Consider the following 227,439-nt stretch of genomic DNA (forward strand, 5'->3'; position numbering starts at 1 on the left):
TTGCAATTCCTCCTTCACTCCTGCCCGAGAGCTTCTCTGTTGTCTTTTTGTCCGCCCAGTGAAGTCCCATTCTGCTCTCTGTGACAGCTCACGTTCCTTCCTTGAATCCCATGTGGTGGCCCGCCCGCCCCTGCCTCCATTCTCATCTCAGCATCTCATCTTTGCGTCTGGGGGGGGCCACTGTTTACAATCGCTGGCCTCTCGATGAAATCCTCCTTCCTCGTGGGATGCCAGAGGGAACCTTTTCGATGAACCTCGGATTGCTGCTACGACTGAGAAGTTGATATGCAAGCCCATAGACATGCACACCTGACCCCCCCCCCCTGAACCCCATGTCAGCACGACTAAATATTTGTGTGTCACCGTCACGCCTGTGGCTGAAGTTCTCCAACACTTGACACAGATCCAAGAGACTCTTTGTGTCAAACACAGCCATCAATTTTCTCCTCAGTCAGTTCCTCCGTCTTACAAATTGTGACTCAGAATAGAACATAATCGAATCCTGTACGGGTCAGAATGTGGCGAGATGATGAAATCGTTTAGAAAAACCTTTCTTTGGGTGTACAATGTCATTCATCACCTCGGCACCGGTTAGGCATACTTTGTTTAACGTGACCTCATCACGTCTGAAGGCTAATCGTGCATTTAGCGGCACTCTGACGGGAGGCTTTGCAACCCTCCGTGAAGCAAATGTTTTTGGATGAATTTGGATGGTGCTCAGATGTTTTGCGTGACTCCATCCCAGACGCCCGGCAGATCATGCGGGTAAAGAACCTACGTCGGTATCTCAGCCGATGGATCGGAATTCAAAGTTTCAATCATATGCTCTGTGTTGTTGCCTGGCAACAGGGCTTCCATCGCCGAGCTCGTCCGGCAGCAACAGAGAGGCGAAGATGAGCATATAACCTGCACAGCGTCTGGTCACTGTGCTGATGTCCAAGTAAATATATTCCAAATGTATATCTAAAAGGAGGAGACATTTAATAAGCCACAAAAAAAGCAAAGTACATTTCGAAATATGCTGCTGAGCATGTTTGCATGCTGGAGTGCAGACGTAATGCGCGTGACCTTTGCGAAAGCTTTTTTCAACAAGCTGCTGTCAGTTCTTCTCTTACTGCGAAGAATTCATTTTAAGTGGAAAGAGTTGCCCATTCTTTGCTGAAACGTATAAAAACATCAAATCCCGTTCACAATAACGAATGCGTGGAGCCTTATCAACATATTCTAAAACAAGGACCCTAAAAACAAGGAGGGAAAAAAAAGCGCCGAGACATTATTTGTATGATTTTGGTGTGCCAACTTGATTTCGTGCTTGGTCGATGAATCTCGTCTCTCCCCATGTGCTGATATTTCCTCTGCATGAGGAGGTGCAGCTTCTTTCCAAATCTGTTGATGTGTTGCTGAAATTGAAAACTGATTTCATGTGACTGTCATGCTCCATGCGGAGGATTTCGCCACCAAGTTGCGTTCGATATGCTGCCAGATCTCAATTTTGAAATCCATTACGCACTTCATCATCCACGTTTTTTATATATATATATATATACCTGAAGCCTTACTGATGCTCCTCACATGTTTGATGACTCATCTTGATCACCCGTACTGTCCAGAAATTCCTCCATCTTGCAGAAGAGCAGACACGCAATCAGTAAAAGTGCAAATGCGACAATTTGAAGTCATTTCAACTCGTTCTCCCGGCCCACTTGATTGCAGCGGTCAGGGAAGAGGCTTCGGAATTGTACTCCAGCTCACCGTGTCTCACTTTGATGTTGCGAATGATGCGAGGGCTCTTTTTTAACTTAGTTTCACATACACATTTGGAAAACTTTGGAACATCCGAAAATCCTGCGGTCGTACAAACTGAAAGCTTTCACTTTTATTTTCCGCTTTGGATAAGTTCAAAAAAAATTGCAAATCTTTGTCTATGTTGGCTTTTGTCGGACGGGACTCGAGTCTCAGGTATTCGTGTATGAGTGTGTGTGAGTGGATGCCATGCCAAATAGACTATGTTACAAAATAACATTGTTAAAATGTGGCTCCCGCAAGCATTAAATCAAATCTATTCTCCCGCCCCCTCAGACAAACATGCTTTGTCCTTCGTGTTGCTTTGGGTCACAGACGCCATATAATCCGCGACTAGCTGAACACTCAGCCAGCGCTATTCATCATTGTAATTAGTGTCGAGTATACGACCCCGCCGCTCTGGACATGGCTACCTGCGTTGCTGACAGTCTCGTTCCCTGCCTCCCCATTTCCCTCACTTCCGCTCCTGTCACAGCCGATCCACAGTGATGGTGTTCTTAAGTTTTGGAATGCCCCCGCATGTGAGGTGAAAACCCTTCTGACGGCAGGTCCCGGTTTTGTGGCATTTGTTAGTTTGTCATTTTGTACTGAATGATGAGAGTGAAAGAGGGAGGTCAATCAAAAAGGGAGCGTTAGCTTGTTGAATTGATGCCTAGGCGGACGTGTAGGTACAGCCGTCTTCTTTTTCGTGTCGTATGGCACATCTTTGCATTTCGGTTGTCTTTCTGGCTACGAGGGTTGAGGAGAAGAGGGCAAGTGAGGCACTGCTCCATGGTTTGGGTTGCTTCATTTGATTGGAGCGACCCTGGATCATCCCGTTTCTGATCACAGATCGCATGCTATCTGTGATGGCTCTTCTGGTGGGACAATGCTTGTGCCCGAGTTCACCACTCAACAGTTCCTCTACATCTGCCATCGTCACGGTAACCCCGCCTCTTGCCTCCTGAGATAGTCGGTGCCAGATTCTAGCCCGGCAAATAACTGGGGCCAGTTTAAGAGGACCAGAGCTAGCGCAAGAGCCAATTTGGGCGGTGGAAAAAGAAAGATCCTGTGCTAACCCGGGCACCGGTCAGGAACACGAGCGCGGTGCCATCTTCTCATTGTGTACTGTTTTGGAATGTTACATAATACAGTGATCAACTTCCTCCCACATTGCCATCCATTAGCCCGTGTACACTCCACTCATAAGTAGGTGCTGGTTAATTCCCAGGTCTTGGTTGAAGAGCTTACGAGAGATGTCCCGAGTGTCGACGAGCGAGTGAGTGGGCCTTGTTGACTGCAGCCTCTCAGCAAGCTGTGCTCAGAATAGCAGAAGGCCAAGTCTATTAAAGTCAGAAGGGTTCATTTGTCACCGCTTCCATTGGTGTTGTTGTAATGACCAGGTATGTGGCTGATGAATTGCCTGACCTTTTCCTTCCTCTTTATAATCAAGTGTTCTCGTAGGATTCCCAAACTTAATTTGTCGATGTTGTAGATGTCAAGGTGGTCTACACATATGAACTTTGAGTCAATGTGGAAAAAAAAAAAAAATATATATATATATATATGAACCTACACGCTCCAAGTCCACGTTTATGTTTTTGTAGCTATGCCGGTCAATGTCAATGATTGAGCACAGACGCAGTCACAACCAGGAACTTACAGGCTTTCATAATATGTCTTTCTTTTCCAAATGTGGCAAAGCAAACAGCAGTTTGGATCTTGCTTCGAATCGCCGCAGGACAATGACCGCGTGGTGACCTCGGTTACCAACTGTCCACAGATTCATTTGGCACCCCGCACACAAGCTCGCCTCGGAGAGGGAAGAGGTCAATGTTTTGGCAAGGCAGATGAATTGGAGGGGTTGAGGTCTGATCCATCGCTTTGTCCATCTGCTCTGTGAAAACCGAAATGTAAATGTGACATTGTTGGTCTCTGAGTTTCTAAATTAGGCAAAATATTGTCCGGTCTTTTACGATATGTGCCAAAATGCACAAAATATGCGTACCGCACTCCTAAACTTTGTGGACAGCCTCTTCGAAAGAGCTGAGGTGGTTCTCGCGGGAAACAATTGTAGTCATATTAAACCTGACAGATTCATTTGGAGTACAAAACCAATGCATCCAAAGTAATAATTGTGCTCTTAAAAGAATTATTATTGCTGCACAGACCTTATTCGCTATTCTGTTGATGTACAAATGTGTGTGGGGGGGTGGACGTTTGGGTGTGTGTTGTGTAGAGTGAAAACAAGCTAATCAAACTGCAGACAGCTATTTGCCCCGGCGTCGGTTTTAACGTGACATTTTTGGAAGACCTTCAGGCATATGATAAAGGCCAAGGATTATACTCAGTGACTGAAATACACACAAAAACATGCACCATTGTGTGTGTGTGTGTGTGTCACATGACTAATATTTGTGTTGTGCTACCGTCCAGAGAGTTGAGGCAAATTTAACAAGCTAAACCGCTCTGAAGGGGCTTTTTTTTCTGTCATTGACAAGCTTTTGCAATTTGATTGAAATTGTTTGATTGAAGGTGAATGGCAATGCCGCATTAGCACCAAAAAAAAATTGCCTTTCAATTGCCAATTATATTGTCGACATCGTGTCGTTGATCATTATGACGGACGCTCAAATGGCTTTGACAGACACTGTTTAACGTCTCCGTCCATTCATTTTCCAATCCGCTTCTTCTCACGAGAGTCGCGGGGGTGCTGGAGCCCCCTACCCCAGCCATCTTTGGGCAGGAGGCGCAGCAGACCCTGAAACGGTCGCCAACAACCATTCCAACTCACAATCTGTGGGAACCGCTGCAAAATGTTGTCCAGTTTGCACCACATCATGTCTTTCAAGCATTTTTATCCTTTCGAGGTGTGACTCTAAACCCTGAGGCGTTCGGTGTTTGGAGATGTTAGCCGCATTGATTTCCTTTGAGTCTTTTTTGCATTCAATCGCTCACTCCTCATCCCTGCCACTCGCCCCACCCATTGTTAAGATTTTAACGATGACAGACTTATGCGTCGGCCAGGCTCATGTAGTGTAATTATGAGGAAATGAACCTGGAGGATGCACAGACCATTGATCAGCCTATTGAGTTTGACTGCCACCACAAGCAATTAACCTTAAAGCTCTTCAGCATCCTCTGAAGGCTGCACCTTTCTTTATTACCACTTGCACAACTACCACCAAGCACATCCAAAACAGATGCAAGGTCATTAGCGAAAAGTTAGTCAGCCTTTTTCCCCCCAATCGACTCTTAATAGCACCGAGGTTGATGTGATCTTGGCCCCTCCCACTGTGGACTTCTTAGTCCAGAAAATGATGCGCATACACACGCCGATCACACACTCCTGCCTATTACATGCAGTGAAGTGGGCAACTGGGATATAATCCATCTGTCGAGTCATTTCTCTCATCCGGTTTGGTGGTCATGCTTGTTTTTTTTTGTTTTTTTTTGTTTTTAAGACTTCAGTCAATCCAGCAAAACGAGGCTTTAACAACCCAAAGTCGTGCCCTGTAGCGTGATTTTTTTTTTTTTTTACCGATTATTATTTTTTTTTGTCAAACTAAATTGCCACGTCCTTTAGCTGTACAGCGACACGGCGTTCGACTGGTTAGCGCGTCGGCCTCACGGTGCCGAGGTGCAGACTTGGTATTCGGCTTCAGCTTTCCTGCGTAAAGTTTGCACGTTCTCCCCATTCCTGTGTGGCTTTGGCCTGCTGACCAAAGGCTGCTGGGATCGGCCCCAGCACACCCGCGACACTTGTGAGAATAAACGGATTAAAAAATATATATGCACGGATGGATTTAGCTGTACATAGCCCGCGGGGCACCTGCTGAGACTCTGTTAATGTACGGTAGTTAGATGGATATGGAGACATCGATGACATCCCCACTATTAATACAATATCCAAATCACGAGCATGAAAACGCTAATTTGGCTTGAGTTTGAACTCCTGCCCGAATAGGCCAGCAATGTGAAATGTGCAAATATGATATCGACATAGTCTTGGGCGGGAGGTCGCAACTGAGAGAATAATCACATTCGCAGAGTAATTAAAGTTGGTGCCTTCCCCAAAGAGCTCTTAATTGATTGATTACCCTTGATTCTCTGTAGGTCATATTCTTGGCCTAAAATGAGCTCTGTTAGTCTCTGGCGTACTATTTATATTATCTTACATTTCACCAATATTCCAGAGGCAGTGATGGCCGAGATGAAATTGGCCTGTTGTACTCGCCAACAGAGTAGCAGTGCCACACTTCCCAGAAGCAGTTTTTTGGGGTACACTTACCCAAAAAGGCCAAGGCCTGGCCCAGTGACTCTCAATTTGGTTCTGAATATGCACGTGAACGGCGTCTACGAGTATACCGCTAAGTAGGACGAGCGGCGGATGGCTTTAATTTGGGGAGTGGCGGAATCGGGAGACATCGGTGGCCTGATTTGCAGCTGAAGGAGCTGGCGCGAGAGGAACGGAAGCAAACCGGACATTACGAATGAGATTTGGATGTGCCAACTTGGCTTCTCTGCTGAGGCTTGTCATTTGGGATGACATACATCAAACTGATCCAAACATAGCCAAACTGTTTTTCCAAGTCTCACAACCAATCCCATCAAGTCACTTTTCCCCTGTCTTGCAGAATCTGCCTCTCCCTCTAACTTTTTTTTTTTAATCGAGCCCAGTGTGGAGAGCAGTCAGTCGTGGAAGCCAAATAAAGCCATGAGAATGAGAAGATGGAGGGGTGTAAGCCAGGTGTGTGGGGAACACGATGGGCCCCGGGGTTGCGCTCAAGAGTGAGAGACACAAACCGGGTTGTGTAACAAAAGGATGAGCTTCACTGCTAATGACTCCCGCGGGGTGGACCAGCTGCTTCGTTAACTATGGCTTGCCGACACACCGCTGCCATTGGACGGACACAGACCTGGCAGGCTCAGACATGCGATAACACGGCTCTGTACACAGCTCGGTGACGATATGCTTGTCTCCGCAAGTACAAATCCAAATCGTGATTGTATTTCATCTTTCTGCAAATGAGTTTTTCCTCTTCACACCGGGATCTTTCGGAACAAGTAGCCGTTCGCCAAATTACAACGTCCGAGATCCCGATTGTCAAAATTGTGGCCAAAGCCTGTAGCGTTAAGAGCGGTCGTGCCCGAATCAAACTTTCCTGCTCCGAGGCAGTATAAGTTGCCGTGCGTGTGGGCTGCCAGCACAAGGTTGAATCGCAACCTATACCGCGGATGAGGGAACCCACCCGAACCTGATCATTCATCATTTTGTACAAAAATGCGTGGATGTGCCTGAAAGGACGATGCGCCGTGTGCTCAGAGTTCCCCGACGGTGTCGCCCATCCTGCATTCTGTACAGTATAAATGAGTTTGAGATGACAAAAATGGTGGCGTTATTGATGAATTGGACAAAAGGTCACAATACAAGGGCACTGTGGACCTGTCTGGTGAAAGATCATTTCACCTCAGTACGTCTCTGCCACTGACACGCCATTTGTCACGTTGACTTCATTTTAAAATAGAACACCCGATGAATGTTGTCCCGGATGAGTACAGCAAATAGTTTTTCATATTTTGCCATTGTCTTGGCAATAAATTAGAAAAAAAATGTTTTGCATGACATATGCTATTTTGCAGAAAAGTGACTTTTTTTTCCCCTCTAACTCCTCCTGAATTTTGTCATGTTCCCCTCCATCAGGGACATAATGGTGCGATCTGTTCGCTGGTAATAGCGGACTGATCCGTAGGTCATCCGGCTCCAAGCCAGAGCAAAACAGCCTCTCTCATGGCCCATTACGGTCTGCTTAATGACCACGCTGATGACCCAAAGTCTGCGGCAAGCGCTCAGTTTGAAATAACATTTCACCGGGCTTGCCAAAGCCCAACACTCATCAATCTGCTGCATTCAAATTCCAGAAATGATTATTCTTCATCAAAGATATTTAGACTATGAGTCCCTGGCAGGGCATTATTATTGTTTGTATCGGCGACTAATGTGTTCATTCTTTAGAACTGAGCATTGTTTTGATAAAAGGCAATCCTGTTTTTTCATTTTTTAAAACACATTTCACTTGATTTCAGCAGCTGTGCCTAATTTTGTCCACGGGGGCGTGGATATGGAATTTCCGTGTCTCTCTCTGCCGTTGATATGCGGCCATGTTTCGCAGTGACTCGAAATGACAGATGATGCACAAGAATGAGTAATACAATCACAGCTGAGGGGCGCCGGGGAGTTGACGGATGAGAAAATGCTAGCAGGAGACTGTGAGTGGAATCCATCAACTAGAGACACGACACTGAATGTGGCTACCATAATTCAGTCAGCCATAATTAAAAGTCTGTTTGCTACCCCCCGCCCCCATTCCACCTTGCTGCATAACGGTTTCACTTTCCCCCTGATTATTGATGATGGAATCACCTGCCTCAAAATGTCGCGAAAATAACAAACGGCAAATCATAGCGCATGTTGGTGCGGTATGATTTGCCAGCCATCCTCGAATACTGCGTGCGACTCCGCCTGTCGCGGGCGAGCAAGCAACTATCGAAGCCACCCTTGTAATTTGATGACTGCAATTCTACTGTTATTCCGATTCAAACCGCTCTTCATCCAATTTGCATATTTAAACTGAAATCCATAGCAGGTTTTTTTTTCCCGGCGTGCTTTCCCCAATAATTTGATTGCAATTTAACTGCAGATAAGAGTTTCTGGTCCTGAGAGGATACGCCAAACTGTGTTTGTGGCTCTCTGACTTTCCCTTTGGAAATGTTAAATGTTCGCATTATCTTTTCAATGACATAAGCCCGAGGCAATTTTCAGAATTACCGCGGAAGTTGCCATTAGCATCACTTCTCCAGAAGGGATGTGACCTCATTAACTTATCATCCTACCTTCATCCTGAACTCACTTTTTGTGCTTACCACAATATCGACAATCTGTGCTGATTCTGATTTGTACAAACGGAAAAAAAAAAAACCCAACCTAAAAATACATTGTTATTATTGGTTTGGCTTACTTTGGCTTTATTTTCCGCGACCAAACAGCGGCCAATCTATTGGAAGAAATAAAAGGTCGTCGTGACTTGAATGATGTTACTCAGGATGACACTCTTCGTAATACTTCTTTTACAGCGGCAGTGATCTGTCTCTCCAAGCACACTTGTCCCCAGCAGCGCATGAAAAGGAGCATATTTTCTTGTCTCCCCTCAATCACGGAAAGTGAAAAGAAAAAAATGCTCAAGCGTCAGGGAACTCAGACAGGATCTAAAATTGATGCCCTTTGCATTTGGTAGGCTGGCTAAATTGCTCCAAATGTTTGCATTTGTAGAAAACAGACCCAAGACATCATTTGGTAAAGACGACCGTTATCATTTCCTGCCAGTCATTGGGAATACCAAATTCTTTGTTACTCACTTTGCAGTAAAGGATATTTATTGTGACAGTCCGAGACCATTTATGAAACGAAGGATGAGATTTTTTTTTTTTTTAAAGGACGGACTAAGCAAGGACGGAAGTGTGTTTTCATCCGTCCCTTCAATCGTCCCCAAACGGGTTAAGTAGGTGTTCGGTGGGGAGGCAAAACAACAAAGCCACAGTGTAGCCGTAACACCGTATTTTCATAACGGGCCATTTCATCTCAACAGTATTTTTGTATAGCAACACCGCCACCTAGTGTGCAGGCATAGAATAGAGCAATGTGATTATTATATGAATAAGGACCGAGGGATGGTGTGGGAAAGGTACCCGGATAGCGGGCGGAGGACGGCCCGGCAAAATAGATGCCCATCTCTGGTCGTACATGACTCTCACCAAAGCTGTTACACTTACAAGAACCTGTGGCTTCAGGCAAAAAAAAAAAAAAAACTTATCTTAATCCATGGTGAGCTCAGACTGCTCCTATGGTCAGCGTTTTGAGAAATCCAATTAAAGCCCCCAGTCCACTCTCATCACATTTCCCTCCTTTTGCACATATTCCACTAAAGGGAATACTTGGCAAGAGCTTCGAGCTCCACACGATGATTCCTCTGATCACTCTGAACACAAAGACAGCATGTGCGCTACTCATCCCCGCGTAGTGCCAGCTTTTTAAAAGTAACCTGAAAATGTATTCAAATGATTTGCATCTGTGAAGATCGCATCAGTTCGGTCTGATAATTCCCACGATGATAGCAGGTGACATTTTCTGAGGGGTAAGATGCATTATTCAGGCTTGGAGACTTATGTTTCATTAAAAAAATAATAATAATAATAAAATGTACGAACTCTAGCTAAGGGAGGGATGTGCGGAGATGAGGAGACTGGGCGAAGCCACCAAATTATTATGACCGATACTAATTGCAGAGAAGTGAAGCGCCAGCAAGCGTAATGAAAGTGAGGTGCGAAAACGGAGTTTGATTAACCGGAAGAAGGTTTTGAGATTGAGGATCGAAATGGTAAAAGTAAGTCAGGAATGTAGCACGACGTTATTTCATCTCTATCCCGGACTACAATATTTAAGCTACAGTTTGTTGCATTGCTGTGCCAACACGAGAAACGCACAGTCCCCTGACAACGAGAGGCAGCATCCTGAATTAGATATGGAGGATTAATAATGGATGCAGCCCGAGCCCCTTAGACACACACATACAAACTCATATCTTATGTGCAAAATAATCAGACAAGAGTGCAGCGTAACGGCTAAATGCCTTCACCTCGTTTACTTTGAAACCCGGGCTGCAGACCGCCGCGCAATATTGGCTTTATATTCAATTAGAACTTAGAATTTGAAGTATTCCCTACCGAGACCACTCACCTATTTATTAACCGGTCGCAGAATTCTAACATCTATTCTCCAGCTAACTTTGGAGCATGTGTAAAGTCTTTGAGACTGGAGACATTTGTTCGGATCTGTGATATATTCTGAAAGCGATGTTTATCACCGATTGTAGGCCGCTGGGTCAAATCTCTTTTCGCAATGCAACCAGCCACCATCATTTCAAATACAGCTTCTTCGACGCGCTATTTCAGCAAACTGCAAATTCACTCCTATCACTCTTCCAGATCATGTGAAGTACAGTGAAATGGTTGGGGCTGGTGCGCCACGTGTATTACAGATGGACGTGATCGGCCTGAGAGAAAGTCGTCGGTCGGAGAGAGGAGGAGTTGTAGGTTCAATGCCTTGTGGATCAGTGAGGTGAGAAATTGCTGGCGGTACAGATGGTGCACTCTCACCTTCGTTCTCACTTCATCAGTCTTCTTTTGCTGGCACTCTTGCTATATGGCAAGGACTAAGAGAACGTGTTCTTGATGTCAACATCGATAGTCGTTTCCGTAAAGAGCGATTACAACAGTTCATTGGAGAGCCAAAACGGAGTGAATGGTGTGCTTATTGCTAACCGACCCCAACATACCACCACGGCGAGATTCCAACATGTTACGTTTATACTTTGCAGGGTGAACAGAAGGCTGATTTTTATTTCCTCAGCACGTTTATTCTGGGCTCAGGATCTAAATTGCAGTTTGACGTGTGGGCCGAGGCGTCCGACAACAAGGCTGTAATTCAACTTTTACCATGTCTTGCTCCGAGAGAAAAACAGATGCGCGGGCCGCGCGGCAAAGTAGCAGCTGATTGTATTTGGGATGTTTATCACTTCATTGGCCGGTGAAGATTTACAACGAACATTTCGTTTATTGCAAACACTGAGCTCTGCGTTTTACACCGCTGCACCAGTCTCCCCCGGTACGGCGGACCACCGACAAATGGCCCGCGATACAGCCTGTAACGTTTACCTCACTCCATCAGCTGAAATTTATGGAAAATGTAAAAAGTTCACGATACGGTGATATCATATGATGAAAGTCGGGTGCACTGGCGAAACCATTCGGTTGGGTACGCCGTGACCAAAAAATATCTCAATAACTCGTCACGTGCCCTTGAGCATCAATTACGGCTTGACGACGACGTCTCGCGCTGTTCAAGAGTCGACTTCTTGCCTGCTGAGACGCGGCCTCCCTCTCTTCTTGAAGGACATACCCTCAGGTCGTTGGGACTCCGGGGGTCAATCAGCGTTTTAATTTCGAGGTTTGTGTAGCCGCAGTCTTGTCATGTGAGTCTGCTCAGAGCGGAAGAGAAGCGATTAGTTTTGTTGAGGGAGCGACGGACTGATTAAGAGATGCAGGAAAGGATGTGATGGAACGGGAGTGGGGGAGGCGCAACTGAAGTCGGGGTCAACTGCTGAACTCTTAAAGAACCCATTTGATCATTACTTGTCAAGGATGTGGACAGACGGAGAGGGAGTGATGCGAGCTGGAAAGAAAATGTGCTCAACAATGAATGCCCGTTATTGGCACTTGATGGAACGGTCGGTTTTGTGCATGCGTTTGTCCAAGTGCACGCGTCCCTCGCTCTGACGCGTCCACTGTCCTTCCCGGTGCGTAGGCGTGGCTTTGATGAGGCCAGACGCCACAATGGTGAGATCAACCGATCCGGGAGGTTTCGTAGGAGGTGTGTTTGCGTGGGGGTCTTGGTTGGCCATTTGAATGTCGCAGACGGAGCGAGAGTAGACGGTATCGTGCCATCTCACAAGCCGGGACCCTGGCGTGAAGGAAGAGGTCCGGGTCTGTCCATCTTTCGCATTACTCTAAGCCTGGGTGGACATTAAGCCGGAGGGATAAGAGTGTGTCTGGGAGTCTTTAGAGCTGCGCCTGCTTATCTCTTTGCAGGAACCGCAAGACGAAGGGCCAGAATTCCAAACGCAGGCAGACGGACTTTCATTGTGCTCTGAAGTCGGTCAACTGTTCGGTTCTGTTCTATCAGGATGCGATTGTATCACTTGTTTTTGCAAAATCCCGCCTGCAACGAAATTACGAAAGATTCTCGAAAGTCCTGCGCCTTTCATAGAAACTTACTTTGTCGTTCTGTAGCTAGATGCTGACTATGTTTACATCCTGCCAAAATTCGGGTGTAGGTCAAAACTGCGGTTTCTAAAACATTGGCAATAACCCCTTTCCACATTACCTCTTGCAGTTATTTTGTCAACAACGAAAGTATAGCATGATTCACGATGACAGTACCTGTGTCGATCTAGACGCACGGATGAGTACGATTGAAAGCAGAGGTCGGTCACCTTGGTGGCCTGATATCAACATGATGTGATGTCAGTGGAGGCAGACCGGTTTCAAATGCGCTTTTGAAAGGGGAATCGACGACGATGGGTTGATAGGATCCTCAATTTTACGAAAAGGCCCGCTGCAGTTCTTTGAGCCTTCTCTGCGGATTTAATACGACGATTCACATTTGAACTGGACCGTGAGTACAGCTCCGGCATAAAACCTGCGTGACAAGTTTCACTATTATTGGATCCATATATTGGAAAATATTTGACGGCAATCTTAGACTGAGCGTCAGATTTTATAGTGGCTCCCCCGTGGCACAGGGAAGACTCGCAAATGGAGTTGTTATTCAGCTGACGTCTTCATAAATGCATGGAGATACAATGTTACGGAAAGTCTGTCAGTGGAAAACACATCTCTACTTTTTTTATGAAACGTGTCTCGTGGGACTGATGAGGAAAGCTTTAGTAAGACATCATATGTGACCAAAACCGTTGATTGTTGAGATTTTGCCCATAGTTTGTTGTTTTACTGACTGGAGCAAATGTTACACTGGGGAAGGGGAAAAGGATTGAGGCATTGAAATTGGCAACGTCATGGTGGAGGAATCCCAACGCGGTTTTGCGAATTCACACGCATGCCATGTTTCCATAGCAACCTACTTCCATCTGCGCCAGACCACAAGTGTCGTCGTCATCTTTTTGGGTGCTAATTTTGAATGTATTCTGTGGCTGAAAACTTCCTGAAATGACTTTTGGAACAACGCTTCACGTATTTGTCTTAAATCGACTTGTCAAGGCTCGCCACACATCGTGTAGGGAAAATTTTCCTCCGAGATGTCAAATGTCACCCGCCGGCGCTTTTGCCGCATGCAAATCATTTCACGGCACCATTGTAGCTGTGTTGTAGAGTCGCTGCGCCACGCCAGTCAAGGATGAGGCGCTTTGCGACTTCAAAGTGGGGGAAAGTAAGTCACCGGCATCCTCACTCATCACCTGTAAAAGCCTCTGAAGCACTTAAGTCGGTTAATTCACAATGTAAATCTGCTTGCGCATTTCTCCTCAACAACTTCTCCGAGTTTGTCTGCAAACGCCAAGTTGGGAAATGTCCTCACTTCACCTTGACTTGACGGTGGTGGAGTTGGGCACGTTGATTTCCGTCGAGGGTTAGCGTTAAGGTATTCTCATTGAGGTCGGTGCAACAACGGAAGCAGTGGCAAAATTGCGGGGCTGCAGTCATCCCGTGCCCTCCATCCTTACACCGCCTGCGTTTGTGAGCTCTGATTCTCTCCGCAATGCGCAATGAAAATATTTAGCGCCGCCTAAATTGAATTGTCCCCCGAGGGATCGTAATCAGTTTGAAAAAATATAAAAATAAGTCAATAAGCCAGCAGTTTTCAAAGAGCAAAGGCGTGCATGTCCCCCGTGGGGCGCCGGAGGACTTCAGGCAAAGCGCGGCTGCGGTTAAATCCGAGCTAACGTCATGTTTAAAGTTAGACTGAACAAAAATACAAGCGCGACACTCGTTTCGTTTTTGCTGTCAGTTTTTATGAGCTCAAGGGGTAATCACTTAGTTGCTAATTCAATTGCCTTTTGTGGAAACTAACTAACGCTATTATGATTAGTATAATTTTTTTTTAATAAATTTGCCCTGCAGTGGTCTGAGCTACTCCCAATTGCTATCCCTATTTCCTGTCCCACATCAAAGCTGTCCCCCACCACGAGTTATGACACTCTGTTTCATTGAAGCACTCTGATGTAGTTATGAGTGAGCCAAGGACAAAGTTACCTCTCCTCTTGCCAGCAGAAACGCGCTCTCTATTAGCCTTCACAGCAAGCACCGCACCCATGTTCTCCATGTTGCTTGCACTCCAACCTTCCACCGGCAGATCGCACAGCAGCGTGAGACGGGCCGAGGAAGCGAGAGAAATGAAAAGATGAAAGTCCAATCCATTACGTTGCCGCTTTGATTCGCGAAGCACATACGATGTTATTCATCTCGGCGCTTGTTCGGCTCAAAATAGCCCTATTTACGGAGCTCTATTACGGCCGGTGAGGGAGATGCTGTGAGCTGCAGGTGTGTGCGTGAGCTGCGTGAATGTTTCACGGGGACTGGGTTTCACAACATTTTTAATGAAATCACTGCAGTGACATGGTGTCCACCCCTGCGATGATCTCCCATGAAAAGAAGGGCAGAGAGTCATTGCGGAAGAACCTTGTCGAGAAGCCCGAGTCTGATTGAGAATAAAGTGCCTGCTGAGCTACAATTGTATTTGATTGAACGGCAAATGTGCCTGCTCTTAAATGACCGTATTTATCCCACAAGTATTTGAGATGCGGTATTGTCGGCTATTACTTTTCACGTTTGTTTGTTTTTACAGGATGGAAAGATTTATTCTCATGTCATGTACGAGTTGATCAGTAGCATTGCTAAGCAACGGAGGGGAATCCCACGCTGCACATTTCGTTCAAGGCAAGATCGCGGCGGCAGTTAGCTTCCCGCGGTTCGTTGTCACTAAGGCCTTTTCACTATTTTGCAGGGGGGGGGGGGGGAAATCTGGTCATTATAAGGGTGTGTGCGTTGCCAAGGTGTTTGTTGTAAGCAACTTGAATCACGTGAAATCGGGACTTTGAAATGTGAATGTTATGGGGGGGTGGCCCGGTAGTCCAGTGGTTAGCACGTGGGCTTCACAGTGCAGAGGTACCGGGTTCGATTCCAGCTCCGGCCTCCCTGTGTGGAGTTTGCATGTTCTCCCCGGGCCTGCGTGGGTTTTCTCCGGGTGCTCCGGTTTCCTTCCACATTCCAAAAACATGCGTGGCAGGCTGATTGAACACTCTAAATTGTCCCTAGGTGTGCGTGTGGATGGTTGTTCGTTTCTGTGTGCCCTGCGATTGGCTGGCAACCGATTCAGGGTGTCCCCCGCCGACTGCCCGAAGACAGCTGGGATAGGCTCCAGCAACCCCCGCGACCCTAGTGAGGATCAAGCGGCTCGGAAGATGAATGAATGAAATGTTATAGGGGTGAAAACGTCTTCAATGGTGTCCGTTAAAAAGAGAATGGACTGTATTAACTTTTGGAAATCTATCTTTTTAAGCAAAGCAAGAATGGAATACATTTCAAAACACCGTTGTTAGTTTGAGGTTGCCTGGCATCCTGATCGCAGCGGAGACAGTGGTCCGACCCAGACTTCTTGTTTCTACTCAACCGTAGTCTTTGTATTTCCTCTTTGTTGTATGAAATACTCAAACACATTCCAAGAACCAGGGTGCGATCATTCCTTTGTGGATATTTTCCCCTGATGAGGCTCGTCGAGAAATTCTGAAGAGGTATAGTCGCGAATGGCGCAATTGGCTGGGCTGCATATGCAGCCACTTGACAGAAGTGATCCGGATTTGTCGGTAGCTCCGCTGCAACCCTAATAAGACAAGCGCCACAGAAAACGGATGGCTATTCAGCAATGTACACGCTTTTGTATACATGTTCCACTTTCTCTGGCTTTCCCTCTTTTTCACTTACACACGCGCGCACGCGCTGTCCTCTGGTGTCGTTTTATGAAGTCATCCGTTTGCCGCTGACAGTCTGGAAATGAGCTCATTTATAGTGCGTCGCGGGATGGCCACATACTGGACGCAATTAATCTGCTGTCTAATTTTCCCCCGGTGCTCCTGGCGCATGGTGTCATTTCATAACATGTCATAAAAAATAAAAAAAAAACAGCTCCCCGAGAGCTTCATTTTTAACTTTTCACATTCTCAATATTTGTCCGGTGCTGATCTCTGGATTGGACACGTCTCAACCCTCTGGTGTGAGAAGTGCAAACGAGAAAAATGTGACGAGATCACAGCAGAAAATAAGCAGATCTTTTTTTTCTTTTTTTTTTTTTTGCAAGATCGTGATGGAGAAGTAGATTTGCGTTGGTCTGCCCATGTGTAGCTGTGAATGGTCAGCAGACTCCGCCCACAGAAAGCTCGACTTGTCACCCTGCCGACAGCCTGGGATCAATAATGCATCAGCCAACAGATGGCTGACTCTGCTCTCATTTATTATATACCCTACACAGAGAATATAGGAAGAGCCACTTGAAGACTTATCAGGAGCGTTGTTGCCTTTTCATATCCTTTTTTTATAACCTCTCCATTGTGCGAAACACTTGCCATCAATGGGAATAGCGAGTGTCATCTTCAAACAACTCACAATCCCCAGTCGGTGATGTTGCAGATGTTCTCAAACCTTTGAAAGAGCAAAAGCAGAATATCGCCCTGGGGGAAAAAATAAAGATTCGCCGGAACGACTCCCGAGATTGTTCTTTCACCTGACTTGTTTTTGTTTGTTATTAAAGAATTGAGAATCCAGAAAGTCATGCTGAAGAGAAGCCTAACACAGATGTTTGGGGTTTTTTTAACTCATTATGAATGTCAAAATGCAACCCCCCCCCCCCAAAAAAATAGCATCAAAGTGAATTCTGCGCTTGAAATGCATCATTTCCATAATCAAGAGTTGAACATTGTAAATTGCCCTTGAGCTGTATACGTTGCATACAGACGAACTCTAAACATTCGATTTGACTAAAAGCAAATGGTTTCCCGACGGAGTGACAGAACGAGCTCCCGGTTCTTAACGCAGATGCGGAAAGTCACGGTGAAATAGTTGACGAGTCCACTGAAATAAATAACAAACTAACTCGAGTCATATTTTACAAAGTTAAGGTGCTGAGAAGGACGGCAATGCACCCATTTCGATGACTCCGCCTATGCCCCCAAATGTGCTTGCCGCAGGCGCCGACAGCCTTATAGGTGTGATTGAGTAGATGCGCATGTCGAGCGCCCCCGACGTCTTCGTCTCATCGGTTTTTCCTCTTCTGATACCCGCCTGACTCCATCTTGATCTCCCTTCCTTTCCTCCCACTCGTCGTGCCTGTGTTCATTAGTCTCTCCTCCTTCGTTCACTCCCGACAAGGCAAAGTTAATGCAATTCAATTGCCGCCGCCGCCCGTCGGTTCGTCGCAGCGCTTTAACATCTCAAAAGGTGCCGCGCGGGTAAAAAAGCGCCTCGTTATCCCGACGGAAGACATGGAGCTTTGGCGCTTTGCAAAATGGCAAGGGACGATGGGGCCCACAGTCAACACACGCAATTAGCGTACTGTAAAGCCGTTTGAAGGGGATTCGCTGAAAGGGGCCCGCAGGAGGCATTTGTCATCAGGGTCCCGTTCCGCACCCTTCCGTCGACGCTGAGCGATGGCTGGATGGTGTGGTTCATTTTCTGCGGAGGAATACGACGTGATTTTATCCGATGCCACGGGGCACGTCATGCATGGTAAACAAGTGACTTGTCTGGTAACGCGCCGCGAAACCCGATTTGCTTGGACGTGATGCATTCGCTGCTCCAAGCTCCATCTGACCGCCCCGGTAGATGGATGGTGGAAATAGAAGGGGACGGCAACGGAAAGTACGGCGTGAAATGACTTGTTGACTGTTTTTCCTTTTAAAACGATGGCTTACGTTCATCGTGCTGCGAGGGGAAGATGTGTTTCTTGCCAACGTTCTCGAAATGATTGCTCCGTGTGGCGTCACTTAGCCACTGCCTGCATCTGCTGGCTGGGCTCCGCAACCGGTTCTTAGTCGCACGGACGTCAGCCAAGCAACGGTAGCGCCCCTCAAGGGGTTGGATGTTAAGTCAATAAGATGAGTCCTAATTAAAGGCTGCTCAATTTGCTCTCGCGTCTTGCGTTTCCGCCACACTGGCTCCGTTTGTCTTTTTGTCGGTCCTATTTTCACTCGTGCCCGAATCTCGATTGCTCGTTTGCAAATCCCCCGTTCAAAATGTTGCCAATCGTTGTCATTTATAGTACTTCCACACTTGTCAAGGATCTTGCGGGTATGCAGCTGGGATTCGGGTATTTGCATTGTCGCCGTCTGCGTTCCTAAATGTTGTACGTGCCGAGGAGCGAACGGAGCAGCGTGACAAAGGCAGCGAGCAGCCTCTTGCATTTGCATTTGTTGCTTTTCTCTGAGTTGTCACCTCGCCTTCAGAGGTCAGGAGAAAACTTTTTGATGCATGGATCAGACCTGCAAGTGATGTCACCTGTCGGCGCCTTGCAGGAGGTTCGAAATGAATTGTTTCAATTCCCCCTGCAGCTCTCTCTGCCACTGAAAGACCTTTTCGGAAGCATTTGGAATCGGGTCGGGGGGGCTAGAATGAACCTGGTAAATTCTGCAAACAAATACCCCGATATCAGAAATGATTGAAGAATAAGTCTTGGAGAAGACAAGCAGCTATTCGGTGAATCTTGAGAGGGGGTCCATTCCTTTTTCTGTCACAATCAAATTAACCCGGCAGCCCCCGCGCAATCTCGTCGCGCGACACCGCTCGTCCATCACGTGTCCCCTTGCTGTGTGTCACAACAAAGTCGACGGCGAAAAGAAACACATTGCGTCGGAGCGCGGGAGGACCTTTGCTTCCGGGCGGGCCGAGTGCGACTTGAGCGAGAGAGATGTAGCGCTTAGCGCGGCGGATCTGTCTTTTCGCTTGTGTTTTTGCAACACTCGCCGAACAATGGCAGACAACAGAGCGCAGCCGCGCCAAAGGTTCCGAGCGAAGCATCGTGGGCCCTTTAATGATTTACGATGCATCTCCTGAAATATTATTAGACGTTTGCACCTTGCAGTCAGCGCGGCTTAGAAGTGGGTCACATTTTGCCGTTCCTGAATTATTCCCCGGCACATTCTGGAATGTCTCGTCTGCAGTTCACAAGAGGCGGGGAGCTCAGTGACGCTGCGCAAGCCGCTGTGCGGATGGTCTCGTTTGCTTTTAGGTTTGGAATGTTAATCGCGTGGACTTGCTTGTAAAGCACAACTGTTAACCAGTGAGCTGGGGGGGGGGGGGTTCTCTCCAGTCCCACCCCCATGTACAGTCGTCGTCTTTAGCATCAGTGGCCCCGAGTGGAGTTCGCGTCTTCATGAAAACCGCGGCGCAAGCAGCTCTTGAAACTCAATCTCTCAAAGTGGAATGATCAGATATGCATTTCTGAGATGCGTAGTGTCGAAAAGAGGGCGGGGGAAGAGGTCAAATGAGTGCCGTCGACAGGGGGGAGGTTGATGAAGGGCTTGGTGTACCCTGACAACTAATTTTCTCCAGGTTTATCCATCAAGCGCGTTGATTTTGTTGCGGCTGTCGGCGCTCTGAGCTGGCGCACTCGTGGGATGAAGAAAAAGGGGCTGCGACCGAGGGAGGCCAAATGACTTTTTCCATTTTACTCCTTCTTCAAAAAAGCCATCCCCTAAACCTGACGTACATTGTCAGAAGGGTCTGGCTGCTTTTGAAATGCAGCAAACATCCACGGGATCCACAGCCTAATAATAGAGGATCTAAATTTAACCACGGACGTGACGATAATGCCACTGAGAGTGAAGTTGACAGTGGCAATAATGGGAGTATTAAGAGAGCGGCGGCCGCGCATCATTGTGGCTCGGCTTCAAGTGGGTCAAAGCCTTAATGCGCTCTTTGTGAATGTGACAAAATGTCCCGCTGCCCCTCTGCCTCTGCGCAGCGCCATAACTCCTCTCCTCCTTTGCTACTACTTCAACTCAGTTCCCCAGAAACCGGTTTGAAAATACCCCTTACAGCACAACACTGTTATCGGTTTTAGGCGACAGCCATTCCCGTTTGCATTGAGCTGAAGATTTCTGGGGTCAGGACACGAGGGGGGAGGGTAAAGCGGTCGCACTTAATCTCACGCCGAAAGGTCATATTTCCATCCTTTTGTGTCTCTGTGGGTTCCTCCAGAATTGTCGTGGATAACATCGTATCGCTTCCTGATGATGGAAGTCCGAACAAAACAAGGCCATGAGTCCACATAATCGGCAAAATGAGTGTGAACACTGAAGCATTAATCCTTCGGCGGGGGTAACGAATTTGAACATGATGGAAAAAGTCCCTTTGACACCCGACTTCACACCCAAACAATTGAAGCGGGCTCAAAGTGAGCATTGACAGAACAATTTGCGTCGTTCTTTGGAACTCATTCGCTTCAGGAAGCTAATTGAAGCGATCTGAGCGGTTGCTTGACCTGTGGAATGCGTAGGCTTGGCAACGGAGAAAGAAAAAAGTAGGAATCTTGAAGTAAAACTCACCAGTAGCTTACGACTGAAATTGATGACTAAAAGTCAGGCGAAATTGTCGGGGTTTCATATTCTAAGCGCTGATTGATTCTTCCGGCGTCTGAAGCAGTTCATCTGAAAACGTTGTTTCACTGATGATGTCAGGAAAGGCCAAAGCGATCCAAGACGGCCCAATCTAGCAACGTTGGACACTTTGAGCCAGACCAGTGAAGGGTTTTCCTGCTAAAATACCTGAAAAACATGCCAGTCAGCAACCGATTCAGAACTGGCAAGACAGCAAAAAAAAACGTACCCCCGGAAAAAAGTGGTATCCTCTGTCCATACTGATATGAATGATGCCTTGTTGGAATCTGTTGGTGATAAAAGATCATTTTCAAATGCCTTCCCTCCCCGCAGTCGTTTATGAAAGCGCAGTGTGACACAAACAGAATGTCCAAGTCGAGAAAGAGAGACCAATCATGGGGAAACGTGCATCCGGGTAAAACCAAACACCAAGTGTGGAATAATGGCTTGGCATGTGCGATAATGACCACGCTGATTGGGATTAATGACCTTGCGGGATCCTAAAGTGGCTATCATGAGATGGAAAAGGAATATTCCAGACAAAACCAGCACAACGGCAATGGAACAAACTGCTGAGATGAAGGTACGGGGAGACTGATGGTGCTAAATTGAAGCCTGACCGATTTGATTTCCGTACACCTTTGGATGACGAAGAACCCGCTTCTTGCATTTGACCCAACCTCGCCTTGAGCAATTATCTTGGTCAGTACAAATCACAAATTGCGTTTGGGATAAACGTGTCGGATTTTATTTCCTTTTCTCACTACTTGCAGATATTTAGCGGTTTGGAAAATGAATTGAGGCATGTATGCGAGAAACCTCAATTAACCCTTTCAGGGACAGCGGTTACCACAGTGGACATCATGTGATCAGGTTACAGGGTGCATGAAAGGGTTCAAATGTCACGGTTGCTGTTAGCTTCTTATTCACCCATCCAGCCTTTCTCTACCGCTTATCCAGGGTCGGGTCGCGGGGGGCCGATAGCTTTAGCCCGGGAAGCCCGGACTTGCCTCTCCCCGGCCACTTCTTCCCACTCCTCCTGGGGGGGATCCCAAGGCAAAAAAGGTGTCCCAAAACTTCCAGAGCCTTGAGGAACTTGAACATGAATGTGTTTAGTAAATGGAAGACATGGCTGCACGATAGACTGGACAATGCAATTCCCTCTGGTTACTTTGTTTAAAAGTTGAAGAAGTTAGTCTCAGTCGAACTTACTGTCGCCAGATGCCGTCTTTGATTAGTTTGGTCCTTTCCTCTGTTTGCGCTTACGGCTTTTGGGACAGATGTCTTTGGTGGTCAGGAACACATTGACGCTGTGGAAGTTTAGCCATGTGGAGGAGAAAAGCAGCTGTGGAATCGCAGGAAGTGAAGGGTGTAAAAGTGGCCCTGTGGTGGCTTTACCTGCTTGCCGTGGTGTGCTACTTGGGCTAAAGTGGAATGAAGATGGGGGGGGGGCCAAGTGAAATCAAGGATGAGGAGGATGAAATGAAGCAAAGAAGGGCCGTTCTGCGGAATATGTGTCATGCACAGCTGCTGAGGTCATACCCCCCTACTCCTGACCCACCCTCGCGGCCTCAACCGTGGACAGAGTTCGGTCCGCAGAGGGTCGGTCAAGAAATGCTGAGAAGAAAGTTATTTTACACTGAATGCACAACAGCGTCAAGAGAGCTGGAGACGTAACGTGAATGAATTCTTCCGATCCATCCGGGAACGACGCCTTCCAATGTGGACGTGCAGTTCGGTACATTGAAAGGAAAAGAGTCAACATTTGAAGGATTTATGTCGACGAGCTCGATTAGGATTCACTGTGGATGTTCATCTCCTCATGGTTTGGCGATCCAAGTCAAACGCGCGGAGTGTGTTTTGGTCTCTCTGGTGATTTGTTTGGGCTCTGGGCAAACGCCACCATTCCGGACGACGTGCTTGATCCTCAGCCTGCGGATGAGTTGAGCTGAGACTTTTGGGTAGTCTGTATGTGTTGCTGACCCACTTTTGCACAGTGCAAGAGAGCTTTCAAAGTTACATTGCCCCCCCCCCCCCCCCAACCCGCCATCCCCTGCACACTCACTCTGCCTACTCTACCCTTGTGCTTTGGCTGTGGCTATGGCAACACTGCGATTCTTGCCTGGCTTTGTTTTTGTTTTCATCTCAAGGCTGTTTGCTCCTTCATTTTTCTTCAACTCTAACATCAAATGAACATGCTTCTATTTGTTCACTGGCGTGTGCCAATGTGCTTTGTGGTCAGCAGACATTTTTCAGGACAGTGTCGGGGCCAAGGGCCGACTCCGCATTCATTTGGCATGACTTTTCCGAGCAATCGAAGACGAGCCGCAAAGCTCTTTGGAAAACCGCGCCGCTAAGTACTGATGTTTTTGTGCTGTCGACTCCCGATTCCAAGATAAGAACATCCTCTGGCCGTCTTCCTTTTGAATGCACGTGTGCGATTGCCTACTATCTCTTTGGCACAGTCCCACAGCTCCTACCCCCCGGCCGTTTCGAACCGAGCACTCCTGGCAAACACGGAAGGGCTTTTGGGACCTGCAGCCGTATGAATTTTTCATTCACTTCCCTTCCGCCAGCTCTCCTTCAGTAGTCCTCTCCCGCTCTGGCTGACACATATTGTCTGTACACCTTTTACCTTCACGGGCAGACGGCAGCAAAGCAAACACCCACACACAAACAAACACGCATGCATGTAGCCCAAAGACGGATTAAAAAGTTCCTCGCCAGTGATTCCTGGCATTGTACTTTCCAGTGTTTGTGTGTTTGTTTGTTTGTTCCTCCAGCCTGCCTTGGGTCCCCTCGGGTCTGGTTTTGTTGAGAAAGGGCAAATGAATGCCTTCCACGGGGGAACGTTAGCAAAGAACGGTTTCTATTATTCAACTAAGAGACAAAGGATGAGCTGGAAAAATCAACTTCCTGCCACCTTGCGCATCACTTTTGCATCCTCAGAAAGGGGGAACTCCGATTGACCGAGACGACGTGACGCGTCCTTTTCACGGGCCGCAAAACCCAGTTGTCAATCGGCAACGGCGCGCTCGTTGAACCCCCCGGCAGATTTCTCCGGTAAAATTGCTCATCGGAGAGCAGCGCTTGAAGGCCTTGGGGCGGTGACATTTTCAAGCTCAGCTCTTGAGACATTTTAGATCTCGGGAGATGGCAGGTTACCCCGGCCCGTTGTTTGCTTGGATGTGCAGAATCTGGCAGGTCTTACGGCTGTATCGGGCATCCAGACGATTTTATCCCCGTGCGTTATCTTGGCGTACGCTCATTGGACACAACACTCGTGAGCTCTCATGACATCCCGACAGAAGTGGTGTAGCAAGCGTATCTACTGCGTGACATGATTCACACGGACCAAATGACATCGGGGCCCGCGGGCCTTGAACTTGACACCTTGTCCTGTCGGAGTTCAGTGTCTTTGCCGAAGCAGAGTCCTTGACAATGTTTTTGTGCGGGTGTACTTTGTGTCGCGGCCAGCTAGTTTGTCTTCTCCTTTGCACGAAAATTATCGACGGCACGTAGATTCTTCACGTGACACCACAGGAATGCTTCTGAAGTATTCCTTTGATCGCATATCGACGAAGGGCATCGCGTAGCTCGGAGCGCGGTACGCCTCGTTATTAACGAGGCCGTGGGCAAGGGCAAGACGAGGGAGACAATAAAGTGAGACGTGTTCAAATGAACCGAGCGAATCCATCTGAATGATCTATTTTAAGCTTTTTGTTCTTTCTGCTCACTGAAACACTTTGTTTTGTTAGAAGCGGAACAGATCTATGCTAATCGCATTCCTATTGTCAAGATGTGCTGTCATTGTAGTTACTTTTTGTCATGATTTGTGTCATGAGTAATAACGGTAATTGTTTCAAACAAAGTGCTCCAGTTTGAAAAGGATGACGCTGGTTGAATGATGGACCTGAAATGCAGCGCTGTGGATTTGACCAATCAGGCCCAATTACAACATTTGTCGTTTGACTGGTTGTCATTCAAAAAAAATCTTCCACTTGGATCGGACAGGAGGTGGACTCATTTGCCATGAATATTTTTGTTTGGGGCCCTCTGGCTCTTGCTAAAAATACATTTTTAAAAAAATCACGCGTGAAGGAAAATAACACGGACAATCAACAAATACAAGTTGCAAGTCAAATGAAAGACGCCCGTGCTTAAGATTAAACGGAAATGAGTAATCGCAGTCGAATGATTGGCAGCTCGCGTATCTGACCTGCCACCTTCCAACCTGAGAGAGCACAAAACTCCAACAACGGGTTGCAGAGCAAGACGGAATCGGCAGACTAAGCCGTTTCCCCCTAAAATGACCCCAGCCGGCTCCCTTCGAGTACCGATTCAACTTCCCCCAAGGGGATGTTGGCCCATTCTGACTTTCATAGCAGCGCACAGTTCCTGCAAATATTAACTTGGCTATTAATGTATTTGAGGGACGATTATCCCGCTGGGTGCATCCATACAAAATGCCAGACTGTGATGAGAACCGCTTTGACTGTGGAATTATGTGCCGCTCGATTATTTGATGGGGATTTGTTGTGCACGGCGACATTTTATTGTTGCCAATTTCATTACTGATACTTGTTGAACTGACAGTGACGTCTCTCAGCGGAATCTTTCAGATGCCAAGTTGTCACCTTTCATCACATCTACGGTGACGGCTTTTGTCGGGGTTACATATATGCATTCGGCACCGCCAGAAATGCTAATGTCTGGGTATTTGGTTATCTCTCGAACAGGGGTGGGGGGATGAAACTTGCACGCCCGTGGTGATCCTACCGCATCCAGAGTGACTTAAATCTCACGTCGCCCTTGTTCCGACATGGAGTTGTACATCAAGCGAGCCTCTCAGCGCCGTCTGGCTGCTTTACATCTTGTTCACAAGCCACTTAGGGAGGGTAAACTGTACACATCAACATGATGTATGAATCGGCGGCTGGCGGCTCAAGCCAGCTGCGATGACGGCAGAATTGCTGACAGACATTTCAACCGGACATTCAACAGCCGGAGTAAAGAAAGGGAAACTTTTTCAACCTTCTTCCTTAATTTTTTTTTTTTCCATTAGACAACCGATGAGCACTTCAGCTTTTATTTGCATGTTATTTACATCTGCATCCGAACCTGGTATAAGATGAGATCTTCTATTTGAAGATACCTTATATTCATTCGGAGGTGTAGGGCTGTCCGTACTCCAAACTATTCTGATCGGAGCCATTTCATAACCGCAACGGCAAATGTGGTTTTTATTCTTTGGGAGAGCTGCTAATGAGAGCATCTGGTACTCACCCAATGCCGACGCTGTCATCTTGTTTCATGTCCTGCTCTTTGTTTACCACGTTGAAATTGAAAAAAGAGCATAAGGAGGGAGGCGTTCCTGTGGTGGTCTTCCGAACGGATTCTCTGCGCGCCGGCGCCCCCAAGTGACGGCACGTTTGGCGCCCGCTTTATTCAGCACTGGGGCAGAGTGCCGCTTCGCTTTTTGTCTCAAGAAGAAACAGTAGCTGATGTATTACAAGTGGCAGGCTGATCTATGGCCGCCGTTGCTTTTTCGATGACCGCAGGTAAACGCTCTGCATGCTGACACGGTAAACCGCCGCGGTGCGCATGACGAGGACAAATCAGTCCCGAGCGCCTTTTGCGCGACTGCCAAACGCATACCCGGGCCTAGCCCCGGCCATCCGCGGCACCCGTTATGAATCAAAGACGCTGACGCAAAAGAGGAGAGCGACAAAGACTTATGAGCACGTGGCACCATTTCTCAGTCAAGCCTAAACTGGATAAACAAGCAACGGTAGATGAATTCGCCTACAAGCTCATTTCTCTCGGGCTCTGTCAATTATGTTTTTACTTTTTTGCTAACTTTGCATGAAATAGCAAGCGTTAGATATTTGTCATGCTCCCCAAAGCTGATTCCTGCTTTGTCTTGGTCCATCGTCTAAAATGAAGTCAATCGACTCGGGCGTTCCATACATGGTCGCAGCTAATGTGCACCATTTTGCTGGATCAGTAAATCACACATCAGAAATAATTTGGTGCGCTCCTAAAAAGTGTTGAGGTGAGTGTCCTGGTACGTCAAATTCAATTAACTAACGGGCCCCTGCCATTGAGCGTGATTCCAATCGGACCTGGAAATGAACAGCCCTTTGAATGTTGCTCTTCAGCCCCCTGTCAGAAAACAGCGACTTGCGCAAAAAGTATTGAAACATTGAACAGCTGCAGTATCGCGACGGTCAAATTCAGTTCATCTCTTAATCTCATCACATATTTAGGGTGCGCCTTGAAGCCGAATGCCGAGCGCAGTGCCACTTCCAGCAGTGGCTTTGCGAGACCGCTCTTGAAGATCTTTGCCATATCCGTTGTGGCCGCCCTTGTGTTCCACATCATGACCAAAGATTGTTTGACATTTGCGACGCGCCGCTTGCTCCACTTCTGCCTCTCCTTCAAATCTGATAAACGGCCACCGGGGAAAAGTCGGGAGTTTTGGTCTTCTTCGCTGGACCCGAACGTAAACCTTTCATCTGTTGAGCCAGTCGGCCAAATCCCGACTTTATTAAAGTCGCTTTGATGGATTCATTCCCGCCATTGCCCCGTTGTGATCTATAGCCTGTCCAGTCCCTTGGAGGCTCTAATAAACTAACAAAGCAACGGCGTGACTTGGTCTTAGCGCCGCGTACGTGGCGGTTGTGTATGTGTGTTGTCACCGTCGTGTCATGTGATGATGTGCGCCACATCCATTTTTCGATATAACGGTGTGATTTTATCGGACATTTTATGCTCATGTCGTATGTTAGACGCTGTGCCAAATGGACGATGGACGATTGGATCGATTTTGGTGACTTTGACATTTTGGCTCCACAACCATGACTCAAAATCATTTGCCATACTTCTTTTTTCTAGTGCCGTATGGGAGGGAACATTAAAAAAAATGTTTTTTTTTAGTCTACAGACCAATTTTACATCTTACAGTCATTTTCATTTTGTGTGGTTGTGTGTGTCACTGGCGCTTTGAAGGGTGCACATGTCTGGCTTGGCTTGGTTCTCATTAGCACAGGACTCCTCCTGAGTTATGTGGTTGAAAGCATAGCAACAGCAACCCGCCTGCAAGGGAAGAACGCTCCTCCTGCGGTGGTCGTTTGAGCAAGATATGACGGGGCGATAGTCACAAATGACTCGAGAACGGTCAGTCGGTTAAAACTCATCCGTCTTGCAGAACAGAACAAAATTCCTCAAGGTGCCATCAATACGTGACGCGGGGGGCTTTATTTTCAATTTTTTTTTTAATCCGCACATGCTTTTTACTGCGCTGATTACGCGGAACAAACTGAACTCAATGGAATTCTATGCGCCGCCGCAGATCTCGGGAAATGCACACCCACGTTTGATTATGACTTGTCATTTCATCTCCGCGGGCGGTCCGAGACACATGGCTTTGAAATTGATGTGAAGCATAAATGTTGCGATTTGGGCGTTCCGACGTCAGCTCGGAAGGAATCGCAGAACTCCCACCCTCCGTCTTGTTAGTCGGTTGAGCCGCTGTTAGCGTTGCGCTTGCCACCGTCTGTGTGTGCGTGCCCGGCTCGGGGATGACGATCGAATTTTTTTTTTTGCAACGGCAATTAAGTTGGAATATCGGTTACCATTTGGAACGATTTGAGCTTTCACCTCAGGAAATGTAACTCATTAAAAATCAAGAGGGATGGTTGGTTCTACATCCAAACAAAGAGCGCATGAAAGAAAGAAACGGCGTGTTTGTTTGCCACGGGCCGCTTGAGTCTGACGGTCCCACAAGAGATTGCTCTGAGGCAAGAATGGAGTGGCTTAGGTACGAGCCCACTTTCATTTCTCATGTGACCCGCAGACCCGGCCACAACAGTTTAGTGATATTGATTGCAGTCGGTGGGATTAGGAGCGGGGACCTGGATCAAATAATATATGTTATCTGCCACCAACAGGGCCCCTGTGCTCCCATGCCTCAACTGAAGCCAAATGTTTACCATCCACTGGGGGAAAAATGATAGATATACTGTTCTTGAAGTATTTTCACGTTTGTTTGTTTGTTTGGTTGGTTTTTCTCTCTCTCACTCAATTCTTCTCCGTCTCCGGAGGGTCTTCCCCTGTCGGAGTTTTTTTTTTCCCGCCTCTAATTTCAGCCGGAGCTGTGGCAATTAAGAAATGAATTGCTTCTGTTGTCATTCAAAACTCTACGCGAGACTCATTCAGTCAACAGATCAGTCATCTGACATCTGAATCCTGACCGAATGATCCACCCTACGCTCGGATAAACGCACCAATTTGTACTCCTTCCATCCGCGATGGAAATCGACGGAGCCATTTCTGCGATGTTGGAACACGGTCCATCCTCCACCTCTGGTCTGCGTGTCACGGAAAACCTCAAGAAATGAAATGAGGATTTTAGACGTAAAACTGCAGCCCATGTTAAGGCGACCGGTTTGGATTTATCTGCAAAGATAATTCCCAACTATTGACGTACCCAGTGAAAACCCACGCAGGCCCGGAGAAAACCTGCAAACTCCACACAGGGAGGCAGGAAGTTCTCTGCACGTTTTTTTGCCCCCCTTTTTTACATTTTGTTTACCTGTAATGATTGCATATGTACAGCAGAGGTCGCTATTGAGTGACCAACATATTGTCCACACGGTTTGTGGCAATACGCTCCTTGAGCTATCATCTGCCATCAGCAGTGTCTAGAATTGGTAGATAAGTACTGTTTTCTAAGCACTGGCAATCAACAAAGGAGAACGTGAAAGGCACACTTTGGGATGCGATGGAATCAGAACCTTTTTTACCTCGTCGTACGTCATCAGCGAATGTGGGCTCCTTTTCCCTGTTCACGTGACCACCTGAACAAACTCGGCAAGCTGACAACAAACACACATTTTGACGGAACTGAATTTATGATCTCTTTACAGCTTTCCAACAATGGAAATTGCCCCATGTTTCTGAAAATAGTGTGTTGTGACTCTTGTGGCTTAACTATTCTGTCACTTTTCGAAAAAGTCATTGCTTACTAGAGGTCAAGAAAATTGTCACCGACCGTTGTTTGTGGGCCCAGTCCAGCTACCACATACGGTATAACATGCAGGCCTGTAAAACATACAATATGACAAAAATGGACTTTTAGGACAGCCACTCGCAACTTTTCTGACTGAGGAGAGGACAACACTGCATTTCAATTGTGTCTTCTATCACAGAGGAAACACATAACAGCACACAGTGTAACGGACGATTTAAAGTCCCTCTGCAAATAGCAAAAAAGTACCATTTAAAACTTTGCAAGTTGGCTGTTTAAAGATGGAGGTGATCAAGTGATGTGTTTGAAGAGCGCAATGTGTCCTTAGTCCCCAGTTGAGGCTCAGGCTGAAATATGTTGGCGTTGCTGTCATCTAGTGGATGTTGAAGGAACTTCATGTTATTTTGTCTAACAACTGTAGGGGTCACTATTAGCTCATTTTGACATTGCAACTTGTTTGCTCAGGTTCCGAGGAATATTTCTCTCAGGACTAACTGTAATTGGAGAAATGACCACTTGGTTTTAGTGTGTTTGGTTTATCGAAATGCAAAAACAATCATTTCATTTAGCGGTTGAAATCTGAACATTGAATGGTTCAAAGTCTGAATTTCACCTCGAGTTCCGTTTTCAGTCGTCCAGCTCCTGAGGATTTGCTTTGAGAAAAACGTGCATGCTTTCAAATAAGCAATCACGGCAGAAGATGCAATGTGCGTTTCCTTGCTTCCTTCCTTCTCGATCTGGGATGTCATTACACCTCTGCCTCCCTCACTCACTCCCCTCCCCTCCCTCGTCCACTCCTTTGTAACCTATCCTCCCGAGTTGGATTTTTTTTTCTTGAGTGTGCACATACCCGCCACCCCCACCCCCACACTTTCTTGAAGTTAGTTTTTACCCCATCACTCACTCACTGCATTGGCCTGGAAAGGAATAGGGGAGCGAGAAGAGAGGATTTGTTGAACCGAGGAGAGAGACCGACGGGGGAGAAGGACCATGGCTTCTCTCTCGGTCTTGCTGAAGTCCTGGGTAATACTGCAGACACTCTGCCTGGTTCTGGCCCAAGTGGTAAGTGGACATGGGGGTGGGGGGGACACCTGCTCTAAGCAACTACTTTATGCTGAGCCGGGTGCCATTTGGTAGTGGGATTTTCTTAGGTTGGTGCTTGAAGTCCAAATGATTTGCCGCTATCGTATGTGATGTGGGGGGTAGTCACCTGACTCCAGTCGAAAAGAAAGAGTTGAGCAGGAAATGGACTTTCTACTTTTCTACAAAGGACTTCATTTTTGTTGGGATTCTGGTCTCGGGCTCGAAATGGAGACCGTGATGGATTCGGGGCTTCCTGGTGATGTTTTTCGACAAGATGTTCATTTTTCAAACCAAGAAGCAAAATGCAATTTGCACTTTTTTTTTGCACCCCCCTACAAATGAAAATCATGTGGCTGTGGAGGATGGGAATCTCTGGGCAGTGGCACAGAGAAACAAAACAAACTTTGACTGCAAAGTGTTTAAAATGACACCCACATGCCATTTCTGTTGATGGGGTTTTTTGTTTGTTTTTTGTTTGTTTTGTTTTTTATAACAGTGGAGGAATATGGAAATGTTTTTTGTCTATTTTTCTTTTGGAATCCCTTCACTATCGGAATTTCAGATTAAAAGAAATTCTCACCTGGAATGCATGCCCGTGGGTTCGTGTGCCGTTTGAGTGACCCCTCCTCCCACATTACACTTTCGGTGCTTTGTACTGCGGCATTATTAATAATATTTCATCTTTATTGTGTTTCATGTATGAAAGGAATTGCTACCAACGGCATGAAACTTTCACAAAATGTATTCCTGTGTGTTTCTCGTATGCATTGTATCACCATTCTTATTAAAATTGTATTTGATTATAGGATCATGTAATTGCAATTTATACTTTAACATGCATCACCTAAATGAGATTTAAATATACAACAGTACCACATTTTTATCGTGGTACTTTTCCATTTCTGCTCTCCTTTTTAAAGGAATAGTTCTTTTTTTTTTTTATTCCATGAACATATTTTTTTTCTTTACCAAGAAATTAATTGGGTTGGTCAAAATGGAGAGAATACTCTTAATATACATATGGTTCCTTTTAGAGAGAAAAAAAATGAATTCATCCAGATGTATCTAATCTATTTGTTCTCCTTTTATTCACCTTCAGAGGGGTCCACCTGGTCCTCAGGGCCAGGCAGGCCCACCAGGACCTTCTGGCACTCCTGGGTCGGACGGCATTGATGTGAGTATCTCTACCCCGCTTTGCCCACCAGCCTTGCGACAAAGAGCATCATTGTGCTGGGGAAATACCAACCCAGTACATGTGTGCAGTCCTCTAATTTAGCCAGTAGAGGGCTCTGCGAATGCAAACATTCCGAGCTATAAAGGAGCTCTGTTCCCAAGCAGAGAGGCGTCTTTGAGAAGGGCCCCTCGGCAGACCTGAGGGAAGGAGTCTGCAGTTGTGTCACAGTCATGTGATACATTTTGGGATTTGTCAGGTTGGGAAAGCAATCGCTGTAGACTGCCCCCCCCCAAAAAAAACCTGGTTAAACTTAAATGTAACATATATGTGTGGGACAAGTAAAGAATATCTTATCTTATATCCATATACACAGGCACATATATACGTCTATATGTATATGGCTCCTTTTATTGTTCATCACCTTTGCATTCCTTAATGATCAATACTCTTCTTTTTCAAGGGAGACAAAGGTCCACCTGGTCCTCCTGGTCCACCAGTAAGCACTCTCTCTCATTTTTACATTATGAATACATGTAGAATTATGACTTCCATTTATTTTAAGTTGCCGTGTGTGTTTTTTGTTTCGTTTTGGGTTTTTTTTAGGGACAAAAGGGGGAGCCAGGAGAGCCAGGTCCTGATGGTGCTCCGGGGGAGAACGGCATTGATGTGAGAACATGGCAAAGCGGACCGTTTCGAACCTTTTGGACTTTTGGTGGGGAGTCACATGATGAGGCCAACGGGTTGCACTTATGACGTCTTGTCAGAAGTGCGGAGTCAAGTTTGAATGGATGGTTTTATTTGTTGTGGACCTCAGTGAAAGATTTTAAGCGAGAGAGCAGTCACATATGAATGCCAATGTTGTTGTTGTGTTTTATATCGAATTTAACGTTGAATGGCGAGTCTGCATGATTCATTTGCAACTAGGTTTGAGTAAAGTTGGTGGAAGCGCCTTGTTTATCTGCATGTGTCACATGGTCACTTGCGAACCGAAGTGCGTTCGCACACATGCGCAAAGTCTTTTGAGCGTTTGCCCCTAATCCTCTTTGGAATCCGAAATCTCCCGTTTGTTTCCTAATTACCTCCTGGACTCGTGTCAAGTTGAATCAAATGTCTGATGATTGCAATGTGAATTCACGCCTCATGCAGCATACCGAGTGGCTGACCTGCGTGCGCATTTTCTTCATCTTTTTCTCTCTATCCGCAGGGTTTGATTGGCGCAAAGGGCGACCGAGGTGCCGTGGGAAGCCCCGGCCCCAAGGCAAGTTTTGCCATTCACTGCTGTTGGATGGATGAAAATCTAAAAAAAAAAAAAAAAACCAAAACATTCCTTTAAATCTTTCATAACTTTGAAATTCAGTCGTGACTCCAGAAAAGGTGTCCCCATTGGAGTATTTGATGAGAACTGCTGATTCTGATTTACTGGCGCTACATTTAATGATGCTCGTTAAGGCATTTCAAACTTTGGCTGCTGCCGGGCTATGGGATTTATAGCAGCTCATATCCATATATAACACCAATCTGCAAAGTAACCCGAATAGCTGACACATTAATCAGTTGAAGTACATTGTGAAACATAAAAAAAAAAGCATCCGAAATGTAATGGAGTGGAAGTATAAATAGGCAGTAAAGTGAAATACCGGGTGCGGCGTTGGACTTCAGTAATTCACGACGGCACGGAAATTGGAAAATGGTCATTGCTGCTGTTAATTTTCAACAGGATGAGATTACGATATGCGCCTCGGCTGTGGCCTTGCATCTCATACGGTCACGTCACATTTGAATGATACAGACCGTTTGCTGCACATTTGACAATTTTTAATTGTGTTACTTTTTCTTGTCGCCTTCTCATCTGTAGGGTCAGCCTGGGTTAAGTGGTGAGCCTGGCAGACCTGTAAGTATGCGTTGATTATGCGGGCATTGCTAATGACTAAGCAGTTGTAGCCAACAAACAACAAATATGGTCTGGTTTCTCTTCGAATTACAAATAGGCCAAGCGTGAAGAGAGAGGACGGAATCACAGACGATTTCAAGAGAAACTTGAGACTGAATTTTCTTGCTCTATTTGGGAGCAGAGAGGCATGCCGAGATCACAATTGTGTTTATTTTCTGAAGAACCGTTCATGTGTTATGAATATGTTATGAATAGAAGATTGGATGAGTTGTCCTTTTTTTTAAAAACACTTGAACCCGTTTTTGAGGATTAGCTGATGTGACCCAGACTCTCCCAGCCTGCACATAAATTGAGTATGAGACCCTTGCGTTTCCTCTGGTTGAACTGTAACACGGTTTATAACCTGTAGAGGGGGCTGCGTCTCCATCGAGCTGACACTTATTAGCACAGCCCAAATCTCAGTTCCGGAGTCATTCAATGTCACGGTCGAACAAAGAGGGGGTGGGTAGTGAGTGGTGCAAGGCAGAGAGACACAAAATGTTGTGCCATGGGCACAGCCTGCAAGAAGGCTCACATACTTAATTGCATCGTCTATAATTAAAATAAACATAAAATAAAATAAACAGCAAATGTAAACCGACCGAATGTTTATCTTTCATGCCGGAAATTCAGCAGGCATTACTGATTTATTAGACGACAGCGGTCTTCCTTCCTTTGAAAGCTATGAGGGTGTGTAGAGAATCAATAAAATAGGAGCGGTAGAAATTTGGTGTCAATGGTCGGAAAACTCTTTGACCACTTGTGCTTCTTGTTCTCACACAGGGACCGGGCCTCCCAGGACTCGCAGTACGTTTCTTGTTTACTAGATTGACTTTTGGCATCGTTTTATGCCTGTGGATATTGTTGTTGTTTTTGTTTTGTGGGCTGAAAAGATTTGATTGTGTCAATGAATTATTCAGGGGGCTCCGGGGCCAATCGGGCTTCCTGGTGAAATCGGACCAACCGGACCAAAGGTCAGCGTTAAGAGCCCAAAACATCTTCATGCTTTTTGAAGTGAACAAACACCAAGCTTTGGTATTGTCCACCCCCCCCCCCCCTTCTTCTTTTTCCTTCATAGGGTTTAATGGGACCGCCTGGGCCTCCAGGGCTTCCTGGGCCACCAGGCAGGCCAGTAAGTCTTGAGTCCTTGTTTTGTGCTTCTCGCTATTTTAAATTGTCAAAGTGGATTTTTGTAAAATGTGTAATCCAAGTCGAGGTGCTAATTGTAAATTATCCAAGACCTCAACGTTGGAGATTTGTTTGAGGGCAAGATGGGAAATTCATCAGAGCCATTGCACAAACATTGGAATGTCCTGAAGAAGAAACCGCTTTTGTCCTGGGTAACAAGAGGCCAAATGGGTAAAATAGCAACAGTTGATGACAGAAACAAATTTGTGTGAGCTGGAAACGAAAACCCCCAAGAATGGAGGAGTACAAGTCTCACAATCGACTTCATGAACTAAGAGGCATACACCAGCAGATGCAAACCACTCATTAACAAAAGCAACTCCAAAGGCCAAGCTGGAACTTGTACAGAAATGTACAGAGACAACACTCAAACGTTCTCAGAGAAAGCTTTATTGAGGAAAAGATGAGTCTTTTGTCCAATTCAAATGGAGCATCAAAGCTCCACACGTTGACTTGCACGGTTTCGTCTGAGACGGGCAAACCACCGCGGTTGACGGATGTGTTTAGCACACTCACTGCTGTGTAAAAAAAAAAAACGGCCCGTACGGGCACAACGCCGTGAATCTTGCATGTGTCCCTGCAGAGAAAGCGCTGAAATATCAAGAGTGTGGAGTGGGAGGCTTTCAAGTGTATTTTCTACGGGTAGATGGACTCTCCCGTATGCATTCGGGGGAGTGGAGGGGGGTTGTCTTCAATGAGAGTGATGTTTGCGGCTCAGGGGAGTGAGCGTATTTGTTGAGCTTGAGTGCTATCTTCGGGTAAATACCCCCACCTTCCATGAAATCAGCAGGCTGTCTCTCCTGACTGTAGCAAAAAATACACAGTTTTTCGTAAGGACTTGCTAAGCACCAAGTAAGAAGAACAGCGCTGGCCCTTGCGCCCAACCGGCGCCCAGTTTGTTTTGCTGGAAAAGGGCTAACAGTCCATTTGTCCGTCTGTGACTTATCTATCTAGGGCCCACCAGGGAAGTTCATTGGTGGAGAAGAAGGAAGTGCCGACTTCCAGGTAGGACCCAGAAGCTCCAAGATGTCTCGACGGAGTAGGAATGACACATGTCCCTCTCTCCACAACAGTGTCCTCTTAACTGTCCGGCAGGACCTAAGGGCCCGCAGGGACTTCAGGGAGTCAAAGTGAGTGTCCCGCTTTCAGGACCCTGCCATGTGTCGGTCTAACATTTAAGGCCATGGTGCAACATTCAAGTCCAACCTCATCTGTTGGATACCTTAGCTTAGCTCCAATGGCATTGGACTTTGACTGCCGGAAAAAAAAAACACGAAACATCTCATCTGTCATATTTACCCCCTTGATCGGATGTCTTTTGCGATTTCTCGATAGGGTCACAAAGGGCGACCCGGTGTTCTTGGAGACCCCGGCAGTATTGGAAAACAGGTAGGCCACACAATCTCCCATGTTCATCTTGGACAGTTTCACATTCTCCCCCAACATTCAGAACCAGCAGAGGCAAGGATTAGTTGGCATGAAGCCACCCCGAGGCACATGACTGGCGCTAACCTGGCCGTGCAGTTAGCGGGAGCGGGAATAAAGGGCGGCGAGGATCCAGACGCTCGAATGGGAGGATGAGTTGGTCAGGGTTCATCTGCTCACCGCACCTTTGCCGAATGAAAGCAGATCTAACGAGCACACTGCGGAATCTTGGGGGAGAAGCAAGTCAGAACCCAGGAATTAGTCTGGGAGAAGTCTGCTGGCGACAAATACTGTCAATGATGAACTTGTTCATGGAGCTAACCGCAAGCTAGTGTCATAGACTCCTGGACATACTGTGATGTCGCTCCGTCTTCAAAAAGATGCTTGTCAGGATTTAGACTCGATTGAAGTTTAGACTCCATTTATTGGACAGAAATAGCTTGCATAAAGTTTCGGCGAGCTCAACTTAGCATAAACAGCCAGTCCGCAGTCTCTTTTCAGAGCTAGTCATGTGTCCCACCCCAAGAGCATTCAGGTTGCGTTTATAAGTTGGAATTGGAGTTGATTTGGGGGACCTTCCTAATGCCCGGCGTGTGTCTTTTCGATCTTGCCAGCCAGCTAACGCTTGACAAGACCAACTTTTATTTTTTTTCTTCAATAAGGCTCGAGCCTGTTTGTTGTTCTTCTATGCGTACTCAAGAAAAACAATTCAATCGTTTCTCTCCTACTCCAGGGAATCAAAGGAGAAGTGGGCCTCTCTGGAGAGCAAGGCATTCCGGGACCTTCGGTATGACAATCATAGTTTGTGTCACATCCTCGTTTTTTCCAACTGAAGTGATCGATTCGAGTGGCTGCCTTTGTTCTGGGTCGACGGTCAACTTTGTTCTTACTTGTGTTTTTTTTGCACAGGGTCCAATGGGTGTGAGAGGTTATCCAGGAATGATGGGTCCCAAAGGAGAGGCGGTGAGAAATCAAACTTGTCTCACGTTCACGCAACTTTGTTGTCCACTTTATCTTTTGAGGCGAGGCTGTTCGCATTTTAGTTTTAGTTTTAGTTTTTTTTTGAAGAGTTCCAAGTAGCTGTAGTACAGTTGGACTTGCTGTGCAAACATCATCCATTACCAGCAATGGGGACATATGGAAATGATGCCACTCACTGCGCATCCCTCGCCTCCTCTAATGAGTCGGGGTTATCTGGGTCCGCCGTGTCTCCATATGTAGTTAATGATCCTCCGTAGCAATCTGTCTTAGCGTTAACATTCGCTGTGCTAGCCAAGTTAGCGCCAAAGCCAAAACGGCCCCTCATTTTCTTTGCGACTGCCATTAGTGGATTGAGCTCAGCACTAATTGCCCCTTCATCATGATGAAGAGGAGGCGGCCATGATCTGGAGCCATGAAGAGCACTTTTTGTGCTTTTTTCCGTAGGGACCTCGTGGTTACAAGGGCATCGGCGGACCTGTAGGGATACCCGGACCTCCGGTAAGAACCCACACAGGCACAGGTATGTGTTGACATCCAAAAAGATGATGCACTCTTTTTAGGTAACCCGTTTGACTTTCAGGGCGAGGAGGGTCCTCGGGGTTCACCCGGAGAGGCGGGAGACAAGGGGGATAAAGTGAGTGACCTTCCGCTTGATTTTCAGTGAATATTGTCCTTTAAAAAAAAAAAAAAGTGTGATCCTGAGGTCTGATTTGAATATGTTAATATTCATTTGCATTTCTCCTGCAGGGCAGCCGCGGGATCCAGGGCCCGCAGGGTGCAGTTGGCAAAAAAGGAGACAATGTGAGTTGAGTTGGGTTTTTTTTTTTTTGGTGTTTTTTGAACCTGAGTCAGTTGAAACAATGTCATGCTGTGCTAAATGAAGTCCACTCTCATCATTTTCAGGGCCTGCCTGGCATTGATGGAAAAGACGGCACACCGGGCATTCCGGGAATCAAAGTAAGGCTTCCGCGCGCTTGTCATGATAGGAAGCTCGACGGTGCAGGGAGCCATTTATTGATTTCTTGATTTTATTTTCCGTTCCCATTTTCATCTTTTGGCAGGGTGGGCCCGGCCAAGCTGGGATGCCAGGTCCTCCTGGGCCTCAGGGAACAGCGGTGAGTGATTCATGGCGGCAAAGTCATGAAAGGCACATCCAAAAGGAGATTGTCCGCAAACGTTCATTGTCATGCGAGCCACGTAGGCGACGGCGGCAACGTTTCCTTCCCAAATCAACAACGGCAGAACACAAGCAGGGGGATGCCAGCAGGAGGCGGCTGGCATATTTTCATATTTTGCTATTTCTTTTCGGGCTCTCCTCCAGGGTAAGAGTGACCCTTGGACCCGAGTTGTTCTAGAATCTAAACTCCCCCGAGACAGCACCCCCCCCCCCCACACCCCCTCCTCCCGTGACATTGTGATTTATCACAATAAAAGCGGTAGCTAGTCGCGTGTGCGTGCGTGCGTGCCGCTCTGACTCGGGGGTAATGGAGCTTGAGATGCAAGCTTTTGCTGTGTGGTCATTGCAGTCACACCGCTGCAAACACCGTAATGTGATGCCGCCATGCATATCGCAATAATAAACTGCACCGGAATACGCGGCAGAGTCACTGGCAGGAACCCGCTCCAAGGTTTACGCTAAACCTACGAGTTGACGAGGGCAATTCATTTCCCTGACGTGATGATCGTCACACCCGTCACATCGTTTTGAATTAACTGCGTGTTGCGACAAAGGCATGAGTTCACCTTCGATTGACTGTATATTGTTGCATTTTCTCATTTGCGTCCATAGGGATTGCCCGGTAGTCCCGGTGCCAAGGGTGGCCCTGGAGTTAAGGTAAGATTCCGATTTCACACGGAACCCTGTGTGAAATGGTTCATTTTGTGCGGCCAACATCTCCTTCTCTGTCTCTTGTTAGGGCGAGCCTGGACCCAGGGGTCTCGCAGGCTTACCCGGCGCTCCCGGACCTCTGGTAACACATGAGACAAAACAGCATCTTTGAATACATTCCGACGGTGGTCTTATGCTGTCCACCTAATATGATTTGTTGCTAGGGCGAGCCTGGCATTCCCGGTGAAGCTGGTATGGCGGGAGTTCCGGGTCCCAAGGTAACGATCCCAATTTATTGTGCATGGGCAATGCAGACGCCTGTCACCATACTCACCTTTATCTGCAACTCCAGGGAGACAGAGGTCAGCGCGGACCAGTGGGCCCTCAAGGAATCGTCGGCAAGTCTGTAAGCTGCCCGTTTGCTTTGCCTTCAGTTTAGATTTTATTCTCTTTTTTTGTTTTGTTTTTTAAATCAAGTCACATTTCATGTGTGATATACGATTGACAGGGAGGCAAAGGAGAGAGAGGGCCAATGGGTGTTCCAGGTGCTCAGGGCCTGAGCGGAACCACAGGAGACAAGGTGTGTTGGGAAGGATCTGCCTCACATAACAGACGTGTCCTTTAGGGGGCAGTGTTTATCCGTGAGTAAAGTCACGGCTCAGAGTTTTAAAAAAAACGAGAACATGAGGCAGCACGATTTGTCACCTTCACATCCTTATCATCCTTTTGTTCACCAGGAGGTCACGTCTTCCGACCTCGTCTCACTTTATCTGCGTTCATCATTTGCTTGAATCGATCCTTACATTTGATAAGACGCGTATTCAAACCTTGAAACATCTCATTTCAGGGATTCCAAGGGAAAGGCGGGCCGAAGGGAGACATCGTGAGTAGCAGCAATGCTGACTTTGAGCTCAGAAAGTAAACGGTGTCAACATGCAGATGAGAAGGCATCCATATTTGCTGTGGTCTAACATTCCCTCACGCTCTTTTGATTCAAGGGTGACCCAGGTGTTGAGGGATTAGCCGGCGAGAAAGGCGAAAAGGTAAGGAAGCCATTAGAGCGAACGTTGAACGAAGCTGAAAAGAGGGGGACACGTTCCCAAGTAACACCTGTAGGAACTTGATCTTAAAGGTCAGCCATGTCTCGAGGTAGCCTTGAGAAGAACAGAAATCGCGACAATGCTCCCAACGTTAGAATGAAGAATAAAACTACTTTTTTTCTATACATCAATGCTCCTTTTTGCTTTGGCAGGGTTTGTCTGGAGAACCTGGACCTAAAGGACAGGTCAGCATTGTTTCAGAAATATCTCTAGAATATGAATGATGATGTGCTATCGTTGCTCCTTTTTGCGTCACTTCACTGGTTGCACGTACCCGACGCCAATTCACTCAACTTTGGGGGTCTTCTTGCAGCAAGGAGTGAGGGGCGACCCTGGACACAACGGTCCGACGGGAAACCCCGGGAAACCGGGTGACCAGGGACCTGCCGGACTACCTGGTCCCAGAGGACTGAACGGAGTGCGAGGTGTGCCTGGCATGCGGGGCATTCAGGGGTCGCCGGTGAGTCCGCTTCAAATTTCTTGGCACTGAACGCCAACACTTGCGATATAAAGACACGCGTTCGGATCTTCTTCTCCTCAGGGACGGGACGCATCCGACCAGCACATTATTGAAGTCGTGCTGAAGATGTTGCAAGGTAGGCCAGCTACACGTTTGTCATTGAAATGACTTTCAGCGCAAATGCCCGACATCAATAAACTGAACAAGCGTGTTTTGGGGTAGAGAGACTAGCGGCGGTGGCCATGAGTGCCAAGAGGGCTGTGCTCGGTGGAGCTGGTGTTATGGGCCCCCCGGGCCCTCCTGGACCTCCGGGACCACCCGGTCCCCAGGGAGCTCACGGTCTACCTGGTTCGAGGGGCATTCCTGGCATGATCGGAGCCCCCGGGCAGATTGGAAACACAGGCCTTAAAGGTAAAAATAAATCAATAACGAGCCGACAATTGATTATTTTCCAGGGCACATCCGAGTCCATTTTCTTTCTTGTCATTGCCAGGAAAGAGAGGGGCGCAGGGTGACAGAGGAGATCCTGGCAAACCCCATCAAGGACCACCGGGGCCCCCAGGAATTCAAGGTAAGTTACTTGAGCTCACCTGAAACGCTGCTGTGAAACTGGGAACATGAAATTGTCACGCTGATTGTTTTTTATTTTCTTTGTGTGGTGGTGGGGTGGTGGGTTGGTCTGGTCTTGCCACCAGAGAGTCTACTTAAGGGCATTTCAAAAACATAATTCACTTCAGTCATTGACCAGATGCTCTGGAGCGATAGTGTAGTTGGAGGAAATTAGCCAATGAGGGATCGTGCTATCCCAAGCGGCCATGAACAATGCGGTAAACGACCGACGCTTGCCTGTTGCCCGCTCAGGTCCTCCCGGTGTTGACGGCGTGGCTCGAAACGGCAAGCCTGGCGAGAGAGGCCCTCAGGGAGCAGCCGGTGAAGCCGGCCGTCCCGGTAAGGCGGGTCCGCCGGGCCTCCCGGGCTTTTGCGAGGCCGCCATGTGCCTGGCCGCGTCGGCCTACACCTCTCCGAGACTACAGGAGGCGGGAACCATCAAAGGACCCAACATTTAGAATGTTCTAACTCCGTTCACCAAGTTCATGACAATGGGGAGGGAGAGAAGGACAGAGACCACTCTTCTCACTTGAACACCATGAGCAAAGGGGTGGGGGGGGGGGTACGTTGACAGGATGTACACCCTCCCCCCCCTCCCCTTCCCCTTTTTGAGAAAGACAACCCGATGGGACGTTCTCTCTCCTTAATCCCTGACATCACAATGACAACAGCAGGTCACGGCCCCCCACGTTCATCTGAATTCTTCTCCGCTCTTTGGGGAACGCGCACGTGCGTCTCCGTGAGATGAGAGGACTTGACGGCAAAGTAGGAAGTACGTTTGCTCCACCGTTTTATCGATGTAATATGTTGTGATTAGTTAGTTAAAACATCCTGCCTCTCATGCGAAATCGCAACTGGCAAATAAATGCCTCGGAGGGGAGGGGGGGGCGCGGGCGAGAAAAACGACGCAAAGGACTCATGAATCCGAAATGTAGTCTCAGTACAATACCTTTGTCACCTGTATTATTGCCAATTGTAAGCTTGAGCGAAATCCCTCATTCCACCCCCCCCCCCGCCCCCTACGTGCGCCCGCTTCTATCCTTTCTCCATTACCCGCTTGCTGCCCAAGTCTCATTTTAGAAACTAACGACTACTTTATCTCTTCCTCTTGTTGCCTGGCAACGGCATATCCCAACGGGCACTCCCATCTCCCACAATGCAGTGCTGTAAATCTTTGTAAATGTGTGTTGATTATTATGTAGCGAAAAAGGAATGGCTTACGATATGCGCCGATCAAGAATCCAGAGATTAATCGCATTTTCAGAAATAATTCTCATTTGGAGTCTGAATGCGCTTCCTGTGCCACTGTCAACCTTCAGCGGGGTGTCAGCCATGATAAGAGAAGTTATTTATTGTTCTGAACGTAATCGACTGTAAAATCTTTTTTTTTTTTTGGCTGTTCAAGTCAACCCAAATCAATAAAAAGGAACCTTTTATAAAATTCACTCATCTTTATTATTATGTAAAAAAAATCCTCTACTCCTATTATCATTCATATCAATTCAGTCCTTTTTTAGGGGGTGGGGCGGAGGGTCAGGGGTGGTGGTTGCTGCAACTTGAAATTTGTTTGGCAAGTTTCAACATGAGTGCTCATACATACTGTAAATCCTGTCATTTCTACACATGGGACGTACCGATTGCACAAATATAACGCAAATGAAAACAACGACCATTGCTTTGCATGTTATTATTATTTTTTTGTCACTCAAATGAATTATAAAACAACCTCAGGAAAGAAACACGAGTTGCACAGCAATGTCTTGAAACAACATATACACAGCAAGCATGTAGAGTGGCATGCTACAGCCATTCAAAACACAGTTGAATTCTGTTTCTGAGAGAAAACACAATTTTCTTTTTCAAGGCTTGGCTATTCTGAACAATCAGTGAGATACGAAAGCCTAAAAATGCCCCCCACCCCCCCAGGGAGTAGAATAGCATTTTGCTAGCTTGTGAATCCTAAGCTATTAACTTCCATTTAATAAGACGAACGGCCGCAAATGTTTCAAGAAAGCCGTATCGGCATCAAAGCGTGTCCAAAATGTTGCTTGAATGTGAAAAATTGCCAGCGTACTTTTGAGTCCTGAATTCAATTCTTCACCTGAAATAGGGTGACAAGCTCTCCGCACGTTCGGTGGACAGTATTTCCATATGACGTCGCTCATCAAATGTTTCAAAATGTCTAAAAAGCTGCTATATATAAATACAAATATATACAAAACGGTAAAGCCCTCGAAAAGGGTGCGTACGCATCCATTCTCTTCGAAACCCAATTCAACTACGGAGAACACCACGAGCGCTGAAGCCGTTGTGAAGTGTTTGTGAGGCACTGTGATATCAGAGGCGCAAGCAAAGTGCTACAGTACACGTGGCTGCGTTCTAAACGTGACAAAGAAAATTGAAAAAAAAAAACCCCAAAGAAAAACGGATGCTTTCAACTTCCCGCGGTTGGTTTGAAGGAGTGAAACGTGGTGAAGAGAAGGCAAAACAACAACAACAAAGAATGATACGAGAAGGAAGTGGAATTCATAAGGAATGAATGATGGAGTTGAGATTCACCGCTTGGGTCAAAGTAGAGGGAAGAGGAATGTGGATTTTTGCACAAACAAACAAACATGGGCGCTGTTCAATAACAAAGGAAGTTGCCATCTTTAAGTTTGCGGTCAGAATTCCCGGCTTTGTGTCCTTTGGTTTGCCCGACCTCTCCCCTCCTTGCCCTCCACACGTTTACCAGGGGCCCTTGACAGACGGGCCCTTGGGGCTATATTCCACTTGACGGCTCATGCAGTCTGAAGGGTTACACCGGCCGTCGATTCCCTTTGAACCAGCCGGTCCGGGCGGACCTGGGATACCGGGAACTCCTTGCTGGCCAACGGAACCTGGGGGTCCCATCTTGCCATACCCTGGGGAACCCGGGATACCTGAAAGGTCAAACGCAACCAAATAAAGCACATTCTGGATGAGCCAATGTTACAAAGTGTAATCATGAATGTTGCCGTTTCACTTTGCTGGAAATGGATAAGACCACCCAAACCTGTGATGACAGATGGCTACTTGTAAATGGCGCTATGTGAAGTAGCCCAGATGTTGATTCCTGACTTAATTACGATGGTAATTATAACTGTTTGAAGATGATGACGAGCATAATCATGTTGGAAATTTCTAATCAATGACTGATAAAACATTTGCAGAATGAACATACTCAAGTGTCAGGAGTGGAGGGTTTTTTTTTTCGTGATCTCAAAAACATGCAGTGTGAGGACCAGTTCTATACATCACCTGGTGCTCCCGGCGGTCCGACATCTCCCATTTCACCTACACCTTTATCTCCTTTTGCACCTACTGGGCCCCTTGGTCCTAAAAAGAATGAATTATTTGAAGCTCGCGAAACTTTTAAATGACCGATGACAAGTCGGTTGCCGGTTGCTCCTCTCACCAGCCGGGCCTTGGGGTCCGGGCCGACCTAATCGGCCGATCTGGCCCGGGATGCCAGGTGCGCCGGGGGCTCCGGGATTACCGGGAATGCCATCTTTCCCCGGGGGGCCGGGCCGACCGGGAGATGATACCATTTCGACAGGCATCTGCATACGAGACATGTAGTAGGCCATTCTCTCTGGGGAGATGAGATTCATTGAATGATTGCACATGAACGATAAATATTCATTGTCAATAATTATCGATAATAATAATTTAAAAATAAAAAGGTCTGCTGTTCTGTAAATGCGAGCGTATCGGGAATTGTCGCCTTTCCTCACCATCAAAAATCTTGATGACCTGCTGGCGGATGAAGCTCTTGATTTCATCGTAATTGACAACAGCCTGTGAAATGATGGCGCAAAGCATTGGTCAAAAGTTTCAAAGGACTGGAAGTATTTTAATAATGCGAACGTGAGTGAAACGGGTGTGACGGTACTTTCACTCACATCATTTCCCGGTGAGCCTGGAGTTCCAGGTAGTCCGGAGGGGCCGGCTGGGCCGGGGTTTCCCCTCTCCCCTCTGGGCCCGACCGGGCCAATCATTGGCTGTGCATCTTTGGAGTGATATCCCAAGCCTCCACCAGGGGGCCCTGGTCTGCCTCTCTCCCCCGGTTGGCCTCTTTCCCCAGTGGCCCCAGGTTCACCCTTTCCAGAGATGGAGAGACAGCCATTCAATTTGTTCCGCTAATGTTCTCCGTATTTGTACGAAAAGCTGAAAAAAAAACTTTCCCCAGCGAGGGAACACAACTGTTTGGATGGTATGTAATAATAAAACAAAACAAATAGCTACAACCATATCAATTTCCTCTCCGTAGCACCCTTCGCTTTGATTGTATAAAGACACTGACTTGCCACATTAGGGATAGTGATTTATCGAGGACAAAGGCGCCCGTAATGGACGAGCGATGTTTACGTGTCACAGGAAGACAGGCATCTCTTGAAATAGAGTGTGGAGAAGAATTGAGGAGTCCGTTTTTGTCTTTCTCCTCTGTGCAGCTCAAACCCTGACAATGTCGTCCTGTCAGCGTGACAAATAGCCTCATCTAGCATCTCCCTCTCATGCTTAATAGCATTATCCCCGAGGCGGCCAATAGCTATATCACTACACACAGACTGGAATCCCGTGTCTAAAGAAGAGATTGTTGGACGTAGGTGGCCGACCGCCAGTGTGAAGAAGGGTAAACTGAGGTCAGGATTGAAGGTGATTTCGCGAGGAGGATTTGAGAGCGAAAGTATGGCTATGTTCGGGATGGGTGCAGAGTGGGCGGAAATGCATGTTCAGCAGTGCAGTACATTGGTCCCAGCGCCAGTATAAGCTAAAGTAGTTAAAAAAAAGGAGCATCGCCCTGATTTTTTAGATGCTCTGCGGAGCTGATGGAGAGCACTTGCTGAGATGGCGCTTACCTTTTGACCTGTTTTCCCGTTCTCACCAGGAAGGCCTGCCGAGCCCTGAGGAGGAGGAAAAACAAACCAAAAAAACGCATGACATTGCCACAGAGAAACTGAACACAAGAACTTCAATGGTGGTCGTTACTCACGTCTTTACCAGCGGAACCATCATTTCCTGGCTCGCCCTAAAGAGCAACAGCCAAGGTAGGAAGAAAACATGTTATATGTCATATATGTATGGACGTGGATTCCAACAAGTACATTGTGGGCTTGTTGGACCGTGCTTACCATTAATCCTGGGTGACCAGGAGGACCTGGGGTTCCAGGCATTCCCGGGAGACCTCTCTCTCCAATCTGACCTTTATCTCCCTTCAAACCCTACAAAACCACAAAATGCATACGAATTCCTGGAGTATTTCAATCATGTTTTGCTACATTCCCTTTGACTCGCCCTCTCCCAAACAAACAAACAAAAAAAGCAATTAAATGAGTCATCCAGGTCACCATGATAACACGCTTGTGAGAATCTCACCAATCCAGATGGACCGGGAGGTCCTGGGGGTCCAGCTGGACCTGGTGAACCCTGTTGGATAAAATCAAACAGTATAACAGCAGCACCGCATACATTTGAAGCGCGCCCCCTCTCCCCTGCCTTTAAAGAGAAAAAAGCGTCAAAAATAAAAATGAACCCACAATGTGACCAGATGGTCCCGGTCGTCCCTGAGCTCCTGGCGTGCCGGGATCACCCTGGAAAGGTCACAGATTGAGATCACAGTCGTTACTATGGGGCTTTGTCTGCATAGATAATGGAGCTTCTCTTTTAAGAAGAAGGAAACACTCACCTCGTGCCCTGGTCTGCCTGGTGGTCCAGGTGGGCCTGAAATCCCAGCTTCCCCCTGGAAGTGCGAGAGTGTTATAAAAAGTGTCAGCAAGGCCGGAATTCACCACTTGGATACTAATCAAACTAGAGTTCAATAATCAAATGTTCATTTCCAATTTGCAAATGTAAGAGAAAAAAAATGACAAAAGTAATAATCGGCCAACCTTTGGTCCTGGAAATCCAGTGTGGCCAGTTTTCCCTTTGAATCCCTGAAGAGAGATGGCAGCAAAGACAGAATTAGGATCAAAACAAAATCAATAAATGACACAAAAAATCTCTGCAAGTTGAAATCAAACATACGATCGGTTGATTTCCGTTAGGAAGACAATCAACTTTATTGCCTTGCACAGGGACGACGGTGACTGTACATGTGTGACCGTCAGGGAAAATACGGTAAAATGAGCTCATCACAAATTGCCAAAAGCACTTATGTTACTATCCCTGTAATGGTCATACAATCCAACTATTCACATGAATATAGATATGATCATGGCGGATAATGGTCCACATGATGATGTCGTAATTGTGTTTGCGCGTTTTCAATTGCTCGTAAAACGGGATACCTTGCAGCTGTGGCTGATGGAAATCTCATTAGGGTGGAAAATATTTGGTGATAAAACATTGACTACGACAAAAACAGGATTAGCTTGTTTGCGGACTAAATCATTTTGCCCAAAAGTGAAGGACTCAAACACGTTAGGTTTCTGTCAGTGAAGTCAAGAGCAAGGTTTAGGGAGGGCTCGCTTGAAAAAAAAAATGAACAAAAAGACAAAGAAAATGCCAGAGAAAAATAGACAGCAAGATGGCCTTATTAGACAATGAAGAACTGATGAAGGTGCTACCCACTGGCATTCCTCGTGGGCCGGCTGGTCCCGGTGGGCCCAGCTCTCCCTGGCAAGAAAACAAACAGTCACACAACAAATAAAGATAAAATGAAGAAAGCCTGCCCAGAACAGCTGAAAACAGGAAACTGGCCCCGATCCCCACGCCCTTATCTACATATAAACATACCCGAAGCCCTGGTTTTCCGTCTTTTCCGTGAATTCCCTCGATGCCAGGAGGACCCTTAAATTGCAAACACCAGCCGCCGAGATCTCATCATGGAATAATATGGCTCAAATGTAAAACATGTTGAGTTATTAATATTGTTTCTACCATTAGTCCTGGGGAGCCTGATGAGCCTGGGGGTCCGGTCGATCCTTGAGAACCTTGCGCACCATCATTGCCCTGTGAAAGAGAGAACAGAATAAATTTGTATCTTGGTACGATACATCATTGAATGCATACTAGATACTCACCTTTTCACCCTTGAGTCCTGGGGGTCCTTCCCTTCCAATTTTGCCGGGAAGGCCAGGTGGGCCCTGAATATACATGAATGATTTCAGAGTTATACAGAAAGGAATAAAGCGTACGCGTATAGTGAAGCGGTAAAGCATAAAATCGTACCGGCGTTCCAGGGAATCCGGGTTGTCCTTGAAAGCCCTTCAAACGTAACAGAACATAAATATCACGCAATTGAGTTTTGTATGCCATAATGTTGCTCACGTCTACCTGATCACCCTTTGGTCCAACAGGTCCTGCTGGTCCGGTGTCTCCTTTACCTCCCTAAGACCAAAGACGGGATTTATGATCGATGTCTGCCGATAAGCTATTGAATGCTCGAGCCAGAGCCAGTTTCCAAAAACAAGGCATCATGAAACACTGACCGGTGCGCCCGCCTGTCCTTGGTACCCGGGGAGACCCGAAGGACCCTACAGCAGAAGGTAATGTGAAACACTCGCGGAAAGACTCATTGTGTAGATGAGAAGGCTGGCATTGCGGTTCCTGTACCGATTCTCCTTTCTGACCGCTCGTCCCTGGGCTCCCGCGTTCACCCTTCAGTCCCTGAGAAAAAATGGAGGCCAGTCAATCGATTCTGGGTCACATCGCAGAGTCAACCCCGACCGACACTTTGTACCCAACCAAGCGGTCAGATCTCTGTCAGTGTTATTCTTCGGAGGATTTCGCTTACTGGCATTCCCGGAGGCCCCATGGATCCAGGATAGCCTGGCGTCCCTGAAGGGCCCTGAGGTAGTAGAGATTGCCCAAATCATGATTTCATTTCCACACAACATCATTGGAAGGCATTGGTAGGCAGATACTTTCCTGTTCACCCTTGATTCCGGCCATGCCAGCTGAACCTTGTTCACCTTGCGGACCCTGACGATATATGTTTGTAAAAGGGAGATGCAAGGGTGAGGAGCATCAATGTAAAAAAACCCAAAACAAAACAGGAAGCATGTAAGCGGTTTTTAGCTGTATGCTGGAACATTGCCCGAGGTGGAACATAGTGCGCTATGATTGTTCTCAGTAAATCCATGACTGAAAAACATTTCAACCAGCGTTGTGATGTTCATCTTGTCTACTTATGGTTAAATTAGGTTGAAGGTTCCTTTTTAACCAGACCCCAGATCCCATCAACAGGAACGCCGGACCTTACATGCTCCCATACACCTGGAGCACACTGCTTAAACCTTAAACCTCATTTAACCACATTTCCACCACCTGAGAAAAAAAGCATACTCTGAGTAGTTTTGAATTATAAGTTGGTTTCGCTTTTTATAATTGCCTTCATCACATTGTGATTACAGATGCTCCAAAATTAGTGATGACGAAATGATTGTGGACAAGAAATACTAATTGGCAGCTGGCCATTGTTGCAATTTCCACAGCAATGATGCTGACTAATATATTCAAGGGCTGCTTTTCGGCGCAGGAGAAGTTAAGGCCTGCTGTTCAGTGCGGTACATCTCTGTGAAGAGAGGAGGGTATCGCACACATCCACATTTTGAGTAGGATGCTCGATGAACATATATAGAATTGATGTAGGTAATATCCCTCAAGGACTTTCAACAAAAGTCGGATAAAAACGAAATTAACGGTGCAAATTAAACCTACAGGTGAGCCAGATGGGCCCGGAGGACCTGGGAAACCTGGAGGGCCCTGTGAACAAATGGCAAGACGCAAATCAATACATACATAGGCTGAACATAAACACAGGTTTGAAATTGTTACAATGCCTAATGTCAAATAAACATATTCGACGCATAAATTGTCGCAATTGTCTTGGACAAGATTTTTAGCGAGTCCACCCGGTGACAGTGTGCACCCCATGGCCTTGAATGATTGGATTTGCTAATGAATACTTTCAATGAGTCAATTCTGTACTGCGCGAAATCTTCACCATGTTTCCTGGAAGTCCAGCTTGTCCTCTGTCCCCTTGTGTACCCTGTAGAAAAGATTAAGAAAGAAAAATTCTTCACGTGAAAAAGGACACGCACGGTAGCGCGGCAAATGCCGACTCACGGGCTCCCCGCGTATTCCCTGTGATCCGGGCACCCCTGGAACGCCGGGTGATCCTGTACAGGTGCAGGGATCCTACAACGGCCAAGTTATAAATATCAAGAAACCTACACACAATTTCGCTGCGCTCAATCTCACATGTCTGTCCCTCGGATCTGTTGCCTGTAGTTTCTCCAGACACTGCAAGCAGACAAGATAGATGTGCAATAAGTTACGGTTTACCCATCAATAACAACAAAAAAGTATATGATGCCAAAATAACGGGTTTTTTTTTTGTTTAGGTTTTTTACAAGCTAAAATAAGATATTTTGTATTGATTTTTTTTTCTTACGCTATCACAGTTATCCAAGGGTGTGACGCCAGGCTTGCCCTGGTCTCCCTTTTCGCCTTTGGCCCCAGCCATACCCGGCACCCCTGGCATCCCTTGGGAACAGTCCCCAACACAGGCTTTCTGCATTTTGGTGTAAATAAGAAGAAGAAGAATCAATGTTGAAAACAATTTCTCAGCATGAACAGAAGGGCATATCAAATCAACTCACATCTTGAGCTTCGTCAGAAGCATCTTGAGGCAGCAGCTGCAAGTCAGGCCTCTGCAAAAATTGACTTTCAATGAGTTTTCATTTTGGAATTTCAATGCATAAGAGACCACAGCGACTCGTGCGGTATGAGGCTCGTTCACTTTTTGGTACATTGTGGGGTGCATACTGGAGTGGCACAACTAAAATGAATCAGTTGTGTTGCATTTTCATAAACGTGCATGATAAAAATGAACTGTCACCAAAAGGAGTCTTGCTATTAATTTACTTTAATTAATTTAATTTTAAAAAACATCAAAAGCAAAAAAAAAAGTATTTATTCTTTAAAAAAATATGAACTGTCTCGTTGCAAATAAATGGGGATTTTATGGGGTGAAACAATGTGAAATTGTGGGGGAAATGTCAATGTTTGGAATGAGGATCAGCCCACATTCACGTTCATTCACACAAAAGGCAAACATATCGCGACAGGGTCTTCTCTTGTAAAGGGACAGTCATGTGATCACTGTTCTTGGGGTGTTCATTGCACAGTTTAATGCCACCTCAACTCCTTTTCTCTCTAATTTTACTTACAACGTATCCAGGCAAACCCGGTTTCCCTGGTATCCCGTCGTTTCCAGGGATACCCTGAAAGAAGGAACTGAGGTTGAACTGATTTGTTGCCAATCGAGGGATAACCACTCCCATCTCCACGAGAGGTCAAAGTAGAGTCAAAGGGTGAGGATCAAAAACGATTGGAACCTGTTCCTTCTCGTATGGCTTACGGATATAATGTACGCAGAGCCCAAAGGCATGGATATATAATGAGTCCCATTCAAAAAGAATAATAATGAGAATTTGCATCACAAAGGAGTGAATACTTCTCAATTGTTTATGGAAAAAAAGCCATTAGTGACTAACGACTGCGCTTCCGTTCCTCCCCCATCACCACATTTTTTTAAAACACCTTTGACTCTTGAAGCACAGACCCCAGTAACACTCTTTGAAGGCATATCAGACATAAATCAAACAATGCATTTACAGCTGATATGGAACGGAAGACCTTCAAATAAGAGTTTATGTCTAGACCGACATTACCCAAAGTTGGCTCGGTTGCGCTTCAAGGCGCATCGAAGCATGAAGCATTAGCGCATTTTTATCGTCGCATGTTGATGACTCGGGTTGCACACCTGCCATTCCCTGAGCTAATTCCAGCATGCCTTTTATGAGCCATCAATTGTCGAAGCGTGTCAATTCCTCACTTAAGGACCCCAACCCAGCAAGCTGAAAGCGTCAACTGGAAGCGGCGTGATGTTCAATTCAGGGCAAAACATCCAGCGCTGAATTGAACTGGAGAGAGAAACCCCCGCCTGGCTGATCCCATGTCTCTTACCTGAGGTCCTTGAAGTCCGTTGGCACCGTGAGGCCCAGGTGGGCCCGGTGGGCCCGGTGGTCCCGGGGGTCCCTGCAACACATAGTATAACGCAAGCAAAACATAACATTGCACACTCACAATCCAATAAAATGAACGCTACTGGCGCACTGATCAAACCTGAGGGCCAGGCTGCCAAGTGCCGGTCACAGCCCCGGGGGCTCCCTGGAGGGAGAGACGCATCGAAATCAAACAGGATGCATATAGCACTCACAAGTCGAAAAGTGAAAAACTCGCCTCTCAACTCAACTGCATTTCAAGAGCACTTCAAAACAACCAGCGCGGTCATCAAAATCCCGAACACGGCGCAAGAATAATTCATACGACAACAAGCAATAAATGTTAGGAAGCAAAACAAAAACAGTCAAACTAAAAATCAAGTCTCGCGCCAAAAGAATAAAAATACAGTGGGAGCCAGTGAAGGGAGGCCAGAGCAGGAGTGATGCGCTCCCTCTTACGAATACCAGCCAAGAGATGAGCGGCAGCGTTCTGGACCAACTGGAGACGCTTAATGGAGGATTAGCTGACTGCAAAGTAAAGTGCATGACAGTAATCCGGCCAGGACGTGACGAATGGGAATGACTGTTTGCAAAGTGCTCTTGACAAAGCAGAGCCTTGACTTTGGCCAGCTGCACTAGCGCAAAATGTTCAAGTGACATTTCCGTAAAAATCGATTGTTTGTGTTTGTACTCACAGGTCCTCCTGCACCTGACTGCATTGGCATGATGCAGTTACACTCTCCCGGGTCACCCTAAAAAGAACAAGAATGTAAGGATTGAAGTGCAAGATTGAAACCCTGCGCATATTGTTAATGTGGCTCCGTGCGTCCATTCGGTATACATCAAGTACACGTTTCCCCCCCCAAAAAACATTAGCGTCATCTCCTTTGAATGCGGTTGACTGAACCGCATCCTCTCACTTTTTCCAACAGCTCCTATTCTTCACACCAAAGCCATGTAACTTTTGAAAGTACAACATCACGACTATTTTCTCCCATCGCACATGACCCCTTCGGCTGGGGAATCTGATGAATATGCTAAGCAATCGTCCGAGGCAACTGCTAACAAAAGACTCCAAAACTACTCTTGTTTACCAACCACAATACACTTGTCACCTCGACTGCTTCTCTGTCGATCGCCCCAAAGCCAGTGTGTGTGTGTGTGTGTGTGTGTGTGTGTAATTACCATCTGTTCCACCCTCTCATATTCTAAGCCCTCAGAGATCACTTCATCCAAAGAAAATGGTAGACTTACCTTGTCCCCCTTAGCTCCATCAAGTCCCTGCAAGAGAAGACAAACACAGCACACACACGCACACACTGGTTTGTTAATCAAGAAGAAAGCTCGGGGCCGTGAGCCGGGCACAGATCAGAGGACCGCGGTTCTGATGGCAGGAGACAATGCCTCTGTTTGAGATAGAGGCACACATCCTTGGTTATCAGTGTTGCCTAAAATCAAGGGCAATTCTAAAACGGGCGAAAAGAACATGACGCTCGTTGGCAGACATTAACACAAGGAGGCAACAAAAGATTTTTAACCTTCCCAAACATTGTGTTTTTTTTCTTGTTGTCGTGTGTGTGTGTGTGTGTGTGTTTTTTTTTTTTAGACAATACATGAACAAAACAACTCACAGGTCTGCCATCAGCTCCGGGAGTTCCGCTGGCGCCCGGGGCACCGTCTCTACCCTGTGGGCGTAAACATTGGGCGTTGACGTCAATAAGTGTGAAGTGAATAGCTCTGGAAATGACGCTGTCATACCGGCGGCCCAGTTACTCCGAAGCCCAGTGGCCCTTGCGGTCCCGGAAGTCCAGCATCTCCTCTCATGCCCTGTGGATAGGAAAACCCCAACCGTGTTCGACGGTATGACTACACATAGAACACGTTGGGGATAGCGGCCCAGAGTAATAATGACGAGTTGACCTTTTCTCCAACGGGACCTGCGGGGCCGGGTGTTCCTCTGGATCCTGGAGGTCCCTGAACAAAGCATCAACGTTGAGATTTTACTCGAATGAATCCAAAAGTCCAACTTAAGCAATGAAGTTGAAACTTACAACAATACCCGGCAGTCCTCTGGGTCCTTCGACGCCCTTTGAAGTACATTGAGAAAAATGATGGTCAAAGAGTGCTTTCCCTCCACGATGTTCATGGTCAAATAAGTAATCAAAGTCTTTTCTGAATCCATCCTTGGATTTTCAGAGCATTATTGTATGAAATCTGGCAGACGTGGAATATGTAAACACAGACCGCACGGGGGAAAAAAATGAATTCATAATAAAAATAAATAAAATAAAAACATTTAATATCTGTAGGATTAACGCTAACCCGAACCCAGACCCGTGGCCGATGGCGGACCGGCTCTTACTTGCACACGAAGAGTTACTTGGAATTAAGAAAATAAAAGCTAAATTACTGTCAAAATGTTGGATACTGCGTTTTTTTTTTCTGGGCTGCGAAATATTGCTTGGAAAGAATGAAATACTGTACAACCGACTTTCCAAAGTTTTCATAGTGCGTGGACTCACACGGCACAACTTTTACTTTGAAATCTGTTTACGTCGTGCGCGCGTCGATTACGTCCAGGTACAGGTGAGACGAATTGTTTGCGGCGAGCCCGTCGCCGTCGAGGATCGCCACGCCAGTCGGTCGGAATTACGCGACGAAGCATGCAGAAAAATGCCCACATTTGACCGCAGTTGGGAGTTTGCAGAAATCCGAAGACTTGCATGCGAAGTTCGAAAAACGAGGATATTTTTCCAAGCGACGCGCAACCGGGGAAGCGGCAACCAGGACCGGCGTCGTGATCGCCCACAACATCGCGAAGAGCACCAAACCGTTTTCGGAGAGGAAATTCGTTCAAGAGTGCTTGGTGGGTGGACTCTGCGGCGCTCATATGCCCGGAGCAACAAAAGAAGCTCAACAAATCCAGGTACAGACACCCCCCCCCCCCCTCTCTTACTCACGAGCATCTGTCATGTGCACTTTTCATCTGCACCTCAAGCTTTCAACCTCCTTTGATGCATTGTACAAGCTCAACTCATGCTCGATTTATCTCAATGAACGACCAAAAAAAAAAAAAAACTGAACGCTGAAACACGCTTGCTTGGATTTTTCCGCAATGTTTGGCAGTTGGGAGAAAAATGTTGTGATTTGTTGCATGATTAGTGGCATACGAAGACACTGTGCTATCTTCATGGAAAGTTCAAATCGGAAGGCGTTGTGGTCTTCATGTTATGGAAAAAGAGGTTGCACAATTGCAATTGCTTTGCAGAATTTCACTTGATAGTTTTGTTTTGGTCAAGGTACTGCCCTCTTGCTATCTAACAATAACACATACTTTACTCTCATTAGCGTTTGTAAACAATGCCATTGACTTATTTAAGATTAAGAAAACCTTTATTAGTCTCGCAATGGAGAAATTCCAGATTCACAGCAGCAAAGTTATGAAAGGAAGAAGTAGAACAACAAAAAAATAGGAGCTGCTGGAAAGGCAGCCACTCTCGCGGCGCCATTTTGAAGTCAAAATAACAAAAATAACACAAGACAACACATAGGACAGAGACAGTCGTGCAATCTTCACCACATTTCTGCATACACTTTGTTGTCTGAAGCAGTTATAGATGAAAGAGGAGAGGATCAAAGTGTCCTTTCACCAGTGGATCAGAGACATCATGCTGAAAATGTGCACACGTCTGCTACAAGCAAAGTTTTGAAAGCAAACACGAAGCTGTAGCGTCCATTGACGAAAAGAGATTAGTTCACTTCTCCTGTCCCACATAATCCGCTTCAAACTCCAAGCCGCGACTCCCAGCTCCAAATCCGCATCGGCACTCCGCGCCAACACTCAACAACGTTATTTCAACATAGAATCGATAACCGGAGTAGATTTCAAACTTTAGGCCCAGTCCTCCGGGGAAAAATAATTGCTCACCCTTGCCCTAAGTCAGATTTAGAAGTCTTTCCTTCGGAGGCCAATGAGCTATTTGTTTCTTGGTTGTTAATTGGACCGTTGATCTTTTTCTAATTGGCTGTAACGATTGGGTGGAGGTTATTGTCATCTTTGGCTTTCTTTGTTGTTGTTGTTGTTATTCTCTCTGTACATATTCTTGTTTTGGGTGATATGACCCACATGTGCTCCAGATGGGGGTTGCAGTTGATACAAAGAAAGAAATCATTTGTTTGTTTGTCCATATTTTATGGCAACTGATTGTGCCTTACCTGCGCGCCTGGTTGGCCAACTCCTGCGGGTCCAGGTTCTCCCTGCGTAGGGCACAGCAACATAGTCCTTTACATCCATCACAGCAAAAGCCCAGTAAATGGAATCATACCCTGCTGCCTTTAAGACCGGGAGGACCTTGTATGCCTGGCAAGCCTGGTTGACCCTATTTAAAAAAAAAAAGGCAGAGGTATGTGATGTAATTTGTCAAGTCAAAACTCCAAACATGATTTGCGCACATTTTTGCCCGTTTTCCCCTTTCCCGGCGGGCCGGGCTCTCCCCTCTCTCCTTTTGGTCCAGGCACAGCCACACCGTCACCCACTGCAGTGCCTGGAGATGAACAGCTGGTACAAGCTTCACCCTGGCAAAACACATTCAATCAAAGTTGGACGCAGAAATCTTGACCGACAACCCGTCGTTAGCAAGTCCATCAAGAGTATCGAGGATCGGCTTCTAAGCAGCAATCCTTGAACTACGTTACACTTAAGTCATACCTTCAGTGGCACCCTCATGGCAGATTGCTCAGTACCTTTTCTCCCTTGAGGCCCGTTTGTCCATCTCGTCCTGGCTCTCCAGGCAGTCCTGGGACTCCGGGAGCACCATTGTCTCCCGCGTCCCCTTTGTCACCTTGGTCACCCTGATAAGATACACATGCGTGCACATCCAAGTATTGTTTGTCCATCCATCCATTCTCCACCGCTTATCGCTTATCGGGTCGTGGGCGCTACAGACTGAGCACTGAAGCCCAGAGCCCAGACTCTCCTCTCCACAGCCACTTCATTCATAATGTGATCCCAGGCCAGCCGGGAGACATAATCTCTCCGGCGTGGCGTGGGTCATCCCCAGGGCCGCCCTCCTGCTGGCGGGGCAGCCCCGGAACACCTCACTAGGGAGGCATCCTAATCAGATGCCCGAGCCACCTCATCTGTATTCAGGATTTCCGTCCATCGGTCACGACAGTAGTGCATTGCTCTCTCTCTCTCGATCGAGTATGTATTACTGTGTATATTTTTCATAGTTTTGTATTAGTGGTTAAAATGCTCATGTATCAATTGGGGGTACCGACGACTTGAAATTTCACACAGAGTTTTGAAGTAGAATTGACAGATAATTTGAAGCAGTCTAGCTCGGTCGTTAGCTGAAATGTATCCAGCATTTGGAAGGTCGATTAAAGAGAAAGACCTGATCATAATTTTGGGTCAGACTTGATCCTTTCATGGCATCTAATCAGTTACGATGGTCGAACGACCTACTGAGGCATTTGGAGCCTGTTTTATGACGCTTGGGGAAAAAAATAAAAAGCAGCTTTATTTATGTACTTTCCGTTTTCGGCTGAGACGAGGCCTGCTTAATGTTGTGTGAAATAGTTGATGTGGGTATCGCAGTGTACGCGGCGCAGCCTTTCCGAATCTTACCTTATCACCTCTCTCTCCAGCAGCACCCGGGGGGCCCTGGGTGGGTGTAACACAGTCATGTGAGCGCGCACTAAGACACATTCTGAAATCGCCCCGATTTCTTTTTGCAATCTATTTGGCTTGAGCTGAGTCGTTCCTATCGGCACCTGTTTGCCTTGCGCTCCAAGGCCCGGAATTCCGGGGATGCCCGGAGGACCCGGTTCGCCCGGGTTGCCTCTTGCTCCCTCAGGTAATTTGATGCTGGCAGGTCCGCTGCCAACCTCGTACGGCTGGCACAAGCCACACACGCCCTTTAGAAAGGGCAGAGGTGAAAGTAGGTTCGTTCGATGCACACAAAGACTCGGTCCCTATGTCTTTTCTTACCGGTTCCCCTTTCTGGCCAGGAAGACTCAGACCAGGCAGTCCGATCCCTCCCTGTAAATAGAACAAAAGAAATTGGAAATGTTTGCATGATTCTTTGTTGATGTTAATTTGGCGTACTGGTGGTAAGTTAACGGATATATCGGAATGCATTTTTTGTCGAAAGCAGCACATCCTTTTTGTACCTTTTCGCCCTTGACTCCATCCTTGCCGGCAAATCCTTTTGCGCCAAGTCTTCCCTGTTTTTTTTTGAGACAATAATCTTTTCACGTTTTGGCAGGATCACGCATTCTGTTTCAAAGAGCTTAATCCAAACTCACCGGTTTACCATCAGCTCCTCTTCTCCCTGCGTTACCCTGCAGACAAGCCCCCCCCCACAGTCCCCCAAAACATGTTTCAAATTAATAAAAGGAGATGTGTCTTTTGAATTGGTAATTCGCGGTTCATACTCTGATGCACTTCGGAGACCAGCGTGTCAAATGCATTTATGTCATCTTTTCACCAACAGCAACTCAAATTTCTTTAAAAAAAAAAAAGGTAGAATCAAAACAGCCCAGTGATTATATTAGTCCTGCAGTTAATTAAAAGAGCCGTTGAAAAATAAATGAATTCCCTGCATAAAAGTTTTAAGCGTAGCCTCCGATTGAGGTCACCTAGCCTGAGCGCCGTTTCTTATTCCTGTTACTTACCTTCTCTCCTCTTGGGCCAGGTGGTCCTACATTTCCAGCGTGTCCCTGCGGGGGGGGGGGGGGGGAAGTGAAACAATGCATCATTTTAATGAAGGTCCTTATCGCAGCTCGCACACATGCAAGGAAAACTACCGATGCAAACAAAAACAAAAATGCACCCATCGTCAAAGAAAGACAATGAGCCAATCCATTTCATGCTAGCTTTTGTGGAAAGTTCCAGAAACAAGCAAGAACAAAATCTCTGCCGAGACCTACTTGTTCTCCTTTTTGGCCTTTGACTTGCAGAGTTTGAGTCCCGAGGTTTGGGGCTAATTCACTCAAGGTGGGGCACACGGAACAGGGCTCACCCTGAACAACATGAACAAACGCGTCATGGTTTTCAATCAGTGTTCAAATATCGTATCGACACCGACACGTCAAACTGACCTTTTCCCCTTTAACACCATCTGATCCTGCTTCTCCCTTTAAAAAAACAAAATAAAATCATAATTCATCATTGGATTATTCGGCCCTCGTGGCGAATAGAAAAGAGACCAAAGTAGAAAACGAAGAAGCGGGAGTCCTGTACCTTCTGTCCGCCCGTTCCAGCCGCACCTTGAAGACCCTGGCGAATATGGAAAGAAGGCAGATGCGTTATTTGTCAGTCGTCAAAGAGTGCAGCCCTATCCCAATTTGTCGCTCTCTGCCGCTCCAGCTTAATGATCTTCAAGAACCGACTGCAGGTGGCAGATTGTACTTGCAATATTGAAATCCGTTGCAGATTCCCTCACACCTATCATTTCGGATACCTTTTGAAAAGATACTAAATGAGCAGAATGACAAAGTGCTTTCTTTCCTTTCGAGCCTCTGCAATACTTTGGGTAAGTTACAGCGACAGGTACCGATCCCGGGGCCACTGTCGTTCTGTGGAATCGCGAGAAAAAAATGCATTGCGTACGCCGCAGGGGCGGCTTTCCAAGGACTCGGTTAGTGGGCTCACGCGCCATGAAAAGTGTAGCAGAGGCTGTAAAAATGTCAAGGGTATCAGAAAAGGGCAGGTTGAACGTACGGGCGGTCCTCTCTCTCCAACTCCTGGCAATCCGGGCTCTCCTTTCGAGCCCCTCATCCCTTGCAAAGCCACCGTGTTGCCCAGATCGACGGGCAGCGCGGGGCACACTTCGCATGGGTCGCCCTGAAAATGAAAGTCAACCCCTCATTGTAGCAAAGTGAAATCCCACGGACATGCAAATGAGGAATGGACCATGGAATGAATACCTTTTCTCCTTTGTGCCCCGCTGGTCCTCTTGGCCCCTAAGAGTTGATTGAGCAAGCATATAGGGAATAGTTTATGCGCAATTTTTGGCATGTAAATGTGCCAGACTGTGCAAAAGTTTGGGCCGCGACGAATGTTAATTTAGTGACCTTTTTCACAGCTGCCAATTCGATGGTATCGGAACAAAATATGGAAGGTCAGACTTGTCGGAGGATTTAGTAAAATGCTTTGCAGGGTTCCACAAAAACGTCGGTGCATATGTACAAAGTATCTGAATCTCCCTCCAAGAACCGAAAACTATCAAGCAGATGGGCCAACAACAATTTCAATGACAGTTTCCCGTTAGTTAACTTTGGTCTACAGACTGGAAAACCCGTTTAATGGCTCCTAAGACCTGTGGCACATTACTGCAGTTCTTAAACGTGTCTCACGGGATCTCCAGGAAATCCGTCGGCACCCTGAGGTCCAGGTTCACCCTGTTTAGTACACAGGATGATGGAGTCAAAAACAAAGTGGACAAAAAGCTGGAGCCCAATATCCACGAGTGTGAGCCTACCATGTCGCCTTTTGCACCACCGGGCTGACCAGGAGGGCCCTCAAGAAGAAGATGATCATTTTCTTAAAATCTCAGTTCAATCCATCTACCATCTATTTCAGTCATGCGCTAATCAGGAATATGACACCTGCAGAGGAGTGCATTTAGCGGCGTTACTTACAGCTGGACCTGGCTTTCCGACTCCAGGTGGTCCTGGAGGTCCCGGCGAGCCCGGCTCCCCAGCCAAGCCTTCAGGACCCACAAATCCTGAGGTACCCTATGAAAAGGTCAACCCGGATCTGGATTATACTGATGCGACAGTGGAGATGTGACTCACACGGGTTGATAGAAAGGTAGCCGGGTTTGATTGCGCACGGACCTTCTGTCCCTTGGGGCCGACGACACAGATGGAGCCCGCTCGACCCTGGAAAGACAGAAAAAAATGTGACGCCGTCAGTCCAGGTCGGCGACATCATCAACGTCAGCCCGAGTGACGGAACGACTTCACCGGCCCCCCCGCAAAACTGAGCAACACCTACATCCTTTCCTGGAGTGCCCGTGAGACCCTGTGGGCCGATGTCACCCTTCTGGCCTTTCAGTTCCTGGCAAGAGGCAGTTAAAAAGATGAGAAACGCACCAAAACGAGAAGGGGGAATTAAGGAGCCCCGAATTAGCAGGCTGGTCGGAGCAAACTCGGATCCTCCCTCCTTTCTTAAAACCTTTCACCTTGAACGCAACCGCTTCGCCCCAGTTGGCAGGCGGCGCCTGTGGAGGGAAGAAATGGCTCAAATCAATGAGCCGATTCTAGAAAAAAATAAAATTAAGTGCAGATCGTACACACACACACACACACACACACACACAAAGAAAAACGCAACCGCAACTGGTCAGCCGTCCAAGACGCGACGAGCAGTACGAAACACACCCGCACAGACAAACACCTGAGTGGATGCATGCATAATGTAGACCAAAACACCGGCATGACACTGAACTATGACCATTTTGACGCGGTAAAATCTTACTCAAGCCTAACCGGACTGACACTTGCGGTGCGGACACTCTTGACTCACCAGTGAAACAAGCACATGAAGCGTATCATCGAATAGAAAAAAAAGGTTTGGAGACAAGTAGGTTGAAGGGTTTGTCGTTTTTCGATGCAGTGACCCGTAGCGGAGGATGGGCACCCACGGCACTCACCGTATCTCCTTTCTCTCCCTTCTCTCCCTTGGTCCCCGCCGCACACTGAGGTTAGAGACACACGGTTGAGACCGCTTTGGGACAGATTTCAAATAATGGCCGACGCTCGTTGCAGCAAAACGACGTAGTTGCCTACCGGACTTGAATGAACGGCAGAACAGTCATCACCCTAGGAGAGAAACGCTGTGTCAAATGCCAACTTAAAAGCTTTTTTTTTTTTTTTCCTTTGTGGTTCCATGTAGCTTTTCCAGCACAAGGCATGTCAGGGCATTGTAAAGACTTGAAACATTCCGCTGATATTAATTCTTTTTGTACGCACAAAGTGTGACTCACCCGGTTGCCTTTTTCCCCTTTGATCCCAGAAACTCGGGCAAGATTTATAAGCTGCAACAAACACACACACACACACACATGAATACCACCTACCGTGGTTACACAGTTAAGCTAAATGGTCAAGCGTTCTTCGATTGATTAGCTACGCATGCATCACTGAGGGACAAGAATATTGACGCAAAAGATTTGCACGTTGAATCCTCCAGCACGAATGTACGTCTGCGTCCCAGACGTATCGCAGTTTCGTTTCTGGGGCTGCTCACCCGAACGCTTCCACACGAGGATGTTTCAGTATCTGCTGTTACCAGGTGGTGGCACTATTTCATAAAAATAAACAGCCTGACACTGCTTCAGTTTACAGCTAAAAAAAAACAAAAAAATAAAGATGATGTGAGGTGAACTCGTGCACTCAGACATTACCGCATAGCTACTACGGGAGACGAGGATCAGTAGGAATGTTTGATTCCCTCGGCACGCGACTGAGTGGAGCAGATGCTCTGCGATACCCCACACGCACACCCTAAACTTGATCGCCTTTCAAAAAAAAAAGAGCTCAAGTCTTTTGTCTCCTAATCGGTGACGACATCAGAGTCCACCTGCCATCTGTGAGCTTTCGCACGGCATAAAGTAGCGAGCGTCTTGATGCCGCAACCGTCTCTCTGCGTGCGGGCCAGTGCGCGCACACCCATCACGCCGCTTGCCTCCTCCCGCGTCCGATGTTTTGAAAGCTAAACCCAAAGATGACTCACCGTTTCCAAGCTCTGGTCTCCGATAGCGGACTTAGTCAGGCCCCTTGCAGTTAAAAGCTTTGAGGCTTTCCCTGTGCTGTTTACAAGGAGGAGTAGCGATGCCACTTTGGCTGCATGTCATACAAATTGCCAAACGGGCCCTTTCTGTTGGCCGTCTTCAAAGGGTGGCCATTTTTATTTTAGTTCCTTTTTTTTTGTTGTTGAAATTTTACAGTGTTTTTTTTTTTAATTGACTCACGCTTATATTATTAAATAAAATATAAATGTGGCCTGGACATGTCGTACAAATTTTATAACGGCAACATGATGTACCCGAAAGAAAATTCATTATTTCCTAAGGGAAAAGCCGTTATTGAATTGGACGTTTAAACGTCAACCGGTATCACGATGTGAAGTGGGCTTGCCTTTATCAGGTTCCTCGCTCTCTTTCTCTGTCTGTCACAACACCAATTTTTAATGAAGACAACTGTCTCTATTTCCGTATTAGACTCATTTTCAAGCAGATTTAATGTGTGGCAAATTCCACTCTCGTTTTTGCTTCACGTAATGAAGTCGGTGATTCTATTAAAAGTTTGCAGAACAATAACACTGTGATGGAAATTGTTTTCAGGCGTAGCTCGAGGATAAGGCGGCTAGGCACAAGCCAAAACAACCCTTAGCTTTCCATCCATCTCTCTATTCATCCATTGTCTGATTCGCTTCAGACAAGTTTTTGAAAACTACAGGACAGGAAGTAGAGTTTTGGCCCCCAAAAACATGGAAATTCAATGCTTTTGAATAACAACCAGACTTACTTTCTGTGTCAGGTCTTTGGATGAGAAGATTTCCTTGGTGAAGTAGACAAGTAGAGGTTAGTCGCAAAAACGAGATGGCGGCCTCGTGTTGTCAGTGTGGAAAGTTCAAAGTTCAAGTCAATGGAAATGCCAGGACCGCAAAGGGAATAAATCTTGATTTTCAAATTTGAGTCCTGAATGTAGCTGAAATTTACAACAACAAAAATATTCCAATGGTGGCAACAAAGGTCTATAATATCACACAAGGTTCAGGAAACTAACGAATAAACGTACTCGCAATTAGCATGTATAAAATTAACCTTTAGGTGACAAAAGGCACTTCTTGCGCTATTTTGACATGCGGGGACTGAACACTTGCCACTTGCAATTTAAATCCAATCAGACTTTCTGAGAATCGTTTCAAGCGACAAAAGCCAGTGGTGGAGTATATGTGCAAGCCCTTCAAAGCATTACTTGTTACCTGGCTAAAAGTGTTTTCCAAGTCATTCTCTGCGGCTCGTCGACTCTTGGAGGCATCCGGTGGGCACTGTAACCGCGTAAGAAAATATTGAACACAAGCCGAAAAGGTGACGTGCGCAGAACCCCCCCCCCCATTAAGGTCCTTGGAAGTTTCATCGTTTTGTGTTGAAAGTAGTCCGAACTCCTTTAATCAAACGTTGCCAGGCTCATATACAGCCATGCTACATTATTACTCTTGGCGTATTTATTTTAGTGCACCTGGAACCAATCTCGAGACCAGACTTTTGGTACACTGTGTGACAATATCAAGTTAAGTCTTGATATACGGTGAGAAAATGTCAAGGTATTTTGAGCAGGTCCCCGACTTGTCTTGTCGGGAAGGACAATAACTGTAGGGTGATTGATATCGGAGGCACCAAAAGGTGACAAATCTTACTTGAGCTCCTGGTATTTCACAGCAGGTCTCCTGGTCGGCTAGGGATGCGTCGCAATAGAGCGCCACCTGTTGAATGTCCATCTGAGAGAGACAGAGGGAGGAAGATAAACAACGTGCGCGTCAATGAAGGCGGTAAACAAAGCTGAGAGCCAATTAAGCGCTCGTTTATATGAAGCGTTAGCAAAGCGCTTTGTCAGGAGGTTTTTGTGCGCCCGTGTGTATGAATACCCATTTCCCGCGTTAACCAAATATGCTTTCGGACTAATGAAGTTAATTGATCTTTAAACTAATATAAATGCCGGGACCGCTGGATCTATTCACCATTAATAGGGCCGCTCACGGCGCACTCATTCTCCCCGGCAGTTTGCTGCTTTTTAATCATGACTGAACAAGCTCGCCTCACCCGGGGAACATCAGATAGGGTCCAGAAAACACACACTCCAATATGAATACGCAGACGTGCAAAGAGAGAGAAAGACTCTTCGGAACAAAGGGATTGGAGTGCAAACAATGTTGTCTCAGTGGAGGGTCTTCAAATCGGCGGATATGCGAGCAAAAAGGCTTCTCGGACCTTGGCTATGCAGAACATGCTCTGAAATGATCCGAAGCAGTTTGTCAAAAGAAAACACAATCATGAAAATGAAATGCCCGATCCGAGAATAAAGTTCAAGATCACCGTATATCTTAATGACGGTCGTTTCAGAAGCTTGTAAAACCGTCGCCGTTTAACGACTCGCGCCGAAGCCCGAGCTCAATCAAAAGGTGTCCCAAGAATCAAAAATAAAAAGCTATTAAAACACGGCAGTCACACGCCGCACTCCAATACGAGCGTACCTGTACAGGCCCGGCGTCCGTAGCTCGAATGGCCAGTAGCGTGTGCCCATCAGTAGACATTTTGCCACGGGGCTCCAGGGGCTGCGTCTCCATGGCGTTGCAGTCCACGAGGAGCGAGACGGAATCCCGCCGTACGCTCAGGGCCAACTTGTGCCAGCCTAAGTCCAGCAGAGTTTCCACAGCCTCGTTAGCGAATGCGCAGCTCACCAGGTCGTCCGGGACGTCCGCCCGTCTCGCTCTCAGCGACAGGGTGCCGTCTTGGCCGTTGAGGTCTACCGAGAGCTGCAGATGGGGGGGCAGAGATGGCATCAGAACGGGACGTGTGGGCATCAACGCACAGAATTCGGAATGTAGAAAAATACATTTAAAAACAAACAAACAAAAAATAAAAAGACTTGAGGCTACTTCATGTGAAAGCGACAGGAATGGGTGTCAACAAAGATTAATACGTACAGGCGGCACGCAGGGAGGATTTAAAAAAGGAAGACATTAATTACGCACACGAGCAGTGGAGCCAATAAATCATTCCTAATGAGGGAACCAGGCCTCCATTCATCATGCATATTGAGTATTTAAATCTGGCTGCTAGTGATGATAGGTACCCCAAGGAATCCCCGCGTTTCGTCATGCAACACTCCCGCGCGGGTGAATAGCAACGAAGGGCGACACCGTAATATACGGAACATCGTTGAATTGGATCAGCACGGCAAAGAAGTCAAGAGAGACGATTCGAAGGAGGGTTAGGGTGGGTTAAGGCGCCTGCAATGAAACCGGGAAAAATTGTCAAGGGTTTGGAAAGTGACGATGCCATCGATAGTTTGCAGCCAAAAAATAGTGAAGAATGGTGGCTGTATCGGAAGTGATGATCCTGAAAGGGAAAGGATGCTTAGAGAGATCAGACGGCTGAAGCAAGGTGGAGGGACAAGGAGAATCTGGAGGTAGGGCTGCTTAGGGAAAGGTGACTACAAAGATGGTACTCTCAGAAAGAAAAACAAAACCTGAGGGTATCCCTGCTCATCAGATATCTGGAGGAGGTAGGTGGTGTCCCTCAGGGCAGCCTTTTTTAATGTCAAGGTGAATATGAGAGTGAACTCCTCAGGAAGGCCATCAGGAAACACCTCACTGGAAACACAGAAAAGTCAAGAATGCTTCATGACGGGCGAAATGAAAGAAATTGCCACAGATTCATTTTCAGTGCGGCTATATTTGCTCTTCCTTTGACAAAACACACTCCCTCACTCCCGCACTCATTTGCTATGCGAGACTGGACGCATTGAAACCTTTATTCCGGCGGTGGGGCAGTTGTTTTGAAGCAATGTGTGTCCTGCAGAAGGTCTAAATTTATTGTTGAAAATGCTTTTGTTTTTTTGTAAAATCAAAAACGGTAGGTTTCAACGTATTTTCATCCGGGCGTGATCATTTTTTTGTTGTTGTTGCCAATTTAAAGGATTGGTCGCTTAGACATTTCCTCTGATGTGTCGGAGGGAGAGATGACACCGAGTAGGTGAGCTTCCGCTGGCTTTGTGATCCCTGTTTACTTCCCCACCACCTTTGGAAGATAGCGGCTGCATTACAATGCGAAGCGCACGATGAGTCAGTAACCCTTTGGCATTCATTTTCCTCGCAGATACGGCCCAGCGAGCTGCAGCTCTGCTGTTCGGTCAAGGGCATCTCAACACCCAGACAATTATGAATGAAAGTGCATTGAGGGATGAAGGGTTTACCAACATCCCCGGTGAAACGCGGGCTCAGTGAGATGGCAAATACTTTGAAATGTTCCGTGATGCTTCCTTTGCCCACGTGCGCAGTGACTGGTAGCTGGCGGCTGCGTTCCCACCTCATGAAATGATTTATGACTGGAGGAGGTGGCGAAGGATGTAGAACGGAAAGGCGAGAAGGAGAAAAGAACGAAGTGTTTTTGTAAAAAGCTCTGGAAACTGGTAGCGCGTTTCAATAGGGCCAAAAAAAAAATAATAATACAGTAAGTACGATATGATATCTACAATGTAAGATATGCTCGTAATGTTTTTGTTGGGGGGGTGGCGGTGGTTCGGAGCCACATCCATTTCACAAACGCCATCGTAACGCTTGTCGCAAACGCATGGCAAAAGCGCAAAGCGATAAGGAATTTCATTTTCATAGATCATTTTGAATGTGATCGGCGGGGAGGGCCTAGCAAATAATTCCTTGCCGTTGCACTCCCGCCCTTGGTGAAACGAAAAGTGGCTGAGGTGCAGGCCTTTTTTTTTAATACAGAAGAGAGACGGTATGTCATGCGTCGTTTACTTTTGTGGTTGAGACCGTGTCGCAAAAATGTATACTGCGGTTCGACCTGCAGACGGACGCTGCAATCGGCCTCACAAACGCATTTAATGCACGAGCAAATCGTCATGCAAGGCAGGTGATAATGTTTTAGATTTCTTTGGATTTTTAGCCTCGATATTTTATTTTTTTCTCCCTATTGTGAAATGTGCTTTGGACTGTATATTGCAGGACCAAAAGACGTGAGATTCATTGATCGCGATCTGGGTTGCGTGCCGCAATATTAGAAAATGGCTTTGCCCTCTTTTGATCCCCTCCACAGACATAAAAAAAATGAAACAGGCCGAAAGCAATCAAATCCGACTTTGCTGAGCGGTGGCCATTTTGCTGGCAACAGACAAATGAAACAATTGGCTTCATTTGGCTGTCACTCATTTGTGAGTCGATTAGTCTCTAATACAAAGCCAACCATTAGCCTCCAATCACTCGACACACACGCATCTCAGTCTCATTGCGGATAAATTAAAAAGCCGCTTGATTGACAGCACGCCACGTTTTTATATGCTTTGCCCACACTGAGCCGGAATGATCACATTAGCACGAAAGCATTGCGATCACTTTCATGGAGTGAAAGCCTGAGAACAAGCCTTAGGGTTGGTTTGAAATGCGCTTAGATTGGAATCAGTCAGTCCAGGCCAAAAAGACTCTTCTTTACACCACCACGTGAAAAAAAACACACGAATGTCTAGGATTGGACGCCTGGATACTCATCCAGCCGTCAATTTCGCTTTTTTTTAATCTTGCGTTCTTCTCTTTTTACAATGCGGCGTCCCCAGTGGCGGGGGAGAGGAAGTTGTCTATCTGGAAATGCAATCAGGCATTCCAAGTCTCCGCGTTGTACGAGATCGAAAGAAGCTTCCGAGTTGACTGTCAGTCATTTTGGTCGGTAATGGCTCGCCGTGTAAATCTCCCTCGGTTGTGAGCTGAGCGAGCGCAAGGAGATGCACGTTCAACTTACTCGGTGGGACGGATGAGAGGAGTCTTGCCCAAGCGGAGGATGACGGGCCCGCGAGGGTTGCGGATCTTCTTGACATCTTGATTCTTGAGGAGGGAGAACCGCCTCACCAAATCAAAGCCTGCGAATGGCATTGATCTTGGTCGACATCCTCACCAGAACCAGAGGAAAGAAACTCGAAAGAGACCTGACGTCACCTGTGATGTTATCCCGAGGCGAATGTGGAAACTTCCATTCCTCCACTTGTAAAGCCGGGCACGGAGCATCTGGGGAGACAAATAGTAGGCCGGCGGCCATTCATAGCTTTGTCGGTTGACGAGATGGGAACATGACGCATCGCAACAGTGCTGGTTGTTGACTGCGCACTCCAGACGTACAAACAAAATTGATCCAAAATGTAGTCCGAAACTGAGCGGAACACGCTGAGCTAGATGAAACGAGGTCAATGATGAACGTGGCTCCATCGGACTGCACTTGATGGACATGTTCGCACCTTGTCAAAATGGGTGGGGTGGGGGTGGGGGGGTTAGAAGATTACTGATGGTGCTTGACAGACTAAAAAGAGGCTGGGGTGGGAGGTTATGTGAGATGTGTGGAAAAACGGGGCTGTTAGAGTGAATCAACGTCATTGATCTTTTAAGGGCAGAGGACTGAGCAAGGCATTATACCAGGCCCACTTTCATTTTGCTGGAGGGGAGAAATTGTCTTTTGTCATTCTTTAACAATCTTATGATGGGGCAAATTCACCTCAAAAAGCAACGTTTCCATCAAAAGAAATCCAAATTAAAAATGGAGTCCAATCTTGCTGTAGTTAAAGCTGCTAACAAATTGCCGTTCAGTCCTTAATTGAACTGAATCCAAGTATCTTTGGGATGCTAAATCAAACGTAAGAGACCGAGGCGTATTATTGAGAGACCTATAAACAAAAGAAGAAGAAATAAACCCCCTTTATTAAGGGCCGTGAAGAAGAAATGCTTTTTTCATTTGCATTTGCCTTCCTGTTCTTCCATTTTAATGGAATTGAATGCAAATGAGAATTGGGGACGTAGTAGCGAATGCAGGCCATGGCTGCTCTCAAGCACGTCATGCCTCATGTCAGTCCTGTCAGGAGCTAAAATTACGACCGAAATGAGAGCATAATTACGATTGAGAGAGTCATTTAAGTTCAGAGAGGCCCGCTGGAAAATCGAATAAGTCATCACCTATTCATCTTGATGCCCCCGGAGCATCTGCTCGACACGGCGCCAAGCCGTGCCGACAAAGCAATGCGCACGTTGCGGCTTGTCTGTATGCGGCGCGTGTTGTGCTGTCGCCGTTGAGGTCGACTTGCACAAATCAAGGCGTTACCGGTCACGTAAGGATGGATTGGTTAGCAGAGGGAGGGAAAAGAAAATCAAAACACTGTCTTTTTAACTTGGCCCTGCACTGATATTGGCTTCTGCAAAGTCAGCGCCAACTGAAATCTCTTGCAGCCTTTCAAAAACTGCCTGTCAAAAAACAAAAACAAGAAAAAGAAACGTAAACACTGAGCCTATCTCTTCATTGCTGGGATTTTTTTTTATGTCAAGAAAAAAAAAGCTCTTTGCCGCTTGGCCTTTTTTTAAATTCTTTTGGTTTTCATCACCGGCTTCCCCCCGACCCATCCCAGAGTCAAGATGAAAGGCATGTCGGCTGTAGAGAGCCCGTGACTAGAGGCGAGGAAAGCAGAGGGAACCGCAAAAAGCTGAATAACAACACATGAGCTGACAAGGTGGAGGGAAGATGATCAGTGCTTGTGATCAAAAGTAGAGGAGGGGTGAAGACTTTTGCCACTTTTGTCCTGCCTTTCGTCCTGCCTTTCAGTGTTGTCATGTCTTGAAACTCATTTTTATTTGTTGGCTTTTGACTCAGCATGAGACTTGATTTTTCGTTTGACTGTTTTTGTGAAATGAATGCAGTGCTCCATTTCAAAAAAATATATTTTTTGCCGATTTTCGAGCTGTTGACACGTTTGTCAAAACAAGAGAGTTTTAAGGAAACGAGCGCTCCGAGCATTTTTTTTTCTCTTTTTAGGAAAACAATGCAAGCACCCGGATTACAAGAGCATCTGCCAAAAAGCTCAACTCAAACGCGCATTTTGTAACCGCCGAAGGCGTAAAAGTGGTCTTGTCTTCTTTCTTTCTTCTACATGTGGCAAAGGTCGCTGCAACCCATTAGGATCTGTGAGCTTCCCTTAGATAATACACTTGAAGCAGGTGTTCATTAGGGAGAGGAGGTCAAAAGTCCGCTCACACGGTGTGGTTCTTAATATCGAGCGTGCTTTACAGTGTGCCTTTCACAGATAATTGGACTGGATTGCTGATCAGCCCAGAATGTTTCTCTCTCAGAGCTTCGCAGTACGCCGGGCCATTAAAGTCACCCAAGGCATGCGCAGGGCGACGCGCGATGTCGTTGATTTCATACAATGGACTCCATTGTGTAGATTGGGCTCAAATAAGGGAGCGGAAACCGCAGACTAAGAAGGTAATAGATATGGCGGGAGGATCTAAGGTGGGCGTCTCGCACGCTTCTGCTTCGAGGCAAATGAGTGAACATTCCTGGTTGTTTTCCCAGAGACAAAACTGCAGCACAGATGAGTGGAAAGACATAAAACAGCACTCTTGGATGGCTAAGCTTTCCCCCCCCCGTTTGGGCCCCCTGGCCTAATTTTATGATACGGCTGTTATTAGGGCAGACAAACATTAGCCTTGAGAGCTTTGTAAACTGCGATGTGACACGTGGAGCGGTTGGTCTGCATTTGCATAGATACAGGGACGGGGGTCGAGATTGGAAATGGCACAAATGGCTGACTTTGTGAGAAACAAACTGACAAACTGAGAAGCGAGTTATTTGTGCACTCTGTATCGGTAGTTCTTGAATACACTGCAATCACTGCAAGACGGTGCTTTGTGGGGACGTATACTCTCAGTTCGCACAGCGAAGGGCATATTTCAAAAGTGATGATATTTGTATGCTTGAGCTCGACAACGTTTTGCGACGCAGAAGATGATCATAGTCACACAGTAGTTGCTATTTGCGTGAAGGCGAGTGGCAGACCGGATCGCTGGCTATTGGTGTCAACTTGTGCTGTGAAGAAGCTTCGACACAATTCAATCGGAACAGAAACGAGGTGTCGAAGGGATTCATATGCCGCAAAATAAAATTCCTTCCGGGTGCGTTCAACAATACACGAAAGGTTTGCGGAGGAATCAACCGATCGCAAGATCTAATTGAATGACTAAAATACCGACATTTTACCTCAAAGTACCGGTTAGCGGTCACGCTAGAGACCCCATTAGATTTGGCGTCATTTCCTTTCAAGCTATTCTTTTCTGTGGAAATCTAAAACCGTCATTACCACGCAGCAAAATGATAGGTGGAGAAGATTCTCGCGACCGACTTGGGCACGAGTGACTGCCGCAAGATAACTGTATTACAAATATTTATTGATGACGCAGATGTTACTTAGCACAGGAACGAATCGTGAAAGTGGCCCCAGTGGCCGACAAAAGAGATGATTCCAACTTAACTTTTGATCGCAGGGACTCTGCGGTGCACAAAAAAGAAAAAAAAAACATATCACCTTATCAAAGCAATTAGATTTGCCCGAGAGGACCGGTCTCCGAGGCCTTCTGCAGCACGATTCCTCCACGCCAGTTTTAATTCAGCCACTCCCCAGATGTCATGTCAGCAAATTAGCGGCAAATTGAGATTTGGCTGAATCAACAGTTGCGAGCATGTTTTTCGCCTCGCTGCCTGGCGCGAAAGGTTCGGGCTGCGCTTGCGACGTGGCTTGCTTTCTCTCAAAGCGCCGCGGCGGAGAGACTCAAGGGAAGGCGCAAGCTAGCGCGGTCTCTTCTTGACTCGCCGGTGATGAGCGGCTTCTCGAAGCTTCTTATGGAACTCCGTTGAGTGACACTGCACCCAAGTGGGGCCGATGGGACTATTTCAAACTTCATACATACAACGAGTAGCGTAAAGCGATTGAGACGTTTATTGTACGGAGGAAAGGAAAAAAAATGTCAGTCAATCAGCACGCCTGCTGGAATGATTGCCGGCTCCTGAAGAGAAACGTGACCGCGCATTTCAACCACACGCTGACCACCCCGCCGCTGAGGGCCAGCCGTTGAAACCAAGTAAGCCATAATTACGCCTCGTATAACGGCAAGCGTCGAGCCGCATCGGCTCTTCGTAGCCAAGGCCTTTTTGTGGGGAAAATCGGCAAAATCGGCAAATGGAAAGTCAATGACGTCAAATCGGGACTTGGAAATGCGATCGTTATAGGGATGAAAATGAATGAAAGGAGGTTCCACCGTATCAGTTTAAATCTTGCGCAATGCTAGCGTGACCTCGAGCAAGGCGCAACTTCTTGGCTTTCTCGTATCGTACTGTGATGCACCGGCGTCTCATGGCTTCATTCATTTCAATGTACCTTGTGGGGTACATATTTGCATTCTTTAAAGCCCGGAAAGGAACGGGAGCCTCACCTTGCTCTGATGGAAGTGTTGCGCACGAGCCGAGGCCGATGGCCAGCAGAGTCAGGCAGGAAGTAAGAAGCCGCATGCTTTCGTACACCTCGCCTCACCTCAGCCACCACCTGAAGGACGAATGGGCAGAAAACGTCAAACTCCTCCCCGGTGTTCGGCCTGCTCACCCTTCGGCTGTGTTTCCAGTGGCAAACTTATGCCGCCGTCAATCTCAAATAGATGCTGGTGTTTATTTTTGCATGCAAATATGACATAAACGTGCATCTGTTGAGCCACAACAAGCTTGAGGAAGCAAACAATTATGATGTGCACCTGACGGTCCGGTTTCAGAAACCTCACCATAAAAAAAAAACAACCAAAACCCGGAAGAGGGATGAAATAGTTGAAGCGGAATCTTGCTTGCGACTCAACAATCCCACAACCAATCATACGGTTTCTACAAAACCATTTATTGTCAGCATCTGCAGTCCCTTTCCTTTTTTCCTTGAGTTAAACATGACAATGCGCTCGCATAAACACGCCACGCAGCTACGCAGCCACGCTCCTCGCCGACTGACCCACATTTGCCCCCTCAGCTGGCGAGAGAGGCTCAGAGGGTCGCGGTGTTTACACGTAAGCCACTATTTACACGGCGTCCTCAAGGGAGGCGAGTGAGCAAACTGCCTCCTGTCGACACACTTGTCCTGCCTTCCTGGGGCGATGACCTCCACCCCCGTGCGCCCCCCCCCCCCCCCCCCCCCCCACGAGGACACAACGCAATAGCATTTAGCATTCCCACCATAGCATTCGATCAAGCCAACGAGCGTATAAAGCCATAATCCATCCTTGTTCAAAACCATTTGTGTGTGGGGGCGGGAGGGGGTGTGGGGGGGGGGGGGTTAAAATAAAACATCATGAAACTATATTCCCCCCTGCGGCTCCAATGGGCAGAAGGTTAATCAAAGCCTCGGATGGCTATTTGAGCGCTCTACACCTGCCGGCGGCCAGATATCACATCATCATTATAATCAGCAAATTCACACAATACATGACGCATCACGAAACGGCTGCATACAAAGTAGCTTGTTGCTATCGTTTTCTGGCCATAATCCCCATGAATTTTGTAAGCCTCCCGTGATGTGTTGCAAATCAATTTTTTTTCTTTCACTGCCGTAGCCACAGAGCTGGCCAGAGAAGATAAAGTTGGGACTTGGCCGACGCGCCGTCCCCAAGCACAGAAAGAAGGCAAACAAATGTTTAGGTCGCTGTAAATGGAGGGAGAGTAGAAGAAAATAGGGGCCTATTTGGAGGCCAAATCCAGAAGTCGCGGGAAGCTTATTGATCAATAATAAACCCAGCAGTGACATCTGTCTTTTGACCTAAGGCCAATTGTCTCCTTCCAATTCTCTAATCATTTCCACTCCCTACACATGGTGAGGTAAGTGCGCTCAGTGCTTTGTAAATCTTAGAAACGCAATTCGTCATTGTCCTTGTTTACGACGGGAGTGACGATCATAAAACTCAAGGATCACGTCAGGCAAAGGAGCTTTATTTATATAGTGTGGTTCATACACAAGATAACTCAATGTGCTTCGCAATTAAACGTTTGAGATTTCAAAGCGTTTCCCTTTTAGGATGTAGCACAGGTCTTTGCATGGCCCTGCAGAAGGATTGGACTTTATGGCTTTTTTTTTCTTTTTTCTTCAAGTCATTCTTTGAAAGTACTCATTTGAGGGTCTGACAAATAATGCCGGGCTGAATGCTAGCAGCCCAAGTTGCGCGCTTCCTTATTTGAATGCACCGGACTTTGAATGCAAAGATGCCATCGAGTTATGATAGATCTTCGGCCTAAGCAATCACTGGGAGCAATAGAAACTCGCTGAGGCAATATCCCAAAGTGTGCTGTGCGCAGGATAGGCTGAGGCAAGTTTTCATGAGTCTTACGTTCTGGCCAGTGTCCAAGAGCTTGAGTAGTCGGTAATGAGAAACAGGCCGGCGAAGTTGCAGAGGAAGAGGAAAGAAGGAAAAAAAAAAAAAAGGCAGGACAGTTAATGGCAAGCAATCCTCAGAGGGAGTCTACTCCACACTGTCTCAAGTTACCAGAGACATGGACGCTTTCAAAACGCTTACACTGTGAGAAAGGGGAGGGAAAAAAAAAAAAAAACATCTCACGACTTAAGCTGGTTGGCCCGGAGCCCATAAAATGCATTGCTGCTGATACCTCATGAAATATTCACGACTGATCCGAATAAACAGTCCACGGGGCTCATAGACTTTGCTGCAAGCCCCCACATAGAAGCTCCTGAAGCACTTTCCACATTTGCCCAAAGCTCGTGTAAGCTGCATGGAAGTCATTTGTAACGCGTCATGTTTCCGAGGTGTGTGCGTGGGGAGGAGAGGGTCAGCGCGGGCATTCATGTAAAAAAAACTGCAAAGGCAGAGGGGGCTGACTAATTCCGAAACAGATGTGACTTTGGTCTCCCCGCAAAGCAAGTCGATTGAATCCTGACATGACGCCTCGTTGACGGGCAAGCGCGAGCTACGATGCCGCGGCGCTCGCGTGACCTGATTGCAAGGCCATACGAACAGGCCGCATGCGTCTTGGCTCCATCAAATTTGGCTTTGGCGAAAGAGCGGCGGTAAAGCTTGCCACACACGTCACTCGACGCGGTAACTGGACAGTCGACAGCGTCAAAAGGTGATTCCCCGAATTGTTGCAAGAGTGCAAAAACGATTTTTTTGTGTCTCCCGCTATGATGTGGAGCTATTGCATCTGGAACTGTGCAATGAGTGTGGTTAGTTCGTATTAGTTACACAGCTGAGTCAGCGCCCCCCGCCCCCCTTGAAAAGACAAAAGCCAAGTTAATGTGAACTTTTTTTTCCCCCTTTACTTTGACCTTCTTTGACCCTCGCACTTGCTGAAAGAAATGAGTCCAGATTCGCCGCCGTTGCACATCGCGTCAGGCAATTAACAGCCCATTGAAAACATACCTTGAATTTGGGATTAAATCCACAAACTTGTTATGACATGAATCCGACGAGAAACGTTTGCATATCACGATGGGGATGTAAATCCAAAGTAATCCAGCGTTTGCTCGGATCCTTGAAGCGACTTTTCTTTTGTCTTGAGGCGTCCTCCACGGAGAAAGGGAAGAGGAGGAAAAGTCACGGCGAGAGTGGCTGTCCAACTTTTCCCCTCCCCTCTCATTCCCGAGTCTCTGCCTCTCTCCCCCCCCCCCCCTCTGTGTCTCAAAATCTTCCCCTGCGTGGCTCAGTTTCTTTTCTCCTCGTTTTTCAGGAGGGAGATCCCTTGATGACATCATCACGCCGAGTACAAGAAGGCCGGGGGGCCACGGGGGTGGGGTTGTCTCTAATATTTCAAGCGTCTTTCCTCTAAGGCCCGTCCGTGCCCTTTCCTTACCTCTCTTGTTTGCTCATTCGTTGCCTCACGGAGTTTGATTCATCCCGTTCATCAAGGCGTTGTTGCCATTCCGACTTGGGGTGGGGCCTTGCTGATCGTGACCTTGCGGCGGCTTTGTGATGAATGAAGAAGAATTCACCGCATTATAATGCCAAAAAAAAAAAAGTATCGTACGTGTACCCTGCTTGTTTCATTGTCGAACGCTGGCTTTTATTGAAGCAATCCATAGAGGCCCCAGTTGCAGCCCCCGGGAACAGAAGACATGATTGCTTACCTTCACAGCCACATCAGCGGCATCTCATAAATTGTTCAATAGGCAAACGTCAGCTTGCCGTTCTTCTTGCGAGTAGCCCACTGTTGCTTGTTGGCTTCTGAGTGATAAATGGCCATCTCATATTTCTGTGACGTGTGTCGAGAGGGCCTCCGTACTTTGACATTAGCTCGAAGCTTTAGCCTCTTAGATAGCCTCGGGCGTTTGCACCTTTTTTTTAACACTCCCGTTTACGAAAATAGGGCCCTCCATCTCATGATCTGATTGTAAGGATTTTGTGTTGCTCTGCAGTGGCAAAATACCGCAGAAGATATCCTTGATCCTTACAATGGTTTATCGTTATTTGGTCCATGTCCTTTCCTTCCCCCAAAGTTGAAGAAAAAGGTGTGCTAATGTTCCCCCTTTCAACTTGTGGCCTTTCCCAATCATCCGTCTCATTTGTCTCCATCATACCCTCCGCCGCACGGTCCGCCGTCCGTAGCATTCGTTATATCAACGGCCCCTTCTTCCTGAACCTGGCGTTGCTTACCAGCTCGTTTCAGGAGTAACTTTCCCAAGCGCGGGCAGTGGATGGATTCTGGCCCTGGTCTTTACTGGCTCACTTATTTCCACTCCATGCTCTGGTGCTCCTTTAAGGGGATGAGCGATGAGAGAGCAAGAGATCGCTGAAAGAGTGCAGGAGATCTTATCTGAAGGCCAAACCCTGCTGAGGGTTGCTGACAGGAGATTTGTGTTCCCCCCCCCCCCCTCAAAACAAAAGCATCATGTTTGTTATTTGCACTTCAACCGTAACCAAAAATGAATTGACGCCGGGCACCTGTGTTTTATTACCGCCTTGCGTCAAATATGTGCACCCAAATACATTGACTTCATTTTCCTCCATCAACCCTCGTTGACTGAGTGCAAGTGAGACTTGTAACAATAAAAAATGTGTTTGCGTGCCCGCTGCCGCTCCGCTTGCTGCTTTCCATTATTACGGCAATAAGACACGGAATAAAGTGAAAATGCCAAGCGGTGAGCTGCAGCAAAGCGCCATTAGAAGATAGAAGATGAGCGCGCGCGCATTGTGGATTTAAGACTGCGGAGGGACGCGGCGTATTATGGTACTCAAGTCTGGTTTGCTTGTTGTGACGTGAGGGTGGTGGGAGTGCAAAAAAAAAAAAGTAGAGCTCGATAAAATGGAAGGACAGCGTTCATAAAAAGAGGGGGAAAAATGGAGTTCATGTGGGCGAAAGGCAACAAAGACACAAAAAAAAAATTGGATTGGATGAAGACAAGTACACACCGCAGACCTCGGCCACGTGAACCCTATTTTGCCAACTGACACATATTCCCAAACACAGCATTAATGTCTCCCTCCCCTCATTCTTTCCAACCACGAGAAACATTTGAAAGAGAACGTGGGAGGCTGAACGGAATAAGCTGACTGCATAGGAGTAAGACGACAAAAGATGCAAAAGACGGAATGGAAATACAGTAGCCGGGGTTTTTTCCATTTCAAGACCAGAAAGCGTTGGTGTAGTTTTGGCCTTTTTTTTTTTTTTTTTTACTTGCCAGTGTGAATTAGAGAGAAGGTTGCTCTGCCTCCTCTAAATGTTTCATGATGTTTACCAGCCTGTTTGTTGTGAGAGCAGATCAAGGGCAGACCACTCCCACCGGCACGCACCGGAGGGGAGGGCTTGCACAAGAGGCGAGGGAAGGAAACATCGGCGGGATGAATGGCTCCATGCGGAGCCGGGAGGGGCGTTCGGTGATGGATGCTTGGCCAGATGCAAGCGGACGTTACGACGGCATCGCAAATCCGCCGCGCGTATAGGTCGCCTTATTGTATGCTGCTATTTCGCTGTCTGCTCAAATAACATGCGGGTACCAATCACGTTTGAGGCGCACGGAAGTGAGCGGCAATGAAAGAAGCATTACCATAAATAGATTTCAATCATCACAATTCTGTCCCCAGAGAATTAAAAGCCCAAATCGAGGCGGACTTGTATCTCAGTCGCTGTGACGTGTCGAGGCGACCTGGTGAACCTCGTTGAAGAGGAATGAAGATAGATTGAGGGTTGTCAATACAAGGGGCGCTCATTCCTTTGGACTAAATTGCGGTCCCCCCCCCCAAAAAAAATGTAGACACTAAGCAGCTGAACTGATTCAATAAATGTGCATGTATCCGCACTTGGCGGTCAACCAGTTCAAGGGTGTATCGCGCCTCGCATTGAAAGTCGCCCGGGATTAGCCCCAGCTCACCCGCAGCACCCGTGAGGATAAGCGGTAAAGAAAACGAACGGATAGGCTGCACGCATGCGCATCTCGATATGCATATATATATATATATATATATGTAATGTAGCATTGCGATATTTATATACATAGTATCTGTAGTATTGTTCAATGGAGTCTTGTGAAAGCAGTCTTAGAAGATGGTTGACTTTGCATACCCCCCCCCCCCCCCCCCCCACAGAAATCTCTTCTCAAGACTATTGGGTTGAGATGTGAAAGTGAAAAAGGAATGTGGAATTCTTTAGGCTTTGATCAGGGTTCCCGGAAGAGCCGCTGTCGGAAGGCAATTAGTGCAAAATTGCGTAAAGCTTGTATTGTGTTGTCTTGTTCATTCTTCAACTTGCAACTAGTGGGACCCGTGAGGTATTTTGTTATTTATTTGTTTTTACTCGTTGCCAGATAAAAGAAGAAGAAGAACACGGGGGGGGAACAAGAAGACAGCAAGAATCCTTACAGTAGACCCTCAAAAAAAAATACACAAAGAACTCGTATGCTAGATAAGGAAAAGAAAAATGCCGTGACAACACGACCATTTGTCTTTGTTTCAGAAAAAGTAGATGCGTGTTTTATGAAAGGGGGCCATTTGAAATGGAAAACAAAAATTATCCGTTATATTTGTCACATTGTGTGAGAAAAATAATCTTTGGGGAAACAAAAATCGTATTGAAGTATCAACTTTTGCAAACAGTTTGATTGATTGTGGGCAACATGAAATCCAACCTACAACTAACTATAAGGATCTTATAAGGATATATAAGGATGATCTTTTCAGGTTGGTTTGTGTTGGGGCTTAGCCGTAAGGTAACTTGCCATTTCGAAACATTCACGTGGCCTCGTGGCCCCCCATTTCTGCCTGACGAGCTGTAAGTTGATAATTGACGTTTTCACATGAGATCAGAGCTGACCTGCAAGCGAGCAGGGGGAGCGTTTAGGCGGCGGCGGCGGCAAAGCTCCTGATGCCGCCACGCCATTCCGCCAGGTAATTACACCCGAGCACACAAGCCCAGCCGCTGCTTATTGAATTCATATCAAATGAAGCTCGAGAGAAAGTGCCGGTGGAGATCCAACCTCCTCTTCCGAATCATTTCCGTGCCTTGTTTTGTTTTGCAGTGCTGCTTATTGAAAGCTTGCTCATCCGAGATTGTGTTTCACCTTCGCCAACAGCTTTTAGGTCCTCTAATCACCAAAAATGGGCCCTTAGAAACATCATCCATAGCACCCCAATCAATGACGCCCCCCCCCACCCCTCCCCGCCTCTTCTGTGTGTACCGCATGCCTATGTTGCATTTGTATCACGGCTCTCCTTGTCTTCTCGCCCTCACGCCACATTCTCCAGCTCATTTCTCCTATAATTGCCTCTTCAGCCAACATTCTCATGCCCTCTTTTTTTAAATTTATTATTTCTATGAGGTTTTTATGAATCCTCGCAAAGGTCACGTTTGAGCCAAGCCAAATGTAGATGACTCCACTTTGAAGATCCCCACGCATTCCGATGAGCTGCGATAACAAATGCTGTTTTCCTTTCTCCGATTGGCATTGCCGCAGTCTATCTCTGCTCTAATTGTTCATTAGCCTGCCACTTGGGGGCGTCCTGGCCATATGCTTCCATTCAGAGCCTTCCAAGCAACAACAAACGGATTCTTTTTTTTTCCCTTCACAATCTCCAGCATATCTCCATGAGTAGCATATCCTCCGTCACCCTCCCTTCATTCCGCCGTCCCTTCCGTTCTTTAAATCAGCTGCGATAAAACAGATGCCACGGTGAAATGTCACAAGCGTATCTCAAACCGCCAGAGCATTAACCCAGTCCACCTCGGGTGCCTTTCTTGCTTCTGCAAGGGCTGGAGCGCGGGTGGAGGCAGGCCTTGAATGGCCATAGATGAAGAGCCCCTAAGGTTTTCAGAGAGCAGGATGATAAACGGGCCAGGGAGAGAGAAAGTGCACATTTTTTTTCCCAGATGGACAGCATATGCTGGATAAAATATCGCATGAAGATGAGTAAAATAGTGAAAAGAGCGTTTCAGGTATGGCCGAATCAGACTGTGAACGGTGATGGCAGTGAGCATCCATCTGCAAAGGTCGGGGTGGGATCTGAGCCACATCTCGGTGGGGCCGATTTGGTTGATAATGGACTAATAAAGCAGCGCCTTGCTCCCAACGCCCGTCATAAATCTTTCATTGTTATTCTCGTCTCCTCCATCTCTCTTTCCCAGGCACCTCCTTCACTCCCCCAACCACCGACTATCATTTTCACCCGCATGGCCATCTCATGTGCCGTTAGCCGCACAATAGAAGGGTCCATTGATGCGTTTTTGAATAGATAGCGGTTCCAGGTTGGACAATGGATGCAGCTCGCGCAATATCCGAGCCCCGTGCTTTTCGTTGATAGAGTAACTGAAAAGGAACAGCGGGGGGAGTTTTAAAAGCTGTTGTAAATAGGTAATGGGTGGGGGGGGGGGGGCTCTGAATAGCTGCAGAGCGAGTGGCGTCATCCTCAAACCAACAGTTGCTTCATGATAGCCACTTTGCTAAGACTCTTTGTCCACCACGGCCAGCCTATGTGGCTCCTCTTCATTGACTTCAGCCTAATTCACCAGAACTGATTGGCTTTGAATCAGCAGAATAAAGTCAAAATGCGGCAGGGTTTTGCCCCTCCAGACTTGGTTAATCCACCTCTGGCAAAAATATTTGAAGCAGCTCTCACGTCTGCGATGCCGTTCTACACGACTGCAGTCTGCAACTGTAATAATTGGGACAAGTTGTTCAATGAGACGAGCAGCAGCATTCTGGAGCAACTGGATATGCTTGGTGGAGGTTTGGCTGACTCCAAAGTAAAGTGCATTCTAGTAATCCAGCCGGGATGTGACGAACCCATGAACGGTCAAATCAAAAAGATATGTTTTGTGTTGGTGGTTTCTGTTTTGTTTACTGTGATTCATTTTTACAGTACAGAAAAAAAAGGAAAGTAAAAATGCTGGGGTAGCCTCGGAGCCGAGTATTCTTTCATCGTACGTGATGCAAAAGTGCTTGAGATGAGCAATCACAGACCCGCCTTTGCCGTTCTTCAGGGCAAGTCGACAGGACCTCGCCATATGTATTGTAAAAAGAGCGCTTCCTATCCTTTCTAAATTTCTCTTCCCGTCTCATCGGCACAGCACTGCTCTCTCGGCGAAGGTATGCGCACATCCAGCTGGTGTGTGTCATGCTCGGCTGCTTGGTACTCCTCATTAATGGCCACAGTGGCCGGGAGAGCAGCTGGACACACACACACACACACACAAAATATTCATTCCGCTGATTACCATACTGCTTGTCTCTCAGAAAAAAAAAGCATGGACAGGTGGAAATGGAGTGGTTGGGTTGCTGTTGTTTCACCGCAGAGCACCATCGTAGCGCCGTGAAATGGCTTTCATGCTGATGGCCAAATGGCAGGCGTCCATTTCCGGCAAAGCAGAAAATGCCACAGGGGTAAACGTTCAAGGCTGCACTTAGAATTGCTGGAATTTTGCCTCAAGTGGGTGTCAACAAATGCATTCGTCATTGCAAGTGTCCCCCAAACTCATGACAAGCTGTTTAATGAATTGAAGAAGCAAAGCAACCGACAATAAGCCATGTTTATAGCGAGCATGTTTTTTTTTCCTTGTCCTCTAAGGGTTGCGTTCAGGGGATGTCGTGAATACTTAGCAACTGTGTGCATGTGAAGCCCTTTGAGTCTGTTTGTGATTTTCGGTCTTGAGGAATAAATGTGACTTGACTTGGCTTGCGCCAACCACAATGTCACAGAAGCGGGAGGGTGGAGCACAAGATTCAGTCCCGCAGGCCTGTAGTGGCTCCACAGAGATTCTTCATTTTGTGACGACCATTATTTGAAGTGGATTACGAAAAAGCCAGCTAACGCAGAAACTGTTTTGCTTCAGGCAAATGTCAGCGAGCGACGCTTGGCTAACCTGTAAATAAACATTTCGGAACAGCGTTAGCACGTGGCATGGATTATTAAATCTAAATCGCAGCATTGATTTTACTGTAGCGATTGTGAAAACCAAGAGATTTTGGGCAACGTTGTCTCGACTGGCTCAGTTTCTTTCCGGGGTCGTAAGTGTTTGGCAAGTGGGAAAAGGAAGCGCTCTAATGGCAGCATTTAGCTAATGCCGTCTAAGGCAGCAGTTTCGGGGCCATTGAGATTTCACGCAGCAACAGCTGCGCCAGTCAACAATCTCTCTCTTTTAATCCGTAGCTACCTAGTGGAAAGTATACGCCATTGCTGGTACTTTGGCTCGACTACATTCGTCCAAAGACAAAACGGGATACCCATAGCTGGTAGACTGACACTCGGAGATTTCAAAGAAGCCTGGCAAATATCGTGTGAAGTTTTTGGGTGATGTTGATATTCCAAAAGAAAATACACATGAGCACATCACCTGCCTGCAAGGCACATGCAAATTTGCGAAGAAGCGTCTGGATGTCTTTCTAAACGGGGGCTCGTGTAACATTTTATTTGCTGAGCCAAGACAACAGATCAAAACAGATCAGGGTTGAAAGCTCCGAATGGAAAACGGCACGATCCAAAGAGCCAGCAAATCGAGAACTGTGAGTTTTTTGCGTTCCGAGCTTTTTTTTTCTGCCACATAAAGAGCTTGGAATGTTCTCCTTCCGCCATCATTTCCTACCAACCCGTCTTTCCCGCTCGCCACGCTTGACAGTTTATCCCCCGTCCTTTTTTCCAATAAGTTTCTCCTGATATGACTTTGTCCCACTGTATTATTTTGTCGCTCTTTTCCTTTCTCCTTGCCGCTCCGCCTCCCCTTCTTCTTCCACTCCCTCCTTTCTTGTCCCCTCTCCCAGGCTGCGTATGAGGTGATGTATGGTCCCTGTCAGCGTTAGAATCAATGAGACGCCGGTTGTTTTAATTTAGCCGGGGAGCCCCGGCGGATCTGGATCCTCAGCATCGTGGCAGAGCGATGGCAGTGGGGCTTTCTCTCTCTTTTGGCCCCCACACCCCTCCGTCCTCCCACGCCGGCTCGTTGCATTGATCAACACTTGGCTCCGGCGGGACAAGGCTCCGCGTGTCCCACCAAGGATTTAGAGACCCAGTGAGCTCACCTGTTGCTCGGTTAAAGGCGCTCCGGAGTCACGCCGGCGCCGAGTGATGAGTCGGCCTCACGGCCCGCCGTGTCAGCAATCTTGAGCCTCGAGGACAGCCCGGGCAAAGTCAAAGACGGGTTTAAATCACAAGGCTGTCGGGGTGTTTTGCGGGCTGCCGCAACACTTTCATTGCATGTCGCTGTAACTCCGCCGCAGGGATCGAAATCACTCTTCGGAAATAAATGACCTAATTTGGGGTATTGATGGGGGACGACTGGGCTATCGCCAAACAAAGGTTGGGTGGCTTTCCTGACAACGCGGGCATATTATATCAACAAGGACCCGAGCTATTGAACAAACGTCGCAGATTTTTATTTCATGAAGGAAATGCCAATGGAATCTATGCCGAGTAGGGCTCGGCGCCCTGCAGGCATGCAAAAAATCCAGATGGGACAGCGAAACAATCGACATGGGCCCAAAATGGGAAAAGCTTGGACGTGCCTCATTTGAGCCACATGCCCCCCGAGATTCATCAGCCGCACCCCCCCTCCCCCTCCCAACGGCTCGACCTCTCCTTCCTTCTGCCCTTTCATCTTTTCATCTTGATCACCTCCTGTCATGATCACGATCACGATTCATCTCTGCGCATGTCCCCCCAATACGCTGTGATGAGTGAAAGGCGTAATGCCCAAGCTCACACACGATGGGCGAAAACAATTAACCGGGGCGCTTTGAAACAAGAGCGAGTGGCTGAGAAATATGAAAAGAACGTGCGGCGCGAGACGAGCGGGGCCAATCAGAAATCAAAGAGATGCTCCCTGCCGCGGTTGATGAGCTGAAATACTGCTGAGATAAAATCGTCTGATAAGAAAATGCAGTGTCATAGGCTCCACTGTGGCTTTGTTACAGCACATACTTAGCCCGCTTACGGACAATTTTTGAAAGAAAACTTTTCATCCTCCATCCTGGGTCCCAAGAATGGCCGTTTGTCCATCTGGGACGGATGGGCCGTTGGCTCCCAGGAAGGGAAAGCCCATCTCTGGCTTTTCTGAAATCCATTGCGAGGTGTTGGGTCCAAGATAATGTCAGCTGCTACTTTCTTCCTGTAATGCACATCGATGGACCTTACGCCCTACGGGTAGAATGAAATGTCACATGCGACCAGTCACTGAGTCAAAATCGAAATCGTATGGAACGGAAAGGCTCCTCTCGCAAAACTGTTCCACCGCGGCACACTGTATTGAGAGTAAAGCGGTGCCCCACTGACAAAAAATCATTACTGAGCACCGCGACAGGCCTTGAGCAGGCGCCTTCGATTGCATTAAAGCCCCACGCCACCACCCCCAGCTCTCAAATGCATCCTTCTGTCCTGTTTTTACTCCCTTGCTTGGAGGCACTGTGGGATTATCACAAAGAAATTGTACTTTGTGATTGCTGCTTGGCCAGAAAGAAAGCCTGCGCGTGTTTGGTTCAAGTGGAACTGACCTTCGAGTGTGATGATCAAGCAGAGAGAGAAAATCGTCCCCCCTCTTCTAGCCAGCTTTTAAGTTTCCCAATTGGGCAGATTGGTTGCAATTCCTGTCTGACTTTGTGCTTGGTTTGATCTTTCCCGCCGCCTGGCGCTTTTCTTGTGCTGCAAGCCCAGTGTGGGAAGACTTTGGTTTTCAATTGGAGTAAAATTGGAAGCCGTCTTGCCCTCAATAAGGGGGTCTCAAGTCGTACAGCGGCTGGGAAACCCGAATCCCCCAAAATTCATAACTTGTCCGTCCATAGCCTTTCCACAGTTGAACCTCTTCAACGCTTTAGGTGCAGACGAGACTTTTCCCTGATCGGGTATATCGGTGCTTCACAACCAACAGGAACAATCTGCCTTGCTTGCTGTTCAATCCGGCTAGTGAGGGACTACTGATTACAAGAGACTTTCCTTTGTTTCCGTCTCTCCCCATTCTTTTCACGGTTGTTCTCGTTGTGCTATTTGCTCTCATTTTGACTGTCATCCTTGTTCCCCGCTTGGCTATCTTGGGAGTCTCTAATCATGGCCTATAACGCTTGCTTACGCCCACATCGCCGTTGTCACCGCTGCCAGCTTTGTACTGAACACATTTCAGGTGCATCCGTATCGTGCTAATAATCTTTTTTTTTCTTCAATTAAGCTAATTGAGAAGGACTGTGAATTTTAATAAATGACATCAAGCCTCAATAACCCCTCACTGCCGCTGTTCCTTCCCCTTGTCAAGCCATTTCATCCATGGCTCCATCTTGGTCTTGCGACCATCTAGACTTCCCTGGCCAAATATATTCCCCAACAGCCCCCACCCCCTCACTTTCCCCTTCTGCGTGGCTGCTCACCACTTGCCCCCGGGGTTCTCCTCAATGTAAATGACTAGGCAGCACTCCACATGACAATCCCATTTGCAAGATGTGCCCCCTTCCCTTAGATGCAAAGGGGGAAAAAAACAGGCTTGGAGAACAAATAAGTCAGCCATACGCTAATAACTTGTTTCTTTTTTTTTTTTTTGAATGAAAAGGCAAGAATATATGTATAAATTAGGGTTGAAAGAAAAACAAAACAGCCACCCGCGAGGATGGGGGGTTTGACTCCTCAACCTCCTTCACTTGCGTTCTGAGGTTTTTAGAGCCTCGTAACATTCACAAGCGTTTATAGCTTTGTGACCTTGGGGACAGCTTATGCATTAATAGGCTGGAGTATAAGCAGTCTTCTTTTTTTTTGGGGGGGGGTAGTTTTTTAGTAGGCTCTAAAGGTTCGCCGCTGTACTGCATCTCGGAGATTTGCCATCGTTGTTGAACTGCGCTTGTGAAAAGGTGCACGCCAGACGTATGGACGTATATGCACGTAAATGTGTTATTTTCACTGCAGAGACAGAAAATAACACATGATACACACTACAATAGCACGAGGATTTCAGCTTCCCGGTTTCTGTAGTTGTGTTCGTTTGCCGTCCCGCTCCGAGTGAAGTCATGTCATGTTGAGTCTTATCACAGTGTTTGTTTGCAGCTTTGATTTTTGCTTTTGGGCTTTGTTATTTTGGTATTTTTGGATTTCCTTGGTCTTTGTTTGTTTTGTGCTGTTTTTTTTTTCTTTTTCTTTTTTTTTCCGTTTGAGATTAAATTCCGACATGCCTCCCTGATTCTCTGCACTTGGGTCCTTAGCCGTGTCAAATTGCGACAATGTTTGCTGATCCGATTGGGGTTTCTTTCCCATTATTTTTAAACGTTGATCGCGTCAGGCTGTTACTTTGCATCGAGAATGCTTGAAATGAAAGAGCCATTTGAAGTCAACTCAAAGGCAGCCAGCCTACGTTATATGGGGCTGAATCGCGCTTTATAAGGTGATTATTTTCATGCTGTTTTGCAGTAGCTAGGCTATTAAATCCATAAACTATATCAAAAGATGTCCCCTGGTTCAAGTAAAGGCTTACTATCCTCCGAATTGGTCAACACCTTGCATAGGTTCTCCTAATAGCAAAAATCTTTATGACAATGACACACTCGGGAGGGAAGGATCATTTGTGTCCCGATTCCCACCATTTTCTTTTGTCATGCATATTCATGAAATTTGTCCCCAGCATTGCCTTTTTAAAACATCGCACGAGGGATCACATTCAAGCGCATACTGGAGTGCAGGGCGATTTATGCTGTGTGGTGGTAATAACAAACAATAGATGAACAAAAACCGTTTCTGTAAACTGGAAGGGAAGAAGTTAACCTTTGGGAATTGAGCATCCCTCCTTTTAGAAAAATGATTGCCCAATTTTTTTTTCAATGGAATTATCTGTCGGGTTTTGTGCATATAAATAAGTAAGTAAATGAAGATGTTACATATCTTGCATACATTAATTTGTTGAGGGAAACGCATTGCACCGCATTGCGATCTCAAACTATTTTCCCAGTTGATGCGATTCGTGAGTAAGGATGCTTGAAAGGAAGACGGGAGAAGGAGATGAAGCAATCTATTCCCGTCTTGCCATAGGCTGTCTTGAGTTTGGCACGCAGAGGTTCTTTGAGTGGGATGAAATAATATTTCCATTCTCTCAGGAGTGAAATGGGGTCCCTGAACACATTCTCCTTTTGATCCGGAGACACACTTCAAGGCTTTCCGCGTCATCAGTGAGAAGAGGAAGATGACACAGCGATGGGGTGTCGGGGGGTCGGGGGGGTGATCAATTATTCTAGCTAGCAAGCTACATACAATAGTCCACTGCAGAAAAACATGCAAACCACTTCTTTCCATTTGACATTTATGTCCCAGAATAATAATACCTTCTTACCTGCAACGATTCAGCACTCCAAATATTCATCGCTCATCAACTTTCCCCCAATCGATACGTTTTTACACGATCTAGACAAAGTGTTTACAACCAGGATGCGCATCGTACTCGGCTCTTTTGTGGCTAACGTTAGCCGTGATCTAAATTACGGGTCAGGTTTGGATTTTCATGGAAGCGATGGCCGACCAGACAGTTGCTATTTGAAAAGAGCCGCTCGCTTGTTTTATCGCAAGCATCCGCAGTACGTGTGGGTGGTATCCTCACCTTCTTGACACTTCCAGTTTTATCTCCAACATGCTTCCCTCTTAACAAAATACCCCCAAGGTTTGAAGCCACCTGTGCATCCATGTCTTGTCACCTCCACTTAGTTCTCTCATGGTTTTGGTGAGTTTTTTTTCTGCTCAAACATTAGAAGGCTAAATATCTGTAAAGGAACCGGCAAGTCCCGAGGATTTCTGGGTCGCTTGGCATGTGAGAGAGCCCGTAGTGGATTGCATTAGCCGAAGCCTCCCACTAAATTATGCCAGCATTTCGAGAAGCCCCTCGGCGCTTTGGAGAGGCGATTCATCCTGACGGGAAGTAGGTTGCCATGATATGTGACGAGTGCTTTGTTGAGAGAGCTCGGTGGAGCCAAAAGGAGCCTCAATGAGGACTTTACCTCGTTTCGGACACTCCAGAAGGCAAATATGACATGGCGGTTTCCCTGTTTGTATGATACGGACGGTGACATTTAGCTGATTAGCTTGGCCAGCGCTTGGATGAGGGAGATGCATTTGGTGGGGGCTGACATCTCATGCTATCGTGGGAATGGATCCTTAGAGGACCGGCCCGGCTCTTCAAATAACGCTGGATTTGAAACGGAAATATCGGCAGCCAAAAATTCCAGACTCTCGAGCAGAGTGAATTAGGAGAGATGGATGAGATGTTTAAACGTGGCTTTGGCATTGATGCATTGTTTTGTAAGCTCAAAGGATCTCCTAATATGTATTCCGCTCCATTCCAGTCACAGGCATTGGCGTTCTCCATCTCTCATGCTGACAGAAAAGCTGTAAACAAGATTCAATATGTTTTACGTTGAAAAATCATTTCGCATATTGCCGCTGTCAGTCAAAACGGGGCATTGTTGGAATTGCTTTTCGACCTTCGATTGCTAATATCTCCCATTGTGCGTCAGCGCAACGCGACGCCCAAAAATGAATCATCTTCCGTCGCTTAGTCAAAAAGCTCGAGTTCTGCTGCCACTGATTAAAATGGAGGCACGTGTCAACGGCACGTCACTCAGGATGCGCTCAGACTCCGTATCTCAAAAAGCAAATGAGTGCTGGAACATGTAGAGAATTGTGAGTACACTGCAAATCATCTACAGATGACCTTGAGGCAGTGGACACTGGCGTACGAAATGCTCAGACCGTGTGGAGGAAAAAAAACGTTGACATTGATGTCTTCCAATTACAATGTGGTTTCTCAGATGTTGACGTTGTCATGGGAACAAGAAGCGTGCAAGGCTAGTGTCTTGATTTTATTGAATAATGTAAAATGTATTGATTTTTTTCCTCATGTGAAGGTTGAAGCCGCTTCACCTGCTCGGATGTTCTTTTCTGTTTGTCTCTACGCAGCTGAAAGAAATCTGTTTCGACAGCAAACCCGGGTCGCGGCCCTGGGCGAAGTTCAGAGGAATGTCACCTGAAGCATTGTCGACTTGGGGATGGATCTCTCGAGGAGGAGAAAACGCAAGAGTTGCCTCTGGAGCGCCTGGCTGGAAAGGTTAAAGGAGCTGCACTCTCGACCATCGGCGGGCTGACCGGCTCTGCCTCCAGCCCGAAAATGCAAATTTGCCTTTGGATCTTCTGCTGACGTGGCCTCGTTGTCAGAGGTGAGTGCACGAAACGCGTGTCTGGGTGAAACTGTCGGAAACTGTCCGTGTGTGTATATAGAACGTTACCTTGGTTGAAGGTAATCGAATAAAATGCGCTTAATGAGTGACTGTGTAAAAGTGTGAGTGGAGGTTTGCTACCTCATGAGAACAGGACATTTGTTGTGGCAACTGTCTGAGGAAGCAGATGCAAGAATTTCCCGCCACTTTGGTGGTAGAAGGTTGGAAATGACCTCAGTCGGAGAAATTGTCACCCTGTTCAAGGGTTCAAGTCAGCCTAGTTACCCTAGGTAAACCGCTGACTCTCAAATTTGCAAAACGGGGCTACTAAATGGTAAGACCGCGGATAAAATGAATCCTAAAATGAAGTTAACCTGTACGGACTGGAAATTCGTAGAGAGCCAATGTCCTTCAACGACAAAACATCTAAATGTAAAAAAAATAAAATAAAATTAAATTAAATTAAGTTAAATAAATAAGTAAATAAATATTTATTTTTTTATGTATTAAATATTTATTTATTTATTAAATATTTATTTATTTATGTAGGATAAATATAATTTTAAAAAAATAATAATTTCGCTGGCCGGCTGAACACACAAACATTACTGCACCTGCAGGATCATATTAGAACTATGTGCGAAAATGACAGATGGGTTCGAAGACGTTGACTTCTGGATGTTCTTGGCTGAAAAGAGGCAGAAAGTGAAAGAGGAAAAGTTGAAAGAAGGGAACCATCCCCTCCACCCTTGTTTCAATGACCTCAATCCTAGTTTTCTTTTGCTGTTGTTGTTGTTGTTGTTGTTCATCAAGTGTTTCAAACCATATGGGAGGACATTTCTTTAATCAAGCCATAGAAAATACAAAACCGTGGAATGCAACGTTAACACAGAGGATGCGTGTGGGCTGTCCAGGTGGGATTTTTCGAACTGGGACCTGAATAAGAGGTTGGCATGTATTTGTGAGCAGCTTGTTTTGTGCCCCCGCCCACCAAGTGATCCGAAAATAAAACAAAAATAGACACACCAAAAAAAAAAAAAAAAGAAAGAAAAAATACTGAGAAGAAGAATGTTTATCATTCATTAGAGGGGCAAAGGAAATAAACGAGAGCAGAGTGGCTGCGGGTTGTGAGAGATTTCCCCTCTCCCCTCGCTATAAAAAGAGCTGAGCGGTGCAGAAAGTCTTCATTTAGTTTTCTCTCCACTGAAAACCAACAACTTTTTCCTTTTTTTTTTCTTCTGTTTGTTCCTGTTGTTGGCAATAGACATCTTCTCTGAAATACATTTTCGTCGTTTCTTAGTCCAAAATGGTCTCCGGTCACAGACATGACAAGTTTCTGTTCTGTCTTTTGAATCGTCTCTGTGAAAATATAGATTAGACAGTTTTCTCTTCATGTCTGGCCACCACTGCAGCGGTAAACAAAGTGAGCTCGGAATCCAACAGAGCACGGTGCAGAACATGTTTGTGTGCGTTTGTGTGTGTGTGTGTGTATTTTTTTTATGTGTGCGTTGGAGCAAATGTCTTCTGAAGCTCGGTGTCTTGATGTCACACTTCGGTCTGGAAGTCACCCTCGGAAGAGTCCGGGGTGTTTGCCGAGGATGAGTCCCAGTTCTTATTGTGTAGCTCCATGCGGTCTTTCTGCTCCCCTGGCATGATGGTCAGCTCAGGGGTCATGGTCTTAAAACTGTCCCACGAGCTTCTGTCCTCGGGGGTTGACTTGTCCTGACGGGGATGGAGAGGACAAAAAACAAACGAGCCATGTAAGGTAACGGGAGGAAATCTTGTCTTACGGAAGCTGCTTCTTGTTTTTTCTCTGCGTTCGACAGCACTTTTATCCGCATTGTTTAAAGCAGTGACAACCCTCAAAAGTGGACCGATGAGAAGGGAACAGGAGCATTAAGTTGATCTCACGTTTTTGTTTTTTTTAAACAAACCATCTGTTTAGTCACATTTACTTGGAAAAGAAAATGAAGCAGGCAGCCTTTTTCGTCATTTAAAAACAACTTTGAACTGATATGGTGAATACAAACAAGGCACTTTCATCTGAAACTCCGTCCTAGTGGCTCCATGAGATGCTTGGACCTCACCGTCATGAAGTAATCAAAATATTTGTAGAAGCCCGACAGCAGGGGCGCCCAAAGTTTTTCGTTTGGGGGTTGCAAGGGCCACTTTAAAATTCCTCCACTTTAAAGATTTAAACGTGCTGAAATCAGTCAAGCAAGCGATGCTGTTGTGTGAACATCTTTGGAAAAGTGTCGCTCGGCAGCTTGATGCTCACGGTCATGAGGCAGATTGCTTGTTTTTGTGTGTGTGTGTGTGTGTGTGTGGCCAAGGGCCCTGTATCTCACTCGCCTGTGGGCCGCTTCAAATGTCACTTTGAATATATGCCGCGGGGCACTAAAAAATGGATGGCGGCCCGCAAATGGGTCTTCCTTTGGACATAACCTGCCTTACAGGATATGACAGATGGTATCGCACCACATTGTGATTACCCCTTGGTAAATGTGTGATGCTGAGCTTATATTTTCATTGCCATTTGTTGATCACGAGAGTGGCTAACTGGCTGACAGGCAGCAAAATGTTCCTCTTGTTAGACTTGGTGGAGGTCGGCACGCCGCATGCCCCTGGAGTTGTTTCAATCGGTTTCGCCGATTTCAAACTTGGCCCCAGCAACTTTTGGAAGCCGGTATGTTGCCCCTTCAAACATGGCCGACCGACGCTGCAAACAAACTAGACGCTCAGTCTTCTGTACCCTTCAAAATGAGATACTTTCATTTTCGGCAATCAAATGTGGCAAACCAGCAGGATGCGCAGTTGTTGTGAGGAGGCATCCGTCTATGTTGATATATTTCCCCACCGAGCTGCATTGCCTCCTACTCCGAAGCAGTCGGCTCCACTTCACATGGACTAATCATGGGATGAAACCCTGCGGGCTGGCGGTCTGTGATCGCTGCATGCGGTCCTCAGATGTACCCCCCACCCCAGCCCCCGCACATGTAAAATGCATGTTGGGGGGATTAACTACTCTATAGGCAGAATTAAGCACCGGCTAAGGATTATTATTCAAATGCCATTCTTGTGCTTGTGGAGATAATGATTTGCAGATTCATGCTGTGGCGACTTGGGGGGGGATGAGTCGCAAAGATGCTTCTTGCTAAAAATGTAAAATAGAAGCAAATGAGATGGATTACTTGTGAGGGCGGATCATCCAAGGGAAGATAATATGGGGCTGTGGACAATTCTTCAAAATGGGACAATGCGAACGGGCTTTTCTAGTTTTCTTCCATAGCCAAAGTCGTTTCTTCAGCATCCTTACACCTCCAAAATTCCTTTTATCCGGCCAATGGCGTAATCCGCACACTTAATCCCAAATCTATCCGGTCACTCGGGACTCACAAAATACAACTCAAGAGATCTGCAGTCGTACAGAGTGCCCTCTCCCTCTCCCTCCCCCCCAAGCCCCCGCCCGGCAGTACGATGATCATTGCCGGAGCCCCAGGGAGCAATATCTGCCTGATTATCATTCTTGCTGCGTCACATTCTGACAGTTGGCAAAAAAATGAATACAAAAAGCGTAATCGGGGAGCCAATTTGCATGCTAACTGCTGACGAAGGAGCATTTTGTAACGCGGGAGTGTGCGTAATGCAGCAGTTAAGCCCCGGCGCCATCCCCGCGAGAGCAAGGCTAACGCGATTGTGTTGCTTCTGCATGTCTATCCATTGCCTGTCGCCATCTACGCGGGCCTCTGTTCCTCCATGCCCAAAAGCGCCAGCTCATCCTGTTCAACACCCCCCCAACCCCCAACCCCCAATCTAGATCTCTGCCAGAAACCCCTCTACTTACACTGGATGAGTTCTTTTCACCTCCAGCAGACGAAATGCTCCATCGCTTTTCCCTCTGCGGCAGTGAAAAGGGAGGAGGCATGCACGAAGCGGCGACCAGAGACACCGACAGAGAGAGAGAGAAAAAAACAAGGGAGAAATGAGAGAAAAGGAGGAAATCAAAGTCACTCGCAACTCTGCTTTTACACAAACAGCATTGCTCTTGCCACTGGCGGGTGAACGGCTCGCTTTTGCTTTGTTGACATCATCGCTTCTCTCCCACTCTTTCTCTCTCTGCCCGTCACTCAAAAGCCCTCGTCAAGGTCCAAATGATCAATGATCATGGAAATGAGCTAGCGCGCAATCTTGGACTTGTTGTACAACTTTAAAAATAAAGCGTGGAAGATGGCATTAGTTTAGAGAACCTAAACTTTTGGTGAATCTCGATACAACGATGCTTTCTGACGCTATGGTCACCGTATTAAAATGACAGCGTTAAAATGCATCCTTTTTGCAATGGTGGGGTACATTAAAAAAATGCATTTTTCCTCCTCCTCATTGAACACAATCTATTTTAGTTGTGAACGTGATATAGAATGTGTGGTCCAATATGAAATGTGTAAACCTGATAAATCAATCAAAGATATTAACAATCGTCTCTTCTAATTCTTCTTACCGAGTCACAGTGTCACTGGCGGGCTATTTTTAGTGGGCTCCTCATGTTGTCCTCGGGGTTAACAATTACGCGCTGGCACCGTCGATTATTATTATTTTTTTTTCAAAAACATGTTCTTTATATTTCAGGACAATGAACATTATTAGTCAAAAGGCGTCCTTCCTACTGTCATCCAAGCTCCTTCGGCCCCACTCATTGTCCGTGAATAACTGCTCACCCCTCCCTTCTCTGCTCACAGAGAATGCTAACTCAAAGAAGTTAATTGGAGGCTATTCATTTCAAAGAGAAGGCTTGTTTGCTCAACTCTGCAAGGAGCCAATCAGTTTGCGCCGTGCGTCAAAGTCCCCTCAAACAAGAAAAGAGCTCATTATTGGTGACAGACGGTATTCGTGGCTACTGAAACCTTGACCTTTTTAAAACCACGGTGAACCGTCAAACTGGTAATTGGCCCTTGCTTCTTTGAATACAATTGAAAAAAAATGCTAATAATAACATGTACGACAAAGACAGAACTAAAAGCACCAGAAGGTATTTTTTTGAGAGGAAACTACAAGTGGCACAAAGCAAGCAAGGCAAGGAAAAGAATGCAGAACTTGTTCAGCAGCAACTAAGCACATTAGTGGCCCTGGCGCCGAACGAGCACCAAGTTTTCTGGGGTGGAAAAGGGCTATGAGAGGAGTGAGAGGGTGAGTGGGTACAACTTTACCTTTGTTGACTTGGTTGCCCATGGATCTGCAGCCTGTCTGGCTACACTCAAACTGAGACGTGACAATAAGCAACACAAAGACCCCCCCGTCAGCCAACAAAGCACATGAAACGGGGAGGGGGGGGGGGACAAAAGAACAATCAATATAGCAAATTAAAATACATATGGAGTATTAGGCTCACAGGGAAAAAAAAGTAAATGGCGTGACACATGGAAGAAAACAAATAACATTTAAAAATGCACAAGCAGACTGAGTGGATACCAGAAATGTTTTTTTTTTAAAGGTCTCCCCTTTCTGAGTTGTCATCTTAGTCAGCAAAAGCATGAGTAGCATCATTTGGCCTTCAGTTGGAATGAATGGGTTCTACAAACAACCAGGCCCTTCAAAGGAGCCAAATTAGGAGAATGTAGGGCGAATAAATTCCATTAGTACAACACATTGCAAACAAACGAGCAATCAGACGCGCGCTGTCTGGGCTGTAATGAGAAGCCATGTGATCCAGGCCAGCGCCGCCGCACTGAAAACAGTCCCCTCGCTAGTGAATCAGCTTTTTACGCCTTTCTTTAATTGGCCCAAGTGAGCCGAAACGGCACTACGCCGCTCGGCGCATGAAGCCGGGGCGAAGCTTGCTTGTTTTCAAAGCCACCGCGACACAAAGCAGGTCTGCCCGATGCTCGATTTCCTTGGGAAACGGTTGCGAGTACCCAAGCCAAGCCCGAACAGGATAATATTACAGTGAAACTCCTCTACATCGAAATCATGTTCACAGCAAGCAAATTTTCACAACAGAGGGTTTTTCACTGTAGCAAATTTCATCTCAGATGTACACACACACACAAACGTAGGTGTATTCTTTATATATTCCAATAGTGCATATGTATGAGCACACACTTATTTGACACTTCACATAGTCAGTGTACTGTTGTATACAGCATGTTAGTTGCTCCATGTACAGCACTTTGTATGCAGCGATGGCTGTTTGAAAGTGCTCTAGAAATACAGTGAGTTGAGTGTAGAAAGAAAAAAAAGGGAAAGAAATTGCAAAATTTACGACCAGCATTCACTCTCACTTCCATCAATTCCTTAAGATAAAAGATAAGATATCCTTTATTTGTCCCACACTGGGGAAATTCACAGCCTCCAGCAGCAAGAATGTAGGTTTCCCCTTGGATAATGTATTTTATTTTGCTTCCTCCGTCTTTCATTTAGATCACTTTTAACTCTCTCTTCCAGTGTCAGAATGCGAATGGTGTTAATGCATGAAGCTTTTTTTCCACATTAGGGGGTATTTTCGCCCATGTGGGTTTCATTGTTGAGGAGTTACACTGTAATTAGAAGCAAGCTGACGGGGGAAAATTCATCAATTGTAAGCCTCACATGGGTCAACAAGAGGGAAACGAGGGAGGCGGAGAGAGACGTGACGTCAAGCTGTGAGGACAAACGGAGGGGAATTAGATTAAGGGCGGTGGCGGGTGGGGGTGCAGACAAGCAGGCAGGCTTGTTTTACTGTCGGAATATAAAAGGCCCCTTTGCTTAACTCCATCAAATTGATTTTCGGGACCTCCCGGGTTTTAAGTGCAAGCAAATTGGCCACCTTCAATCAACAGGGGAAAAAAAAAGGCTGCCAGTACAAATGATCTATCTTCAATGTATGAGACATCACCAAAGTACACACATTACCTTCGCTAAACGTCCCTGCACTTGCCAAAAACCATCAATTACAGTTGTCACGGTTAACTATCGATTCATAAAACCACCACCCTGAGTCGGCCCTCTTCTTTTTATGATGCAGCCTCCTCTCTTTAAGATCCATGCCACCATACATGTCGGCACTGGAGGGGGCCTCCGCATTGGGCTTCCAGGTCACATCTTCATCATCGTCATCATCAGGCAGTATGAAACTGCAGAGAAAAGTTTCCCTGGTCTGTGCCATCTGCATTCAACGCAGACACGCGCTGTCTTGCTGCAAAGGGGAGCCGAGCACACCTCACTTAATCAAGAACGCAGCGGGCGACGGGAGGCCAATACTGTATCCGCCACAAAATGCCTCCGCCATGCCCATGATGTGGCACAAACTCTCCCTCTGCTCCACATTTGACACGCGCACACGCGTGCGGCAGCCGTCCTGCGCAAAGCACAAGTATGACATCATAAGCAGCGCGTGCAAATATGTGTTATGAGCCCCTCTGGACCTCGCCAAGAGAAAAAGGCGACCGTTCTGCTTTTGCCTGCCAAGAAGCGGCTTGAAATCGGAACAATGGAGCAGGCGCCAGTGCTGCGCGTACACTGCACACTGCCTCTTGCAAACATGAAAAATTTCTGCTAGCCATAACACCCCCCCCCTTCTACTGCAAGTATCTACGATGTTTAAAGCAATGCAATTTGGAGGTTTGTGAAGAAGTGTCTGCCTTCATACAGGTTCTTTTCATTTGTGCTAATTTGAGCATCGCGATGAGTCATTACTTCATGGCCCAAAGCTATCAATTTGGTAAACAGCGGCATGACCAACTAGAAGTGGAGTGATTGAAGATCTGTGACGGTTCTGTGAGGGGTCCGCATTTCGATCGTTGTCTCTTGGACATTTTCTGGTATCCACTCATCTCCTCGCCAAAGTCAGCACACGGATCCAAACTTAGCGGAGAGGGAAAACGGATCAAGCCTTCTTAAGCCCCACAAGCCTTTGTGATATTTCCGAGAGGCTCATCAGCACCTCCGCACGCACGGCGCGCAGTTTAGCCCGGTTTGCTCGCCAATGGCCGAGTTTATGGCGAGGATATCATGCTTTATGAGGTGATTATGAATCTCTTTGCATGGGTCATTGTCCTTAGGATTTATTCTGAAATTCTAGTGGCTAGAAGGCTTTAATTCGGGTTTGGGAAGGGACGCGATGGCTTCACGGTCGGACACTCCACATGACGTGACAGCAATAGAAGCACAACATGTCAAGCTTGTGATCATTTTTGTTTGTTTCAAAGGTAACTTATCCAGCATCCCGTCAAAGGAAAGCGAGTCTGCTCGGGATGAAAGGAGATCAAAGTGTAGCAAAGTGGCCAAATGCCAAACGTGGACACAAACTCACAAGGGCACACGATGCTGCGACACGCACGCCTTTGTCACACACTACACAAGACTGGGAAGGCGGACTGCGCACGTCCGTCCACCACTCACGGCCACGTTCGCGGCTTGGTGAAAGTGGGACAGACATTTGCACACCCGGTGGCAAACGATGACATTCACACGAGTGAACTGTTCCCCACCAAAAGTGGGGCTACTTTATTGGGAAGTGAGAGGGGGGGCTCTAGCGCACGAGGCTTACGTTGACTTTCTTTGTAAACCAAAGAAGCTCTGCGCACGAGCGTCGGTTCTGTGTTGTGCCTTGGCGGTGGGGTCGGGGGAACCTGTTTTAGAAGAAGTTAAAGGGTGTTTAGGACCTCGGTGACGGTGCTCTTTCGACACTTTGCAGTAGAGAGGGGGAGAGTCCTGCAGAGACTCTCTTTTGTCGTCGTTACCTGCAATAGGTCATGAATTATCAGCGCACAGACGGAGAAGTCCAGCATCTGACTTTAAGAATGAGTTTTACGACTTCTACGCTGCTTCGTGTTCAACTGCCGCTCACGTCGCCGACGTGATTATCGTTGACATTACCTGTCACGCGGCAAGGCGGAGAGCTTATGAGCGTTAATGGGAAATTATTAAAGCATTACTCGGGCTGTAATTGTCGATGAAATGGAGGTGACACCGGGCGGGCTCTGCGGAAAAAAACAAAAAAACAAACAAACACGCCAAACAGAAAGGAACAGAGGGGCACCAATCCCTACAAGTACACACGAGCTAATGTCTCTCTCTCTCACACACACACACATTTCATCTCCATAATTAGTGTATTGTCAGAGTGTCGGTGTCTGGGGGTGACTCTCAAAGTGAGTTGTTGACAACGGCACAGATAAATTGAAGCTGGGTCCCGTCAAAAGGCTGACACTGATAGCGTTAGCCGTGTCATTACTCACAGTTAAATGAACTGCCCACTTTCCTTTTTCATATAACGCATTCGGATGCCGTACGTATCGTCGGCCGCATTTTAATTCGAAGATGCACTCGGCGATTATTCGCACACCGATGAGCACGTAGCAGAGCGCCTGCTTATATTGCTCTTGCTGGCAGTGTGCCATTTGTCTTGCCCTTCATTCTCAATTTTATGAACAATACAGGTAACAAACGGGTACCCAACGTGAACTAGTCACAGTCTCCATGAAGATACTGAACAAATTTGCCAGATGAGGAAAAGGCAGGGTGTTTCCACGGCATGGCCAATATGAGCTGTGTCAGGCGCCATTCCTCCGCCAGTGATGTAAAATGGATGTGAAGCCACGTGGTGCCAACGCCCGGGGAAAGCACACCCATGGAGGCTGCCCGAGTCTCCCCGGCCGTCGTCCTCTGCGCAGATGAGGGAGAGTGTGAGCATGTGTTGCAATCTTAATGAAAGTGCCCCTCTGAAGGTGAGCGCCGAGTGCGCCGGGACTGGCTTTCATCTGCTGCTAATGGTCTTTTAATGAGTCAAAGACGCTGCAGTATTATACGCCCACCCGAGACGACGCACACACACACACACACACCCACACACACACACACACAGGTCTTGGTCAGACCAAGTCCACTAACTATGGATTCTAAAGACACTAAGAACTAATTGGACACAGAGCCAAAGCACTTTTGGCCAAAGAACATGTGTTGTCTTCACTAGCAGTATGGTGTGATCAGCTAATGGACTTGCACACGGGGGGTGAGCTGTCTTTGCAGTTTTTGGGAGTTTGCAGTTTCAATATTTGATGTACGTATACATGGATGTTTACTTTGCCGTGGCAGGGGGGGTGGGGGGGGGTGCGGCTGTGACAAATTGCAGGGCTTATTGAATTGGTGCAGGGAAGCTCCCAAGCTAAATTTGAGGCAGTTGGTCTTACCTTGAACGTGGACATGGCTGGGTCCCTGCTATACCTGTCTATGGTGTGGAACTTGGAGGAGTGGTTGAGCTCATGGTACAGCTCAGAGTGTCTTTTGCGAGTGTGCATCACTTTCTGGAAGGGAAGAAAGGAAGGGGACACCAAAAACAAAACAAAAAAATGAACCAAAGAGAAAACAAAATAAGTGGAAAGGGGAGCAAAGTGGGGTGGGCAAAATGGGGCCCGCGGTGGAGGTTTGGTGGAGGAGCGCGTGCGGACAAAGCGGAGGGAACGGCGGCGAGGATCTTCGTTGAAGGGATTGAAGATGGCTTGATGCCCTATTTCTTTGCTCTTTTTAGAGTTTGGCAATTAGAGGGCTGATTTGAATTGGTCATATGATTGTCTGCTGTGATTGTGTCATGTGGATGATGCTGCCATTTCCATAGGCGCAGTTCCCAGCTTGTTCTCTGACCGACATAAGCCCGGCGCTTGAAAATAATGTTACGGTACTCTAACTGCAAAATCAAACAAGCAAAGGGCTAAACGCTAAACTGCGGTCATGCAACAGCCAGGGACGAGCGAATCCAGTTCGATTGCCAGAAACAACAGTTAGTAGCTTGCCACAAGTCAAGACGGCACATACGCTCAAATCACGTTCTCCGATCAGGTCGGAAGTGAATGTCCAGTCTTTCAAAGAATCCCATTCCAACTAAAATCCCTCCCAGTATGGAAGGGAATTATCTTTGGATAAGAATGACAAGACTGGAAATTCCCAGGAAAGCTCGGTCGTCCTACAGAGACCGTGACTACCACGCAGACAAACTATGTTGTTCCAAAAACACCAGCCAGTCAACCAAATGCAATGACCCCAAAACTCAACTACAAGTAATTATGCAGACACATGGAAGACTCTACTTTGCTGTTTCTTTAACCAGAACCCCCGCAGCGACATTGCGGCGTGATCTCTCTTAATCGTACAAGACAGTGGGATGCGTGACCCATCAAGTTATAATTTATTGCCGCATTCATTTGGTGAGACAGAAAGAAGGGCATTTGTTGGAGAAACAGCAGACGACAAAAGTCTGTTCCGCACCCGCTATTTGCATTTCATGCAGGGGGAGGAGGGGGGGGGGGGTTATGCGATGCTCCGATGTACGCTAAATCAGGTCCTTGGCAGAAGCACAAACGGAAGCAAAGACAAGCAGCTACTGTATAAGGGGATGACGGTCCAAGACCTTACCTCAAAGTCCAGCTCAGAGTATCGTACTCTTTTCCTCTGCAAGAGGAGCGGGCCAAAGGGGAGAGAAGAAGGCGTCAATATCCACCCGCTAATATTGATCTGTAGCTATGACCCTCACCTTAGGGTCACTTACATTAAAAAAAAAAAAGAAGAGAGCTAATATGTTCTGGTTTCCCAACAGCAGACAAATATTCTTCGAGTCCGCAAGAAGCGCGGGCAAATTATTCTGTCCATTTCGACATAATTGGATCAGTAACGTGGAATAACCCAAAATTAGCGGGCGTTTTACACAGCCAACGATTCGTCTGCATGAATCGGTCTTGAACGTGTTTCCAATGAAATGACAGCAAGAAAAGAACGCTCGATCGAACATACGCCAAATGTTTCTCAACCTCAAATTGCTTTCAAGACCTTCCCCGCCGTACAATTCTGCAAAGGTCGTGGAGCCAGCGCATGTTTCCAGCTCATCCGCGGCCAAGGCACTGAGCGGCGCCGTGTTCTGTCTCGCACTCGGGGCACGTGTTGTCTGCCAAATCTGCATCTGGCACTGAGTTGAGCTTCTACCCACAGCGAGTTAAAAGCTGCGTTTCCCCTGCAAAAAGGTCGCGAAGGCAGCCAAGTCCACCACCTTCCCCCCAAAGTAAAGACATTCAAATGAGTTAATAACATCAACATCTCTTTCTTTAATAAAGAATCCGGCAATCAAGCGCACTTAGCAATGGCAATCATGCAACGTGCAAGGAAATTCCTTCGGTAGCGCTTACTGCGAAATGGGGTCTGGGTGCTCTACTGGTTTCCTGAGCTCGATGAACCACTAAGCTTTTAATTCGGGTTCCCAAGCTCAAACTCAACTGCTAGCTGAACCCTCTGTTGCCATGTTTGCACGGTGTTCCTGTTACATCATGATGATGTCATTTTCAAGAGACAGACCCCCTTCTACCTCCTACAACGTTTCCAGAGGATACAATCACAGAGTCCAAGTTTCTGTCCTGCCGGTTGTGCAACTCGTGGCGTCTTTATCGTCAACCCTGAAAGAAGCCTCTCCACTGATGTGGGAAAGTGTCCTTTTCCTCCTTTAAATCAACGTTGAGTCAATATGACCTCGATGCGTTTCTGCTGGTATAAATGTTCCCGATCTGACTCACCAGCTCGCTTGTACCACCAAAGAAAACTCAGTCATGTAAATACACCTCTCATGAGAGAGAGAGATGATCTTTAAACACCGCGATATCCTGTTCTGTCAGTGCCGAAAGAATAGTTGAACGGTGTGAAGGGTCATTTCTTTGACCGCCATTATCCCCTTCCAAGTCTTTTCAAGCATTTCCTTGAGCTACTGACTTACCTTTATTTACCTGGCGGATTGACCTTGAGCAGTGATCCGCACGTGAATGCAACATTCGGCCGTTAACATTTCAACACCGCACCTGCCTACAACTTTCGAACCTCAAGTGAAAAACCCAACACGGTTAACAAGCCGCGGCTCCCCGGGGAGCTCTCCTTTCAACTCTGAAAATGGTACCCACCTCGAGGGATCCCGCCGACAGGCTCACGTTGGCATTGTTGCTGCCCAGGTTGCGCGGCAGGGTTCTGGTTCTATCCGCCGTGGTCCCCGCCGTCAGAATTTGTCTGACCGAAGGCCTCTGGCCTGGCTTGAGCTGGAGTGAATGCCCGTGAGGATGCATGCGCACCCCGTGGGGGTGGACGAGACCGCCCGGGGCCATCAGGTGGCCGTGTCCGTGGGGCAGCGTTTTGATTGTCCCGTAAGAACGGTTCAGGTTCACGTTGATGTTCATGTCGCCCACACCGGGCGGCACAAAATCAGCCGGGTAGGCCTCGCTCTCGGCAGGATGGAGGGTCAAGGGAGACGGGGGAGGAGGGAACGGGGGGTCCTCCGCCGCGATGTTGAGAGGCTTGTCTTCGCCTCCCAGTCCCAGAGCTCCTCCTTGGGAGGACGGCGCCGGAGGTTTGATAGCGACCGTCCGTCGAGGTAAGACCATGTAGTCTCCCTCTCCGACACTGCCCCCGCTCCCGGCGCTTCCGTCCTGGGAGGTGTTGGAGGACCCGGGCGGTCTGGCCCAGCCCAGGCCGCCGTCGGTGCACAAGTAGATGGGAGCGCCGCAGCGCTGCTGCGCCTGTTGTCTCTGCTGGTCGACATTCATCTCCTTCTTCAATGAGATCTCGCTCAGCTCGTTGAGCCCTCCGAGCTGCGGAACCTTGCGGAAGTACAGTTAGTGCAGTTTGACGTGTATTCTTTTCAATGCAATTCCACCTGGAGCAGCGGTTCATATTTCATCCGGTGTTCATGCCGCCAGGCTTCCCTTAAGTGGGAGACAAATTTTCCCTTCCATGTATGAATGACTTGATTTGACTCAAACTTTTACAGCCTTGTCGGGTATCTTATTATTCTTTTTTTTAAGTGATGCTGGTGTTTCAGAAACTTATCTGATCTGGCATATTTTGCCAAAAGTTGTGTCTTGTGAAAAGTAAGCTTATCCGGAATGACAGTATTCCCGCAGGATGGAAGCGAATTGTCAAATATTTATCTGCGCAGGCTTTTAACGTTTGGTTTCGGGAGAACATTTGCGGATGCGATCGCCATACCTGCACAACAAGGTTGGGAGGGGGGATGTTCCCGGGGAGGGAGCTGAAGTTCACCCCGACTCCCCCGTCCTGATGGGCGGCGAGTTTGGGATCATCGTCATCATCCAGGGATATCCGGGACAAGGTGCCCGTGATGGTGGCTGGGTTGCAGGTGTTCACCTCCTTGAAAATGACTGAAGGGACGCAGTAGGTACAAATGGTTCCCATCGGGGGAGCAAAGGGGCAGAGGGTGGAGGAGAGTCGGGGGGGATTTGACTTATGTGAGCTCGACTCGTATCAGCCAGGAAAAGTCGATCGCAAGCATTTCACAAATCCCATCGATGCTCTTATATGGCTCTCACTGATACGGAGTTTTGTCTTTTGTGACCTTAAGCCTCTTCCCGGCGTATAATTGGCTCTCGGGGCACATTTTATTTGATTTCTTTTTTTAACAGCTCAGAGAATGAGCATCATCCCCAAAATGAAATCGAGCCAAATGCCTTTATTATCCCGTGGCCTCTGATCACGCAGGCATGCTGTATCAGCGAGCATCGACTACGTTTTTTTCTTTTTGCCAATTTACTGTGTTCAGCGACGGGAATTGAACCGGGAATTAGCGAGGGATATGAGAGAAATTCCAAGAGAAAAGAAAACAAAAAAAAAAAAATTTTTTTTTTTTTTTTTTTTTCCCTTCCCTCCATTCAATCTTTCCTCGGTCTAATTAAATCTCATTCTATTCTGAAGGAAAGACAAAAATAATCCAAGTTGGAATCGCCGTCCAAAAAAAATCGTCACCTTCTGAATAAAATCCAAAAATGATGAAAAAGCTGGAAAAGCGTATTCCAAAAAGGGAAAATTCAGGCAGGCATGCTGTATCAGCGAGCATCGACTACGTTTTTTTCTTTTTGCCAATTTACTGCAATGCTGTAAATGGAACAAAGCCTCCAGCGATAGTTGCTGGAGGTCAGTTGCCATGCATATTATTCAGAACAAAAAGGGTTTTAGCCCCATGCTGGCGGCAGAAAAACATCCAGGCTATCTCCACACACAAACAGGTTATTTTTAAGTTTTTTTTGTTTGTTTGTTTTTGCGCCCCCCCCCCCCAAAAAAAAACAATCTATGAGAAGGCTGTCAACACAGAGCACTAAAAACAAAGCAATGCTGTTAAATTCCCCAAATCCATACTTGTCGTCCCCATATCGCCTCTTTTTAAATTGTATCATTCCACACACGTCGTAAAACACGTCATGCTCGACCCCATGCTCATGAACCACCCGGCCCCAAACGCCTTTCTTGTCAAAATGCACCCAATGAAATCACAAAGCGCAAAGCGGATTCTACCCATCGGACGTCCTCCCCTATGCGGACAAATACAAAACGCAAGAAATGCATGGCTGATACAATCCAGCTTTGAAAGGATTGAAAAGTGGACGCCCTGAGAATAACCCGGGGGGGTTCATTCAAGTTCAACGTTGGGGATCAGGCAGGGTTAGTTCGGGTGGGCAACTTACATGGGTGTCCTCTTTCTGCAAGGTTGTAGGAGGAGGGGGGTGGGGAAAGTGACTCGGTGTTAATGTTTCAAATGTACAATTGTATACATCCGAAAACATCCAGACACACACCAACACACACTCTTGCCCAGCGTGAACCAACCAGCGCGGTGTCGAGGAGTGGCATTTTCACGCGCGATTAAAATGTCACACGAAAGCGCTCGCTTTCTCAACACGCAACGGGCCGACGGAGTGTGATTGATAAGCAAGAGTCGTTTGTTCGTGGGTGTTGCAGCACATAATCCGTCATGTACGGCAAAAGTCAAACGCTTGCAGCTCAACAGTTTTTTTACGTGTCTGCGACGCTAATCGCGTTGAATAAAAGAGGTCGTGACAAAGCGAGGCCGACTCACCTGTTTGGCACGCCAAGTCCACGTCCTTCTCAAAATCGGTCTGGGAAAAGGGAGGCAAGTTGAGTAGAGAAAAGAAAAAAAAAGTGACTGGCTACGATATGCACATTGACATGAGGAGCAGCTTGCGTCAGATGAGCGCCTCAGTGCACCCATTCACTAGCAAGGAAGTCTTTGTCTTGCAAAGTTTTTGTTGGGTTTTTGTTTGCGTGTTGGTTTCTTCTGACAAAAAGTCAAAAGTGAGCACAATCATCTTTACAAAGTTCTTTCCAAAACGAATCTTGCACAATCTGCCATTTGATAGTGAAGGAGTACCTAATAGCTTGTCTAGTCACTGCCATTTATTCCCGCACGACCACAGTTTGCCCGACTGGAACTGAAAGAAAGGTGCAATGCGTAAACAAAGCGCACAAAATGAATTTGATGTCCACAGGATCGCAGCAAAGAGCGGTTTGCCGAGCGCAGCAAAGAGCGGTGGAGGGAAACCGCTCGGCCAGGTTTCGTCCACATGGACGCGAAAACCGCTTGCGTGAATCAAGTCCGCTCGTATCTCTGAATGGCACGGCAACAGAGGAATTCATTTGACGCGTTCGTTCTTTCAGATCGGTATGGGTGGTGTTGCACTTTGCAACGCTGTCGCTTTGGATCTCAAATGAAAAACCATTTCAAGCTTCGCATCAATAAGATACGGCCCCATCTTAGCCCGAACAGTATCCATCCATCCATCCATCATCTACCGCTTATCCGGGGCCGGGTCGCGGGGGCAACAGCTTTAGCAGGGAAGCCCAGACTTCCCTCTCCCTAGCTACTTCTTCCAGCTCTCCCCGGGGGATCCCGAGTCGTTCCCAGGCAAGCTGGGTGACATAGTCTCTCCAGCATGTCCTGGGTCTTCCTCGGGGTCTCCTCCCGGTGGGACATGACCGGAACACCTCACCGGGGAGGCGCTCAGGAGGCATCCGAATCAGATGCCCAAGCCACCTCATCTGGCTCCTCTCGATGTGGAGGAGAAGCGGCTCGACTCTGAGCCCCTCCCGGATGACTGAGCTTCTCACCTTATCTCTAAGGGAGAGCCCGGACACCCTGCGGAGAAAACTCATTTCAGCCGCTTGTATCCGGGATCTCGTTCTTTCGGTCATGACCCATAGGCGCCCGAACAGTATGTGAACATGAATTCATTGAAATGCGCCTGAACCCTCTTTTTAAAAACTCCTTTTTTTTTTTTTTACAGATTGCACCGTTCCTCTCCTACCTATTTGACGGTCTTTTACTACTCGCGACATACTGTTTGGCCGGCAATGTGGTTGCAATTGCAGGCGTCGTTGGGCACGGCGCTTTGCTCATGCAGATAGCTGAGAACGTGTCCGCGGTCGAGCCCGCCGTGGTTGCGCGGCAGACTGCGGGAACAGGCCTGCTGCTGGCACGCCGGCAGGACCGACTGTGGGCGGCACCCGCTCACGCACTGGCCTGTGCCGTAATGGGCCACGTTTGGACCCTTCTGATGCTTGCGGGAGAGCACAAAGCCGTCAGAAGTGGCGATGAAGCCCAATTTGTGCAGCTTTAACAAGTGCTTAGCTTTTCACATCATGTTCCTTAAACGGGACATTTGATTCAACTTGAACAAGGTGGCGTTGGGGGACAATGTGCCAGGCAGGACATTTCAAGGGATTAACATTGTAATGAGATTTCCTGTGAACATCGCAGGGGGGGCACTGGGGGTGGGTTCTCGCTACTTTTGAATCAAAGACGTAGTCACTGCTGGTGGCGCCGCCAAAGTGTTCTTTGGAATACGATATTTTCATTTCGTACAGATGAAGCAAAGGGAACTGGGAGAACAGAGTGCCTTTCCTTCCCTAATTGGAGATTGATGAACGCACATTTGTACAGAAATGAATTGATCACCGTTTTCCTGGAAATGCTCCGCGAGGTTCTAGAAACTGAGGCTGATAAATGCCATAAAGGATTCCCTCAGCAGGCAGAGTGAGTAGCACTCCAAGGTTAATCCTCAGAGGGGCATTCGGAGACCCGCCATCATTGTTGCAAAAAGATTTGACGGCGAAAAAAATATATAATCAAAAATCGAAAGGTTAACGGAAAGATGAACCGGTGATGCAATCGGAGAGGACTCAAAGTCGGTGGAATATGATACAAAGAGTCTGCACTGGAGATGATGATGCCGTTGCTGGAATGGAACAAGGAACACGTTGCAACACGATCTCTTCCTAAATTCTTATAGCAAAGACAACAGCCCGATCAATTGCTACTTGGAGCTGAATCCATAGCGGGATGAAATGGATTGCTATTCACCATGATCTGCACCTGTCCGTTCTTGCAGGAGTCGGGGGAGTTCTCGCTGTCGTCTTTACAGCCGCCCATGCGACAGCGCATCGCGTCTTGCACCTGATGTGAGCGGCGGCGACAAAAGGGGGGAGGGGGATGGGCGGAGTGGAGAAAAAGGGAATGGGATACATGTCAGGAAGGTTCTTTGGTCATCGTTGCCATTTGCCTTCTTCTCATCATCTTGTGAAACCAGATGCAGTCTACACACACACACACACGTATCAGTTTTATATTTGGACCAAGTGGGAGCTTTCTGGATTCCTGTTCGGATCTTGCACCATGTACTGTATCCGTGTAAGCACACAGTGGTTCTTAACCTTGTTAGAGGTAGATCACACTTTTCTTTCTATTAAGCATCCTGGCAACACATCCTAATTATTTGTTTGAAGAACCAGTTCTCATAAATTGCATCGCACGGGCAGTTCCGGGCTTATTTTCCCTTCAGACTCCCTGGATATACGTCTCTGTCTCTCATTTGTCATCTTTTGCCACTGTCGAATCCCCCGAAGGGCGGGAAACAAGAGCCCTCAGATAGCAAGTGGCGCAAGAGCGAATGAGTACATCTCCGTTCTCACCGAGTGGCCTTATCTGAGCGTATGCGCCGCTACAAATGGATTGGATTGAATCAGCATCCGTGTCTGATTAATACTGCATGTCCGAGCTTATTGGCTCCACTGTTTCCTTCCATCCGTCTCTTTCTCTCTCTCTCGCCTATCATCAGCCCGTCGTACTGTTATGAATCTCGTTCCCCACTCTCTGTACAAATCTCAACATCCGTCATTTTGCCAGCCTCCGTTCGGGGTGCCCCTGGGCTAACCCTCCTCACTGGGAAACGGCATATTTGAATATTCACTCCTCGATGGCTCATCTCAGCGGGGCACGTGTGTCGCGGTGGTCTCTTCATTCCCTGCCGCGCTTGGCGAAACCCCGGCCACCGCCGCTGCGCTCCCACAATTCGCATTCCCTTTTTTTGTCCCCTTCCACCCTCTCCATCATGGCAGTCCCGCGTGTCTTTGACGACGCCGCGGAAGGATTTTCATACATCCAAAAAGACTAATGGCTCGATTTCACGTACTTTGTTCCCTACCGCTTTTCTGTATTGATTAAATGCAGCTTAACGTTTTAATATTCACTTACAATACGCAGGCAGGCAGCGATACTGGATATCAGGAAGTTACGCAGGCGTAGCAATGTTACCGTGCTGGAAAATCCGACAATCGCTCTCCGTGTGGGCGTTTCGACAACGTCGAAACATATATGTGCATAATAAGTTGCAAACGCGGCATACCCAGGGGGCACTGCAAAGCCTGTGGCAAATTCGCACTGGGGATGTATTAGTGAGCGACTTATCGTCTTCTTCCACACAACATCTTGCTAAGCTCCTTAAAGCGGGCTCGGCTCCGATGGACAATGCCGCACCGCCATCCGCCATTGTGAAGAAGACGCACACCGACATTGGACATAAGCAGCCAGTTAATCCCCCTCAAGTCTGATCTGCTTGTATTCCGATGCGACCTCAACCTGACGTGGAAATTAGCGTGAGCTCTTTGTATATTCACCCCACCCGTTGAAGTGCAGGGAACGGGGACTTACCTCTCTGCGCATGGCGCAGTGCACGGTGATGATCACGAAACCTTGGACCGAGTCGAAGACGGCAAAGAGGATCTGTTGGAAGTATTTGACACCCGCTTAGTTTTTGCACGCACAGTTCATCAATATCTACACGATTACTGGACCGCCCAGCACATTGCTCATATTACTGTCTTCATGAGATATTAGTAGCATAAATACACCGATTAGTCACAATATTGTGACAACAGCATTACAACGGAGAGCCGTGTCTATGTCGCAAACTGTCAAGTACGAAAAACAGCCGAATCTGATCATGTTGTGAAATGCAGTTATTCCGACACTGTCGCTAATTCGGCAAAATGGTCGTTGTCACTGCAAGATGGCAAATTGCCCCCCCCCCCCCCCCCAGAACACGGCTCGCGCGCATTTGTTTTTAGACGTGTGTTAGCGGATCACCTGGAAAAGTGTGGAGCGGCGATCGGTTATGGCCAACACCGCTGACATCCAAGTGAGGGCCAGCAACGGAAGGACCACACAGGAGCTCCACAGAGATGCCCTGTAGAAAGAGCGACCGTGGACAAAGAGGAATAAAGAAGGAAGGGGGCAGGCACTCGGCTTCAAAGCAGTCCGGCGAGGTCAATTCCCTGCCTCATGCATGCGCACACCCATCAGTCAAAGGTTCAGCAGCGGATGACCGCTCCACTAAGACCTAATATTCTAACTGTGAGTGGAATAATGATGTTCAATTGGGTAGATTGTGACCAGAATGACAACTCTTCACAGCGGCGTTAAGTGTTGCACTGCCCGACTGTGAGAAGACCGAGCCAATGCCATCGCTATCGCACACCCCAAGCGCGGTTACATCACAGCAGTCAATCGTGCGGAACACGCGTCTGTGCTCTGGGCAGGTTAGTTTTCCAGAATACTGTAAAACTCAAACAGGTCATCCAAGGACAAGGCTCTTTAGATGCGGAGAATCGCAGTACATTTGATTTAGCGCGAGCGGTCTGAGACTGCGGAACCAAGACGGCGGTTTACCACATGAGGTATGGCATACCAAAAGCTATAAAGCTTAAACTATGCAATAGGGTGCTTGACGGCAATAGACTTTGCACAAACTTGCCCGGCATCGCGCTGCCCTCAAGTCTCGGTAATATTGCACATTAAACATGTTAGAAGGCGAATTGCTCCCAAATATCACCTGACATGGGTCACTTTTATTCTGCATCACCTTGAGGACAATCCTCATTAAATGTGATCACTTGCAGTGCAAGTGTTGTTCCTTTCATCGTTATTTTTTTTTTTTACAATTTCTTTTTATTCAGCCAGGCGCGTCTAAATGTCATCCCGTATTATTATCAACAGCTGGAGATTAAAAGGATGGCGCCCAGAGTACGAATGGAGAAAGTCTAAATGGAGAGAGAGAGAGACTTGAAGAAATGAGACGGCGTGTAGCCCCCGCAAAGTGAAAGTCCATCTTTGTAGTTTTTTTTCTCTCGGTTGCTGCCCAAGATGGGAATAATCACTTTTTGTCATTGTCAGTTTCTTTTAAATAGGTGGCATTTTGATTTTGCGGCACACTGCCTCAAAATATGGATATAGTGGGCTGTGACGATCACTTTGTGGTCATTACAATTAAAAATAAAACCAAAAAAAAAAAGAAAGCAAGATGAAGATGGACTAACATGGCGCTGCTGGCAGTCGAGCTGGAGAGAGCGGTGCTCGAGATCACGCCGCACTTGGAGCATTTCAGTAGAAGTCGGCTACGCGCCTCCACCGGGACACTTTGGGGCACATTGTGCACATGCGTACACACAAACAGACACAAGTGACAGTGAAGGGAGGGGGTGGACGGGGATGTGTGGAAACCAATGTTCCATATGTTCAATGGACACAGGAAGTGCCAGGAAAACAATGAAAAGAAAAAAAAAGGATATCACAATGAGCGGGAGTGGTAGGGGAAGAAAGACAGAAGCAAATTAAGATCACATCTTAAAAAGCAGCGGCACAGAAAACAAAAATACAAGTAGTCATTTGGAGTGAGAGTGAGGGACAGACATCGGCATGTTGCAGCAGCGTCATGAGGATTAACAGATTACGATGACACAGACAGGAAATGTTCCAATCAGGGGATTGTGCTGCCAGCGACTGCATTTCTCAATTTGGGCCAAAACCAACAATTAAATGAAAATGACATTCGTTCCCTTCAACATTTTGATCAAATTTCATTCCAAATTTGATTGAAAAGAAAAGAACCCACAAGCTTTGTTTTGCACTTGCCCGTGATTTCTTGTTTACAGCTGAGAAAAAGATTTGTGTGTTGAAACCAATGAAGCCAGGCAGTGGCTCCGCTACATTAGGATCCCATCACAGCCCGTTGCCTTCATTCCGATGACTTTGTAAGAAAACACATTATACTAATGGTAGCCTATCTGTTTGACTCTTTTTAGGAAGCCGTTTTTTTTTTTGTTTTTGTTTTTTTACATAACCGTAAAAACAAGTCGGAGTGAGGTCATTTCACTGTTTGTCAGGGACACTGTAGTGGTCGGACGAACAACACTGGTGAGGCAGCACTGTGCCGAGTACGCAGGTGTGAAACCCCGTATAGATGTATGGATCGTATATCATGTGACCATGACAGGATGTGTATTGTTTGGATGTGCCGTGACAAGTTGTGTGTTTGTGATCAAGATAACTTGCGGTCACGCCATACAAAACTGGTTCTTGTCCTGACTGGCACCCGCATATTGTTGTGCATGTAATTAGCATTGCGTCCGGTGCTCATTTTCGTGTCCGCGAATCGCACGGCTGGACCGGAAAACACCAAAGTATCATAAAATGCCGGCAGAGCTCAAAGAAGCGCCATAAATAACAGTTGTTTTGTAGTTTGCGTCTTGCGGGGGTTGCGGGTGGGGGCGAGCAATTCAGACAAAGTGTAAAATATATTTGAAGCGGCAGAAACTCGGTTGTCTCCAAAGAAGCACGGGCACGCTTGAGTATGCCTTTGTGTGACTAAACTGCTTGAGTGTGAAGTACGTACCCCGCTCGCTGCTTTTTTGACTTGTCGGAGATGCCGTCTCGAGACATGAGCTTGTTAAACACCACGATTCCAATGAGCATATTCACCTGAGGGAGGCAGAGGAGGATGTTTGATGAAGATCACGCTAATGGCTTGCCAACAGGGACTCTCATCTACAATCGCATCTCAATGGCTTTGTGTTTTCAGATGAAGCGCAATCCCACATTGCTTTTGAATTGTACCGCCGATTCAGGAACGGGAAATGACTAAGTAAAGGGCGGAATGAAAAGAAATATTTCAGGCGTTTGCGTACTTTTGCTAACACCGGCCATGTTGTGGAGCACACATTCATCGGACACTCGTTTTCTTCACCCGGCATCATTCCTTGGCACTTTAAAAACAACCTTTTCCATTTCCTGGGCCAAATATCAAGCAGGCATCGTTATCTCTGGAAAGAGAATAGTCCCACTCTTGACTCGGACCTGAATTGAGGACCTAACATTGCTTGCGGTCAATGTCCACGTACATGCACTACAAGATAGTACTGAAGTTTGAAGTACATGCAGAGCTGGATTGCAGTTTGTATTTGAGGTCAAAGCGGAACTTTTTCTCTCTCGGTCACGCAACTTTTTTCAGCTCGACACCATCGGCCCAAACGAGGCGTCGGTTTCCTCTGGTCACATGACATAAAAGTGATGGACACAAGCCTGGAAAGGAGACGTTTCCACAGTTCCCACTTTTACTCCGTGCCATGTCATTTTGCCCATCGCCACAAGACAAACAAAAATGCGTCTTGTTTTTTTATGCCCCAGTTTTCGAACAGCTGTTGGCTGTTCTAATTCCACTCTGAACATTACCCCCCAGCCCCCACCTCCCCGGCAACACCTGCCTCGCATCAGGCAGATTGAACCTGTTTTTTTTTTTGGTTTTTAATCTCGCAGTTGACAACACACCAGATTGCGCAAAGACCGGTATCAGGTTAGGCATGTGTGGATCCAGCTCTGAGTACCGGCTTAATCTTGATCTGCTTTTTGTCTGAGGTCTGCTTTATTAATTAGAAGTTGGGTCATGTGGGAGGAGACGATGCTTGACATCTGCCTCTCGGCAGCATCTTGTTGGGAGGGCACCAACCAGCGGCGAATCGAGATTTTCTATTATTATTTTCATCAGTACTGGGAGGCAGAAACACGGCACTGTCAGGCAGACCTGGGCATTTGACGGCCCGCGGCTCGGATCTTACCGGCAGGCAAACAGTTGCTTGAAATGAAGAAAATAAAAGATGCAGTACAATTTTGGATATATTAGGCCTGTGACATGTTCTTAAAATGAAGAAAATAAAACCCACTTTCAAAACGCTGCATCGTGCGTGGCCTCAGACAACACAACTTTTACTTTGAAACCTGTTTACGTTGCGCGTGCGTCGTTTACGTGCAGGTAAAATGTACATCTTGACTGATGCTGACTGCCATAATCATCACAGTGGGTTCTGATTTCTTTGTGGAAGTCCGAGAGGTGGGCCAAGTGAGATACAATTCCATTTGTCTGTGTCCAAATTCGGATTGTTTTGTTTTCCCATATGTTTCAAACTACATAGAATAGAACACTCACCAACACTATGACAGCAGCAGGTCCAACAAAGGCATAAAGCAACCCCCCCTCAAGGGATAGCCAGCAACTACAAGAGAAGAGGCACACGCATCACACAACTGAGCTATAGGATGCAAATTCCACCTTCAGCCTCTCGTGTTGTCAAGTGGAATTGCAGAAACACACAGTAGTTATAAATCCCCACATATCAAACTTCATATTTCCCTAAGTTGTTTCTTTTTGTCAAAGAAAAAAAATAAATAGTCATAGTTTTACATTTTGGACCAGATGCTACGGCTCAGGTCAAAGGGTCCTACTCCGTGTCCAGTCCACATATTTATTTATAGCTCTGATACTCCCCCGAGTCGTTTTTTTTTTCTTTTTTCTTTCCCTCCTAGCTAGTTACATAATCTCTGACTGAGGCGAGTCAAGCAGTACATCTCCTTTGCATCTGATCAGTGTCTCTGCATTGCAATCAGTCAGTCAACTGATCTTTCCGTCTGTGTCGCCTTATCCGAGATGGCTCGAGCTACTTGTGACGATCTTCCGTCTGAGGATTCCACCTCCCGCTTATTTGCGCGAGCCTAACTCTAATGAAGATGCATCGCCGCGGGGGTGTGTGGGGGTTGGTGGGGGTGGGGGGGTAGATCTAAATGCCATTTTCATTCAATCACAATAAATGTTACGACGCTCTTTTATTTGATGTCTCCTTATTGAACCTCCTGATGGTTAAAATGCCATCTGGAAACGTTGAGTTAAAGTAGCGTGAAGCGTCGCGGAACATTTTTCATTCTCTCCCGCTCCCGAGAAGGTTAATCCTCTCCAAAGTAGGCGGAGGTGAAGCTCATTGCAGCCACAGTTCAAAGAAAATGGACTAGTTCGGGCTTGTTACTTGGCAGCCCTACAGCATGGTTCTTTTTATTCCTCCTGCTTATTTTACGGTGCATATTTATACACCCAAGAGATTAAAAATGTAGTTTGTAAATGGTGCCTTGGTCAGGGGGCGAGAACACGGTACTCACTAGCTGGCGGTGCCGTAGCCTCTCGCTCTGGTGAACCCGACTGACACCGCTACAACTAAGGCTGGAAGACCTGCAAGGCAGAGAGAAAAAAAAAATCCCACTCGTATTAGATTCTCCAAAAAGAACGTGAACCCTTTCAATCGTATGCTTTCGGCAGCTACGCGATATTCCCAACATATTTGATTTGTAGGTCGCTAGCGCTCCCTGAGCCAGAGGTCGTTATTGAGGTTATTGATGCACCCGTCAATAACCTGGCTCGCATACCATCTTTGCTGTTTTTCATGTCTGACATCAAGCGATTCACTTGCACAAAATAGGAACACTTTCTGCAAGTCGTTTGAGACACACATGCACCGTACGTCCAAAGAAGATATTGCATTTGCTACTCCAAACATATGCATGAAATATGTCCATCGAGGTTTGTGTGAGAGCAAGCAAAAGAGCGGGTGGCCCATCGTGAGCTTGATTGTAAAAAGATGCTGCGATTATGGCCACCAAAGCAATTAGAACAAGAGAGGTTCCCAAATCAGTCGGCAGGGAGCCCGGCCGGTCTGCAAACCAGCGTGGAAACCTTTCAATACGACAACAATCGCAAGCCAGGAAACACCAACCAATAAATACCGGTAGGTCGTGCGCGTATTGCTCTGAAAAGCCAACCCCGGATCCCGTTTCTGCCGTCATGGAATTCCATCGCATAATTCAGGGGAAAAAAATTGCAAAATCGGGATGGGCGGCAGATAACGTCTACTCCGACTGACTGTTTCATGAATAAGAGGCGTCAATGTCAAATTCTGTCACGCTTTTCTGGAGCTTTCGGTCGATATGTGACTGCACAAACATCTGTAGTATACATCCTGCCTCCTTTCTTATCCGGGAAGGCCATCGGCGTGGTGGCTGATTAGAGCACATGGATCAATAGGAAGTGGAATGAAGTGAGCAGGCGAAAAACCTTGACGGTCGGCGTGCAGATCTTATCGTGTGTTGATTGTCCTCGAACGTTCCTGTAGTACGATGAAGGCAACAAGAGAGCCCTTTTCCACCAAAACAAACTCGGTGCTCCTTAACGAGTTCTTACCAAGAACGTCTTTGGTTTCAAAGAGCCAACCAAGTACGTCAGGACGTCAGCGTAAAGAAAAATAACCTCCCTGCTTATGTCCATGTTGACCCAAGAGTTCCTGTGCTATTAATAATAATAATATATACTAATAATAGGTCGCTGAGTGTATGGGGCTGGGGAGTGTGGAGTGGGGACGTTGGGGTGTTAATACAAATGAAAAATTCAGCAAATTGAGATTTCACGCATGACTCTGGAAACAATTTCCCCACACGGCAAGGAAATAATCTGCTCCATTTTTACGTCAAATGTCTTTGTCACCGCGTTCTCCATCGGCTGCCTCCCGTCACGGAGTAGCAGCTCAGTCTGTATCCAAGTCATCAAAGCATCCTCGCCAATATCCGCAGTTGACTCTGGCATACCGATGAGAGCTCGTATATTCGGGGCGGAAGTGAAAGAAGAGCTTTTACATCACAGGGAAGCGTGATTGCGAATGTGAAAAAAGCGGAGGCAATTAAGGTGAAGTTTGGAGGAGGAATACTCGAGCACGCCGGTAATGCTATTAAGTGCAGCCGAATCAAATCAAGACGGCTGGTGAAGACGGACGGGCAGTGTCGAGATTCACGCCGTGTCTCCTTTTTCGGCGCATATTGAATGGCAAGATGATGTTCTCTGGCAGAAAAACATCAATTCTAAGAACACAGGAAACATCCATGAATGGAAACTTAATGGCAGCAATCTCATTTTGTCTCCTGTGGCAGCTTTGAGTTGCTTGTTTGTCAGCTTTGGAAGAAACGAGAGCGACCGGTTCTTGGGTCAAGTGTAGGTCCTCTGCAATAATTGGAAAAAGCAACAAGGCGCAGCAGCAGGCGGAGGCAACGCTGGGGCCGTTTCCTGAGAGAAATTGATCAACCGAAAGGAAAAATGCTTTTATTTCAGCTTCTTCTCCACGATTCAACCCAACTTGCGTTCCCACGCTTTGGATAGGATTTTTCAATATGTGCGGTCTTTCGCATTAATAAGCGTCATTCGTAAGTAACCACGTGGTCATTGGTGCGCAGTGTTGTTCTCGTGGGTTCGACTCACCCCAGCCGAGGCACAGAAATCGCTTGCGAATGAGTCGTGACCTCATTTTGCCGATGACCGCCAGGTAGGACTGCCAAGCTTCCGTCAGCACCCAGCAGAAAGAGGCCAAGAAGAAGAAATGAAGAAAGGCAGCCGTCACGGTACATAGGCCCTTAGGAGAGAGAAAACGTCTATGTATAGAATAGAAACAAAACCTATTCAACAAGTTAACGTTGACCCACTTGTGAAAAAATAATGGCGGCAACGCAAAACAAAAAAAATCCCACTGGCATGCGTAACGTCGTATGGAGATTTCATAGGCAAGTCTTACGGAGCGCAAGAATGATTTGGGGGAAGGGGTTGCCTTGATGTTGGAATGCGGCACTTTTCGATGGCCATTAAAAGAGATTACGGTTGAATTCGTGAGAGTCCCATGCAATTCCTTTTTCTTGACGTCATTTCACACGCATTTGAATGACGTTGTCAGTCTTGTAAATGTGCCGATTGCATTTCCAAGCGATACCTCGCCAATAAAATGTGGGAGCGAATGCACTTGTCTTGATTAGGATCTCTCCAGAGACTAACGAGCGGCCCTTCCTGATTGGCCAACAAATAACAGCGCCAAGTTGAAAGATCCTTTGTGGACTGTAAATTGCCTTTGGGCTAATTTTTAATCAAATTAAACCTGTTACCTTGTTACCTCGGACCGGGGTGGTTATTATTTATGTATTTATTTGTATCACTCCCTTGGGGACCCAGAGTAATTTCCTTCCCTTTTATGTTCCGCACCTAACCCTAAACGGGTGCGGAACAGAAAGCATTATGGAACTCTAATGAGACTCTAGTATGAAAGGGGAAAATACGATTTGTTGTATATCATATTACTTTGCATACTGCGATCTCATATATCAAGTCCCGTATATCATTATAGCCATGGGATTCATTTTAATGTCGACCGAGCGGTGTCGGAAATCGAATCCATGCGTACAGTTTATATTTGTGTGCCCGTATCACTTTGCCATACCTTGCTAAGCGTTTGCGATTGTCCCACCAAAATCAATAAATTGGAGGCCAGGATGGAAAGGCAGAAATTCACCAAGATGATGGACCTCTCGGAGCGGATATACCTTACAGGACACAGGATAGAAACAAAAAAAATGATGTATTGTATCTCCACAGATCGACTTCTGCCATGACGAAAAACGGGACGGTGCATGTGGACACACAACGTTGCATTAAGAAAACAAACAAAGAAACAAAAGGTGCAAATACCTCCAGAAGGCAGCGTAGATAAGAAGCAGGATGAGCAGAGCAGAGCAGGAGACCCCGCAGCCCACCATCAGGGGCACCGAGGGCATGCCAGTGGGACCCATTTCCTGAAGACCCAGATCGGAGAGGAAAGTGAAAGGGGGGGGGGGAGTTTAGGCATTCCTGTTCATGGTAGCGGCCAATAAACATGGCTCCAGTTGGCTTGGCTTTTGCTATTCTCGCTAGGGTGTTTGGCCTCGCTCCCACGAAAGGAATGGCGCCGTTAAGACACTATACACCTTGCTGCCTCCCAAATGGGCTTCATGTTTGAGTTCTCAATCACAGTTTAGTCCCTCAGCTGACTCACCGTCTCTTTCATCGAGATTTATCTCGCTCTCACACACACACACACGCACACGCACACACAAGCACCGCGAGGTGTCTTAATGCAAATAAAGGGGCGCCGCGTGTGTGCCTGCGTGCGGCGTGTAATTGAAAGGCTGGATGCCCGTGAGTATATCTGCTCAAGATGAGTCGAGAAAATTCAGCACCAAGAGTTGGAGGGCAAGTGAGAGAGGAAACGTATAGAAGGAAAGAAAACGAGAGTGTCAAAGCTATCCTTTTTGGTTATTCCCCCCCCCCCCACCCCCCGACTCCCTCCCGACCCACATGCCCATCAAAGGAAAGCAATTTCTCCAGAGGAGAGCGGAATAGGCTGCAATATCAACACGATACGCTCACAAACGCATTGGGCAAAATTGCGAAATCAAAACTCCCTCGATTTAAATTCTACCGCCGGCAAAGATTTAGAATAAGGTTGGACCCGAGACCGGAAGGATGACTATTTCATGAGGCTGTTGAGAGAAAGGTGAATTAAGTGATGTCCGCGTATCCCATACAAGTGGCGGATTGCCAGTGCGTCGTACTTCAAGTGTAAACGGAATGACCTCCGAATGGCTTCAAGATCTGGAATGATGATGCGACGCACTGCTACACGACGACAACAAATACAACGTGGCATGTGTCGGTGTGCCTAATGCTGCGGCTGCTAATTGCCGGGGCATGTCGATGTTTTAACGGGTCAGTGGGATCGAATATGCACGTACACAACAAGGTTGGGGTACATTTACTCTTAAATTACCCTCTAATGGGCGAGGCAAAAAAAAAACGTACTCGCTTGTGTAATTTACCCTACTTCCATCCACAAATCGTCCCTCAGCTTTTCATCGTGTCAATTTGTTCGAGCGTGTTTTCCCAATTAGTTAGGTTATGAGGTTGATGCGATTATTCGTCTATTTTCATGATGCGACAGTACATGGAAGCAAATACAAATTGGGCTCCAGGCTCCAGTGTCATGCAAATGTATCGTTGCAGTTGCACCCGGCACTCGCTTGGATTTTTATTTGCTTAATATCCGTGCCTGTGTGTGTGAGAGAGAGAGAACAAAACAACGTTAGAGAGCCCCTAATAAGATGAGAAGGTATGCATGCCTCTGCTGTATACGGCCGAGTTCTCCTGAGCCCGTCTGATTACCATAAGATGGAAAAGACCGTTATTTTCAGCGCGGGAAGTATAACCTACTTAGCGTCGCTCGCAAACATCCCTCTGCTGCCCCACTCTCGCCGATCGCAGTGTCCAATCCTCCATTTTCTCCCCACCTCTTTCTTCCCAAACCGGGCCGTCACTCCCAGTTGGGACTTATTCTGATATTTTACTCCACTCGGCTATTCCGTTCATCACTTGACTGAATATTTTGATCCAATTGGGAAGACTGATAGAAGTAGCAGGGGGAAACAAAATGGCGCAGTCCTGAGCGCATGGTCTGAAAACACATCTGGTAAACGGTCTGTGAAGGCTGAGATTGTCCCGTACTTTCGAAAGGGAGTCTTCCGGAAGAAGCTCAACCGAAACCACGACAAAATCATGGCGTTGTGCGAGGCCAACAGATTGAAAGATGATCGTGAATGGCTTTGGTTGTGCGGCACATCCCGAACTGGAGGAGGCGCTGACGGAGATATTTACTCGTATTTATAACTGGCAGCTTTCCAAATGTTCATCCTGTATTGTACGTGGTGGTTGGCGGCCATTTTATTGGAACTGTTAGCAACAAACTAGCGTTATAAAGTACAGTTTTGTCCCTGGAGGCGTGTCCTAACGAGGTTCCACTGTCCACAGAAACCCCCGCAGCAACAATAACGAAAGCCGATGATGACGAATTAGGAGTGACCGGACTAGACTCAGTCATTGGTTGGACAACCAAACGGCCCGTGATGGGCAGCACGGCTTCTCAATCACCCCCAGAGCCAACCCCCCACTTGTTTTTGGTTTTTGTAATGAAATATCGAGGTTAATCCTCAAACGCAAGCTATACTTTGTCACTTGCATTGTCCTGAGCTAAGACGTCAGGACTGAACTCTGCAATGACGGATAATTCGGAGGATGGCGTGTGTGTGTGTGTGTGTGTGGCTTTTGAATTCATGATGTGTTCACCTGCTGCACAAAAGCGGCTGTCTGAGTTTGCACGCGTGGACCCGAAAAGTGTCGTGCGTTACCTAATTAACTGAGTCGATGGCGCTTGGTTTAAGAGAATATCCAATCTCAGCTGAAATTGAAAGCTGCCCTAAAGCGACACTTAGTGCTGATCGCAGCGGCTCCCCACTGAGTGGCATTGATGCAAAGGCATTAACTCCTGCCTCCTGCTACTGGCTTGCTTGAATGGATTGTTCCCAAAGTCAACGCGCTTTTGCTCTTTTTGTCCGAGTTGACGCAACGGGCGTGGCCTGCTTGACGATGGTGGTTGAGTCTAGTTTGAGGAGTCCGAGCAGGTTTTTCAGTTCTACCTGAACCAACTCATTGATAGATTGCTTTCTGGACATTGCTTGAGACACTGTCAAAAACAAAAGAGTCCCCCAAACACAAAATTGGAAGCACAGGATTGTCCCAAATGTCCTGATCCTGACTGACAGGTTCATAGGCAGGTCCTCCGAATCATGTGCTCGACAAAAATATGGAGAGTAAATGAACACTCAATATTCGGTGTCATGAAAACGATACGTTAGCTAGTCACTTAGTATGCCTAAAATGTGGAAAACTGCAACAAATTGTTTGGATGATCTGGGATGCATTCATATGTATATATTTGCGGGTTTTTTTTCCAATAACTTGGCAACGTTCTTTATGTTGATAGATCTCCACTCAAGCTTGAAGATGTTTACCATGGCGACTGATGCATTATTAATTACTGCGGCAAAAATGCAAAGCGCTCGACTCTTTCTGGGCTTCCTCCTCTGCACTTTCTTTCATGTTCTCTCCAAATTGACACCTTTGCGCCCCTTCTGTTTGTAAATGGGCTCCATTTCACACAACCTCCTTTGTAGCCGCATGACACCCGCAGTTACTCTCGAAGGATCTGTTTCTGTCTGGCTCGATTTTAAGCATCAAGGGGGGGGGGGGGGGTGACGCAGCCGATTGCCATCCCACATACACGCAAAGCCACGTCCGCACAAGTACCGCTGCGTCTTTTGCCGGTCTCGAGGAGCGCAGTCTTACTGCGGTGAACGTTTTGTGACTGTTGAAGTAAGTAACTGCACAAAGTGGGTTGGGAGGGGGGGGGCAAAACAAAGCAGGTGGTTTAATAAAAAAAAAAAGGTCATGGAAACGCTACGCTTGCTAGATAATAGGGGAGGTGCAGCGTTAGATAAATAGGACTTGGTGGACAGTGGGAAGAGTAGTTGGCGGCCAGAGGAAGTAAAGCAGAGTGCTGTCAGGTCTTTGGAAAGTCTATTAGCACCCAATGAGAGAGTGGGTCAATCTATAAGAACATGCCCCCCCCCCCACCCCCCTAACAATTTAAAAGCCTTTTTCAATCATGTCAAACTCCCACCACAAGCCATGTGAACTATTTATAGCACATTTTGCACCTGGGGCAAAAACACATACAGTCCCAATAAAATACTGGCTGTCCTCTTGACGCCTCTTCTCATCCATCACATGCACACCAAAAAGTGACCTTTACTAGGCTTGAGATTTAAAAAAAAAAGAACAAAATCAGTCTTGACAACTGCAAGGCTGCATGAAACCTGCTCCTGCGACAATATTTAACAACGGTGGCAGTAGTCAATTTGCAAGCATTTTCTTATGCATGGTGAGGTGCTTGTTATAATGCATATCGGGGGTTTTTTTTGTTTTTTTTAAAGTCAAATTTCAGCTGCATCATCCATCAAATTCTCACTATAACGACAAGAAACTGGCACCTGGAGTCTGCTGCAGGAATCCAACAGGATTGCCATCTAAATTTACACTACGCTAACAGCTAACTGACCTGACCCTTGATAGTAGCTGCCTAATTAGTTCCCCCCCCCCTCCCCCCACCCAAGTCCCAGAGAGTCCATCAGATTATGCAGCGGTGACTCACCGGCTCTTTAGCTTGCTGCGCTAACACAGCGTAGGTGGATATCCTGCTGCACAGGCATTTGGTTTGGACAGTGGTTGATGTGAGCGTTTGGCAGCCTTCTGTGCCCCAGTTTTCAACGCCAGCTTCCCTGGAGGTGGGGAGAAATGGGGGGGGGGGGGTTGTCAGGGGATGGCATGGGGGACATCAACAGGGATTGTTAGTATCACATGGCCACACGAGTGTATGTTCACCTCGGAGGGAGAGAAGGAGGGACAAAGAGTCTCAGGGGATAAATCGTCTTCCACCTAACAACTGCGTGTTTGTTTTGATTATTTTTTTTTTTGGGGGGGGGTCCTCTCCCATCGCGAAATATGACGGTCAGGGAGGTATTCGTTCGAACAATATCTTTATTCATGTTTGAAATACAATTGCTCCCGTGCTCTTCTAATTCAGGAAATCTCTTCCTCTCGGCGGCGAGGGCAAAGCTCCCTCCTCTGTATCACATGAAGTGAGGATAAAACAAATCTGTTCAATTAGATCTGAGACTATAAATACAGACGGACGGCGTGTCTTCACGTCCCGTCCGCGACACCGAAATGAAGCCAACAAATCCTGGATAGCTCGAGTCGTTATGTGCTCTCGTGATGACACGGTATCATGGTCCAATCAAATGCTGCCAATGATTGATGGGAATCTCCTCAACAGAAGAAGAGTATCGTTCTTGCATCTTGGCCTCAAAACTTAACATCCTTTTTGGTTCTGGGCTGCCGGTGCTAAAATACAGCGCGTCACTCTCGCTCAACATGAAGTCCCCCGAGTATGTGTGCACACCAAGGTATACACGCAAAGAAAAGTATGGATGGATGGATCCACAAACAGTCATCTCCTTCTGCCGGTTATGACGTCAATATAAATCCCTATTCATCCACATCTGCACATTGACACTTCAAAGACCCGAGGCAGGTAAACGAGTCACAATGTTGACAGCCTACAGACAGTTTTTCGGGCGTACGAGTAGAAGAGACAGAAGACAGACAGGAGGAGAGCAGGGGAATACGGTGGCCATTTTAACTCCACAGTCAAATCTGCCAAACGAGAATCGAGTTGCATATGGGGTCCCGAATAGATGTATATATTGCTTCAAATACTTTATTTCATTTTCCAGATTTCCAGCATGTTAGCATGCTTTTTATTTACATTCGTTAAATCAACATTTTCAAATAAATCAGTCCTGCAGTCTCATTGTTGCATTGGGAATAGGAGTGCAGCTTCTTGTACCGGTATTTTTTTTTTCTTTTTAAGCCTCAGAGCTCAAATGTATACTATGACCGTCGTAATACAGCGCACGTCAAATATGAGCAGGTTGATTGCATTGTGATAATCTTCACAGCTGTTGTTTTATGAAACGGATGTTAGCGTCGAGTTCATTGTTCTTGGCAGTTATCTGTCAGTGTACACGGGGATTAAGTGTGCAGTGTGAGCTGGTCAACAAATCCTAGTACTGTATTTGAAAATACATTTTCCGAAATGTTTGTCTCAGCTTCACAATGGCGGGACGGGTAAGGCGTCTCCGAAAATCAAGTCAAGTACAACTTGATTGTCAAATGAGCCGTGTGTGCAACATACAGCGCAGATGAAATTTTCTTCCTTCTCAAGCAGACAACAAGAGTTGTCAGTAGCCACCTGCGTTCTCTATGGTAGGATATGAGCAGTGAAAACAGCAATCATCATGCCACATTGCCCCCCCCTACCCCCCTCACTGATACCCTTATAAGGAACTGCAAGATCTCCACTTGTGGATGATTTATTTATATATTTATTAACTGCATTCTCCCGTGTGGGAAACATTTCAACATGAGCTGAGCTGTTAAAAAGACACAAGCTATTAAGAAGAGGCCCGTCTGTGTGACAATCAGGCTGGTGAAATATTTCAAATCTTGCATTTAGGTGAAACGCCTTTCACCTGATTGCTGTGCTAAATAAAACATCAGCGCCTCACCGAGCCCACCATCCTTTTTCCTCTGGGGACCATAAATGTCTGCACCAAATGTCATGGCAATCCATCCAACTCTTGGAGCGATATTTTTTTTTTTCACACGCCAGACTAAAGTCGCAGAACAACCAACAAATTGGGACAGGGTGGCAAACAGCAGCTCCACTATAATACGCTTGTGGAATGATTTTTCAAATTTCGATTTTTACCGAGCACCCATTTATTTTAACGTTATTTTCACTGTTTGGGAGTCAACGGCTGTTGAGGCCAAAGTTGGTAAACGACCTTCTGAGAACCAGTAAAATTTGACCTTTTATGTCTACACAGAATAAATTGGTGCTGATTCTTGACTGAAAGGGCAGCACGATGAAAGCCAATTGCACAAGAAAAAGGTTAAACATGGTATGAAATTTCAAAAGTGACGCTGTCGATGAAAGGAATTTATCTCAGTGCAAGTAAATTTGCCGTAAAAGCAACCCTTTTATGGGCCTGGCTTGTAAATGCCGGAAAAATAATGTTGCCAAAGGCTCCCATCCAATGCAACTTTCACTGAGTCCCGAGTCAGACTACACTTTTTGGGGGGCTAGACCAAAGTCAGCAAATATCAATATCATTGTACGTGAACACAGTCATTAATGTGCTAACGATTAACACTGTAAGCTAATTTAAGATGCTGCCAAATATTGTCAAAAGTGATTTATGAGGCTGAACGCAAGGCTTCCATTTTACACGTTATATAACCTTTTAGGAATCGTCCATTTTGCAGCTTGTCTGAAATGCTTTTCGGGCTGTGTGTGACATCGAGTGAACGAATGCAAAAAATAAGTACACTCAAGTGATGTGAAATGACCCACTAAGACATTAGTATGGATCGTTTACATAGATGCATATATGGAAACAAGAGGGAATAAAATCAACATGTGATCAGAATTAGATTTATTGGCTATTCATGCAACCACCCCCCCCCCCCACACACACGCATGTAATTTACTTCTCAGTTATAACACGTTCAGAGGCAGACAAGACAGCAATAATCAACATGGTGGAGACGGAACGAGAAGCCTGCAATAATTGTAATTATTACTCATCGATTCCCGACCAGCCAGAGCTGCTCGCCTTAGACCCTTTAAATTCAGCATACTTGAGGCGTGCGGTTTACGTAGCAGAGATCAGCGCGCACAAATTATGCTTCTAAGTAGCTGCAAGATCTCTACTTGCGGATGATGTTAAGTTGGCCGCTGCCAAGCCTTCCACCCCGATTATGTGATAACCCCTGATTTTTTTTACACAAGTGTCGGTGATACGTTATTATTATTTTAATTACGTGTCTGTTTCAAAACCTACATTATAGATCATATCAGTTGTCTAGAATTATGATGAAGAAAAGACAGGACAACTCAAGAGGCATGGGGCCCCAGAATGCATTTTGTCCCGCGGCATGGACAGTAGACTTGCCTTTTCCGCTCACACATGCGATGGGGAAATAAACACTTGGAGGACAGGTTCATCGGACGCCGAGGCCTTCCGAACATCCATTATGCAGAGCGCACACTTTTACGCAAGAACATCTGCCAAATATGTTTCATGAACGTCCATGAATGTACTCGACCCACATATTGACGGCGTGTGGTATTTATTTCTTTTTCCTCCGTCGTCTCTCGCTGAGAGACTGCTGGAGCTTAGAAGCAGAAGAACATGAGATTATCTGAAGCTTGAGAGGATGTTTATTTACAGCGCAGAACAGCCTGTGTTTCTAAATGTTAACCATGTTGTAAAAGTGAAATATTTATTGGACCAAGTGAAGCTGACGGAAGAGCGTCACGATATATATACAGTATCGTGGTAGTTTCTCGTGCGTACACGGTGCCAATCGCTTAGTCGTCAGCTTAAGTCACAAATGGATTGTGTAGTTTCGCCATTTGAAAATGCTTTGGTAAACCGGATCTTGTCAGATCGCGTTCATGAAATAAAAATGTACCGCCGCGTTCGAAATTCCGGTTTCTCCGTGCTTCAGTTGCGACCGGCGTGCTTTGTCATTGACCTCCACAGCCCCCGCAGCTAATTTACAAATCTTCTTTTCAGGGATTATCTTTCTTCCTGACGTGCAAACCGGAGCATGAACCAGAAAGCACAGATGCAGGTTTTCCACAGCCATAAATGGCCTGGCATCGCAACGGACGGCAGTCTTTATTAGCACGGACAGGCAATATGGCTCGAAAAGAAAGTGATTCATGTGGAAACTGGATTATCAATCCTCTTGTGGAGGAGAAAGGAAACATTTAATAATTGCGCAGTCATGACTGATTATTTGAAAGCAAAGATTTGTGCTATAGTTTAATCTTTGTGAAGCTTTTGGCAAAATTGCTTTTGCAGAAAAGCACATTTTCACTGCAGCCGGCGTGGTCGGAGATGCTACTTGGAGACAAGCGTGGCCTTTCAGCCCTCATCTAATAGCGCAATATGAAAGAGGATAATGGACGTGTAAACTGTCTTCCACGTATCCGCCTTTTACATTTTCATCGGGATACAGAGACATCGCTGTGCTTGGTCGAGATACATGGAGAGATCACTTACCCTTCCCAAATTTCCAAAATCCAAAAGTGAGAACATATTTTCCACTTTTCCAAGGTCAACACTAATGCGTAATTCTCATCAAAAACAGGGGCTGAGTCACAGAACTCCAATACGACCGTCTTCACATCGGCGCGTTATCCAGATTTCCGGAAAAGTGAAGGCGCAAACAGGCCTGTATATCCATGCCTTCCACCAACAGACGGAAGTCACGGCCCAGACTTGTAAATACGCTACTTTGAATTAATCCCAACAAACCGCAGCTGCTGAAAGTCATCAAAGCCAACAGGGGAAAAAAATATAAATAAATGTCAGTCCTCAGCAAGAATGTAATCGTTCACGCTTGGAGGAACGGAGCCAGCGTAGGATCATGCAGCACAAAAGTCCGTTTTGATAAGTGAGGGAATGAGCCCGTGACCATCTGAGACGCCCTGCGGAGGCAGATCCCGCGTAAGCCCCACTGGCCGACTCCCTCTTGACGCGCTGATTCGCTGTTTGACACACTTCTGAGCCCTTCTGCTCAGTCAGATGGGAAAGTGGAGCAATCCCCATCAGCCCGTCCGTCCCTCTCCGCTGGCTGATACTCGTCTAATACGCTAAGTGTGTTCCACCACAAGTGTTTGCTAATGCCGAGAGAGTAGGATGGGAAAACAGTGGATAAAGTAACCGTTAGCTTGATTGGACATGAAAATGACATCAGATGCATGGGGGTGGTCTCCTGGCTTTGTAATAAGGATCATGTGATAAGAAGCACCTACTTTTGAAAATCAGTTCCCCGCCCTTCATTGAGTCAAGGCAACCATTTTACATTGCGGGAAATTCTCCCCCGCCCGCCGCAAAAGTTTGACTACTGAAATAATGAAATGATCTCTTCTGAATTTACGCACAAATTCACTTAATTGAACGCAAAGCAGGAAGTCGTGACTTCCTCTGCTTCCTGAATGGCAACGGGGTGGATACACGTTTATTGTACCTTCTGCCATCTCATGGAAATCATGTCATTGTTTAGGCTGGGACCACATGTCAGCAGCATAGATGGATTTTTGGAAATATATTTGCCATTAAAAAAATGAGCTTCCCATGAGACGCCAGTAGGCAATCCATGGTCTAGAATAGATCAAATCAGTCCGTAACCGCTCATATGAAGTCCGTGTCGGGGCTCAGGTCAATGTTCAGTTTCGTACAAATGTGATTGCAGACTAAAACCATCCAATAATATTGACGTGGATAATGTGATGACGGACACATGTTGGCGTCACTTCATCAAATCAGGTTTAATGCCGTGCGTGGCTTGTATTCACACCAGAAAGGTCCATTGCATATTGCACCTGTAGAGGGCGCCAGGGAACAAAACCGATCGCTTTGCATTTACACGTTTGGTTCACCGTACAATATTATCTGACACGATCATATAAGAGGCCGCGGGTCTCTATGCTCATTTTCGTTTAGCAAATGCAAACCGTACATGATTTCCCCCTAAACGTGGAGAATGTGAGTGCGGAAGCACGCCTGCGGTCAACTGTGTCATTGTGAGGAAATGACCACACCTTGTGTAGCACAGTCATTATTCCACCCTGGCAGTGACAGACGGCGGAGGCCGAGCTCACTCTGCGGGTCTTTAACGGCTGATCCCGGATCAAACTGAAAAATACGGCCGTTTAGAAATAGGATTAAATGACCCCCGACCTCTCACATGCTCAATGTCCTCCATTCACTCATCTGTGGTGTGCTTTACATTTATCTGTAACTAGTGGCTCCTGTTTTAAATGAGATTGTGTCACTGCCTGTGCCGCATTGCAACTCTGCCTTCGGCATTGGTCTGGCGGCGGCACGTTGCTTGGATACTCGCTAGGAATGGGATGCGGCGTGTGTACTGAAGTACGGCGCGATACATCTGTGCATGTTTCAGACAAGCGGCGTGGAAAGCGCAGATGATATTCGAACTGTATTCTTGAGTATTGGAACGTATGGTATCGTTGTATATGTTGTGTTTTTAAAAGGTGTCAAGGGTACACCAACAAGTGACTCATCTGCTTGTTTCCCCCCCCCCCCTCGCAAAAAAAAACAAGACAAGGAAGAAAGAAGAGGTTAAGTGTAGGTCGCAGAGAAGCAAACTGGAGAGAAAGGGAAGGAATGTGAGCACAAAAAATGAAGCAGATGGTAGCGACATATGGGGACCTTCAGGGTGAAAATAAATAAATAAACACACCTAAGAATTTGAACTCTGAATACCGCGGAGCGTACGCAAACTACACTCAAAATTAAGAACAATCAGCAGTGACTAAATTCGTTCTCCCAGTATGTTTTCATCTTTTAAACAGATCCATCTTTGAGTGAGGCTATGCGGTCTTTAACTCTTTTAATTAGCTTTGTGGGGGAGGGTCCAGCGAGCTATCCAATAATTTGTCCGGAGCGAACATTGATGGTATGAGTGGGAAGTTGGAGTCATTACACTGAAGGAAGTGGCGGATCTGCAATTAGATCAGATCAAGGGGGGTTGAATTTGAGTGTCAAGTCCTCAGAGTTTGCCAGTGTGTCATTTGTGTTTAAATTTAAAAGGACCAGTGCCTCAACTCTAACCATATATGATAGAAACACGATTGCATGAAGATCTGTGAGAGAAAAGATGGAAAGGGGGGGCTCTTATTCTACATGACAGTCACTGAATTGAAAAAATGAATGACAAAATGGCTTCCACATGCTTGTCATGGTACAGGAACCAACCAACCATCAACAAGGGTGGAGAAAATGCTCCATGAATCGCTTGCAAGTAAATTAAATTGTGAACGCCAGAGTAAGCACCAATAAAACGCCGGTCCGCCGAGGCAATCTGAGCGAAGCTACTTTTGAACTCTTCACACAGGGAGGGATGGTGTTTGCTTACACTGCGTCATTTAATTAACACAAACAGGAAGTGCAGGGGACGTCGTTAAACCAGCCTCGGTCCGTTAATCAAACGAATCTGGCTGGACACCAGCGTGAAACGAGGTAAGCATCGACTCGGCACTGCGGCGTGCGCACATTCAGGGACCCATTAAAAATAATTCAAGGTAACTCACGAGTCGACGTAGTCCCACACGACACACTGGGCATCGGATGTACCCTGCAAGACAAGAGGGGAAGAGAATCGGTTAGTGCCATCGCAGTCGTTGAAGATTGTAGCCTGAGGAAAAAAAAACCCCATCCAAACACCGATGCTGCAACGGTAATTCGAAGGACCACCAAAATGAAGAGTGGCCAACTCTGCTTGTTAAGTTGAGGTTTGAAATGAGAGCGCCGCGTCGGTTGACTGGTTAGCACGTTGGCCTCTCAGTACAGAGGTGCGGGGTTCGATTTCGGCTGCGGCACTTCGTGTGTGCAGTTTGCATATTTCTCCCCATGCGCCTGCGTGGGTTTTTTCCGGGTATTGATGTGTCCTTCCACGCTCCAAAAGCATGCGCGGCAGGTTCATGGAACACTCTTAATTGTTACCTTAAAAGGTGTGATTGTTAGCGTGGATCGTCGTTCGCATATGTGTGCCCTGCGATGGGCTGGCAACCGGTTCAGGGTGTAAGACAGCTGGAAGATGGATGTTGAACTGCTCACTCAATCGATTAAAAAATAAATAAAAAATGAGACAACAGAGGTGTGAAGAAATCCATCCAAGTATCCATCAGACAATCAATAAGTTTAACTGACTCATCACAACCCGTTCCACTGGTGATCTCCGTATTGATTATTTTCCGGTACAAGGCCCGCTTAGTTAGCCATTGTGAGGCTTTGAACTGAAAACAGTTGTGGGGTTAGCATCAGTGGTTGACTACATGACCAGATATCAACGTTGCAGCTTTTACTCAAGCAACACTCACACCACGAAAGAGGAAAATGTGTGCTGTGCATGCTAATCTTTGTCTGCGTGAGCAATTTGCCTTTGGGCTCCCCCTTTTGGCAAACCGTGTTAAAGCACTCTTTGCAAGCCGATCAGCTAGTGAGACTCTGCAGAATGACTTCTGAATACCAACACGGTCGTATGTGGGCAAGGAGGTGCATTGAAGACTGACTCTTAAGAGTCAGTAAGCCGCGAAGTGGCCTCACGTTCTTTGGGGGAAAATAAATTTTTAAAAAAAGTTCCCACAACTAATCTTCCATGGACAAGAGAATTGCGGGGGCATCGACATAGGCTGGACTGGTCAAGACGAAATGATGCAAGATTTATGAGAGGCAAGGCGACCCAGATTGATGGATGACAAGACTCTGGCTCGCATGCAAAGTGCCACCAGCGGCATCAGACGTTGCACGGTGCGTATCGGAGAGCAGAGATGCGCGTCGGTATTCAGCCATCAATCAGATCACATCGCGCCTGACTCTGCATTACGGCTGGACTGGCAACAGCATACTCCCACAGTGCAGATGTGTTGCATCTGCTTGCTTGATGTCCCTCAACGACGCCGCTTATTTGATTGAAACAGTTGCACGGGGGGTGGGGGGGGGGGCTCTGAAAAGCAGAAATAATTCCCTTTGTAGTTTTATAGCCACGTGAGGCCTGCTGTCTGCCTGAATATTGATGACGACCATCTTACGCTAATCAGATGAGCTGCAAAGTACTGGATAGGGGAGCCAGTCAGGCTTTCCACTTGGAGGATGCATTTTGATGAAAGCAAACTAGATTAAAGTTCGATAACTTAACCCGGCTGCTGTGCTGGGGGGGCCCTACAGCAAGGCGGGATGAAGGATGGCAAGAGGAAGAGGTGAGGCCTATAACATTTGGCATCGCCTTGGGCTTCACTCTCAGGACGCTCTGATGTCTGACTTCCTGCTTCTTACTTAACCATTTGAAACACACACACACACACGATGAGGTAGAAGGGAACCAGCGGATGATCTGACCGTAAGGAGATCACCTTTTAGAAAGGATGTGACCTCTCCTTTGAGAATGAAGCCTGAGGCAGCTGCTCTCTGGGCACTGATTCGGCAGCTGGCTCTTTCTACTTTTGTCGACAAGGTTAACACCAAATGTAATACAGCTGAGGAACATGGCCGCCCACCCTATTCTTCATAGTGGAGAACACACCATTAGAATAGCAGAAGCTGTTCTAATGTGTGCTCTGGAGGACGGTGGAGCTTTCAGAGCATCAGACAACACAATTACATTTGATCAAAACAATTGAGAAGCATGATGAGAGAATAAAAAAAAAGTCTGCCCTGATATCCTGAATCAATACGGAATATTATTTCCTTGGTTAAGGGTTGTTTTTAAATCCTAGTCATGTCTCGCCTTACACGAATGGACAGCCCGGGGCGCCCATTGATGTGATCAATGGGTTTTCTAAACAGTCAACGAAAACACCAAACCCGATAAAACGCTTGACGTAAAGCAATTCCATTTTTAAAATGTGACGCAACCGACAGCACAACAGTAGGATAATATTGAGGACCTTAAGGACCGATCAAAAATTACTGTATGTCTATTCAGAAATGAAATATCAAGAAAGTCCTGGCTGACGATTCAAAAATTCTGTGTGTGTGTATTGTGCAGACTGCATAATCTATGAATGACTCCACACTTTCTGATTTATTTTTCGTATTAAGTGTCCACCTTTCCACCCGGGCGCGGTGTAATGAAACCGACGCCTTATTGAGGTTGCCAGCCCGCAGTCGTGCCCACTAAAAAGCGCAGTAGCGGGTTATTTATCATAACGCATTTCAATGCAATATAAACGGAATAGGCACCGAGGGACTCGGCAATATCAGAACGTCAAACAGGTCCCCCTTGATTCAGGCCGTACGGTGGGAGCACTTTACAGCCTTTTCCTCCGCCGCTTGACTCATCAAACACGAGTTGCTGCAGCGCCTTATTTGACTTACGTTGAAAAGAGTCGCAAGCTCCACCACCACCACGGGATCGCTCGGCGTCAATTCCGGTCGTATCGCCACCGTGAGGATCTTGGAGTTGATCACCGCAGGTTGGCTACAAAAGAGACTTAGTTGGACTGCAATTGCAGGAAAAAGAGGCGTGTCGACATGCAGAACATGACAGAGAATGAAAAGCTAATGCAAGGTGTTCGGAGATTCCTGGACAGAATGTGCAACGGACAAACGGTTTGTCACTGATCCCGGGCTGAGCTGACTAAAAAGAATCTCGACCGACACAAACTCCATATCTCACGATGACAACGGGCTGATATTTCGCTTTCTCCAGAAGAAGGGTCTGCGCATGTGAGAGTCGACATCGGGACACGCATCTATTCAAAACTTGACTGGACATTTATACACTGCGATAAAAAAAGCATCCAGGGGAAATGCGTTTTTTTTTTGTAGATCACAAACATTTGCAGACACAAGGAGGGAAGATAAGCGAGGGAGACGAGGTACGAGGAACGACGGATGAGAAATTGCTGCATGGAATTAGATAGGGAAGAAAGAGCACAGAAATAGACAAGGTATTGAGAAACGCAAGGCGAGTGCCGCACGATGAAAAGTTTTCAAAGTGAAAAGTTGCATCAAAGCAAATAGAAAGTTCAGGGCGGGAGTTAAAAAAAAAACATTCAGCGTGGCATGCTTGAAATCTTTGAATGACTTTTGAACAGTGAATCTAATGAGCGCCACTCACTTTGGTGCCGGTAAAATATTGCCCAATGTCCTGTACAAGATGGCTCCAATGACATAATACACGGTTGCCTCGGAATCTGGCTCCGCCTCTGCAACACACAAACAGTTTTTTTTTTAATAGATTGATTCATTTTACTTTGGCAATTGCATTTGAAATATCTTCTGCAAGTCTGCATGCAAGACGAAAAGAGTGGCGGCGAACGGTCCGGGGTGTACCCCCGTCTCTCATGCAAAGTCAACTGGGTTTGGCTCCAGTTCACCTCTGACCCTGAACAAGATAGATTGTAGCGATGAGTCCGGAATGCCGGAGGAAATGCAACAGCAAAAACACAAACAAGGCCATAAGCGCGTCTCGGTGCCATCTGGAACCTCAATGGCATTTACTGAAAGTCAAGGTTTTGTCTGGTAGTCGTCGTCATTGTGCCCTGCTGTTATTTCCACTTTGGAGCTTTTTCATCCATCAAAGGTTCTTGTGTTAGCTACAACAATCCCTTCAGTGTTATGTCACAAAACAAAAAAACAAAAAACGTTTGCCCTACCAAGGACAAGTTGTGTTCTTCTCTAAATGTCACTATGTCTCTGGTGTGAGGGAGAGTGGGGAGATGGGTCAAAGTTCAGACACTTGGATGCCTCCCACCTAAGAGGCGGGATGTGCCGAGCCCCCAAGCCATTAACCATCATCTTTCGATCTGTTGGCCTCAAACTCGTTACTCATTGCACTATGATTGTCGAAAACGTTGCCGGTTTCAACCTTCACAGTGAGATTTGCTTCCGTTTACCAGACAAGTAGTAGGCGGTGTGACAACAGTTCCCCGAAATGTGTTGAAAGGGCGGCGATAATAGCTGAATCCGATCCAAGTGGCGGGCCCGAGCTCTGTTTTGAAGCCTCGCCGTTACAAGACTTCTGCTGGCTATAAAATCCGCTGTTTCAGACTGCAACATTTTGCGGAACAAGGGTGTAAAAATGAAATATGACACGGTGTGAGACGCTGATCCAAGGACACGCATAAACTGTGAAAAAATGGACAGATGAAGCAAAGCTAGCTCTACAAGAATGCTTAGACTGCACTGATTGGGGCGTCTTTGAAATTTCAACGGGCACACTGGATGAATACACAGACACTGTAACATCATACATCAGTTTCTGTGAGGACATGTGTGTACCAACGAAGTCCTTCCGCTCGTTTAACAATAACAAGCCATGGTTTACTCCCAAACTCAGGCAACTCAGGAAAGAGAAAGAGGCCGCATTTAGAAGTGGAGATCGGGCACTGTACAAACATGCCCGAAACCAATTGACGAAGGAAATTAACATCGCAAAGAGAAGCTATGCAGAGAGGCTGAAAAACCAGTTCTCTGCTAACGACTCTGCATCTGTATGGAATGGCCTGAAAGCAATCACTAACTATAGAATGCCATCCCCCCAAACAGTGAACAATAAGGGTCTTGCTGATGAACTAAACATGTTTTTCTGCCGATTTGAAAAGGACACCCCCATTTCCCACACACACCCACCTCTACCAGAAACCACTCTACCTACCCCCCCACCCTCTTTTTCTCCACTACAGATCCACGAACAGGACGTGAGACGGCTCTTCAAGCAGCAAAAGATCAAGAAAGCTCCGGGGCCCGACAAAGTGTCCCCCTCCTGCCTGAAAGTCTGCGCTGACCAGCTGGCTCCGGTCTTCACACAGATCTTCAACAGATCCCTGGAGCTGTGTGAGGTCCCATCCTGCTTCAAACAGTCTACCATCATCCCAGTTCCCAAGAAATCGGCAACATCGGAACTGAACGACTATAGGCCTGTCGCCCTGACGTCTGTGGTCATGAAGTCCTTTGAACGCCTTGTGCTGAACCACCTAAAGAACGTCACTGGACCCCTGCTGGACCCTCTCCAGTTTGCCTACCGGGCAAACAGGTCTGTGGAAGACGCAGTCAACATAGGTCTGCACTACATCCTCAAGCACCTCGACAGCACAGGGACCTACGCAAGGATTCTGTTTGTGGATTTCAGCTCTGCGTTCAACACCATCATCCCGGAACTCCTCACCCCCAAACTACTCCACCTCGGTGTGTCTCCTGCGATCTGCCAGTGGATCCTCAGCTTCCTGACGGGACGGACACAACAGGTGAGACTGGGAGCAACAACATCATCAATACGCACCACCAGCACTGGAGCCCCACAGGGATGTGTCCTCTCGCCACTGCTCTTCTCTCTCTACACAAACGATTGCACCTCAACAGATCCAGCTGTCAAACTCATAAAGTTCGCAGACGACACCACGGTCATCGGTCTCATCAAAGACGACGACGAGTCTGCGTACCGCCAACAAGTGGAGCAGCTGGAGCTCTGGTGCGGCCGACACAACCTCGGGCTGAACACGCTCAAGACTGTAGAGATGATCGTGGACTTCAGGAAACATTCTTCTCCTCAGTTGCCCCTCACACTATCCAACTGCCCTGTGTCAACCGTCGAGACCTTCAAGTTCCTGGGAATCACAGTCTCCCAGGACATGAAGTGGGAAGTCAACACCATCTCCATCCTGAAAAGGGCCCGGCAGCGAATGTACTTCCTGAGGCTGCTGAGGAAGCATGGCTTGCCACAGGAGGTGCTACGACAGTTCTACACGGCAGTCATCGAATCAATCCTGTGTTCTTCCATCACGGTTTGGTTTGGGGCCGCCACAAAAAAGGACAAAATCCGACTTCAACGGACAGTTAGGACGGCAGAAAAAATCGTTGGCATCGCCCTACCCACACTTGAGGACTTGCACACTGCAAGAATCAAGACAAGGGCACGGAAAATCCTCCTGGATCCCCCGCACCCTGCCCACCACCTTTTTCAGCCACTCCCCTCAGGCAGACGCTACAGATCTATGCGTACCAAATCCAGTAGACACTTAAACAGCTTCTTCCCTCTAGCCATTAACTCCTTAAACAGTCACTGACATAGTCACTCTTCTTGCACCACAAAATGGTATTACAAAACTACTGGTATACTCTAAAATGGTTCAATGATTTTGTTGTTTACGATGATACTAGTGCAGCGTGTTATACCGGAGACAAATTCCTTGTGTGTTCTACATACTTGGCCAATAAAGATGATTCTGATTCTGATTCTGATTCTGATTCTGATAAAGTCCTGGTGGAGTGTTAGGGAAGCGGTTTATAACCTCACGCGAGTTTCTGCTGTGGTTGTTCTTTAAGGGGCCGTGCAAATAAACCTGAGTTGTTGTCGTATTCTAATCACAGCCTCAAACGTTGAACTCTTGATACGCTCATCGTTTTTGTGTCTCGCTACCTTCATTTGGGACAGTAAAGACCTCCTTGGGGATGTAGAGCTTGTCCTCTGCTGTTCTGGCCCAGTCCTTCATCCCCCTCCGGCCCTTCATGGGGAAGTTAATATCACTGGAAACCGCTGACACGGGTTCTCGCTGGATGGTTATCACTGTTCAAACAAAGGACAGTAATACTTAAAATTTAGCAGCGTGTGAAAAGCGCAGATGTTTCCCGCTTAATGACGTGGTGATCGTAAGGCCAAACATGACATGAAACTGAGGTTTAGAATTAAATAGGATACGGTCGAACCTCGTTTCAACGGGCCCCGTTTAGGTTTGCACCGCTATAACGTTCCCGTTCCAAAGCCCCGCTTTCACGTCATTTCATGTATGATACATCGTTAGTTGGCGGCCATTTTCTTGAGAATTGTTGCAACGAACTGCCGTTACAACGCACGGATTTGTTATGTCCCTCGAGGCAGGTTGTCACGAGGTTGGACTGTACCCACTTTCTCATGTGAATGGTTGCCACAATACGTACTCAGGTTGTTGGTAACCACTAAAAAACTCTGGAAAGGCTTTTGGGCTTCACCAATGAGATGAATAAAATCTTCTAAAATTCTCATCAGCAACGCGGCGCCAGGGGCGACCTGCAAATGAAGGCAATGAATTAAAAGCTGGTAAATATTGCTGCAAGATGGTAGGCTAGCAGGAATGGAATGGAGGGAGTCAAATTTCTCGTCATTGGCCGCGTACAGGGTAACAAAATTCATTTAATAGTTGCAAGCTGTCCGAGAGACGTAAAAACAAGGACCAAGAGAGGGAGACAGAACGGAGAAGCTCGACGGGTTGGAAAAGCAGGGAGAGTTTCGACCAAACTCCTTTGCAGGCCAAATGGACAAGAAGGGCAGGAAAGGAGCAGAGTAAAAAGGGTCCGCCATCTTTGAGAGCCCAGACAAGTAGTTCAAAAACTGCATTGAATTGTATCCTTCGGTGTTTGCAAGGTATTTAGATCTCTTAGAAATTCACCTCAAATAAGAACTCATTTGGGTCAAACTCAAATGCATGTTTATTCCAGTTGATATTGTTCTTTAGCGTGAACAATGTGTATTTTATTGGTGAGGCAAAGTCACGTGTACGCCCAAAACAAATCAACAGGCTTTACCTGGTGTACGTCTTCCCACTTGTCCAAATTTTCCATGTCCAACATATGGCTGATTATCTGGAAGAATTTCTAAAAGCAACACAAACAGGTTGTGAGCAGATATTGAAATTGCAGTCTGCAAGAAGTGTTCCATTATTTAGTAACTTTCTTGCATCCGCCTGCCACGCTGAAAGTCTTGCTGTGGTATTGCGGAATTATGTTATATTGTAAAAGGCAGCGCTTTCCAACGTTTTCTTACCTGCACGTCGTCAGGAGCTGGGATGTAGGTTGCTCTTTTGAAGGTGTCCGTCACATTTCGCAAGATCTCCGTGGAAAAGAGAAGGTCGCCACTGTGGTAGCTCCTCCTCTGCAAGAGCTCCAGGAGACTTCTTACGATCTGAGACATGCCCTCACCAGCCAGGGTCCTCTGACCCTTCGCGAGATGCTCTCGTAACTTCGGATGAGAGAGAGGCGGACAAGTGAGGGGAAGAAGTGTACGGTCCTGGCAATTTTTGAAACACTGCGGATGCAACAAACATTAACGAGTTGCTTGGAGACGGCCAAACGTCGGTACATGGCAATACAGTATCTCCTGCCTGTGCTTAAAATAGGCAAGTTGAAAAGAGGCCAGAAGCACTCCAAGGCAAAAAACGGGATCTCGTCACAACAGCGAGGAATAAGTAAAGTGTGACTGTGTGTGTGAAATGCAGAGTGTGCGGAAATAAGAGAGAGAAGAGAAGATAACATCAATCACCGAAAATTAATTATTGACTCATGCTATTAGTCGAAGGTTGGGACAGAAGGTAACGGTGCAATCAAATCCTCCACTTCACAATCTCCAAACCCCCACCAAAACCCGCTCCAGCAACCCCAAACGCGGCCCCCCCCCCCACCCCCCCCCCCCTATAATCGCCCGTGCCATAATGGAGGAGAGGGAAAAGGTGGAAGTTCGCAGAGCCGGGAAATTCCGTCTGATGAGCACATTCATTAGCTATGTTCATTAATTGATAAGTGTGGGTGCAAGGCGCTGGAAAAAGCTCATTATAGATACTGGAAAGCCCAGAATAAAGACGCCACTGCAAGTCGACTTTCAGTGCGACATGGTTCCTGGAGTTAAGATGTCTCTTCATTTGATAAATGACATGTTTCATGAGAGATTGCATTCATAAAATGACAACGGCACACCGACGACGACACGCCACAAGTGTGTGTGTGTGTATTGCCAACTTACAGATATATGCAAATATCTATATTCAACTGAGATGCATCTGGCGAAGCTCGGAGGACCCCAGAAAGCAACTCCATTATTGTCCAGCATACAACGACGACTAGCAGATCCTAAAAGGAAACGGCCACAAACATTGGCTGAATCTTTTCCGCGTCTTCTTCTTAGGACGGATGAATAATGGGACCAATGTTCAATCGTAGCCGCGGTTCCGCTTGGCATTCGTATACCGCCGACAGACTTTGGAGTCCGAATGATGGCCGGCTGACTAACCAGTAGCATTTGTTGGACACTTGTTGTAAACCGTTTCTCCGGCCGAGGCTCTTTTCCATGACATGGTGAGGAGGTTCTCGTCTTGGCATATCTCGTGGGGCGCTGCCAGAGAAAGTGGGATACAGAGGGAAAGTGATATCAAGTGAGATGGAGTCCATTCCAATGCTTTTACCCGACTTCCACACTACCTGGACCATATGTGATTCTGGTCCAAATCTGTAGTACAAACTTGCGATATCAGGGTACGTATTGTCAAGAAAAAAAAAACACAAGGAACTCTCCCTTAGAGGTAATTCGGAGTATAGCTACAAAAATATTTTTGGAGGAAGTCGCAGTACCCGAAGACAAGAGAGAACGCACACGGGATGGAGAGATTTGACATCACAACCGTGAGACATGTGTGAGAATGCAAAAAAAAAGGCGCTTCCAAAGCAAAATTAAATTGCAGCCGCTCCCAATTGCATTTAGACACAGTTCAGCGCTCCCCGTCAGTGCCGTTGCCCCCCCCCCCCCCCCCCCAGCACAGTATCTCGTTGCCTCTTCATCTGAGCGTCGCCTCGCTTTCTCTTCCCTTCCCCTCTTTCATAACCCTGATGAAAGAAATGCAAGCGAGTGCTGTGAAGATATTCCAAGGGGGGCAGATGAGTGCTGGCAAGATGGAGAGGGATGAAGGAAAAGCAGAGAGGAAGAGGTGGACGGGAAGATAATATCATGATGATCCTCCCTGTGTTGCTGACAGCAATCATACTCGTTACGGCCTAAAAGTGTTTTTTTTTTTTCTGAAAACAAAATGGGTGTGGTGAGCCTGCACTTGCTGCCTCTCGGAAATATCACCGCAAGCTCTCGGTGTGGCACTCTGGGGTGGTGGGGGGGGGGCGAGGTCACGCTTCACACACATAGCTTCTGTTTGTAGACTTATTTAGGCATGCGGTTTGCTGCGGGGCTGACAACGTCACAAATTGCACACAATGAGCACGTCACTCTAACGTGGCACGCACAAAATGGAGGGAAGGAAGGCAAGCATACTCGAGCGCACATAGTAGGAAAAGGCAAATAAGGCTTAAGGGATTGTGCAAAGTATGTCAGCCGACGGGATGAACATGGACATGATTGCATCTCTGAACTCCGCCTCACAATGGTTTGAATGCCATGACTCGGCACGGAAGAATGTGTTCATATTCCAAAAAGGGCAAACCAACCGGGGCACTTCTTTTCGTTACAAGACCGGACCTCCTCTGCCGAGCCCTCACACGGGTACCCTTGTTGCCCGTTGCCCTCGCACATCCTGGAGCGCCGCTGCCATCCCGAGTCGCATGTCTTGCTGCAAAGGCTCCAGTGGTTCCAGCTGCCCCAGTTACCCCCGCCTAGATAGAGAGCAATAGGGAAAAAAATAATAGGGACCACCGATCCGAGCGCGCTGCGCCGCGACTTTAGATCATACGAGTTGCATGCTTGCGTAAGGTGAGGGTGATTGCTAAGCCGCGATTTGCACGCCTTACCGGTGCATGAAGGGTTGGTGCACTCTCTGCTCTCTTGATGGGGGCCCTTACACTCAGCCCACCCGTGCACCGATGCGCTGCAGCGTCTCTGCCTCTGCTGGGTGCCCGTGTTACAGGAAACGCTGCATCTTGACCACGGGCCCCACTCCAACCACTTGCCCTCCACTGGCGCCATACAAGTCGGGTGATGAAATTATCCGGTTTTTATTTTCGATTGGAATGGGAAGGGGCAAAACAGGAGGAAAGAAAGACAAAGGAGCAACGATGAAACAACTCTAGTTCAAAAGGCATCAAAACAGGTTAATCAAAGAAGTAAATAGAGTGCAGCTATTATTTTGCTTCCCGTAAACAGAATTTTTACAACATTGCTTGTGTTAAATATTGAAGTGTGTTTTGAAACACCCAATTATTCCTTTTATGTCTCTTCTTCACAAGAGGGTCATACAGAGTGTTGCGTGTTGATGACAATTGTATGTCTTGACCGGTGTTTGTGCATGAATTGATAGATTTTAAAAATAGATGTACTTTGCTCCAATGCAGTACTGCCTGTCAAATATCCATGAATACCAAAGAGTTTCGACAAAGCCCCATGACGTGCATCATGCAATCAAAGCACTCACTATTGAGTTGTGCTAGAAAAGCATCGCTGGAGTAATCGAGTTGTCAAATAAAGTAACTCAAAAGCCTCCCCCTCCCCCACCCCATCCCTTCCCATTCAGCCCTGCAAAATTACAACGATCAAAGCGAGAGTGTTTGTTGTCACGGCCTTGAAAGCTAATAATCCAAAGGGTAATTTTGAGTGTCAGAAGATATCTGAAATACTACTATGATAGCAAATTCGAGACTCATCTCACCCCCCCTCCCCCTTTATTTACCAAAATTGTACTTGGAGGAACAGAGTTATTTTGGGACCACAGCGAGTTTTGAATCTGATGGAATAGCCATGACGCGGGGTACCTCAAGGGTCAATCCATGGACCCCCTTTTGTTAAACCTTATAGCCTAGACTAATCAACACTTTTTTGTGTGTGTGTATTTAAGCACGATGTTATTCTGATGAAAGGAGTCACCAGTGATTGAGTATGTGTCTATATATATATCGATCCGGCAAAAACATCTTTCAAATTAATCCACTCATCCTGCTAAAAGAGATTAAAGATGAAGAGACCAATTAGGATAAGTGCAAATTTACCTCGGTACTCTGCAGAAAATTTGTTTATTGTGACGTCCGTGTATTTGGAGAAAAAGTGATCATTCAAAGCGGCATTGTGTGCGCACTGAAATGCCGTATTCATTCTTTCAAAAGCCTTTTAACTTTGCAATGCACATTGAGGCTTTACACACTTATCTAAGATCACCCAAAATAAATATAATTTATGGCTTTATCGTCATGTATTTGTCAAGTAAAAGCTCGAGCAGGCAGAACATTGCAAAAACACTCCAATTAAATCTCGGTGGTAGGCTCCAATCATAACGATGCAAGATGCCAAAGCCATATACCGTACATCCTTCATTACAACTATGCGGAATGTTAGAATTTTTTTTTTCTCGTGTCATAAAACACTTTCCATTTTAATGTCAGTGCTTTCAAAATTAATGTCCTTTAAAAGGGCACCGATAATGCAAATGCATTAAGTGTTCCTAAAAATGTAAAATCAACTTATTTTTGGAATTCTACCCTTCGGAGCAGCGCTGGCACTTAAATGTCGGCAGACAACAAAAATCTGTTCTTTCACAGCTACGTTGAGGGTTCAGCTTCTCTTTTTTTTCGAAATTTCAAAAGAACGGGCCCATTTTGTAGCAAAGGTGGCTTAATAAAGAGGTTTCAGATGGCCGGTCTCAATCCAAATAGTAGTCCTGAGGCGCCCGTGACGTGAGAACTCGAAGGGGCCATGCAGACATCTTACCGACAAGGGGCAGGCCTAATAGGTCATCTTGGAGACAATAATAGAAGAGCTGCCCAGGACACAAGCTCCCGTCCGCAATCCAAACCGAGCCAACCATGAACACAATGTAACGAACTGGGGAGGGGTGGCGGGGGGAGGACAACATTCATAGCCGTCCCACATAGGATGCCCGAGTGATCATGCGCACACATGGGCTGGCGCCTCTCGGCTGATCACAGATGAATAAAAATGGAAATGGCTTGCAGGGTCTTTAATTCATTTTCTAACCCTCCGCAGACGTGAAGCATAGCATTGAAACGAGGCGGGCAGAGCAGCTTGGTCAGGTGGTGACGTGTTAATGGACATGGTACTAACCAGGACACACTGCTATGTTGCAGAGTTTGGTCTGCCTCTCGGGCCATCCGCAAGGCACGGCGGCCCCACCTTCGTTCACGCACTTCCGGGTTCGAGTCCTGGAGCCCCGCCCACAACTCACAGAGCACAGACTCCATGAGGACCACTCGTGCCACAGTCCATGCACTGCAAATGCCCACAAAAGCGCGCACAAAAAAGAAAAAAAAAACACACATAACATGGGAATGAGGAATGAGGCATTAACGGCGTTAGACGTCGATTGAGTGACAGATTGATGAACACGAGCACATTCCTTGAGCACTTCAGAACAGGCACAGAAAATGGAGGCCAGGGATGGGCACAGCCATGCAGTAATGCAGATTGAATCACAATTTCATTAAGACGATTACTTAGCAACAAAGACTCTAACGACAACAGCCCCCCCTCACCCCCCCCTCCCGCCAACCAATTAAGGAAGGAAATGTTTGCCCTGAAAAGTTCCCCTCCGACTTGTGCATCTCATCTAATTTTAGCAATAGATGCTAGCTGTTGAGGTAAATGTGAGTGGAATAAACGAGCGACGGAGTTGCGCAAAATCCTTGTCAATAATGAATGTGCCCTCAAGACTCCTCTTGTGTTGCTTTATCGCCGAGCTTAACTTGAAGCGGAGTCGACTTGATCCGATTCCACCATGCAGCGATGCCTGCGCAATGTTCATAGTTAAAGTGTACGCAGATGAATGCGTGCTGTCATTCAGTAAAACATTCTGGGATGAGGCCGCAGCAGCAAACCATGCATGTTCACAATGATCTAATCAAGAAAAAAAAAGACATCTAGGCCTGATTTGATGGAAACACGACAGCATTTGGACAAAGGGTGAGAGAAAGTTTGAGGATGAAGATAGTTGGCCTTGTTGAACAAAGCTAAATAAATCATAGCAATAAATATTTAAGTCTACTTTGTGAAAGAAGGCTCCGAGGAGCGGGGGTTGGAGGCACAGAAAGATTGTGCGATTAAAAACGGTGCAGACATGAGGTGCTAGTAAATAGCGGGACATTCGACCGAGATTTGAAGGGGACTCGTTATCCCTTTGAGGCATTTTGTGGCTCGTTTGCACTAGTACATTGTCAAAAATTGAAATAATGCAGTATGAGGATGTTTCGTTGTGGGCTTTTTTTTCAGTGCTTGTGCATCTTCTCAATATCTGCGGCGATTGAAACAAATCCTTGAACTCTCCATAGTATGCGTTCTGCTACCTTGTTCAATCAAACGGTATGACTGTGATCACCTTGGCCTCGTTGTTGACCGTGACTGTGTGCACGTCACGAAGGAGAAAGACGCACCGGTGAGGTCGCGGTGACAAAAAAGCCCGTTGCCACGTCAAATAATAATTTTGCGGATCAAACATAAAGGGATCGATGACATTTGCTCTCTGACACGCCCCCCGAACCCCCCTTCAAAAAATACTCCAGTGTGTGAATATAGTCCTTATCTTTTTATGGGCATTTATTGCTTGTAAAGGAATAAGTTCCGCTACTGCAAACGGGCCTGCGGTTCCGTTAGAAACGGTCCAAGCTCATACGCCTTCATGATAAATGCGGACTTCAAACCGCACGGCGTTCACTCACAGCGCTAATCAGACCCAGGTTACGTGTAATTAGAATGTGGGAACTCTACATCGCTTCGAAATGTGTTTGAATTATTAAAGGTGCTCATTTAATTACATATACATTATGAAGGGATGGGCTTGTAATTTGTCATCAGTAAACATGTGCTGCAACGGGGTCATAATAAGACACGGGCATCATATTAACCCTTAAGATACGCCATCATTACCGGCATTTTAATGCGGGGTCAAAATACATCATGCTGCATAATTCATGTTCTGGTGCTCACTATTTGCATGTCGCCATGAGCCCAAGCTTTGCATCCTTGTTCTCGGTCTCACTGCATTGTGTGAATGATGAGGGGCTGCGTCGTTTCGCTTTCTTTGCATTGACCCAGAGACCCGCACTGCGTCATACAACACAGTTTTTGTCCGTGTTTTATATGTCACAGAATCGATGGCAAATCAGGGGTCGCTAAATACAACAGAAGCGCAGCTACAACTTTAGGACAGGGGCGGTCCAAACGTTTTCGTTTGAGGGCCACATTCATTCATTCATTCATCTTCCGAACCGCTTGATCCTCACTAGGGTCGCGGGGGGTGCTGGAGCCTATCCCAGCTGTCTCCGGGCAGAAGGCGGGGGACACCCTGAATCGGTTGCCAGCCAATCACAGGGCACACAGAGACGAACAACCATCCACGCTCACACTCACACCTAGGGACAATTTAGAGTGTTCAATCAGCCTGCCACGCATGTTTTTGGAATGTGGGAGGAAACCGGAGCACCCGGAGAAAACCCACGCAGGCCCGGGGAGAACATGCAAACTCCACACAGGGAGGCCGGAGCTGGAATCGAACCCGGTACCTCTGCACTGTGAAGCCCACGTGCTAACCACTGGACTACCGGGAGGGCCACATATATGTACAAAAAATGGAACCATGAAAGCTTCTTTTTTTTTTGGTCATGTCGCAGGCCCTGAAAAATGGATGGCAGGCCACAAATGTCCCCCGGGCCATAGTTTGTACACCATGATTTATCACAATTGAATTTTATACTGCAAATGAAACTGAACATTTGCTCAACCACTTACTGCCCAGTTGGCTTTAACAAGGACAAGACCATTAGCTAAATTGATTGGGTAGAACTTTAAAGTGGGAGTTTTAACCATGAAGGGGGTTAGGGGGGGACCCAAGCAAAAATGGCCTTCGCGGCTTCATTGCCTTTCTGCGCATCGCAGTTCTCTGCACGTGCACAGAGATGCATATTCAACCACTCTTGCAACTTACCACTTTGAGTCCAAAAACACAAAACTCCAGAAAATCGCATTGCAACGGTGTCACCCCCGCTGTCAGACTTCACACGTGCGCAGACAAACGCAAGTGGAAACACATTACGGCTTGATTGAAGGGTTATTTTTAAAAAGTCAATTACATCAAGCTCATTAAACACATGAATGTCTCTTTGCTACCACCCCCACATTCCCCGTTTAAGCTGAATTTGCCGCGGTACAATTTAGGCCATCCCTGGGGTGTCCCTCCGCCCCGACGGAAGCATGTCGGAATGCAACAAATCGTGAAATCATGTATGGAGCAAAACGGCAGCCAGCGTCCCATCAAAGGAGCGGCTGAGAATATTAATCACGACGCTGAACGTACAAATCGCACTGGCGGATTTGAATTCCAAAATGAGATTACTCAGATTAGAATACGCGCTGACAGCGAGGGGGAAATGTTTCTCTATTTTTCGGGGCGGCGATTTAGCTCTGGAATCCTCACACGCTTCAAAATAAAGCATTGATCATGTCGATTACACGATTAAATAGTCACCAATTAGCCAACAGTTCACCTTCCTATATGCGATTATGTTCCAGAGGACAAACTAAGTCCATTTCATGAGACGCCAAAGACAGAAGAGCAAATGCTGATTTTGAGAACAATGTGTAGTACCTGAGCGTCAGCAAAAATTGTTCAAAAACATACCATGCGAGTCGAGTTACTCACTGTGGTGACCCCTCGTTGACCGGGATGAAGCCAAAGGTCAAACACCATAAAAGGCAAACGCACGATGCAATTTTTTTTTTTTTTTGGTCCAGCTCTGACTGCGGTTATGACAGTTTTGGATTTTTCATTGCTAGTTTTGAAACTGCGATTCTGGACAAGACCTTGTCACTCAGCAGAGCAGGGATGGCGTTGCTGTTGAGAGGGCTTACGTGACGAGATTTCCAATTCCGTTCCAATCAGGGCACTCGAAAACGAACATTTCGATCTGATATGAGGCAATCAAAGCAGATCTCTTGAAACGTAAAAAAAGTGCTATAAGCTCATAATAAGCTCACCTGAGCTTATTATCCCGGTTTCACCTGGACAGGAAGCCGTATTGTTGCACATGCGGGTTTCTCTCAGGGCGCCACTGCACAGCGTGCCGTACGGAGACGAAACGCACGAGCGCGTCCTCACTTGCCAGCCGTGTCCACAGGTCAGAGAGCACATGCTCCATTGAGACCATTCCTCCGCTGCAGGGTCACCTGGAGATGCGAAGACAGAGACTAGCGCTTCGCTCATGGGAGGGACTTTAGCTCCCGGAGCGAATTTAGCACCTTGTCGATTTCAGGTCGGCTACTAATTCCAAAGACTGGATAAAAAATAATGAGAATAGTAACACGGCGGGCCTATGGGAGGGTGCACGCTAAGTGTCGTATCAAATAGTTGATATACAATCCTTCACCAATGTTTTCATCCCCTCTTGGTTTTCCCTAGAAAGAGACGATGAAGTCACTGGGAATTGTTTTCCAAGCACCGTGTTCTTTGATCGAGGCGTCATCACGTGGCAGCGGAGGAAATCAAATTAATTTCATGTCCCTTAATCGCATTACATCTTCATTAACATGCCGTGAGTCAGGGTTTAAGCTCATCTCCGGTGCCTCGAGGAATGGAAGAACGGGAGCGGCAAGTGTACGAGAAGAGGACTAGACAGAGAGCGCCGGGGGTTTTCCCTGACGGAAGAGGCGCAGCAGGACCGCCGACTGCGGATGCGTGCGCGCGGGAGCGAGCGCAGGCTCATCGGCGCGGGTCGACCTGCTCGAAAGGAGGTCAAACTGCCGACAGGAATAATGAGAAATGTCACATCTGTTAAAAAAAAAAAAAAAGGCACGGCTCACTTCGCATCTACACTTGATTTTTTATTTTTTTTTTGGGGGGGGGTGGTTCTTATATTTAGTAGATGCAGTAGTAGACAGCAGATGTCATTGGTGATGGTCATTGTTTTCCAGGCAAATTAGGAAATTTGCTCTCTCGCTCTCTGTATATGTACTGTATATCTTTTTTTATTTTCCTCATCTTCTGGCCGTGAACGCACACATTACGCACCTGTTTGTGCCTGAAACACACCTGGCTGGTCAGCTGATCTTGGTCTTTGCGTTTTCACCTTCAAGTCATCGTCATATGGGTCTGTAAGAAAATAAGACCTGGTCAATGCCGTATTTCGCTTTCTTGACGAATATGGGGTCATCTGTGTCGTGTGACTCAATTAATTGCGTGTGTTGGTGTGTCGGTGTGCCAGAGTCTCAATATCTGGCCTTGGAAAACTGAAGTTTCAGGGGGAGGAGGGCGAGAGGTGTGATCAAGCTGAGATCAGCTTATCTCGAGCCAAGGTTTCTTTGTCAGATATTCGTTGAAACTGAATGAATGTCTTTGATTTCAGATGTAGTGGAAGTGGAAACAAAAGCTGCATGTCCAACTCTTATCGCCCGAGAGATTTTTCCATTCAAGTTGATTTATCAGCGATCACAAGACAAGTGGAGGGCAAACTTTGAAGCTACTCACATTGAGATAGATAGCCGCGACGACTTCCATCGCAATGATGGTGAAATGTTCCGATTGTTTAATCTCGACTAATCCATCAATAAACTACATTGTGCGGCAGGTTTGCAGCTTCTTTGTCAACGCTTCAGTTGCGCGATCCAGTTGAGGGGGAAAAAAAAAGTTCTAAGTGGAAACACCAGAATTGACGATGACAGCCATAAATAAGAAGTTGTTTTGATGAAGCGCATGACATGTTAAGACGCCACTTGTGTTGCGTGTCACCGTGATGTTCATTTGGGGAGCAAAGGATGAGAGAGAGCGGCAGCGATTGGGATTTGACTCGTGAGGGAACTGTCACTGTGAAGCCTGCAAAGTCAACGTCGTTGTGACAGTGATTGGCTGATGTGGCGCGGCAGACTGGCAAGGCCTCTGTAAACATTGTTTGGTTTTTTTTCTTTGATCGTGACAACTTCAGAAAAATGAAAGTTTTTGTGAGAGCGTTATTCTCAACTGTTGCTGTTGCGTTACTATTGGACAACTAAATAATAGGCAGATTTGTTTTTGCTCATATCGGTAATCAGAAATGGTCATTCCGTCTCCGGGAGGGAGGATGAGAAGGTTTGTAAAAAGGACGGATTAAACAAGGACAAAAGTTGGTGTTTGTCCGTCACTTCAATCGTGCCTAACCGGGTGAAGTATAATAACAAAGCCAAACACTTTCTATTCTTAAGAGACTATAAAAGGTAGCGCAACCTTCCTCATCTCAACAGTACTTTTACAGCAACACTGCCGCCTAGTGTCCAGTCAGAGAACATTACAAAGTAGCCACGGACACCCTTTTCACGAACGATCAATCCAGCCGGTTTTGAAAGCCGGCTGCGTTGTATGTCTCTTGGTGCCCGCCCACCAAGATGTTTTGGACCATTTTGATTTCCAAAAGGAACATTTTAAATTCGTAGTAGTTTATTGAAATGCTAATGTTGAGTTGCTTATCACAAAGATAAAGCAACAGCGATGTCATTTTTGGCTCCAGTGTCGTTTTACATGACGGATGTCCACTTTCCTTTTTTGGGACGGTCTTCCCAGCCATACATCCATTGTGGGTTTATCGCTCTGCGGTGCTGTCCATTGATTCCAGAGTCCATCTGGGAGGGTCCAAAGTGATCGGAGCGCACAATAATGGACATTTTATAAGCTACTGGACAGATAGATCCACTCGCCTCTTGCTTCCCACTCTCCCTCCCCCCTCGCCGGCTCCAAAGCAGATATGAGAAGAGAAGTGGAATGAGATTGGTGCAGGACAGCTTCTCCGCGGCTGTGCGGACCTCGAGGACATTTGTGTGCTTTCAAAATGGATTCCGAATCGAGTTTTTTCAACCCCGCGGGCCGCCCGTGTACTTTTCTCGCCTCCCTTTGACGCACACGCAATCACGTATGGACGCAATGATCCTCACGAGCCTCGCTACACTTCCCGCAGCCAAATTGATTTTGTTTCATTTGGCCTCGGTTTTTTCGTTGCCCCTGTTTGGCTTTCTCTTACGAGATCTTTTTCAAGGCTTCAACTCTTTTTCCGACTTGGCAAAGTAGATGTCAGTCTGCCCCGTAAACTCACTGTCGGTGCTTGAATCATTTAAAAAGGAGTTGAGGATATTGATTGGATTGGGTTGGACAAACTTTATTGTCAAATGTACTATGTATGTGGAAACGGCGAGCATCAGTGTAGGACGGTAGTGGCAGGTCATCAGCAAGCCTTTTCTTAGGGACTGTTGAAACCGAGGTTGGACAAACGTTGCAGAGAAGATTTCGACTTTTCTTCTGAAAGGGATGAAAAGAAGAGCGGCATTAAAATTTTAAGACTGGTAACTAGCGGGCTCAGCTATGCTCCCGAAAAGACATGATGGAGCCACACACAAAAGTACCAAAAAGACAGATGTCTGCTCAGGTTTGCCTGTGTGTGGCAAGACGGTGTTGCCATAGCAACATGATCATCTGGACGCTAGGAAGGAATTTAAGAGATGCCAGTCACAGCAAGCAAGTCTTGGGGAGGGATTGTAAACTGTTGGCCACTCTCAAGCTGCTCCATGTGTCCGGTACTAAGGTGAACACATCAGCAGGAGGAAGCTCTCCATTTATTTTGGAGTCTGTTTGGATTGGAATGCTTTGGCTTTTTCATTTGTGTTCTTGCAGCCGATGTTGTTGCAACGTGCCTTTGGAGCCCAGTCGACGGCACAAACATGTCTGGCACGCATCCCGCGAGACTGTGCGTGTCAGCGGGCACGCTCTTGCGATTTTGCTCACATGCACTCGTTCGTGCGTGACCACGTTTTTAATATTCGACAAACGCAAGTAGCCTCTCGGCATCAGCAGACTCAAATGCATCCGTGATACAATTCCTACACAAACAGACAAACTGATTGCTTGTATTCGTGGCGATTTAGCGTACAGGCCAAAACTACTCCTGAGACTTGTTTTTTTTGTTGCATAATTCATATCACAGAAGCGCAAGAGGAGGCTGCACATTGCCCATATTTTGGTTCGCCGCTTGGTAGGAAGGGGCGGAAAACGAGCTTATGTGACACTTGAACACTGATTGTTGTTATCAGACGTGGTAGGAGCGCAGCACCGAGTCGAAATAATGGTCGGCACGCGGATTTTGAGGTGGTGTGCTTTTTTTTTTTTTGAATTATCCACTTGGCTGAGTAGCTTAATTTTGCCATGCAGTGTTTTCCTAGGGGGCGGCCCGGTAGTCCAGTGGTTAGCACGTCGGCTTCACAGTGCAGAGGTACCGGGTTCGATTCCAGCTCTGGCCTCCCTGTGTGGAGTTTGCATGTTCTCCCCGGGCCTGCGTGGGTTTTCTCCGGGTGCTCCGGTTTCCTCCCACATTCCAAAAATATGCATGGCAGGTTGATTGAACACTCTAAATTGTCCCTAGGTGTGAGTGTGAGTGCGAATGGTTGTTCGTCTCTGTGTGCCCTGCGATTGGCTGGCGACTGATACAGGGTGTCCCCCGCCTACTGCCCGAAGACAGCTGGGATAGGCTCCAGCACCCCCCGCGACCGTAGTGAGGATCAAGCGGCTCGGAAGATGAATGAATGAATGAATGAATGTTTTCCCAGGCGTGGGATATTATAGCAACTCAAAATGTCGGATGGATTTCTCATGTATTCATTACAGATCGTCACTTTCCGAAAGAAAAAAGTTCACCCAACTCATACCACGGGAATCCAATCCGCCCCTCAAATTCCAAAGGGCCCTGAAGTAACGTCTTGACTTTTGCACAGAGTGCAGTTGTCCATACGCAGCAAATGAAGCCACTTAAATAGCCCAAGGTGAGAACAATCCAGCGCTTTGCAAGAGCCTGCATCACTTCAGCCGTACCATGCCGACAACCACTCTTTACTTCTTCTACCCCGCAACAAAATGGTTCCGGGTAATTTGCTCCGAGAAGAGAAAACATGTTGAACACGCGCCTCGGTAAATCGCAGAGAGCAGTCGGTCCGACGAAGCTAATCGCCAGCGGTCACGCGAAAAGAAGAGGAAGCGCCGCACAAAGCGTAGTACCTAATGCGTAGCGGCTTGAGAGACGCTGTGAGAATTTGAACAGCCAGTGAGGACGTGGATGTGTTTCCACAGTTTTTGAGAGCGGCCCCCGGGATTGGAAGTGACTATTCATCAAAACGACTTCTTGACCTTTTAACACATCTTCATGTTCAATGCTGACCGCGACGCCACACATGTGTTGCACTGCGACTCGCTAGCTACATTGTTTGCACTTTGAGGTCGTTTTGAATAAATACGCTCTTCTGTACTGCAGAGATAGAGAATGACGACTGTCGAGTATGCCATACGCTCGAAGGCACCTATATCGCGGACAGCAATGGCGGCAGATAAAGCAAATTGCCCCGTCGATCAGCGACTCGTCACTCCCGCGGAACATGCCGCACTTGCGCTCAAGCTATCGCTGCAAAAGGTTTTTTTTTTTCGAAAATCACAGAAGAGGAGAGCGCCCGACATACTCGGAGCAACACCGCCGCGGCAGAAACATGGTTGAACCTGCAAGGTGCTACGGAACCATCCTGAAAAGCGTTCACAGCTGTTGTTCGGTTGCTGCAGGCATCTTGTAGTGACTCGGCAATGTCGTTCGTCCCATCGTTGTCTTGAAGCGATTAAATTGACGCATGAATGAGAACCGAGGGGGGAAAAAAAATGACCTTGGAACATGCGTAGATGAAGAGCAAACTGAGAACGGTCCTCCCAATCGAAAGCCGTTCTTCTGTGACCCGCAACTTGACGTTGTCACCGCGAGTCAGTCCTTGCGCTCGCTCGCTGTGGTTCACATCAGCATTTCGCGTTTCCGTCATGGCGTTTTCTCTTTCAGGGCCGGCCTCAGTCGGTTCCCCGTGACCACGGCATAGAGCTCAGCTCTCCTTCTAAATCCTCTGTCGCTGCCAGCATCGGTCCTTGGCGCAACTTCATCCTCCTTTCACTTGAGAAATCACTTCTGCCCGTCAAAAAGATGCCAAACTGATCTTCCACTTGCTTCAATTATTCATCTGGCCCTCGGCGTACCGAGTATATTTAGGACATAACATGCAGGACATAGGCCCGGCATTGCTATTTTGGTCCATCGCCTTTACCGAGGAAGGAAAAACAGTAGCTCCTGTTATTTGTCGCCGTCCCTTTCGGTCGACCTGCGTTTGATGACAGACGCGACCTCGTCTCATCGGCCGACTGATCACGGAGCGCGATTCCGGCCGAATGCTTCAACCGGTGCTCAATAGCAAAAGAAATGAAGATCAACACAAGCAGCATCGCGGCAGGCGTACATTCGCCGCTTGCCGTTGTCTGCCGGAGCGTGACGTGGAAACGCGTACTAGATTGAAAAGCGAGATCAGCTTTGCCGCGAAGGAGCCGAGTGCACGGCTACAGCGACGCCTCCGAGATTCGAGATCATATTGCGCTCGTACCAAATGTGCTCGAAGGACCAAAAGGGCACTCGAGTGATCGCGATGGGTGCGGTCATCGCCGACAACGCTGCACTTGCAACGCAGCTTAAATGGGCTCCGAGCGCTTTGGACTCTCGCAGTTTCCACCCTTTGGGCCGTCTAGTGCTTCATCAGTAATGAAGCCTTATCACGCGGATTAAAGAGCGGACAGCTGCTTTCGTAAACGATGGCAAACTAGCGTTTTGCTCCACACGTGGTTTGCCAGATACAACAGCTGCGTCCATGCGAGTGCTTCTCCTTTCTATCTACGAGGGCGTCGCGAGTGCGCTCGCGAGAGTGCCGAGGGAGAGGGAAGCTAATGAGGACCACTGGGGCTCGTTTAAACTACCGAGGTGCACTCGTTGAGAAGCGTGACTGGGCTCCAACCCCTCCGCTCTTCCCGAGGCGAAGAAAATCACGATTGGATGCAGCGGCTCCCGAGTCTTCACATTTCTACCGAAAATCACCTCGGGGGGGCTCATGCAGATGGCTTCAAATCCGGCCTGACCTTTCAGCCTGAACAAAGGAGTCCGCCATGTGGATGAGACTGACCCCTGGTCCTCGAATCCCTTCCCACCCCTTCGTTGTACCTTGGCATGTACTGATAGTATTGTACTATTGGTCACTGCCTTTTTAAAACGCACGCTAGCGTACATGCACGCGCGTTAGCTTATTGAACGGCCGTCGTTAAGATGCCATTTGGTTGTCATGTGGTTGTTTAAAGCCAGAAAATATCTTTGCCTCCAGTGGCTGTCATCCCATGGGATGGACTGGCGGCTTTTCTACGCCGCGACAACGAGGCACTCGAAAGCGCCTGCGCCATCAGAAGGGAGCATGCGTCTTTTAGGTGCAGCGCGGCTCGCTCGCTTGTCCAAAATATCAGGAAATTGAGTCAAAGAGTTTAGTGCCGCACAACTGAGTACTCAGTAGGCATACCTCACGTTCAGTAATTATCGTCAAACACCCCGTTGTACACTTGGATAGCTCTGATTTCACATTTCATGTTTTTTTTTTTTTTGGAAGGAACAGAAAGTGGCTCCTAATGGGCAACCTGCTGCACCTTTCAACATTGTACAATTTGTGACAAGCGCTTCCAATTGCAGTGCGTTAGCAACGTCATTTCTCTTGCCATCAATCACGGGTGTCTGAATAACGCGGGTGTTCGGAAATACAATATCATTCAGGCACGCGCGCACCAGCGCCTCATCACTTTACATTGATTTCCTGCCGGCCAGCCAATTGCTTAGCCATCTTTGCGGCGACAGTTTGACCCACGAGGCCTGTTAGACGTCCCCTCGCAGGCGCAGGCGCAGGCAGAGGCGCGCACATTTACGTCTAGGGAGGTATCCCGAAGCCAGCAGGGAACTCCCGAAAGCGTTTATTGACTCCGAAGTGAGCGTGTGGATGAATCCATCAAAGGCTCAAATGCCTGTCACTGTGTGCTCGGGTGATATGAAAACATACATGCGGATGAAATCCGCCCCTTCATTTGTTCAGACCAAAAAATGGCCCCAACAGAGTGGTAGCAAAAAAAAAAAGGCTTTGTAGAAGCATGCGGCATGCCGGCCTCACAGCGCAGAGGTGCAGGGTTCGATTCCGCCTCCGTAGCGTGCAGTTTGCATGTTCCCGCCGTGCCTGCGTGGGTTTTCTGCGGGTCCTCCGCTTTCCTCCCACATTGCCAAAAACATGCGTGGCAGGTCAGTGGAAAACACAAAATGGTCCTGAGGTGTGAGTGTGAGCGAAAATTGTTTGTGGATGTGTGCCCCGCTGTCCTGCTTCCACCGCTACACCGGATTTCTTTTCTCTCGCTCGCTTTCTGACAAGCTCGCTGCAGCGCTTTCAGGGACGGAGAGCTTGTCGTAGAGGACGAGTATTGATCGATAGCAACTCCAAGAACCTTTGCATCCATTTTGCTATTGTCGAGGGCCCGAATGCTTGATGCATCGTACTACTGCGTACTCACGCCGCAATCGAAGTTTGGCCGCAAAGATAAAAACCGTTGGCGCTAACATTCCAAGAGCCGTCGACTGAATTTAACGTGCAACATTCCCGTGGAGTGCTTGATGAATTTTTGGTTCACCCGGCGATCGGGCGACGACTCTTGAAGACCATTTCTAGAGATTCCGACGACTTGGAAGCGGCATAGAGGAGGGAGGGACGGGGGATGCTTTTGGCGGCACCACGGGAGACGTATCGCCGAAGCGGGACGGCGCGGCCGAGCGGAAACGTCTGAAACCTTCGGTAGGCGAAGAAGACGCGCAGCCGCCCGCCGACGCCGTCACCCGCGCGCCAGCCAGCTCATGTGTTTCCGCCGAACTCAAGGGATGCGATTTCCTCGTCTTTGGTTCCAAATTTGGGCTTCTATGCCCTGGGATAGATTTAATTGCCACACACCGGCTGCTGACGCTAATGCGCGCTGACAAAACGAGAACGAGAGGCGGCAAAGAGCCAGCGAGAGAAGGGACTCGCTTGTTTTCAAGTAAGCTTGACCGAGCCAGGACGCCGGCGACTGTCACGGAGTGGACGGCCCCGCGCCGTCATTGTCGAGGAGGAGACGGTCTGGTCACGCCGGGGCTTTTTTTACTTTGCCACGCGCGATATGTGCCGCCGCACAAGGTGACGTGACGTGTAAATAATCGACGCGGCCCAGTTCTGCTTTTCGAAAGCGAGGGAGAGAGAAACGCAGGAAAAGAATACGCGGTCACGCTTCACGGCCGGCGGTTATTGTGCAATACAAAAGCGTCATGGCGGCGTCTACGTGCGGCCGTTTCCAAGTGTGTTTAGTGACGCTTTGCCTCCCTGGATTAGGATAAATAGCCCTTGTCTATCACGCAAGGGCCGTGTGTGCCAGATTCTCCTTCGCGTCATGCCACAAATGAGCTCCCTGGGAGACTTTTCATGGGGGGGGGGGGATGGGGGGCGCGCAGGACGACACTTGAATGTCAAGGACATATTTGGGGGAAACCGTAGGCAGTTGCCGCACTTGATGAATGACTGCGTTCGTATGAAACGTTGAGCTCATAAGCGCACAACTCAATCCATTGCACTTGAATTCATCAGATTGTAGTTTGGCAAATAGAATAAGAGAAGAAAAATAATGCCCGTCTATGCTGCGGAGGAACAGAAATGAGAATGAGAACGCCAACGTGATCGTTCACTCAAACGGCCATTTTGCTGCCGAGTGTCGACTGTCGAGCACAATTCCGAGGCACCTTTCTCACACGTGGACTCGGGTGGGCAACTCATCATGCTCTCGGGCAATTGCAAATGACCGTCATCGTGTCATACCGTGACCCGTTCCACGTTAATTGGTCTTTGCCCCGTCATGTCATAACGCCAACGATCAATGAAGTTCACGCGGCGAGTCGCCGAGCCGACCCGACGCGGCGACTGCTTGTCGGCGGCCGATTTATCGGCGGGATACGGAGGTGAATTAAAATGGAGGTATGGGGTGAGCGCGGCGAGGCGCTGTGAGGAAGATTGGCAACGGCGTTGGATCCATTTGGAAAATGAGTCATACGTCATGATGCTCGTTCACGTTAGCGGCGGGGGAAGACGGAGAATATTTGCGGGCAACCAAAGTCACAGTTTTTGTTTTACGAATTATTTTTGCGGCACAGCGGCGGTTGTTTTCAAGATCCCCGCATATCCAGTTGAGCCGAGTCGAGTTGAGATTTGCAATGGTGGAGGAGCGGGGGTGAGATTCAGAATTTGAAGGCGCCTATGCCCTCATGAAAATTGGATGACGTCCAAAGGTGAGCCACGGCGTAGCGGCCGAGATGGGACCTCGAAGACGGAAAGCACAAGTCCGGGATTTGCGCTGACACGTCGGCGAGGGAAGACGCGAGATGGCCCATAACGGCGCCGGTGGGCCAAACGAGCTAATCTGCCGAGCGCTCCCGCGCATGCTCGGCTTGGGGGAGGCCTGGAGCGTACGCGCGCGTGAAGCGGATGACAGACTAGCTTGGGAGCTATATCTCGCCAGGCCCGGCCGGGCTGCTTCTGAGTGCTTTTACAGCAAATGAATGGCAATGGAAAAGGGGAGATGGATGACCCCCCGTCCCCCCCGTCCCCCCCAACGCACACTTTCTCTCTCTCAAACCAACCCGCTGACTCCTTGTCGAGCTCCAGTGGCTTTGTGTGATCGATTAACTGTAGAAAATAGCCTGGCATCCCATAGTGCACCTGTGACCATGATGTGCTGCTATCCCCCCCAGAGGGGGCTGCATTTTACTGCTTACTTGCGCGTGTGCCCGTTTGCGTGTCAGAGTGCAAATCTATATCTCTCTATTCCAACCGTTCGAATCCCCGCGGCATGCGTGTCATTTTGCATGAATATCAGCCCGATGTGTACGCGTTGCCTGCGACGTGAAGCTTGTGACAAAAACATTTGATTTGCAGAACAAATTTGTGTGGGCGCGTGAGCCACCGTCCGCCTGAGGAACACCACCCAAAAAAAGAAATTGTCTTGGGGATTTCAGATGCCGCAGTACCTCGTCAAATTTCAAATCGTGACAAATCAAGGCCTTCGCTGCTCCCTTCCGGAACGCTGTGGGCGTATCTGCTCCATGTATGGAACCACACTCACGCAAATGTCCACTGGCAATCTTAAGTCCCCACCACACCGTGTCACTGTGGGGGGTGGGAGGGTGGTGGGGGCGTTTCTATGCCGTGAGGCACTCTCATTCGGGCCAATACACACCTTCGCTGTCAAGTCAGACATTATTCCTCTCTTCTTGGTTGCTCGCCGCGTTTTGCGCACACTCACGCCCAACAAGGCACTCTAACACATCTCCAAGAAAGAAAGGGCTGATTTTTGACAAATGACATTGTAATTGCTTCAGCAGGAAGTTGGCTTGCGCCGCGTTCATGAAATCCAGCCAAGGCTGAACTGTAGACGCAACCGTAGAGATGCACAGAGAGCTGCTTAGTGTGTGGAAGGACCTTTTCCGTGAGCAGAAAGAGGCTCAGTGCTGGTCCCGGTCAGAGCGAAAACCATGGCTCACCAGCTCGGAATACTAATCCCGCTGCCCGAGTCGCCCGCCGGAGACACGTGCGCTTTGCCTTCATTCGTTTCATTTGTTTTAGCGTGTCGGATGAGAAACAATTACTCATGTTCATCGATAGAGGCACGCCATACGGGCGGCCATTATTCACCGTCGGTGTGCAAGTGCTGTGTGTTGGGCGGCCTTACTCGGGTATTACAACACCTGGCTGTCCTTTTATGTGTGAAGGGGAAAAAAATGGTGTTTCGTCTAGGCTGACACGCAAACACACGCATGCCACAGCTCTGTGGGCTGTGATGATCAGGAATTAAATCATGTTCCAGAAGATGAACTCTGTGATACTTGGGAAAGAGAGAGAGAGAGAGAGCCTTAAGTATCGATGTTCGGCTGCCTCAACGAGAATCCGATCCCTTGAAATGAGGCGGCTACTAGTCCTCGCCCATCCCTAACGAGTACAATTGACAGTTCATGTTGTCAGACAGTCCGGCTGACATTACTTGTTCCCCTTTCCAAGTCTCCCCCAATGTAGCCCGTCGGTCCAATTAGTGATCACCGAGTTACCGGCTTCATGCTTGCCGTGTTCCGACGTCGCCGCAAAAGTCAAGTGCGGTGTTAGTCGTCTGTCTGAGGGCGCTTAGCTCAACCACGTTTTGTCGAAAATAGCACCTGGCTACTGCTGGTCTCTTACAGAGAGAGACCAGTTGTTGAAACACATATGAGAGATCGGTGCCTTTAAAGGTACAAAGAAAAAAAAAAGAAAAAAATCAAGCTCAGCTTTCAAGCTTGACTTGACATCAGCCTAAAACTTGGCATCCAATCACAGCCTCCAGCCAACCCTTAGATTGATTTTTTTTCACTATCGCTCTCTCAAAGGCAACCGTGCATGAGGCCAAGTTGAAACATTATGTTCTCCTCTCGTACACCTTGCCTCATACGCAGCCAAATTTTTTGGAAGGTTAAAAAAAAAAAGGAGCATCCTTTTGACTGAAAGCAGAAAATAACCTTCTCTGCAAAGTAAAATCTGCGTGTTTTGCACCATACATCCAATGACTAATGGTGTTCCATCTAAAACAAACTCTTATTTCGCTGCAGTACAACAACTGTTTGGCAATTATCCAATTCTGTTGGACTTAGCAATTATGGCTGTTGGGAAAACACATCCAGAAGCACGCTCGCGAGCACACGACACCGCTACACGCATGCACGTCGATCCCCTTGTGCCGTGTTTATACAAGGACTCTGCTCCTCTTGTTTGACGCACCGGCGTATGAACGACCGCGCGCATGTCAAATATCATCTTGTCCGAACGTTGCAAAAATCCGTTGGGCACACACTGTCACGCACGTGCAAAAATTTCATGCGCACGCAACAATACGCCACGCGTAAACCAAACGACGCTTCCCGGGGCCGTGAGGGAAGGACCGGGGTGATCTAAAATATAGATCAGAAGGCAGCGATCCTGATTAGCAAATCTTTTTGATGAAAGCCTTTCCGCGTCCACTTGGAGCTGATTATTTTAATTAAAGGCCGTTATGCAAAATTCAAACGTTGCCTTTAGAAAAAAAAACATCCGTGTGTGCAGGCTGAGAGGAAATTCAACTCGACATTTACAGCATTGGCCGTTTTGCATCCTCAAAACCGTGCAAAATGCAGTCGGACTAGATGAGCCCTATTTGTGACAAAGGAACATTACGTTGGTATCGGCCCAGTTGCGGCTTTGTATGTTCGGAGCAAACTTTTCCCTGAAAACTTACCTTGTCGAACGTCTCTCGGCGCAATGGCGATGGCATCGTTGGAATGCAGCTCCGTCACGCAGCACCCATCCGGAAGCGTCGAGCCGTTGCGGAAGCCATGAGGCGTCTCGGGTACGAGCGGCACGGAAGGTGGCGCGATGTTGTGATTGGGACATATGCAGCCCGTTTGCGTCAATGCGCAACCGTCCCGCGTGGCGACGTCGTCTCCCTTCCGCTCGCCCGTTCGTAAGCATTCCTCAAACCACCGGCAGAGCACGCCGCAGGTGAACTGACTCGAGTTCTCGTTGTTGATGAGTAACACCTCCACCAGCCTCATCTCCAGTAAATCCTTGGATACCTGAGGTTCCTCTGCGGACGGATATCTGCTTAGACATAGTTGGACAAAGTTCTTATCGAACTGCAGGAAGGAGTAAGGAGCATCCGCCTCGGATTGTCTCCCACAGAGATGGACCACTTCCCGATCCCGAGCCGAGGCCTCCTCGAAGTGAAGCGGACAACTTTGATTGGCCAAATGGTGATCCAGGGAGAGCAGCATGGGGGAGTGCGTCCGGCAGACGGCAGGGTGGCGGTTGAAGCGGAGGTAGAGGGAATACTTGGTGGGATCCGGGTTTTCCAGGGACCAGGAACACCCCGGGGCCCTGGAGGGAAAAAGCTCCCTTAGGGAGAAAGAGCCATAGAGCACCCCGGCGACTAAGCTGGAGCACGGCGTGGAGACGGTCGAGACGGCTAGGGGTCCCGCTACCCCGGTGCCGGGGATGACATCGGCGGCCCCGGAGGCCACATGGGCCAGGGCGGACAGAGGAGCCAGAGCCAGGGCGGACACGGCAGCCAGCGCCCCGAGCGCAGCCAGGAGAGAGGACAGCCCAGACAGATACGCCCCACCAGCAGTGTTCATCCTATGACATTCGTCCTGCGGGAGAGGACGGAAAGAAGAGAAAGAGAGTTAGACCACCAGGCAGAGCTCTCTTGGCACATTTTACGTGGCGTGAGCGAACATGTTCAAATCTTGGGATCTAAAAAAAGCATCTGGGCATTAGACATGCATCGGTTAATTTTTTTTTTCGTATTTGGACCCGATCGGGCTTGCCTTTCTGTTCTTGTGTTCTCTCGTCATGCCTTGGCTTGACTGTACAATGTTCCCTCACTTTTGGTCGCAGGTTAATTGACGAGTCCCATCTATATCAACACTTGTGAAAACCAATAAATGACAATTGCCGTGGCTGCCGTACTTTTATTTGTTTACTTCCGGCAGAAATTTGCCAAGAAGAAGAAGACGACGGTGGTAGTCATGGCAACTAGCTTGCATTTCCCCAAGAAACCGCGTGAACTCACTAGGATAGGACCTTTGGCTACAATGCGACACAGGATTGTGGTCAATGTGAGCCATTTTCAACAAAAAAAACTGAAACTTTAACATTGTGATCGAGCGGACGTCTTGCCGTCTTCGCGTGCTGCGGGAGGCAGAGCGCTACGCTCGCGCTAATTTCCGAGCGCAGCCAATAATCGGTAGCTCGTGCTTGGACCGTTTGCTTTCCTCGTACTAGCTGACTCGCTCGGCTCCGCTTCTCAATGATTGGGTTCACTGAAGAACACATGGGAACAATGTCCCGAGTTTACAAATCGTAGGTATGTTGTGAAAAGTCAAATACGTAATCTTTTCACCCACGTCGACCGCAACGCGTTTACCCCATTTCGATGTATGCTAATGTCTGCAAGGCCGCGATGACATTATAAAGAAGGGATTCGCTTTCGCTTTAGTGGGATGTGACCGCATGCGCATGTGTGTCACATGGCGTTCCATTCAAACGCTCAACAGATGCTGACCTTTCCTTTCCGAACAAGACAAAGTTAAGGGTGTGAAGATGCCTGAGCCAGTTTGGTGGCGTTTGCAAGGCCAAGCCTGACACATGCTTGGCTATTGGCTACATTATGTTCCGCTCAAACATTTTAGCATCAAATGTATACGGAAAGTTGAATGCCACTATCTCTCGCTGGACACCTGCAAGATGCAAATGGTAAGACACGGTTTTCATCTTTGTTGAAACCTGGACTGGTCGATGCGCCGATAAATAGTCCATAAAGTTCTTACACGGCGGAGACAGACAAATGTTTGCACTCTCCAGACTGAAGATGATGTGGAAAAAAAGTTGTGAAAACGAAAACCACAAAGAAATCCTCATCCTCATCTTCTGACTTTTCCTTCGCGGTGTGGCCTTCGAACCTCTTTTGTAAATCCGAACAGGCTGGCATGGTGCCAAAGTGTGCTGAAACCGTCTTTTGGCGTCTCGATTATGCGCCGGATGGCTTTTCACGACAAAGACAAACATCAGATGACTCATCTTGTCGCTTGGAGTGTATTAACCAATGAAGACGAGGCTAAAAGGAGACGGAGCGCCGAGCCAGACCCAAAGAGGGGCATTCTTTATTTTGCCCTCCTCCGAGATAACATTAATGTCAAGGTGGAAGAAGACATCTGAGCCAATGAATATTTATTGTGCCCACAGTAAAGTGCTGCTTTAGAGTGAAGTGGGACAGAATGGAGCTGAAGACAGCACTTTAGGGCCTGTTCTTGCATGTATGAATATTCATTGTTCATTGTCCCAAAAACTATTTACTTAACGCTTTTGGCTTCTTTTCATCCGTAAAATCTGTGTTGGGTTTTACCTATGCATGGCTTGGCGTGTCACGTTAACTGGACTTCTCATGGGTCTCGGACAAGATGTAGTCGTCATTTGATTTGATGACGTGTGGATGGATTGCAACTTAAAAAGGATCGTGTTTACATTGTAAGGCATAATTATTATTCCCGATCGGTCCATTTCTTAGTCCTTTGCTGTATTTTAGTTGAATCTACATTTTTTGTGCGGTAGAATAACGCTGTTTGAAATGAATGAAATAAAAAACAACTCTCCGTTCATAAAATGTTGACATATCATGATGTAACTCTAATTCTCATCGTTGGCGGTCGCGGTGCTCCTGCATAACATTGCCGAGATGAAAACTTGGATTGAATCAGGCAATTATAGCTCGCAACTCTGCTTTAAGAACAAAGAAGGGATTGATCAAAGACAAATTGAAGTGAGCTAAACCTGTTCCAGATTCTAAATTAGGTGCATCAAAAAGACCACATACGGTATCACCAAATACGGGAATAAGCGGCCATTACATGAATGTATGAAGAGAAAAAAAAAAAGAAGACATGACAGGACAGGTTAGGCGAGTGATTTCCACAGCACTGCCGGTTTTTACTTTCTGGCAAAGCACGAGTTTAAATGCTGGAATGACTTGTTGATGTTTTGATGAATTAGGAGCAAACAAGCTAATGCTGCTCACTAATCCAAAGTAACCAGAGACGGGATGTGATTTTTTTTATCCGTCCAGCTGGGAAGCAATCAAACTTCATCAATGCATGCGTGTGTGTGTGTGTGTGCATGTAGTTATTTTACAATCGCTTCTCTTTCTGTAACATCTCTCGCTCTCCAGCTGCCGCGGAGCAAGCGGACCTTTTTTTTTTTTTTTCTTCAAGCATTGCCAGGCAGGGTATTTATTTCATTCTCTCCTCCTCGTCTCGGTTGCCTCTTCTTGTTTTTGGGACTGAGGATCAAGAGGAAAGAAGGGAGAGCTGACGCCGCAGCTACCTTCTTGTATTGTCCAATAGTGATGCATTAAAGCCAAGCGAGGATGGGAGGACGAGTGCTCGCGAGGATGTCATAGTTGGATTCAAGTTATCGGTTGTTTTTCTTACGGCATACGTCAGTAGTCTGAAGGTGACTGAAGGCTCTTGGGATAAACGACGGATCGTGTTCTGACGGCGACGCATTCTGCTGCTTGAACATAGTAGACGTACATCTGCATTTTTATTAGATTTTTTTTTTCAGAAATCGCCATTTTGAGAAATAAGGACAGATGGAAAGTGGATGCGACTCAGCGCAGGCACCGCAGCATGTGACTAAGATAGGGAGCCGTCCAATCCGCGGGGCTCATTCACAGCTCACTCTGTTTATATGCGTGCCGTCGGCGGGTCCGATATTCAATCAATAAACGCGCAAGCGTCTCGCGCGCATGCCTCGAACCTAATTGACATCTGCCGGGGCAGCAAAAAGTGCTCCGAGACCTTGAAGGCAACACGTGTTTGTCCGTGTGATGGCTGTCAGGCGGGAGTTATTTGAGTGGCATTGGAGAGGCACACCGTTCAAAAGCCCGAGTGAAAAGCATCGTTTTTCAAGACAGCTTATGGCCAGCATACTGTTGCGATCAACTGTAGATTGCATAAAGCTGCACCGGGTTCTCAACAGGTGAAGGCGTTTGCCATCTTTAGTGATGAAAAAGAGAATCCATTTAGTTGTCACTCCAGTCTCGTGGAATTAATAAAATGGGAGACATTGATTGAAGGCCTTTACACGAGGGAGAGGCTGTTCTGGAAAAAAGATAGGGGGGAGGGGGGTACTCCAGGCTGAAGCTGCACATTCAAAAATGAGCGCTTTGGCATTTTTATGAGTTGCCTGACCGATGGCGGTTGTTGAAGACGCTGTAGGCGCTGATCCGCACAAGCGCGCCATTAAAAATGGATGCAGCGCAAAGGCATCTCCGGCCGCTTAACGACGCTTTACATCCGATAGATATTGTTCAGCGTAATTCGAAGGGCTAACGTCAGCTTGCTACTGTCTTTGAAGGAGATGAGCATGCGTGACAAGACCGCGAAGGGGGACATTTGTGGAGCGCAAAGCAAAAACCAAGATGGTGGGGGGTTTTTTTGCACAAAACGCGATGACTGCAAAGGATATTAAGATGGAGTGCCCAACATCAAACCGCAAGGAAATCATTTTAGAAAAGTACATGAATTATTGAGCTGATGCAAAGATTGAAGCGGAAAGCCACTCGATGAAGATCCTTAAGAACCGGGATCATGAGCAGATCCCTTCCGCGCACTTTGGCCTTTGTATCACTTGGCTCGAGGTCAATCTCGATGTCACATGAGCACAAGGTGGAAGAAACAAAAACAAAAGCAACCCACAAACAGCGCTCTCAAGTGAAATCTCTCATATCTTGTACATAACACATTCAAACCCCAAGATGAAGATTCCACTAATGAAAATCGACAAATGCTTACGAGATGCTAATTGACCGTGGCCGCTAATCACCACAAAGGCTGGATGCGGACCTTTCTCCATGTCGAGCCGTCGAAGCAGAGCGTGAGGAAAGAAAGTCGGCGACGTCAACTCTAATCCAATTACAGTGGCGGCGGAAATGTTCCCCCGTGGACAACGGCGCGCAAACACCAATCCTGATTGCGATGGCAAGCCTTCAAACGACATGGCGCCTCCCGTCGGAGCGGAGCGAAAACAAAGCTCGCTCCCGTTGGACTTTCACCAATAGGCTGCGGAGTAAATTGAGGCGAGGTGGTTCGCATCCCAACGCAGGCCGAGGCATTCGCCGCTTGAGAACGGGAGATCAAACACAAAGTCCAGAGAGAAGCCACATTTTGAGAAGCGCTCTGCAGGTCAAAGTCCATTTCTGATTCCGGAGCTTTCGGTACGTAGATTTCGGCGACACGGAGCGCTCCTGAGGGTCCTCTCGCAAGTGCTGTGCAAATAAAATGAACCTACTTACCGCTGAAAAGATTGAGCCAACCGCTGAGCAAGGAGAGACGAGTCCTTCGCCATCTGACTGATTGTGGCGTGCAAATTAAATAAGCGAGTGGCGCTTTTGTTCGGATCCGCTGTGTCCGCGTTCGACTTACCGCGTATTTATAACTCTCTGAAGAGTCTGAGTATTGAGCGAAAGAGTCCGGACAACTCCGGGAGACCCCGGACAAACGCACCCTGGGGGAGAACAGTCGCTAGTCGCTAGCTTACTTGATTTAATTGCGGAACGAATGATATTAGCGCCTCGCTACCGAGTCGGAAAAGAATCATCGGCTCAAACAAAATGTGTAAATACTCCCACGGGGATGTGACCGACTCGCACGTATACGCAGCCACGGAATTCAGTCACCCGAGGCGCGCTGGCGCAACACGTAGAGCGAAGCGCCAAAAAAGCGCCTCACGTACGCGGGTGGTTAAAGAAGAAAAGCTCGTGTGAAGTGCAGGAGAACGGGAGTGACAGGTGCCTTCTTCTCCTGCCCTGGCGGGTCTTCTGAAGCGGCCCGCTTGAAAGTCGGTGACGCAAGAACGACACGGGTGGGGAGGGAAGCGGGATCGTTGCGAGTTCAAAATCTGTCTCAGCACGTTCAAAAGGAAACAGTCGCAGTTGCGGTCGGGCACAAGCGACAAGTCGACGATGAGGCGGGTTCAAGAGGACAAAAAGAAAAAAATAAGAAGAAGCGTCACATTCCATATGCGTTGGAGATTCAAGAAAAGTGTGAGGAAGACGCTTTGAGAAAATCAAATACAAAGGCGCTCTTATCAGAGCGGATGCGGATCTCGAGAAATCGAATGACATGGAAAGAAAATAACCTAAACGTGAGTTCAAAAGGGAGCTTGATGTTGGAGAAACAGATTTTAAATCCGCACGCAGCTTTGTTTAAATGCAAAGTCCCTCCTGCCCAAGAAGGAGAAAAGCCTTTGAGGGGGAGAGGTCGCCCGCTTTCATGCCAATTTGCCTTTATTAGCCGCCGGGGGGGAGGGGGGGGGGGGGGGGGAGACGCGGTGAGAAAGAAGAAAGAGGGTGAAGGAGAGAGTTTCTCAGAATTAAAAGGAAGCTATTGATGTCTCTGGCTCGGAAGGTCCTCCTTTTCCCCGGCTTCCCACTTACCATTTTTGCACACTGCGCTGCGATAAAAGAAACGAGGAGCTTCGGGAGAGGCGAGGAAAAGATGAGAAACAACGTGGCACTCAGGAGAGCACAAGGCCGAGTACCAACCTGGATGCCGAACGTGCCCCGTTCCATTTTCAACAGTTGTAGCCTTTTTGTGTCGCCACCACGTTGCGAATGTTTTGCCACCTGGCCAGGCAATAGCGATTTCTGCTCAACGGGAGGGGGGGGGGGGGGGGGGTAACTGATCTGACCGAGTGATTTTTCTTCCCAAATGCGTTGGCTTTCGTCATCCCGCACTTTCCTATTCCAAACGCCGACGTGGTCGAGAAGCTCGTGGTGGATTTCATGCCCTGGCTCCGCTTTGCTCCTTTTGCGATCCTCTCTTGGGCCCGCTTCCTTTCATCTCGATTCGTCTCCTCGGCCCGCACTGGGTGAGACTTGTCAGTTGGAACACCTCCTATCTGAACACCTCCTATTTCACCCGTCCAAAAATGGCTTTTCGAAGCAGCATCTTGACTCCATCGCAAGACCTTGACATCCCCGGGTGGACGGAATTCTCCCCTGGAGGGCCCAGTGATATTTCGTTCCCATCATCCCTTGCTCCGGCAATTCACTCCCCTTCCTCACCAATGTTTGGATGCCCCGGGGATATTTTGGTGCTTATAAAAAAAGATGAAACATGCAAGTGTATTCAAATCGGCAACTTCCCGGGGGGTTACGAAATCTCACTTTGCCCCGCCCCCAAGCCCCCAACCCCCGACTTGCATCAGCCGCACATACACGAAGAGGCGCACGTTGCAGGCGCATGGAAGTACATCATGCAGTACATTTAGCACACCAACGCCCGCCCCGAGCCGTGACATTAATAGCTACGTTAATGCAGCAAAAATGCGAGCGTGTCGGCGGGAAGGCAATCATATACGACTTGCCTCCGAGACACTCAAAAGTCAATCGTCTCCCATGGCATTGGGATCGTGCGGCATATCTCTCACACACACACACACACACACACAAATGCTTACAAACACATAAAAAGGCATCGTAGTGATTGTTTGTTTCTGCCTCATTCCATAAAAGTTCATTATTATTTTTTGTCTCATCCAAAAGGATTGAAGCAAAGTGTCGATTGACACAAAGTACAGATTTACTGTTATGCGCTTTATTTTGGAGTCGGCCAATCCTCCATCGGGCATCTCCAGTTGGTCCAAAATGCCGCAGCTCGCTCGCTCGCTCACTCCCCATCTTTAAAACCCGTTTTTATTCTTTGGCTTTTGACTCGGCATGAGACCTGGAGTTGGACTGCTTTTGTGCTTTCTACTGCCTTTGTTGTGAATGTTGTGTTTTGTTGTTTTTTTGGTTGTTTGAATTATTCTCCGCTACACGTACGGCGGCGGTGATTTGAAAGCACTCGGTAAATAAGTTAAGTGGAGGCGAGGTTGTTAACCCTCATCATCGGCAGCCATGATCATTTTGTTCCCAGTTTTCAACACTGACATATGCTTGATACACATCAGCGCTATCATTCATTTGGCATAATGGATGATCTGCCCGTCAATGATGGAGAAAAGCTCACAATTTGAGTGGGATTAGCAAAACGATCAATGACTCTCACAGTCATTGATTTGATGCTGGTTACGAGCCAGATGAGTGGCGAGGTCATAAATTCAGAGCTGCAGATATTCAAATGAGTCCCCCCCTCCCAAAAAAAAACGCAAAGTACCTCAAACTTATTGGCAACCAAAGAAACGCTTGCTCTCGCTCATTGTCGACTAATGCGCGGGAGAAAAAAAAAAACAAAGCAATCCATGAACACCAAAATGTACTTCCTAATGCAGGCGGTGAATATGTAGAATCCGATTATAAGAGCGAGTGGGAGTAAAAAGTGCAAATGTGACCGACATGCTGTATTTATAATAATGTACATTGTTGGCACCGTTCCACTCATGGACACATCTTGGCTATGTACCAAAAAAAAAAAAACTATGATGGTCATAGTTACTTTTGTTTGTTTTCTTTTACTTGAGTGTTTTTTGGAAGTTTGAAGGAATTTGGTGCAGCTGTAATATTGCACCATTAAAAAAAAAAAAACGACTGTTTAAAGCGTTCCTTCATCACAGCCATAAAGACACAAAAAGGCAAGTGGCGCACCGTATCTCCGAATGCGTTTCCTTATTGTTTAAGGAGCTCGGGACTCTGGGAGGACTGCGCTCCAATTGTCCCTTTTATTTTTGGTCAATAAAGCAAAGCCTTTATTTTCTCCTCAACCAAAAGGTACTGTTCCTAGATACAATTCAGGCGAATGTTATGGAATTGCTATATTATTGATGATTGATCGCCGTCGTCAGTGACGAGTAGACGTCGTTTGACGGAGGGCTGCAGTTTAGCTTTCTCAAATTCACATCGAAAGCAGATTTCTCCGTATTCATATACTGCGAAGAGTGAGGGGAATTTAAATGAACCAAAATTGGACATTTTAGGAGGCGTCGTCAATACATCAACCCAGAGCGGCCGAGTCGATTTAATATACCGCCTTGAGATGTGCTCGGATTGAAATGTCATCGGCATCGTTTGGGAGAATTGGGTGTCTCCTGAATGTGGAAATATTTGGGTTTCGAGCATTCAAAGCAGAAGCGTAGCCCGATGCAAAGGATGGACAGATGTAAGCGGCGGACTGGATGAATTCAAACCAAGCCCCAAAGTGTGACCGGTGGCTCGGCATTAAAGACTTAGGAGACTCTGCGCCCAGCATTCTCCAAGAGGCGAGGGGATTAGTTTGAGGAGGGATTAATGGCGCATCCCTCACTTGAGAGGCTAATCAAATATCTACCCTCTCATCTCGCTCATACCGCCATCCGCTCGGGTCCCCCCCCCCCCTGTTTGCTCCGTCGGGACAAGCCGTAAAGTGACATCCAACCGACATAGCTTGAAATGTGGCTCGGGTTGCTCTGCTCCTAATCGCGGACCCGACCCGGCACAACCCGTCGTCTGGTATTCGCATTTGCGTGAAGGGAACTACAAGTAGAGGACATTTTACAGAAAAATAGTTTCAGAAAATTCAACTCTGCCTTTTTGAAGGGACTAAAGATTTCAATGATTACAGATTCTGATGGCGGTTGGTGTCTGCCGGGAACTACGCCGTCCATTACATCCGCACTCCTTTTAATTCTCGGCTGCGACTTGCTCGGGCGGCGGCTTGCCGTTTAGTCATGTGCGCTTTATTGGAGCAAAGGACAATTGATTAAATGACAAACGGCGAGCGGCAATGACGCGGAACACAGCCAAGCGGAGTTCTGACAGAACAATTAGACTGGGGGACATCCGTGAAAATACTGCTTTTGCTTCGCACGCGTTAGCTTGCGCTACCTTCAGAAACGTAGCGTCTGATGCGAATTGCGCACGTGACTAAACGGGTTGTGTCTCATCCTTTGATTTTTAATTGGACTCTTTTTGTGCTTTCTACTGCCTTACATTTTCATGTTTTATGGTCCGTTGTTGTCTGAATTATTTTTGCTCATTGTCCAGCACTTTGTACGGAACGGCGGTTGTTTTCAAGTGCTCTAGAAATAGCGTTGAGTTGAGAGTTGAGGTATTAGCAGTATTTGTGTTTGTCGGAAGGCAACATACATCGTGACGAATGAGCACTGCTTTCGTTGGCGTTCGACTCAATTAAGTTTTCTTACGTATGTTGAACTGCAGTTTGATGGAATTTTTAGCCGCGGTGCCTTTCCATAACCTGATATTGTTGCAGGAAACGAAACAGGCTAAAATGTATAGAACCTAAATTGTGTCATTAGACTCGCGTTAAACATACTTTGCTGCTCCTTTCCGAGCTTCCTCCCAAGGCGATGCCACAAAAAAAACATGAAGACCGTGTCTGTTGCAGTAACGGAGCAAAATTAGTTTCTGACAAGACTGGAAACCCATTGAAGGGCTGGCAATTTGCTTGTTAATTCTTTGTGATTCGTTTTCAGTGCCAGTGATCAAACAAGTTATTCATGTTGGTTTTAGGCTTTGAATTCCTTGAAAAAAAAAAACATGCCCCCAACCCCCCGCCCACCCCCCGCTAAAAGCACAGCTCTGTACTCTGAAGATTACAGGAGCTTCTTTGCGCATTAATACCGCAGTAGGCCTCCATTTATATTTATAATAGACGGCTAAATTGTTGTACATTGGTGGCGATAAGCCCCAGCCTCATCATGGGCTATTATAGTCTCATGGAGATGGTCTCTGCCCGAGCCTATGATGGAAGGCACGAGAAGTACGGCGAGATTTGCTGACATTTAGCTCCTTTGTGATGAACAAAGGTAATTAGATCATCTAAAAAAAAAAATGTAAAAACTGATCGGAGTGGGGTGAAATATTACTCAAGTATGGAGCCTAATGGCTCTAAATGGAGAGCCGGAAATCTATTCTGCACGGTAAATAACTAGCGCTCCCAAACTTCATCTCCGGTACCGCTGAGTGCAGTGCAGACGGAGCACGCAAATAGATCACTTCTAGCAGGGTAGAGCAAAAATGTAATGACGTCGCTCCTACTTGGCTCTTTGCTGGAGGAAAAGCAAAGCGCTCTAATACCGGAATTTATATTGGGGAAAAAACAAAAACAAAACTTGTGTTCGACACTTGTGCTTTAGCTGATAAGCTTGCAAAATAATCAGCCAGCTCAATTCAACTAAAACACCTTTGGGATGTGTGTGTGTGTGTGTGTGTTTTTCTAAGAATGTGTCCTGTGCATACTAACATTCTAATCAAGGGACAATTGTGTGAATGGAATCGAAAATCGACATCAAGAACCACAAAATTAGTCTGAATAGCAAGCAGGCCAATTGTGACCAATGTGCTAAACCCACCGCGGTGATTCGCTAGCCAGGAAGCGTGTCGGGGTGGGTGGCTCGCTGTGATATTAAGTCATCTCATATTCTGGAGGCGGGGGGGAGACTGGCAGAGCTGACACTGGAATTTGTCACTAAAACCGTCACTAATGCTAATTCCGGCAGAGCTCATAAAAACCGTAATCTCGAATAACGGCACAAATGCATACAGGCAATGGGAGGGGCCTACTTGACACTTGCACTAACTCGCATTGGTATGTTCACTCATTCATTCCAGACCCAAATTCGAGCGTTGTCACACAGAGCGAGACGGAGAGGAGCGGATCTGCAAAACGCAATCTTTGTTTTTGTTTTAACGTGCGCGATACGTCTTCTCCGAGCATACTGAGAGCACTGCCGATATGCGCTCGAGTGTCGACGGCGGAAATAATGAAAATGTGTCCATCGCTATCTCAAGTAAGATTCGCTCGGCCGCATTACCCGCACCGACCGACGATGCGCGGTAAGCCATCAACATCTCGTAGCTTCTGGTAACGGAAAGTCAGCTGGAGTTGGCTCATGAATGACTTGAACACATTTTCAAAAGGCGGATCTGCTCGATGAGAAGAAGCACGCGTGGATTATTCGGACATTTCAAATGAAATTCGAGCGGGACAGAAGTGACGGACCACATCAGAGCAACAAGATGCGTGTACTTTATGTGGTTGCTCGCTGGCCCACTCGACTGCACGTGTTCCCTTGTTTGGGATGGCACTCGCTCTGCTAATAACACGTTGTGGCTTCACGTCGCATTTTCCAGAAATTAATGCCGGCGCGGCCGACGCCACTCGCATTCAAAACCGCCGCCAAAGCAAGGGCGGCGAGCTGGAGGGCAACAAAAGAGGGAAAACAAAGGCATCTGACATCCCACAAACACAAATCCTTCTGCATGCCGCACATTTTGCTTCCAATACTAATAGATTTTCTCTGATGCTGCGAGGGTGAAAGATATCATCAATGAGGGGGATTAAAAGAGATTTTGTGGCATCTGTGGGAACCAAAAATGGAAGCAACTTATATGGGGACACTTGTTAACATCGACCTAAAAGGAGAAAGCGTGAGACGCTGACACCTCTGGAAAATGTGAAGAAACCACCGAGTCTCTCCATCCATCCAGCCATGAATTGAATTTCTGAAGCGAGTCAGAGGTGTGTCGAGATCCTCCCATCCGGCGTCACGCCACGATGGGTGCTGGATCAAACCCCCCCTCCGGCCCCCAGCCTCCGTGTCTTTCCACCGGGTCCCTTTCTCACGGGCCGGGGGGTGGCTTGTCGTAGGCGTGGCTTTCTCAACGGTCCATTAAGCACGCCTAACCGCCGTCGCAAGTGAGTGGAAAGCATGGAGGACGCGAGAGAGGAAGACGCCTATCGATTAGAGCCGGTCGGCCTTGCTTAACGCCCCGAAATAGAACACGGATGGAAGAATCGTGATCTAAATGGGACGCCCGGCGTTTTGTGGCGCCGCGCCAGTATTTATCCCGCACGTTGTTGAAGTTGCAGACGAGACATTTTTGAGCAAATGGGAATTCCGCACAACCCAAAGGGGACTCATCATTATTTGAGCAGAGAAAATGAGAGCCATTAACAATTCAAACGAGGCTCTGTCGGATAACTGGGAGCACTTTGGGCCCAGTATTCAGCGAGCGTCACCGGAGAATCGGGCCCCGAAATACAATTCGATTCTCTTGCAGTCCTCATTTACCGGAAAACACATTCTCCCTGGGCAAATGTTGCCACTTATAGCCACATTGCTATTTTTCTTTTGCCAAATAGTTATTTGAAACTCATGAGAGCAGGCCCCCCGTCATAATCCGCTGGCGATTCACGTCAACACGTACGCTGCGGGCACCATATTGCCATGTGCCACATGCGCATCCCCAAAGTCCGGGGCTAACGTTAATTACCCTGTGGGCCAAAGCGCCTCTCCCGTTTCATCCTCCTGCGTAAGTGATGTGACGTAGCAGAGGAGCCGCACCATGTCACAGCCAATAGTGGCCATGCGGATATTCTTGGGAGGAATATCACGCAAAAACGCGCTGTCCCTTGTGCGGCCTCAGAGTCCGCCCTAAAAGGGACCACCCGTTAGCTTCGCGAGCTGTCGCTAGCCGTCGTCTCCGCCGTTGGGCCATTCCACTTTCTGCTTATCCTCGGCAGGGTCTGGCCAGATCCATCTCAGCCGACGCATGGGGTGGGGTGGGAAGATGGGGTACGCATGGGACGGACGTAAAATCAATGGCGGGGCTGACACGGAACCAGACAAGGGCGCTCATTCACGCCTACGGCTCGGCGTTGCCAATTAACCTTTGTCTTGCCCGCCACCCGCAAACCAATAGCTTTCTCGCTGTGGCGCCACAATGCTGCAAATGACGCTATTTTAGCTTTCAGGTGTGCCGCCTGCGTACAATACCAGCACCACGCGCGTAAGGCAACCGAGAGCTCCGGATCGTAACGTGTCCTTGAGTGCTTTGAAAGAGGCTTATGAATGAAATGTGTTATTACCGATGATTATTATTATTACAACAATGAAACAGCCAAATTCCTGAAAGAGAGGAGGATATGAATTTGAGATTGTCACTCATTGTGGCATAGTATCGAACTGCTCACAGAGCTCAATGGTCTCCATGGCAACTCCACACAGTCAGACCATACATACCTGGCGTGTTGTGAGACCACTTCAGCAATAATTCCCCCAAAAAAAAGCGCACGGCGAGAAGCTTTGACGAGCCAGACGACGTGGAGAGCGACTCGACACAATGGCCAGATCCTCAAAGGCGCACGCGGTCTCGTCCGCTATAGCGCCGCTAAACGAATAAAGTACAAAGAGCCAACGCGGATAAGGCCGCGGCTGGCCGTTGATGCTATCTTGACATTTTTGACCTTCCGGGCATGACGAGTCACTTCCGTGCGGGAGCTCTTCATTCAGTTCGACCCCCGCCTTTGCGATCGAGGTCGACTCGCCGAGCAGGAGAATGATGTTTTTGTATGTCACGCGCACGTTGGGCTTCATTGTCGAGCTTAATTCGTAGAATTGGATGCACTTTGCTTTTGAGCGACACGTGCGTGGATATCATGTTCTAAGCGTCTCTTCAAGCCATATGTCGGCACGCTAAACCAATAGAATACCGCGTTAGTCTTATTATTCACATCGACATTGGCAACATTTGAGGCCCAAATACTAAGCGCAGACAAACACACATGGCGTTGTCGACGGTTGGACTTTGAGCTCCTATCGAAAAATGCGAGTTCAGGATTAGCGCGCCATCTGTTGCTTTGGCGCGGCATGAGAAGATTGCAAATGATGGGAACGCTGAAGTGCTTCTGAAATTCACATTTCAAAACAAGCACAGCTTGTCAATGGAGTGGCATAGAAGAGGAAGATTAAAAAAAAATAATTTTTAAAAAACGACAGCAGAAGCCGCTGCCCTCCTGAATTAACCGACACTATAAAGTCTAAAGAGTTTCAAACTTTTTGGATCAATAGAGTGCGTCAACTCTTTTGTTTTTCCCAATGCCTCCCTGGGGGCTTCTATGATGAATATAGCGTTTTGGCGTTTTAATTTTTGGCTTGGAACAATTACCGGGCAGAGACAAATTGCAGAGTCACTGCCTTACTTGGCTTAAAGGGCAAAAAAAAATAAAGCTCGTCTGTTTTTGTTTTACGGGGGACACAAACCAACCAAAAACGATAAATTAAAGAAGTAAATGACCAACGTGTTTCCGGACAATTCATCGACTTGTGTCTTTGCCCTCCGGTCCTCCTCGCAGCCAATGAAACGTAACCTGTCACGCTCGTTGCCAAAAGGCCTTCATGAATTATAGACGGCGCTTTCCCGTAGGCTGGCTTTTGCTTCTCGAGGATGATTTTTAGCCATAGCCTCACCCGAGCCCGCTCACGCTGATAGACAAGCGCAAACCCAAACAGGCGCCCCCTGCAAATATTGACAGGGCCGCCGCCCAAGGCCACCTCGCACGACAGCAGAAGGCATCTGCGACTCCAAATGGAGCGTGGCAAGCATACAAAGTGGGCGAGCGCCGTGAGAGCCGTGCGCGCCGCCGAGGATAAAGAAGACGCCTTTCCCCGCTACGATTGACACAGATGTCCGCCCTTTTGCGAAATGATTCATATCGACTCATGGACGAGCCCCTCGGAAATGAGCTCACGCACCCGCTTCAACGCCGGCTGCGGGACTTTGCTCGCTCGCCGCATTGAATGTTTCCTGTTTTACAGAGTTGAAAAATAAGATGTGCAGCGGGACAGACGGATGATCGCATGTGCCCGTGAGACAGCGGTGTTGGTGGGGCCTCGAGGAGGGGGAGTGCCGGCATTAGCCTGTGACGTGCGGGCGGATATTGAAGATGCTATTAGTATCTCATTTACAGGCCTTATAAAAGCGCCAAAGCATCGGCTGGTTTTCATACATCTTCGGCTGATGCGCGTCACGCTGCCGTTTGCGTCTGGAGCTGCGGCGCGCCCGCCGATGATTCTGTGATAGCAATGTCATAACACGTTGTCACTTTATCCCATTTCACCTTGCGCGTTCTTGGCGTGTAACATTTCACTCCCTTTCCTAAAAATGAACTGCCACATTTGACACACAGTCAATGTCGGTACGGGAATTGCACTTATTCAACGGTACCGTAATTTCCTGTCAATGCTTTGAAATGTCTGAACGGTTGGTGCGGTTGTTAAATCCGGCGTCTTTCGCCTTCGGCGGCCGGCTAAAGTCGAGGCTCTCCTTTCTCAAGAGCACTTTGAAACAGTCGGTTCATGCCTTCGTCACATCTCGGCTGGATTACTGTCACGCAATTGACCTTGGGTTCAGCCAGTCCTCCACGAAGCGATTCCAGTTGGTCCAGAATACCGCTGCTCCCGTCTTGACAGGTCCCCGTAAGAGGGAGGGCATTACTCTGGCATCCCTTCACTGGCTCCCAATATATTGGAGGATTGAGCCCTTTCCATTGCCCGTCCCTCCCTTTGGAATGATGTTCCGCTGAACATTCGGCAAGCCCCCCTTGCCGCCGCCCATCTTTAAAACTCGCCTTAAAACGTTTTGACTGGGCTCCAGACTTTAATTTGACTGTGCTTTCTACTGTCTTTGTTCATAATGTATGGTTTTATTGTTGGGTGTTGTAGGAATTATTTTTCCTCCAGCAGCGGTTGTTTCAAAGTGCTCCAGAAATACAATTGAGTGTGGAGTATTATGTGAAGTACACTGAGTTGAGCGTGCGCTATGTAAATAGTAAGAGATTTTATTTATAAGGCACTTTACATTTGGAGATGATTCTCAAAGGGGCGAGAGTAAACAGAATAGCAATAACATCAAACAATAGATAAAAGGAACAAACGACACCCCGAAAAATAACAATGGTGGGGCATAAACGCCTCGGGGAGCCTACGTCATGAAAAACGACAAGGCACTACAGTCTGGCTGTTAACTGCAATGTTATGAATTGAAATGAATTTGCAATTCATTAGTGAACTTGAATACCGAAGTAAAGATGTTTACTGTCTCGCGGCGACATTGTTGATCACAATTGCTCGGATTGGTTTTCCCGCTTGTAGACGTCGCTTGCGCAGAAGAGCTGCAGCACACTTCTTTGTGCCCCAATGCAAGGAAAATCACTACACGTGTTGACTTATCCCGACCGCAGGCCCCTGTTGGCTTCAGTCGTACAAAGTCAACAGGAACACTCGAATCAGCTAGCCACAAATATAATTAGCAACTCCTTCTATAAGGGCCATGAGGGCCTGGACTTTTACGCAGTACTCCCGTGAAATGAATCAATGCTCCGTATTACATACAAAACTGGCATTGGAAATGCAAAACCGCAAGGCTATGTATGAAATGCGATGGCTCCTGCTCGAATGCGCGGCGGTTGGATGCCACCGGATCTCATTTTGGACAGTGGCCCCGGTGAGGATCAGGAAGTCCAAGTCATAGCCAAACACATCCACATAAGGAGGCTCATCCGAGACAAGCTGAAGAGTTCTCTGCTGATTTTGGCCGCCACCGCTTCAGCGCAATCGAAATGGAAGCCGACATGCAAAGGGGGGGAGTCCCACCCCCCTCCCCCTGCCCCTCCCCCTCCCCGAGTGTCAAAACTGAAATCCTCACCTGACAAATGCCTCACTCATCCCTGGCAGGCCCAAACGGAGCCACCATAAGATGGTGGCCGGGGATATGTTCCCACAACTCCAATCACGTCACGCGGCAGATGGGAAATGGTGGCTTCACATTGACTGAACGGCGTGACCAAAGCATTGTCCCTGACTGCTGTTTGTCCTCTACTCAGCGGGGTTAACAATCAGCCCTCTCGCAGTCATCAGCCATCATCCCCGGGTTGCTCATCACCGCTAAAAGGGGACACGGCCCCGCCGGCTCCATTAGTTCTCAGCGCCAGCCCAAAAGAAATAAAAACAAATGAGATCATTCACGCTATCTTTTAATAAAGGTTTGCTCCTGGTGGGGAGAGAGGCAAGATTGTTGTCGCTTTTTCTTCTTCCCACTCAATCGCAGTAAGTTGCTTTCGGTGGTTGACATTTACATGCCCGTGTGACACGGTGACGCTTTCTCCGACCATCTTCAAATCGTCACGAAAGTCAGTTCATTTGTGTAGACGTTTGTGGATCAACAAACAATACAAAAAATAATCAGAATAACAAAACCTTGAACTTTAACTGTAGCCCACAGCAAATGTGCGCCACTTTTCACTCGGTTGTTTTGCAGCGGTCAACCACTTGAGCCACAATATTGCCACCTACAGGATTGGGGTGCAATGACACTGTGTGCCTGTTAACCAACATTGTTTGTTCTAAACGGAAACTAAACTTCCCATCGGCCACGCTGTATAAATAAAACAACTTGGTGCAAGGAACCAATGCTGCTGATTTTTTTTTTCAAGACTTTCTTCAGTTTTCTGATGTATTCATTTCAGGCTAATAGCACCACCTGTTGTTGCATGCACACGACGTCCTGCAGCTGATCTGAGAGTGAACTATAGTTCTTTAGGTATGGCCTCGGCTTGCTGAAAAAAAGATAACGGTGCTCAAGTGGCTCCGTGGGATGATTGGAATCAGCCTCAATTGCGTGTGTGTCAGTAAGCGTTCGTCAAAAAATCAGTTTTTGAAAACAATTGCAGCAGAGATGGTGGCAAGGAGCAGTAGAATCGGCAACAGCGAAATTGCAGCACTGACACCAAGCGCCTGAAGGCAAAACAGACCTCCATACGCGTGTGAAGTGATCACTTTTCTCCCAAGGGCCTTCCCGCGGTGTGGTTGAACCCGCCCGTGACCCTATCGATCCACATGTGAAAATGGTAGCGTCCGTTTAGCATTCCGCTGTGGAGATGAGAGCCGCGGTGCTTATTTTTCATCACTCTGACGGGAGAGCATCGAGTTGTGGATTTTGTTTTCCATTTCCCTTTTCTTAATGTGATTCGCGGAGGCGTCTTGGATTTTCTTGCAGTCACTGCACAAAGTTGGTGGCTATGAAGCGGCACCGGACACTTTATTAGGCACGGCTGCATCATTTGACACTGTAGCTGCAGCAGTCGCTGCGAAAATCAAAGTGATGTCGTTTACACAAGCGCATGTTTAGTGATTCGTTTGCATAATTGCACTGCATAACGGTGGGAGGTGTTTTTAATATGGTGCTTTTTTAAATGTGTTTATAATTATTTTATTTTTATTTTTTGCTTGAAGTATATTAGAAACGTGCCCGTGCAGTTGCACACGGCTGCAAACTCCAACCGCCACATTGGAAATGACGCCAAACGACCACGTCGTCGACGGTGTCGGCCGAATGTGAGAAGAGAAGCTTTTTGCTTTTTATTTTTATTTTTTATTTTTTGCTTTTGAGCTCATGTGTGCCTAATGAAGCGGCCGATGAGTGGAGCTGTTTGTCACGGTGTGGCTGCGGCATTCGGTCCACCAACTCCGCTCACACGCAGTGTGCTTAAAAATGCACCACGATCCGCATGAATTGAACTCGCCGCACATCGCTGCCCACTCGGGCTCCAGGTCTGAGAATCTCGTCCGATGTAGGGGCGGGGGGGGGGGGGGGTTACTTTACAGGCTCATCGTCATCACCGCGTCAAGGATAATATCAATTGATCAGCCCGAAGAAGCATGCGTCAAGAGACATTTTTTGTGGGGGGGTGGGGGGCGATATGGGTTTACCTGATCGTTGTCAGAAGTAGTTATTTGACGTAACGACTCATCCCCGATGGGTTCCGCGGATCCAAATGAAGTTTCTCATCCATGGCACGTCTCAGGTGCGAAGAGCGAGACAGACGATCACTCATTCATTCATTCCGAATGCAGCTCCGGAATCTTTTCCGCGCTAATGTTCTTGGCCGGCATCCCATAAGTAGAATAACATCAATAATGATCAGGAGGAAATGAAAAGGAAACAAAGCCAAACGAGGAATCGGGGCGCTAAATCATAAAGTAAACATGAGTCGAAAGGAAAGCACACACACACACACACACACACACACACAAAAGATCAACACGGAAGGGGAAAGGAAAGAAAAACAAAAGAGCAGAAAAGGGGCCACCGTCGTTGCGTCGGTTGTTAGAAAAAAAAAATCCGTGTCATATAATCTCCATGGTTTGGTGCGTGTATATTCCAAAGCAACGAGACGAGGTGCAGCAGCCAAGTCGCAGCTTTTTTTCCGGTATTCCAAGTCCAGGGGACCTCCAGATCTGACGCCCAAAAAAGCCTAAAAAGATTCGAACGACCCCCCCTTCGCGACCCCTCTCGGCTTGATCCACGCAGTCATACCGGGGGTGGGTGTTTGGGGGCGGGGGATGGGGGGGGCGATAACGTACGCGGTGCTATTCGGAGAGACAATCCACAGGCAGCGGATCTCAGTCGGCATCTGCCTCCTCTGCAGTCGCCTCTCAAGCGGAGGGAAGGATGCGCGGCCCCGCTGCCCACCACCGGGAAAGCGTCAGGCGCGTCCGCGGAAGACCCCCCCCCCCTCACGCCCCCGCCCCCACCCCTTCTCCCACCCCATTCGTATGCCGCCCACTCCAGCTCCGTCCCCGCTTGCATCGTGAGTCTTCACGTCTGCGGGAGCACTTTACAAAAAAAATGCTGAATCACAGCATCTGAGAAGACCGTCCACGGTCATGGAAGAAAATGCGCACAAATATTGCTCACAATCGCAACTCACATTCAAACCCCAAAGTCACACATTGTCACGCCCGATTTGCTTCAGAATCGGCATCGGAATGAAAGTCACGACTAGGAGCAAATGCAATATCGGTCACAAGAAAACACATCAAACAATCTGGCGGAGAAGAGTACTTGGCGCTCGATTGTCGATCGAAGCTATCTCGCCGCTCGATTTGATGCTAACTCCCAAAAGGCGTCCTTCTGCTCTGAAAATTCCAAATGTAAAAGCAGGCACGTTCGCGTGGCATGATATCAGCACCATGGAGAGCTCTCAGGAATTGGACTTTCAGAAGATCAAACAATTGCCTTCCATCAAGGAAGGAAGTAACAGGAAGTAATCGAAGAAACCGTGAGAAGAATCTCCCTTTACATCCAGACAATAACTTGCAGGAAGCAGCGCTGACCTGCATGCTTCAGGAAGCAGCTAGGTCGGGCGTTCTTATTGTCCATGCGCCGCCACGCGCCTGCAAGGCGCCTGCAAACGCGCGTACGCACGTAACATGCAGCAGCACAAGTCAGAGGAGCCCCTTGACCCGATGGGCCGACATCTGCCGTAGCCGCAGGGCTTCATCCTCCTCATGTACGGAAACGCGGTGAAAGTAGAAGGCTCACAATGCCAAGATGCTCATCAGAAACGTGTTTTTTTTCCTTTGCAGATTGTGTGGAAAAAAAAAAAAAGTTTGCCGATAAACATGTTGGATCGGCTTGGACATGAACTTCAAATTGAGTGTGGTTCTGCCTTTTGAACTCAACGCAACTTGCATATGGCCGCGCTTGTGTGTCGTGGCGTCCGTGGCCGCCGAGTCTCATTTGCGGCTGTACGCGGCTATTTGCGCGAGACTAATGCGCGGTCTCGCGGATCCCGGCTAGGGTTCGGGAGTTTTGTAAAAAGCGGCGGTCCGTGAAGCTAAGCGCAGTTGCCTCCCTGATCAAATGTGACAATTATGATGGCGCCGGCGGGCGGGTACGCGACTCCCTTGCGGCTCCCCAATCCGTTCCACCGTGCTCTTTCTTACTGCCACCTTCTCTTTCCATCCACTCCGCCGCTGCCCTTTACTCCGGCATGCAAGCCGCGCTTGGACTTTGCGCATTTGTTTTCGCTCGCCGCTCGGAAGGGATCTTCCTCCGTTGCCGCGTGACCCGACACCCCCCCTCGCCTTATCTTCAGCTCCGTGTCGAACTTTTCGATGATCTTTGATGAAAATCATTTCCTTTATCTGACGCAGACGGATGGCGGCCGGCACCGCGCACCAAACGGTCTCCTCCCGTCCATCAGTGCCCCTTTTCGCCAGCATCCGTCACCCGGGCCGGCCCACCGCTCGTCTATCTTGCTCGCTGCCTCCATCGCATCCCTCCGGATCCCCCTGCGCGCATTTAAGAGCGAGGCTGTGAATTAAATCCAGCTTGACACTAGTGATGACGTCTGAGCTCGCCCTCAAGGAGACGCGTTAGCAATTTCATACCGGCGGAAAACACCCGTGCCCCTCCGAGGGCTGCACTGGCGGAGCAAGTGTGAATATTACCGTCATATAGGACAACAATTGAATCGAGATGCACGGTGGCATGCAGGGAGCGGGACTTTCAAAAGCAAATGGACTCAAAGGTAGCAACACTCGAGACGCCTCCACACTCAGAGTTGTACGGCGCCTTCGTTAAGCCGTGGTTGTTTTTAAAGCGCTTGATAGAGAAAACTGGTTTTGGTGCGCATCAGGGTCCCGATAGTGGCGCCCACACTTGACCAAACAAGCGACACTATACCAGAGCAATTGGTTGAGCGTGTGTACACAACCCAAGAATGAAAAATGTTTTAAGGGCGGTGTGGTAACGTTTTCTAAAAGCCCCCCCCTCGTGCACAACCAATCAACCGCCGTGGTCTCCATTTGAAGCTCCTCGACGACTCTCCCACTGTCCGTTTCGGTTTTTCTTTTCCCCCCCCTTCCGTATTTGCCACATTGTGTTTTAGCCCCAAGACGGGTCTTGTACAGGCTCTTAACTAAATGGAATCTTTGCTTTGAGAGCCGGGGGGGTCATGCCATGGACGGCATGCTCCAATAAGCACCGCAAACAGGAAAAGGCCAAGGCCAATGCCGCTATTCCCTCGTCTGCTTGTGACGGCATACGAGAGAGAGTACACAAAACCAGACAAATATGGAGCAGAAATCATCAGTAATGTGTCGCCCCCTCTCCTCTCTACGCCCCCCCAAAGCATTTTGTTGCACAAATATGATGACACAACCCCGTGTGCCCCTCACACGTCTGCAATAAAAGGCATAAATGGCATGCTGGGGGGGAATTATGAAAACACAAAGCTTGTGCCAGCGTAGGTTTTGGCTGCATGCAACTCAAAACAACCGCAGCGTGCGTGCGCAACTCCCGTTTTGGCTCAATTTTTAGCCTCCATTCATAATTTACACACTTGGTGTCTTTTAATAGTCGAGCTCCAAAGAATCACAGCTATTGCTGTCTGACACACACACAAAAAAAAACTAAAAAACCAACCCCCCCCCAACCCCCCCCCACACCAAACGATGAAATATTCAGAAAGATAAAATAGGTTGCTGTTTGTTCTACAGATGACATCTGTGAGCAAATGTTGCAACATAAGTCGCTCTCTCATAAGCTGGCACATACAAGGAAACTCAAGACGGAAAGCAGTGGAAACACGGCTTCACGTTGTGGCCGACTACAGTCAAGATGAAATATTTACCTTCTCTATCTGCTGCTTTGAAGAGCACTTTTTTAATCAGTTCAAACGGGGAGTGGTGGGGGCGGGGGTGGCACATGCTTCCTTTCGGTTTTGGATGAATGCTGGGATCGAAAGCCTGTCAAACAACAGCGTGACACTAAGTGCAGTGCGAAAACACCCCACCTGTTGCATTGCTTCGACTTTAAAACAAAAGCAATGTCCAAGTGTTGGACGGTATCTTGTATCAATCCCTTTTGGAAGCAGTCCCAAATATCAGGAGGTACTTGGTGTCCTGGCATGACGGCTTCTCCCGCAGAAGACTAAACGCATCTTAACGAATTTGCGCCGGGCCGCGGCGGTTCTTAAAGCACTTTGATGGATTATTCATGAAGAAAACACGCCTAGTGCTCTTGGCTGACCGAGATATGGCGCCGGTCGAAGGGATGCGGCACGTCTTACCAGAACTTGACGCATTGCTTTCAAAAAGGAATCAGAGAAGGAAAATAACACTGCAGGGCAAACCTCGGAAGGAATGCAGGACGCGTTACACCCCGCGCTGCATCCAAATATTCTCCAATTGCAGCAAGTGTGATCCAGCACGGCATTTATTTCACTTTGCTTATTTGATTCAATTGCTTCAAAAAAAAACTTTTCTCATTTCAATATGACATAAAACAGAGGCGGAGCTGGCTCCTTTTAGGCCGATCGTTTCTTTTCACACCACAACCATTTTTTTTCTTCTCCCCTTCTGGTTGGGAGCTGACTCAGGTGGCTATGCTATCAGGCTAATGCGTGATTGATTGTTTGAATAAGAGACACTCCGCCGCCCCCGACTTTGCTCTCTCTTGTCGACATGGTTAATGGGGGCAGCCAAAGGCGGCACGAGGTCTCCGCGGGGCACGGACGAGTGTCAGCGCGGGTGTTCCACGGGTGTGTTTGTGTGCTGTATCGGCATACATTTGAAAGGGCATTTGGCCACATGTATTTTGACAGCGGATGCAAATGGCACTACCGAGTCTCCACTCTCGGAAAGTCCAAATCATGACCTCCCTTTCCGACCCCACCCACGTCTCATTCCGAGCCGTCCCTGCATTTGAAGGACGGAATATGCCGTCGACTTTGGAACTTATGGGCGCTCCATCCGTCCCCTCTGCCGTGCCATTCTGCAAATTTCCCTTTTCCGCCGCAGCGTACAGTGAGCGCTTCTGTTCTTTTTTTTGCTCAGCGTGACATCAATGTGACAGTCATCTTCGACACATTTTGCGCTCTTCATTGGCCAAGCGGCAACGCCCCCGGGGGATGAACGGCGGCACTTCAAGAGAGGATTTATGAGGCCCCATTACCCCTTTGAATACTGCAAGTAACAATGAATAATTGTTTGTAATCGGCACATTGGGTTGCTGAGAACAGGATGAGGTTCACCGCATACATCATTGGACGCTGGCAGGAACAGTGAAGTACGGCATCGGTGGTTGTTAGGAACCTCTTTTGTTTCGTAATCTGTGTTAACCCCGAGAAAACGAGGACGTGTATAAATGTGGCGTGCGCTGGCAAAATGTGCTCATGTCGGCTTTCCTCGTTGAGATGACTGCTGAGGCAATTAATCCCGCCGTCGTGTTGGTCAACGGGCGCGTCAGTAGTTTTTTTTTGTGTCTGTGTGCATCTGATCCTGACACTTGGCATTCAACAAAGCCCAAATGTCCTCTGAGCGCTGTTGTGTTCTTGCGCACGTTTCAATTCCATTTCACAACCGCATCACTGGCCGATCCATCACATTTCGGAGGAATAACAAAGATATTTACTGCGCCTTATAAAAAGTGCAATCCCCCCATGCCGGGCGCTCTCTAAGGGACGTTAGCGGGTTGTATGAAGCCTGGTAAAACTACACTTCCCAAGGGGGCAGCGCTTCATCGCCGGTGCTCCTTGCGGGGGTAATATACTTGCATTGATCCGGTGACAGGTCTGATTAGAATCAATCGGGGGCTCGTGTCCCAGCGTGGCGGACGAGGGGGACCTTGGGACATTTCCACCCGCATTTGATTCATTTGACCTCAGTCCGACAAATATGAGCACGCGGGGGGAGATCTGCTGTCCGTCTTTTTCGGTTTATTTTCAGATGTGAATCACTAAGGCAGCTTTTTTATTTTTTTTTCATCAGTACAGAAGCTAATTCGTTCAGGTTTCTCTTTAATGACAATCGGGAGTATCTCGTATTTGGTAAACGCTCGACAAAATAGGTCAGATTTGCTCCAAATGTTGAGGCGGACGGACAAGGTCCAAATTTAAGCCAGCCGTCCCAAAGACGGTGACGATGTCTCCATTTTCTCCATTGCGACGAGCCAATGAGATGAGAGCCTGGGAATCAAAGAGCCGTTTTTAAATACTACTCAACAATCGCCCCGCCGGAGCGTGAGATGAGCTTGCAAGATCAAATGAGATTCAGGACAAACTCTCCAGATTACTCTCGACAAAAATAGAATTGCAATGAGAAAGCAGAAAGGCAGAACCATCCTCATTTAGATCAGCACCATATGCCTGGAAAGTGTCCTTATGAGTCATGAATGATTGGCAGTGAGATAAAAGACAATGTGAGGAGTTTTGCAATGTTAATAAAGGTGCAGGCAAATGAAAAACAAAAATGCAGGATGCACTCTTCCATCTGGATCTGTAACTTGTCTTCAAGTATTGTTGTTGTTTTTTTTGCAAGTTCCTGCTTGCAAAGAAACAGACGAAAAGATAGAATTCCAAGTTTTTTTTTGTTGACTTCACCAGAAAGGAATCATGAAGTTGCTCACTGAATGTTTTCATGTCATATTATTTCCACTTACTCGATAAATATTTATGATGGGGCCAGCTAGAATGCCTTACGTCGAGACTGGAAATGCGCGTTCGGTGATTGGATGAGCGCCCGCTAGAGGGAGCTGTCGCTGCATTTTGACCCAAAACGGCCGAAGAAGAAGACTTTCATCTGCCTGCAGAACTACTTTCCAAACAATTTGCAAGACGGACCTTCCACGAAAAGCTGGATATTGTGCAAAGAGGTCGACCAATTCCTGCGCTAGCTAGCCTGTCCAAGCAAGGACTGCATTACATGTTCATCTTTTCATGTCGACGAATGGTTACGACCGCCGACATATTTGTTATGTCTCTGGAAGTACGTTGGAACGAGGTTTGGCCGTAGGAAACAACGCCAAACCGAAACACCGTTTGCATTACGACCGTGGGCAAAGCACCTGCGCTGGGTGGAGATTTAATGTGCACCCTGTCCCCTCCATTGCCCCCCCCGCCCCCCTGTCACAATTGCATCTTACTTTGACACCTCTCATAGTGCACGCCAATCAACGTGAGCAGCAAAATGGCAGCAGGGCTATCGTCAGCCACCTCGTACAGCACATCCACAGACAGTTTTTAAGATGGATGTAGGGATGCAGTGTGTGTCTCACACACACACACACACACACACACACACACACACACACACACACACACACACACACACACTGAGTGACAGGACATGCAGTGTGCAGGCTGCTGAATGGCTTGCGTTTGACTGGAGGCAAGATAAGGAGAGCAGATCCTTTTTAAAGTGCTGATGGAACAACACGCTATCAAAGTGGATCCGCGGACATGCCGAATGATGGAAAAAGAGAGACATGAGACATCCCGTTCCGGACCCCCCCCCCCCCCCCCTTGTGTTGTTGACATTTGGTTCTGGGGAAAACTAACTTCCATGTTATCTTGAGGTGGGCCTTCTCATGTCTGAAGCCAGTCAATGCTGCGTGATATTACCTCCAAAAAAAAAAGAAAGACCCCCCCCCCCCGCCCCCCCGAAGCCACGATTTTACACAGCACTCCATTCCACGGCCGTCTTTTAGCAGTTAAGCAGCAAGGTGCAGTCAGACGTGTTTCCTGTGCATTATTTTGCATTTGTGGCCTGCAGCTTTTTTTGTTGTTGTCGTTGTTATCGTTTGCCTCGGCGCGCAGGCTCGCACATCGAATTAGCGAGCGCAAAGGCGCTGGGAAATGAATCGCACAGGCAATACGATTGGATTGGATTGAGAAAATCAACTCAATAAGAAGAGGTGGAAGTAGGGAAACAGATGCTGCATGGAAGCCATCGCGTGCCGGAATAAAAGACGCTCTCCCAATAGCATCGCAAATTCCAAGCAGGAAACAGATGTACGTTTGCCATAAATGCCCCCCCCCCTCGCTCCCCAATTATGGTTCATACTTTGGCCCAGGCTCGGTTCCTCCACCAAGTTTGGTGAAACAAACATGCCATCGTTGTCGCAGAATCCTGGAAAACAGATGGGCTCCACAGATGGAAAAACAAATCCGCCAAAAAGCAGAAAAGACCTCGTCGCTTACGCCAAGGCCAACTCAACGCTACGTGTTTTAAAACCTGACACATCATGGGTTTGCATTTGCATTCCGCCTGTGCGACTCCACTCCGGTGTTCTTGGAGAACATGTGCCGCATTGTTTTCTTCCCCCCAAAAAAATATATTTTGTATTTTTTTTTCTCTCTCTCTCTGCACGCTATCATGAGAAGCCGCGTCGCGCTGAATGCAAAACAACAATGGAATCAAATACGTAGCAGTAAAGGGCCATCTTTTTCTTTCTCCGTATTCTGGCCTTCCGATGTGGTTCACCAACTCATTTGAAGCTGAAATTAGATCGTAGACCCCCCCCCCCCCATCCCCCACTGGTAAGAAAAACGATCCATTGAGAGGCGTTCTGTTCATGTGTGGCCTTGAAGTTCAGTGAAAAGCGGGATTGTGAGTGATTGGCTGACAAAGCGGCGCGTGGCGTAATTATCTCATGAATAATAGATGCTGGTTGCCGACACGTCCACGGAAACGCCGACCGAGCCTCTTCATCGGGCCAGCAAAGCTCGTAAAGAGGCGCCGTAGTTATCGCCAAGCAATCTCCCACATTAACAGATTGCACATGGAAATGCGCCGGCAATGACGCGGCGCCTGCATTGCAAATGGCGCTCCGATTATTTCAGACTTGTGTACGGCGGCTGCGCCGGCTGATACGTGTCAATCAGCCCCCGAGCCAAAAGTCATTCTGTCAGGGTAGCCCTAATTGCCGCGTCTCGCAATGTCAGCCGGAGCTTGACGAGTCGCTCTGATTTGATTAGCTTGGCACCACAAGCCGCGGCTCTCGCGTGCGACGCTGATTTGCGGCGTTCCCGTTGTTCCTTTTGAGGTGCCCTCGAGCTCTGTGCTCGCTCGCAAAGTCATGTTCTTGTCTCAAGTCTCTCCTCGGATTGTTTCTTGCAAACAAAATACAGCGCTCGCAAATGCAAACAAAGTCACCGCCGGCCGTGGTGTTCCAAAAAAAAAAGTCCACTGGGCTCAATTCCGGGGCCTCTGCTGTTCTCACTATATGTGTGTATTCAAGACGGACTGATCATTTTTTCAGGAAGAAGCCAGTGGGGATGAAAAATTGATTTGAAAAACAAGAGGGCGAGAAAGAGAGATGTTCTTTTTGACCTTCCCCAGTCATCCCAGGAAAATTAAGCAACGGCAGCATCGTCTCTCAACCCCCCCCCCCCCCTACCATCCAAGACCACGGTTCTGTTTGCCCCTCCCATCTTTGATTGCGCTTCAGGGTGTTTTGTGTAGACACCGGTTGTCACAACACAAGCGCGTGCGTTGGAACAAAAGGCTTGCGTTCAAAATTCCAGCCCACCTTCGCGGACTGTACGGTTCACACGGTTGCCGCTCGGCAGATTTTTAGAGCGCCGGAGTGAGAAAGACGCTCGTTGCCGGGGAATGAATTGGCTGCTCACGACCGTGAGATTCTTCCTTTTCAAGCCGTAGACAAACGCTTTGGTTTGTTTGTTTATTTGTTTCAACCCTTTGATGGGCAAGATGCGACTGGAAGGCTTTGTTGATCCTGGCGTGCTTGGCAACTCACGGCTGACTAAATGCCAGATGTGAGCGGAATTAGGACTGATTACTCACAGTTACTTGTGCCCCCGATTGCTGCTGTGTGAAAATAAGAGTATCTTGTGCGAGGCAAGAATGGGGGGTTGGGGGGGGTTGTATTTTATTTAGTCTTGCTCTGCTTGCGGGTGATTATACGTTAAAACTGGGACCGTGTGAGGATAAGAGCGTGAGCAGGGCAAATTAACCTGAAAGGCAAATAAAATATCAAGCCCGCCGTTGCATCTCATCTGCATGCGGCCCGCGTGGAACATTCGGAATACTTTCGGGTGATGAGAAGACGGGAAAGACCAAAGAATAACAGAAAAACAACTGTGCCATCAGGTCCTTGTACCTTTTGCATTTTTTTAGATTGCATTTTCGATAAGAGTTGCCTCTTCCATAGACAGTTTGAAATCATCACTCAAAGTCTCGGCAGGCATTCTAATGCAGTTTTGTATTTTCAAGGCCTTTGCGTGTGGTCTTTGTGGGAAGTCCTCGAGGAAGTTGGCGCCGTTCAATGCGCTGGAGCAAAAGTGACCCTTCCCGTCATCGGGGATCACCCACGATGCAAATTGCCTGCTGCCACTTTCCACGTTATCTCTTGGAACATTTTAGGATTACATTTCCCTCCCTCAGGTGTGACGGTTTATACGACACAGAACGGGATGTATAAATAGATTGAAATAAGAGTCGGGAGCCGTATCGGCTGTCATAACAAAACAGGTTTTGTCCCAGGGGGAAGCCACGTTGTGACGCAAGACAGTTCACGACAAAGTTCTCTTTGGTTGCGCGTACACTTTGCTTTTTTTTTTTTGTTGTCAAAGTTCCCCTGAAAGAACTTTTGCCTTCTGGCTGCACAATTACGAGTGCCACTTTGTGTGTCGCGGGAAAGATGTCTACCGGAGCCAAAGCTCACACACAGTTCGCCCTGAGGAGCATTATTTGGAGATCCATCCGTCATCTAGCGCTTATCCGGGGCCGGGTCGCGGGGGCAACATGAGAGGTGAAAAGGTGAATTCGGATGTCATTTCTGGTTGGTTTTGATTGGCTGTTTTGTTATTTAATGGCTCGTTTCGCCGTATATCATTTGAAAAGTCTGAATCTTGGCTCGGACCTTTCTGTGGGAAGTTTTGCCTGGATATTGTCTCTGTGCACGGAATTCATTCGCCGCGTGGGGGTTCTGATGAAGTGAACTGTGGCTATGTGCGCACGCGTGCGTTTGCATGCGCGCGTGGCTCAATGTGGTCCTGAAAGCTAGTCGGCGCACGTTTCTTATCACAGGAGGTTATTGGAGCTTTTTCCTTTTCCTTTTTCGGGCAGTTAATTGAATCCCTGATTCATTCCGGCCATTCAGAAATGAACAGTCAAATGTTGATCACTGAACGGAATTTATTGATAAAACTGAATTGACGGATAGAATTAAAAAATGTGACGTCTCATAAGACCTTGAGGTTGTATTGGTTTGAAGGTTTCTTTTTCCATACGATGGTCTTTTTTAGGGGGTGGGGGGTGGCTGACAGCTTCGGTTGTTTCTTTAGCCTTCATGGGAGCTGTCAGTACTGCCTAGCGATGCGTCTTAAAAACAGCTGACAGTGGTCAAGAGCATTGTCTTGAAAAAAGAAACCTTTAACCTGATTAAAAGCTCAACATTAAGCCTTCACGCGGGGCACTTCAAACCAAATTTGCAGGTTCATCGGAGCTTTGCAGCATATATTTGTATCCTGTAGCCATAGCAAGTAAGGAGGCGTCAGATGTCTCCTTCTCCTCCTCGACATAACCGATCGGGGACGTCCGTTTCCCTTCCCTTCCCCTTCCGCTGCTTCTTTCAGATTGTTTTGCATCTCACTTTTGATGTCAATGAGAGCGTCAAATGTGATGTGACGCAGTGATTAGAACATATGTCATCGTGGGAGGGGGGTGCGGTGGAGAGCGCCGCTTCCTATTATGACGCAAACGTTTTGAAACGTGCATCCAGGCAGCCTCTTCTCAAAGGAAGGAGAAAGGGCGGAGGTCTGCATGCAGCAAAACAACAAACAAACCGTCTTAAAGTGCCAAAAATGCCCATTTGTCTTAATTAAATGGAGTTCTTTGGGAGAATGGGGGGGGTCAGTTGATTTCAGCTTCTGACCGGGACCGGGACTGGGAACACAATAAAACAGGCTTTATTTTCACTGGAATTCATAAAGGAAGGAAATGTAAATTCAATTTGTGCGGAGCTTATAAAACCCGATAAGGGAATAAATAATGACTCGCGCTTTGCTTGTACAAACATTAAGATGTTGATCTTAATCATTTTAAGCCTAAAAGAGAGTATTTAGTCGTCTTCAAAGATTAAATCGGATTCAGAAAATGGATAAAGAGCCAATAGCAATGTATCCTGTGCCTAATGTTTGAATTCCGTGTACTTTATACACACTGAGAAGAATGCCAAGGCTTCAAATGTAGTTGGAACATCCACGTCGCGATAGTGAAGCGTTTCCACGTCTCATTATGACTATTTACCTCTTCCCATAATCCCATTGTGCCTTTTTTTTGAAGATCGCCATGATGCCGCCGTTACACCTTCAACATTTGACACACGCTTTGGCTTGAGTCTCATCCAGCTTTATCCTCAAGTTACAGTGGTGGCAATTGGGATGAAGTTAAGAATCTAACAAAAACCCCGAGCCTCTTCGGTCCCATTTTAGTCTCGAAGCATCCGTGACCCCCGACCCCTGGACAAGCATGCTAAGGGGATACCCCAAGAGAGGAAAATAAGAGTCAGGGAATAACGAGGCTTTCGGGACAGAAATCCAGTCGGAAAAGGTCAGACTGGAACAAAAGAATTTGGAACCAGCGCAAAGTGTCACATCCGCTCCGTTGCCATCCGATTGGGAGCCGGCTTTGTTTTTCTCCAGTGATCACGTTGGTATGGTTTTAATGCTGATATGACATCCTTTAACCCCAAAAATCGTGGTCCCTAATTGTAATTAAACGAGTATTTCATTGTATGTATTTTCATTTGCTATTGTTAGCGTTGTAAATAGGAGGAAAACATTTTTGACCGCTGCCTTCTGATTCGTTTGCGTGTCACAAGTACACAAGTACGTGTTGTTTACGCACCGGCAACCATTTTCCTTTTTTCATTGCTTTTAAATTGCCGATTTAAAATCTGCAAAACAAAACACGCACGCACACACACACACACACACACACACACAGGGTCTTTACACCTATTGTGACGCCTGTCTTGGTCTCCCCCCCACTAATTGGCAATTAAATTGCATCTGCAAAGCAATCGGAGAAAGGCTAGGACAGATGTGAAGCAGAGAAAAGGAAGCTTGTTTATACTTTTCCCGGCGATAACTTTCTCGTCTCTTGTAGAGGACTTGGAACACGGCCGAGGGGAGCCTCACGCAAACAGGCTAATTGCACATCTCAAAACGTGATCCGATGTGTTGAACGTCATTGTGAATCATGGCCTCATCAAAACACAAGCGTCAATTATACAAATGATGTCGTGGCCATGCACCCATATAGGAGAAGTAAGGTTCTTTCTTAGGAAATGAAGGTCGATGATTTCAGTTCTGCCCTGCTTGTTCGTTTCCAAGTTGACCTTTGACTTTTGTACCATTGCCCGGGTGGGGCACCCGCACGCACCCCAACACCTGATCAATAATGAGCTCACTTTGCTGGCCTTGCTAAACTCACTTGACACGTGTTACGTTGACCAGATGAATGCAGATGCAGGCCTCGGCTAACGTCAGGCTGCGCACTCCGTAATTGCTCAACACGCATTAAATAAAGCAAGCAAATAAGCGGCTCATTTGTGACTGTGTGTCCACCCCCCCCCCCCTCCTTGACACGTGCTGCTGCTGCTACAAAAAAAAAAAAGGTTTTACCCCGAGGGCAGCTCCATTCTTATTTCGCGCTCTCCCGACACTGGGGCGATTGTGCCACGAGAGATAGCGCGCTTGTTCTGAGCAACGTGTGTTGAAGGGTGGTGGGAAAAACAACAACCCCCAGCAAAATAAATGCAAAGTGCCATCAAAGCGTCATCAAAACCAATTGGATTATTGGAATGGCTGATAAGGTTCCGTTGAATCGAGCGCTGCCTGTGTTAGCCTTTGGGGGAGTCGTGGGGGGGCAGGGGGGGGCTGTTGTTTTGATAGAAGCCAATGCCGGGTTCATGCGCTGATGAAGAGCTAAACGTGGCCCAATGAAATGCAGAAAGCAAAAGAGCAACCAGCAACGCTGACGACAAATGCTGGTTGGCTTGTCCGCCCTGATGGTTGACATGCTCGCAAAGAGACTGTCAAGCTTTCCGAATGCAGAATCCGGAAAATCCCCCCAAAACTCCGTGAAAACAAATCCAGCAGCCATTTTTTTTTTTTTGTTGACATTCTCTGGTGCGGCCGCACTCTTTGTTGCGCACGCGCACACTTTCCAAATCAAACTTACCCGCAACCCCGCGCCCAGTGCGCTCTTTCTTTGTCACCTCTGATATGAAGCCTCAGAATCATGTTACGGGACAAAAGCGTCGCTTAGCCGACCTTTCTCGACAGCGTCTTTTACTTAACTTGACATTATCGAAAGGAGAAAAGAATATGAGGAGGCGGCAGTCGCACAGGCTTCTTCCTCACTTTGTCGCATTTTTTTTCTCTTTCTTTTTTCGCAGTGACGCTTTATTCTCTAAGTGCTTGTGCCAAGAGAACCCCCCCCCACCCCGAAAGCCGAAGCAAGTGACATTTGAGTCAACGGAGATGTGACATGAAATGAATCAAAGAAATGTGGCTTGTGGAGCTAAAGCGGAGGAGGAGGTAAGAGGACGGACAAATCCTCAATTGCTTGGGGCTTTCTTTTTTTATCTCTTTCAGCGCACGTGAAATTTGCGTGTACGGCTTTGTGCCCTGTAAGTGTGTCACCTTCGCGGAGTTTAAATTCTGCAAATCCTTCTCTGTCCCTCGTCCCTCCGTCCATGCTGAGGCACGGCCGCAATCGGCCTCCCGCCTCGTTGCCATTCATCATGGCTGGGCCTCGTCAAAGCGGATGCGCGCTACCCCGCTGTGAAAAATATTCATCGCGGCCATGTCGGGTTGTGCCGAGCAATGCGTGTCCGAAAATTATACTCATTTCAAAATGTTTTTTTTTTCAAAATATTGGACGGGAGGGTCGGCGCCCCCGTTAGAGAGCACGTTACGCATCTTTGATGTGTCAACGTGAGTCTTGAAAATGTCGTCCCGTTCCTCTGGAAGAGATTCCGTATTCGCTTCCTGTTTAGCTGGCTGCTTAAACATTTGCATAAGTAATCCTCCTTTATTGTTTCCACCTTGCGTGCATCCACTTCTATATTCCTCCAAAATAAAGTGAGTGGAGCGCCCCCCCCCCACCCCACCGCCTTCCTCCAGTTCATATCCATCCATTAATTGTGCCATTTTTGTTGCGAGCACAAATCCGCCGCGGTGTTTGAAAAAAAAAACAAACAAAAAAAAACAAGCATCCCGCATCCTTGTTAATGAGCGAGCACCCTCCAAAAATAAATGAGCGGGGGTCCCCGGTGACGGGAACAAAGACGAGAAGTGGTTCAAACTTCCAATTGGCCATTCATCGGGGATGTTTTAGGAGTGAGAAAGTGCCTCTCGGCAAGATAATGGACGGCTCTTTCATGGGAAGATCTAAAACATTCGTCTGGAAAAAAGGGTGCAGGATGATGGGAGGAACTTGGCGGTGACTTGTATCATCCACCATGAGGGAAGCGCCATCCATCGCGTCATATTTGGCTGAAGGAAAAAATGCCAATGCGAATGCTCTCTTTTTGCTTATTTATTTGAAGAAAATTCAAAACATATAATGTAATTTTTCTTGGTTTGTTTTTTTGCCTCGCAGAGCGCAGCGGCACGATGGCATATTTTTGTGATGTGGCAGATGGGGCCGGTCAGCGTCCCCAGAGTAGAAAGCGGCGAGGCGATGACCACGAAGGAACTCGGGGCAAACTGCTCTTTGAGTCAAGAGAACTTTGCGCACGCCATTATCCAAATCAAGGCCCGCCGAGCTCAAGAGGAAGGCTGACACGATGCGGCATTTCCAACTCGAGTGAGGTAAGCCACTTCTCTGGAAAGGTTACCTGAGCTCGGCTCGTTGGGAGAATCTCGCACCAAATATTGTCGCGTTTGGTTTAAAAAAAAAAAAAACAAACTGTGAATGTCCCAAATAATGAGAATGCTGGGGAAGGTTTTAATCAATCGAGCTGATTGTTGATTGGAATTGGATGTGGCCAACGAGGCCTCTGCCAGGAATGATTACTCATCGCTTTGTGTTTCGGTGCAGCCACGGGTTGTTTAATCAACCCCAGCATCATTTTTTTTATTTTTTATGAGCTCTGAATAAGGTGATGTTGATGCGCCGACTGTTGCCGAGGCCTGGACTCGGCGTCAGGAACCCCCGTCTGAGGGATCTGGGATGCTTTTGCTTGAATGGAAACGTGATGTTCCAGAGAACACAGGGCGGATGATTGAAAACAACAAAAAAAAGAAGATATGCACTTCAAAGACAAGAGTGCCGCTTGTACAAGCAAACATGTACACACACACACACACACACACACACACACACGCGTGTGCAGCTACTAAGTGCTCAGCAGGGTAGTAGAGTGTAAGCAGGTGTCCTTTGGGAGAGAGTGTACCATTAGCAGATCATTTCCCTCCTTTGCTCCAGCAGGCCTCTCCTCCATCATAGCGCCGCTGTCAGCACTGCCTCCGAGGATTGTAGGGGGGGCGGGGGTGGGGGGGGGGGGGGGACAAGCCAGCCAGCCAGCCAGCCAATCTGGGTGCAAAATTGAAAGTGGAATGGGCTGCGTCTGCCCTCAAAACTGTGATTATAACACGCTGGCCCTTTCCCCCCCAAGCACTTGACTCCAAAACGGAACATGTTTTCCCGCAAGATGCTTTTCGTTCTGTGTTGGGACAACTTTTCTGCATCGACAAGACGAGTGTTTTTGGCAAACTTCATTTCAGGCAACTGAAAAGTTTGACTCAACAAAATCTCCCTCGATTCTATTTGTGTATATGTTTTTGTTTTTTTTGTCATGTCAATGCGTTTCGCTTTCCTTGATTCCTGACTGGTTGTTGCCTTCCAGTTTGTTTGACGAAATCCTAAATCCACATTGAGCACGTACAACGCAACAAATCGTACACGACAGTGGCGCTACTCGCTGGGTGGTGACAAAGCTCCCGCTGTCACCGCGTCATTGATATGATTTCGTGATTTGTGGCTCGTCAAAACACAAAACGCCGCTGTAACCGCCAACTATTGATGAGCCGTCCCGCGGCGAAGGTAAACAAAGATAAGAGAGAGAGAGAGAAATCTTTGTCCAGACTCGCTGAAAATAAATCACGGAAAAGCGAAAGGGATCCATTTTTCATCGTAAATGGAGCCAAGGAAGATTTGTTAATATGTTTGCTTAGGGGTCAAAGAGGGAAATAAAGACGGTTGAACTGAAAGGAAAATGTTATGCAGAGAGCCCCCCAAAAAAGAGGGGGGGGGTAGTGGGGGGGGGGCATTAATCATGAAAATGGCGGCTGAGCACGACAAGCGTGTGCGACAGCCCAGGAAAGGCGAACGTCGGCTCTTTCAAAACAGGCGCCAATTGGAATTGTTGTTCCCTCTCAACTCAAGTCACTCAAATGGCAGCGAAATTTAAATCAAACGCTGGCCGGAAACTTTGGGCACTTTGGGCACCTACTCGCTCTCTGTGCGGCTCTGTGACGGCGCGGCAGCTTTTAGTTCAGGTTGAGATGCCGCGTCAGGTCGCCGTGGCTTCCGCTGACCTGACAGTGCAGCCGTCCGTTCGGAGAGAGACAGAAATAAAAGGCCGGCCCCGCCCCGGATCAGTGAAGCGTCCGACACAGTCGCTGGGGCTTTTTGGCTCTCCCGGCCAGAGGCTGCCTCTCTGTCACTCACGCTGTCGACACGCAAACCAAATGGCTCAAAACACAAACACCAAAAGTACTCGTACGATGTCGACCCCAAATTGTTGGCTTTCTTGAAGGAGGTTGCGGTGCTCCGTAGCCACACGCTCCGTACCAAAGACTCTGTTGAGGAACTAATCATTTGTTTTCATCAAAATGACATTTTAATTGATCTCGTCTTCACAACGCTCCTATTTTTTTGGACTCTTCCGAAGATAAAGACGTCCTTCCCGCAAACACCGACGGGGAAGAAAAAAAAATGGCTCTATGCACGTCGATTGCTCCGCACGCGGTGGGAGGGTCGCGGAGCGTTTCCATAATCAGCCGAAGGAAGTTGCAGCCGTCTGAGTGCTTGGGTCTGATTAGAAGGTGTGGGATGGACATTGTGACTAACGAGCGCCGGCGCTCCTAATCAAGGCTTTGCGCTCTCCACGGTGGCAGTAAAAGGTCACCTGTGATTGATTCAAACGAAGGGATTGAAAGGAGCGACCCTTTGCATGGCTCGAAAACTGAAACGTCCATTCGTCCGAGCACCGAGCTGATCACTGTTATGACCGGTGCTGCATGGGTGGGATTCAATTCGGTAAGTCCTCCCCCCCCAAAAAAAAAATCAGAAGCGTGCATTGAGTGCAAGGGACTTAGCGGAGCAACTTCTCTTTTTCTGAAATTTCCCGTTGATCTTTTGCCCGTAACACTTCAGCAGTCAGCAACGCACGCTCGCACCATTGTCGGATTTGCTTTTGAAGCTCAGACCATGACGCACCCCCATTTGGACTTGTCGTTTTAATCGTTACATTTTAGGACCACGGTGCCTCGTGTGTCTTTACAAAATGCCAACGTTTAACTCACGCGCGGCATCCGTCTGCCAGCTATTTGAAAATCCTTCGAGCCAGAAATATTCATCTCGTGCGGAGGTCTCGTGTGGCCAAATAAAGAATAAAGAGCGCCGGTGCAGTGAGAACAAAATATCGAGCCCTCTATCAGACTCCTTATTTGATGGGAGCCACATACGCAGTCGTCAACATTGACAAAAGGGGGAGCGGGGGGGGGGGGGGGGGGGGGGGGAATGCATGATTTTAGCAGGTCTTGTTTGGAAGTCTGTCCTGTGCAGCATTTCATCCGTTATCTCTTCAATATTTCAATATTTCGGCTTTATTTATTCAAACAGGACTAATTACCTTGTTCTGGAAACCGTGTTGCAGAGCCACTAATGAGGCCAAGGAAAGCACACTTCAACCGTGCCTGGTCACCAATTCACCCCCCCCCCCCCCCCCCGATGACGAATGTTGCCATGCCCACCGCCATGCAAATGAGCGTGTTATGGTCTTGCTGATGAACGTGCAAATTTCTAAACAGAAAGAATTGAGACTGAGCAAAATCTCCTTTTTTAACGACTGTAATTGATTTCATTCCGCGAGTTTCTGAACGAGAGGTTAAAAAAAAAAAATGTCCAGGGCGACATTTTTTTCTCCGTCCCCGGTGAAATGCTCATTGAGGCCACGACCTGCAATTTGCGTTCTCTTCATCAAGCTCATTTTTCATCCTTCAACTTGTTTCACGGCTCAAGCGTTTTCTTTATTGCTACTCTTTGTGTGCGACTCTCCCGCCATATGCCACCCCCACACCAGAGCTTCAGAAATGTGTGTTTATACCCGACCGAGCAAGTTTCTCGAAACCGCCGCTGTTCTTTGCTAGTCCACAAATTTGTTTTTTATCCGTTTTCATTGGATACCTGTTTGAAATCTACACGCAGAAAAAATATATATATCAAGTCAAGCTTATGACAAGTGTGTTTCCTCTCGCTGTGGTGATTGGTGATGTCCTCTGAGAAACGACAGGGTTTTGGCAGCCCCCCACCACCACCTCCAGCTGAGATGTCTGCTCGGATGAAAGAGGCAGACGGACAGCGAGCGGTTCAGGCGATGCGCAGCGGGGCTAGCATCACGCGGGGCATCGCCGGATGCCTGTAACTTCATACTTTTGCCATTTCTCGCTCGACGTGATTTGCTGGTGGAATCAGTCGGCATCAGCGTCAAACGTCATCGTTTGGGCTTTGCCCCGACGTGACCGTTTGCGTCACTTTTCCAGTCACAAGATATGATTCCCTCCGGGAAAACACCGGCCAACACGCGCGACTTTGTAAGTGCCATCAAACAAAAGTTGTGCTCAACTGAGCAAAAAGCAGGAGACGCGAGAGAGAGAAATGAGAGCAAGACAAAGTCATCTGGTCTCATTCGGGCCGGTAAACAGTTGAGCGCGATAGCGTCTTCTAAATGGAACTCTTAATAGGAATCACTTCGGTGAGGAGAGTCGCCTAATGGAAAGAGGATTGCTTTTTTTTTTTTTCACCAGCTGAGACCCGTGGCGTCGTTCTTTTTGGTACCAAATGAACAATTTACATGTCGGCGTGCGAGCTGCAAAATGAGGCTCAGCGGCGGATGCGGTGGTGGCGTTGAGCGCCGTACAAATTGAATCATGAGGAGAGTTGGACTTTAAAAAACCTTGAGGCCACGTTTCTCCTGTCTGGAGAAAATCAAGACCTGGATTTCACTGAAAAGAAGATAGAAGTCAGGCTGTTTGGTCTCACTGGTTCATGTACATTCCATCTTGTGGACTTGGGGGGGCCCCCCTGGCTCTTTATCTCAAGCCGGCACTCTTGTACTTGGATCTAAACTGGACAGCGATTTGAAATGGCCGCCATTGTCCAATCCGACTTCTTTCATCTTGGGCAGCTGGATAAAGCCAAAGCCTCTCCTTTCCCATTCATGCTTTCATCGCATCTCGGCTGGATTATTGTCATGCAACTTACTTTGGAGTCAGACGATCCTCCATCAAACGTCTCCAGTTGCTCCACAGATGCTGCTGCCTGCCTCTTGATTGACACTTGGAAGAGGGGAGCATGTCTTTCCTCGACCAACGTCTGCTTGCGGTCACATTGGAAGCCTGGACAACCCCCCCCTCCCCCGCCCCCAGTTGTAGAATGACAGTTGTTGAATCATGCTGTATATGTTGAGTGTGATTTGTGAGCCGACTCATTCTAGTGGGCTGCTTGGTCGGGGGCCGTTACATTCTCATTAGTTCAGCTTCGATGCTCGGCGTGAGCGGCGCAGCTGCCCTTGATCCCCGAACGCGGGCGCAATCGGTCCCGGAGGGCCGTCGAGATTTCCCTAAATATGGCTCCCTCGTCATGCCTCGTTTTCATTTGCGTTCAGCCGGGTGTCTTCCAGCTCATCGACGCCGTGTCTGGATTTTCGACTTCTTTCTCACCTCGCCGTCATGTTTGCAGTTGTGCCACAAATGAATAACGAGGGATCAAATGTAACTCTTGGACCATTGTTCAGATTCAAAGAATTTCTGTGCTCAGTCGTGCCACACTAGATGCTACCAAGTCCCCATTCAAATCATGCTGCGCACAAATAAAAAAAAAAAAGAGGAAATGTCAGTCAACTCTGAATACGTTTGAATATTGAGAACAGTTTGTCTTCACGAGATCTTTCACCACAACGGATCTCGATGACTCATCTTTGAAAAGCAGTCTGACGTGTGAGGCGCTGATTTTTCACGTTTTGTGCCCGTACCTGCGTCTTTCAAAGAGCTTTAACTTAAAAAGCTTTGCTTCTTCTTACTCTTTATTCTGCGCTAGGAACAAGAATTAGCGCCGCAGCGCTTTATTGCCTGTGCTTGGCTTGCAGCCCGTTGATCTATTCATGAGGACGCGCGCCGTGTTTTTTTTTTTTTTTTAGCCTCTGTTGAAGATTCCAATTAGCCAAGCCACTGTGCACTCCACAGTGTGCAAATTGAAACCAAATCAATGTGCATTCGAGCAACTGAAATCTTAAACAGGACCGGCCGGTGAGACAATTCGGAGTGGAACCAAGTAAAGAGCACACGTCGAATTCACCTGTGTCACCCTTCTACGCCCCCCGCGCTTGTCCTGAGGCCCCGCAATTAGTGACTTTGTTGCATGTGTGCTGCGCAGCTGAAACGGGGCTCCCGCCCCTGGTGAAAGCAAACCACAAGACGATCCCCGAGATTTCATTCAAGCTCCATTTAAGGTGCCATGAGCCCCAGGAGACATGAGGATGAAGGGCTGAATTCGTGTCAGCGGCAGAGAGGGGGGAGCTCAAGGGAAAAAAAAAAAAAAAAGAAAAGTGGCAGAAGAGGGAATCATTCGGATTCTCCAAAAATAAGGAGTGAGGTGGAAGTTTCTGTTTCCTTGGCAACCACAGGTGTGCTTGCAGCCGCTTTGCGGGCAGAAATGACGAGCAGTGTAGCGTCATTGCTTTTCTTTTCTTTTACTTGAGTTTCTTTTTTATGGCAGGTGTGTCCAGTGTTTTGTTTTGCGTGTATTCACTTCTGTCTCAATAATGACCTCGAAATAATTTAGCACACGAAGCAGAAGCATGTCATGATCAAACGGAGCAAAATGCTGATTAAAAAAAGACTTTTTGCTTCTTTTTTGGCAATGCAAGGTTTCAGTGCTGCTTATTCAAAGGAATGTTTTTTGGGGGGGGAGGTGGGGGGTTATTGGCATTGGAATTGTGATTTTAAGATAAATGTCTCCAATATAAGCAAGTGGTGGCATCCTAGCGCATCTGAATCGGTCATGTGGACGCGAGAGGTGGAGTCCCTTGGAAATCACTTACCAGTCATCCTGTGCAACTTCAACTCCTCAAAAGGGCGGACAGCTGAGCAGTTGGCCATCAATAATGGAGAGCTCCATCCCCGTTGCCGTGAAATATGCATGAGCTTGAAGCGCAGACCGCGCAGGTATGCGTTTCCCGAGGAAAGCTGCGAACCTTTCGTTCACATGAACACGTGTCGTAGCACGCTGCCGTCCGCTCGAAATCCGAGCCCGCTGTTTGCTCCTTTGCTCAAAACAACTCCGAATCTTGAGCGCAATTTGGAGTTTGGTTTTATCGGGGGGGGGTGCATGGCGATTTTTGCCTCTGATGAAAAATGAGCACAGCAATTATCTTTCCCCATTGAAATGATGTTCCAAGCCGCCCCTGCCCAAAAACAAAACAACCAAAAATGTTTTTTTATATCTTTTGTGCTGCACCGCATCTTCATTTTTGATGCTCACGTGTAACCAAAATATCAGGAACTGCACTCACGAGGCAGGCCAACTTTACTCCGTAACGGTCTGAAAAGGCAAATCTTTTTTTAAGAGCAGAATGTTTTCTTCGCAGGATGCGCGAGGTGACGATCGGTGTGTTTATGCAAAAACAAAGACATTGGAAATGGAAATTGGAGATCAAAAAAGATCAACGACAACAAAGGAGCATCAAGTCAAGTGGTGGCCTGACATGAAACCGTTCAACTGTCACCGTCACTTATGCATGCGGCATTTGAAAATAGAAAGACTTTAAATGTCGACGTTCTTCTGATCTGGGATGAAAGCCAAGCGAGCGAAAAAAAGAGAAGAAAAAAAAAGAGTCAGCAACAGACGCGCCATTAATGATACCGCGTTCGGCGGTGGGGATTTAGAAACGCACTCGCGATGCAGACATAAAAACAAAGCAGCAAAGTTCAAAAGCACTTAATTAGAAGTTGCGGCTGCTACAAGTGCGGAGGAGCCGAGCTTGACTCGCTCGTGTGATCCGCGCGGCGCTCGGCGGCGCGCCGTGTTTGTTTTGTACTCATCTTGACACGTTACGGTGACACAGTTCATCTTGACAAACATCTATTTATATTTGGAATGATCTATGTATGTAATATAGATGTCAATATGTAAAAAAAAATGTCTTATTTGTATTTATATTGCACTTTTTTCTTCTTTCTGCCTACATTCTTGCTGCTGGAGGCTGTAAATTAAATAAAGGAGATCTTATGTTCCGTCGGCTTCTCTCGTATACATCGCTGAACAAGAATTTGAAATCCGTTTTTTTTTTCGAGTGAAAAATAATGAGGGGGGGGGCAAAAAAAATTACATTTGAGCGGCCGAGGGGTTTTTTTATTTTTATTTCAGTTTCAAAACAAACATTGCTGTTTAGTTCAATTGCACGCTGCAAGATGTGAACATTTCTGTCAACTCATTTGGGCCTCAGACATTGCGTCAGGAAAAAAAAAACACATTTCACAGATCAGACTTGTCTGACGAAGCCTACAACGCATTTTGCCATCCCGATCGTCTCCGAGTGAGGCGCAGCTTTCGTATGAATACGCGATTAGCCAAAGTGCACGCCAATGGGCTTTGTGCTGCTGAGAAGAAGAAACAGAAATGATTGTACACATTTTGATCCGTTTTTGAGATGGACCTTTCGTTTGGCTTCTGGAAAAGAGAAAACGCTTGACATTTTGGAGAACAGATCAAATATAGTTGAAGATCAGCGAGCGTACAATTGACAAAACGTACCTTAGCCGACACGGCAGCAAGCGAGAGGCTTGCGCTCGCTAATCCCCCACTGCAAAACAAAACCGTTCTGATTAGATTTATCTTCCCCTCTGAGGATTAGAAGCTTCAAGCCATACAAAAATCCATTTGAACGGGTTGCTCAATCGTCTTTTTATGATCGCCAAAGACCAAACTCTGTAAAATGAGCCAACATTTATATATGGAGTTATTATTTCACATTAGGACACTTTTTTTTTGTCATGCCTGGAACTTGGAATGATTAGAGAAAATGGTCCACTGAAGTGATTCGGTGGATTCGAAACATTCCATCAACTCGACACGCGCCAAATTCAAATGTTGAATTCAACTTCTTGTTGTTTTTGCTTTCCCAAACAGAAACTGTCTTGAAGAGCTGCCGTGAGCCTCTGTGGAAGTGAGCGTCGTAATAAGGCGGCGGAACCCGAAACCTCTCGTAACAAACCCCCACAAGACTTCTTCAAGGCCGTCACTCGCCTCATCGCAACAAAAGGTCAGATTTAATGGAGTCTTTGAAGAAACGATTGATTCTTCATGTCAGCTGCAAAACTGTCTGATTGAAAAAGAGGTTGTTTTTTGGTTGGCGCGGGCGATTTTGTACTTTCTCATACGCAACTATCGCGCACGCCGACACGTGATTAAAAGGAGACGCCAACGAGCAACCAAATGTACTTTCCAAACCAAATTGGATTAAAGCTGTCATGTAATGTGGAACAAGCATGAGAGGAGCATTCCCTTGAAACTTTGCACGAAAGGGATGGCGGCTTTGAAAAATGAGCTGCCTATATTCCGGTTTGGAGACAATTCACATTCGGCATGGATGACGGAGCATGGACGGGGGGGGCGGATGAAGAAGGCTCAACATCCAGACAAAAAAATGATCCTGATCATGATCGGGGCCCATGCCTGGATTCATGCGCTAAGCCTCACAATATTCATCACCCCCGCCCCCCTCCCCACCTCCCTCCCCGCACTCCGCTGTCTCTTTCACTTATTTTATTTGAAAAGGTTGCGCGTCGCAAGTCATATTTTCTCCTTGTTCACCGTCGGTCATGTGGTCAATATTTGATGCGTTGCATTTGTGGGTGGGGCGGAAAAGCAAGCTCAGCGGCAAGGCCATTAGGCTGCTGGGGAAGAGCCCCCGAAGGCCCCTCACTGTGAACGCCGTCCACCTTGGGAAACCTGATTTGTTATGACTTCATATGTATCTCAAATTGTTTTTCCCCATTAAAATGAATGCAAATGCAATGAATCCGTTCCAGCGTGAACGCCTTCATTGATTTATTTTTTTTCCACTCAACCGTATAGAAGAGACACGTCACAAAATTGGCTCTCCGCATTACTCGGAGCTTTGAAGCGCTTGAAACAGAACACATGTTGCGTTGGTCTTCAACGGGCCCTAATCTGAATCAAGCGGCGCTCTCGACTCATTTCCATATCAAATCTTTCACAGCCCTCGTCTGAATGCGCTTCAATTTAATACTGAGCACGCCATCCAATCAAACACAGATTCACGTTCACTGAGCGACACTCAAAGATTGGAGGGGGCGGGGGTTCATCACTTGCTTGTTTTTTTTAATGAAGAGGGATTTTCACCTTCGATCCGCTTGTGAAAGCGTCCGCATGCGACGTGGAGGCGCCATGCAGCGCTTTGCCTCGGCGAGCTTCCGCGTCTGGACTGTCTCGGCAATTTCTAGCCGTCTTTTGGATGCCCTCGTTAATATTACTGACAAATTTGTCTCTCGGTGCCAAACACTTGTCAGGATAATATTTGAGTTTATGCCGCGGAATACGTGAGCTCGACACGCATCAATGTCGTCTTTCGCGTCGACATCTTTGGCAATTGAGCTCGGCGTTTGGCGGACGCCGTTTACCGAGGCGGAATAATCCCCGTCAAACGCTTTGCGCGTTGTACACAACAAAGGTGCCGTTATTTTTGTACCTCAAGGACGCCATTTGATATCAAAATCCGTGAATTAATTTGGGCCAAAGCGGCGTATGTTCGAAAATACTTTAAAGCTGGCCTTTTTTTAGGCGCTGCATTCTCCAGATCGTTTTGATTCAATGGACTCTTTATGATTAGAGACTGACAGGCGAAAAGGAAGCCCCCCCCCCTCATAAATATACGGATATGGTACTGAGCCTACAAATAGAAGACCAAAAAGCACCCTAAATATGTTTAGAATTACAAATGAACTTTCTTCTGTCCATTCTTGTTTCTTTTCATGTCACCATTCCAACGCCCCCCCTTTATCAAGGCTTAGAACGAGCAAAAGTGGCACAATAGAGACACTCAGGTGGAGTTTCTTTTTAATTTGGGGCGGGGGTTAAGCTCGGGTATTTATTTAGTTGTTTGGTTGAGTTTTATTTTCCCAAGTTTGGTTTGCTCACAAAGAAACATAAACTTTGAACATTTAACAATCCAACCCAAAAGAGACGTCACGCGTGATTTCACATCTGAGTCTCCTGTAAGACCAGAAAAAGTTGCAAGTTTTGTCGCGAGTCGCTTTTTGGCAAAAGAGTCGCTGGAGGGGGTTACGAAAACTGGCCCAAATAAAAAATGTAGAGAGAAGTAGCTAAGTTGGCAACAGTGTTTGGAGGTGCGCTTCTTTCTGGCTCTGACTTTTGCACATTCTTTCCTTTCTTTTGGCCAATTCCACTTGTCACTGAATGCGTGTCAATAAATAATGGAGGAAGGCGCCCGCTACAATAATACTTGCAGTCTGACGTGACGGCCCGTGCAAAAGTCCAAAGTTTGCAAGACTAACAAGCGCGAGCACTGGAGGAAAACGTGGGCTGCAATTTGAAAGGGGACTCGAACAAAACTTGTTTCACCCCAGCAGACCCGCGCGGTGAACGCATCACGCGTTATGATTGGACAATGCTCGCTCTTGTTTGCTTCAACATATTCATGGATCGTCTGGGTTGTTGTGCTTGGGCGGCCGGAGGCTGCAGGTGCTTTGCAGGCTGTGCCCGTCCCCGCTACGCCCACACCTGCAACCTGCGACCTTACTTTCAGCCTTGTTGCGTACGCGCAGGCATTACAGATAACCCCCAGTCCACTCGGCTCTCTCAGAGTCCATTCGGTGATTCGCCGAGCGCTGTTGTGCGGATGTTATGAATACATACAGTTTTCCTCGGGGTAGCCAGACAGAGCTGATGGGACGCCCGGTGCGGATGGCCACGCCCCATTTCCCCTTGCGCTATTGCACTTGTCTCATCCAAACACGTTCACCTTCACGTGAACGCCACGCAACCCGTCTAGGGCACGTGCCCCACCCCCTTCCGCTCCTCGCCCTCACCCTGACACCGTGTTAGGCAGGCGCTTGAAAAACGCAGTCACCCGTTGGAAAGGCCAAACCCGCGTCCGCCGCCTAACGCGCGGCCAGCCTGACGTGGCCCGGCGGTTTCGGGCCCGAGCCTTTGCCCAAGCTTTTAATAACACACATTGCCACCCATGGCGGCTGACACAAATGCATTGGATACAAGCCAGAAGGCAGAGTGTGCACCCGAGCATTCCAAGGCACCGCTAAAATGTGCAAAGCGAGTGTGTGTATGTTGTTAAGAAGCACGTGGGTATGTTGTACATGTGTCTAATTGGATCTTTTTGTCATAGGTTTTCACCCAAACATGGTGTTCATCGGCGATGGATGGACGTTGTTTTTGTCAGGTATGTTGTGTTTGTGTGTCAACTCATCAAACTAAGCCACTTGCTCTGAAAACTAATTCAAAGTATCCATCCATTTTCAGCAACGCTTATCTTGAACAGAGTGGCGGGGAGTTGCTGGAGCCGATCCGAGCTGACTTGGGGTCTTGGGCTCGTCCATCAGTCACAGGCCACATAGAGAGAGAGAGAGAGAGAGAGAGAGAGAGAGAGAGAGAGAGAGAGAGAACCATCCACGTCGATCCCACGCTGACGGCACACAAGTCAGGCGAGTGTACCACCACACCATTAGCGACTCAAAGTAAAACGCTGTGAATTTTTTAAAAAAAGGTCAAAATGAAATCCAAACTAGCTCGAATGACAAATCCAAAACTGCTCTATCACTGAATGTTTGCTTTTATAGTTTGTTTTTTTAAAGATAGAGCTTCTAGTTCTGTTTTCTTTATCTGGCATACACACCAACAACAACAAAAGTGTTTTGTGGGGACTTCCATTCATTTCAATGGGGAAAACTGATTTCATCTGGTTCCTGTACCGGACCACAGTGTACTTCCTGAAATGCAAAAGTCTGTATCATCAGTTTCTCTTCCACGAGAAGTTGTTCGGGAGACTCTTAGAGGAGCTTATGAGGGAGAAACGGGGAAATTTGCGGGCTGCGCGGGCGAAGCGAGCACGTCTCTGGGGTGCTGAATTACTGCAGCTCGCTGACTTGACACGGCTGGGAATGAAAAGTAAGTGAGAAAGGAGCAAAAAAAAAAAACCGAGGGTGAGGAGGAGGAGGAGGGAAGCTGAGTGGCGGCAGAGAGCAGAGGTTGATGTGCTCATTTCATTGCCCGTGCATGATCCAGGTGACAGGTAGTGGTGCAGAAAATGGCAGTTCTCGCAGGTCTCCTCCCGGGGGTCATGGGGGAGGGGTGTTCATAGGCTTCTCCTAGTGCACAGGTGTGTATGTGTGTGTGGGCAGTCGCGGGGGGAGCCTTGCCATCATTGATCGATGTTTCTTTTTGCACGCACTCAACTTTGTGCGTATCGTACGGATGGCTGACAACCAAGCCGAGCCCTCGCCCATGAGGCAAATATTCAAGATACTGCACTAGCCGTCAAAGAAGTTACGATTAGTGAGAGAGAGTGGGGGGGGTATGTATTGGTTGTATGACTTTTGACTTACGGTTTGCTTGAACTCAATTTGACTTGGATTTTTTGCCACAGTCATTTGGGCCTTGCTTGAAAGGTGAAGGTTAAAACCAGTCCCATTTCCAGTCCATTACTCCCAGTACGTCATGGCGCCCGATAAAGAAAGAGCAGATCCTCCGGACGCTGCGACGACGTACGCAGGTGCGGCCGGCCGACCGCGCCGCCATAAATCTGGCGTCCACGCAATAAGCGAAGCGAAGCGCACGCGCAGCATTATTACAGTCTAAAAAGGTGGACGGAACAAAAGTTGCCGCCCTTGACTTCTTGCTTGATAAGATTTGAGAGATGGCTCGCTGCATTTAGCCGGGAGTGGGGTGGGGGTGGGGGGGGGGGGGCACACGAGGCCCCGCGAGTGTCTGAGATGGTTGACAAAGTGCAATGGAAAGAGCGAGAGAGAGAGAGAGAGAGACAAAGGCGAGTCTTCACGTTGCGCCGCTAATGTAATTGCCGGCGCTACTTTATCCTAAAGGAAGCACTCATGTGCGACGTTGGCTTATCTTCCACTCCAAGCACTCCATCCTCGAATCTTCCATCCCGGGCAACGCTATCTCCAAGCGGCTTAACAACACTTCTTGGAGCCACATCAATAAATGCCAGCGCACATCGTGTCAGAGGGAAGGAGGTTCTCCGGTGGGGTTCCAGCAACAAAAAAAACATCCTGCGCATGATGTATGCGTGTCATGAAGCTATTAGTAGATTGTGGCTCCCCCTCCATGTTCCACGATGAATATGGAACACCTATTTAATATTGATGCATGCGACACGCTGGCAAAGGTATGAGCAATTAGACGGGAATGAAACCCAAGTTGAAGACGGCGAACTATACCTCCTCCATGACGTAAAACTCGACTCTCTTCTACGTGTTCTCGCCGTGTCCGCTTCGCTGACGCAAGGCGTTGAAAGTACAGAGAGCAAAAAGGTGATTAGAATGACCAGAAAGAGGCCAGCGTGGTGCGGATCACATTAAGTTACATTCCATGCAGTGAAATTTCATTGAGAGAATGCGACCGTATCAGTGAGAATGTTCGACTCGTAATAGGGCCTGAAATAAATGAGAAGAAAGTTTGCGGTTTTCAATCGACTGGGGTCAACAAGAAAGGCCCAGAGGTCAAAGCAAACATTTAGCTCTTGTGCTGCCGCCAATTGAAATAAGCGAGTGAAGTCAAACAGCCCCAAGTGTAAATGCGCAGATGTATTTTATTTTCTCCCCCCGTCCCCTTTTTTTTTTTTAAAGAGTGTTTAATATTCCAATCGACAAGGAAAGTCAGTCATCACACACAGTGGGTGGCAGTTTGGCTAGCTGGTGTTTAACAAAACGAGGCCGCCCTTTGAATGCAAACGACACTGACTGCCGGCTTGGGGGATTACTGGAAGCATTTTTGCCCTGGGTTCAAAGGGGGACTAAATGCATTTAATCCTTAATATCCGGAGAATGGGAAATCAAGGTCCTTTGCTAACATTTTTGATCTTCAATCTTGGGGTGAGAGGCAACCCACAAGCTACATCTCCGGGCTGTGATGTATTTGACATAACATCTGAATATTCTCAGTAACATATTCCGTGCCGTGTTGCTTGTCATCCTATGTTATTTATTTGGATCAAGTTTTTTTTTTTTGGGGGGGGGGGGGGGGTTACAGCTATTTATTTATTCATTTTGAGCAGTCCATTGTCACCAAAGCCAGAAGGGAATGGAGCCGTTTCCTTCAAAGAATGCATCCTTACCCCCCACATGACTGAGAATAATCTTCACCATCCTTAATGGACTGGAAATCAGAAATTTACAGCCCCTCCCGGACAAAAAAAAACAAATGTAAACAGGATATGTCGACTTAAAAGTAGGGGAAAACATTGGGGACGACGGCAGCTTTATCCATCCAAACATGGCTGCGGGATTACAGTAAACGACAGAGACACGAACAACAGGACTCCCGGGATTAACAAAGGATCTGACAAACAAAGCAAAGCAAAGTATGCAAACAAACACGCATTGAGATGCGGGTGGCAGAGCATGAAGGCAAGCGGCGAGACAAATGGCTCGCTAGAAGGATGGCGCGTGCCACAAAGGCACAAACAAATTAGTGAAGGACGCGGCAATCGCATAGCAGGGAAAACCAGAAGGTTTGTTGTTCCGGAGGCTATCGCGTTCCGTTTTTAGGTGAAATCGGTGGTTTTTGTAATGTAAAAAGTCGAGAGGTTCTCCGCACTTAAGCCGTGTTGTTTTCCTGAGAGTCACCAAGTCAAATTTTGGAGATTGGCCTTCATCAAGGCATCCGAGAGTTTTCCCCAGTGAAGACGTGGTGGGGGTTGTTTAGTCTTTTCCACTTGCCAATGTTTTCCGGACAGCAGAGGTCTGGGGGGGGTGGGGGGGGGGATCCAGATGTTTGCTGACCTTGCGCTGCCAGTAGCTGCCATGCCGTCGTAAGGGAACCACAGACAGGAGAAGTTTCACTTTGAAATCGTCTCTTGTTTGGCGAGTTTCCTGTCAGCAAACAGACGCGTATGCATGCACAGATGCGCGCTGACCACTAATGGGCCTCGGCCTGTGAAATCCTCCCAAATATTTTCTCCGCTCTGTCATACTCGAGCTCCATTTGTCATTCCCCGTTTTTTTTTTTTTTTACCACCATCAGCCGGTGAATTTCAATTGTTTGGAAATGATCAAGTGCACACTTTCTGCGTTCTACTTCATAATTCATCCCCGCACAACCGTGGTTTCGGCAGCCGAATTTGACTTGAAAACACGTAAAAATGTTCTTAGGCTAGAGAATCAGCGAGCCTCGGATACGCCGGCAAAGGAAGAGGCCACCCGGCAGGAGGTGTGGGCTGCAACCCATTTAAAGGACTTCAAGTTTGTCCAATAACAACATCGAGAGAGTGCGAAAATGGCTCGCAGGCAGCTGCCGCTGTGCCGTCCCAACCCTCCGGCGGCACGACGGCAAATGCAATTTGGCGATATCTTGAAGCTTGATTATGCTCTATATGTCTTCGCCCCATCGGCGGCATAGAGAGAAGCGTTTAGTTTCCAGGCAGCGGCCCAAACTATGTTCTGAGTAACACGGGACGTTGGGAGGCAGATGTCTTTGCTCCTCAGCTGCCGCCCGGCGTACGTGGCTGGCCCAAGCCCAGCATCGGCGCCGTGTTTGAACATCTGCGCGGGGAGCCGAGCGTGTCCGCAGATGGCAGAGCGGCAGGTCGTCCTTACTGTAAAGCCCTCGTGCGGGGACTGAATCGTAAACATGGTGACCGAAGAGCAAGACTTGGATTTTGGCCTCCATCATCAAAGAGCCAGACTTGGGCTCGGTCCCGCCCACTTGAGTTTGAGTTTTCGCTATAACACGCTTCGATGTGAGGCGGAAGCACAACAGGTCGCGGTTGGGCTTGGCGACCTCTGCGACTTCCTCCGAGCCGATCCCTTTGATCGCGTGACGACGGTTTTCTCTCTCCCCTGCCCCGCTTGCTCACGCGCCATACTTCAAATTGCGTCGATATTAGGTTGCACCACTCGTGTTTCTTCATAACCCAAAATGAAAAACATTCAAAGCGTGTCACGCACAGAAGCGCCATACACAAATTAAAAGGCTTGTCGAGGGAGGAAAAACAAGCAACGGGATTACGCTCCGTATTAAAACCTCGCTTGGTGCCTGTGTGGCAAATGCCCTTGGTAGCTCTTGTTAGCATGTACAGCCACTCACTGGCATGTTTCTGCAGTGCCATTGATAAGAGCGTTACGGCCGCGCTCGCTGAAGGGAGCCGGCTAATTAAAAGCCAGTGGCAGCCAGATTCAGAAGACAAAGCCGTCGCTCCCTCCGGTGCATTTTGAATGCATAGAAATTAGTGTTGCTGTTGTTGTTGTTTTTCATCTTGGAGTTGGAACACAGACGTGTAAAAAAACTGACAGTTGAGAGGCGCGCAGCTTCCATGCGTTTGTATTAGCAAGAAAGGTTCAACTAGTTCCTACACTGGCCTGTAACCACAACAGTGACTTTTAGATGACGTCAAATGAAATAATGCCGGGGCTACTTAATAAGAGGATGTAGGAAGGGTGCGAGCGGCCCCCCCTCCAAAAAAAATGTGGCTGACGCTTCGCTCAAATCCAAAGTCCCGAGACATCGATCACAATTGTCGCTACACATCCCGACAACGTCCACCTTCTCCTGCCAAAGCTCCTCTCGACGCTCCGTGGAGACGCGAAGGAAAAGTACCAAATAGTACATAATCTTTCCGGAGCTCCGTGAAAATGCATTGCAGACTTTCGGCACTGGGAGTTTGGGGGCCTGTTGAAGGTTTGCGGTAGAGGACACCGGCGGGTGTGTTTGTGTGACAGAAATCAGCGAGAGCGCACGCTGGTTTTGTCCCTCCGCAAAAGCGATCGATAAATCATTACAGCCAACGCGGAAGGAGAAAACATGTTGCGGCAATAGAAGCGGTTCGGGTCAAAATCCATTTGAGGGACGTCTGTTCTTCCACAAATGCATCAGTGGCAAACAGATGAGCTTCGAGTGACAAACGTGGGAAACTCAAACAATTTTTTCCTTTGGGAAGGCCAGTTGATTCCAATTCAAACATTGCAGCTGTTGAAGCCACAATCGCTTTAGAGAACAGAAATGACCGGAGCGCAAAAACAGTACATGACATTATACACTGAAAAAAGAAAAGCCGAAACACCCGTTTAATATCCTGCACTTCCATTATGAATGCAGAACTGTAGCACACCAAGAAAAGTGTCATGCTGAGAACGCGGACATCTTGACAGTCAAAATGGCTCTTGAATTTCATTGGAACATGAAAAAATGACAAATGACAGAGATGAACAGTCGGTTTGGATTATCATGCAAAAAAAAATTTAAAATAATGACACATGCATCACATAAGAACTTGACATCCTCTTCTATTCATGGAAAAAATAATAATAATAATAATAAATCAATCATGCTTGTGCCAGACATAAAAGCAGTCGCTCATGCCTGCTGACAGAAACTGCAATCTGGAGCCATGTGCATGTTTTGTCCTTTAAACGCGCCAAGCACAAATTTGATTTAAAAGAAAAGAAAAGACAACTATCCTAGTTCATATCAATAAACAATCTTGCATTTTTTTCTGGCATTATCTGCAAAACAGTCCCAAGAAAAAGGATGTCAACCCTTTGGACAAAACTCGGTCATCATAATCGTCATCTAAAAAAAAACCTCAACATGTTATCACGCTTCTTTATCGGACACGGCAACGTTCGCAGTGCGGAAAAAGTACGTGAGGCTTAGGTTTGGATTGAGCCCGCCTGGAATCCAATCAATGGGATGAGATGAAAGCTGGCCGCCTTTGAGTTTAGCAGCCGCCTCGCTGATGAGCATTCGGCGTTGCACCACACAAGAGTCGCAGTCGTGCGCGGCGCCAAAGACTAACGACGTTGCCATGATGCGCGCCGCTTGTGATCGATAGCCGCCGCGGCAAAATCCAATGGCTTGCGCTGCGTGGCAAAGCGGACGCCCCCGAGCCCCCCAACCGCCGGCGCTCATTTGTGTCATTTATTCTCTCGGCGCGGTAGCATCGGCTATTTTTCCTTCCGCCGCGACCTGTGCGCCATCTGTGGCTTTGTTTTTCTTAAATTTGAGATGTGAAGTATTTTCTGTGCTTGGATTGTGCGACGCAGTCCGGTGAGGTTGACGGCTACTCGCGAATCCCATTCAGGGGCGTGGGGGGTCGTGGCCTGCTTCTCAGGGAAAAAATCAGTGCGCCACATCTGGCTGACATTTTCACCCTCTTGGCCGACATCTACTTTGTCAACATTTGTCCAGCCGTGTTTCGGCCGCTGATTGCGTCTCGACCTTTTCCACCGCGCGCTAGCTAAACGACACAAAGGTGCGGAAAAGGCAGCCCGTGTTGTATGTTTGATCGGGCGGAGATGCGAGCGAAGGTGATTTGAGGGCGTTTGTAGGCGTGCAAATCCCAGCAAGCTTTTGAATTTCTTTAATGCAGAGCAGTGATGCATTTGTGGAATGTGGGACTTTGCGCCATTTGGGCAGCCTTATTGGTCTGTAAGCAAACGACAATTGGATGGCACGCGCGTCGATACGTTAACACTTTATGCATTCTCTTGACAAGTTCACGTTTCATTCCACCGGGGACAAACATCAGCAGTCACGCTCCAGATATCAAGATGGCGCGCTTGGATAACTCTCTGAGCTTTAATTGTCAGCCGCACACGTGCAAGAGTTGCCTCTTTGTCGTGGGCAAAGTGAAGCCTCATGAACCAGCGAGATTGGTTTTCGCTTCCCAGCCGATGGGTCACTCCGCCATGTTTCATACATTTTAGCTCTTCAAGGACCCCTGCTGCACAGCGAGCGCTATTGCAGTTTGTATTTGACACGACACTAAAAGACTGAATGCCAACTATTTAGCTATGGACAACTCAACTAACGGTGTGACGGACTATATCTGAACTTTCTTTCTCTGAGTCTATAAATGAATGAAGGGACCGAAAAACTGAATTGAACAATACTCGTTGCGCTTGCTCTACCTGGTCCTGTGACCTCTTTGTACCGCCTGGACAAGGTTTCATTTTCAATTTTGAATGGCCGTCCCTTTAAGAAACCTTCTGATGTTTTTGGTGACTTATAGTAGCATTTTTTCTACAGTCGAGGCCAATACAGCGACCGGTCGCATCGAGTGGCAATATCGACAACCCTTCATTTGTGTTTTTTTTCATTTTATTTTTTTTATGAGTGCACTAGTGCCGGTGGTAGCTGATAATTGACTGACCGATCCGCTTGACTGCCCTCACATGGTGCTGCTGGTTCCTAGACGACACACTTTTTTTTTTAAATACAAAACATCTCATTGTATAAGTATCAGAAAAATCACGTAAAAATTAATTTGGACAACCTGAATTTGCACATTCAGTCCTTTTTTTTTTATTTTGTAGATCACATTTGTATTCATGGCCCCTCTCTCCTTTTCACCATTTGAATTATATCCAAGTTCTACAGTCTAAGTGCCATGTTGAACAACCTCTGAACATTCATCAGGAATATTTTTTTTTTCTGTGTTTGGGTAATTTCAATTTGTTGCATATTTGGTGGCGCGGAGTGCAAATAAATGAGGCAGCTGAAAGGAGTCAAACATTTGGGAATGTTTAATTAGCATTCTAACTGCTTGGTTTGCCCAAGCAAATATCTGCAAATGTCTCTGAGGTCCCCAAAAAAACAGAGTTCAGCAGGTGGAGCGTAAAGCCTGCAGCATTTTGCTGCTTTTATTTCTGCATTTCATTATTTTACAAATAAATGTTTCAAATGCCACCCGTAATGCTCGAATCTAGATCTCAGAAAAAGTCGGTGCACGTGTAAAAATTGACAAGACTTCACGTGGCGGGAAAGTCTAATTAAAGAACTCGCATGTATAATGATTGGAAATTAAATCAGCAAGTATAGCGGCAACATTCGGAACAAATTCATATCAAGCTGATTTTGTGGGCCCGTTAAAGCCATCTGTTGATTCTTTACGGGCTGACTTTGAGTGCTGCGTTGCCATAAACGCTAACAGCTCTTCCGGCCGCCCTACCACCGGCGCTGCGATACCTCCGGCGAATTGGCACCCAAGAAAAGCTTTACAACACAACGAAACTGCGCTTTCAAAGTAAGATTTTGAAATGTATTCAAGACCATTTGTGATTTCCGTAAAGGCGTGGCTTGTTTACAGTCGAAAGATCGGAAAAGTCGGAAAAATATAATAGATGGAGTTTGGAACACCCCCCAACTCCCGCCCACCCTAGCTAAAATGTGAATGCTAATCCTTCATTTTCTTCTTGCTTTCACAATTCCACGCCTGTTTCCACAATGAAATTAGAAGACGCGGACCATAATCCCTCAATGAAAACCAAGCCATGAAATAAATTCCAGTTTGTTGAAAAGGAACTTGAAGCTCACAGAGGTGACCATTGATTTTTTTTTTAAGTCATTCATTCCATTATGTCGTTTTTGTCCAGACCGCAGCTGATTAGTTGCTCTTCAATGAATATATTTTACATGAGCAAAACAGCCTACGTGTAATTTCCTTTCTCGCCCTATATTTATGATTCATTTAAACACGAAGCAGAGGAAATGCATAACTCTCTGAAGAGACAGCGATGACTCCGGAAGATTTCAAGGTGAAAGATCACAAAAGAGAGACACCGCATGCTCGATAGGTTGGACATCGCTCAGCCCACCAGGTGGAAAACAGCTGTGAGCAACCTCAAGAGATCTTTGAGGCAGTCTTACTCGCACGCCAGCAGGCAGGGCAAGACAAAAACATAACGCTTGGACAAAAGCATTCATCATATTCCAGCGCCCCCCCCCCCCCCCCCCCGGCGAGCGCCCCCACATGCTTCAGAAAGCAGAGTCTGTGCAGAAAAGTCAGGTATCATTGCTGGATAAGTGTTTGCCGTGCGCACCTGGTCCACTCAGCCAGCATCCTCGCGGAGGATGGAAAGATGAATCCAGGAAATGACACATAATGGCAGCTGAGGCGGAGAAGAAAATATGCCTTTAAAGGCTGTTGACGGTGACAAAAATCAGCGGCTTCCAAAGCTCTCTATGGAGAAGGCCCAATGAAAGCCCACCCCTCCCTCATGTACTGTATCCCCTTATTCCAGAGGCCCAGCACATTGCCTTCCTTTTTACTACTGGCATTAGCATACCTTTGATCGCGCGTGCGCCCTACCATCTATCCACCTCATTCCTCATGCATACTGTACGTAGCACCTTTTTTTTTTTAATCTTTTTTTTTTTCCAAGTCAGCACTTCGGAACGTTCTCTTAACAATCGCCCTAGATGGTATTCCAACAGTAAAACGAGATGTCTTTGAAATGGAAATTGCATGCATGGGAGGGCCTCCATGATGGTCTCCTGGAATCCCGCTGATGAACACCCACGTTTCATTGCATCTGACATGCGAGGAAGAGGCGGGGGGGGGGGGGGCAAGGACAGAGAAGCAGGAGACAGACAGACACCCCCCCCCCTAGCCCAGAGTTGACAAACAGCTGCATCACTGCCCTCACGGCTTTCATGCGCACCGGCGTTTTTACTTTCATCTGGCTCACAGTTTGAAATGAGGCTATTATTTACTCATCATTAGATGCAGAGGAAATTGGTCCCGCCATTTTCTGGATGACACCTCTTCCAGATTAGAAGACACCTCAGTGGCACCGCTGGCTTGATTGCAGGAAAAATGAACCCCCCAAAAACTCTCTGGTGCGATATCATGTTTCAATGTGGCCAAATAGATGACAACAAAATTGAGGCCCGCTAGAAATGACACTCTTCAGAGAGACGTCCCGACAGGGCGATATTGCTTGAAGGTCTGATATAGAAAAAAAAAGGATTCCTTTCCTTTTTATGGTTATCATACTCATCCATGCCGCTTGAGCGTCTCCCAGCTTTAGGCGTGACCGGTCGCCAGTTCATTGCAGCATCCATATCGAGCGCAGGTGTCAAGCTCGAGGCCCGGGGGCCAGATCTGGCCCGCCGCGTGGTTCCATGGGTCACGTGTCAACTTGCCCCTTGCTCAAATCTGCACTGAAACATTTGGCACAAACCAAGGTTGTGTTTGGCGTTGGCCGTGTGTTAAGAAGAAGGCAACATCTGCTTCTTAATTGGCTTTGGCAGTTGATAACCGCCCCAAATGTGCGCGACAAACACCTGTGCTGCGCAACAGCTGTGGGTTGTCAGTACAGTGCGCTTGGACGGCGCATTATAGGTAAGCAATGTTTTTAATTGCATGGATTTATTTCTCTCCTTGCTCTGTAATTTCTTTGTCAAGTTAGTTTCAAGAATCTCACGGTCTGTCGGATCATACGTAGAAGCGCCTGCCCATTTTGCGTCGGGCCCCCCCCTCATCCGTTTCTACGTAATTAGTACAAGCCTGTTAATTAAGCCTCTGGGCCCCCGTTACACTTCCCCTTTTCAAAGCCCAACGAAACCGGAGGGAAAACGGGTTCCGTGTCTTCAATGGAAAGACCCAATGATCTTTGAGTAATTATCAATTAGCATGCTAATTCTTCACGACCGCATCAATGCCGCACTCGAGGAAAGCTGGCGCGGCCTCACAAATGTGTCAAATTAATTCGATCTCGCTTGGAAAAAAAAAGCAGATGATATCAAATGTGAAAAACTCCATATGTCTTTTTCAACATCAGGGCAATGTTTCATTTTTGTCGTTGAATGGACAGAATGCTTCTCAACGCCTCATAAAACCGTCCAAAGTCACAAACTTGTTTGAGTTTATTACTTTGGAAAAGAGCTTTCCCGTTTTTTGCAGGCTACGAACAACAACGTTTACAATCCCGATGAATAATAAAAACGCAGTCATTTAGCAAATGAGACATTTTGCTATTTAACCGGCGTTAAGGAAAAAGAAATGGCCAGCGTGTATAAATAACACCTTTAATTAAAGTGAAGAGCGCCACTCACATTTTTACTCCCGGTGACGCCTGAGCATAAATCAAAGCGCAACTTTTGTTCAAGTACGTGGCCGTCATTGGCGCCTTTCAACGTTGTAGCATTTATTGTACGCTTCCATTTAACGCCGCGTACTTCCAAAGAAATATGAGCGTTAAGGATTTCCAAGTTGATGACCTTTGCCGTGATTTGTTGGCAGAGACTCGCCACGGCGACTTCACCATTAAGCCCTGAAAGCTGACAAGTGAGAACGATCAATTCTCAAGCCAAAGCCGGCGCTTGTTTCATGATGAGCAAAGTCAATTTAGAGATTCAGAATTTGATGCCATGTCGTAAAAGCGTTTAATTGAAGCGTGTAAAAAGGCTGAAGGGGATTTCTTTAACAAGTGCGGGCCTTCTGGGTCAACTTTGGAGACCGAAGCTGTCCATAGCGACTTTGCACACTTGACTCAGTCAAAGTGTCATCTCAACTCGACTGCGTTACTTTAAAACAACTTGAAAACGTTCAAACAACCACCTCCGGATACACGGTGCTGTCACCAAATTCCAATTACCCGCGAAAAACAAAGGATTACTGTACATGGACGTTTTAATTTTCAGCTTCAACAGTTCCTGAAACCAGGATGAGGCGTGATGCAATCAACTCTTTCAATTGCTTTGATTAATCGGATCCGTCCCAAGAGAGCAAGTGACAGTTCAATGAGGAGCAATTTATGAAGAAAGTGGTGATTTGTTTGGAGTGTGAGACCGCTTCCAAGAGTGGGGCACTTGATAAAATGCTGTGGATGCTTCAAAGGTACCGTTTCCATGATGACGGCTGTGTCCCCAGAACACGGGGCTTGATCAAGGCGAAGTTGTGAAAATTCCTTGTGAGGGCAAGGCCATACACGCTCTCATTACAGCAGGACCCGGGCAATTGATATGGAGGGAGTGGAGTGGAGTGTCAGCCACTTGTTTTTTTGGATGGGGGTTTAGGGGGGGGAGCCATTTTGCATCTCCATGCAGTCCCAGGCAAGAATGAGATATTTAACTCAAAAGAAAATCAGGAAGGTCGCCCCACATCAAGATGAATTTTTGTCACGCCATGTCGTCGTTTTCCATCACATCAACATAAAAGTCTTGCCGGCCTTCCTTTTGTAGTTCGGAGCAGGCGGCGGAGCGGTGTGTGTGAGCGGACTGTTAAATGGTCAAAAAGGCTTGATTGCCGCTGACTAAAGACTAAAAGTTCACGTAGGATTAAAATAATGTCTGGTTGCGGAGGAACGCGGCGGTCTGATATCTGGAAGGCGAATCTCCTTTTCGGGCTTACTACTTGGCCTAGCCAAAAATGAGAAACACGACTTGATTTGAAAGGACCGACGCAAGCAACCCGACGCTAATTCACTCAACCGTAGCCGATAAACTAACGAAGCATCGTCACGAATGGCCGGTGTGCTGTTACTGTACAAGGGGAATGACGATTAAACGGTCCCTCCCTTAAGACCGAGTCATTTCCATTGTACATTTTCTGAATCTCAATGAGGGCTTGCCGCATCCTGGCCACGAAAAGCCTCCAAAAGAGTATCTGGCGATCCGCCGAGACAATCCGAGTCTCCTTTTCCAAAGACGCGAAATTCTTCCCAATGGTTATGACAGCGCCTGATGGATGCCGGCAATTACCGCTAACCTTTATTCCCCGCGAATGATGCGCTGTGATAAAAGACTGCGGAGAGAGCTCAACCGACAAACATTTCATGTCTGCCGGCACCTGAGCGGAATGTTCTTGCCGTGACGTGACGGCGAGGTTGCTCCAAATCTTCCGTCGCACACTCAAAGCATTTGAAGTCACGGCGCCGGGGCCACAGCTGTGAACTGTTGTCACTTGCTGAAAATGCTCAGCATAGACCAGGGCCAGTCTGAAGGATTTACCCTCGGCGTCGTCCTTTCCGGTTGTCCGTCCGTCTTCCTTGCTTTGTCGCGTCCCGCCCGTGTGGGATTCAATTCGTCCTATGAGTTGCGCTAGCTTAGCAGGCGCTAGCTTTCTTCATCTTGCTCAACCTCCATTCCGATATTTCTGCCCGCCGGCTGTTGACTGTTTGCGCGAGGCTCCTCCTGCATCCACTTCACTCATTGCAGAAGCCACTTGGGTGTCACTAATGGCCACAATAATAATCACGCCCGTCCTCGAGTGCGTTATTGCGTCAATGCAAAGGTTACAAATGAAATGAAACGTATTCAAGTCACAGCGCAAGGCGCTCGGAGTACAACCTTCATTTCCCGAGAAGAAATGCCAAAGCTGTGGAAATGACATCGGGGTGACACTCCCGTATAGCGCCTGTTTACCACCCCCGATACCTGATAAGAAACTCTTTTTGCACGGAGGAAGCAATTCTTAGCCGGCAGATGTGGGCTCAGATGAGAGGAGGAGCTGTTGAAAATTGGACAAAGCGGGAAAATAATTGCCTTTCCGAAGCGGCCACACGCGGCGACGAAAATGAAAAGTAACAATTTGGAATTCAACCAACATTTCAGGGTTAAAAAGATCCCCGGCGAGTTCAGAAACTTGTGTTAGTACAAAAAGTCTTGCATTCAAGGTAGTGTTTTGCACTTTGAAGTGCCAGCGATCGTGGGTTGCTTTTGAAAGAACAACATAACTTGAAATTCACTGGAGAGGGAACATATGAATCAGATTTTATAATGGAAACTGTTTGACCCTGCTCTGAATCATCTCCATTTGAATGTCATTCAATCAGAGGTGCGCGGCCATTCTCCAATGGATTCCATTGTATTCAATGTTGGACTGTGGAAAATGTCCGACATTTCCATTTTGGTCCATTTTTCAAAATTTGGTCTTCAAACTGTGGTCGGACCTTTCAAGGCAAGCTTCCATATAATGCTTTGGAAAAGCGTAGCTCGTTGAGTGGTGATTAACGCAAAACTCCCTTGGAATTCATACCTCGTCATGTGCCCCGCGGGCCCTGAGATTGCTTGGCCTCTTTTTTTCTTCTTCTTCTTCTTCTTTCGCTCTTCTTTTCTCCTCATCCCTCCGCTGCCTCATTTGTGCGACGGCCCCCGTTCTGGAATCCAGTAAGTGCTTCTGCACCGCGCAGTCGGAATATCTGTCAAAGGCATTCAGTGTTTAGCGCGGTGTTCCGCAGCTTTGTTTGAGATGGCGGATAGAAATGTACTGTAGACGCGTTTATCTCCATAGGGGGGTCAAACAAAGTGGAAGTGTGAGGCCATGTGAGGTTTGTGCGGGATTACGAAGAAAAAAAAAAAAAGTGCCTCAAGGTGGAGGAGCGCGGCCACTTGCATTTCTCACTTTATCTTCACTTGAACTCTTATCAACCTCCCTTTCACATGCAAATGCTGCACTATTCAAAGTGAGGTCGACGCCCCGATGAATAAAGATGCTCTTAGCGTGTTGATCGCTCTAAACGCTGCGCAGACAGTGATGGACCCACCGGAGCCCACGTAGGGAAAAGACACCATGAGAGCTTGCATGGGATTTTAGAAAGACTCAAGTGGGTTTGTGCGAGCGTGTATGTAGAGAGACGGAGAGCGAGACTCCCTGCGATAGTCTGCATTTTCTGTTATCAAGTCAATCCAACGAGTGGCTTGCATCTTCCTTGTGACAAACGACACGATTGCAAGTCTGCAGGCAAAGCGCGACGGGGTGACAAAGCGTACAGGGGAAGGCTTTTTACACCTACTACGCGCACCCTCGCACAACTTCCACATGTGTGAAATGCCGATGATGTAGCCAAGGGGGACCGTTTTATTGTTTCCTCCGTCCGACTGCAGGAATAAATCCAATCCAACCCTCCTTTGCGGTGCTCCGATTCACCTCTTGCGCGTTGCCGTTGTCCGGCGGTCACCGTGGCAACATGCCTTTCATCGGAACAGTGAATCGGTGGAATCATGGCTACGTTCTACTGCGCGCATTTCCGGAGTAGTGTTGCGCAGGGTCGTTTTCTTGTATGATTTCTGTTTTTATATGATTGTTATTTGTTTAGGGACATAATTGGCATATTTTGTCATGTGGTCCAAACTGATGAAAAGCCGTCACTACTGTTGAAGTGGGACAAAGGTGGCCACCGATGTTTTCTTGAATACGTCAGCTGCACAATCATTCAGGCGACATCTTGTTTCTGCTTGATAGTCCTTAAAGGGGGAGGCGGGGGTGGAGGGGGAAACCCTCAACCCGGCCGGCACCCTGTGTTTGATGACATTTTGTATCTCATCAGCAACTCATTTCAAGCGTCTTTGCTCTGCCGGCTCCCCGCATCATCTTCCAAGGCACTTTTCAAACATGCAAAGACTGCCCGCAATCATTTTTGATCAGACGCTCTGGATTCATTCTACTCTAATTTAACTTAAATGGCTCATGTTAGCACACTGATGATTTTGTGCAGCGTTGATAAAATGCACTTTGCATTTCATTCGAGGAAAAATGAAAAAAATGCAGCAAGGTTCTTCGTTAGCGCTCTGCAGGAGATGAAGCGCCTCTTGTTAACGGGGAGGACGAGTGCATGAAAAATGGCTGAGCATTTATCTTCACTCTGGCCTCTCTGCAGTGCGTAAGAAAGCGGCGAATATAATGACTCTCGTGTGACTTGTTATCATGAGATTTTGGAGGGGGGGTTGTTTTGTGTCATTCGGCGTTTCCGGCATGTGTCCGTCAGTGTCTCAGAGCGGCGGTATTGACATTTACCAGGCCTTACTAAAGACCGGCGGTGAAGACATTACAGCCGCGGCAGGGTGGGTGAGCCTCTGCCATGATTGTATTCAACTTAACTCCGCGAGGGGGAACATAAAGCTCAAGCCCGCCTCTGCTTTTGTGAGGAGGGAAAAAAACCCCCCCACATTTTCTAAAATGCTGGCAAAAATCACCGCATGAGCGTCGAACGTCGGCAATTTGCAAAGCTCGTGAAGGGGAACGAGCGGTGAGATGGAGGTGCATAAAAGAGGCAACGCCCCGAGAAGAAAAAAAGAATAGGACTTGGATAAATGATGACGCCGCAGCAACCCGGGTCTTACTTTTTAATGCGCTTAAATGGCCGAGAATAACTTTGCTTTACCTCTCTGCTACAATTATTACCGTAAATGACATTTTTGTAGCAAGTTCAAAATTCAAGCCGATCAGTCAGCCAATCAAATGGCCGCGAGAGAATTTCGGATCAACGAAGCCGCGGTTCGCCGCGTGGTCGTGAAAATACGGAAATTGGATTACAACGAGGCCCGAACAAGACTTTCCACTCTGGTTTCAACTCGACATCCGCTTTTCAGACTGCTAAGAAGAAAAAAATCGATAGCGTGCAATGCATTCCTCTGTGGGGGTTTTTACACTTTCATTCTTAAAAATAAAGAAATAAAAATCCTTCCCTCGATACCTGCAGGTAGCTGGAGCCGATCCAACGCTAACGTAGAGGGACAGTTTAGTTTATGTTTGTGGGGACGGGGGGGGTTGAGATGATTTATGAGAGAAAATAATCCGTCAACATCCAGGGCGCGCTCCGCTTCGGAGACTCTGACGAAGAGGACGGCAATTCAAATGTGAGCCACTCTCACACGTCGGGCTCGACATCATTTATGACCGTGAGAAATGATTTGGCTCGCCCTGACAAAATATCCGCCACGATTGGCCGCGATATCCCGTGGCAGGTAGTCCGCGTCCCTCCCAACGCTGCTCTCCACCCGGCTGGAAAAGCAACACTGTCACCCGGGCAAATTGGAGCCACTGGGAAACGTCCTAATTCGGCCACGTTTAACATCTACAGGCTGACCTTTGAAGAAGCGCGGTCAGGTCTCGGGGGGGGGGGGGGAATGTGACAGTTGAGTCCATTTGCTTAATGTGCGTGCAAAAGGAAAGAAAATCACGTCTGGTCTAAAGTTGAGCCTCTGAACAGAGTCGGAGTGTACGACGAGTGGGCGTAGAAAGACGCCAGGGGGGCATTGTGGTGGTTTAGCCTCGCTCACGGTGTCTTTCCTGCTTGCAATTTGCTAAATTGTGGATTGTTTTTGGCGATTGAGGTGTCATAAAAGCCCCGAAATATGAGCATGAAAGTCACGGTTCTGGCTCGAGGAACTTTTTTTTAGTTTGATTTGTGGAGGGGGTGTGGCTTTTCCCCAGCGCTGTTGTGTTTTAAAGGAGCCATGGT

General features: G+C 47.4%; 3 protein-coding genes across 26 annotated transcripts; 1 reads left to right on the forward strand and 2 right to left on the reverse strand.

Moving 5' to 3' along the window:
- Nucleotides 1-30,873: 30,873 nt before the first annotated feature.
- On the forward strand, nt 30,874-43,310 carry col9a2 (procollagen, type IX, alpha 2). The gene is made up of 32 exons (XM_052070133.1): nt 30,874-31,149; nt 32,270-32,344; nt 32,805-32,840; nt 32,948-33,010; nt 33,549-33,602; nt 34,200-34,235; nt 35,058-35,081; nt 35,195-35,248; nt 35,353-35,406; nt 36,417-36,467; nt 36,536-36,592; nt 36,798-36,851; nt 37,621-37,674; nt 37,797-37,850; nt 38,313-38,366; nt 38,449-38,502; nt 38,616-38,669; nt 38,772-38,825; nt 38,930-38,983; nt 39,658-39,702; nt 39,785-39,838; nt 39,921-39,974; nt 40,049-40,102; nt 40,205-40,276; nt 40,544-40,579; nt 40,695-40,739; nt 40,949-40,981; nt 41,110-41,256; nt 41,338-41,392; nt 41,479-41,667; nt 41,750-41,827; nt 42,118-43,310. Exons 1-32 carry the CDS (start codon nt 31,078-31,080, stop codon nt 42,321-42,323), a joined length of 2,076 nt encoding a protein of 691 aa, XP_051926093.1. The 5' UTR covers nt 30,874-31,077; the 3' UTR covers nt 42,324-43,310.
- A 227-nt stretch (nt 43,311-43,537) lies between these two features.
- Nucleotides 43,538-77,148, reverse strand: col16a1 (collagen, type XVI, alpha 1). Of its 2 annotated transcripts, XM_052070096.1 has the most exons (70): nt 76,918-77,148; nt 73,948-74,057; nt 69,640-69,708; nt 69,446-69,563; nt 67,164-67,287; nt 66,166-66,447; nt 65,332-65,412; nt 64,897-64,962; nt 64,437-64,469; nt 62,894-62,944; nt 62,697-62,729; nt 62,561-62,605; nt 62,090-62,128; nt 61,903-61,965; nt 61,743-61,787; nt 61,545-61,640; nt 61,385-61,423; nt 61,260-61,304; nt 60,831-60,866; nt 60,625-60,747; nt 60,145-60,180; nt 60,003-60,038; nt 59,832-59,924; nt 59,577-59,621; nt 59,208-59,243; nt 59,073-59,126; nt 58,891-58,941; nt 58,674-58,817; nt 58,528-58,563; nt 57,642-57,749; nt 57,351-57,473; nt 57,224-57,277; nt 57,114-57,155; nt 54,950-54,985; nt 54,819-54,872; nt 54,657-54,725; nt 54,530-54,583; nt 54,153-54,179; nt 53,594-53,650; nt 53,020-53,064; nt 52,861-52,932; nt 52,062-52,115; nt 51,492-51,542; nt 51,284-51,403; nt 51,098-51,132; nt 50,956-51,025; nt 50,834-50,878; nt 50,548-50,592; nt 49,755-49,809; nt 49,622-49,674; nt 49,441-49,494; nt 49,317-49,361; nt 49,162-49,215; nt 49,057-49,092; nt 48,909-48,971; nt 48,766-48,837; nt 48,622-48,675; nt 48,457-48,501; nt 47,775-47,819; nt 47,573-47,626; nt 47,424-47,477; nt 47,263-47,313; nt 47,019-47,108; nt 46,880-46,915; nt 46,746-46,790; nt 45,789-45,986; nt 45,621-45,684; nt 45,302-45,478; nt 45,145-45,222; nt 43,538-44,786 (listed from the first exon to the last, which is right to left on the reverse strand). In XM_052070096.1, the coding sequence occupies exons 2-70, from the start codon at nt 74,021-74,023 to the stop codon at nt 44,593-44,595; spliced, it is 4,773 nt and encodes a 1,590-aa protein (XP_051926056.1). In that variant the 5' UTR covers nt 74,024-74,057; nt 76,918-77,148; the 3' UTR covers nt 43,538-44,592. The 2 variants fall into 2 exon arrangements, with proteins under 2 accessions (XP_051926056.1, XP_051926057.1); XM_052070097.1 differs by lacking the exon at nt 52,062-52,115 and having other exon boundaries at nt 76,918-77,146.
- A 14,816-nt stretch (nt 77,149-91,964) lies between these two features.
- On the reverse strand, nt 91,965-182,852 carry adgrb2 (adhesion G protein-coupled receptor B2). Of its 23 annotated transcripts, XR_007963110.1 has the most exons (38): nt 182,066-182,851; nt 162,261-163,170; nt 150,081-150,161; nt 149,051-149,239; nt 145,130-145,294; nt 142,870-143,034; nt 142,570-142,734; nt 141,371-141,472; nt 141,104-141,210; nt 140,132-140,326; nt 139,894-139,962; nt 139,270-139,378; nt 138,752-138,898; nt 135,452-135,539; nt 134,707-134,809; nt 131,922-131,965; nt 124,320-124,446; nt 119,930-120,033; nt 119,682-119,784; nt 118,679-118,829; nt 116,539-116,608; nt 115,538-115,604; nt 113,951-114,036; nt 112,596-112,694; nt 111,367-111,466; nt 110,932-111,003; nt 109,306-109,398; nt 108,284-108,502; nt 107,005-107,044; nt 106,613-106,627; nt 105,123-105,295; nt 104,045-104,734; nt 102,522-102,557; nt 101,303-101,416; nt 99,661-99,742; nt 96,344-96,395; nt 94,984-95,037; nt 92,824-92,861 (listed from the first exon to the last, which is right to left on the reverse strand). XR_007963110.1 is itself a non-coding variant. In XM_052070085.1 (37 exons), the coding sequence occupies exons 2-36, from the start codon at nt 163,153-163,155 to the stop codon at nt 95,000-95,002; spliced, it is 5,073 nt and encodes a 1,690-aa protein (XP_051926045.1). In that variant the 5' UTR covers nt 163,156-163,170; nt 182,066-182,851; the 3' UTR covers nt 92,705-92,861; nt 94,984-94,999. The 23 variants fall into 23 exon arrangements, 21 of the variants coding, with proteins under 21 accessions (XP_051926044.1, XP_051926034.1, XP_051926038.1 ...); XM_052070085.1 differs by lacking the exon at nt 99,661-99,742 and having other exon boundaries at nt 92,705-92,861; XM_052070086.1 differs by lacking the exon at nt 94,984-95,037 and having other exon boundaries at nt 92,844-92,861.
- Between the last annotated feature and the right edge of the window lie 44,587 nt (nt 182,853-227,439).

The sequence above is a fragment of the Hippocampus zosterae genome, chromosome 7 (assembly GCF_025434085.1).
Source record: "Hippocampus zosterae strain Florida chromosome 7, ASM2543408v3, whole genome shotgun sequence".
Taxonomy (NCBI): Eukaryota; Metazoa; Chordata; class Actinopteri; order Syngnathiformes; family Syngnathidae; genus Hippocampus; species Hippocampus zosterae.

Coding starts and splice junctions, on each gene's coding strand:
- col9a2 (XM_052070133.1), top strand. CDS start 31,078: ATGGCTTCTCTCTCGGTCTTGCTGAAGTCCTGGGTAATACTGCAGACA. Junction 36,593..36,797: donor AGGGACTTCAGGGAGTCAAA/GTGAGTGTCCCG, acceptor ATTTCTCGATAG/GGTCACAAAGGGCGACCCGG. Junction 40,103..40,204: donor AAGGAATCGTCGGCAAGTCT/GTAAGCTGCCCG, acceptor TACGATTGACAG/GGAGGCAAAGGAGAGAGAGG.
- adgrb2 (XM_052070073.1), bottom strand. CDS start 163,155: ATGAACACTGCTGGTGGGGCGTATCTGTCTGGGCTGTCCTCTCTCCTG. Junction 116,609..118,678: donor ATTTCTGTGCCTCGGCTGGG/GTGAGTCGAACC, acceptor TCTGCCTTGCAG/GTCTTCCAGCCTTAGTTGTA. Junction 107,045..108,283: donor ACCACATTGCCGGCCAAACA/GTATGTCGCGAG, acceptor CCCTTTTCCCAG/ACCGATTTTGAGAAGGACGT.
- col16a1 (XM_052070096.1), bottom strand. CDS start 74,023: ATGCGGCTTCTTACTTCCTGCCTGACTCTGCTGGCCATCGGCCTCGGC. Junction 62,945..64,436: donor CCAAAGACCTGACACAGAAA/GTAAGTCTGGTT, acceptor TGTTTGTTGCAG/CTTATAAATCTTGCCCGAGT. Junction 61,966..62,089: donor GCGAAGCGGTTGCGTTCAAG/GTGAAAGGTTTT, acceptor GCCTCTTGCCAG/GAACTGAAAGGCCAGAAGGG.